Source organism: Glycine soja, chromosome 12 (assembly GCF_004193775.1).
Source record: "Glycine soja cultivar W05 chromosome 12, ASM419377v2, whole genome shotgun sequence".
NCBI classification, from domain to species: Eukaryota; Viridiplantae; Streptophyta; class Magnoliopsida; order Fabales; family Fabaceae; genus Glycine; species Glycine soja.
In genome coordinates, this window is record NC_041013.1 from 4,481,411 (window position 1) to 4,731,371 (window position 249,961).

Sequence of the window (249,961 nt, forward strand, 5' to 3'; positions counted from 1 at the left end):
CTTAATCTGCTTCTTGATTCGGTGCTAAAGCATCTTTTTCTCCCTTCCACCTTTGGTATAGATATAGGTTTTTCAAAATTTTCCACTCTAAAGAAAATACGCATCCCTTGCAGAACCTACAAGCTGATCCTGCCAACAATTTCGTGACAATCACAAGCACTTCAAATTAAAGTATATTTTAGGATTTAATAACGCCCCTTATTATTGAATTCGTTAATTTATTTATTGGAGGTATCAGGTATGGATTCACAGGCACATGACAACTACGTAGCAAGAACAGTAGTTATCAGATTTCAAAATTTTCAACCTGAAAATATTGACTGAATTTTACATTTTCAACCAGAGTGAGTCTTGCTGAACTTAACACGTGAAGGAATTTTGTGTTTTAGTCATTTTTGTAGTAATATCATAATAGAATTTGCCGCACCCGGCTCTGCGGTAACAGAATGCAGCTATTTATATGTCGCAATTGTCAAATTAACAAGAAAAAAAAAGATAGGAAATGCAGCTAGCAATTTATTTGATTGAGACAGCTATTTAAAAAAATTTAGAAGGAATTTAATATTAGAATATTTTTGTTTTTGTTTTATATATATTTTTTCACTTTCATTTCCTGTGTCTCTCAAACTCCTAATAAAGAGAATTTTTAAACACCATTCTATGATCTGACATCTCCTAAATCTTAACAAATCGTATATTTATTTTAAAGAGTTGACCTTAGAGGTGATTTTTCATTTGAAAAACAAACACCAAAAGTACATAAAGCATTTTTTCCATCTTTGGCTGGGCATACATGCATATAGGATAAAGCATTCTAGGGTATGATACTATGATGTTCACCGAGGACTTTGTTGTTATTTATTTTGTGTGGATGGGTGGGAGCTAACGAGGATATGTTCCTTTTGGAAAATGATACTCAGTATAATATACTATTACAAATAAGTCTTTTTAAGTTGATTATTGGGGTCATTCTAAGACGATTTTCACCCGTTTTAAATAAGGGTGTCTTAAAATATGATGGTTTATACAACGTCGATTTTTAACCCGTCTTAGTATATCAGTGTTTCCTTAGAATTTGCGTGACTTTCTACATCGGTTATGTGTATAACCGTCTTAGAAATGCATTACTGTAGCTATCTTTCTACATTGGTTATGCATATACTCATCTTAGAAATGCATTACTTTACCTGACTTTCTACATTGGTTATGTGTACAACCGTCTTAGAAATGCATTACTGTATTTGTCTTTTTAGATCGGTTATTGAATAACCGTCTTAGAAAAACAACATTGTATATTATTTTCTACATTGGTTTTACAAATAACCGCCTTAGTAGTTGTGTCATTCTAAGACGGTTTTTTGCGTAACCGACTTAGAATTTGATTTTTTTTTTGTGCTATCATAGCTTATACTACTGGCTTTACCTCGGTCCATCAATCCAAAAGATTTGGAGGAATAAAAAGTATGATAAATACAATACACACACGCTTGCGTAGTATACAAAATTTATGGACCTCTATTGTGGTCTCAATTTCCTAACTAGATAATGTAAGAAGTTCAAACAATATATTCAGATTCCTCTAGCATAATTGTAGAAACACATAAATACAGGGGGAGAGAGACCTGCAAGGTTTTCCTGAAGCCATTTTGAATTCTTTGGTAGGTGGCTATCCCACCACCAAGAATACAAGTGTCGGGACTCGGAATGAGACAAAGTTGGCATGACTCTTATACTCTGCTGAATCCTCAAGCCAAGGGAAAAAAGGGGGGCTTTTTTCATCCTTCGTCAAAGAATATATAACTCACCTCTGTCCCCAAAAGGCATAGTAGGGTGCAGTAGTATACACAGAGAAATCAATCACCTCCACGCACATAAGATCACTCACTTTGTTCAGCAACGCTAAACCATGGGTGCCCTATAACAAATAAAAAAAATAAAGTAAAACCCTAAACTTAAAACCCTAAACTAACAATTCTTATAATTCCCTTTTGGCCTCTCTTCATTACTTCCTTCTTTTATCAATAAATGTTAATAATAATTAGTTTTGGCAGAAGATTCGAATGTGACATACTTAGGACTTGTTCTATCGAGAACTTTCTAGAAAGCTCTTTACATAGCATCCTACGAAGAAGATCCTTGGCCGCAGGTGAGATGGAGCAGAAAACACGAGTCGGAAACCTCAAATTGGCTCGAAGCATGGCCTCGAAAATCTCCGTGGGAGAATCGCCCCAAAATGGCACAAATACGACCAACATTTGATACAAAACAACGCCGGATACCTTTCACTGAAAAAAGAAAAAAAAAACTCTATCTATCATCCAACAAATGCAATGGCTAATAACAAACACAGCAATGACATTGCCGGAGTAAAATGCATGCGGATGTGCACTTACCAGGCTGTCGACAGCCGAAGAACACAACTAGACTCACAGGAGCGATGCGCCTAAGTAGTCTTCTCCACGCAATATGTTTGAGTGCAGCAGCTCAATGTAGCTCAACGCAGTATGTTTGAGTGCAGAATGCCACAACAAGCCACCTGAGTTAATTAGGGTTACTTAAACGAAGACGGCCCTTCAGTAAACCCATCTTTGTTTAAGTTTCCCATAATTACAAAAATGTCATGGACTACCATTTTAAGACGGTTATGTACGACTGTCTTAGAATTCGCGATGTAAAAACAAAAAACATTGTTCCTAATTACAAAAATCACACCATGCCACATTCTAAATCGATTATGAATAACCATCTTAAAATATGCGTCGTAAAAAAATAATTTTTTAGTAGTGGTAAGTTTTTGAGGTAGCCAAAAATGCAGCTAAGTTAATAAAATAAAAAGTCATAATTAATTTGATAATTCTTAAGATTGATATAAAGTCATATAAATTTAAATTGTTTTATGTTAAACTTAATTTAAGTGGATTTTAATTTATATATGTTTTGATGTAATTGATTTTAAAATTAAAAAGTAAAAAAAAAAACTTTATTAACTATAAGTGAGAAATCTCTACTATTGTATTTTAAAATATAAATATCAATCTCTTTGAAATTACAAATTGGGCCCTCTCGCACTTTTACATCTGCATTAGTAAAAAAAAAAAATTATGGATTCTAATCCTATTATTTTCCCCAAGGGGCAGTTAGTCCTCTGGTTGATTTATCACCCAAAAAAAAAGAGAGAGGATAAATAATTGAACATGGGATTAAAGTAAAAAAAAAAAAAGAAGAAGAAAGATAGATTGAGAAAAAGGGTGCTGGTGGAGAGGATGAAATTCCTAGCTTTTACTGAACTCGTCCTAAAGTCTGCAATCAAATTTTTTTTTTAAATAATAAAAGATATATTGGCGAAAGAAGAATTCTAGTGACACTATGGATCTGTTTGACGCGCAAACCCAGTTACAGCACACGAAGAACAATATAGCACAAATCCAAGAGTTATTGGACAACTTTTTTGTTATATGAATTATTTAGTAAACAATAAATAACACAAACAAAAGAATATAAAAATCACCAAAATAATATTTTTATTATTAATTATCTTAATGTGATTCATAATAATAATATTATAAAATAACATGCATTATGAAATATATAAATATATTTTATAATATATAATTAATATAATTATTATATATTTAGTAAATTATAAAAATCACATATATAAACATATAATAATATATACTATATATAATATTTTATTACATATATATAGTAATATATAATATTATTATATTAGATGAATATAAAAAAATATGTTTATTATATTATACTTACTAGAAGCAGTAAACATCATGAATAAAAAAAAGGCCATAAATAAAACTGAGATCTCCAAAGAAAAAGAAAAACTGAGAACCGAAAGAATTTGATGGAGAAAGTGACTGTTATTAAAAAAAAAATAGAAAGAGTGCACTCGTGAGATAATGGGGTGGGAGAGAGAAAAGAGAATAAAAAATGGATGTTTTGATCTTTTAAGTAGTTTGTATTGGGACAAAAAATTGTCCCATGAAATCAAGTAATAAATTATCAGAGTTTTGTGGTGTTCATCAACATTTAAATTGTGGTGTCCCATGATATATTTTAAAATCAAACATTGAATAATTAGAATTGTTCAATCTCACACTTTTTTGTGAATCAACCCGACCTTACGTCCGACACTTTTTTTTCAAAATAAAAAAAAAAGTTTATTTCTCTTCTTTTTTCTTATTTTTTCCGAGGTGTAGACACCCTTATAAGTATGCCAAGTATATTTTCCCTTCTAATGATAAAGGGCACATGTTTTCCACAAGTGATTTTGGGTTTTGGTGAGCATGTTGCATTGGGATTATACTATTTATATACATGAGGAGTCCACATGGAGACATGTGAGTTGCAAGTAATGGTGAGGGAATGACTTTGGCACCACACTCTTTAGAGGCCAAGCAAAGCAATATTAGCCGTGACATACATTAAAAAAAATATATTTCTTTTTTATTAATATTTTATTAGTATGAAATATCTATCAATTACATAAAATTAACCCTTCTCAAAAAATCTAATAAAACTTTACTTAAAAATATCAAATTTAACACCAATTCAGATCACCTACAACTTGTTGGTACAGATACAATACACTACATTAAATTAGTTAGGTGTCCTGTTTTTAATTTTCTTCTTTCTTTCTTAATTTCTTGTTTTTCTGTTAATTTTGTGGCTAATACTAATTAATATATCTTGAGGTTGAGTGTTTCAGGGTTGATCGCACCATGTCATGACATATTATGTAGGATCGACGTTTAAATTTGGCAATGGGAAATGTGTTCTTTGACCAGTGATCAGTGCATGGCATCACTATATAAAGCAAAGACCCCCAACCTTACGACTTTGTCAAACTCATAAAATTTATTAGTGTAACATACTGTAAGTGTGCCTATAATAAATATTTTTTTATTAGTTATACTCTGATTTGTACCTCCATTATTGTAGTATTTCTTTTTCTTTTTAGATTTTCAATAAAAAAATAAAGGAGAGAGATAGAGAAGAGGAAAAATAATGGAAGAAAAAAAAAAGACAAATGTAACAAATGATATGATGAAAAATAAAGAGAGATATAAAAGAAGAAAAAAGAGAGAAAGTTAGATGAAAAAAAAGTCGATATATGTTTAATTTTTTTTTTCTTTTCTTACACCTTTATTCTCTTCGAGTTTGAGATGTATATATCATCTGAAAGAAAAAATACTTTTTTTTATATGACAAATATGTTGTATCTGTGTCTACTTGTCTAGGTGCCATGTTTGTTTTTTGGCAGTTTACCTCCAACTCTAGGGAACATCAATCAACAAGCACAAAGTCCTACATATAAATCGAGCCAGAGAGATTTGTTAAATAAGGTTGTTCTATTTATAATTTTTTCAATATATATTTATGAAAGAAAAAAAATCAAATTCAATTTAATTCTCATACATTAAAATCAGTTTGTGCACTTAAGTTTTATAGAAATTCTCTCGTTTATTTTCTCTTAAATTGTTGAACAAGCAGGCTCATGCAGACTTGCCCAGAGCCTCCTTCCTCCCATATCTTCTCTGCCACCAAAATGTGTTGCATTATTCTCCTTCCACTACATTATTTAGATTACAAAAAGAGAAAATATTACGCAAATTCACTATTATAAGAAGATTGCAAGATCTATTGAACTTTTCACTATTGAGGACAAGAATTATTTTTTAAAATATTTTAAAATTAATTTTTATTTTTCAATAAATATCTATGACTATCTGCGGATACCCACATATGTATAAGACGGAAATTTATCTAATAGGACGAATATTGAGTAGCTACTATCCATGTCCGTCCCACCTCGTCATCCCTACGAATAAACAGTAGGTCTAAGTTAAATTAGACTATAGATTAAAACTTTCTAAATCTTATTTAACTAAAAAAATAGATTTAGATCATTTTAAAAAATTAAACTTAAAAAATTGATTTTGTTAATAATAATAACAATAATATAATATTTTGATATTATATATTTATCAATTTTTTTAATTTTTTAATTATTTGGCCTACCTAAGTTTAGGCCCATTATTACATTAATTAAAATTAAATTTTTTATACTAAGTTCTTAAATAGGTTTTTAGGTGAACACAAACTTTCAATTATTGACCGTATGTATGGATACCACAACACATAACTTTTGTGTCTTTCGATAAAATTGACGTGAAAATTAGGATGTACATGATTAACATGTTATCAAACATTTATTGTATGTATTAATTTAAAAGTTAAACTCAAAATCACTAATTAAATTAAAAAAACTTCATACTAATTGATTCACACATTTAAAGTTATTGAAATCTTTCGATTTTGTCTTATGACAAAATTACATTAATTAGTTCTCCAGGTAACATTTTATTATTTTAATAATATTTTGAATGACAAGAGAAAAAAATGGGACACGTAAAAATGTCTCAAAAGATACAAATATCGTAAGTAGAACATTTTCATGTTATTATGCAAAAAAAAAAAAAAAATGGTAAGGGAAGAGAACCACCACAAAAGTTATCTTGTGCACAAATTTTACGTCAATCTGTGTCCTGCTCATGAAGATCCAATAGGCCGAGCGATTGGGCCTTTTCAAGTCCGCAGGCAATTTATTTGTGAATTTTGCTTTGCCCACTAGTCAATTTACTATACCTAGTATAAGATGAATAATTCTAAAATTATCCTTTCATAAAGTTAATACGGACTGTTAATCTGTAATAAACATACGAAATCCCGATCCATAAAAAATTAATTATAATAAGAGCAAAAGATATATTAGTAGATTTATGTTAATAATGTATTTTTTTACATATATACATTTTTATTAAACTTGTGATTTTTATTTATAATTTATATATGTAAAAAAATTAATTATTAGATAAAAAATATTTATCACAAAATTTATTATATAAATTTACATGTACATTAAATATATATTATAAATTTTAGTGTTATATATAATAACATTATTTATTTTATAACATAATTGACCTATTAGCTTGATTAGTTAAAATGTCTTACTAATAACCTCATAATAATATTGTTAGATAATGTCTTAATAATATTTTTTTCGAATATTTTTTATCAAATAATAATACATAATAATATTTTTTTTCTCAATTAGACAAAATTTGTATTAGAACTTAGGCCATGCTCGGTTGTTGAAGAAAGAAATGAAAATGTGAAAGTTTCAAAATTTTAGCATGATCCCACATTTTCATACATTAGTATAATTTAAATTTTTCTTCTCCATTTCAAATTCTTTTTCTTTAGGTTCTACCGAACTACATTAGAAGAACTGAAATAGTAAGTTTTTTATACTGTACGGTTATTTTAGATGGGCTCTGATTATGAGGCTGTGGAATGAATTGCTTTTTTATGACAACAGAGTGATTTTTGAATGACATTTCAACAACTTGTACAGTACACGCATGGCAACAGCTACCTTACCTAGCACATCCGAAACTACTTCCAATGCGAATACTGTGCATGATCCATTACCAATAATTGAAACTACCTTTTACTTATTACAGTATCTATTTCATGAAGCACTTAATTTTGTTAATGCAGACATAGAGTAGAGATGTTGGCCTATTTTACTGGTTAAACAGATACATGAATATCTTTTTATTTTAAATATTTTTTAATATATATATATATATATATTTATTATATCATAAATTTTATAATATTTATATTTTTTTATTATTGTTCTCTCTTACTAGGTGTTTAATAGCATTTTTTTTCCGCCGAATGGACTCGGACAAGCACCCCCAAATCACAAATCAATTAATGATCATTAGAACAAGCATACATAAGTTGTCACCTTTGACAGAGGCAAAAACAAAGTCTGGAACATAAGGAAAAAGAAGAGAATCAACCCTAAGGTTAATACCATGTCTAGCGAAAACATCAGCAGAGGTATTAGCCTCACGTATTACATGAGCAAAATAAATAGTGACAAAACTGCTATCTCTTGATTTCTTGCACCAGATGGAACAACTGGTGGTTATCATATGAGTGCTCCATAAGGTGATTAACTGCTTCCGCAGAGTCTGACTCCATTATAATGTGTTGAACCCCACAATCTTCAGCAAGTCTCATTCCATAAAATATCGACCAAAGTTTTGCTTCAAGGATGGAGCAAGAAGCCATACGACGCGAGTAGGCTTGAATAAAATTAGTCTTTTCGTCTCTGATAATTCCCCCACATACACGTTGCAATTGCTTCATGGATAAACACAACACCATCACAGTTAACTTTGAAGACCCCTGGACATGGCGGCGACCAATAGGATTTGCTAGTTGAATCATTCACCATCATAGAAGATTGCAGAACATCCAATTCCTCATTCAACCTCCTTAGATCATGCATCATGGCCTGAACGTTGTTGATTATCCCTTCCTCTGAGGTCCACTTTTGTCCGAAAACATAATCATTTATCCTCTACCAGATCCTATCCAGAGTTACACCAAAGCATTGAGACCAATTCGGCATTCTATTATCATAGTTGCCTTTTAGATTAGCTGTCATCCATGTATTCATATCACCATGGAAGAAAGTAGGAGGTTTTCTACCACTCCAAAGCGAATCCCAAACCTTTCGCACTCTATCACAATCGCGAAAGCAACGAGTGAGAGTTTCAATCTTCTTCTTACAAATAGGGCAGAGACTTTCCTGAGTCATATGACGGTGATATCGAAGAGCATTGGTAGGTAAAATATTATGCACAATCTTCTACATGTGAGTGTGTATCTTCTCTAGCGCTCTCCAACGCCAAACAAACTTGAGAAGACAACTGTTATGTGATTAGAGATAGTCTTGTAGACTTCTTTAGTCGAAAAACTCTCATATGGGGAAGAACCCCAGATCACTGAATCCTCATTTCTTGACCCAGTTGGAGGATAGAGTTGCTGGAATTTTGAAACAACATGCATGGGAACTTGACATCGAAGTCGATCCAAATCCCACTAGCCAGACGCATTAACGAAAAAACAAACAGGAATATCATCGTTATGAACTACAACATTCAACCTTTGGTCTATAAGTATCCCTTCTTGAAGGACCCAAACATCCTTCCAAAAACGAACCGATCGGCCATTGCCTATCTTTCGAGCAATATTATCATGAGTAATCTTATCCCAACCATGAACTATACCCCGCCAGAAGTTTGTTCCAGTTTTCTTTGGGTCAATTCAAGGAAGAATATCCTCCCCTCATTTATATTTGCTTCTCACAACCCGCACCTAAAGATCATTTGGTTTTGTACACATGTTCTAGGTAGACTTCATAAGGAGAGATTTGTTCATATGACTCAACATTCGCAAACCAAGACCACCACTTTTCTTAGGGGAGCATAAGGCTTTCCAACTCATCCAGTGAACTTTCCTACTGTTATTTGAATCTTCCCAAATAAAAATGCAACATCTCTTATCAATTTCGTCACAAACGGAAGCTGAGATATAATTAGACTGCATGGCATAAGTAGGTAAAGCTTGAATCACAAACTTTGTGAGGGTGACCCTCCCAGCAAGAGAGAGGTTCTTAGCCTTCCAATTGCCCAGAGGCTGGTCCACCTTCTTCGTGATAAAGCTGAAGCTCTTGGAGGAAACCCTTTGAAGATGCATAGGAATTCCCAAGTAATTGCCAAGATCAACAGTTCTTTGGTAACCCAACTGAGTAGCAATGCTATCTGGAACCTGCCAATGAACATTATTTGAAAAAAGAATTTTGGTCTTTTCAAACTCACTTTCTAACCAAAACTCTCACAAATAACATCAAGATACCTTTAATAATGTTTTCCTGATCTATGGAAGCCTCCGCAAAGAAGAGCAGGGTTGTCTGCAAAAGCAAGATAAGACAGTCTAGGACCTACTCTAGATAGTTGAATGGGCTGTGTCATTCAATTTGCTCAACAAAAAGAATAATTAAATGGAACAATCTTTCAATGCATAACAAAAATAAATAAGGAGAAATTTGGTCACCCTGTCTGATTTCCCTAGATGGCTTAAAGCTCTTCAATGCTTTTCTATTCCACATGACTTGCATCTTGGAAGAGGAAATGCAAAATCCCACCTTATCAATGAAGTTGTTGGGGAAACCAATGTCAGTTAGAGTTTCAACAATGAAATCCCACTTTAGCCTATCATAGGCCTTTTCGGGATCTATTTTGATGGTCATCGAACCCTTGCTGCCTTTTTTATTTTTCATGGAAAATAAACAACCTCCTGGGCAATGATAATGTTATCTCTAGTGCTACGATGTAGGATGAAGCTACTCTGACAAGAGCTATCAGGTCCTCCATCACTCTCCTAAGCCTCGCAGTCATAACCTTTGTAAATATCTTGTAAGATAGGTTACATAGGATAATAGGCCTAAAATGCTTCATAGAAGTAACAAAATCCGAAGAATCATCAACGAATGGAGAAGTACCAAGAAACTAACCTTTCAAGGTCTGCACCGTTCGTTACCCAGTTGTTTTTAGCATCTTGAATAACTTCATAAGTGTTTTTATGTCTCCTTATAGCAGTGACCCCATGAAAGTAATGTGTATTTTGAACACCAAAGGAAAGCCATTTAGTTCTAGACCTTAGGAACCAAAGGAGCTCCTCGTGTCTAAGAACTTCTTGGTAGTCATGCCAGATAGACCTTTGTCTTTCCTCTAGGTAGTGCATACCTTGGTGAGTAATCTTATGAGAAATAGCATCAAGATCTCTAAGAAGTTTCTTCTTATACTTAAAAATGTCCCCAAACACATTTTCATTCTAACTATATAAGGCACCTTGAAACTCACAAATCCTTTCATTCCAACCGAAATTTTGTTTCCATAATTGTTGAAGAAAATGACTAAAGTCCTTATACGTCATCCATTCCGCCACGAACTTGAAAGACCTTCGTTTCTTATTTGGAACATAAGACTTTGTCAGCTTAATAAGCAAAGCCCCTATATGGTCAGACTTAAAGTAAGGGAGATGGAGGACCAAGGCATTAGGAAACTGAAGGCGCCACTCAATATTAAAAATGGCTTTATCGAGGCGCTGAACCAAATTTCCTCTCATCCATGTAAATGTTGGTCCCTGAAATCAACATCAACTAAATCATAAACCTGCATCATATCACGAAAGTCATGCGCACCTCGCCAACAAGGGTTTTCAGAGCCACCAATTCTGTCATGAGCATAGAGGACAGTATTAAAATCTCCAATCACCATCCAAGCCTTCCTCAACAATGTTACACAGGGCTTCCCAAATTAGTTTGTGTTTTTGAAACATGGGACTTTCGTAAACCACTGTTAATAACCATTATTCTTGATTTTTCCATCCCACACATAAATGAACATATTGATCATCACTACGAAGAATTTCCACTTTCCAATTCTCAGATTTCCAGAGGCACCAAATACCCCTTGACTGAACACGGGTCTCCTTGACAAAACTTACATTGAAACTTGTTTTTGGAATAATACGAGTAGCAACTGCATTAGAAGCATGTGTTTCAACCAAGAACATACGGGATGATTCGTATTTCCTGCAGAGATTTTTAACAAGACCAGGAAATCCTCAGGAATTTGTACACCTACAATTCTAAGTTGTGATATTCATCTAAACCTGAGGGGGTTTTGTGGCTTTTAACAAGCCCATATCATCAGTTGGGAAATTCATCACGTCCAAAGAAGCTTTTAATGCCTCCTCCGATTCAAGAATCTTATTGGCATAGTCCACTGCCTCCTAATCCACATGAACTTGGATGATTGGAAATTCACACTCTCGTCGTAGCTAGGTTTAACTTCAGTTATTTTTCCTTTTGAACTCGCATTTGCCACAACCTCTGCATCTGCTCGCTCCTTATATTTTATTTAGGAGTGATCTTTTTAAAATTAGCCTTTCCACCTTTAGAAACTTCAATGGCTCTACCTCCCTATGAATTCTTGCCACCATTTGCATTACATACTTTCACTTGCTTCATTGTATCTCCCTTGTTCATATTAGCTTGCACCATATGAGCTGTTAGATTTGGTCCTAGGCCCACCACTTTTTTTCCTCCTGAAACTTTTTTGAGCAATCATCCACACCCCAAATTGGTTATCTTTATCATTAATGTCATTATTGTCATTAATAATATATGGATTTGTTGTCTCCTTAGGGCTTACGTCAGCCCTCACCTCATGCCTTTTCTCCTCCTCCTAACCACCCTAAGCATCTTTGGTCTCCCTCGATTTCCCATTTTGACTCGCCACTGGCAACAATGTTATCTCTAAGCATTGAACTTTTTTGTGACCAAAGCGCCCACATTGAAAACAAATGGAATGAAGGCCCTCAATTTGTAGCTTATGTCCTCTGACATAAATATGGAACTCTAGCGGCTTTTCCAAATCCAGTTTGACACAAATCCTTATGAACTTCCCTCTTGAATGAATCAATGTCAGTTTATCCACCTTAAGAAATTTGCTTAAATTGGATCTGATTCTCTTAAGAAAGACATCATTATAAAGTTCGATAGGCAGTCGTTGAATTCTTATCCAGACTGCGACATTTCTCATTTTCTCCGAATTGATAAAAAGAACGGCCTCCAACGTTGAACTAGGAGGTAATGATCCGCTACCATCCACGGGCCTTCAAATAAGGCAAAATTTTAGTCCTCATGGCCGCTAAAGACAATATGATAATATCCATCATGAAGATCAACGATTTGGATAGTATCGTTATGCGCTCAGTCCCTTAGAACCTTCATTTCTATTGTGTGAAAATTCACTCTTCTTCCCAGGACATCAACCACAAAGGTGTTGAGCCATGGAGACGACCACCTTAACAGTTCCACATCAGACAGTGGTATCCTATGAAGCCCGGATACGTGAAAAAAGGAAAAGTATCGATGTTGCACCCGTATCCGATACCGATACTCCACGGATACGGCCGGATACATATACTAGGAGTATCCAATTTTTATTTTTTATTTTTTATTTTTTAAAATACAAGATACCGCTGGGACACGACTTAGATACGGCTTCCTAAGACTAGACACGGCTTCAATACAACTCCAATACGGCTCGGATACGGGACTGTTGAGCAGCTTGCAGATCCTCGAACACAGCTTCTGAAACACTGCCACCGGCACCACCTCCCCTCCTTCGTCGCCACCGCCACACTCCACCATCTTGGCCATGCACACCGCCGCCCCCGCCTGCACCCCTTTGTTCTGCTCCCCCATTGCCTCGAACAGCGGCTTCACGAACAGCCCCACCATCGTCCCTACACCTCCCCCGCCACCCCCTCTGTCGTCTCCCTACAAATACCGCGCGGCGAGGGCGCCCACGATGTCGTGGCAAGCGTTGCGGACGGCGGAGTCAACCCCTTGGGTGCTTCATTGTGTGAAGTGAGTGAGTGAGAGAAAAAAAAATGGTTTTGTTGAATGAAATTAGAGAGAGAAAGGTGGAAGAAGTAAAAGTAATGTGTGAAAGGAAAATATGAACTGATTTGAAGGGGAGTGAGGGAGGTGGAAAAGAATGGTGGATCTGTGAGTAGTAGTGATGAAAAAAAAAAGGTGAAAGACAAGTTTTGTTCTAGAATAGTTAGATTTTTCATTGGAATAGCTTTAAATTCATATTAAAAAATTTTTAGATAAGTCTAGCCTTAGATCCCTTATTTTGTCTAGAAAAAAAAAATCTGAAATTATATATAACTTTTTATATATTTTATTAACGTATCCTAGACATATTGTATTTTTAATTTTAAAAATTTGACGTGTCTCCGTATCGTATCTCGTATCTAGGCTTCATAGGTGGTATCACTAGTCCATCTTTCGTTTCATTCACATCCCCCTCCTTCTCCTTAGGCACCTCTTCCACAATCTATTTATTCACGTTACTATCCAACTCCATAGAATTTTCTCCACTCCTTGCTGGATGTAGAAGTTTATTTGTAAAGGGCACATATTCCTGGCATAAAAACCTCAGAACCTTCCCTAATTTTCGTGGTACTTCTATGGAGGAGATCGTCTTCCTCAATAGTTGACCCTTCATCGCTTATTTTACAAACTCTAGCAGAGCTCACCATATTTGAACGGTGGTGGCTACTAAACCCTACACCGCCAATCACGCAACACACTTGTCTAATAACAATAGCATTTGGGGGGAAATTGGTTTCTCTACTGTCCTTTTCTCAGCTGGCTGTCCCTGTGCTGTTCATGTAGTTGTGTTAATATTTAATTTTGTGATTCAATTTTAAAACTGTGTGATTTTCAAGGGGCAGTACAAGAATAACTGCAAAAGGAACAACTGAGAAACCATTTGGGGGTGTTCATTTATCTTTTTTCAATAATATAATACTACACAATTCTTAAAAAAAAAGAATTAAAATTAAGATTGATTAGAATTACAATAATATTTTTTTAAAAAAGTATTTTAAAATTGATATAGTAAATTAAGATTCAAAATCTAAAATTTAAATTGAAATTATATCCATTTAATAATATTTGAAAGAAATAAAAAAAACACTATAAAAAATACATACTAAATGCAAGAGAAATTATGTGATTTTTTTTCCATGATATTAATATGAAATATCTATTAATTTTATTGATGATTAATTTTTATTAAGGAATCCAGTTGTTCACCTTTGGTGAAGTGTTCCCTTTTAAATATGGGGGCTTGTACCTTGTTTGCCAAGAAATTTTTGAGAAAACAACACCAAGCCAACGTGCTCTTTTGTTGACCTCAATCTCCAAGGCATCGTGTTATAAAGAGATATAAAGAGATGGCGACCTCTCAGCCAAACTTAGCTTTAAACCGCCCCTGACCCGACCCAGTTCGCACAAATCATGTTTTACCATTTTGTTCTATCCAACGTCGACGACAAAAACAAAAACACCAACCTTTTTATCGTTTCACTTGCGAACTAGATTACGTTATTTCCCATATTTATTAGCTTCAGATCTAATCGATTCACTCTTTTTTTTTTCTCTTTAAATTATTTTTACTTCAATTTAGTTATCAGTGTTTCGCACGCTCTCTGTTTCCTCGATAAGCATGATTTTTTCAAGGATTGCACGCTCCGTTTCGCGGTCGTCTCGCGCTAGAGTATGCTTTCGTTTTTCTTTTCCCTTCAATTCAATTCATTTTCTTATATAGGAGATCTTAAAGGGGCTAATTTTGATGCTGCTTTTAATTGGGGTGATAGAATTTATTACACGGTGATGGGAGATTGGGAACCCATGTCGGATTGCCACGGACGAATGCGTGTTCTGAAGGAGCCGAAGGGGTATTAGGGTTTGTTAGGGGCTACGTATCTTCTGCCAGAGCTCGCAGTAATGGCCTCGTTTCCAATTTGCCTGATTTTAAATCTGTTGCAGCAAACCCTAGGATTCGCCGATTGTTTTGCAGCAAAGCTCCAAAGAAGAAGAGTGAGTTTTATTCGGTGATGTTGTGTGTTTCGCGTGTGATTGAAGCTGCTTCGTTTTAATTTGGTTTTGGCTTGCTGTGCTGCTCTTTAGTTAAGCGTTTTGATTGGTATTTTCTCGGTTTTTGGCAGATTATGAGAACTTCTATCCCAAGGAAAAGAAGGAAGTTCCGAAAGGAAACGACAAAAAATACGAGTCCAAAGGTAAAAGAAGAATCTTTTGTGCACATCCTATTGTCGTCTGAATTAGGAAGCTATCATGGCAAATTGTTGGAACATGGTGGTGACTACTGGTGTAATGAGTAAACTGGAGGGATGTCTTTCTTGTAATTTATATGTTGTTCAAGTGCTGTGCATAACAATTGACTAACTAGTTTTGTGTGTTTTGCTTTGTATATGCTCGAGGGAGGTTTTGTTAGTCATTACTTGCTACGATTTTCTATTGTTTTGTAACTTGTTGAGTTGGTTTGCTTGTCTTCTGTTAGATTAGATTTTTTTTTTTAGTGTTGAGCTATTTTTTATTGCATTTAACTTAATGCCTGAACTTTCTTTATGATGTGAAGATGGAGAATCTGGTAGTCATCAGTTCTTCTTGCCCACATCCAAGGTTTTATTTTCTGTTGAGTTCAAACTTCTATTACAACTTTACTGTGGATGGGGCATTTCGGGTTTTGAAACTTAAGTTCCAAACCTAAAATACTCTCTCTCTCTCTCAATGGGCTGCAATTATTTACTTGTGGATCTTTATGGTTGTTTTTCAAGAATTAGTCATATGCCTGCATTCCAGTTTATCAAAAGGGGTACCACTAACAACTTTTGATGACTGGATTCTCCTTTTAACTTCAGATAACTCGAACGCAAACACAGAGGATAGTGGAAATTTTCAGGAAGCTTTCATGAAGCAAGTTCAAAATCTAGTCACCCCATTATTGTTGATGGGGCTATTTCTTACATCCTTTTCGTTTGGTCCTCGTGAACAGAAGCAGGTAAGCACAACTACTTTGTATTACTAGGGCTAGTCTTTGTTTTAATTTGCTTATGTGGGTGAAGTTGGGTTGAGAACTCAATATATGAAATTATGAATATCTGCATTCTATATGATGAAGATGAATGCTATGGTTTCTAACACTTGAGAAATGAACATTCTACTGTTTGATTCCACACTTATCATGATTCTCTTGATGAAGGGGAAAATGGAAATATAAGAGAGATTATGAGAAATAAGATTTTGAGTTCTGTATTGTGTAATATACTACTATATTTGCTGAGACCTTCGTCTAGTACTTTCTTAGGTATCGCTCTATGGTTTCGTTTCTTCTTGTTTTCCCTCTGTGTGTGTGTGTCTATGTGATTTACACTACACCCTGTCCCCCTCTTTTTTGAAGTTTTTCATATTAATTGATAAAATATAACTCATGTTTGTTAGTAAATTTATCGTTCCCTAAAGTTACTGCTTGAGTGGTTTTACAACTGAAAATTTGTGTATATCTATGTGCTGAGCTTTATGCTGCTGAAATTGACTGCTCAGATTGTAGCTCCATTAAACAAGAGTTCTTTTAAGATAGGCTTTTATACCCCATTGCTTTCCAACATCTGGTTGCAAGTCTTAAACAGCTTGGTTTTTGAAAAATACTTTATTTTTTTTCTAGATCATACTTGTTCAGAGGGTGTCTTTGCATTATAATTAGGATGTGAATGCAAACCATGCGCCTTTTGGCAACAAGATACCTGTTCATTTGTGTCTGGTTTTATGGTTTCTTTTATTTCATTGTTATCATCTTTCTGACATGAATCAGAATTTGATTCTTTGCAGATTAGCTTTCAGGAGTTTAAAAACAAGCTTTTGGAACCAGGATTAGTAGACCATATTGTTGTCTCAAATAAATCAGTTGCCAAAGTATATGTAAGGAACACTCCCCTCAACCAAACAGATAATGAACTAGCCCAAGGGACCCAACCTGCAATTGGATCTGGAGGCCAGTATAAATATTATTTCAATATTGGAAGTGTTGAGTCTTTTGAGGAGAAGCTAGAGGAAGCGCAAGAAGCTCTGGGCATTTACTCTCATGATTTTGTGCCTGTCACATATTCTTCTGAAGTGGTTTGGTACCAGGAATTGATGAGGTTTGCTCCAACACTGTTGCTTTTGGGATCTCTCTTGTATATGGGAAGGAGAATGCAAGGTGGAATTGGTGTTGGTGGCAGTGGTGGCGGCAAGGGTGCCCGTGGAATATTCAACATAGGAAAAGCACCAGTTACTAAAGTAGACAAAAATGCCAAAAACAAGGTTGGGAGATTTCTTTTTCTTCTACCAATGAGATGGCTGCTGATGTTTGTGTTTGTTTTAATAGCATGTTCCCCATTTGCCATTGTTATCTTTCCAGTTTTAGTTATTTCCTCCAGGCAGGAGTGCTGGTAAATAACTTGACAATAAGTTCATTTAAGAGACAATATTTATCTTCTTGTTTTGTTTCATTTTGTTCAGATCTATTTTAAAGATGTTGCTGGCTGTGATGAGGCAAAGCAAGAAATTATGGAGTTTGTCCACTTCCTCAAGAACCCAAAGAAATATGAAGAACTTGGTGCAAAAATTCCAAAAGGTGCTCTCTTGGTTGGTCCTCCAGGCACAGGAAAAACCCTTTTAGCAAAAGCTACAGCAGGGGAGTCTGGTGTGCCATTTCTTTCTATATCTGGTTCTGATTTCATGGAAATGTTTGTTGGTGTTGGACCATCTAGGGTGAGAAACTTGTTTCAGGAAGCAAGGCAGTGTTCACCTAGTATAGTATTTATTGATGAGATTGATGCAATTGGTCGAGCAAGGCGGGGTAGTTTTTCTGGTGCAAATGATGAACGTGAAAGTACTTTAAATCAATTGTTGGTCGAGATGGATGGTTTTGGAACCACTTCTGGAGTTGTTGTGTTGGCAGGAACAAATAGGCCTGAAATCTTAGACAAAGCTCTTCTTAGGCCTGGGCGATTTGACCGCCAGATAACAATTGACAAACCTGATATTAAAGGTCGTGACCAGATATTTCAGATCTACTTGAAGAAAATCAAACTTGATCATGAGCCTTCATATTATTCTCCAAGGCTTGCAGCCCTTACACCTGGATTTGCTGGAGCAGACATTGCTAATGTCTGCAATGAAGCTGCTCTGATTGCTGCAAGAGGTGAAGGAACACAAGTCACAATGGAACATTTTGAGGCAGCCATTGATAGGATCATTGGTGGTTTGGAAAAGAGGAACAAGGTATGTCTTTTTAAGTTTTATATTACTATTAGGTAGGCTTGTGAGATGGGAGGGGTGGAGCTGGGTGTTTTTTAGTTTATAAAATAAGAATCTGCATATCATTGGAAGTTATAGCCTTCATTTTTCTCATTTCTTTCCGTCATTATCATTAGAGCAAATCTTTTAGCATAAAATATAGTTTAGTTGTTTTAACTTTTAATACATTAATTACACATTTTTGATAAATTTCTACTTGAGAATGAAAATGTTTGCCTTTACTCACAAGTCACAAGTTACAGTGGATATATATGTAATAGGAAAACAAGGAACGTGGAGAAAAAGTTTAGGGGTTCAGTTTTTTTAAATATATTTTTTACTGTAATTATTCAATTACATATATAATCCTATACGTTTTATTTGTTTATCTAATAAACATACTAATGAAATGACATTTCTAGAACTTTAGACAGAAAAGGTGAATTAAATATGCTTAGGGATTCTCTTAATTCATAGTGAAGATCTGATTTCCTTCCCACTATATGGTGTGAAAAAGCTGTTCTTATCTCCTGAAATAAGACATTTCACAGAAAACTTATCCGGCCAAAGTTGGCTTTAATGAATGTGAGCAATATGATGTAAGCTGAATCTTCCATATATCAACCTTTCATTTTTATGTCTGAAAGGACCATCCGTAATACTCCGTATGCTTTAGTCTATTGGTATCTAATGTGCAGAAATAGTTGATCTTAGGATACTGTTGTAAGTTAAGACTTCCTGATGTTGAAGCCATATGCCGCATTCGAAAATGTTGAACTAACTGAGATTTGGAACCCTCTCTCTCCACCTTTTCCTCTACTAGTTAGAGTTTCTCTAATATCTATGTTTCTTAACCAGGTAATAAGCAAGCTGGAAAGGCGGACTGTTGCCTACCATGAAGCAGGCCATGCTGTTTCAGGTTGGTTCTTGGAGCATGTTGAGCCCTTGTTGAAAGTAACTATTGTTCCACGTGGCACTGCTGCTCTTGGGTTTGCCCAATATGTTCCCAATGAGAACCTTCTCATGACAAAGGAGCAGCTTTTTGATATGACTTGTATGACACTTGGCGGTCGGGCTGCTGAGCAGGTAGTTTTGACATTTCCTTTTTTTTTTGTTTACCTTTCTCTCTCCTGTTTTTCTTCTATATTCTTTGCTGTATGTATGGCTAGATCTTTCTGTTGAAAGAATGGAATATCTCTCAGTGCACTTGTATTTTTCAGTTGTAAATGCTATTACTGCTTTGTTATGTTTAATGGATTTTCCTTATCTGATGTTTGATACTTCCCAAAGTTCAAAGGTATGAAAATGATGTTTCCCTTCCTTGTCACTGCAGGTTCTTATAGGGAGAATCTCAACAGGAGCACAAAATGACTTGGAAAAAGTGACCAAGCTGACGTATGCCCAAGTAGCAGTTTATGGTTTTAGCGACAAAGTAGGCCTCCTCTCCTTCCCTCCAACTGAGGGCTCATATGAGTTTTCCAAACCATACAGCAGCAAAACTGCTGCAATCATCGATAGCGAAGTGCGTGATTGGGTGGACAAAGCATACAAACATACGATTCAGCTTATCGAGGAACACAAGGAGCAAGTTACTGAAATTGCAGAGTTGCTGCTTGAAAAAGAAGTACTTCACCAGGACGACTTGCTTCGAGTTTTGGGCGAGCGGCCGTTCAAGGCTACTGAACTCACCAATTATGATAGATTTAAGCAGGGTTTTATAGAGGAAGAGGAAAAGGTCGTGGAAAGCACCGTAGACACGCCTGAGGAAGGTGGTGGGTCTTCACCTCTAGAACCCCAGGTTGTTCCCACATAGACAGTTATTTAATTTGTGTTTGTTATTGTACATGGCTTTCTTGTTTTTTCAATTTGCTGACAGAGGAACGAACAAAACGCTTATGGTAACTGCTGAATAAAAATTATTCGTTTCTGATTTTTCTTATATGGATATGCCATAGACCGGCCAATCCAAATACTATTTTCAGTTGTTCGAGCCTAGTTACTGTTACATTGATTTTTAAGATTGTAAGTGTGTATTATTTTAATTTTTTGTTTACTTAATTTTATGAAAGTTCATTCCTTTTAATTTTAATGAAGTGGAATAAGTAAAAAGTAACGACGACGATGGTCTCAAATTTAATATCAAAGCTTTGTTGTTGTTGTTGTTGTAAAATTTATTAGCAAACTCTATTCGTATCAAAATGAATAATTTTAAGTTTGCTGCAACAAAACTAGTGGCACGTCATCAGTGACTGCAAAAACGAGTACATTTAGTGGTTATACTTATACCAAGCCTCATGCTTTAAAAATTGCATTACAACAAATTAAATAAGTAGAAACGTTAATATTATGTTTAAAAAATAATAATGATCATTATTCTTGTCTTGTTCTCTTCGTTACAGTTAAGTAATCTTCAACGGTATGACTCAAGTGATAATCCTATTATTGGTTTTTTTTAGGAATTGTTGATTGCTTTTATTAAAATTATACTTTGTATTTTGGTCTAATTCTTTAAGACTAGCTACAATTAAGTAAGTAATCGTCAACAATATGATCAAAGAAGCAATCCGTATGATTGATTGTTTTTAATAAAATTATACTTTATTTATTTATTTTAGAGTTCCCAGAGTTTGCATCACGTGGATCTTTAAAATTTAAAACATATATACATGTGCTTCCTCTTTCTTTATTTTAAGTTCACACACATCACGTGGATTATTAAAACTTGGAAATGAAAATAAAATATGCATTGCTACTTTTAGTTTTTTTATTTAAACCTGAAAGTAAAATTGACAAAATAAAATAAGAACAATTTGGATGTACTGCCGCTCTCTCAGTATAAAAAATTATATACAGTCAGCTAATTAGAAATTATTAGCTGATAAAAAATAGAATATGATTTTTAAAATAATTATTAAGAATATCAATAAATTTATTATCCATCATGCATGAAATTTTTTAGTCGAATAATGACTTAAAAATTCTTTACATTATTTTCGCAATAAAAATTGAGTCAACTCGTGAATTTAAAAGAAAATTTCTGCCTTCCAAAATCTCATTGGTCGTTTGATGAACATCTCTCTCAAGAAAACCTCCCAATAGTTAAGTATTAGTTAAATAACTGCGACTAATATATTTTTAGGTTGAATCTTTCGTGATTTCCTCAGCATGTCCTTGATTTCTTGTAAGATAGAGACATATATTATTAGTGTAAGTTTTTTTATATTATTAATTACTAATTATAAATTATTTTTGTGGACGAAATTTTCAATAAACACATATAAGAGAAAAAAAATAAGAATGTAAAATAAATTAAGTTTATCTTATAAATTAAAATTAGCTTATGTAGAAGTTAAATCAACTTTTCAAAAGAAAAAGTTAAAGTAAACTTTTAGAGAAGTTAAAACAAAATTTTATAAGCCAATTTTAACTCATGGAAGAAGCTTAAATTTATTTCATATTTTTTTCTTTCTTTTATAAATATTTATTAAAGGTTGATTCAAACATTTTTTTTTTGCTGTAGTATAATTATTAGCAAACCTTGAAACCTCTTGAAAAGCAAACACATCCTAGATTTTCCTTTAAGGCATTACAAATAATAAAATTTGGATCGAAATCAAAAACATGATATTAAGTGTACATTTACATCCCATATTTAACTAAAAGGTCTGCAACCTAATTAAACTCTCTCTGCACATGAACCCAATAAACTTTACTTTCATATCTATGAATATCATGGACAGCTTTAACCATGTTAGAATACAGGTGCGTTTAAAAACATTCTTTAATAAGCAAGTTAATAACGCATTGGGAGTTTGAACTCTGAATACATCTTGATGTTCCTAAATCCCCTTGGTATTAATTTATAAATTACATAATTCTAATTCATAAATAAAGATAAAAGCGGGTGGTTTGAGTTTTTTTTGTGGGTTTGAGATAGTTATGGAAAAAATTTGGTTAGTTTCAAGGAAATGTGAAATTTACATACCAAAAAGTTATTGGTATTGAATTTGGGGTCTCTTTAAATAAATTCTGGTGTTAAAAAAAATGTGATTAAAAAACAATATCGTAATAGAAGTGATAAATTAGATTTTTCGATAAAAATGAGTTATCAACTCATTAATGTCTTAGTAATTAAAATAATGTAAAATATACCTTAAAAGCGAGAGACTAAAATATTCTAACTGAGAGAGTGGAAAATTGAAAAGAGTGTTGCTCATTCTTCTAATTATGAGATTATAACTTCATAAAGTAAATTAATGCATTAATCTAATACTACTATTATGTAATCTTTTATCTTTTATATAATATAGGCAAAAAAATTTCCGTTTAAATAAGACGCATTTTAGATATATTTTATTCTCTAATTATTTTTTATTTAATAAATTAAATTAATTATTAAGTTATTTAATATATAGTAGGCTTTTAATGCACATTTTATAAAATATTTTATTTTCCAATTTTATAATTATTAGGAATTGGGGAAAAGATATTAGGTTTTAATGTTTGATGATTGCATATTTGAATTTCTATGTTTATTTATTGGTTATTATGAATTTATTTATTATATTTATAAATGATTTTTTAAAATAAAATATCAGATGCAATAAGTGAATAAAAATATTTTATTTTCATTTTTTGTAATTTTTAAATTAATTAAAGTTAGAATAAAATAATATTTTTACAATTACAGGTATTTAAAATTGTTCATTCAATTTTTTTTACTGCATGCATTCATTTATTATATTTATGGATTTTGATTTTTTAAACAAAAATATCCTTAAATGTATTCAGGAATTTTGAAAATAATTAAAGTTTAGTCTGAACAATATTTATTATTATTAAGTGTAAAAATAAAATAAAAACATCCCCAAGTTTGGGACACTTTAATTATTTTTGTTATTTATTGTATTTTTCATTTATTTAATAAACTTTATTAATTACTAGGACATTTTTTTGGCTTACCATCACTATGTTTTTGTTTCAATGTCAAATGCAAAGTATTCACAATTCACCCGTGTTTTACCAATGATTAATTTGTGTTATAAAATTTGTAAAAAAATATTTTGTAAACCATTAACATGTTGACCATCATTGAGTCATTTAATATATAGCAGTTTTTAATAAATATTTTGTAAAAAAATATTTTTATTTTTATTCATTATTTAGTATTTGAAATAATAAGTATTATCTGTTTTAATATCGGTTTCTTTGAATTCATTCATTTATTTACTATATCTGTGATTTTTATAAAGATAACATATTAAAAAAATAAATTAAATATTTATTTTAATTATTTTTGTTTTTAATGTTGAGAAACAATTAAAGTCAAAATAAAATGATATTTTACAAATAGAAATGTTTGAATATGTGCATTCATTTATTATATTTATGATTTTTAAAAATTTTAAACAATAATATTAAGCGCAGAGAATAAAATAAAAATAATACTTTATTATTTAAAATAAGATAAAATATTCTTTAAAGATTTTTTAATCTAAATGTTATTGTTTAATGAGTCATTGAAAAGTTTTTGTTATTGTAATCAACATATTTTATTTTCAACATTATTTAATGTGGTTATTACATTGGAGGCCTTTTCGTAATTTACAAATTATTGTTTGATTAGTAGGGATGAGAATAGGTCAGGTCAGGTTTTAAAAGGTCGGAGCCTGTCTACAATTAATTTTTGAGGTCTGAACTTGGCCTATAGCCTATCAAAGGTTTTTATTTTGACTCGGCCTGACCTTTTTAAAAGCCTAATCTGGCCTGGTAGCCTATTTAAAAGTCTTATTCACATTAAATCTTTAATATTTCTAATTGTTTTTACAAAAAAAAAAATAACACACCTTCCATAATAGGCTAAACACAGAATAAAGTAAAAAAAAGGAAACCTGATAAAAAAGGATATGAAAATAATATTAATTGTACCCAAAAAATAATATAAGTATATATATATATATATATATAGGCCGCCCTATCAGACTTATAAGGCTTTTTAATAAGTCTAAGCCTGGTCTATTTAATTTAATAGACTTTTAAAGAAGCCTGAGCCTAGCCTTTTAATTAAATAGGTCAGGTTAGGCCAGACTTTATATAGGTCAGGTCGTAGGCCCCTGTAGGCCGGCCTAACTTATTTCCACCCTATTGATTAATCATTTGGAAAAGTCTTTATTACTATAATTATAATGTATTTTACTTTTAATATTAAATTGTTTAAATAATTGTCTCATGTTGCTAGTAATGAATTTCAATTATTGAAAAGTCTTCCTAATACATGTATTTATTTTTTTTGAAATTTTTTTTATGACCTGACTGTTTTATATTAAAAATATGTTAGTGGTGTAATATTTTTACATTTCTTTTAAGTATATTGTTTAATATATTATTTCTTGACTTATTTATGGTTTATTTATATTAATCATCTATGTGTTTTTTAATCTTTTATTAAAACTTATTGAACATTCTTTTACAATTTATTTTTTATACTAGACTGAAGATATTCTTTAAAAAAAAATCGTTGTACTATTTATGTCTATTAAATGTAATTTCTAATCTAACCGACTATTATAATTTACATTCAAGTGAAGAGAGTGTGATGCAATCCATCAAAAGAATCTTAAATATTCATGTAAAATGTTCTTACTATAACATTGTTTGGTTTAATGTTTAAAAATTACTTTTACGAATTCTAATACATAATTGCAAATTCCGGCATAAATAAAGAAAAAAAATAAATGTTTAAATTAAATTTAGGAGAGTTCAAAAATACTTTTATTCTAAAAACAACAAAAAATTTATTCTCAATTCATTAGGATTTAGAACGTATAACATTGTATTAAAATTCACAAAAATACGACAAAATTAACAGACAAAAAATTTACTTTGAAAGAAAAAAATACTTTTAGTTTTCCTAACTTTAATCAAAACATACATTTTTTCCTAGATAAAGAATAGTTTTTTAAAAATTTTAGTGGCATTCGATGTATTTATTTCTATTTATTATTTTCTTCATTGTTAAGTATTGACTAAAAAAATTGTAAGAAAACTTGTCAAAAATATAATATAACATTAAGTGAAGAAGTGTATAAATAAAAAAAGAAGTGAAGAACGTGTCAAAAGGTGATAAGATGAGATCATACAAGTAAGAAAGGATGGCTTGAGAAAAGTAATCATTATTGGATGCTTATTTTACTTTTAGCTTAATGTGACTTTTTGGTTAAGTATGCTTTTATAATTGTTTTAGGTAGATTAGTTTTTAAAGTTTTTTTTATTTATTATATTTTTTGAATATATGGTTTTAGTCTTTTTTTTTTAAATTTTTGTTAGAAATATTAGTGTTTTTAGAAGTATGGCTTTATAATTTTAGTCTTTTTTGAATATATGGTTTTGGAAATATTAGTGTTCCTACTATGTTAACTTAGTGTTTCTAGATCTTCAACGCACTTAAAAACGTCGTCGTTGACGTGTCGAGATTCTACAATTAGCACCTGCAACAAACACGATTCTGTATTCATTCCCCTCAACGCTGTTTCCTTTTCTATTTAGACTCTCGCCACTTCCCTCTTTTCCTCATTCTCTTTCTTTCATTCGTCTTCTTCTTCTTCCTGAGCTGTTCGTTCGTTGCATCTTCCTTTCTCGCTTTCGCTCTAAGCTAACAGTAATTTCTCATTCTCTCTTCCATTTATGATTTTGCTTCGCGTTTACTTTAACATTACCAAACACTGCCAGATCCCCACTTTTGTTTTCTCCATAAAAATTAAAACTTTTTCGTTTTCAACCATTGCCCTTTGTTTCTGAAACTTTTTTATTTGCAACGGTTTAGTTTTCTCCCCCTTCTCTACCATGTTAATTTTGATTTGACTGTTCAGTTATTATCACTTTTTAATCTGCATTCCCTGGTATCTGCATTTTTATTTTTTTCGGACATTGACTTGACTTGAATGTTAAATTTTGATTTTTTCTTCCTTTGGGGTAGCAGAACACATCTTTCAGACAACAATTTTGGTTCTTTGGCTGTTTCATTTCATGTTTCTGTGTTGGGGTTTTTTTGTTTTCTCTCACTGTGTTTTGACTTTTGTAACTTTAATTAGGTCTAAGAAATTCAGGTCAAAATGGAAGACGGGCATAAGTTCCAGGAAGTTTCAAAGCCAAAATATGATTGCCTTTTATTTGGTGAGCTTTCACGATCCATGCTGAATTTGTTCTCTCTTACTTTGCTTTATTGTCTTGTCCTGCCTATGTTATATATGTGTATAACTTTTTTTTTTTTAATTTCAGATCTTGATGACACCCTTTATCCTTATAGTTCTGGAGTTTCAGTGCAAATAGCAAAAAATATTGATGGTAATGAATTTACCAGAGTTCCATTATTTGAATGTTAAAAATTTGATACAGTATACGACAATTATCTCTATCTCTCGCTTTCTATGTTTTATCTTTTTCATAACAAAATGTAGTTCCACATATTCACAAAACATATCCTTTACCCAATACTGGCCTTCTATATGCGAGGGTTCAAACGTGGGTAAAATTATCTAGTATCGAAGCTGAATTTATTTTTAAAAAAATTGGGTTTATTTTAATATTGCAGAGTATATGATTCAAAAGCTTGGGGTGGAGGCTGCCAAAGTTGCTGAATTGAACTATTCATTATATAAGACTTATGGGACAACGATGGCTGGTCTAAGGGTATGGTTTAATTAACCTTTAAATGAATTGTAATTCATTTCAAACATTTTTTTTAGGCAAAACCGATGTTTAACAAGAACCATCATTTTGTCTCTTGTCCTCTCACCAGGCAATTGGCTATGACTTTGACTATGATGACTTTAACAGGTAAATTGTCTGTACACATTTTTTTTTTCTCTTTCCATTTTTCTATTTTGGCCATTCATATCAATCCATGTTAAATGAGGCATTTTGTTTTGAGCAGTTTTGTTCATGGGAGATTGCCATATGATGTGCTGCTGAAACCAGACCCTGTTCTCAGGGGCATTTTGCAAAGCCTGCCTGTTAGGAAACTTGTAAGTTTCTTGTTATTATCTTTTAATGGTGAAATTAGTACTTTAGAGAAGCCACTCTTCACTCCTTGATGTATGTATGATGATATGTCTATTCTTGGCTTCCCTCTTCAGATTTTTACTAATGCAGACTCGAAACATGCAATTCGAGCGCTTAAAACCCTTGGACTGGAGGACTGCTTTGAAAGTATTATAAGCTTTGACACTCTGAATCCCTCCAACAACACCAATCCTTCTCATAATAAAGATGGCAGTGAATCCCGATCAACCACTGCAGAAATTTTTGACTTTTGTGAGCACATACGCCGGGCGGAATCTGATATGGTGCTTCCAAGGACCCCAGTTGTCTGCAAACCCTTTGATGATGCATTTGGAAATGCTTTCAAGTTAGCAGATATTGACCCTCAAAGAGCAGTAAGAATATGGACCTTTCCCTCATTTTGGTGTAGCTGTTCAAATTTGAGGACACACTTGTACAAAATAACTAATTACTTATATGATTCATACAAAATTACTAATTACTAAGGCTGGTTTCACAACTGTTTTAAAAGGTATTCAATTTAGTTGTTCTTAAAACTGAAAAATATAAATAGGTATGGGTTGTTTCTGTTTTTACTTTTGATTTTTAAATCATGAAAAGAAGAAATCACGAACTTATTCTCAAAATAAATTTAACAACCAAGTATTTGTTTTATTTTCTCATCTCTAAATTTGATTTCAAATTAATATACTTACCAAACATTTCTTTTCCTTTTATTTTCTTTTGAAAAACAGTTCTTCAATATAGAATAATTTTTTAAATTAAAAAACAGAACACATTCCAACTGACCCAAATATTTTATATTCACACGATGCTTTAGTCATTAATAACCAAATTATGCAAAGAAAGGGCATTAGAGAAACCTCTGTTAATGTTCTTATTTTTTGCATTTTCAGTATGTGCCTCTTCGGCCTAAAGTGATAATTTCCCTTTCTATCCTTCAGATATTAACTAATGACATTATTTATTCACTTGTTTTTTTATTGCTTTTGCCCTTTTCAGTTGTTTTTTGATGACAGCATCCGCAATTTATTGACAGCCAAACGCTTGGGCCTCCACACAGTTGCGGTAAGTAATGAAATATTAGTTATTGGAACATATTTTAAGTTACATTTTTTTTCAAACCAATTAAGTTAGACCCCTTAACATTTTAAGTTGCATTTGGATACACGCACACACACTTAGAATTTGAGCTTTCTAATTTCTATATAGTTAGTTGAATGGAACGAACTTAAAGTATTCATATTCATTTGTTAATTAAAGTCACGTGTTCTTATTCTTGCATTAGGACAGAAATATTTGTAAAGTTTGACATTGTGAGGTCTTTTTTTTTTCTCCCTTTGAAATACATACATTAGAATTAAAATAAAATGATTTCATACAAATGCGACGTGCATGCAGATTGGTACATCTGTTCGTACCACTGGAGTGGATCATGCATTAGAGAGTATTCATAATATCAAGGAGGCATTTCCTGAGCTTTGGGATGCTGAAGTGAAGCATGAATTTGTGCAATACAATGTTGGAATTGAAACATCGGTAAAAGCTTAGTTTTAGAAGTTTACCCCAGGGAATTGGTGCTGCCTTGTACTGTTATTTAAATTTATTCTATTTACTGTTTGTTATAAATAGCCCTAGTTGGACATGCGTTTATCATATGTTTCTGTTACTGTCTCAAGCTTGGTGGATAAGTTCAATTTCATCATGTTGGATCTGTTCCTGTTATTTTTATCCACAAAATGTGACTCATGCGACATGATATATAAAGTATATGAATCTTTATTCAATTTTTGGTCTTTCTTTCATTGTAACGATGTATGATAGCATGGAAGCATGGTGAGGTAGCGCCCCTGCGTTTCTTTGATTTTAAGTTAGTTAAGGGGATAAGATAGTAACAGTATTAAAAAGTTTTATATATTTATTCACTTTAACAGAGTTGAGATTTTTGTTTAATTCATATAAGCAGTATAAAATATATTCGTAGTTTTTCACTTTATATATTTATTCACTTAATTTTCCTTGAAAGCACTATAGGATTTTGGCTTTTGACTAAGGCTTTGTAATGAAAATAGCAATTTAAATTTCATAGGCAATTTGTTATTTAATTTTATTAACATGCCTTTCTTTTATATTTTATTTCTATAAGTATCCTTTTCTGAAAAAGTACTTTTTAGGAGTGTAAAATTTTTAACATTATGAAAAGTATTTTCTGGAAGCCAATTTTTGAATAAAAAAAGTGAGCATTTAAAGTTCTTCTATACATTTATTAAGCGTTGATTTACTCACTATCTGACAAAAAAAATAAAATTATGAGATTATGGAAGCAATGATACATGGTTGGTAATGAGATTTTTAGTACAATGGACAAAGCAAAAAAATTTAATAACTCATAATTATTAAAATATTGTTCATCTTAAATTTTTTTGATGTAGAACACTCATTTTCATAATCAATATTATTTAAAACAGGGATAGCATTGCTAGTTAATATTATTCTTAGAGTTGCTAAAAATAAAATATTAGACAACACAAAAATATTTGTATGACGTTTTGTCTAGCGTAAAAGTAAAAAAAACTAGCGTACCCCATTGCCCAGAGGCTCTTCGCTATGCGAAGGTATGGGGGAGGGATATTGTACGCAGCCTTACCCTTGCATATGCAAAGAGGCTGTTTCCGGATTCGAACCCATGACCAACAGGTCACCAATACAAAATTAAAAAATGATAGATGAAACAAATATCCAAAAACTTGTAATTTATTAAAATCTTTTTTGTCCAATATCTAATAAAAGTAAACGTAGAATACTATACTATTGGTGTTCCTTTTTTACTCGTTATTATTTTTTTAAAATTTATTTAAATATTCTCATCATCATCTTCCTTATGTTTTTTTTTTCTTTTGGTCAACTCCGGCAAGACCACGTTGGGCCGTTGCCATCACTGTGACTCTGTGGCGGCCTCATGCCACCCGACCCTACCCTCGTGACATCAGGGTCACACCTCCTCCTTGGATGTGTCTCTGATTTGTTGCGCTGTCAAGGTGTTGTTAATACACCTAGGGTTTTACACTAAAATTTACTTATTTTGTCTAGTACATAAGTACATCAAATAAGATACAATACAAAATTATTTATTTAGACTGTGCATTGACCACCAAATAATGTACATTACAAAAAATTATCTTGTGACTCGACTACTTATCATGTTCAATCCATCTTTTTAGCAAATCAAACACACCCTAAAAGTTGTTATTAATGATAACATGAATAATTAATAATCCATACAAAATCATTTAAAGCAAAACAAAGTTATTAAATCTATCTGTGATATAATAGAACACAAATGTAATTGTTGTTTTCGTGGACATGGACAATTACAAAATGACAATGTTGCTTTTGTTGCTAAAACAGGTACACCTCTATTCAAATATTAAATACATATTAGCAATCATTTTGTCACTCTGATACTTGACATTGAAGTACAGATTCTCAGAAGTGTAGTAGAGTAAAATGGAGACACACAACAAACGAATCTGTTGTCATAAGAATATAAATCTATGTGGTCCCCAAATTGCCCAAGGCTTCATGCAAAGAACATTCAGAAACAGAATTTGAAGGTATGACTATTTCTTCCGGATAATGACCCTTGTATGCTACTAATAATTCCTCTGCATTTTCTCTAAACTGTGATATATACTTGTCCAAGAACACCTCCTCAGACAAGCATAGCAAATAAGGGGACTTTCTTGCATAGATTTTTTCTACCAAAAGCTGGAAGACTCTATATCGAGGAAGAACATAACCCTCCATGCTATACATTAAAGTACTTGGCTGATGAACAAAACTGACTTGGGCAGCATAACTGTGTGCAATAATCATTCCATTGCAGCCTTCAACTTCTTCTCTGGTGTTCTAAGTAAAGTTGGGGAACTTCTGAACACTTGCAAACACTCATTGAGGGAAAACCCAAAACAAATAATTAGCTCCAGCGCTCTCCTAAATGTTTTATAACTCAAGCTACTTATTGAATGGATTACATGGACAAGCATCCTTCAATTTCAATTTTCATTGAAACCCATATCTACAGCGCGCGAAACATAGTTTCCTATTGTAGACTGCTGTGTGATGAAAATACATGGCTGTAGTTTGAGTAGCATTACAACATTTATTATTTTGATGATATTAAATATATATATATATATATATATATATATATATATATATATATATATATATATTAATCATCTTAGTCCAAAAATAATACAACTGTGCTTGAGTTGTCTGCATCTTTCAAATTAGTAACCGTTAATATACCCTTCATACTTGCTCAATCCTTCATACTTGCTCAATCTACCATAAGCGACGTATTTTTTGAATATGTTTTTCATAATGATTTTTTTTAAAATTAAATCTTAACATGAAATCCAATAGTAAAACAAAATAAATTGCGGACATACAGGCATAGGCATGACATGCTTGTATTCTCACTAGTAATAATTAATAATGTTGTCAAAATAATAATAATAATAATAATAATTTATATATTAAATAATAATAATATTTTTTCGAATATTTTTTTATCAAATAGTAATACAAATAATAATACTATTGTTAGGTAATGTCATAATATTTTTTTTCTCAATTAGACAAAAATTGTATTAGAACTTAGGCCATGTTCGGTTGTTGAAAATGAAAATTGTTGAAGAAAGAAATGAAAATGTGGAGAAAGTTTCAAAATTTTAGCATGATCCCACATTTTCATACATTATAATTTCAATTTTTCTTCTCCATTTTAAATTCTTTTCTTTAGGTTCTACCGAACTACAATAGAAGGACTGAAACAGTAAATTTCTTGTAATGTAGTTTATTTTAGATGGGCTCTGATTCTGAGGCCGTGGAATGAATTGTCTTTTGATGACAACAGAATGATTTTTGAATGACATTTCAACAACTTGTATAGTATACGCATGGCAACAGCTACCTTACCTAACACATTCGAAACTACTTCCAATGCAAATACTGTGCATGATCCATTACCAATAATTGAAACTACCTTTTACTTATTACAGTATCTATTTCATGAAGCACTTAATTTTGTTAATGCTGACGTAGAGGAGAGATGTTGGCCTATTTTACTGGTTAAAGAGATACATGAATATCTTTTTTATTTTAAATATTTTTTAATATATATATATATATATATATATATTTATTATATCGTAAATTTTATAATATTTATATTTTTTTATTATTGTTCTCTCTTACTAGGTGTTCAATAGCATTTTTTCCGCCGAATGGACTCGGACAAGCACCCCCAAATCACAAATCAATTAATGATAATTAGAACAAGCATACATAAGTTGTCACCTTTGACAGAGGCAAACAAAGTCTGGAACATAAGGAAAAAGAAGAGAATCAACCCTAAGGTTAATACCATGTCTAGCGAAAACATCAGCATAGGTAATAGCCTCACGTATTACATAAGCAAAATAAATATTAACAAAACTGCTATCTCTTGATTTCTTGCACCAGATGGAACAACGGGTGGTTATCATATGAGTGCTCCATAAGGTGATTAACTGCTTCCACAGAGTCTGATTCCATTATAATGTGTTGAACCCCACAATCTTCAGCAAGTCTCATTCCATAAAATATCGACCAAAGTTTTGCTTCAAGGATGGAGCAAGAAGCCATCCATGTTGCAATTGCTTCATGGATAAACACAACACCATCACAGTTAACTTTGGAGACCCCTGGACATGGCGGCGACCAAAAGGATTTGCTAGAACATTCACCATCATAGAAGATTGCAGAACATCCAATTCCTCATTCAACCTCCTTAGATCATGCATTCATGCATCATGGTCTGAACGTTGTTGATTATCCCTTCCTCTGAGGTCCACTTTTGTCCGAAAACATAATCATTTATCCTCTACCAGATCCTATCCAGAGTTACACCAAAGCATTGAGACCAATTCGACATTCTATTATCATAGTTGCCTTTTGGATTAGCTGTCATCCATGTATTCATATCACCATGGAAGAAAGTAGGAGGTTTTCTACCACTCCAAAGCGAATCCCAAACCTTTCGCACTCTATCACAATCACGAAAGCAACGAGTGAGAGTTTCAATCTTCTTACACTAGGGCAGAGACTTTCCTGAGTCATATGACGGTGATGTCGAAGTGCATTGGTAGGTAAAATATCATGCACAATCTTCTACATGTGAGTGTGTATCTTCTCTAGCGCTCTCCAACGCCGAACAGATTTGAGAAGACAACTCTTATGTGATTAGAGATAGTCTTGTAGACTTCTTTAGTCGAAAAACTCTCATATTGGGAAGAACCCCAGATCACTGAATCCTCATTTCTTGACCCAGTTGGAGGATAGTGTTGTTGGATTTTTGAAACAACATGCATGGGAACTTGACATCGAAGTCGATTCAAATCCCACTAGCCAGACGCATTAACGAAAAAACAAACAGGAATATCATCGTTATGAACTACAAAATTCAACCTTTGGTCTATAAGTTTCCCTTCTTGAAGGACCCAAACATCCTTCCAAAAACGAACCGATCGGCCATTGCCTATCTTTCGAGCAATATTATCATGAGTAATCTTCTCCCAACAATGAACTATACCCCGCCAGAAGTTTGTTCCAGTTTTCTTTGGGTCAATTTAAGGAAGAATATCCTTCCCTCATTTATATTTGCTTCTCACAATCCGCACCTAAAGATCATTTGGTTTTGTACACATGTTCTAGGTAGACTTCATAAGGAGAGATTTGTTCATATGACTCAACAATCGCAAACCAAGACCACCACTTTTCTTAGGGGAGCATATGGCTTTCCAACTCATCCAGTGAACTTTCCTACTGTCATTTGAATCTTCCCAAATAAAAATGCAACATCTCTTATCAATTTCGTCACAAACGGAAGCTGAGATATAATAGGACTGCATGGCATAAGTAGGTAAAGCTTGAATCACAAACTTTGTGAGGGTGACCCTCCCAGCAAGAGAGAGGTTCTTAGCCTTCCAATTGCCCAGACGCTGGTCCACCTTCTTCGTGATAAAGCTGAAGCTCTTGGAGGAAATCCTTTGATGATGCATAGGAATTCCCAAGTAATTGCCAAGATCAGCAGTTCTTTGGTAACCCAACTGAGTAGCAATGCTATCTCGAACCTGCCAATGAACATTATTTGAAAAAAGAATTCTGGTGTTTTCACAACTCACTTTCTAACCAAAACTCTCACAAAAAACATCAAGATACCTTTAATAATGTTTTCCTGATCTATGGAAGCCTCCGCAAAGAAGAGCAGGTTGTCAGCAAAAGCAAGATAAGACAGTCTAGGACCTACTCTAGATAGTTGAGTGTCATTCACTATGCTCAACAAAAAGAATAATTAAATGGAACAATCTTTCAATGCATAACAAAAATAAATAAGGAGAAATTTGGTCACCCTGTCTGATTTCCCTAGATGGCTTAAAGCTCTCCAATGCTTTTCTATTCCACATGACTTGCATCTTGGAAGAGGAAATGCAAAATCTCACCATATCAATGAAGTTGTTGGGGAAACCAATGTCAGTTAGAGTTTCAACAATGAAATCCCACTTTAGCCTATCATAGGCCTTTTCGGGATCTATTTTGATGGTCATCGAACCCTTGCTTCCTTTTTTTATTTTTCATGGAAAATAAACAACCTCTTGGCCAATGATAATGTTATCTCTAGTGCTACGATGTAGGATGAAGCCACTCTGACAAGAGCTAATCAGGTCCTCCATCACTCTCCTAAGCCTCGCAGTTATAACCTTTGTAAATATCTTTTAAGATACATTACATAGGATAATAGGCCTAAAATGCTTCATAGAAGTAAGAAAATCCGAAGAATCATCAACGAATAGAGAAGTACCTAGAAACTAACCTTTCAAGGTCTGCACCGTTCGTTACCCAGTTGTTTTAGCATCTTGAATAACTTCATAAGTGTTTTTATGTCTCCTTATAGCAGTGACCCCATGAAAGTAATGTGTATTTTGAACACCAAAGGAAAGCCATTTAGTTCAAGACCTTAGGAACCAAAGGAGTTCCTCTAGGACTGGAACCTTGCACTTTTTTCCCGTATCCTGTGGGACTTTCATTGTAAGAAAGATTCTCTATGGGTTCGGTGGGTTCACCATTACAATTTCAGAGAGAGCGATGTGTGGAATTACAATATTTCTTCATCAGATTCAGTTTTGATAAAGAAAATCATTAAAATAAGGGACTTTATTATCTCTAAAGAGTTAAGTACGGAAAAAGACAAAAAAAGGATTCAATCTTGGAGCACTAATGAACAATTGCTTGTTGGCAAAGTCTATGAATACATTAGAGGTGTCAAGCCTACTGTTAGTTGGTGTTCTGTTATATGGAACCCAGCAATCCCCCAAAAGATGTCTTTCATTTTGTGGCTTGCTAAAAGGAATCGGCTGCTTACTCTTGACAAAGTTGCTTTTTTGAACAAGGGTTCCCTCTGCCCTTTATGCTCAAAATGAGCCTGAGTCAAATGCTCATTTGTTCTTTTCTTGTAGGAAATTTATTTCTCCAAGTTTGGGCTCACATTCGTGATTTGGCTCGTTTCCGCAGGCGTTTCACTTCTTTACAGCGCATTACTGACTCTTTAATTAGGGGCAGATCCACATCAGGTGTTCAAGGAAAATTACGTGTCTGGCTATAGCAATTACAGTCTACTACATTTGACTGTCTAGGAACAAGCCGATTTTTGAAGATTATCAATTTTCTGTAATAGATGTTATTAGAGAGATTAAGTTTCTTATGTATAGGCAAGCGCACCTGTTGCATTTGTTTTAGCATCTTGGTATAAGTTTTCTTGTATTAGAGAGACTTTTGATTTTCTTTAACTGCGGAGTATGTCCCGTTTATTATTGTATCATTTTGGGTTTAATATAATTTACATTTTTTCCCAAAAAAGATCTCTAAGAAGTTTCTTCTTATACTTAAAAATGTCCCCAAACACATTTTCATTCTAACCATATAAGGCACCTCAAAACTCACGAATCCTTTCATTCCAACCAAAATTTTGTTTCCATAATTGTTGAAGAAAATGACTAAAGTCCTTATACGTCATCCATTCCGCCATGAACTTGAAAGACCTTCTTTTCTTATTTGGAACATAAGACTTTGTCAGCTTAACAAGCAAAGCACTATATATTAAAAATGACTTTATCGAGGCGCTGAAGCAAATTTCCTGTCATCCATGTAAATGTTGGTCCCTGAAATCAACATCAACTAAATCATAAACCTGCATCATATCACGAAAGTCATGCGCACCTGGCCAAGAAGGGTTTTCAGAGCCACCAATTCTGTCATGAGCATTGAGGACAATATTAAAATCTCCAATCACCATCCAAGCCTTCCTCAACAATGTTACACAGGGCTTCCCAAAGTAGTTTGTGTTTTTGAAACATGGGACTTTCGTAAACCACTGTTAATAACCATTATTGTTGATTTTTCCATCCCTCACGTAAATGAACATATTGATCATCACTACGAAGAACTTCCACTTTCCGATTCTCAGATTTTCAGAGGCACCAAATACCCCTTGACAAAACTTACATTGAAACTTGTTTTTGGAATAATACGAGTAACAACTGCATTAGAAGCATCCGTTTCAACCAAGAACATACGGGATGATTCGTATTGCCAGCAGAGATTTTTAAGAAGACCAGGAAATCCTCAGGAATTTGTACCCCTACAATTCCAAGCTGTGATATTCGTCTAAACCTGAGGGGGTTTTGTGGCTTGTAACAAGACGATATCATCAGTTGGGAAATTCATCGCGTCCAGAGAAGCTTTTAATGCCTCCTCCGATTCAAGAATCTTATTGGCATGTGTGAAAATTCACTCTTCTTCCCAGGACATTAACCACTAATTAAGGTGTTGAGCCATGGAGACGACCACCTTAACAGTTCCACATCAGACAGCGGTATCACTGGTCCATGTATCGTTTCATTCACATCCCCCTCCTTTTCCTTAGGCACTTCTTCCACAATCTATTTATTCACGTTACTATCCAACTCCATAGAAGTTTATTTGTAAAGGGCACATATTCCTGGCATAAAAACCTCAGAACCTTCCCTAGTTTTCGTGGTACTTCCGTGGAGGAGATCGTCTTCCTCAATAGTTGACCCTTTATCGCTTATTTCACAAACTCTAGCAGAGCTCATCATATTTGAACGGTGGTGGCTACTAAACCCTACACCGCCAATTAGGCAACACACTTGTCTAATAGCATTTGCGGTGTTCATTTATCTTTTTTCAATAATATAATATTACACAATTAATAAAAAAAATTAGAATTAAAATTAAGATTGATTAGAATTACAATAATATTTTTTAAAAAAGTATTTTAAAATTGATATAGTAAATTAAGATTCAAAATCTAAAATTTAAATTGAAATTATATCCATTTAATAATATTTGAAAGAAATAAAAAATACTATAAAAAAATAGATACTAAATGCAAGAGAAATTATGTGATTTTTTTAGCATGTCATTGATAAGAAATCTTCATTAATTTTATTAATGATTAATGTCTGTTAAGGAATCTAGTTATTCATCTTTGGTGAAATTTTCCCTTTTAATCATGTTTTTTCATTCATAAAGATCAAATTTAAAATCTTACTCAAAGAGATCAAGTTTAATACTATGGACTAATAACTTGTTGGTAGATATCATGTAATTTAATGAAAAAAATAACAATAACTCTTAAACACTCTTGTTTAATAATTATGGCCTGTGTCAATAAAAGTATCTATAAATACTTATAAAAAAATAAAATAATTTTCTCATAAATTTTAAATAGGTTATAGAGATATTTTATTTTATTTTTTATACGTATTTACGAAAAAAATTACTTAAACATATCAAATAAGTCTATTTTAATTAGTTGAATAAGGATGGATTATTTATTATAAATATCTAACATTTGTCGCCTATCCTACTGCTAGATAAAATTTACCTATACAAAACTTGAAAAAATAATATTATAATTTATACTATAAAAATAATTATTATCAGAAAATGCATAAAAGAACACAATTGTGATCATTTTTATGGACGGTAGATAGTAGATTTCAGTTTATTTGGCACAAAGCAATTGTTTGTTTTTCTTCTTCCTCGTGGATAACATTTTTGGAGGAAAAATCTGTGGGCTTGTACCTTGTTTGGCATGAAATTTTTTGAGAAAACAACATGATAGGGAAGAAACAGAGCAGAGAGCAGGGGTGCAAGCAAGGTGCAGCCCAAAAGGAGAGTTACCTCAGAGATTATGCTTAGGGGCAGGAAGGGGAATTTAGCAGTGAGATGCTGTTGAGAGAGCAGGGGACCAGCCTAACTAATTTGATTCTGTAATATTCCTTTTGCACAAAAAGATAGGAATTCTGTTATTAGAGGAATAGCATAAATAAGCATGTAAATAAGCCAGATTCAGGAATGCAATAGTTCTTTCTTCTTCTATGGAGGCCCTGGTCCTCGAAACCAGATTTTGTTCTATCCAACGTCGACGACAAAAACAAAAACACCAACATTTTTATTGTTTCACTTGCAAACTAGATTGCGTTCTTTAAATTATTCTTACTTCAATTTAGTTATCAGGGGTGCAAGCCCACACCTGAGGAATGGCCTAACTAATTTGATTCTGTAATATTCCTTTTGCACAAAAAGATAGGAATTCTGTTAGTAGAGGAATAGCATAAATAAGCATGTAAATAAGCCAGAATCAGGAATGGAATAGTTCTTTCTTCTTCTCCTTCTTCTATGGAGGCCCTGGCCCTCAAACCAGATTTTGTTCTATCCAACGTCAACGACAAAAACAAAAACACCAACATTTTTATCGTTTCACTTGCGAACTAGATTATCTTCTTTTTTCTTTCTTTCTTTAAATTATTTTTACTTCAATTTAGTTATCAGTTTTCGTACGCTCTCTGTTTCCTCGAAAAGCATGATTTTTTCAAGGATTGCACGCTCCGTTTCGAGTTCGTCTCGCGCTAGAGTATGCTTTCATTTTTCTTTTCCCTTCAATTCAATTCATTTTCTTACATAGGAGGTCTTAAAGGGGCTAATTTTGATGCTACTTTTAATTGGGGTGATAGAATTTATTACACGGTGATGGGAGATTGGGAACCCATGTCCGATCGCCACGGACGAATGCGTGTTCTGAAGGAGCCCAAGGGGTATCAGGGTTTGTTAGGGGCTACGTGTCTTCTGCCAGAGCTCGCAGTAATGGCTTCGTTTCCAATTTGCCTGATTTTAAATCTGTTGCAGCAAACCCTAGGATTCGCCGATTGTTTTGCAGCAAAGCTCCAAAGAAGGAGAGTGAGTTTTATTAGTCATTACTTGCTACGATTTTCTATTGTTTTGTAACTTGTTGAGTTGGTTTGCTTGTCTTCTGTTAGATTAGATTTTTTTTTTAGTGTTGAGCTATTTTTTATTGCATTTAACTTAATACCAGAACTTCCTTTATGATGGGAAGATGGAGAATCTGGTAGTAATCAGTTCTTCTTGTCCACATCCAAGGTTTTATTTTCTGTTGAGTTCAAACTTCAATTACAACTTTACTGTGGATGGGGCATTTTGGGTTTTGAAACTTAAGTTCCAACCCCAAAATACTCTCTCTCTCTCAGTGGGCTGCAATTCTTTACTTGTGGATCTGTATGGTTGTTTTCAAGAATTAATCATATGCCTCCATTCCAGTTTATCAAAAGGGGTACCACTAACAACTTTTGATGACTGGATTCTCCTTTTAACACAGAGGATAGTGGAAATTTTCAGGAAGCTTTCATGAAGCAAGTCAAATATCTAGTCACCCCATTATTGTTGATGGGGCTATTTCTTACATCCTTTAAGTTTGGTCCTCCTAAACAGAAGCAGGTAAGCACAACTACTTTGTATTGCCAGGGCTAGTCTTTGTTTTAATTTGCTTATGTGGGTGAAGTTGGGTTGAGAACTCAATATATGAAATTATGAATATCTGCATTCTATATGATGAAGATGAATGCTATGGTTTCAAACACTTGAGAAATGAACATTCTACTACTATATTTGCTGAGACCTTCGTCTAGTACTTTCTTAGGTATCGCTCTATGGTTTCGTTTCTTCTCGTTTTCCCTCTGTGTGTGTGTCTATGTGATTTACACTACACCCTATCCCCCTCTTTTTTGAAGATTTTCATATTAATTGATAAAATATAACTCATGTTTGTTAGTAAATTTATCGTTCCCCAAAGTTACTGCTTGAGTGGTTTTACAACTGAAAATTTGTGTATACCCCATTATCTTTTAAGATAGGCTTTTATACCCCATTGCTTTCTAACATCTGGTTGCAAGTCTTAAACAGCTTGGTTTTTGAAAAATACTTTATTTTTTTCTAGATCATATTTGTTCAGAGGGTGTCTTTGCACTATAATTAGGATGTGAATGCAAACCATGCACCTTTTGGCAACAAGATACCTGTTCATTTGTGTCTGGTTTTATGGTTTCTTTTATTTCATTGTTATCATCTTTCTGACATGAATCAGAATTTGATTCTTTGCAGATTAGCTTTCGGGAGTTTAAAAAAAAGCTTTTGGAACCAGGATTAGTAGACCATATTGTTGTCTCAAATAAATCAGTTGCCAAAGTATATGTAAGGAACACTCCCCTCAACCAAACAGATAATGAAGTAGCCCAAGGGACCCAACCTGCAATTGGATCTGGAGGCCAGTATAAATATTATTTCAGTATTGGAAGTGTTGAGTCTTTTGAGGAGAAGCTAGAGGAAGCGCAAGAAGCTCTGGGAATTTACTCTCATGATTTTGTGCCTGTCACATATTCTGTTGAACTGGGGTACTTGGAACGGATTATGTTGTTGCTTTTGGGAATTCTCTTGTGTGCGGTAGGGTTTATAAAAGGTGTAATTGATGCTGCTCACGGCAAGGGTGCCCCTGGAATATTCAACACAGGAAAAGCACCAGTTACTAAAGTAGACAAAAATGCCGAAAACAAGGTTGGGAGATTTCTTTTTCTTCTATCAATGAGATGGCTGCTGATGTTTGTGTTTGTTTTAATAACATGTTCCCCATTTGCCATTATTATCTTTCCAGTTTTAGTTATTTCCTCCAGGCAGGAGTGCTGGTAAATAACTTGACAATAAGTTCATTTAAGAGACAATATTTATCTTCTTTTTTTGTTTCATTTTGTTCAGATCTATTTTAAAGATGTTGCTGGCTGTGATGAGGCAAAGCAAGAAATTATGGACTTTGTCCACTTCCTCAAGAACCCAAAGAAATATGAAGAGCTTGGTGCGAAAATTCCAAAAGGTGCTCTCTTGGTCGGTCCTCCAGGCACAGGAAAAACCCTTTTAGCAAAAGCTACAGCAGGGGAGTCTGGTGTGCCATTTCTTTCTGTATCTGGTTCTGATTTCGTGGAAATGGTTGTTGGTGTTGGACCATCTAGGATGAGAAACTTGTTTCAGGAAGCAAGGCAGTGTTCACCTAGTATAGTATTTATTGATGAGATTGATGCAATTGGTCGAGCAAGGCAGGGTGGTTTTTCTGCTGCAAATGATGAACGTGAAAGTACTTTAAATCAATTGTTGGTCGAGATGGATGGTTTTGGAACCACTTCTGGAGTTGTTGTGTTGGCAGGAACAAATAGGCCTGAAATCTTAGACAAAGCTCTTCTTAGGCCTGGGCGATTTGACCGCCAGATAACAATTGACAAACCTGATATTAAAGGCCGTGACCAGATATTTATGATCTACTTGAAGAAAATCAAACTTGATCATGATCCTTCATATTATTCTCAAAGGCTTGCAGCCCTTACACCTGGATTTGCTGGAGCAGACATTGCTAATGTCTGCAATGAAGCTGCTCTGATTGCTGCAAGAGGTGAAGGAACACAAGTCACCATGGAACATTTTGAGGCGGCCATTGATAGGATCATTGGTGGTTTGGAAAAGAGGAACAAGGTATGCCTTTTTAAGTTTTATATTACTATTAGTTACGCTTGTGAGATGGGAGGGGTGGAGCTGGGTGTTTTTTAGTTTATAAAATAAGAATCTGCATATCATTGGAAGTTATAGCCTTCATTTTTCTCATTTCTTACCGTCATTATCGTTAGAGCAAATCTTTTAGCATAAAATATAGTTTAGTTGTTTTAACTTTTAATACATTAGTTACACATTATTGATAAATTTCTACTTCAGAATGAAAATGTTTGCCTTTACTCACAAGTCAAAAGTTACAGTGGATATATATGTAATAGGAAAACAAGGAACGTGGAGAACAAGTTTAGGGGTTCAGTTTTTTTAAATATATTTTTTAATGTAATTATTGAATTACATATATAATCCTATACATTTTGTTTGTTTATCTAATAAACATACTAATGAAATGACATTTCTAGAACTTTAGACAGAAAAGGTGAATTAAATATGCTTAGGGATTCTCTTAATTCATAGTGAAGATCTGATTTCCTTCCCACTATATGGTGTGAAAAAGCTGTTCTTATCTCCTGAAATAAGACATTTCACAGAAAACTTATCCAGCCAAAGTTGGCTTTAATGAATGTGAGCAATATGATTGATGTAAGCTGAATCTTCCATATATCAACCTTTCATTTTTATGTCTGAAAGGACCATCCGTAATACTCCGTATGCTTTAGTCCATTCGTATCTAATGTGCAGAAGTAGTTGATCTTAGGATGCTGTTGTAAGTTAAGACTTCCTGATGTTGAAGCCATATGCCACATTCGAAAATGTTGAACTAACTGAGATTTGGAACCCTCTCTCTCCACCTTTTCCTCTACTAGTTAGAGTTTCTCTAATACCTATGTTTCTTAACCAGGTAATAAGCAAGCTGCAAAGGCGGACTGTTGCCTACCATGAAGCAGGCCATGCTGTTTCAGGTTGGTTCTTGGAACATGTTGAGCCCTTGTTGAAAGTAACTATTGTTCCACGTGGCACCGCTGCTCTTGGGTTTGCCCAATATGTTCCCAATGAGAACCTTATCATGACAAAGGAGCAGCTTTTTGATATCACTTGTATGGCACTTGGTGGTCGGGCTGCTGAGCAGGTAGTTTTGACATTTCCTTTTTTTTTTTTTTTGCTTACCTTTCTCTCTCCTGTTTTTCTTCTATATTCTTTGCTGTATGGCTAGATCTTTCTGTTGAAAGAATGCAATATCTCTCAGTGCACTTGTATTTTTCAGTTGTAAATGTTATTACTGCTTTGTTATGTTTAATGGATTTTCCTTATCTGATGTTTGAATGTTTGATACTTCCCAAAGTTCAAAGGCATGAAAATGATGTTTCCCTTCCTTGTCACTGCAGGTTCTTATAGGGAGAATCTCAACAGGAGCACAAAATGACTTGGAAAAAGTGACCAAGATGACGTATGCCCAAGTAGCAGTTTATGGTTTTAGCGACAAAGTAGGCCTCCTCTCCTTCCCTCCAACTGAGGGCTCATATGAGTTTTCCAAACCATACAGCAGCAAAACTGCTGCAATCATCGATAAGGAAGTGCGTGAATGGGTGAACAAAGCATACAAACATACGATTCAGCTTATCGAGGAACACAAGGAGCAAGTTACTGAAATTGCAGAGTTGCTGCTTGAAAAAGAAGTACTTCACCAGGACGACTTGCTTCGAGTTTTGGGCGAGCGGCCGTTCAAGGCTACTGAACCCACCAATTATGATAGATTTAAGCAGGGTTTTATAGAGGAAGAGGAAAAGGGCGCGGAAAGCACCATAGATACGCCCGAGGAAGGTGGCGGGTCTTCACCTTTAGAACCCCAGGTTGTTCCCACATAGACAGTTAGTTATTTAATTTGTGTTTGTTATTGGACGTAGCTTTCTTGTTTTTTCAATTTGCTGACAGAGGAATGAACAAAACGCTTATGGTAACTGCTGAATAAAAATTATTCGTTTCTGATTTTTCTTATATGGATATGCCATAGACCGGCCAATCCAAATACTATTTTCAGTTGTTCGAGCCTAGTTACTGTTACATTGATTTTTAAGATTGTAAGTGTGTATTATTTTAATTTTTTGTTTACTTAATTTTATGAAAGTTCATTCATTTTAATTTTAATGAAGTGGAATAAGTAAAAAGAAATGACGACCATGGTTTCAAATTTAATATCAAAGCTTTTTTGTTGTTGTTGTTGTAAAATTTATTATGAAACTCTATCCGTATCAAAATAAATAATTTTAAGTTTGCTGCAACAAGACTAGTGGCACGTCATCAGTGACTGCAAAAACGAGTACATTTAGTGGTTATACCAAACCTCACGCTTTAAAAATTCCATCACAACAAATTAAATAAGTAGAAACGTTAATATTATGTTTAAAAAATAAAAAAAGGTCATTATTCTTGTATTGTTCTCTTCGTTACAGTTAAGTAATCTTCAACTGTATGACGCAAGTGATAATCCTATTATTGGTTTTTTTTTTTTAGGAATTGTTGATTGCTTTTATTAAAATTATACTTTGTATTTTGGTCTAATTCTTTAAGACTAGCTACAATTAAGTAATCGTCAACAATATGATTAAAAAAGCACGTACTCCGTATGATTGTTTTTAGTCTAATAATGACTTAAAAATTTCTTACATTATTTTCGTAATAAAAATTGAGTCAACTCATGAATTTAAAAGAAAATTTCTGCCTTCCAAAATCTCATCGGTCGTTTGATGAACATCTCTCCCAAGAAAACCTCCCAATAGTTAAGTATTAGTTAAATAACTGCGACTAATATATTTTTAGGTTGGACCTTTTGTGATCACCATATCCTTGATTTCTTGTAAGATAGAGACATATATTATTAGTGTAAGTTTTTTATATTATTAATTACTAATTATAAATTATTTTTATGGATGAAAATTTCAATAAACACATAAGAGAAAGAAAAACTAAGAATGTAAAATAAATTAAGTCTATCTTATAAATTAAAATTAGCTTATGTACAAGTTAAATCAACTTTTCAAAAGAAAAAGTTAAAGTAAACTTTTAGAGAAGTTAAAACAAATTTTTATAAGTCAATTTTAACTCATGGAAGAAGCTTAAATTTATTTCATATTTTTTTCTTTCTTTTATAAAAATTTATTAAAGGGTTTATTCAAACATTTTTTTTCTTTCTTTGAATATGTGCATTCATTTATTATATTTATGATTTTTAAACAATTTAAATAATAATATTAAGCGCAGAGAATAAAATAAAAATAGTACTTTATTATTTAAAATAAGATAAAATATTCTTTAAAGATTTTTTAATCTAAATGTTATTGTTTAATGACTCATTGAAAAATTTTCGTTATTGTAATCAACATATTTTATTTTCAACATTATTTAATGTGTTTATTACATTGGAGGCCTTTTCGTAATTTACAAATTATTGTTTGATTAGTCATTTAGAAAAGTCTTTATTATTATAATTAATGTATTTTACTTTTAATATTAAATTGTTTAAAATAGCATTTTATTATTATATCGTAAATTTTATAATATTTATATTTTATTATTATTGTTCTCTCTTACTAGGTGTTCAATAGCATTTTTTTCCGCCGAATGGACTCGGACAAGCACCCCCAAATCACAAATCAATTAATGATAATTAGAACAAGCATACATAAGTTGTCACCTTTGACAGAGGCAAACAAAGTCTGGAACATAAGGAAAAAGAAGAGAATCAACCCTAAGGTTAATACCATGTCTAGCGAAAACATCAGCATAGGTAATAGCCTCACGTATTACATAAGCAAAATAAATATTAACAAAACTGCTATCTCTTGATTTCTTGCACCAGATGGAACAACGGGTGGTTATCATATGAGTGCTCCATAAGGTGATTAACTGCTTCCACAGAGTCTGATTCCATTATAATCTGTTGAACCCCACAATCTTCAGCAAGTCTCATTCCATAAAATATCGACCAAAGTTTTGCTTCAAGGATGGAGCAAGAAGCCATCCATGTTGCAATTGCTTCATGGATAAACACAACACCATCACAGTTAACTTTGGAGACCCCTGGACATGGCGGCGACCAATAGGATTTGCTAGAACATTCACCATCATAGAAGATTGCAGAAAATCCAATTCCTCATTCAACCTCCTTAGATCATGCATTCATGCATCATGGTCTGAACGTTGTTGATTATCCCTTCCTCTGAGGTCCACTTTTGTCCGAAAACATAATCATTTATCCTCTACCAGATCCTATCCAGAGTTACACCAAAGCATTGAGACCAATTCGAAATTCTATTATCATAGTTGCCTTTTGGATTAGCTGTCATCCATGTATTCATATCACCATGGAAGAAAATAGGAGGTTTTCTACCACTCCAAAGCGAATCCCAAACCTTTCGCACTCTATAACAATCACGAAAGCAACGAGTGAGAGTTTCAATCTTCTTACACTAGGGCAGAGACTTTCCTGAGTCATATGACGGTGATGTCGAAGTGCATTGGTAGGTAAAATATCATGCACAATCTTCTACATGTGAGTGTGTATCTTCTCTAGCGCTCTCCAACGCCGAACAGATTTGAGAAGACAACTCTTATGTGATTAGAGATAGTCTTGTAGACTTCTTTAGTCGAAAAACTCTCATATTGGGAAGAACCCCAGATCACTGAATCCTCATTTCTTGACCCAGTTGGAGGATAGTGTTGTTGGATTTTTGAAACAACATGCATGGGAACTTGACATCGAAGTCGATTCAAATCCCACTAGCCAGACGCATTAACGAAAAAACAAACAGGAATATCATCGTTATGAACTACAAAATTCAACCTTTGGTCTATAAGTTTCCCTTCTTGAAGGACCCAAACATCCTTCCAAAAACGAACCGATCGGCCATTGCCTATCTTTCGAGCAATATTATCATGAGTAATCTTCTCCCAACAATGAACTATACCCCGCCAGAAGTTTGTTCCAGTTTTCTTTGGGTCAATTTAAGGAAGAATATCCTTCCCTCATTTATATTTGCTTCTCACAATCCGCACCTAAAGATCATTTGGTTTTGTACACATGTTCTAGGTAGACTTCATAAGGAGAGATTTGTTCATATGACTCAACAATCGCAAACCAAGACCACCACTTTTCTTAGGGGAGCATATGGCTTTCCAACTCATCCAGTGAACTTTCCTACTGTCATTTGAATCTTCCCAAATAAAAATGCAACATCTCTTATCAATTTCGTCACAAACGGAAGCTGAGATACAATAGGACTGCATGGCATAAGTAGGTAAAGCTTGAATCACAAACTTTGTGAGGGTGACCCTCCCAGAAAGAGAGAGGTTCTTAGCCTTCCAATTGCCCAGACGCTGGTCCACCTTCTTCGTGATAAAGCTGAAGCTCTTGGAGGAAATCCTTTGATGATGCATAGGAATTCCCAAGTAATTGCCAAGATCAGCAGTTCTTTGGTAACCCAACTGAGTAGCAATGCTATCTCGAACCTGCCAATGAACATTATTTGAAAAAAGAATTCTGGTGTTTTCACAACTCACTTTCTAACCAAAACTCTCACAAAAAACATCAAGATACCTTTAATAATGTTTTCCTGATCTATGGAAGCCTCCGCAAAAGAAGAGCAGGTTGTCAGCAAAAGCAAGATAAGACAGTCTAGGACCTACTCTAGATAGTTGAGTGTCATTCACTATGCTCAACAAAAAGAATAATTAAATGGAACAATCTTTCAATGCATAACAAAAATAAATAAGGAGAAATTTGGTCACTCTGTCTGATTTCCCTAGATGGCTTAAAGCTCTCCAATGCTTTTCTATTCCACATGACTTGCATCTTGGAAGAGGAAATGCAAAATCTCACCATATCAATGAAGTTGTTGGGGAAACCAATGTCAGTTAGAGTTTCAACAATGAAATCCCACTTTCGCCTATCATAGGCCTTTTCGGGATCTATTTTGATGGTCATCGAACCCTTGCTTCCTTTTTTTATTTTTCATGGAAAATAAACAACCTCTTGGCCAATGATAATGTTATCTCTAGTGCTACGATGTAGGATGAAGCCACTCGGACAAGAGCTAATCAGGTCCTCCATCACTCTCCTAAGCCTCGCAGTTATAACCTTTGTAAATATCTTTTAAGATACATTACATAGGATAATAGGCCTAAAATGCTTCATAGAAGTAAGAAAATCCGAAGAATCATCAACGAATAGAGAAGTACCTAGAAACTAACCTTTCAAGGTCTGCACCGTTCGTTACCCAGTTGTTTTTAGCATCTTGAATAACTTCATAAGTGTTTTTATGTCTCCTTATAGCAGTGACCCCATGAAAGTAATGTGTATTTTGAACACCAAAGGAAAGCCATTTAGTTCAAGACCTTAGGAACCAAAGGAGTTCCTCTAGGACTGGAACCTTGCACTTCTTTCTCATATCCTGTGGGGACTTTCATTGTAAGAAAGATTCTCTATGGGTTCGGTGGATTCACCATTACTATTTCAGAGGGAGCGATGTGTGGAATTACTATACTTCTTCACCAGATTTAGTTTTGATAAAGAAAATCATTCAAATAAGGGACTTTATTATCTCTAAAGAGTTAAGTACGGAAGATGACAAAAAGAGGATTCAATCTTGGAGCACCAATGAACAATTGCTTGTTGACAAAGTCTATGAATACATTAGAGGTGTCAAGCCTACTGTTAGTTGGTGTTCTGTTATATGGAACCCAGCAATCTCCCCTAAGATGTCTTTCATTTTGTGGCTTGATAAAAGGAATCGGATGCTTACTCTTGACAAAGTTGCTTTTTTGAACAAGGTTCCCTCTACCCTTTATATTCAAATGAGGCTGAGTCAAATGCTCATTTGTTCTTTTCTTGCAGGAAATCTCTCCAAGTTTGGGCTCACATTCGTGATTTGACTCCTTTCCGCAGGCGTTTCACTTCTTTACAACGCATTACTGACTTTTTAATTAGGGGCAGATCCACATCAGGTGTTCAAAGAAAATTACGTTGTCGGGCTATAGCAATTACAGTCTACTACATTTGGCTGTCTAGGAACAAGCTGATTTTTTGAAGATTATCAATTTTCTGTAATAGAGGTTATTAGCAAAATTAAGTTTCTTATGTATAGACAAGCGCACCTGTTGCATTTGTTTTAGCATCTTGATATAGGTCTTCTTGTATTAGAGAGACTTTTGATTTTCTTTAATTGCGGGGTATGCCCTGTTTATTATTGTATCATTTTGGGTTTAATATAATTTATATTTTTTCCCAAAAAAGATCTCTAAAAAGTTTCTTCTTATACTTAAAAATGTCCCCAAACACATTTTCATTCTAACCATATAAGGCACCTCAAAACTCACGAATCCTTTCATTCCAACCAAAATTTTGTTTCCATAATTGTTGAAGAAAATGACTAAAGTCCTTATACGTCATCCATTCCGCCACGAACTTGAAAGACCTTCTTTTCTTATTTGGAACATAAGACTTTGTCAGCTTAACAAGCAAAGCCCTATATGGTTAGACTTAAAGTAAGGGAGATGGAGGAGCAAGGCATTAGGAAACTGAAGGTGCCACTCAATATTAAAAATGGCTTTATCGAGGCACTGAAGCAAATTTCCTGTCATCCATGTAAATGTTGGTCCCTGAAATCAACATCAACTAGATCATAAACCTGCATCATATCACCAAAGTCATGCGCACCTCGCCAAGAAGGGTTTTCAGAGCCACCAATTCTGTCATGAGCATTGAGGACAATATTAAAATCTCCAATCACCATCCAAGCCTTCCTCAACAATGTTACACAGGGCTTCCCAAAGTAGTTTGTGTTTTTGAAACATGGGACTTTCGTAAACCACTGTTAATAACCATTATTGTTGATTTTTCCATCCCTCACGTAAATGAACATATTGATCATCACTACGAAGAACTTCCACTTTCCGATTCTCAGATTTTCAGAGGCACCAAATACCCCTTGACAAAACTTACATTGAAACTTGTTTTTGGAATAATACGAGTAGCAACTGCATTAGAAGCATCCGTTTCAACCAAGAACATACGGGATGATTCGTATTGCCTGCAGAGATTTTTAAGAAGACCAGGAAATCCTCAGGAATTTGTACCCCTACAATTCCAAGCTGTGATATTCGTCTAAACCTGAGGGGGTTTTGTGGCTTGTAACAAGCCGATATCATCAGTTGGGAAATTCATCACGTCCAGAGAAGCTTTTAATGCCTCCTCCGATTCAAGAATCTTATTGGCATGTGTGAAAATTCACTCTTCTTCCCAGGACATTAACCACTAATTAAGGTGTTGAGCCATGGAGACGACCACCTTAACAGTTCCACATCAGACAGCGGTATCACTGGTCCATGTATCGTTTCATTCACATCCCCCTCCTTTTCCTTAGGCACTTCTTCCACAATCTATTTATTCACGTTACTATCCAACTCCATAGAAGTTTATTTGTAAAGGGCACATATTCCTGGCATAAAAACCTCAGAACCTTCCCTAGTTTTCGTGGTACTTCCGTGGAGGAGATCGTCTTCCTCAATAGTTGACCCTTTATCGCTTATTTCACAAACTCTAGCAGAGCTCATCATATTTGAACGGTGGTGGCTACTAAACCCTACACCGCCAATTAGGCAACACACTTGTCTAATAGCATTTGCGGTGTTCATTTATCTTTTTTCAATGATATAATATTACACAATTAATAAAAAAAATTAGAATTAAAATTAAGATTGATTAGAATTACAATAATATTTTTTAAAAAAGTATTTTAAAATTGATATAGTAAATTAAGATTCAAAATCTAAAATTTAAATTAAAATTATATCCATTTAATAATATTTGAAATAAATAAAAAATAGATACTAAATGCAAGAGAAATTATGTGATTTTTTTAGCATTTCATTGATAAGAAATCTTCATTAATTTTATTAATGATTAATGTTTGTTAAGGAATCTAGTTATTCATCTTTGGTGAAATCTTCCCTTTTAATCATGTTTTTTCATTCATAAGGATCAAATTTAAAATCTTACTCAAAGAGACCAAGTTTAATACTATGAACTAATAACTTGTTGATAGATATCATGTAATTTAATGAGAAAAATAACAATAACTCTTAAACACTCTTGTTTAATAATTATGGCCTGTGTCAATAAAAGTCTCTATAAATACTTATAAAAAAATAAAATAATTTTCTCATAAATTTTAAATAGGTTATAGAGATATTTTATTTTATTTTTTATACGTATTTACGAAAAAAATTACTTAAACATATCAAATAAGTCTATTTTAATTAGTTGAATAAGGATGGATTGTTTATTATAAATATCTAACATTTGTCGCCTATCCTACTGCTAGATAAAATTAACCTATACAAAACCTGAAAAAATAATATTATAATTTATACTATAAAAATAATTATTATCAGAAAATGCATAAAAGAACACAATTGTGATCATTTTTATGGACGGTAGATAGTAGATTTCAGTTTATTTGGCACAAAGCAATTGTTTTTTTTTTCTTCTTCTTCTTCCTCGTGGATAACATTTTTGGAGGAAAAATCTGTGGGCTTGTACCTTGTTTGGCATGAAATTTTCTGAGAAAACAACATGATAGGGAAGAAACAGAGCAGAGTGCAGGGGTGCAAGCAAGGTGCAGCCCAGAAGGAGAGTTACCTCAGAGATTATGCTTAGGGGCAGGAAGGGGAATTTAGCAGTGAGATGCTGTTGAGAAAGCAGGGACCAGCCTAACTAATTTGATTCTGTAATATTCCTTTTGCACAAAAAGATAGGAATTCTGTTATTAGAGGAATAGCATAAATAAGCATGTAAATAAGCCAGATTCAGGAATGCAATAGTTCTTTCTTCTTCTATGGAGGCCCTGGTCCTCGAAACCAGATTTTGTTCTATCCAACGTCGACGACAAAAACAAAAACACCAACATTTTTATTGTTTCACTTGCAAACTAGATTGCGTTCTTTAAATTATTCTTACTTCAATTTAGTTATCAGGGGTGCAAGCCCACACCTGAGGAATGGCCTAACTAATTTGATTCTGTAATATTCCTTTTGCACAAAAAGATAGGAATTCTGTTAGTAGAGGAATAGCATAAATAAGCATGTAAATAAGCCAGAATCAGGAATGGAATAGTTCTTTATTCTTCTTCTTCTATGGAGGCCCTGGCCCTCAAACCAGATTTTGTTCTATCCAACGTCGACGACAAAAACAAAAACACCAACATTTTTATCGTTTCACTTGCAAACTAGATTACGTTCTTTAAATTATTCGAATGGAATAGTTCTTTATTCTTCTTCCCACATAGACACATCCTAGATTTTCCTTTAAGGCATTACAAATAATAAAATTTGGATCAAGATCAAAAACATGATATTAAGTGTACATTTACATCCCATATTTAACTAAAAGGTCTGTAACCTAATTAAACTCTCTCGGCACATGAACCCAATAAACTTTATTTTCATATCTATGAATATCTTGGATCGCTTTAACCATGTTAGAACACAGGTGCGTTTAAGAACATTCTTTAATAAGCAACATACACCTTGATGTTCCTAAATTCCCTTGGTATTAATTCATAAATTAAATAATTCTAATTCATAAATAAAGATAAAAGCAAATGTTTAAGTTTTTTTGGTGGGTTTGAGATAGTTATGGGGAAAATTTTGTTATGTGAAAAATGTGATTGGAAGATAAGACCGTAATAGAGATGACAAACTAGATTTTTCGATATAGATTTTGTTAATTATTTTTGTTTTTAATGTTAAGAAATAATTAAAGTCAAAATAAAATGATATTTTACAAATAGAAATGTTTGAATATGTGCATTCATTTATTGTATTTATGATTTTTAAACAATTTAAATAATAATATTAAGCGCAGAGAATAAAATAAAAACAGTACTTTATTATTTAAAATAAGATAAAATATTTTTTAAATATTTTTTTAATCTAAATGTTATTGCTTAATGAGTCATTGAAACGTTTTCGTTATTGTAATCAACATATTTTATTTTCAACATTATTTAATGTGTTTATTACATTGGAGGCCTTTTCGTAATTTACAAATTATTGTTTGATTAGTCATTTGAAAAAGTCTTTATTACTATAATTAATGTATTTTACTTTTAATATTAAATTGTTTAGAATAAATTGTCTCATGTTGCTAGTACTGAATGAGCACCAACATGGTTTGTGGCCGGATGTCCAAGAACACCTCCTCACCCAAGCATAGCAAATAAATGTAACTGGGGACTGGGACTTTCTTGCATAGATTTTTTTCTACCAAAAGCTGGAAGACTCAATATCTAGGAAGAACACAACCCTCATAAGCATTTACGCAGCATAACTGTGTGCAAAGAAGAATTCATTGCAGCCTTCAACTTCTTCTCTGTTATAAGCAAAGTTGGTGGGGAACTTCTGAACATTTGCAAACACTCATTGAGGGAAAACCCGAAACAAATAATTAGCTCCAGCTTTCTCCTAAATGTTTTATAACTCAAACTACTTATTGAATGGATTTCATGGACAAGCATTCTTTTTCATTGAAACCCATATCTACAGCGCGCGAAACATAGTTTCCTATCATAGACTGCTGTCTGATGAAAATACATGGCTGTAGTTTGAGTAGCATTGCAAGATGAGACCCAACAATGCCACAACTTTCCAAAGAGACAACAGGGGACCAAAAGAGAGCAGGGGTGCATGCAAGGTGCAGATAGAGGAAAAGCCCAAAAGGAGAGTTACCTCAGAGATTATGCTTAGGGGCATGAAGGGGAATTTAGCAGTGAGATGTTGTTGAGAGAGCAGGGACCAGCCTAACTAAGTTGACTCTGTAATATTCCTTTTGCACAAAAAGATAGGAATTTTGTTATCAGAGGAATAGCATAAATAAGCATGTAAATAAGCCAGAATCAGGAATGGAATAGTTCTTTCTTCTTCTTCTTCTATGGAGGCCCTGGTCCTCGAAACCAGATTTTGTTCTATCCAACGTCGACGACAAAAACAAAAACACCAACATTTTTATCGTTTCACTTGCGAACTAGATTACGTTCTTTTTCTTTCTTTCTTTAAATTATTTTTACTTCAATTTAGTTATCAGTTTTCGTACGCTCTCTGTTTCCTCGAAAAGCATGATTTTTTCAAGGATTGCACGCTCCGTTTCGAGTTCGTCTCGCGCTAGAGTATGCTTTCATTTTTCTTTTCCCTTCAATTCAATTCATTTTCTTACATAGGAGGTCTTAAAGGGGCTAATTTTGATGCTGCTTTTAATTGGGGTGATAGAATTTATTACACGGTGATGGGAGATTGGGAACCCATGTCGGATCACCACGGACGAATGCGTGTTCTGAAGGAGCCGAAGGGGTATTAGGGTTTGTTAGGGGCTACGTGTCTTCTGCCAGAGCTCTCAGTAATGGCTTCGTTTCCAATTTGCCTGATTTTAAATCTGTTGCAGCAAACCCTACGATTCGCCGATTGTTTTGCAGCAAAGCTCCAAAGAAGGAGAGTGAGTTTTATTAGTCATTACTTGCTACGATTTTCTATTGTTTTGTAACTTGTTGAGTTGGTTTGCTTGTCTTCTGTTAGATTAGATTTTTTTTTAGTGTTGAGCTATTTTTTATTGCATTTAACTTAATGCCAGAACTTCCTTTATGATGGGAAGATGGAGAATCTGGTAGTAATCAGTTCTTCTTGTCCACATCCAAGGTTTTATTTTCTGTTGAGTTCAAACTTCAATTACAACTTTACTGTGGATGGGGCATTTTGGGTTTTGAAACTTAAGTTCCAATCCCAAAATACTCTCTCTCTCTCTCAGTGGGCTGTAATTATTTACTTGTGGATCTGTATGGTGGTTTTTCAAGAATTAATCATATGCCTGCATTCCAGTTTATCAAAAGGGGTACCACTAACAACTTTTGATGACTGGATTCTCCTTTTAACTTCAGATAACTCGAATGCAAACACAGAGGATAGTGGAAATTTTCAGGAAGCTTTCATAAAGCAAGTTAAATATCTAGTCACCCCATTATTGTTGATGGGGCTATTTCTTACATCCTTTTCGTTTGGTCCTCCTGAACAGAACCAGGTAAGGACAACTACTTTGTATTGCCAGGGCTAGTCTTTGTTTTAATTTGCTTATGTGGGTGAAGTTGGGTTGAGAACTCAATATATGAAATTATGAATATCTGCATTCTATATGATGAAGATGAATGCTATGGTTTCAAACACTTGAGAAATGAACATTGTACTGTCTGATTCCACACTTATCATGATTCTCTTGATGAAGGGGAAAATGGAAATATAAGAGAGATTATGAGAAATAAGATTTTGAGTTCTGTATTGTGTAATATACAACTATATTTGCTGAGACCTTCGTCTAGTACTTTCTTAGGTATCGCTCTATGGTTTCGTTTCTTCTTGTTTTCCCTCTGTGTGTGTGTCTATGTGATTTACACTACACCCTATCCCCCTCTTTTTTGAAGATTTTCATATTAATTGTTAAAATATAACTCATGTTTGTTAGTAAATTTATCGTTCCCCAATGTTACTGCTTGAGTGGTTTTACAACTGAAAATTTGTGTATATCTATGTGCTGAGCTTTATGCTGCTGCAATTGACTGCTCAGATTGTAGCTCCATTAAACAAGAGTTCTTTTAAGATAGGCTTTTATACCCCATTGCTTTCTAACATCTGGTTGCAAGTCTTAAACAGCTTGGTTTTTGAAAAATACTTTATTTTTTTCTAGATCATACTTGTTCAGAGGGTGTCTTTGCACTATAATTAGGATGTGAATGCAAACCATGCGCCTTTTGGCAACAAGATACCTGTTCATTTGTGTCTGGTTTTATGGTTTCTTTTATTTCATTGTTATCATCTTTCTGACATGAATCAGAATTTGATTCTTTGCAGATTAGCTTTCAGGAGTTTAAAAACAAGCTTTTGGAACCAGGATTAGTAGACCATATTGTTGTCTCAAATAAATCAGTTGCCAAAGTATATGTAAGGAACACTCCCCTCAACCAAACAGATAATGAAGTAGCCCAAGGGACCCAACCTGCAATTGGATCTGGAGGCCAGTATAAATATTATTTCAATATTGGAAGTGTTGAGTCTTTTGAGGAGAAGCTAGAGGAAGCGCAAGAAGCTCTGGGCATTTACTCTCATGATTTTGTGCCTGTCACATATTCTTTTGAACTGGGGTACCGGGAATGGATTGCGTTGGCTTCAATACTGTTGTTTTTGGGATTTGTCACATATATAAGCTTTTAAATTTAGACACATGATATCTTTTTTCACTAATCTATTGTAAAGTAAATAGTTTTATTTGGTATCATATTTCTTTTTAGATGGTTTTACCCTCAACTTTTATAGATGATTACAACATTTTATTTTAATCTCTACTAATAATCATATCTTTTAAAATAAATTACACTAGTAATAGTAATCTATACCATTTACACGAACTATTTTTTATCTACACTTTTAAGATTATTTTATTTTGATGATATTAAATATGATATATATATATATATATATATATATATATATATATATATATATATATATATATATATATATATATTAATCATCCTTAGTCCACAAATAATACAACTGTGCTCAGTTTTAATTTTGTAACTTCCTTTCTAAACTCCTCACCCGTTATTTGATTTTATATTTTTCTCCTCACAACTTATTCTACTTTTTCAGCCGTTTCTTTATCTTTATCTTGAGTTTTCTGCATCTTTTAATTAGTAACAGTTAATATATCTTCACACTTGCTCAGTTTGGATGGAAGGACAGAAGAAAGTGTTAGTTACGGCGAGAACCTGTTGTTTGGTTTTTAGTTTTTGTTTTTCCAAATTAATAATTGGTTGAAGAGAAAAACTTAACAACTCTTGCATTTTATATTTTTTAATATTATTTTATATAAATTTTTTAATGGACTAATATGTCTAATTTTAATAGATGACTTATTAGAAATTTAAATTCGTTTTTAATTATGAAAATTGAAGATCTAGGTTATTTTATTTTATATAATTTTTACCATCTCCTTCTTTTATTTATTTCTTTCCCTTCATCCATATTCTTTATATATTAATTAGTCAAAATTATATTTTTGGTTCCTCGGATTGTTTCTAAATTTGATTTTTATTTCCCTTTAAATTTATTCACCCCCAACCAATCACATAAATGTAGTCCTCAAATTCATATTTATTGCAAAATAAGGTCAATCCTAAACTGAGATTAGATATAATGGAAGGACTAAAATTATAAATAAATTTAAAGAAAAATTAAAATTGAAATTAGAGAAATAAAAAAAAGTAATTGTCACTGTTAATCACCACCAACCCACCTATCAGTCTCCCATATATATATATATATATATATATATAACATGACATTATCTACCGGATACAGCTTACATGATAGAAATTTTTTAAAAACCAAAATTAAGGATATGTTTGTTTTTAATTATCATCAGCACACATGCCACCATCCCATCTACATAACATGTCATTATCAACTTGATACAACTATTCAACTTTGTTTTCTTAGCAAATATCTGATTTTTATTTATTAATAATTCTATTGAGAAAGATAAAGTTTAATGTGCAATTTTGCTAACAAAGTTGGAGCAGTATTGGTAAAAAAAAAATTAAAAACCAAAATTAAAGATATGTTTGTTTTTAATTTATAAAAAATATTTTTCAATATAAAACTTACATATTATTTTTTACAACTTCTTTGTCTCATTTATTTTTAAATAAATTTAAAGCGTATTAGTAGCTCGATGTGCACGTATTATAATAATGAGGGTGAAACCTTGAAGCCTTTGTACTATAAGCCACGTATTTTTTGAATATAAGTTTTTCATAATGATTTTTTAAAAAATTAAATCTGAACATAAAGAAACCCAATAGTAAAACAAAATAAATCGTGGACATACAGGCGTAGGCATGACCATGCCTATGTTTTCACTAGTAATAATTAATAATGTTGTCAAAATAATAATAATAATAATTTATATATTAAATTAAAAAAAAAATCTGTGTTAAAATTGAGAGGAAAGGAAAAACTAAACTAGGACCCATTACTTCAAATCTTCAATGTGTTAAAATTAGACAAAAATATATTTACTTTATGTTTATCTTTTACTTATTATTAATTTAGTTCTTTCAAATATTTTTAAACAAAGCTATTTTTATTAATTAAAATAATTTAGTATGTATTTCATGATAAAAATATTAAGTTTAATTGTCATGTATTATTCATGTAAACTTTTAGTTATGTTAGAAATTGCTCTCACTCTTACTATAAGATGGTTATTATAAAAATAAAAAATATATTATATATGACAATTTAAAATCCATAGTAAAAAAATATTTTTAAACATATAAATTATATTTTTGAATTTATAATAAATAATTCATATTGTGAATCTTTTTTTTTAATATTAATAATTTAAAAAAAATGTTGAAATTCAATGTAGAAAGTAAGATGAAAAAGATAGAGAAAAAAGATAAGAAAGTAAGAAAACCAAGTAAACAATTACAGATAAAGATAAAGCATAATAAGTTGAGATGATGGAAAAATAAATTGTTAGGCTAATAGTTTAATGAAACTAAATTTGGAATTAAAAATAAATAAATATTTAAAAGTAGTGAAAAATAAAATAAAAATTAAATGCTTAATACAGGAAATCAGGATAAGACATGTAACTCAATGAGAGTGATAATAATTTTTAAAATTAGTTCCATGTAAGAAAATCTGCTAAAAACATTATAGTCGTTAGTGAAAATATTCTTTTAAAAATGAAAGTTATGCATATATATTGTCTGAGTTTTTTTTTTTTACAGCTACATATTGTATGAGTTAAAATACAAATATCATGATATAATTCTTTGAGCAATTAAATACAAATTACAAAAAACACAACTAAAAAATTGAACACACTAAAAAATGGAATATTTTTATTGGATTAATTTTTTAATTTAATTTAAAAAAATAATTCAATCTAGTCTAAACTGAATTTTTATATACATATAATTTTACCTATGAAATTAGAATATCACCCATGAGTAAGCTAGTGAATTAACCCGAGTTCAGTGTATTAGTCACCCCTAGTGTTGGTCCTTCTTGTCAATTGCCACCCCTATTGTTTATGTGTGATTGTTATTGCAAATTTATTGAATTACTACTTTCTTCTTTCTAATTTTCTTTCCTCCTTCATGGCTCCAAATCACTTGTGTCCACCGATTTGACCTTGACTCTACTTTCTCTCATTAGTTATTTCTTTCTTTCTAGTTGCCGATTTTGACATGCTTTGTGGCTGTTAATTAAGCTTCGTGTTTTTTCTCTCTTTTTTAGTGTTTTGGTGTGCAGCTTACGGGAAGCCACATAAAGTATGAAGTATCCTCCCTCTCATTTACTATTTACTTTTAAATAGGTTGGTGCATGTAACTTTCTGGAATCCGCGTAAGAATATTTTATTAATTTTCATTTTATCATATTCTTTAACCTACTTGTAAATTGTAAACCAAAAAAATAATATCCATTTCAAAATTATTGTCTTTTAAGGTTACAAGATACAGATTAAGATATATATTTAGACAAAAATAGCCTCAATTTCTCAACTATTATTGTCATAAACTATCTCATTGTCTGCCAATAAAAAAAATTATATTATTTAACAACTTATTTTTATAACATGTGTCTCTTTTTAATGCAAATATTAATTGATCTTCTAAAATTTGGAAACCTAGTTGATTACTCTGACTCCAATGCCATTAATTTCTTTCCAAAGGTTGCGGTGATTCCCATTCATTCTATAATTTGGTGACCTCTATTCAATATTCACCAGTAATCCAATATCTCACGTTGTGAAATCGTGTTTATAGAAAAATAAATCAAGTTGCTGATAAATGTTAAGTTTGGTGACATTGTTCATAACTTTCATGCGAACGCCTTAAGGCATGCAGAATCTGCTTGTATTTTTTTCTTTTTTCTTTTTAGATTTTTAGTTACTTTTTTTTTCCTTTGATAATATATTTTGTGGTTTATGTTAATATATTTACTTAAAAAAATATAATTATACGTTTGAATAAAAAACCACGGAAGAAATTTTTTTCCTTTTTATATTCTTCATGAATATCTGCACAAATTACACGAAAAATAATGTGAAACGCTCTCCTTTTTTTCAAACAAATATCAGTTGAAAAATTAAAAGAATATAAAATGAGATTTGATAGAGTAACAAGGTTCGTCATTCGTGTGTTTCTTACGAAAATCCTTTCGTAACTATTAGCATTTTCCTTACATGATATACTACCAAATAAACAGATAAATCTATATTCTTTCCTAAAAGTCAAGCTAATCAACTGAGTTCGTTCATAATTTCGTATTCATTTCTTAATTAAGTATTAGAAGCAATACTATATAATGTTATATATTACATTAGTTTTATCTTTTGAAATCAATGCACATCATTACTGTTTCTCTTTTTTTTTTGAAATTATTTTTTATTTCAACCATTATAAACTCAAATATTTTAGTTTTAATATATAATTAGGAATAATTGTTCTAAAACTTAAAATTATACGTAATCTAAATTAATATACTTCAGTTAAAATAATTCAATCGTAAAATTAATATAATGGTATAAGATTTTGTTATATTTAAAATACGAAAAAATGATTTATTTAAAATGAAAATTGTATTTTAATTTTTTTCCGTATACCTATTATATGTGAAATTAGTCTAAGTGGGTTGAGAAATACTCGATCATATCGGACCCATAAAAAATTCAAATAATATTTAAACTTTAGAAAGAAATACAAAACTATTAAATCAATTTCCTCGCATATTAATATAAAAAAGTATTTATATAATTTATTTTCATAACCTATTTTCATCTTTAATTACTATGAACGATAAAATTCTTAATATGAAATAAATGTTAAAAATCTTAAAATCACCTATATGACTGACTTAACTTGACAGTTAGCAGATTACATTAACCCCTTTTTATTTTCAAAATAAGTCAGTTACTTGGCGTGACCGGTGACCCAATCTATTTTTTCAATTTCTCGCCCTTAATAATTACAATAAAAAAAGTATATAGTAATGTTTTAAAAGAAAAGAAAACAAAATCAAAAGACAACTAGTCAAACTTAGGACGCACAAAAAAAAAAAAAAAACATATGCATTATGCAAAACGCGGTTCTAACTGAACAAGTCAACAATAATATTCAAAAAAGAAATTCTAAGGTGTATTAGATTAGGATTTTTAAAAACTTAAAAGATATATTTTTTTATAAAAAAATATTGTGATATATAATTAAGATTTTAAAGATTTTTTAAGATAGACAACAAAATCTTTTGATATTAAAACATATAAAAATTTAATTATTTTTTAAAAAGAATTTTGATGGTTTTTCATAAAATGAGAATGAGACCATACTGTTTCAACAAAGGTTTAGCATAGAAAAACATAAAATTGGAATTAATATAACTATTAAAAAGATTTAAAAAATTATATTAATTTTATTTTTTTATCCAAATCTCATTATTTTTTATATTTTTAGTAAGCCTTTTACTAATTTTTCATCTTTACGGTTCTCTTTCACTGTAAACCTATTATTGCATATACTCTATTTAAATATGTTATTAAATTTATTATGAAATAATTATAACAATTAAAAAATCAAAAAACTAATATATAATTTTAAATTTATTGTTCAAAATGTAAAGGTGAAGATGAGAAGTTTGAAAAAAAATAATTATAAAAAGATATAAAATTAGAATTAATATAATTATTAAAAAATTAGATTTTTTTTATTTAAACCTTATTATTTTTTATTAATTTTTATAATTCCGAATCTGTTTTAAACATTCATATAATTTTTTCGAATCTTATAAAAATCTTTTAAATTCATTAAAACTCAAACTATCATAAAAAATTTATAAAAAAATCTAATAAATCATAATATTTTTATCTAATCTTTAAAATTTACTATATCTTTTGAATGTTAAAATATTTTTTAAAAATCATAATCCAGTATATCATAAAGAAACGGAGAAAAAGGATAAATGGAAAGCACTAGCTATATATACGTCAATGCCAATCTTGTTTTTTCTCACACCCTTCTCTTTTCTCTCTCACTTCCCTCCGATAAATTCTTGAGAGAATAGAATAGAAAAGTTTTGAACTTTTGACAGAGAGCAATAGAATAGCTGCATCATGGGGAAACTGGTGGAGATTCTTGACCAAGGGTTCAGGATTGCTGCAAGGTTTTACTCTAACTGCCCCCAAACAAGCCGCAAGTACTACCACCCTTCGTCCCTCTCCGACAACCACGATCATCACTACCACTGTGGTGCCACCACCAGCGGCGGCGGCGGAGTCAAAGAGGCTGTGGCGGCGTGGAGCGTTGACATAAAATCTCGGTATAGATGTGTAGATTTTAGGTGTATGACAAAAAATAACTGAGAAATTTGTTGACGAGATTAGATCTTTAAAAGTCATATAAATCCGTATTGGTCAGGCAAAAAAATTTCCATGAACTCATCAATCTTTTTTTTTTTTTTTAGTTTTCCGTATGTCTCCTCCTTCTTTGGAGGCACGCAGGGTTGAACACTAAATGCAAGTATCTCTCTAACAAGAATTTGAATCTTAGTTCACTCTATTATAGAATATTAATCCTTTTTGTTAGACTCAACCTAGTGAGTAAACTCATCAATATTTGAACCCCACTAAAAGGTTTCTTATTAAAATTGAAACATTTTCAAATATAGGGCCAGGTTGTAAAGGTCAACGTTTGATTATAATTAAAAAAACATTGTTGCAATGGTTAAAATCGGCTGAAAATTCAGACTACTACCCTGTTGATAATGATAGGACTATGGCCGTCTGCAAAAATATTCATAACTATTGTTTGATCTGAAAAGAACTGCGGCTCTTACAACTCCATGTCTCCATCCAACGTAATTAAAGTAGTACAATGTTCTCCCCAGGGAAACAAAAAAAAAAGAGAGAAGATATAAATGATGCGGAGAAGACTACATTGAACAAACTTTAAAATGATTGAAATAAAAATGGAGGAAACATCAACAGTAAAATTTGTGGACCCAGTTTAATTGTAATTAATTCTCTGCTTACAAAGTATCCATTGCTTCAAAGTCAAATTTGATCTTCTTCCATACTTCACAAGCAGCAGCTAATTTAGGACTCCATTTGCTAGTCTCACTGATAATTTCATTACCTTCACAAGCAAGATGTCCTTCATTTCGAGCCTGCACATATGCTTCAAGAGCTACTCGATTAGCTACAGCACCTGGGGCATTTCCCCAAAGGTGTCCTAAAGTTCCTCTGCCAAATTGGAGTACAGAATCATCTCTAAAGATCTTGGTCTGAGCAGGCATATGCCAAACGTGAATACCTCCGAAAACAACACACAAAACACCTGGTAGAGAAATCCAATCCTGAGTGAAATAAATATCACAACTTCGATCTTTTTCAACAAAATCATCACGTAGTAAATCAAGAAAACCTAAAGTGATTTCTCTTTTCCCTTCAAGTTTACTTACTACGGTACCAGAGTGATAGCAAATTTTTTATAAATCATGGATTTATCTTGTATCTAATATGTATATACAAATTTGTTTGCAAGTTTACTAGGTTGAAAATGTTGAATTTTTTAAGTTCAAGGATTACGATCCAATGTCACATTAAAAGCCATCACTAATACCCTGCTGTAGCCTGAGTAGGATTAAAGTTTTAAATTGAGGTTGCCGTTTCATCATATTTCTTGATATTTCAGAATTTTATGGACAAATACAATCAATGCAATTACAACTACAGACACCTCAAAAACTTTGAAGTTGTGACTGGTCATGGACTGATTTTTAAAACCTTGGGTAGGAGCATATATGAAAAAGAAACACATTACTTTGATTCAAATATGCAAGAGGATGATTCACAAACCAGAAATGATCCCTAGCAAACGAAACATAACAACACATGTATGAGTAATTCTAAAAAATATTTACGGTTAGGTTTCGTGGAAATCGACAATTACAAAATGACAATAACACTTTTTGTTGCTAAGACAGGTACACTTCTATTCAAATATTAAATACATATTAGCCACCATTTTGTCTTTCTACAATGGATTGGTCTCATAAGTGTAGAGCAAAATGGAGAAATAGAAGAAAACTAGGGAAAAGAGTTTGTTGCCATAAAATATATATCTCATTGCAATTGGAATGGTGAGGAGAGAACTGAACTAGGTGAAGACGATAAGTATCAACATGGTCCCCAAATTGCCCGCTTCCGGTAAAGGATATAGAAACAGAATGATATGACTATGACTATGCTTCCAGCTAATGACCCCTTGTATGCTACTAATAATTCCTCTGTGTTTACTCTGAACTGTGATATATACTCGTCCAAGAACACCTCCTCGACAAGCATAACAAATAAATATAAATGTGGACCTTCTTGGGCAGCATAAATGTATGCAAGAAGAATTCCATTCCTACCATCAACTTCTTCTCTGATGTTCTAAACAAAGTTGGGGATCTTCTGACATTTGCAGGCTTTCCTCATTGGAAAAAACAAAACAATTAATTAACTTCAGCTTTCTCGTAAATGTTTTATAGCTCAAACTACTAATTGAATGGATTGCATCGACAAGCATTCTTGAATTTTCATGGAAACCTATGTTTATGGTGCGGCAAAACATAATTTCTTATATGTTAACCAATTGAAAAATGAACCAAATTGTAAAAGTAATAAATACACAGGAACCAACACTGCTCTTGATATAATATTAATGATTTTTTTATCAATGTTATTTCAACTATTACTTTAACCAACTAAGTTACTCCAACAATGATGTCTTATGTGAAAGTGTTGGCATTTAGGTAATCGACAATGGAAGTGCTTTCCTTTGAGTGTTGGCATTGGGTTGACAAAGAGAGAAAGAGGAACTCAGAGTAAAAGAGAAGTGATCGAAAAAAGAAGATAAAAAAGCAGGGTGTGACTTGAGAGGGATTGCATTAACATTGTGAACTAGAATGTTCAGTTTTACATCAACAAGGGGTTCTTAGGTTGTCTATTTCGGTTTTGCAACCACCATAGTTATTTCCTAAATTAGCATTAACGCTTCCCAAATTTGTGATCATAAACAGGGTCACCAGACATGTGAGGGTGAGAGGTTAAGACAGCATGTACGTCGACTGACTGAGCCCTACGCGCCTCCGCTGGGTACCTATTCATAGAGCGCCTGCCTAATAAAATTCATAGGCAATTTGTTATTTAATTTTATTAATACACCTTTCTTTTATATTTTATTTCTATAAATATCCTCTCTTTTTTTAAGTAATTTTTAGGAGTGTAATTTTTTTAACATTTTGAAAAGTATTTTGGGAAAGCCAATTTTTTAGACTTAAATATAATTTTGATTTTTCTATTTTACTCAATTCATAATTTTAATTCTTTTATTCTAAAATAAAAACATATGATTTCTTATTTTAGAAAATTCATAATTTTATTTTGATCTTCAATTCTACTTTCATTTTATTTCTTTTATTTTGATCCAATTACTTAAACATAATATATTCATTTAAGATAAAAAAAAAAAAAGGAATTTGGTCTCTCCTTCAAATAAAAAACAGTATCTTCAAAAAAAAATTAAATTAATTAAATATAAGAAATAAAATATAGATAAAATTGATGATTGAATCAAAAATTATAAATTTTATAAAATAAGAAAAATTAAATATTTGTATTTTAAAACAGGAAATTATAATTGCAAATTAAAAAAGTAAGAGCAACAAAGTTGTATTTTAGCCTATTTGTTAGGGTATTATTATATATTCTTTAAAAAATTCAAAAACCAGAATAATTACGATAACTTTGTACGCATGTTGGATTTCTTGCTCAAAATGATGTTTCTATTTAATGTCTTCCTGAAGTATGACTTCACTTATTAAAACTAGGGTATATGGTCAAATATTGTCATCGTGGGATTTATGGGGGTTAAGTATTTTAATTGATTTCAGATTCATTTACTCAAGAGTTTATGCAAAAGTTTATCCAAAAAGAAATTTATTAAAGAATTAACTCGTTTTTGTCAATAAATTTTAAGAATTTAAGAATTAACTCAAAAGTATGATAATTATAAATAACCAGTTGAAACAAAGGCAAAGTAAATCAAACAATACTGTAATATTGTACTTCAAAGATCAATTAATTCTTTTTGAAAATGCAAAACGATATTTGATGATGAAGTGGAAAAGAGCACAAGATGTACCCTTCCACCAAAAGGTCTGCATAGCTGCACTAATTGTTTTTTTATATAAAAAAACAAAACAAACATCAATTATTTAAGGAATACTTCTTTCCCGCGAAAGCTTTAAACTTTGGTTCTTCCTCCTTAGAAGACTCTTGAGTTGTGCTTTTCAGGGAACCCTAAAAAATTTGGTAAATTATGTCAACGAACCATGGGATGAAGGAAATTGTCTGTTGCTCCACAAAGATTACTACAAATAAGACTCACCTTTGGGGGTGTCTGAATCTTGGATGCATTTGCATTTGCATTTGACCGAAACACAAGCTTTCCAGAAGCTCTACGTGAAGCAGTACTTGATATTTTAGAATTGCAATTCTTGGTTTCATTTTCAATCTCTAGCTGCTTTAGCATTGAAGAAGTTTCTTCAACTGATGGTGTACAAGGTTCGCCATCCAAACGTCTTCCAAAACCAGTGAATGGAATGATCCGGGCAGTCTTAGTTGCTGAATCATCATGAACTGAAACACTATAGTCAGAATCTTCTAATGAATTCTACATACACCTGAAAAAAACAGTAAATACTAAAAAGCATATTCCAATTTCCAACAGACAATAACCTTCAGTGCATCCCTTGTCAGATGAAGCAGATGGCAACAGTTTCTCAGGTTCTTTATAATCAAGAGGTTGAGCAAAATCAACTTCACAGTCTGTTTCAATTATACTGACTGCATGAGAGGGTTTAGTTTCCACTATGTCAATGTAATATTTCTTGTTGTTGTAAGGAATCATTATAGTGTCACCGGTTGTTAAACAAGAGTAGCTCCTCAGTGAAATCTCTAAGCTGCACAAATGACCAAGGGAAAGAAAGAAATTAGGAAAATATTAATTAACAAATAATTATGAGATTTTGTCAAAGAAGCAACTACATGTGGCACATTTACATACATGGATTTTGGATCGGAGATGTCCAAAAAGTCCTTGGTGTGAGGCTGCAGCTTCGCATAAGTTGCTCTTGGAACGTGGGTGTTTTTCAGAATCACAGTGTTTCGCTCTTGTAGTTTCATATTTTTCATCATCTGTCAATAACTAACAAAACATTAGAAATTGTAAATAAAATTGGCTAATCCGTTAAGCAAAAGAAAGAAATATGAACAAAGAAGGAAAGCAAATCACATACCCATTCTGGCATATATATGATCCCCTCATCAGCAGTAAATTCTAGGACTCCACAGTGAGTAACTCTTTCAGCAGAAGGATTTCTCAGTTCAAATAACATAGGATACACTATGTCCAAATGTGCTGAAAGATTTTCACACGAATAACCAAATACTTCAGTAGGACAGAAGAATGAATCGTATTGTCGAACCAATTTCACAGACAGACATAGACTTACCAAGCCGAAGCAGGGCTGAAGGGGGCATTATAACTGAAGGCAAAAAAAGAGTTTGCATTAGCAGTTTTATAGGCATGAAAAGCTATCAAAGTTTCGAAGATATTAACATATCAAAGAATAAAATGTAAGTTGTAGGCATACATACTTTTACCACCATTTTCCAGATTTGGCTGCAAAATATCAAAAGTCAGTATTAGTATCAGTTTTGAGGTTTGGAATCACGTGTAAACAACAAATGAAAAAAAAAAGGTGTGACATCCTAGTTTAGTTTATATGAGAAATGCTAAAATATCATAACTATGATCTTTCAACCAATATAATGACAAATCTGTGAAGTGACAAACACACAAAAGGATAGGTTTGTCCCACATTTTAAATTATGATAGAAAACCTTTGGTTTGAGAAAGAATTAGGTATGCATAAGGTGACATGTGATCATACTTTTTCGAGGAAGCATGCAGGGTAGCAACGATAAACATCTTGAAAGATCGCACGCCGTGCACGGTAATCCGGTACCTCTTCATCCCAGCCAGTCGGTGGCAAAGCCTTTAAAACGGAAAAAGGAAAAGAGTTAACACTTAATACAATCCCAATCATTATCATAAGCAATAGTACCCAATTACATCAAAACATGGAGGAATTACGTGTTGAAGACACTATCAAGCTGTAAACTATTGAGTCACACATTGATTATGTTATGTCTATACTCATTGCAAATGCTTTTAGTTTCTATATAAAAAAAAAAAAATTGTTCACTTATTGCTCATTTATGCAAATGCTTTGTGTGATCCATTTATATAAATATAAATGGGGAATTAAAAGTAGTTATTTTTAACATAACATGAATCACACATGACATTTTCAAAAAATGAGAGACCGAGAAAGACCATATTTCACTCTCTTTTAGACCGTTCACTGTTAGGTTCAATCCAAGGTTTTATTTTGGCTATTACAAGAGGTTAAAGAACAAAAGTAATTATAATCCTTCATTGACATCAGTTCAATAATGTGAGAATTTGAAAAAGGTTAGAAATACATTCTTTTGCAGTCACTTTTTTTTGTTTGGTTAAAATTTATTAAAAATAATAAAATTTTATATCTCACATCATATTTAATAATTATTTCTATTGTGTAGTTTTAATAGATTTTAACAAGTGTTTTTGAAGAAGTGTGCTAAAAATATATATTTTTAACACTCATCATGGGACTTTCTTTCTTTTCAGTGTACCAAAATAGTATTTGATCATTTTTTTTTACAAACTATAACTATTCAATGCAGGATAAATAATCTGAATCTGAACAGAAAAAAGAAGAAGAAAAAAAAGCATACGTACCATGTTTAATGAGTCTGAGAGATCTTCCCCGGACTGCATGGTAATTATCGTCTGTATAATAAATATATAAGCAAAACATAGTGTTTTAAAGCAAAAATGCTAACATTTATCCTGCAAACAGCTTCTTCTTTTTTGAGAAAAAAAAAAGTTATGAAAATATTAAAATCGCATAATTATAATTTCCAGATGATCTCAAAAGTATAATTAAGAGAAAAAGATCATCGATCGCAACTAGTAACGACGATAAAATCATGCAGTAACAGGAAAAAAGAATGCAAGAAAAGGTTTTAGCGGATGATCATAAGTTTTGAGGGACATGACGTCAACCTTTGAATGGATTATCAACGACAGAGAATAGGAGAACACCAAGTGTTGCAATGTCGGAGTCCAAAGCTACGGTGAAAACTGTGAGACTGGGAACGATTGTGATGAATAAGGTTCCAAGCTTTTATAGGTTACCTAAGATATAGGTTGTAGACCTAATTTCAAACCCAAGTCTCCAGAATTTAATTTTGAATACTCTCCTGATATTATTATTTTTGTTCCTGAATGAACACTCTCCATAGTCGCGTGAAGCATATATTATTTTATCTATATCAATATACAAACGAAATACCACTTTATTTAATTATTTTTTATCTTTACAAATTTTAAATTATTTTATCTTTATCCTTAATAATATTAAAGCAGTAACGGTAATTAATCATCTCTAATTATATAAATTAAAACTGACTTACTAACCATCAAAATTAGATAATCACCCACTTATCATTTTCCATTTTTATGTGGATAATTTTATTTTTGAATTATTTGTTAAATTTTAAATTTTTCTTTCAACTTACATTAATTTCTCACTACTTTTATATTATTATTTTTTTATTCTATCATTTTTTATTAAAAATTTGGAGTGGCACGAAAAAAATTGTCATAATTATCTACTGACTTTTGGACTCTGACTTATCTATATTATATATAATTTGTTTATATCTATACAGAATTGTCTAGAGGAGGGATTAAATTACTTAAAAATAATTTTTTATAATTATTTTCATCTCTATTAATATTTTATTGAAATTTAATGAATAAAATTAGTTACTTATTAAAATTATATTATATTTTTAAGAAAATAAAGGATAAAAATGAAAAGTAACTCTCTTAAACTTATTCTATAAAATATTTGATAAAGAGAAATTTTTAGTTTTCCAATAATTTTAAGTTGGAAATATTAGTGTCTGGTGTTTAGTTTGATACCTAAGAAATAACATTTCGAGAAACGATTGTTTTTTTTTTTTTGAAATATTTTTTACCAAAATTTCCACAAAAATATTTAATGGAAAATAAGAATGTAATTTTCTCGAGTTAAAAACAATAAATTTAATTATGATAAAAAATATCACGTTACTTTAGATTTTTTATTATAAATAATAGATAATTTTGTATATATCATATAACAGATTTGAGCAAATCTCGTAAAAATTATTCGGTTCGTATATCACGTGTGATCTTCGTAACAACCCTTTCCATTTTTTTAATTATTATCAAAATATTTTATTAACAAATTGTTAACTGACTTATATGATTTGATTGAATCATACTATTTTTTTTAAAAGGAGAGTTAATCATACTATTATGTACGTAAACATCTCACTTAAATTTTAAAGCTTACACAAATAAAGTAAAAAAAGTCCACACTAAATTTTTCTATTTCTGCTCAAAATAAAGATAATTGGATAATTAAATTATTTTGATGAATAAAGGCATTTTTCTACCAACTCCATAATCACAACAAATTTATGTAAAACAGTGAATTTATCTTCAAACATCTGTGATAAATTTAGATAAAACAACCAATTTATCTTCTACAATCTATAATTTGTCACATATTTTATTATATATTTCCATTTATTCTTTCCATCCATTTTAGTGTGCATTTGAATTTGAATTTGAACAGATATAACAAATTATGTGTCAGATTACAATAATATAAGAATTTTAATATAAAATAATTGGACCTGGAAGAGTAATATGAAAAGATAAATGTTAAAATTAAAATTTAAATATAAAATAATATCTTTATCTTTATATTATCAGTAAAGAATTCTTGGAAGAAAAACTGAGCGTAATGATTATTATTATTATTATTATTATTATTATTATTATTATTATTATTATTATTATTATTATTATTATTATTATTATTATTATTATTTCCATTTTTATATTTAAATTTGAATTTAAACATTAAAAGAAAATACATAACAAATTATGTGACAGATCACAATAATATAAGAATTTTAAAAGACATAACACATTAACACATTATGTGATAGTTTACGATAATATAAGAATTTTAATAACAAATAATTGAAATAGTAATAGATCAAAATAAATTTGAAAATTTAAATTCAAAGATAAAATAATCTTTTATCTTTATATTGATAAAAAAAATCTTGGAATGAAAATTGAGCACAATTTTTTTCTATTTGATTTAATTCTTTTCAAAAATATAACAAATTGTGTGTTATGCTACTATAATATAAGAATTTTTAAAATAAATAATGAAAAAGTAGTAGGAATTGTAATAATAGGTCTGTTAAAATTCCTATTTTAATATAAAATCAAATGAAAAAAAATAAACAAAAAGATGTTGTTAAACAACTTAAGTCATGTTTTGATATTGTTAAGTATTTTGTATTAGATGAATTATTTATTTGTAAACATTAATCTAATTTTATTTTATGTTCATAACTCTTAAATAATATAAAAAACGTAAACTGAAATAACAACTTCAAAGTTTAAAACATAACAAGGCTCTTACTGTTTACGCCTCCCGTATTTCTAAATATATCCCTTTTTCATTTTTATTTCCTAAACTACCCTACTAAATAAACTTCACTCATCCTTTTTATCCATGTCACAAATGACTGTGTTCCATAAAACATACGCCCCTCTACCTCTACATTTGAAGAAGCCTGCACAATTCTCATATTTCTATAGCAGATGCAAATTATATTGGAGTACAAGTGTGAGATGAAATCTCACATCGAGTACAAATGAAAAAGTTAAATACTATATAAGTGAAGAGAATACCTATAAACCTAAGTCTTAAGATTTTGGATTAAAGTGTAGTGTCAAGTTCCCTTATATGATTGTTCATGACTAATTGGTGTAAATCTCCCCGGACCGGCTCAGATAAGTAAGATGACGGCGATGACTCCTTAGCCTTGTGGATCCCTTGTATTGAAAGTCCTGAGCCTTAAAGTTTTAAATGTGGTGTCAAATTCTCTTATATAATTGTTCATATCTCATTAGTGTAAACCTCCTCGGTGTTTACTCCCTTTGATTCCCCAACAAATTCAATGGTCACACCTGAAACCACCACACATCCTTGCGTGCAAGGTTCATTCCCCAAATGGAGGAAGGCGATGAATATACAGAGTTGGTTGAGGGAGTGATGGTGGGTGAATTGGTGGAAAAAATAGGATGCCAATGAGCCATGATTTGGGTTTGGAGGTAGTTGGAAAATAAATGGGAAAGGGAGGGGGTGTATATAGAAAATAGGGAAGGTGTAAATAACATGTGTCCATAATAATAGGCTATAATTTTTTTTGACGAACCGTACTAGTATAATTTAAAACATTAATATTAATAATACAATAAAAATAATACTAACAATTAATATTAATAATACAAAAAAATAATGCTAACAACTAATACTAAATATTTTACTAAATTTGATAATATAATATTCCATCATTTCAATATTAAATATAAAACAAAACAAAATTCTAACTTTTTTATTTAAATATTATAAAAACTTAAATTTTCATGAAATTATTATAACAAAAAAGTAATTTTTATTAAATTATTTTTTCTTACATAGTACCTTTTTTTTTTACAACGGAGCCGTCTCATCACACGAACTATTCTTTGCATTTTGTTAAATTATTATAAAACATTTTAATTTTCATTAAATTATTATATAGTGTTTTTTAATAAAAAAAAATAGAAAACTCAGTGTTTCATTGGATTGAGTTATAAAATAAACCAAATTCAATCTACTTTATAAGTTGTATATTCTAATTTATAATACATAAGCAGACAAGTACTTTTCGAAAAAAAAAGCAGGTAATTAATTAAAAGATGTTTAGTGTTCTATTAACCTGCACCGGCTAATAACTTCCTTTCTGCTGTTATTTCTTTAGGCTTTTGCTGTTTGTTGTCGTCTATATGCAAAAAAAAATTATAATTTTATTCCTTTTATTTTTTTAGAATAAGTTTGGTATTTCCATACTATTGATTTTATTGTAATATATTGGTGCTATATAATACTTATGTGATAATGCAATAAATCAATAAAATACTTGTTTTTATTTAAAAAAATTTATAAACACTATTTTATTAACGAAGAGTTATTAATTTATTTTGAATTATAAAATTTATAAATTAAATTAAAATATTTAATATTAAATTTTACTTGTATTTATTTTTATTATAAAATTTTATTAAATTATCTAATGTATAGATTATTTTTTTAAAAAATATTTTACATAATTTATGTAAATTACGTAAATTTAAAATAATATATAAATAATCTAAAAAATTAAACTTAAATTTATTATTTTATAATTAAAATAAAAAAAATTATTATTCATGTATAAAAATAAATTTACATATTTTTTTTATAAATTACATAAAATAATTTATATGAATAATTTAAATATGAATTTATGCAATTTTCTTAATTCATATAATTGGTTTTAAAATGTTATTTATTAAATAATTTTTTATAGTTGAAATAAAAATATTAAGATGTAAGTTTCCTTAAAAAATAAACATTAAAGTTTTATTAATTTATATAATTAGAATAAAAATAATTTACATATTAAAATAAATTTATGTAATTTGTATACTTTACATATTAATTGATAGAATTATATAGATTTATACAATTAGAGAAAACATAATATAATATGTATATTAAAATTAAATTACAAAATAATTGATGCAAATAATTTATATATTAATTTATAAAATTTAATAATAATTGGTAAAATAAAATAAAAATATATAAATTATTTAAAATAAATTTAAAAAAATTATATTAAATATTTTTTTAAGTTATAAATTTTTAAAATTCAAAAAAATTAATAATTTTGAACTAATAATACATATAAAATAATGTTTATAAAGTTAACTAAACAAATCAAATATTTTAGAGGTTTATTACCTTATTTTAAAATAAGAGTTTATGAGTTAAGTTCTTATCAGATCCATGTTAACAATCTAAATAAGCATCATTATGTCACATCAAAATTAATGTTTCATTTTAGATGGTTAATTGATAAAAGAACTTAAATTACTTATTATGAAAAATAGAAAAAATTAAATATCTTGACTTATAAAACATGGGAATGTGAATTTGAAAGATCAAAATTACAATTAAAAAAAAAATAGATGATAGCATATATGGAGAGTTGAATTCCCTCCGAATTCTAAGCAATGATATCAGAAAGTGATGTGCGAATGCTATGATTTTCAGCATACTAATTAAGGGAAAATATTACATTTATTTTTAATATAATTTTATTGTGATTCTTTTATAAAAATTCAACTAATCCATTTTAATATTAATATTACAAAATGTTTGCATTAACCTTAAAATTTTAAAAATTAATATATCGACGATCAAATTTCTCTTAAACAAATTGGAGGAATCGCTCCAAATTCTAGTAAAGCCGTTTTGAAATGGGACAAACTGTTAGGGAATGATTCACCACTTGTAACATAAACGAGAAAATAAAGTTTAGAGTACAGCAGTGAGCATTAAGCAAATGAAGATTTATAATAACTACCAACTTCTTTCTATGTTGCTCCTAGGCATCACTAGAAAACTAGTACATTAATGTGGATATTAGATATCCTTCTAAAATCAGTGATTTCAGAGGAGTTTAAGTCTTCTACTCTTGTTCATAAAAGTGCACATATAAGAGGGTATTTTCACTATTCAAATAGAAACAAAATATGATCATGATTCACTTCTATTCAAGGATAAATATACCTTTAGTGCACCTTACACCTAAAACAATTTTCCTTGCCAATGAGTGGGTTAGGAGTTGGTCATTCCTCAAGCAGGAACCCAAGAGGAAACAGCAAAAAGAATTCGCCCTTTCCATCCTTGCAAAACCCACTTGCCATCCTCATCAACCACAAAATCTTTATGATGTTCCTTCTTCACCATTTCCTTCACTCTATTCACATGCTCTGGGGCCAATGGAAGTTGCTTGAACCCTGCTCTCTGGTTCCTAACTTGCCACTGCTTGTAGGTTTCTGGCCTTTCAACCCTCTCTGCCCCCTCACATGCTATCACATTGATTGCATCCCTTCCGAACACCCCTTTCTCAATCATAAGCCTAGATGGATCTTCACGAGGCACGTTAACTTCAAACATGTCAAACAATGATGAGAAGTGGAAGAGTGCTTCCCTGAACCTTGTCACGAAAAATGGTGCATTGTAAGTGCCATTGACGACCCCGTGCATGAAGATGTTTGGATTGATCCTCCTGATCAACCTCAGCAAAGCATCTCTTGGACAGTTTGCAGTCACGGTTTCATCGGAAAGGTTCTTCAATCTGTACAAACAGTTAACCACAGTTACTTCACTCCTATCAATTTTGAGGTCCTCAAGTCTTATAGTCTCCCATTTCTGTGCAAGGCAATTGTACTCAAATGGGACTCCAAACCTCTTGCAGTACTTCTCCAGCCACCGCCCCGTCTCCTCAACCCTTTCCGCCGGCCTAAATCCCGGCTGGGGAAGATCAATTCCTGTCATAAGAAGCTTTGGAGGCCCGCCTGGCCTCTCTGAAAGCCGTTGGATTAGGCAAGGCCACTGGAAACCATAGCTAATCCCAAAGTCAATAATGTGAAGACTGCTTTCATTTTGCGCTAGCTTCAGAATAGTGCGGTTTGCCAAGAAATTAGACATCCTTAGAAATGGTGATGCCGAGATATACACTCGGTATGCTTTCAACATATCTGCGGCAGATGCTGACTGAAAGGAAATGAACTTTGGTGTCCCAGCAGCTAACCGTTTCTCGAGGCCATCGGCGAAGTAATGAGCCAAACGCTGAAGTCCATCGCCAAAAGGTGAAGAGTGCTGCCTAATCTGCTTCAGTGTTTCATTTGCAGTCCTTTGGTCAAAGCTAGCCACAGCCTGTGCACATTGAATTAGCAAAGTCCATAAATCCACCGTCGTCACGCTTGCCCTTGTCCCTTTATTGGAACCTCTCTTTGATCGTGTTTTCTTCCCATTAGATCCTCCTGAGTCAGCAATCTGCGATGGTGATGGTTCACGGCCAGCATAAAAAATGGATGGACTCTTACCATCCTTACAAAGCAGCACCTCATCAAACATGCTAGATGGCTCCGAATCATCGGAGTAGACAGAAGAAAGCTTGTTGCTTCTCTCTTCTTCATGTGACATATCATTCATGAGATAACTCCTCTTCTCCCTCAATCCTGTGGCTGTTACAGAACCCTGCATCACACCATCCTCAATCACACGCGGCTTGTTCTGTGGGTGAATCAAATTCCAGGCTCCATTTGAAAAATGGACCCCAGCTTGTGTCTCTCTAAACGGATCAGGAGCTACATATGCGTGTTCCGGAGAATAAATTAGAGATCTTTGTATGAAAGAGGAATCAAAGTCACTAGCACCGTTAAACCAATCAGACTCGCATGAATTATCAGTCGTATAACTGCTAAAACTCTCAGAACTAGTAGTTCCACCAAAATTATCATCTTGGTCAGGGTTATCATCAAATTGACGAGGTGATGAAGGGTAACTTCGAACCAATGCATCATAGAATGATTTTTCAGCAGCTTGGAGTCTCAAACAATCCTGCAGCATGCAGGGTTTTCGCTCCAAATCATCCTCTTCATCCATGAGAATATCACTTATGTATCTGAGAATTGGATTGGAGTGTTTAGTACTCTCTACATGTTCTCTATTCGAGCTTGCCCCAGAAGAAGGACCAGAATCAGTGGCAGATTCTGAAGGGGAAACTGAATCATCCACCTCAAACCCACTTGCCGGATTCTGATTCGAAAACACCGAGACAGGACCGTTTTCAAATATGAATCCGTTTACAGAACCAGGGAAATTTTCCAAAAGGGAATCCGTGGAGAGCATGTTGGTACAACAAAGAATAGAATTCGAACCAAAAAAAAAACTTTACTTTCTACAGAGATCTGGTTTCTGAGGTGCTTAGCTACTAAATAAAGCTACAGCAGAAACAAGAATCTTTGACTAGGCTGAACGTTTTAACACTCCAAACACAGTTACAGAGAACAGGAAAAGATCAAGTAATTGAAGTAAATGATATGTAGAACAAAGTGATAAAAAAAAATATAAAGAACAAGGAGGGAAGTTCAGGAATCTAAACAAGACAAGAGTGACCCTAGTCCAAGTACTAGTCTTTTCGGATAATACACATTCGAGAATAGATTGTAACGAACAAGAACGAATGAATGAATGAGTTTTGTGGCAGAGTTACCTGAGAGAATTTGAGAAAAATCCAACTAAAGAGTGAGGAGTAACCGCAGAGGCTTGGTGAATGGAGATTATCCCTTTGCTATGTTATACTATGATATATAATACAATATTTTAATTTATAAAAACAAGCTTTTTTCTTTTTCTCATACTGAAGTTTCTAGGAAGGTAGATGATGTTAAGGTGAGACTCTCTCGAACCACGTCACAGCCGCCATCTTTCACCACCTTGTGTAATTATCGTGGGAATAAATCCTGAACTTAATTTTCTCTATCATTAACAATGTAAACATTTATTAATTATACCCAAAGTCTATCATAATTATGCTTATAAATTACATCATACGAAAAAAAAAATTTCGTATTTGAACTTAATAAATTAAAATGAATTGTTTGAATTTAATTATAGAAATTATATTATCGTTCCATTATAAAATATTTTGTATAATGAAATTGTCAAGTTCTGTAATTGTTTTGAAAATTATATATAAAATAATTTTAATTAATTGATAATGTTAAATATTTATCGGGTAATTTATGAAAAATAATCTATTTTTACTGCTGAAAAATACTCTTATTAATTCCCACTTTTAAATAATTTTTATTTATCAATTCTTTAACCATAATTATTTTAAAAATAGTAATTAATAAAATTATTAATCAAAAAGTAAATTTAGTCTTTATAAGCATTAATTATTTTCTTCCTCTATTAAATTTGTATCTTTCATCAATTTGTTTTTAACATTATCAAATCAATTGTAATGCCAATTAAGTTCATGAAATTGTATCTCAATGTCAAATTAATCTCTAAAAATAAATAAATAAATTCTTGAACTTATTTAGGATTTTTTTTCTTTTCATTTTAGCCTTTAAACATATTTTATTATTATAACTTAAGTCCTTGGATTAGGGACCAAAATGAAAAAGGAGTTAATTTTAGGAACTTAAATGAAATATTAAAAAAATATATCTTAGTTTTTTTTTTAATTTCAGGGATTAATATAGCCACAAGATACAATTTTAAGAACTAAATTAACCATTTACTGTATAAATATCACAGGAGTTATAGGTGGAAATTGATTTAGAAAAACAAAAACTATGTATTTTTGGTACACTTGTTTTCTTTTTCTTTGGTACGCGCAAATCATGTTTGGATAAAAGTGGATAAGCACGTCATAAGAATAAAAAGGAATGTCTCTTTGTTCACACTTTACAAATTATTTGGGAAACATTTCAGTCTAGATGACTGTCATATAGCTTATGTTTGATTATTATGGATGTGTGAGTTATTATAATTTTTGAAAAAAATTAAAAGTACATTAAATTATTTAATTTAAATCAACATTTTAAACTAAAGTAATGAATTTCGTTGGCTTATTTGAATATATTTTTCTATATACACTTACAAGAAAAAAAAAATTAAGAAGATAAAATTCAATCAGTTTTTATATAATAATGTACCTTAACTTTTGAAAAGAAAAATAAAAAAAAACTTTTCATATGTCTGATGTAAACATATATTTACTTTATGTTTAGTTAGTATGTTTCAATGTAAAATTTTCCATCTTTTCCAAGGTGAATTCGGAGTGAAAAATTGAAGGAGGTGCTTCACAAGGATCTCACATGATATCCCAATATGCCAGCAAAGGCAGGTATGAATGAGCATTCTTGTTCTAAGTCTGCGACAAGGGGTGCATATATACCTACATGAACTACGACACTTAAGTTAGAATCCAACTGAGTAACCACACTATATAGAAATATGTACTTTCTTGAAGAGGAGGATATTCATAGAGCTCTACTAAGGGCCATAGTCCTTTGCACATGCATGATGACGTTGTCTCTTTGTTTCGTGGTGTGGGTCTAAGTTACGACGATTGCCTTGCCAGTTGTCATGTGTGAGTTTATAAAGTCAACTATTACTAGAAGAAAAATTGAATTGTATTTTTAGAATTTTTTTAACTTTTTTTCGAAAATAAAGTTGTCATTTGAAAAACTTTGAAAGAGCAGATAACATAATTTTTTAAGAATAGATACATCTAATTAGATGATGATCAACAGATTTTCGTAAAAATAAGTTTTTCAAAATAAAATCAAATTCAAATTTTATGTCAGTTAAGTACGTGCAATAAAGATTAGATGCAAAATTTTTATGTCCGTTCATCTCTTTCATTGAGATTATTATCAAGTTTCACTAATTTATAAAAGTTACAAGTATTATTCATTATCATTTTAAGTTCTTACAAATCTAGCTTTTCTCTAAGATTGAACAACCTAATATGCTTTATCATATAAAGTCATTGTTGCCTCTATTCAAATCAAAAGTTTGTTGTTTGGTTGACTTATTGACTAAATCTTAATTGTCTTACATTCGAATATGAAATCTATGTACTCAGTCTTTCCTCTTAAGATGTTCAAGGTGTTTTGAAAGCTTTTTGAACTTTTACAAGAATGTACAAAAAGCTTTTTACAGAAAAAAATTTGAATGCTAGTGTGTAAGTTCGTAACCCAATTCTTCAAAGCTTCTAATATATATAAGTTTTATTTTTCAAGTGTTGATTGTCTCTAAATGAATAGAATTTTTCACTTGAGCTCACGTTTGGAGATTATGATTGTTGAAATATTTAATGTTTACATTAAATACACGTCTCCCTTGTTGGAAATCACTCTTGTTAGTTTCTTCCATGGACATTTGAAAAACCACTTCCCTTTTGTTAGAGCATGTTTGTTACAAGTGTATCTTTTGATAATGTTTGACAACTCCAAAGTATTTAGTCTTCATTTATTCTTCATGAGATTTAATAGATTATTGAAAAATATCTTATAAGACAATTCCTACAAAATGAATATCAAACATAATATTAAATGAAATCTTAAATATATTTTTTAATGTTATATCAGATGAATGAAATATTATTGCAATTCAAATATTAATGCAGCTTTATATAAAATTTTCATCTAATGTAGCCATATTCATTCTCATGAAAAGAGTATTAAAATTTATAAGGGCTTCATCGTAAAAATTATAGATGAGGACAAATTTGTGTTTGACCGTTTTATTTCAATACTAATAATCTCACTATAAAGAAAAAAAAAGGAAAAAAGAGAGGCTGAGGAGGACCACGTGCAATAAACAGTATCAATAGTGTGATGGTAAAAGTTATGCACGTAAATGACTACATAATGTATTGTAATCGGCACATTGTCACTTAAATGGCAGGAAAACATGTTACTACAAAAAAAAAATGGAAGAATGTAGACCGTGGAGAGTCTGGTTTATTTAAATTAAATCTGTTATTTTTCATCAATCTTATTTAACATAACCTAGGAGTATACCTCAAGATAGCATGAAATTATTGTAAATTTATTTTTCTATTTATCTTTCATTCCTAAGATAAAAACAATCTTACTTAACATAAAAATGAAATGAAGAAAAATCCATCAAAATCAGTCACTGTAACTCGTACACGGCCATCGGCAGGAAATGGTCCCAAATCCAAGAAGTAGTCAACGAAGGCTCAGTAGTCAAAAGCGTACACATGTTGAAAGGATATCCTTGACCACCAAGTTATTGACTAAAGTATATATTAAAATTAAATTAAATACCTTCATCCAACGTGAATGCCTTCCATTGTGATAAGTGACAAGATATTCCTGTCCCTTGATTCGATATCATGCCCAAATAATTGACTTGGCATCAACATCTCATCTCAAATCTCAACTAATGTGAATATATTATTTATGGCATCAAACATATCATAAAAGGAAAGGACAATATGATCCAAGGGAACTTTTTCCTTTTTCTAAAATAATTTTTCTATAAAATTAGTTACAATTTATTGAATGGTTTCGCATTAGAAAATTCTCCCACTCAAAACTTCATCAACTTTCTTTTAAGTTTTAATAAAGTGTGTTTGGTATTAGATTTATCCAGATACACTCCCCCGGCCCAGTCCATTTTTTTTTCTTTTCTTTTGTTTATTCCCCAAATTATGATTCTTTTTGTGACTGAACCTGTCATGTTTTCAAAAATAGGATTCAACGGTCAATTAAATAAAAAAAGGTGAAGTAAACAAGAAATGAATCAGATAACAGATCTGCGCTGTTGTTGATTTGCTACTTGGTGAACACTAAATCAATTGGAGCAGTTCTATGCAAAGATCAGAAGCCCGATTTCTATAAAAACAAAATGGAGAACAGGGAATTAAAAAATTAAAATATATATTGATTTTGCATGGGGCTTGATCTTCATGAAAGTCTCGCTCCCACCTAACGTAGCACATCAACCTGTAGTAATAAATATTGTTAATTTTAATTTCATTTTAAAAAGCAGAAAAAGAAATCCACATACTAGTACTAGTAGAAATTACTGCTGGACTAAGAATAGTATCTTCAGACTCCAGTATGGCACCATTCACCATTTTATGTTAACGAGAGTTTAGTTTAGCAAATGTAGCTAGATTACAGCTGCTCCGGATTAAGTTTGAAAATAATAAGTCTGTAAATTTCTTTACAAGTCTGCCACAATCTATTTGAAAAAAGTTAATCTAAAAAATTTTGATCTTAGGAGGTTCTTTGAACTCTACATCACGTACTTGTCACTTTGGAGATCCGACAGGAAAATCTGAATCATTTAAGAAATATAGTTTTTTTTATAGGATAAGGAAAAATAGTTAAAACAAGATACGTACATTGATAGTTTCAAAAAATAAAGAATCACGACAACCTTGCGGCTAGAGAAACTAAGGAGCTCATGTGAAGTTCCACCCAGCATATATAAATCTCCCTCTCTTTCTCAATCAATTCGTCTTTTGCAGAATGTGGTATTTTGGTTAAATTAAATATCAAACTTTATTACAACATAGATTAAAAAACTTCACCAATAAATGGTTAGTTTAAATAAGATTTTGGACTTGAATATTGTATTATAAATGAAAAAAATATGATTAGAAAATAAATATTTATTATAAGTAATTAGTTAATTTCTTAACAAAAATTAATCACCACCGAATTAATAGATATTTCTTTACAATAACATTTTAAGAAATTTTTTTTAATAAGATGCACGTTACTGTGAACCAATCACTTTAATAATTTATTGCACTAGCAGATACACCGTTTCAATAATTCTTTCATCTATGATGTGTAAACAGAGTTAATTAATTTTAAAATAAGGTGTAATGTATTTTTATTTGTTAGGAAAAGAGAGTGTATTTTATTTAATAAAAAAAAAGAAGGGTGTTGAAACTGGAAATATTGTAGTAAAAGGAAAGTGTTATAGTGCACCTTGATTTCAATCCATGCTCGTAGACAAAGACAAAGCATAAAATCAAGCTCATTTAGATAAAGAATATATGAAATGTGCATAATAAAAATATGTTAAAGAGTAAGATCAGTTTTTACAAACTTAAATTTAATTCAAATTTAAGTTTGTAAACGTTAATCTAAAAATCTTCTTTCATTTCAGCGCGTAGCCGTCAGCACAGGAGACAGCGGTTGCTGCTGTTGTTGGGACTCGCTAAGGTTGGACTTTATGCACGAAATGTGGTCCTTGATAAACAAATTTATGTCTTATCTTGGTTGTTTGTCATTATAATTACATGATATTATATGGCAAATCGGAACTGACTTTAGAATTTGAAGAGTAAAATATATGCTGGTCTCGTCAATCCGCGTCTTTAATTATTTTGTTTACACCTTTACTCCACTCCGATTATTATTGTTTTTTCTCACCGGTCCATTAACTAATCTACAATACTAGTATAATATTTTAATAGGATAAATAATTATTTTTATCGTTAAATATGTAATTTGTAGATAAATACATTCTTAAAAGATAAAAATATAAAATTTAATTCTTGAAAGTATAAAAAGTAAGATAAATATATCTGGTTGTTAACTTTTATATGTCACCGTTAATAAAATAGTCTACGTGATACAGAAAGACGAATTTGTCACTCAAATGATTGTCAATGTGGTCATGCTGACTAGATTGAACAAAAATGTCAATAAAATATCATTTTTGACATAAATGTTAGTAATTTTTTGTTGGACGAAAATGTCAATATATTTTTATTGAAAGAAAATGCCAATAATTTTTTGGACCTAAATGTCAGTATACTCCATTAGACAAAAAATGTTCATAAGTTACCATTACTAAACAAAAATGTTAGTAATTTTTTATTGGACTAATTTGTTAGACCCAAAATTTTGTTTCATTTAAGAGTAAAATATAATTTTATGATAAATTTTCGTTACAAACATAACATTACAATAATCACTTAAAAAATATATTGACAAACATAATTTAAAACAAACATAATAATAACAGTAATATTGATTATCAACCATAATTTTTATCTTTTAAAAATATATTTATCAACAAATCATACATTTAAAAACAAAATTAATTATTTATTCTATTTTAACCTCATCCAAAGGTTTGTATAAGAAATTCCCCTATAATTAGAGGAGGAGAACCATATATTAGATAGATACATGCCCCCACGAGGCCAAAGGTGTGCCCCCACGAGGCCAAAGGTGTCTGTCAACACCATGACGGGGCTGAAAAAATGATGGTGATTCATATTTCATGGGGTTGGAGGAAAGAAAGAGACCTTTTGGTTGAAGAGAGAGAAGTCAATCCATACACAGCACCCAACACAACACAACAAAGAAACTATCCATGAAAAGCATTGTCTTCGTGCTTTACCTTTTGCTAGGGTAGCTTCCCATTAGATTCGGATACCGGTCTACTAGGAAAGTAATTTGATTAATTGTACTATTAAGCAAGTGTTAACAAGTTTATTTATAATTACTTAAAAATTACTATCAATATTTTTTTTATCATAATTTTCTATGCATCCTAACATGATTTTTAATGTTTTTTTATTAGTGAGCAAAACTCATTATTATTATTATTTTTATTATTATTATTATTATTATTATTATTATTATGTAAATTGAATTGGATTATTCTTTTACTTTGAATAATTTTTTTATTTTTTGCAAATATTTTAAATTTTGATTCCAAAAGATAAGTGAATTATTTTGGCTACCAACAACTTATTAGTTAATGATTTCTATTTAAGTTAGTTTATAATGATTTTATATATATATATATATATATATGATTATTTAATATAATTGTATAATCAATAAAATTGTCAAAATGCATGAGTCCAATGGATCGGTCTAATGATTTGATGGACCGATTAAGCTAAGCACTTGGGTGTTGTTGGGTGCACCCAACAATATTGATGGTGCAGCCAACATTTTTTGTTAATGCCCAAAATGTTCCTTGTCTCGTTATTCCTTTTTAAGTTGTTTTTTCTGGTTGAGTGATGATCCGTAGGCATATTTTTTTACATACGAATCAATTTGATCAAGTTGGTTATACGGATGAAGTTCATCCGTATTGGTTTTTTGGTTTTTTTTTTTAAACTCCTTAAATTTTTATTTTTTAAAATTATTAATATGTTAAATAATATTAAATTTTGTAATAGTAAATATTTTTTATTTATAAAAAAATATACAGATTAAATAATTCATTTGATTTATATCAAAATTAATTGTCACAAAATTTATTATTTAAATTTACATGCGTATTAAATATACATTAGAAATTTTAGTGTTATGTATAGCAACATTATTTATTTTATAATGTAATTGGTTCATTAGTTTAGTTGGTTAGAGTGTTGTGCTAGTAACCTGAAAGTCACAGGTCCGATTCTTGCTTGGGCCATTAATTTTAAATTAATTCGTCACAAATATTTTTAAAAAAATTAATTTTTTTTTTGAATTGGGCTTATGTGTCATATGGATGAAGTTCTTACTCATACGGATGAAAGGGCAAAATTGGAAAAATGTGAAATTAATGGGTGTACCAACAATTTCACTGGGTGCGCATAGCAGTTCCCTAAGCTCTTTAATTTGTGGCCCAAAAGAAACTAGGCCAAATTGACTTGATGAGCTGAACATGTTAGTCCATGTTGGTAAAGTACAAGTCTCATTACTAGTTGGCTTGATACATTTAAAAAAAAAAATCATGTAAATACATATAAATTAATGTTAAAAAAATGAATCAATTTGACCCAACTTCATAAAATTGACAAATGTGTTACTTATAAAAAACTAAACCAATATGACTTGATTTGTTTTTTTAATGCTTTGGCCCATTGGGCCGGACTAGGCCAAGCAATCCATTTGAGAATAATATTGTATCAATTAATTCACAACTAGTTAAAATTAAAATTTTTAACTCAATATTATGTATCTTAGTTATTGTCTAAACATATTTTTAAGGTTAAATTAGTTTATTGATTATCTAATTTATTTTTTACGTTTGATTTGGTCTTTTATTTTTTTCGGGTTCAATTTAGTCATTTAATTTTTAAAATTGATTTGATTTAGTTATCTATTTTTTTGGATTCAATTTGATTTTCTAATTTTTTAAATATGTTCAATTTGGTCGGTTGTCTAAATTAATTTGAGTGGTCCTTCGATCTAAATTTGCTTTTATCATCTAAATGTGTATTTTGTAATGGTTTAAAATCGTCACTAAGTAATTTTAAGCAATTACAAAGTAGGATTTGTTAACGTTGGTTCAATTTAAACGATAAGATCAAATTGAATAAATTTTAAAAAATAGAAGATTAAATTGAATTCCAAAATAATTAAAAGACCAAATCCAATCTAAAAAATACATTTAGAGAACCAATAAACTAATTTAACCTATTTTTAATTCCTTTAAATATGTCAAAATTTGATTAAAGTCTCTAAAAATATTTTTATTTTATTTTGGTTCTTATTCTCTTAAAAGTGAATTAAGTTGTCCCTCGTTGTTAAGTGACTTCGGTTAAATATTGAGCCAAAAATTATTAAACTCTGAAAGAACGTTGTTAATTTGTAATATATATTTTAGCTGATAAAATTAACAACTAGGCAACATGTTACCTAAAATAATTTCTAATTTGATCTATAGTCGTATTTTATTTCATTTAATTGTATTTTTAGTCTTTGTAAATTAATAATTGAGTGATTTTAATTCTTAGTGCTGAATATATTTTCAAATTATTGAAATTTGGTCTACCCAATGCTTCGTTCAATTTTTAACATCTAAGATGAGGTGAATGACATTTGTAATGTGAAAATATCATAAAAAATTGTATAGATTTGGTTCAATTGTTAATATTTTATCTAATTATTAACTAACCAAGTGACTTGATGCAGGTGACCTTTTTTGATGTAGTTAACAATCTCTTATGGCATGATAGTCTATCTTTGGGGCATGCCGCATGCCATGTAAATTTAGTTTATTGTCACGTCACAAAATACAATTCACATAAACTCAAAGTGTTAATAATTGTATCAAAACACGAAAAAACTGAAGACAAGGAATGAGTTATCGACAGATGAAGTCATGGGGACTATGACTCACGCACAAGAAATTAATGTTTGATGAAAACGACAGACTTCCATCGTGAAGATGATCACTCAGAGGAAGAAGAAAATGCTCTCAACGAAGGAGAAAAACTCTCTTTGATCCATATTCTAGAATTCAGGTCTCGAAGGAGGAAGATGAATCATGTATGTTGTAACGCATGGAAAGGCACTCTCATATATAGTTTCGCTCTTGTGCAAAATCAAATTTCAGAAGTATGGAAATGTCTTCCTATTAATGAAAGAAGATCATGTTTTGATACTCTCGTCAATAATGAAAATTATGATAACGAACACATTGTTGAAAATGATCATATCAAAGCAGTTAGTGATCACAATCAATCACTAGGACTCACTACGGTCAAAGTAAGGGACCCCAAAGTTGGAAAAAAATTCACCAATAAATACAATGCAGGTGGATACGCATTCAACCATGGAAAAAGATCCTCTGCAGTTTTTTCAGAATTGCATCAAATATCAGCCCTTAATTAACTTTAATATTTAATAAATTCAAAATATATGTAAAATATAAGATTGTGCAAACAAACACCATGCAATTTATAAGATCCAAAATAGTCACATCTTGTAAAGCATTGTTACAATTTCAAACTTAGTTTTTGGTGGTGCAATTGAGGCAGCGAGAGAACGTATTCAAATTGTATAATTTATGAGAAAGAATTTATAACATTTAATTAGACCCTATAATTTCTAGCTTTAAGAGCCCTTCTACTCTAAACGCCCTACTTATCATTACAGAATTTGCATGACACTCAGTAGTCTAATTTCTACCAGCAAAGTAGGCTGCCAGAGCAAGGATATCAGAAACTGAAACCATTTAAAGAGAAAATAAGCTTCACCATTGAACCATACATGCTCAAATATCTCGAGACTCAAGAAACCCAGCAAGTGTTAGTAGGACCATAACCAAAACGCCAAAGCATTAATAGGGAAAATAAGAAGTGGATAAGTAAAAAAGCCAATGAGTGATTCTTAGAATCATACCTTTAGTCTACTATGAGCTCTGAAGCGAGTTCATTAGCATCTTGATATGCTGGCACCCAACAAGTGGAAGCATACAAAATGCGGCCCTTCCAACCTTGAAGCATCCAGTTCTTATCTTCATCTAAGACAAAATCTCTGTGGTACGATTTCCTTAACTCATTCCTAAATTTGGCCAATAATTCCTCATTCAGTGGTAGCTGCTTGAAACCAGCCTTCATATTCCTAGCCTGCCACTGTTTGTATGTCTCGGGCCTCTCAACCCTCTCAGAACCTTCGCATGCTATAACATTCATAGCCTCCCGGCCTATAACCTCTCTCTCAATCAACATCCTCCATTCGTTTTCACGAGGTATGACAGTGTCACACAGATCATAAATAGTAGAGAAATGGAAGAGTGCCTCCCTAAACCGCGTGGTAAAGAAAGGGGCATTATATGTTCCATTAACAATGCACTGAGTAAAAATATGTGGATTTATCTTCCTGATCAAGTGTAGGACAGCATTTCTAGGACTGTCCACTTCAATAGTCTCATCCATTAAATTCTCAAACTTCATCAGAGAGTTCACAGCAACTAGCTCGTTGGTCTCAATATTAAGGGCTTCAACCTGAATGGTTTCCCAGTTCCTTGATGCTATGGCATTGTACTCAAAGGGAATGCTGTAACGCTTAGAATAGTTAGCAAGACGGCAACCTGTCTCCTCAATTTTTTCTGTGGGGCGAAAACCAGGTTGGGGAAAATCTATCCCTGTGATCCTCAGCTTGGGAGGTCCACCCTCTCTATTTGATAAAAACTTAATAAGCATTGGCCATTGAAAACCATATTGGATACCAAAATCAATAATATGGACGGTTTCTGCCTTGACAGCTGCTTTCATAATCATTTTATTTGCAAAGAAATATGTAAACTTCTTGAAAGGGCTGACTGATAGAAAATCTTGGTGTGCCTTCAGAAACTCAGCAGCAGTGCTCCTCTTAGACTTCAGAAAAGAAAACATTCCCTCCCCAACCAAGCGTGCTTCGAGGCCATTGGCGAAGTAATGAGCCAACCTCTGTAATGCATCCCCAGAGGGAGAAGAGTGCTGCCTAATCTGCTCTAGCAATTCATTGGCAGCTCTTTTGTCATTGGCATACACAGATTGTGAACACATCATCAGAAGATTCCTCAAATCTACTGTTTCCTTGTTTGTCGCTTGATTCTTAGGACGACCCTTCACTCCACCTGGCTCTACAGCTTTCACTGTTTCACTCTGCAAACTACAGTGTTCATTACAAACATTTTCCACACTAAGCAGCACAACTCGATCAAAAGCATCTGACAAGTCACTCTCATCAACAAGGCTAAGTGCTGATTGCTTGTTACTTCTCCTTTCTTCTTCTTCTCTGGTGTCTGTATCTTCGCGCTCGTGATTCTTCCTACCCTTCGACCCATAGGAATTCTCTCCCAATGTATTGATTGGTTGCTCTCCCTTTGAATCTAGACCAGCTACAAGCTTAGGGCCAGGAGGAAGAAACCTGGTAGCTTCCTCCAAGCCTCTCCTAAACTGGGAAAGGGAATCGGCATCGTTGAAAATATTGTGTGCCAAGAGTTTGGCAGTGGAAGAATCCAAATTTGAGAGGCCATGATTAACAGTAACTGAAGGTGGTTGAGAAAGGGAGTTGGGGTTAAACTGAAAAGCCAAAACAGAAACAGAATCTGGAGAAGGATTCAACTCACGAGAATTTTCATCTAAAAAGTTGTGGTTGCTGTTGTTGCTGCTGTTGCTGGTGGTGGGAGTGGTTTCAGCTTGGGGACTGAGAACAAGGGGATGTTGATTGGGGGAAAGAGGTATGTTGCCAGTGAGAGCGTTGTAGAAGGATTTCTCTGTAACTTGCAAGTTGATTGAATCATAGAATGGCATCTGTTCAACGTTGTCTTCCATGAGGATTTGGTTTATGAACTTTGCAGTTTCTGAGAAGTCATTGTCTTCCAGTGAAGGGTCCCTTAACGACGGGTCCGTCGCTGCAAAACCAAGAGAATCAGAGACATACAATATGCTCTCCTCTTCTTCACCAAACTGGTGAGCTCTTCTGGGAAAGTTGGCCTCCATCGTAACAGTCAACAACACTCAAAGAGCTTTTTATTCTGAGAAGAAACACAAAGCATTGATGGAAGGGTGAGAAATGAAATGATTTGATTTTATATGATATGATATGGTTCTGGAATGGGCAGGGATGGAACCCGCCATAATTTTTTGGTGGTTTCAAAGAAGAAGACCAAGCGGATGGTGAGGTTGCGTTACTGTTAGCACACTTGCAGCAGCCATTTTGGAATATACTGTTTATTTAGTATAATGAAATTTCTAATACATTCTTTTTAATGTACTTAGAGAAAATAGGTAAGATTCGTGTATTTGGCACACAAAAAGGTAAGATTGGGTGTTTAATTAAGCACATCCTTCCCGAGGGAGTGCCTAATAATCACCAAATTTCAGATTGAGGTTTTTGATTTTTTTTAATCGTGGATATGTTTTATTTATTGTTATATTATTTTAGGTTTAATTTAATTTATATTTTTTTAAAAAAAAAATTTATTATGCAAAAGTTAGTAAAAGAACTTCTTGTGGAGGCAGTCTTAGTCGTCCCATCATCATTTTCTCAGCAGCATACCACATCAGTGAATCACTGCAGCTGTGCTAGAATAAATATTATTTTTAGGAAATTAATATTTGGACATGCAAAATGTCAAATGACATCCAACATTGTTTATAGTTATACAAATATTGTTCTTCCGCAAAAGTCAAATTCATTTACTTTAAGTAATTAGACTATAAATTTAAAATGATCGAATATTATGATTGTAAACAATCATATAATTCAAATTATTCATAAAGATAATTATCATAAATTACTTTAATATAACATTTATTTTCATAAATAACGAAGTATAAATATGGAAAATATTTTTGGAAATATTTTAATTTAAAATGAAATTAATCATAGTGTAATTAAATGTGGAATCAAAATAATTTAAATTATTGATTGTCATTAGTCTATAATTTAATTTACCAAACAAAAGATTAAAAAAATTCCTTTTTTAGACATAAAATCCTTAAGCCTTAATCTCTAAGAGATATATCACGTTTCTTAAATCACCAAAAACCATGTTCCTTACGGGATAGATCACGTTACTTATTTGCTAAATGATCATGTTATGTAAAGGATTTTTTCTAGAATTTTAGTTTTATGGTGTTTTATAATTGTGATTTTGTTTTACAAAATATCTTTAAATAAGATTTTTATTTAATTATTATCATTTTTAATTAATATTTTTTTTTCATATTTTTACATTAATTAAAGTGCAAGTAACAAATACGGGTATATAGATTTAGTACCCATAAGAAAAGGGCACACAATTAAGAGAGAGAAAAAAAAAAAGAACACGTGACCTTTTTGAAAATGAAGGTAAAGGGACAGGTACAATAATATCCCTTTTCTTATCATACTCATTGTCATTCTTATAAGCATATATGTCAGACATGATATGCGTCATTTGAATTTAAGTTTTAATTTAAAATATAATTAATATTGTTATTTCATGAAAATATTTTGTTTTATTTTTTTATTGTAACTAGGAAGTCTTATTTTATATTAATTAAAATATTATTTATAATAATTATTTAAATTACTATCTTACTTAACACATAACTAATTTTATGTCTTTCATTTAATTTTAAAAAGATAGTCTATCAAATATATAATCAGCTATATATCTATCATGTATACCAATAGTTAATAATTAAAAAAAATTATACTTTAATTATACATAGTTTCTAAAATAAATTTAAGAAAATATTATCTAATGCAAGATTTTGTCTTTTAAACTCAAATTGTAATGATGTTGTTAAGCTAATGTTCCAAATCACATATAATTGCTCTTCAATATATCTATTATGAATGTATTTTAATATATTAATAATTTAAATTTTTTTAATCATAATTTAGCCATTTCCAAACAATATACTAGCATCATAGACCATACAATCTCTAACAACCACATGTGAATGTCTAATATTCTAAAAATAAAGCAATGATTATTTAGATAAAGATGTTTAAATATATATTTTAATAAAAGAAAATATAGATTAAATTATTTTAATATATTAGATTGTTATTTTTATTTTGAAAAGATGTTAGTATAATAATATATTAGATTGGTTAAAAATAATTATAATTAAAGATAATGAAAATAATAGATAAAGAAAGATTGGTTAGACAAATTTCAAATTATGTATAATGTATAATTATTAAATAAGAATAGACAATAGATAATTATTTCTTTTAGAATCACACATAAATCGTTTTTCTTGGTATTAGTGGGTTTCGTAAGAACAAGAACTAAGAAAAATAAAAAAAAGTGAAAAAATTCTTTCGACACAATTGATAGAGGAGAAAAAAAATAAAGAAAACTATGAATTCATTACTAACATGTGAGTAAAATAATTTTTTCTGAACCTCTATGATGTGAATTCATGATATATATATCATTTTAATAATTTTTTCTGAACCTAAGTTGTGACTATATACAAACTTCTTTTAGTTGTTTTATTCATTATAATTATCATGTTATTTTCAAATAGAGAATTTATTAAGTTTAAGGAGACTTGAAGACATAGGTTTTTTAATTACATTTATTTTAGTTTAGTTCATATTTCATAATAATACGCTAATGCACATACTTTGGTTGTATTTTTAGCATTCATTTAATTTAAATGTCCATATTTTAAGGATAATATTTTCATTTTACAAAAACTCATTTATTTGACTTATTTTATTTTACATGAGATATTTTCAAATAATTATAATTTTAAATTTTCATATTTTTTTTGGTATTACAAGATATTATTGTAACAAATGACGTTACAGGGTGCACGTGAAAAGGTGTAGGGGCAATTGCCCCCACAATTTTTTTTCTTTTATTTGTATATGTTTAATAAAAAAAATTACCCCACCAAATTTCTCCTCCTAACCATTTTTATTATTTATTTGGTTCATGGAAATTATTTGTTATAGGATTAACGATGATTCGTTCAAGAGCTTGTTCAAAGAACTAAATTTCTTCTACCCCCACTCTCCAAAAAAATTCTATCTTTTAGCATCTCTAGCTTAGAGATAAGAAAAGGTTGCAATTTTTTTTTATCGAATGAAGTTGGAAGAATTTATGATATGATTAGCTTCATTTTATTACTTATTTCTGTTTGTTGAAAGCTTAAGTCATGAGAATGACTGCATTTTTTTTTTAGAGAAACTAAGTTTGATATTTATTGGTATTACACATTCTTGTCTACATATATTTAAATTTGTTCGGCCTCCACTTTTTATCTATGATATATCAATTGATTATGCATTCTGGGGTCACTCTCTTGACCATTTTCTCTCTCTTTATGCCCTTATTTGACCTTGTGAAGCACGGAATGTTCTGCTAGTTTTAATTATAAATTAATATGAGATAAAACTTAATATAGAATTTTTATTTTATGTTTTTATCCCTAAATTTTTTTAAATTTCAGTTTTAGTCTCTAAAAAAAATTATCGTATTTTTTTTTCTGTCAACCGTTTCAGTTTTATTTCCGGTTGTAAGTTAAGTTTTCATAGTCATAGTCAGGTAAGAAAAAAAAAATATTCACGAAAGTATTGTTAACGAGGCTTCATAATTTTCAATAAATTTTCTTAGGCTAAAAGCATTGAATGAAATTGCCAGCTCCATTTAAGCAATATGTCATGCATATTTCACAATACGAGCAGCATCCAATATATTAATTCAAGCATGCTAACAAATCAGAGGGAAAAGCTTTCAGGTCCAGGCAAAGTGGTTATGTGAATAGGCCCCAGATCAATTTGGCTATGGTTACTTGAATAAGAAAGCATCTTAGCTAGCAGCCAAACAACATGCAATTTATAAGATCCAAAGAAGCTATACCATGTTACGCATTGTTAGAAGTTCAAACTTTTTTCTGGTGGTGCAATTTCGTCAGGGAAAGAAGGCTAGGAGAAGCTGGCATTTGTCAGCATTCGTATATGACTATTCTAGTTTATATATATGTAGCAGCAACAAATAATAAATATGAAGTTCTTTGACCAGTGGAACAAATTACCAGTAAATTTTAGAGATGCTGAGAGGAAATCATGATTTTCACATAAGTTGCTATATATAGAAATACAAAACTGCAAGCAAGAATATCACCGGAAAAAACAAACGGAACATAGTCATCATCTGTTTCAAATTAATCACATCTTCTCAACTAATTTGTCTCAAAAGACAAGTATCCTGTAAAAGAAATTAACAAACTTAAATAGAAGGACGTGAAATGCCTGATACATGTTGGTTAAAGAGAAAATAACTCAATAATAGGATTGCAAGTACTTGGGCAAACATGCTATAATGGCCCTCCTACTCTGATGACTAATATGCCCTTCTTATCAATATCACTAACGAAATTGTATTACCTTCACAAGTCTTAATCTACCAGAAAAGTGATGCTATAATTTTACCAAGGAACTTGGTGCAAAGCTTGGTACAATCTTCATCACAAAAGCTGAAGGTAGAGTAAGTAGGTAGCCAGACCAAGAATATCAGAACCTGAAACATAGTAACCAGCAAAATAAGCTTCACCATTGCAACATGCTGAAATATCTCAAGACTTAAGTAATCAGAAAGTTTTAGTAGGACTATATAACTCAAAGCTTACCAGGGAAAAAAAGAAGTGGATAGAGTTAAAGCCAATGACTGATTCTTGGAATCATACCTTTAGCATAGTATGAATTCTGAACCGAGTCACAGTAGCATCTCATTATGCCGGCACCCAACAAGAGGAAGCAAACAAAATGCGGCCCTTCCAACCTTGAAGCATCCAGTTGTTATTTTCATCTAAGACAAAATCTCTGTGGTATTCCTTTAACTTACTCCTAAATTTGGCCATTAATTCCTCATTCAGTGGTAGCTGCTTGAAACCAGCCTTCATATTCCTAACCTGCCACCGTTTGTAGGTCTCAGGCCTCTCAATCCTGTCAGAACCTTCACATGCTATAACATTCATAATCTCCCTGCCATAAAGCTCTCTCTCAACCATCAACCTCCTTTCGTTTTCACGAGATATGACAGTGTCATTCTTATCAGAAATGGCAGAATAATGAAAGAGAGCCTCCCTAAACCGCGTGGTAAAGAAAGGGGCATTATATGATCCGTTAGTGATGGAGTGAGTAAAAATATCCGGATTTATCTTCCTGATCAAATGCAGGACTGCATTTCTAGGACTGTTCACTTCAATAGTACACTCATCCAGTAAATTCTCAAACCTCTGGTGACAGTAGACAGCAACTAGCTCATTGCTTGCAATTTTGAGGGCTTCAAGCTGAATGGTTTCCCAGTTCCTTGATGATATGGCATTATACTCAAAGGGAACATTGTAACGCTTACAATAGTTAGCCAGGTGGCGACCCGTTTCCTCAATTTTTTCTGTGGGACGAAAGCCAGGTTGGGGAAACTCTATCCCTGTGATCCTAAGCTTGGGAGGTCCACCCTCCCTATTTGACAAAAGCCTAATGAGCATTGGCCACTGGAAACCGTGTAGGATGCCAAAATCAATAATATGGACGGTTTCTGCACTTGCAGCTGCTTTCATAATCATTGTATTTTCAAATAAATATGCAAACTTCTTGAAAGGGCTGGAGGAACTGAAAACCTGGTATGCCTTGAGTAACTCAGAAAAAGTGATGTTCTTAGAGCTCAGAAAAGTATACATTCCTTGGGTACTTGTACCATCCCCAACCAAGCGTGCCTCGAGGCCATTGGCAAAGTAATGAGCCAACCTCTGTGATGCATCCCCAATGGGAGAAGAGTGTTGCCTAATCTGCTTTAGCAATTCATTGGCAGCCCTGATGTCACTGGCATACACAGCTTGTGAACACATCAACAGAAGATTCCTCAAGTCCACTGTTTTCTTCTTCTTCCTCACTTTTTTGTCTGAACCACCCTTCCCTCCATTTGGTCCCTCAACCTTCTCTGCTTCACTCTGCAAACAAGTGTGTTCATTCCACAAGTTTTCCTCGTGAAGCAACACCTGATCAAAAGCATCTGACAGGTCAGTCTCATCAACAAGGGAAAGTGCTGATTGCTTGTTACTTCTCCCTCCTTCTTCTTCTTCTTCTTCTCTGGTGTCTCTCACTTCACACCCGTGATTCTTCCTACTATTCAACCTATACGAAGTGTCTCCGGACGAATTGATTGCTTGCTCTCTATATAAATCCAGACCAGTTACAAGTTTAGGCTCCGGAGGAAGAAACTTGGTAGCTTCCTCCAAGCCTCTCCTAAACTTGGAAACAGAATCAACCTCAATGGAAATATTCTGCGCTAAGAGTTTGGCAATAGAAGAATCCAAAACTGAGACCCGGTCACTAACTGTAACTGATGGCAGTGGTTGAGAAAGAGGATTGGGGTTAAAGTGAATAGCAGAAACAGAAACAGAGAGTGGGGAAGGGATGTTTAACTCACGAGAATTTTCATTTAAAAAATTGCTGCCACTGTTGTTGCTGGTTATGGTGTTGGTTTCAGCTTCGGAGCAAAGAACAAAAGGGGGTTGGTTGCCAGTGAGAGCATCGTAGAAGGATTTCTCCGTAACTCGCAAGGTGAGTGAGTCATAGAATGGCCTCTGGTCAACGTTTTCTTCCATGAGGATTTGGCTTATGAACTTGACAGTTTCTGAGAAATCGTTGTCTTCCGGTGAAGAAGGATCCATGGTTGGAAAACCAAGCGAGTCTGAGAGATACGGTATGCCCTGGTCTTCACCAAACAGGTGATAAGCACCTGGAAAGTTTGACTCCATGGTAACACTGAAACAGCTTTTTATTCTGTTCAGAAAGATAAAGCATGAAGGCTGAGAGGAGACATTAGTCAAATTACATTGCTGGTTTGAAAAAAGACAGCCGCCTCCATATTAAATGAATAAATAAAAAATTATTTTTATTTTCTAAAAACACATATTTATTTTATTTATCTTAAAATCATTATTTTAATTAATAAAAATATTTCTTCTTATTTTTTTAATTAAAAAATCTCATTATTTTCTTAAAATTCTATTTATTTCTAAATAAAATTCTTTCTAACTTATTTTACGATATAGCTGCATAATGTTGTGTAATTTATGCTGGAAGTGGAAAAAATATGTTTTTATCTTATAGTTTAGAGAATAGAATTAACATGATAAAAATATTAGAAAGACAAAAGACTAGTTCAACATGCACCAAACATTATAATAATTAAAAATAAACAATAAAGATTGCAAATGAGGCTTCTTATTTTTTTTAGAAATTAAAACTGATAAAAAGTTATATTAGAAGGACTGGTCTAAGAGACTTTATATTAAAATATTAGAATTTTATTTAAACCCAAAAAATAATTGTGGTTGTTTAATAGTCTGTGCAGTAGTCATTAAACAACCACAATTATTTTTTGGTTGCCAAGCTTAGACTTCCTCGTTCCGTCACAACGCGATAGTAGGAAATAATAAATAAGCCATCTCTTTTAGACTTTTCAGCATTGTTTGTTTCTCCGTCGAAAGACTACAGGAGAGTTTAATATTTTTTAAAGACAAAAAGTTGACAAATAATTAAGGAAAAAACTACTCATAGATCATTTATTTTCTCTTTTTTTCACCTCAATCATTGGGTTTTAAAAATCAGATCAGATCAGTTGATTAGATCCGTCCAACCAAAATCCAATAAATCAACCGGTTCAATTTAATTCTTGGATAAAAAATATCATCAACATGACGCCAAAATGTAATTCCATTATTGAGTTTCATAATCAACCTATTTCAACTCCTTTTCATTCTTATGACAATATCTGGCTTAATTTATTTTAAATTTTCTCTCTTTTTTTTAATAAAAAAGTTGTCAAATATTATTCTGAATTGAAAAAACATTTTAAAATAAAGATACAATTAAAAAATGGATAAGTTAATTTTAGAAGTTTTTTCCTTCTTTTATCAAAATCTTAAAATCTAATACCCCATCAAGTGTTGGCTTGTTGACCTGTTTTTAGGTTGTACAACTCATACTGTGATTTTATAGCTCGAGACTAATCCAAAACCAATTTTTCTGTTGGGCACCAGACTTGTAAAGAGAAAGAAACAATATTTGATAATGTAGTAATATGTTTATAATTTTACTTGCTAGTGTTATTGAATTTGGTTTTGCAGTTTGTTTACTACATCAAAACCACACACTTTTATCCAACAAATTCACTAGTTTGTTGTGATGTGTTATTTCTTTAGTTGGCCATATTTTCTATGCAAAAAAATTAAGTGTATGTTTGGATTAAAGTTTGCATACATAAATTGAAATAAAAAAGTATGGTGCAAACTTAAGTTTGATAAAAATAAGTTACCTAAAACATGAGTTATGTTTGGATATTTTTTTTGTTCAAAAGTATGTTCATACAATGAATTTTGTTTAGATAATACCAATCAAAAATACTTTTACTTTAAAAGAAACAAATATATTCTTAGATAAATCTAAATTTACTTCAAACGTAAATTATAGAATTAATTTTTGAAGAATCCAAACATAATGTTAAACTAAGTTTGAGACTTTAAAAGTATGTTTGAGATATCCAAATAGGTATCCAAACATACCCTAAGGATATGTTGGTGAAATTGAACAATCCAAATCCAAATTACACTTTATTGGATTGAATTGAATTTTTTTAGAAAATCATACAAACCAAACCATATTAAAAGCTCTTTTGCATTTTGGCTCAAAACTAATACACAAACACCCTTACTTGAATGGTAAACATTATATTGCTTGTATTGTTTTGTTATTGACAACAAATACGGTTAAATGCTATTGACATTAAACACACTTATATATTTATCATTTAAAAATCACATAACCAAAAACAAAAATAATACCATAAACCAAATAGAAAAAGATCATAAATTTATTTAAGGTGATTCAGGTTTTGATTCCTATATCCATGAACTTCTCACAACAAGTTTTTAAAATAAGTTGGATAAACTTATAAATCTTCCTTTGACATGAACCTCTTCTCTCATCTAGAGTGACCTCTTCTTTAGGGTAATTTTTCTCATCTTACAAACCTCTATATATAAACCTACCATCATAATCTTAAAAGAAAAAATAAATCTCTTATTTATAAAATATATCTTTAATTCTAAACAACATCTTAAAAATAAAACAATATTATTTTTTAAATCTAAAAAATATCCTAGAGATTTAAAATTACAAATTTGAATTGTTTTCCAACAACATTAAGTAATCAATTATATTGATTTAAAAAAAAACATAATGGACACGAAATAGGGTTAAATGCTATTGACAATACTTAAAATCAGTTTTAAGTCGATACCAGTCAAATAAGTAGCATATTTATAACTTAAAGTTTTGTATTGTCAAAGTTATTTCCAAATGAAAATTTATCTGCAGTCTGCAGATGAGCTGGATATCCCACAAAATACATTAGTCTAGGCAAACCAGATACCACAGCATGGCGATAGTGATTAATTGCCTCCGACAAAATTAGTGTTCGTTTGTTTAAAAAATTAAACAAAAATAATTTTAATAAATATAGTAGTAAAACGTGTCTTAATTAAACTCAAATACGGAATTTGCATTGAAACACAGGAAATGATTTTAGAAGAAAAAACAAACATGCACATGTGTAGTGTAACTTTGTTTATTTCATCAATAGTAAACCAGAGTAGCTTTTGATCTATCAAGTTCTCGAGGAATTGAAAGATTATGTCTGGCAAAAATATTCACGAGACTTCATAATAACAATAATTTTTCATAGACTACAAGAATTGAAAGAAAATGGCAGCTCCATTTAAGCAATTCATGTCATGCATATTTCACAATACGAGCAACATCCAACAGATTAGTCGGCAAACATGCAAACAATCACGGGGAAAAGCTTTCAGGTCCAGGCAAACTTGGCAATGGTACTTAAATAAGAAAGCATCTTAGCTAGCTACATCAAAAGCCATTGGCCCATTGTTAATTGAAAAATAAATAAAAATTGTGCAACCAAACATGCAGTTTATAAGATCCAGAGAAGATATCATTTTAAGCATTCTAAGAAATTCAAACTTAGTTTTTTAGTGGTGGAATTAAGTCAGAGAGAGAAGGCTAGGAGAATCTGGCATTTGTCAGCATGCGTATCTGACTATTATAGTTTATATATATGTAGCAGCAACAGATAATAAATATGAAGTTCTCTGATCAGTGGAAAAAACTACCAGCAAATTCTAGAAATGCTGAGAGGAAATCATGAGTTTCACAGAAGTTGCTGCAACAGAACAAAATTGCAAGCAAGAATATTACCGAAAAAAAAACAAACTGAACATGGTCATCTGTTTCAAATTACTCATATCTAGTCAACTAATTTGGCTCAGGAGAGTAGAGACAACTTATCCTGCAAAAACAATTTATAAAATTATATAGAAGGATGTGAAAAGCCTAATACATGTTGGTTAGAAAGAAAATAACTAAATATTATGATTACAAGTACTCGGGCAAACATGCTATAATAGCCCTCCTATTCTAATAGGCCCTACTTATCAACATCATTACAGAAATTGCATTGCATTCTCAAGTCTCAATTCTACCCGAAAAGTCGTGCCATAATTTTACGGAGTAACTTGATGCAAAGCTTGGTACAATCTTCACCGCAGCAGCTGAAGGTTAAGCAAGTAGGTACCAGAACATCAAACAATATAACCAGCAAAACAAGCTTCACCATTGCAACATGCTGAAATATCTCAAGACTCAAGTGATCAGCAAGTGCTAGTGGGACTATACCTCGAAGCTTTAAAAGGGAAATAAAAAGTGGATAGAGTAAAGGCCAATGACTGATTCTTAGAATAATACCTTTAGTCTGCTATGAGTTCTGAACGAGTCCAGTAGCTTCTCATTATGCTGGCACCCAACAAGTGGAAGCAAACAAAATGCGGCCCTTCCAACCTTGAAGCAACCAGTTGTTATCTTCATCTAAGACAAAATCTCTGTGCTAAAATTCCTTCAACTTAGTCCTGAATTTGGCCATTAATTAATTCCTCATTCAGTGGGAGCTGCTTGAAACCAGCCCTCGTATTCCTAACCTGCCACAGTTTGTATGTCTCAGGCCTCTCAATCCTCTAAGAACCTTCACATTCTATAACATTCATAATCTCCCTGCCCAAAAGTTCTCTCTCAATCATCAACCTCCATTCGTTTTCACGAGGTAGGACTGTGCCAATCAAATCATAAGTAGCAGAATAATGAAAGAGAGCCTCCCTAAACCGTGTGGCAAAGAATGGGGCATTATATGATCCATTAATGATGGACTGAGTAAAAATATCCTGATTTATATTCCTGATCAAATTCAGGACTACATTTCTAGGGCTTTTTTCAATGGTATACTCGTCCAGTAAATGTTCAAACCTCCAGTGACAGTTCACAGCAACTATGTCGTAGCTCTCAATTTTAAGGGCTTCAATCTTAATGGTTTCCCAGTTCCGTGATGCTATATGGCATTGTACTCAAAGGGAACATTGTAACGCTTACAATAGTTAGCCAGGTGGCGACCCGTTTCCTCAATTCTTTCTGTGGGGCGAAAGCCATGTTGGGAAACTCTATCCCTGTAATCCTAAGTTTGGGAGGTCCACCCTCCCTATCAGACAAAAACTTAACAAGATTTGGCCACTGGAAACCATATAGGATGCCAAAATCAATAACATGAACGGTTTCTGCCTTGGCAGCTGCTTTCATAATCATTATGAACTTTGCAGTTTCTGAGAAGTCGTTGTTGTCTTCCAGTGAAGAAGGATCGATGATTGGAAAACCACCAAACGAGTCTGAGAGATAAACATGTCTTTAACACCGGGAAAGTTTGATTCCATGGTAACACTGAAATATGTTGAGAAAGACAAAGCATGAAGGGTGAGAAATGAAATGATATGGTTATGGAAGGGAAGGAAGAGTAATTGTATTGAAAAAAGAGAGAAGATACTAAATAATATACTATGTACTACTACATTTAAGGTGCATAATGTCGTAAAGATGCTGGATCCTGGAAGTGGAACAAAGAGATATTTAAGGTTAACAGCATCTAATTTAGTTTCCTTAAATCCAAAACTACACTTAGAATAAAAGATATGTTCCGAAATCAAGTGCATTGTATTGTTAGGATTATACTATTAAGCAATTTTTTCGATTTACTGCTTGCATAAAATAATTTTATAAATAACTTTTTTTCTACGCGGTATAAATTAATTATTAGTCTCTATAGCATACATATTTAATTTTTATTTTAGTCTGTAAATTAGAAAAGTTATCAGTTTTAATTATTGAGAATTAGATTTCTTTTTATTTTTGGTTCTGATTATTTTATTTTAGTCTCTATAATATTTACTCAATATTGAATTAGTTCTTGTAATATATTGACTATAGTAGAAAGTAAAATTAATATTGTCAAAATATTAGAAAGATTAATTTAATATTGACACAATATTAAAATAATTAAAATTAAACAATAAAGATTAAAAATAAGGATTCTTATTTTTTAGAAATAAAAATTGATAATTTTCTTATAAAGATTAATGAAAAAAACTTTATATTCCAAAGATTAAATTATTATTTGAGTAATAACACATGAATATCACATTATTTAAATACTCTATTAACATTTTTTATTTTATTTTTAATTACATCATAAATTCTATTATATTTATATTTTTTTTCCTCTCCCACTAAGTGTTAAATAATATTATAAGTGTCCATCTCCATCAAACATTTTTCATATTATTTAAAGAAAAAAACGATAGTGATTGTTTACTTTACTGACAACCTGAACAGCCAATGGATGGCGTTACTTGGTTGTCAAGTAGACAATTGTGAAGGAGCCTTCTCTTTTTACTTTTTAGACTTTTCTACAGTTTATTTAATATTTTTTAAAGACAAAGGTTGACAGGTTTTTGATGATTGAAAATAAAACGTTATCATTTAATAGATAAACAAATTGGGAAAAATAAAGAAAACAACTATTTTTTACAACGGCACGTGTAAGAGTTGATTAAATCTTACTATCTCAGGATTCGGCGGCTTATGAGTTGCCTATCAGAAGAACTCAAGAAGGAAGAGTTCAACATTGAAATATGTCATTCAAATAGCATCACCAGCTATCAGTTATATTATACATACACTTATGACTTGGCCAATTTAAGAAACTGAACTATGTTATGTCATTACATTAGCAGGGATCGGCTTCAAGAATTTTGGAAGTCCATGTCTCCCCTACAAGTATTGAAACGCTTCTCCTAATTAACTACCCTGTGAAGAGCATTGTCAAAGCCTATGCAGGCACCCAACAGGAGGAAGCATAAACTACTCGGCCCTTCCAACCTTGCAGCATGTAATTGCCATCTTCAAGAAGCATGAAATCACTGTGGTACACACCTTTCAACTTGCATCTTAATTTGTTAATGAGATGTTTATCCAAGGGCAATTGCTTAAATCCAGCCCTCATGTTCCTAACCTGCCATTGCTTGTATGTCTCAGGCCTCTCAACCCTCTCACTACCCTCACAAGCTACAATATTCATTACCTGCCGCCCAAAGAACTCTCTCTCAAACATCAACCTCATTGGATCTTCCCGAGCAACATTGGTATCAAGCACATCAAACAAAGTAGAATAATGAAAAAGGGCCTCCCGGAACCGTGTCACAAAGAATGGAGCATTATAGCTCCCATTGACAGTAGCATGTAAAAAGATTGCAGGATTTGCTTTCCTTATTAACTTTAAAACAGCATCTCGGGGACTATTCACCACAACTGTCTCATCAAGTAGATTTTGAAATCGAAACATAGCATTCGCAACAAGAAGTTCATTTTCCTTTATCTTCAAGTCCTCAATTTTGATGGTTTCCCATTTCTGTGCAATGGCATTGAACTCAAATGGAACATTAAAGCGATCACAATACCTTGCAAGTCGAAGCCCTGTCTCTTGGACTCTCTCTGCTGGCCTGAAACCAGGTTGTGGGAGCTCTATCCCTGTAATACGCAGCTTGGGAGGCCCACCAGGTTGTTTTGATAAACGATAAATAAAAGCTGGCCACTGGAAGCCATAACGGATGCCAAAATCTATAATATGAAGAGTTTCAACTTCCTTGGCTAGCTGCAAAATTGTATGGTTTGCAAAAATCATCGAAAGCTTCTTGAATGGACAGGCAGAAATATACATTTGGTAAGCTTTCACCATGTCCGCTGCAGAGGTTCTTTTGTGAGATAAAGCAGTATAAATCTGAGTGCCGGTGCCAGCCAAGCGTGCTTCAAGGGCATTTGCAAAGCAATGGGCCAGCCTCTGAGTTCCATCACCTAGTGGAGAAGCATGTTGCTTTATCTGCTTCAATAACTCATTAGCAGATACATGATCATCTGAAGAAACAGCTTGTGCGCATAGAATCAACAATGTCCTCAGATCCACAACTCCCTTCTTGTTGCCTTGTTTCTTAACACGGCTCTTCCCACCACCAGACTTGTTTGTTTCTTCTAATTTACCCAAGGATGGTCCACTGGGAAGGTCTGTGTAACCAATACACGAAGGAGCTGGTTCATTTCTGCACCCCGTGCCTAGCAGGACCTTATCAAGCAATTCTGATATCTCACTGTCATCAATGTACACAGCTGACTGCTTGTTGCTTCTCCCATCTTGTAAATCTGTTTCTTCATCTTCCCGCTCGTGATTCTTCCTTCCTCTTGACTCAGCAGAAATTTCATCTATATCCCTCTCCGCCTTAATTTCCTCCTGCTGAAGAGGAACCATTCTAAAAGATGGGTTCTCCAAGTCAATAACCAAAGGATTCCCTTTAGGCAGGAACTTATTGGCTTCCTCCACACCCCTCTCAAATTGCAGTACAGACTCACTCTTGCTAAACAAGTTTGTTGAACCTGGACCCAAAAATCCAGCCGCGGAACTAGCCAAGAATTCACTATTGGTTACGGCAAATTTGCTCGTGGTGTTCATTGAAGATTGGATTGAACTGGCCTGGAAAACAAAGTCAGTAGGAAAAGTGGTTTGCAGTATGGAAGGCTTGTAGTCAGCAAGATCGACGTTATTCCATTGCGACCCAAACGAGTTACCGGTGCTAGTCGTTGTACCACTGAAGCTACTTTCATCAGGGCTGTCCACGTTGTGATAGTTTTGGATGGAAGAAGAAGAAGAAGAAGAAGGGTATGTCTCACCAATGACCTCATAGAATGATTTCTCAGCAGCTTGGAGAGCCAAGGAATCATGGAACATACACGGCTTTGCCTCCAAGTCCTCTTCCATAAGCATTTGGTTTATGTAGCGTAGGACAGTGGCAGAAAAATCAATCTCATCCACTGGAGAGTCTTCATCATTGGACAAGGAAAAAGGATTTTGAGCAGCATTTGGATCAGGCGGAATAAGAAATGGGTTATCCATGAGTCGAAAATCAAAGGGTTTCATCATCCCATTAACAGGGTCAAAGAAGTGATCCTCTGCATCGACCGTGTTGGGCACTTGGCTGGGTTTAACGCCATTGATGAAATTGGACTTGATATGAGGATCCATCAAGGTGACAAAATTCAATTCACCCCTTCTATCAATCGATACTGTTGATTGAAAAAGAGAGATAAAGAAATTAGTTTGTTGCCCTTAACCCCCATGAAATCAGAACCATATCATTAGCATCATTTTGTAATTAGACATGAAAAGTGGAAGAGACAGAAGCAGTAAGACATATAGAAAGCTAAAAACAAACAAACATATATTAAAGAAGCTTGAGGGAACATTAGTAACCCTAGGAATGAGTGATTTGGAGGTAATTTATGTTAAAAAGGTGAGTTTCCATAACTGACGGACATAATAAGGAAGAAAGTCAGTTCAGTCAAAGAAGAAAGAGAGAAAGATGACTCGTTAATTAATTAATAATAATGATGTAAAAAAAGAAAAGAAAAGAGGGAGAAGCAACCTGTGACTGTGAGTGAGAATTGAGAATTTCTTTGCTTTGCTTTGCTTGCGCTGGTTTAGTTGGTGGGCGAAGACAAGAGTCATTGGGTCAGAGTCATAACTGAGACAGATTATAGAATGTTGAGACCCCAACAAAAAAAAGAAACCCTTTTTGCGTGTCGCGTCTTCAACCAAAACCAGTTCCAACTTGAGCGTGTGTGTGTCAAATGATGAGATTGGCCTCCGCTCTGCACCTTTGAAGGCAAAGGCAAATGCAAACGTTGGCTGTTCAGCAATAGAAAGTTCTTCCTTCTTATTGACGTGTACCATTGCCTTAAGTGATGCTTAACACCTTTACTCCTTGTCTTGAGTGATTCTTGTTTTAAAATAGAAAAATAATATAGGCATAAAACTATTTTTTTTTTCGGAAACAATTTAGAGAAACATATTATAAAAATAAAAATAAATGTTTATTTAAATTAATTTATTTAAAAACAGATAAACACATCTATTTATTTTAAATATCTTATCATCATCTTTCTTTCTATCACATCATAAATATTATAATATATATATATATATATATATATATATATATTCTCTTTTTTCTTTCCTATTATAATATAATGAGTGATTATGAAACATATTTTTTTAAGGATAAATAATCATTTTTGTTTCTCTAAAGAAAAATTCATCCTCAAAAGATAAAAATTTAAATTTTAATCATTGAAAGTGAAAAAAGTACGACAAATTTATTCATTTAAAGATAAAAATAATTATTTATTCAAAATGTAATTTAATTTTTATTTTTTTATTATAATAAACACTTAAAAAATAGGAAAACAAGTATAAATTAAAACAAACATAATATTGATTAATAAAGTCTATTGATGTAAAAATTTTAATGTGACTATCTTACCTAATATATGAAACTCAAATAAAAATATACAGCGATCAAGTTAATCCTTACTAAAATATGAGACCTGACTTGATTGACACATAAGCCAAAAAAAATATTTTTTAGCTTAAATTCAAATATAACCAAATTCGACTAATTTTACTCTTATGTGATCATATCATTCGTAAAATATCTTTCATTTAATTACAATTATATTTTCAATAATCTTTTTAATTCTTTAATCAATACCCCAAGAATACCATAACGGCTCAGGATAAAACACAATTCATGAATCATAATGGAATTTGCAGATAAACTTCTGTTGCTTTCCAACTTAATAGGTGAATTGTAAATGTGGATTTCAACTATCAAGCAATAAAAACATAACAATTTTATACAGAACAATTTCAATTATTTACAAGCAAAAGAATTGTGTTAGCGAGCACTTTATTACATCAAATCATTTACAAGCAGCCTCTAGGCTTGGCTTCTTTTTCCTTGTCGTCACTTTTTTACATGGTTGATAAACAGAGAGACTTCATAAATATTTATTGAAAGCAGAAAAAGAAAATGACACTAATAACAAGTCAGAAACCAAAGCACCCTCCTCATCCACATGGCTACTTGCTGCTGACAACCCCTGACCCTGGCCCTTATTATTAAAAGGAGAAGACAGTTTCAGTTTCTGGATGGTGCTTGTGCTGCGGCTTAGTCTGCTGATGGGACCAATAAGCGTGGGCCACTAGAACCCTGTCCAAAAGTTCTTGGGGAACAGGTTCACCCCTCCTTTGTTGAGGGGATATTCTTGCCGTGTGCACCAGTGTTTTCCATTTATCCTGCACAACCCCAAAATTTAAATCACATCACATGTAAAACATTTGTCTGCCATGTGAGTTAGGTAAGGACTAAGAAGACCAAAATTATGATCATCAAAGTGGTCTTCCTCCTCTTTTTAGATTCTATCACTATCTTGCAGACTTGCAGTAGATTTCACAGAAAAGCAGAAACAGCAGGATAACTAAGTTTTGGTTTGAATAGGGTTTTGGACAGTATAGTTTGTACTCATTTGGGTTATGATTTCTATGATTCACTTTGTTGAATATCAGTAGCTATATTTTCATTTTTGTGGGTCTTGCTCCCTAATAAATGGAAACTATAGAGGACTAGTAACTTCATCGAAAATAAAGATCAATATGGGGATTGATTAGGGACCAAAATCTGAATGGGTAAAAAATTATAGGGACCAAAATATTATTTAAAACCTTAAGCTTTTATCCATAAAATTATATTTTCATTTTCGTAAAAAATTATGCATGCTAACCGGAAAGATCCAAAGAGCACACTAGGCAAGCAAGTTCTATCTGGTTACCATATTTGAAGAGTCATTTAAGCATAACATATAAAGTAAAACATAATGCAGTTGCCTTGCACAAGGGTCATAAACGTTTTTACCTTCAAATCCACATATGTCCGATGCTTTGCATTATCAAAAGCACAAACCTTAACATCTCGCCACCTGATTGTATTTTTTAAAGAAAATAGAAACACAATACAAAAGGGAATGTTAGAGGAAATTTCTCCCAGCACTGAAGTGCAGCACTTATTGAAAATACATGAGATAGACAATTATATACACCCACAATACTAGCAACAAGACGGAGTACACACACAACCCACTAAATATAATTGTCAAGTCAAACCAAGTCTAATGTAAATCTTACCTTCCAGTTCCTAGTTTTTCGACTGCTTGAACCAGTGCTTCTACTTCATCTACAGAAAAAGGCCTGCGTATTCGGCGTTGGACAATCTCAGATCGCTTTGACTTCTGGTGTACAGGTACCATAGCTAGTTCCTCATCCATTTCAGGAACAGTAACCAGTTCTTTGGAATCTTTCATACCTTTCTCAACAGATGCATTAACAGGAGAAGGTGCTGAATCATGGTCGTTTTCAAAATGGCTACCTAAACTGGTTACTTGATGCTCAGGTAACATGTCAGAATTGCCTTGAATCCTCTGATGAATTACAGCTGGACTGGAAGGATACCTGAATAATGATTTTTAGATACAAAAGCTAAAGAATATTTTATTCGATATAAATATGAAATAATTTATACAAAAATATGCCAATGATGCTAGAAACAGGAATGATTAAGTGTGTTCAAGTACAAACAGGCACACTAAATGACAACCCCAGTTCCTACCATATAGCTTCATTACCTTATTACAGGCTGAGTTATGTCAGCTTTAGGACCGGGAGAATGTGCAGCACATACAATCGGTAGGCTTTGTGAAGAATTAGGCTCCAGGGTGAAACCCAAAGCATCCAGCTCGTTTTGATGAGAAATTCCGGTTTGAAGTAGAGTTTTACTGTCATCCTTAACTTTTTTTCCCTGGAGAAAAACACCAATGTGCAATTCACCTCCAAGCACAGCAGTCACTGCATCCATCACTGTCCTCTGCAGACCAAAATGTTGTAAAAAATACAGCTCAACTGAACTTGTGATGGAAGATACATGCAAATGCAATGGATTATTAAAATGTAAATGCAGCTTATAAATTACACAAATGGCATTCCTTGTGAAAATCTAAAAATGGTAGGATGGTATGTGGATGGAAAAATATAAAACTATTATACCTTCAAGGACCCAATTGTTGCAGTTTCTGGAACCTCTATAAAAAGCTCTGGCACTCTAAATGACTTGATCCTAAGATTCACTGGTTAAAAGAAAGACATTTGCATGTGAGAACCCCTTTGAAGATATTGATCAAATCAGAGAATACATAAAGAATTGCTCCCTCAATCTTCTCATACCATGAGAACCTCTACTTCGTAACGTCTGATGTTGACATGCTTCCAAAGATGGCATTCCAGGGTCTGCATGAAAGATTTGGAATTTATTTAAGAAAAAGATCCCAGAGATCCATAAGTACGGAGGTTAAACAAAAATTAAACTGAAACAAAGGAACCTGTATAAGAAGGAAGCCATATGGAAGGATACCTTTGTGCATCCCAGGTGGTGAACCACAACCGTCCTGATTCATACAATTCTCAGGTGAATAATAAATACCACCACTCCTGATCAATTCATTAGAATTTGAAACAGAGCGATAATTAAAAAGCTTCCTCTTTTTGAAAGGAATATTCATCTGAGAACTTTGGTGTTTATTGCAGTTCCTCTTGCTGCAGTAAGTTCGCTTCCAATCTCCATCTAAAATTACCATGTTTCCAATTGAAAAATATCAGTGAGCAAGCTAAGCATGAGGGTAAAAGAAATAAGACTAAGAGAGAGCCAGTAATCTCATATCATAAGAATGGACTCACCATTGTTAGAATGTGTATGATCCTTTGTTTTTTCAGCAACTTTCTGAAAGTTAGAAGCCAGTCTTTTACTTATTCTATTATCACCTATACCAGTCTTTAGCCTAAAGGACTTGGTTTTAGTATTAATAGGGTGAGTACACCCATAAGAGTTTTCATCATCATCTCTACTAACTACTGGTACATTGTCACGACTTTTGGACAACAAGCTACAGGGAATCCTATCATTATACCCAGACAATTTGGCATTGCCACCTAAACTGATCAACGCAGGAGGATTATCATCCAAAGGGTCCTCAAAACTACACATGTCAATCCCACTACCAATTGGCACCTTCTCAAACTTATGCAACTCATCCTTTCCTTTACTTGTATCACCGTGTAACTTGAAATTACTATGCTTTGGATAATCAGAAGAATCTAAATTAACTGTGCTAGTAACGTTTTCCACTTTGAAATGGCTATTTCCATCCACCAATTTCTCTGCAATGAACCCTTCTAAGCAAGTAGAACTTGTTACTATAGAAGCAGTCCCTGCATCACCATCAATTGCAAGATGTGGGAATTCTTTCAAACCACAATTTTTGTTGTTTGTTTGTGAAGAAAGACGAGAGAAACCACTTTTGTCACAACTTCCTTCATCAGAAATCACAGATTTGGATGGTTTATTTGCATCTTGGCACTCTTTGACAAATCCAGACTGATCCTTTTCTGATGATGTATCACTAGACATGGTTGGATTCTCTCTCTCTTGCAATAGTTTACCAGCTACGGTGGCCAATAATTCAAATGCACACTTTTGTTTGTCTTCTGCTCTTTGAAATTTAGCCCTCCTCTAGGAAACATTTTAACAAAATAATTATACAAATTGTTTTCATGAAATCTCTAAGCAAATTGATAGTAATAAGCAGCCCCACATGAGAAGCAGAACATATTGATATTTACCCTAGTTGATCGGGAAGCTCACAGCATGGCTGGAGTCTGATAGCCATTAAACCCGTACTCTAACCTCTTCTGCAAGACCATATCTTAGGAACCATGCCAAAATAGATGGATCAAGCACAAAAAACCAGTAATCCAAGACCCATGATCAGATAAATGAGCACTCTTGTTGCTTGACCTCACCAGCCACAATTTGAAAGCCTGACAGTAAACAACCATCAGTAATAGCTCAGATGCATTACAGCGTACCATTAACAAAAATATTAAGTATTTTACAATTTACATTACTGAATTTCGTTTAAAATGACAAAGTAGACATCTTAGAGAAAGACTAAAAATTGCACAATCCCACCCTTCCCTTACAACAATTGGGTTCACCAAGTGTACAAACAACGTTATAAAAAAAAAAAACTTAAAGACCGTAGTCATTAAAAAAAAATAAAGGGCATGTTTCCATCCCTATGATTTTAATCATTTTTGCAGATATCAATATTTATAAAGAAAGCGACTGCATTTTTGCAGTATCAGAACCAGATTCGGTTGAACACCATTTACTTGCAACGCAATCTTTGAGAGTTAAAATTAACCATATCCTTAAGCCCCTTAATTCAGAGGAAGCCAGTTGAGTAACTTCCATCGGATCCAGACATGTTGATGACAAAGGCGACGAGAAAATCACGTTCAAAACACAGGATTACACAAGGAAAACAGATTCAGATTCAGATAGGAAACTTTACGAAACAACAATTCAGCACATATTAAGACACAGTACGCAAAAAAAGAAAAAGAAAACCTCATAAGCGAGATTTCAGACACGTTCATAAGAAAAGTAAACAAAATTCAAAGGTAAATCATAGAAGGGGTCTATAAGTGTTAAACAACAGACGGAAGAAGACCGATCTCAGAAAATAACCAAAAGCAAAATTACCCGACAAAATCCAAATTCAAATCCTAATTCTGAAGTCGCAAAATAACCGTACGACACAATCTCCAATATTTTTTATCCGGTAGCAATCAAAATCACAGTCAGAGAAAAAATAAAAACAAAAACTTTGCATGTGTTGTTGAGATTAAAAAAAACTCACCTCCTTCTGTTCACAGGTCGCAGTTTTAACCGGGCGAAGTTAGATCGGCGAATTGTCGGAGAATCCGAAGTGAACTAACATCAGAAAAAAAAAACACTAGTTTTCCATGACAGAAACAATTTCTCTCATTTTCCTCTACAATTCGGTTTGCATTTTTCTCTTGGGAAAATGAATTGAAGAGAAAAGGAAAACAAATTAAGCCTTGAATCTCCAAAACCCTCTGAGAAACTACCCATAACCCATCCTTTGCTTAAACCCCAACGCATTATATGACCACCCCTCGCCCACCGGACCTGCCGGTTATTACACTTAAGTTCACCGGATATAGCAGGTTAAAAGTGAAAAACGTGGGTAAGTACTTAGTTGGTAACTGCAAAATTCGCGCTTATTTATTTTCATTTTATTTTCCGTTCCATAGCCAGTGTTTTGAATTTGATTTCTATAATAATAATATGGGGGTATTTTAGGTGGCATCATGACGTCGTGCCAAAGCCTCTAGCCTCTCAGTGGGTGGGTGGGGAAGCGTGAATGCGTGATGCTTAGTAATGTATTATCACAAGGTTTTATGAGTTAAGGATAATGTTTGTATGCACCAAAAAAAATAAAGATAATATTTGTATTATATTCATTATTACTCATAATTCATAATGTATTTCTAGAACCAGTAAATTTTTACAGTTTCTTTTTTTCTACATCTGTCAGTTTTTTTTAGAGGCTGCTACATCTGTCAGTAATATTAATTGAAGAGTAAACATTTTCAAGTGACAAAAAGTAAATGGAGTATATAATTCCTACTAAATAGAGCGAATGAATTTAGTATTGAGAAACATAATAGAACCCTAATTATAAATGAAGGAGAGACTTAGTGTGTATTTGAATGGGTGTTGTGAAAAAATTGATTTTAAAATAGAATTGATTTTTAAAGTAATGAAATTTATGTTCAAATGTATCAAATCGAGTTAAAAATAAAATTTATTATAAAATTTTAGATCGTAAAAGTTATTCTTAAAGTTATTTCAATCTAAAATTAATTTAAGATTTAAAATTAATTCTAAATTATTTTCAAATGTAAAACTAAACATGTAAAAATTATTTAAAATTAATTATAAAATTCAGAATCAGTTTTTCATGGTATTACTAATTTAATAATCATCATATGATTTCTTAACCTACATAAAAAAAAATTAATTTAATAGATAGGAATCTATGTGATGATTGTAGATGAAAGACAGTGATAACATGCAATGCAAATTATGCAATCCAATTCAAAGGAAAGCCCATAGCATATACATGTGGTGAGGTGATGCTAAAGATCGTAGAGGTGCCCTTGTTACTTTAATTTCTAATCGCCACTCATTATCACGTGTCACTGTCAATTTGGCGTTTACAAAACTTAAAGACCAATAAGAGGAATTGTAAAAGATAACGGCGTTTGTGGAATCTCCGTCAATACGTCATTACAGTGTAATCCTCCATTTATATATCTAAACTATAGTCACAAAAATTGAATATAGCTGCCACATGTGGACATGTGTCAGTCACAAGAGAAGACTTGGGTTCATCGTTACACGTGGCGTTGTGACAGTGGTTCAACCACGTTCTTTGGTAATGTATCTCTTTGAGTTTAACCATAGTTTAAAAATTCATAATATATTAGTACATTACTACTCACTTTCGTTTTAAGTGTCAAATTTTTCAAAAATAAAAATGTTGTACGTACTATTGTAAACATTTTTTTTAAAAAAATATTTGTGAAACTACTAAATTTAATTACACAGAATCTAAATAAAAAAATATTACGAAAATATAACAAATGGTTTTTAATGAAAAAAGTATACGTACATATGAAGTATTTATTCAACTTAATAAAAATATGTAGTATTTGCTTGTATAAACTACATTTATATATATACACTTTTTACTTGTATATACTCCTTGCATATCATTTTACACATTTATTCAATGAAATAGTATCAGAACTATTTTTTATAAGACATTTTAAAATAAGTAAGGCTATGTATAACTTATTTTAAGTTATGAATTATGATCTTTACTAACTAAAATTTAAATCTAGAAACAAATTTTACTTACTTATATTTAAAGACAGACCCACAGGAGTTTTTTTATGTATAAAAGATGGGATGGTCTAGTCATTAAAAGGATGTGATATATATATATATAGTCAGCTAAGTTTTTTTCGCGTACAAGTGAGAGATAGTTTGATCAGCTACATAACAAGAGTCGGTTCATGATCACAAACCACAAACAGATATAAAGCCAGACCAAAGGGCTGTGGCACAAAAAAAAAAACAGGGAAAAAATATTATACTTTATTGAAAATATTTTTCTACCAATTCTAAATACATAAAATTATTACAAACATTATCTTGACTTAAAAATTGTGTGTTACAAAAAAAAAAATAACAGGGAAAAGAAACTGAAAAGAATTTGTCCTTTACCAATTCAATTTGGTTGGAAAAGGGCTGTGGCACGTGATTAGGAGGAAATACAAGCTGGCCCACGAAAGAGATAGCGTGTTAGGCCACTTCGTATTAATTTGAAGGCAAAGGAATCCATATTCCTTCCCCAAGAAAGCTGGAATAACTTTGCATTTCTTTTGTCTTATTTAAATGTGATGTTCACGGTTAGATAAAAAAATATTCAAAAATTAAAAATAAAATAAAGAATATACCATGGTGGAATCATTAGATACGAAGTGAATTTTGGATCCAAATAATTCATCCCCAAGAGAAAACAAGCCACAGGTATACTGGAAGTTCGATATAAAGTTTGTTAATTTAATAAGTCACAAAAACTAAATACACCAACCTAGGTCAATCAAAAGTGTAACTGTGACCTATGAACTGACATTAAGCTGGAGTAAAATCAGGTGGGTTAAATAAAAGAAAAAGAAAAATAGAAAAAAAAATCTACATAATAATATGATGCGAAGGAGTTTGGAAATGGAAGCTAAGCATCAATTGTGGAGTTGGAGGGAGATGAAGGTCACGTAACTTGAATATAATTTCCTTGACGTAGAAGTCACATTCAGATCTCAGTCACATACATCCAATGTAAAAGGGAGAAAGAAGAAAAGTTGAGGATGGAGTGATTAGGAATAGTAGTATACAACTAATACAAGTGCCTTGAGGTTCAGGGGAGTGCACCCTTTGGGGGTCATGTTATGTACTAGTACAACCTACCATTCAAATCAGACAAGGTAATGGTAATAGGAAAGGAAAAAAGGTGGGGACCAATTGAACAAACACATTGTTACAAATTCATGTGATTAACTAATTTATGATCTTAAAAGATGCTCTTAGTGTAGGGTTGAAAAATATTGCATTTAATTAGTCAAACCAATCAAGGGTTATGATCCATCGTAGTATTTTAAATTGATGTTAGTTGCACTCAATGACTGATAAAGGTAATTAAGAAGTGGGAGGTGGATTCTTTACCTTATATAACCAGAAAAGAAAATGCTGACATTAAAGAGTTACAATACTTGTACAACATGTTTTATAATTCATTATTTAATCTCTTTCTCACATTCGTCTTATCACATATTTGTCTTTATTGTTTTCCTATTTCTCTCTAGTTTGTAAAAAAACACAAAATTAATTTAAAATTATAATTTCTCAAACCTAAAAACAGGAAAGGGCACTTGCACTCTTGATCTGAATCTAACCTGAAAACAGGATACTGCTTTATTTATTTATAGCTATCAGATTGGATTCTTTTAAATGCGCAGAGTGGGTTATGCATTGTTTGCTGCAATTTAAAGAATAAATATTATTTTTGGTCCATGTTTTAGTGTTATTTTATTTTTGTATATTAAGTTTTAAGAGTTTTATTTTAATTTTTTATGTTTTCAAAAGTTTCATTTAAATTTTATCTTTTTGAAACTTTTCATTTTGATCCTTTATATTTTAAAAATTTTGATTTTCATCATTTATGTTTTAAAAAAATTCATTATCTTTTACTTTTTTAAAAATTTCATTTTATATATTTCTTTTGATTTTCATTAACAAATATTAGTATCTCACTAATATTCAAATATATGTATCATTCATCCCCTAAACAACACTATTGTATTATTTCATAGTCACACAGCGACTCATCACTAACATAGATATAACATGTTGAATTTCAACAACAATGAAAAACTTTAAATTTAGCATGGATCAAAAATAAAACTTTTAAAAAGATAAAAAAATAAAATAAAAATTTTAAAAATTAATGTATCAAAATAAAATAACACTAAAACATAATAAATCGAAAGCAACATTTAGACAAATTTAAATTAACACGGAAAGAAAAGTGAAAACTAAGGACGGAGGGGAGGTGGTATTGGTTTATAATTTATATTTGAGATGTGACTGCATGTATATTTAATTTTCTACTACAATAAAGCCTAGACTAAACCTTTAAATTACTAACGTAAAAAAAAAGTTATTTCCCATTTGTTCCTGCAAACGTGTAATTTTTTAAAGGATAACTAAACACACTCTCAACAAAACAATCTGTTGTTGATTAAACAATCTTTCTCTCAAACCAATTAAAAGTGGCTAAAAGTAGATTACTCATTGGACTAAGAGTCCCGCAAGACACTCAGGTGATATACGTATTGGTCTCAGACTCTTGCTTTTAACTGAGGGTTGGGTACAAGGCTTCTCACTGGCTTCACATGTATGAAACCTGTTCTTTTTATTGGGATATGACTTACAGGCTTGTCACCAAACCAGACCTTTCTTGTTCTATACTCGTATGCCTATTTTAACTTTTAGAATTGCGCATCTTACCCTTTCTTTGGAGGGTTGGACGAGAGGAATATAGTTTATAGAGCGGCAATACATAATCACTCATGTATGTCAAATACTTCATCAGCACATATTATTTTTCTTTATATCTCTGTTCACCTATCATATCTATTTGTGTCTCTTTCTCTCCCTAGGTGGTATCATTCAGCTGTCCATGAATTCTTGTTTATACAGTAGCTCAACTGTTTTGCACCAGGCAAATTATTGAGAGAACCCTTCAATATTTTGCATGTTTAACACTGCCCAAAAAAATTTCGCAAGACAGCAACGGATATATACAAGTTCAACGTAACTCTTACGTTCACCATCCATTCAAAACAAAAGAACATTCTGTGTGATGGAATCAAAATACTAACGTAGTCAGAAAAGAAAGAGAACTGCAGATATTACAACGTACACAAGCCAACAAAACCACAAAAAGAAAAAAAAAAGATTTATTCTATGTATCAATAAAAAAAAGTTACATGAACTAACTGTAGCATCCAAAAACCAAAAGAAAATTGAAACTAGTTCATTCCGTGGCCAAATTACCATACTGCCATGGATTGAATTCAATTGATTTAGCATCAACATCATCAATGCTTCCTGAGTTATCTGCAGCAGCTCGATGTTCACTGTATTTACCATTATATTGATAGATTTCCAAATCACCCCAAGGAGTTGATGTCACTTCTTCAGTTAAATCAAACCATCTTGGTGTGAAGCTATGCCCTTTCTCCTCTCGGCTTCTCTTTTCAGCACGCTGCCTTTCCTCCAAACTGAAAGAAAACAAACCAAAGATAAATACCCTGGGAAACAACCTCACAGCATCTCTCTGATTATTGGTGAAACTCAAGCCCATTTCTATTTGAGAGGGGTTCACAGTGGCAGAGAAGCCTAACAAATTCTCAAGAGTATACAACGTGGTTCTAATTTCTAGTCACTGCCACTCCCTTGAGCATGAGAGTGAGAGATATCAATACAGAAGGCAACAGAATGGTTGTTCAACACCAAACCCCCACCTACCCAAAAGGAATTTCCATCCACCCCAGCAAAATTATTTAAATGGATATCATGAATAATTACAGAAGATGATATAGATCATGTTGAACTGTACGTTACTCAATTTGACATTCGTGTTAGTGCTTCTAAAATGCTCTGCTAAATTTTTGGGCACAAGGGGATAGGAGGAACAAAAGAAAGGGTGAGTAACCTGCTCTTTTCTGTCCCAGATTTTGACAGATCGCCCATCTCGAGTGCATATCTATCTGGGCGTAGTCGAGAATCTGATGCCAACAACTTTCTAGGGGCAGTGTCAAAGCTGTTTATTTTATGAGCAAAATGTGTATACTGAAATTTGTCATTCTGGGGAACATCAGCAACATGCCAAACCTGCATAATAAATCAGAGGAAATGACAATGATAAGGAACTTTAAGGTATTAGTGACCTCACCAATATATCAGCAAAGTATAAGAGAAAAATTACTTTATTATCCCAAGCAACATGGCAGATTATTAATTGCAATGGTTATCACTTCTAATCAAAGAATTCACAAACAACACTAAAAAATTGGATTGTAAGGGATTATGCATCTTGTCAACAGATATGTGTAAGAAACCGACAAAAGATACTTGAATATATCAGTGTCTTCTTGCATCACATCATGAAGTTTGTTCAAACTATTAGCATTTTAAAGATAAATTCAAAATCACCAGCAAAAACTCAGGATTTTTAAAAAGGAAAAGGGAACAACCATAGATTAATTAGAAAACATTATTTGCTATACTAGAAATTAGAAAAAAATTAAACTAAAAGAAATTTTTGAAAAACTTGCGAGTCCAATGACATGCTTGGTAGGAAGAGGGAAGAAAACAGAAAACTTTTCTTCTTTTGAGGGGCTGGGGGGGGATGTAGAGTTGCTGGGTCCCTCAACTCGAACCCACCAAGCATGAAAGATGGGCAATGATGTTATCTTCAAACAGTACAACAACAAAGCCTTATCCCACTAGGTCAGTTCGACTACATGGATCATCACATAATGTCACTCGGCTGCGTTAAAAACTAAAGTTTCAAAGATGTGATTTGTCATCAAACAATAAGACCAAGAAAATAGCAAGATGCCTATGAAGCAAAGTTACCATCAATTTTAATCGCAAATAATTCTCAAGTTCATTCTGAAGATTTTTTATTAAAAAATCACCTCTTTCAATTCTGTGTTTGGAAGAGGCTCTCCTTCTGAATCACAGGGTTGATAACTCATTGACTCATTCCACTTCCCTGTCATTAATATTTTAGGCTCCTCTGAAGAATTATAAATATATCCATCCACTTCATATCGACCAGCACTACAACAGATCAGGAAATAAATAGATCCAAATTAAAGGTTATAGATATATTGACAATAGTTAGATATCTAAAAAACAGGATGGAGAAAGGGGAGAAAGATGAAGTAAAATATAGAAATCCTAAAAGAAGGCGGAAACAAAATTCAGGTCCACTCAATTATTTTCAATAACTCACTTTTAACTGGCACAAATTGGAAAGCAAATAGTGGTTAATCAAATCAAAGTCAGGTGAAACATAGAACATTTTTATTCACATATTACCCAGAAAATCATTTCAATTTCATTATACATTGAAGTCAAACCTGTAATAGACTAACAGAATTGCTCAAATGTTGAAATCTAAATCCAATATAGAAATAGAATTATAGAACTGATACAAACTAGTCAAAAAGGTAATAATTTCCTTTTTAGAAAAGTAGAAACAGAAATGATACAGACCCAAACCATCCACATGGTTGAAAATATAGTACAGCTTTGTCTCCAGTTGTCAAATTTGTCATTATCATTTCCCCAGGTGAATCAATCCAAGTTCGGCCAAATATGAGGTTGTTAACCTTTGTAGGAGGTGGCACCAAATCTAAGACAACACCATCTCTCTTAAGGGTCACACGTGTTCTGCAAACATACAAGTCCTTTTTTAAATAGCAAATAAAAACAAAACAGGATAACTCAGATCAGAACAACTAGGATTAAAATTTAAGCAAGAATTATTTTGTTGCATAACCATATAATGCACCACCATAAGATTGAATCTAATACCACAGTTTATCAAGATTCTTCATGGAACCTACATTGGCAAACTATAGGGACTAAGAAAGCATTATAAATAGCTTGGAATATCTTAGAATGTTGGGTTAGTTAGGCCCAAACCCACATGCTAAGAGAACAAATATGCCACACATTCATCAAATGTCACCAAAAATGTCTCTACCCTGCTTGAAAATACTTTTAATCTCTTAAGATAATAGAGATGACATGAAAACTCTTTCAGAAAGAGTACCATAGGTGAATGCAGCAATCAGAGTTGGAACTTGGAAGAATACAAACATCGGTAACAAGAAGAATAAAATGATATAACAGAGGAAATCTACTAAACAAATGTAATATATTTGTCACCTTCCAACAGGGTAAACATCAACAGAGTTTCCCAAAAACTTAGTTTTCAACTTTGAAGTCACATCATATGTAAAATGCTCATTCTCGGCATGCGCAGCACTCATTGGGGGATGATGACTCACCTGAAATTTAAAATATTTTATTTATATATACACAGAGAGAAAAGTAACAAAACCCATATACTTTGTTGTGAGCTAAGTCCCAAGTCACCTAACAAAATAAGAAAGAAGGAGAAGAAATTAATATTTCTTCCAAATTCTAGTATGCAAAAGAAAGAACACAATATTTCAAAGACATGCAGAGAAGGAGAGAAAGTAGTGTAGAAAATCCTGCACCAGAGAGTTTCCATGAGAATCACATACTGAAAAGATACCTGTTCAGCAAGAAATGTAATTCCACCATGGTTAACCATTTCATAAGTCTCTCCAAGGATAGGATTAAAAGGCTTCCAGGTTCGTTGGTATGCAAAGTACACCGATATAGCCCATGATGCTGTGATGATTACATAAAGTACAACAGTGAATAAATACACATGCCTATAGTTTATTCAATGCAACAGGAAGATTGAAGAACAAGAACTCCAACAACAAGCCTCAGATGAAGATATTTGAGATCAGCAAAAAATCCTTCATCAAAACTAGTCAGAATGCTTCTGGTTTGCCATTCATTCCTATCTAAAACTATATCCCCAGGACGACTTTTCAATGTGATTGGGAAATAAGAGTTAAAAGAGAAAATAAAAAAGGAAAAAATTACTCACTTGCATAAACTAACCGCATGTATGGATCCTCTGATTCATCTGCTTGATCTAACAAGTAGGAGTACTCCATCAACTATTTCAAGCAATTTCAATTTTCAAATTCAATCAATTGACACTACAGACTAAGGTATCATCAACAATGGCAAAACTAAGAGTAAGCCGACCTCAGCAATTTTCTGAATCATAGTCATTGGTTCAAATATAATAACAGGTAATGTCACCATTGATGTTACATCCGAGCCAATATACTTCTGCATCATCTTCCAGTAACCATCTCTTTCCTTTATATACAAGAGCCAAAGGGAGAAAAAAGAGATAATAATATTCAGAATCAGAATATGAGCATGTATGAATGAGGCATATGCCAAGGAAGAGAAAAAGGAAATCAAATAAAATAAAACCAAAAATATGCCAGCATCCTTATTATTAACAGTCAATAAAACTGAAAAGCAACACAAACAATTTAACTTGAGGGGGTGATAAGTTCCAAGAGCATTTTAAATGTGCAAACAGGGAGTTAGAAATAAAGCAATACTAGAAAATGCCTGAAATTAAAAAAATTTACAAAAATTAAACAAAATTAAATAAACAACACCTCCTGTTTCCATCTTCCTCTCTGAGCTTCCTCCTCTGCATCTTCTTTACCTCCCTCTGGATTTATGACTTCTACACTAAGCCTAGAAACAAAACAGAAACATATAATTAGCTTAAATTCCTCTCCAAATCATTGCAAATCTTAGTAAGGAAACTGACAAGCATTTCGGAAGCTGCTAGAATTGACGAATGTAATAGGTGTAAGCATTGCAATTACATGATAAAAAGGGGAACATTTTCACACTAGGAATGCAATCATGAAATGACAGTTGAAAGTTGAAACAATTGGGCACATAGAATTGATTATTTGAGGCGAATTAAGAAAGGGATTGTGAAAATGAAGTACCCGTTGACTGATCGGTTCACAGCGCTGGTGAACATGGAAGACATGGCGGCGAAAAACCCCTTACTTTCATTCTTCTTCGAGGGGCTACCCATCTCTGCGACTGCGTGTAAAGCTTAAACCCTAATTCAGAAGACAATCAGATTCACAACCGAAGGAAATTGCAAACCTCCAACCTCGTCCAAATCAAATTCAAACTCAAACGATTGAAGAGAGAAGAGCGTTTGTTGTGTAAAATGGAAAACAAATACTACTAGATTTGGATTAATATGGTATCTTTAGATTTAAATTATAAAATAAGATTAGTTTAATCACGCATTATTACTTGTGTTCTAATGATATTATTTTGTGTAACGATAATTTATAATTAAAATTACAATTTATAAATGTTTTTTTTTTACTGAAGATTAGTCAGAATCAATGTGTATTTTTCTTTTTACTAAATTTTAAACAGTAAAAAAATATTTATAGAAAATTATAAGATAAACTTAGATATCCTATAACATTGCCTTTAAGTATTTTTAGCAATTATTTCTATGATTAGAAGTAGAGCTTGATTTCAATGACTTGAGTTTAATGATTATGTAATTATATTATAAAATAATTTTACATATTCATTTAATAATAATTTATTTATGATAAATTTATTGATTTTTTATAATATTTATCTTAAAAATCATTCAAAGATTAATTGTAATTGAATGAAACATAAAATTATTTTTTTATCAATGAAAAAGGAATTTGTCTAATATCCCAAGTGAATATAAATAATTATCTTAAATTTTTAATTTTATCATTAATGCTATAATTATCACGTTTAATGTCCCATCTTTAATTTTATTTATGTATAAAATTAAAAAATTTATAATTATAAATTAAAATTTTACTAAAATACATAAATATATGTAAACAAATTATAAAATATTAAAATTTTAATAATTATTTATTTTAAATTTAGAAAAATTAATTTACTTTTTTAATCGATTGAAATATATATAAAAAAGTAACTTTAGGTACTCTCATTTTACATATAGATAAATTTAAGCTTTATATATTTCAGTAAATTAAAAATAATAATTTTTTTCTAAAATTAAAATAAATGAAAACTATTTAGCTAAAAAATTTTATGATAACTTTTTACCTAAAGTGAATAAAGAATATAGTTTTTAAACATATATTTTTTTAATAATAAAAAAAAGAAACCAGCTTATAGAATTTCCATATTTTATATTCTCCTGCCATGTTTGATTATTGATTAAACAAAAAAAACTGCTGAATTGGATATATTTAAATTTAAACCTAAATCAAAAACTAAATTTATTAAGATTTATGATGAATGATAAAACAAAGTACAAGCTTGCAAGGAAGCAGCAAGTGACCTCATCTGTGGTTGTTGAGATTGAGAAAAATACAGAGAGACACTGTAGATCAGATGCCAGATCGAACCACCAAGACCTGCAATTTTTAATTTTAATTCAGATTCCCTTTTCACTTTTAATCCAAAACCCTAATTTCCTTTTTCTACCCTCCAGTGTCGCCGTTTCTCAACAATTCTTACCCTAATCATCAGCCATCCACCAATAACGATTCAAAAACCCAAACTTTGTGTGAAGTAGTTCACTCCCCATCACTCGTTGTTTTTTTTAATATTTATTTGTTGCTTCGTTTCCCACTATGAAAGAAGGTAAATCCGTTAAACTCAACCATCAACAACCGCACCAGAACGGTCACCTCACGCCTTCAAAATTCGCCAAATTGTTTGATCCCGAAGCTTCCTGGGACAAGGTTTGTTCTTTCAGTTTCATCTTTTGTAGATCCATCCTTATTACCATTATGGCCCCTGAGATGTTTGCTGAAATTTCAGTTAATACGAAATCATTAATTTTGGACATTCTGAATTTGCATTATTTGCCTAACTGAAACTTGGGTAAGCAAAAGGGTAGAAGTAAAATAAAATAATTGTGTTACTGATATAATATGTTCCCAATTTCTTTTATAGTGCATGATTAAGATTAAGAATCAACTTACATAGTGCAATCATGATTGATATTTGGTTATTAGACGTTCTTATTTTGTCATGTTTTGTTGTTCTATGCAGTAGTTACTTAATTGATCTAATCATATGCTAACACCCCTTGTTTCTCCTTGTCTGTGTGTTACCTCCAAGCAGGATCAATTGGGAGACGTATTGCATTGGATTAGACAAGTGCTTGGCCTTGCGTGTGGATTCCTTTGGGGTTCCATACCTTTGGTTGGAGGCATATGGTTTATCCTGTAAGTGTTTTTTTTTCTTTCTGGAATAGTATGTTTATCTAAAGTTGTATGTGTCATTAAATTTCTATCTGTATATTGACTGCGTTCATTGATCTTGTGATATTGCAATTTCACAAATGATGATAATGGTCTTGTTCGTTGATTTTGACTGTCTACCAAATGGTGCAACAGTGCAATGCATAGATCTAGAAACATCTTGTCTGAATGTCCTGTGCTGGAATTGAGATATTTTTGGTAGTCTTTGGTCACGTGGCCTAGTATTAACTTTTGATCACGACATTTATGAGACAAGGAAGTACTTAGTGGAGGAGTAAGTGTTTGTTCTTCTATCAATGATTAATTTTGATTATGGGAAAGGAAAGAATGGAAAATGACCATGCAGATCTATGAGAGGGGTTTATGGGTGGAAAAGAAATGTAGAGGGATTAAACTTTAAAAGTGATTGATATTTGGCATAAATTAAGCAAAAGTGGTGGATGTTATACATATGAGGATGCTGTTCTGGTTACAAAACTAAGGAGATTACCTGTATGCATTAATTTTGTTGTGCCTAAGCAACATTAACTCTTGAAATAGAGAAGATGGCCTCGCCAATAGCAATCTTTTGAAGTTGTCCTTGTTTCTTGATTTTCATTTTTACCATTTCAACGTGGTACTATTTATGAAGGTTTGTTTGTATTGACCTTTAGAAAAACATCTAGTAATCAGGCTACAGTAATCAAGTGACCTTTTGTTGCAGAAATCAGTTTTACTTTGTACAATCATGTTTATATTTACCGTGAAGCCAATCAGGTCTCTGATGCGTTGGCCAAACATGGTTTGAGCATTTAGAACAGTAGAATTTTTTATTTCACTCATTCTGTTATTGCTTTTCAAGTCTTAGCTGATGTAGCTTCAACCTCTTTTCCTAGAGGTTTTTAATATACTGTCCTCTCTTTGGGTTTCATTCCCTTTTACACCAAAAAACAATCATGATTTTTATAAACAGAAGAATTGATGAATTATTAAAACACTACTAGGTATAAATTTTCTAGGACTTGAATTGTCAATGTCATGTTGCTTCTGTAACATCATAGAAAATTATCTTTTTTGTCCAAATTGAAATCCTCAGTTCATAGTTTATTTTTTTTCTCTCTCTCAGGCTGGATTTAAATCTATCATTCTACTTTTGTGCCATTAAGAATGAATCGTGATACCACCGTTTAATAAATTTGATGTTTATTTGGTAAATGTTTTCCTGTTTTGCAGCTTTTTAGCGTTATCCACTGGGATCATATATAGTTACTATGCAGTAATGTTAAAGGTTGATGAGGAAGAGTTTGGCGGTCATGGAGCCCTCCTTCAAGAGGGGCTATTTGCTTCTATAACTCTTTTCCTGGTAATATGACATGTTGGTCATTGCTTTGTCTACTGTAGAAAATGAGGCTTTTACTGTTCTACAATCTGACTTCACTTTTAATATCTGTGCAGCTTTCCTGGATTCTAGTTTACAGTTTAGCACACTTCTGATTGGCTGGGCATTGAAGCTTAAACACAGTTGAAAGATTTACTTGATTACATTTGCCCTGATCGCAATCATCTGCTTTACTTCTATGTAAAATGTTCTGATTTTGCAATGCATGCATGAACACTACCTTCTGCATTCCATGGTAATGGCTCTTTTAGTCAAATATTTCTAATGACACCTCGTTCTACAGCAAATTGTGTGGATTGCAGAACTGACGACAATTGAAATTCTGTTTGTTGAACCATGAAATAAAGTTGCTTGCAGGCAAATTCCGAAGCACCATTTAGCCTTGATGTTTATGTCATGAACATAGAATTCCCGAATGGGTTCCCGCATTTTGTTGGAGTCTTAGTGTAGCTGTTAGGGGATATATATTTTTATTGCGGGGGGTTTTGGTTGCAGTTGCTATCAACTAATTGTTTAAGGATCCAGTGTTGTGTATTTATGCTTGATTATGGTAAAAGAAACCCGAAGATTTTCACAATCTGGATTATGGTTGTTTACTAGATAATAAACTTATTTTAATAACGTTGTCCTTTCTCTTTGATACGAAACTAAGTAAAAGAATATTCTAGTTTGCAGATTTAGATACGGGTATTTGTCGCGAAAAATGAAACATGCACGTCATATAAAAATTCCAACATTTCTATAAAAGAACAAGCAAAATATCGAAACGATTTAAGTTTTTAGTGTACAAGAGCAAGCATTTGCTATATCTATTGGGGTTTAAATATCCTCTTTTTAGCATAAAGTTATCACGAGCTATTGAGCTGGCTCTACTAATAAATTTAGTATCACCATCATTAACAAAAAAAGATGTTCATCCAATCGAAAACTATGATTAAATAAAATTAGCATCAACGAAAATTTACAGTTCAACTTTCGTAATGGTATTTTACTAAGGTTACTTTTGTGTTCCTTAAGATAACTTGGGAGTTGGATGACCCTTGTTCTCTATTGCCCCTCAAATGACATGTTGCAATAAAAAAAAATTCCAAGTTTTTTTATTTAGAAAGAAAAATGAAATTTGCAATACGTAGGAAATAAAGGTATAAGCTAAATCCAAAACAAAAAAACAATATATAGACCGAAATTCGAATTAGCAGAATTTTTAGAGATTGAAATAATCTAAACAATAAATAAATGGGGCATCATATTTAGTGGAAGGAAATTGGAGTTCAGCGTTCCAAACATGGTAATGGCACCGGCATTCATGGCAGTAGTACACCATGCACACAACAATAACAAAAAAAAGCAAAGTGGGAATATAACTCTGTTTCTGACATTTCATATTTGATCACAAGTGTTTCTACAAGATACAAAAAACATTATAAAAAAAATACAGAGCTCATCTTGTATACATGATAATTGGGATTCTGCTTTACATGAGAATTCAATACTCAATCTTGCATAACACTGACACACAATCAAACAAAAGAAATCAGTTGTCCATTAATTAACATGTCAACTTCTTCCTTATGATAAGTATTTTAAATCGGTTTCAGGCAAAACTGTTCCAGACTAAAAATAAGAATAAGGAAGGAATTTGATGATACTCTGATCCTTACTATATACACACACAAACAAATCGGAAGAAAATTCACAGCTGTTATTTACGTCGGGATCTGCCTCTTAATGAAACAAGATAAATACGCCCATAAACCCACTGTCTACCAAATCTTGAGACTGATTGCTGAAAAACAATAAAACCATGTGTCATGCAAATTGCAGCAGCATCTTTTGGTTTTGGGTGCAGAGGATGAAAAATGGAAGAGAAACAAATATTCTCTGCCATGCAGTCATCAACATGCATTGCAAATTATAGCATAGCTGTCTCAATTGTCTCTAATTAAATTAGAAATAACTAACAGTTTAGTTTTTTGAACAGCCTTTTGGGAAAAGTTAAAAATAATAATACTAAATAAAGTCTATACATTGATACCTCAACTTTTGTGCGAAATTCTAATATGCATTCACACACATGACAATCTGCTCTGTGAGGTGACTCAATATTCCTGTCCATTCTCACAAATGCAAATACCTAAAAGAATATGAATCCAACTCAGTGCGCATAGAAAAATTAAACCATATGTATGTGTTGTGCCTCAAAAGCTGGACAGATATAAATATAAGTTGAGGAACAGGATGGAAAAGAAACAAAGTTCTTATATGACATTTATCACAATGACTGACCTCTTCTCCACAATTTGGACATGCACCTTTTAGTGCCACCAAGTCATTCCTCCAAAGGCCTTGAAGCACCTTAGCTGCGAAAATGGACAGTTAATAAAATACAGATATGGAAGTAGTGACAATGACATCAATGATTGAATATTTTTCTGAGGTTGCAGAAAGAAAATTTTCCTATAAGGAGTTCCCAATTGGACTAAAATAAGGGGGCATTTGAGATATGGTTTGGAGTACAAATTTGAAGATTAAGGCATAAGATGATGAAAGGGGAAAAGCAGCAAAAAGGTCTTTACCTGAAGCTGAAGCAACAGGGTAGCCGATCACAAAACCCAGCCCAACGAAAATAAGGCTGTTCACCACGGCCAGAAACCCTAGTCCAGGTGTTTGGCTACCAAGTGATAAGCCTGAATCGAATGCATTTTGATAAGCCATGCCAACAGTGTATGATACGGGACCAACACAGGCTAAACTGCCAAATGCAAGGAACATGGCCCATGTGCTTGCTAATGCAAAAACCATAGACAGATCTTCCTGCCCTACGACCACATCACTCAATATTCTAGAGAAAAAAAAACAAAAAAAATGGAGCACAAGGCAGGGAGCCCTGAACATTCTACAAGATAAACATGTAGTAACTACAGACATTCAACATAATAGAAATACATCATCATATGGCGCACAAACCTAAATTTTTGAGCCACATAATGATATGTTTGAATGAGAGGAAGAAAACACAAATGGCAATGCATTTTCTTTTATTTGGTTGAAAACAAAAGAAAAAGAAATGTTGACTTTTAAAAACCATTTTTTATTATTCCATTCTCACTTTTTTTGATTTAAAAAACTGTTTTCTAAAATAATTCTACACTACCCAGAAATTAGTTTCTCATCCAAAATCAATTAAGTTTTGAAAATTACATCCAAGATAAGCGTTTTGAAAACCAAAAAACAGAAACAGCTGGAAGATGTTTTATCATTCACTTCTTATGTTTTCTTCTAGTACTATTGTTCAAGTGCTCAGAAGATAGACTTCTAGAAAACACAACAGAAATGTACTCAGGGAACAAACACCTTCAAATGTATCAAGCGACAAACAAATTTTAGAAAACAGGAATCTATTTTTTAAAACAATAAATAAACAAGGTCTTAATTTTTGTTTCCTTCTATTTTCTATTCAATTCAATTTTCAATCTTATCTGTTCCCTTTAATTTCTTTCTACTGTACCAAACAGAGGGAAAGAACCCAGAAGTGGAAATACATAGTCTAGCAATGCATTCTAAAAACAATTGAGGATATCAAAGGAAGTGAGCAAGCAAGATAAAGGTAAATTGACATGAAGGTGGGATCACAACACAGGCAAGTGAGACAAGAACAAGTTAATATAGAATTACAGAGAAAATGAAATTACCTCAGCATCAGCAAATGTGGATTGCCTCCTAATACTGCACCGAGGATACTTTACAACTGACTTTGAACCAAACCATCTTAGCCTTAACTGTTTCCATAATTTTATTTTATTTTAATTAAAGGAACAACATTAGTAGTCCAAATTAGAAGCTAATAAGAACTATATAGTAGTATACTATCACATGTTAAATTACATAGTGAAGAAAGGTACCTCACCTCTACTCTATCAAACATGTCATCAACTATCAGAGGTTGACCACTATAATAAGCATCCCGTGCCTATTGCAAAATAGCATGTTAACTAAGATGGAACTAAAGGGCTTGAATATTTCTATAACAGTATTTATCATAGTTTGTGTAATTCAATATAAGAAAACGAAATTTGCGGAGAGTAAAATGGTTTAGTTTAGTTTACTTGGCAATAAAGGGCTTCGAGGTTCTCTTTGTTGGCGGTTTCGAGGGGGCCAACGTAGATGCAGTAGGGTCCCGCGGGGCGTTGGTCAGAGGTGGCGGAGACGCGGTGGCTCTTGGCGGAGATTCTGACGTGGCGGGTGGTTCTGGGCAATTCTAGGACCGTCGATTGGATCACGTGAGAGAGGCTCGTGCCGGCCATCAGCCCACGACGCCACAATTCATTCGCAAGCCAAACACATTCTCGCCACATAAATCTATCTATATTTATTTCCCAATTGGACAATACTGCCCTTTCCACTTGCTGCCTAAATATCTCTTTTCTTTGGCTCTTCACCAAAAATGGAATCCATTATTGCTTCATTGTCTTTTGCTTTAATTTAAAGGGTTTGCTTGGACTTTGGAGTGGGTGATTTTCTCCCAAGAATTAAATCTTAGCTCTAATAAACCATGTTATTTTGATATTATTATTTAAATTATTTAACTACTCTAATAGCTAAATAATATTTTTTATAAGTATGAAAAATGAGAGCATAGATGTAAAATTTTAATATAAAAATAGTTATGCTGACATTAAGTTAAGTTCATCCTAAAAGAGTAAGTTATGGAAAATTGATAAAATTACTAAAATACACTCAATTTTGGTATGGGTGGCAGCATTCAATTGATCAGTATCCATCCCAATACTTCAGATTTGGGCTTTACCAAGACACCCATCAGACTCTATCCTACCTCACTAATATGGCAATTGCTAAATGCACCTCTTGTGCGCGCGCGCATATATATATATATTCAACATTCTATTTTTCCAGAAACTAAACTCTAGAAAGTGTTAAAATCTAACGGGCTTTTTGGGGGTAATTTTTTTCCGTTTTGCATATGAGGATCCTTTTTAAATTATTCAACACATATTATGATTCTTGAATTAAAAGTCGTAACATTTGTTATAACTTATAATTTTTTTAACTAAAATCATAAATAATTTTATGATTTTAATTTATTTTTTTTATTTATGACTTCAAAGTCGTATATGTTTTTTTTTAACTTGCGACTTTAAAGTTGTAAGTTTTATTTTTTTTATTTTTTTTATTTTTATCACTTTGAAGTTGTAACAAGTTGTTGTTTTTTTGGTTTAAAGTTTTTAATTTTATATTTTTTATTTACTTGTATTTTCTTTTTTTATTTTGTTTTCAATTTTTAAAAAAATTGTAAATAATTTTATTTAATATTTTTAATTTTACTTGTTATTAGTTTTATTTAATATCTCATATATATTTTTTATATGATTTTATTTAATATGTTATATATTTTTAAATATTTTTCTAGTTTAAAAATTTTATGTAATTTTTTAATAATGTGAAATCTAAAATATTTAGTATATTTAAAATTTAGATAATTTTTTATAGTTTAATATTTTGTTTATTTAACATAATCATAATAACTGTGCATGTAAACGGCTAATACTTTGTATATTTAATAACATTATTAAAAATTATATAAATTTTAAATATATATTAAATAAAACAACATTTAAAAAATATATAATATATTAAATAAAATCATATAAAAAATATACACAAGTAAAATTATATTTTAAATAAAAAAATATTTAAAAATATAATATGTTTTAAATAAAAACACATTAAAAAATTTGAAAACAAAATAAAAAAGAAAATTCAAGTAAATAAAAAATTATAAAATTAAAAACTTTAAACGTAAAAAAAAACATGTTACAAATCCAAAGTCGTAGAAATAAAAAAAAATGCAACTTACGATTTTGAAATCGTAAATAAATAAAAAATTGAACTGAAGTTCTAAAATAAAAAAATATTATTTAGGGCTTCAAGTTAAAAAAAATTATAAATCGTAACACCTGAAAAATAATTTAAAAAGGGTCCATATGAAAAAAAAATGGAAAAAAAATTACTCCAACCGATAAAAAACCCAAAATTTAACACTTCCTAAAAGTTAAGGGTTGCATAGATATGTTAAGGGAGACAGGAAGTAGGAGTTCCTAAACGTCATCGTCTGGGAATCTGCCCTCTACAATCAACTAAAGGAGAAGGAGTGTTTTAGGTTGCAAGAAATGATTAAGGTAAAGCGTAAGAACTCAATCACTACTTTGATCATGCACGTGTCAACAACCAAGAGGAACATTGCGAAAGTGGTAATTTTGAGGGTGGAAAAACAAACTTGCATACATAAAAGCATATAGCAAATAAGAAAGGTGCATTTAGCAATTGCCCATTAACATTTGTGGCTACAACAGATCCCGGGCCACAATTTAAAATTGAAAGACAACTATTGTCGTACCTTTTTTTCTTCTTCACAACACATTCAAACAGAAATCGAATATTTATTTATACAAGCAATAAGTATTCAAATGGAAATACTTGCATTGCTTAGCATTTGATTGCGTGCCAGTTCCATAATTAAGATTTTGACCTGCACGTTTTTGCAGGTTAAAATCGTAAGATCCAACAATACTAACAAAATTTTATCCAAGATCGATTACATAGATCTTACGACTCTATAACTGGTCTAGGTTAAAGACGAAACAAAATCCTAGGATCTCAAAAATCAAAATAACAGAAAAAATATATTTGAATTGCAGACTATCCTTACATTGCTACTTTCACATACTTCATCATATTGCTTGTAAGCTTTTACCAGAATGTTGGAGTTTAAAACTAAAAGAAGATAGTCAAGTAGAATAAACTACTATGAAGATTGATTTCTGTAATTCTATATATATATAGATAAGATATTTGTTTTATCTTTTATTTTAAGCATATTAGTTTTATTTTATATTTATAAGATAAATATGGATAACATAAAATAAGATATTAATTTTATTTTATATTTAAGATAACATAAGATGCACTCAAATAATAGATAATTAAGTTTTTTTTGAAATTAGTATAAATAGAGACTAGAGGAATCAAGGAATATTAAAGAGAGAGAGAGAGAGAAATAAAAAAAAACAAAGTGAGATCAAAATAATGAAAACAAAGAACGCATAAGAAGGAAATGTGTTGTCACTATAAGATATGTTGTGAAAATGTTTAGAGGCTTAGGGAGGTCTTCAATCAAGACATGAATAAAACACTTATTTTTTTTAAAATCATCCATGGTATATTTTTTGAAATATTTTCTTTGAGATTTTAGATAAAAAAAAATTGGGATTAGTAACATTCTAAACTTTATGATTGTATTATATCTAATAATTTATGTATATTGATTTACATATATTTTACTAGTGTGATAATCGTTATTTATAAGATTGATTGAGTTGAACAATGATTGTTTAGTGAGTGTTAATAATTGATCGAATTGTGATGGATTATTAGTATGATTTAGTTAATCTTGAAGTGTATGACATCATGTTTTCGATGTATGTGAATGTTTGATACCATGAGATTAAACTTGTGTTTCACATTCCAAGAGATTGAAATAACTTCTTGGAGGGGAATTATATCTCTACATGAGATTGAGCTGATACTCCACATAATTAAGATTAAGATAACTCCTTCAAGGAAAAAGTATATCTCTACTTAAGATTGAACTGAAACTCCATATGATTGAGATTGAGGTAACTTCTTCAAAGGAATATATCTCTACATAATATTGAATGTCTTGAAATTGGTTGGTTTAGCATTGATTGATTGTGATATTATTAATGATTAATTATTGTTATGTGAAAGGCTTGTTGTATGATGGTATAATATCTAATTATGAGTAAATTATTATTTTAAGATATTTATATTATTACAAGTTTATTTTGAATAATGCAGTTATCATGGTTGATTTTTCCGGTCATCATCTTACCAGCTGAAAAGAGTATTGTTTGTGAATTATTTTATAATTGAGTGTCTTATTCATTGAAATTATATATCTCATTAGTCAGTGTTATTTTCAATGCATGAAGACGAAATCATTGAGTCTAACGAGACTTGAAGAATTACTATCTCATTTATTTAGTTGATTTTAGAGTGGTTAGAATTTATTAGATTAAGGGTCATTTATGGTTGAATGAATTTTATTATTCCTTATTTAGGATAGTTAATAGTCATTTGAGTATTGAATTTTATGATTCAATTTATACATAAATAGATTAGATTAGATATTTTAACATGTTGAAGTGTTGCTTTAATTTGGACTTTTTTACTTTTAAAATTAAATTTTTAACGAATTTTATATATAATTTATTATTGTAATGAAGTACATTACAATTTCAACCCAAAGAGGAAGGACACGCTATTTGAGAAGTGTTCTTTTCGCAATATATATAGTATTTGTATATATATAATGACATGAGTACCTACACTAGCAATATTTTGGTAATAGTAAAAACGCACAAGTTTGCTTTTCTGCTTTGGTTCATCAACATGCATGTAATTACTGCTGCTAATGAGAGCTCTGATATATATCAAGGGCATAATATATAGGAGCTATTTTTGAGAAAGCAGCTCTCGCTTTGGTCAAGAGCATGCAGTGTCTATGAAACTGGCATTGTAAGACTTTTATTAACAAAACAATAAGAGTTTTGCTCTGCATATAAGAATCTCTCAAGGGGATCCACTTTTGGCAGCTATTGCAGCTCTATCTCTCATACTTTGTCTCTCCCACTGCTTTAAATAATGGTAAATGGTAGGACATTGGATAAAAAACTTAAAAGTGAAAATGTTTTTATTGGAAGAGGAAAAATTATATTGGTCATGATTATTTTTGCACTTTCTTACGATTTCCACGCTAAATGTTTTCCCTTTTTAGTATTAGTGCATAATCCCCGATCTAAGTTTTAATCATACTTTGATATGACCTTTCAAGTTTTAAAATCATGTCAATGTTGGGTCTATCATAAAATCAGTACTTCTGCATCCCTTGGAACTGATGATTATTCAACCACAGCTTAACAAATAAAATATAACATCAAGTTGCCATTGCTTCGTGATTTACACATTTATCAGCATCTCATATAGTAAGAAGTTAATTATAGTGTGGCCATGTTGACGTGATTTTTATAGTGGATGTGGTGGGAGAAAGCTGTTCCAAACACATTAAGAAGCCAAGCATAAAGAACTTCAATAGCAAAATTTCTTTATTGAACCGATTAAATATTTTAAAACAGCACAAGTAATATGATTTCTATCGACAACTTGAAAGTTTACAACAATACAACTTAACAAATAACTGATTTGATGGGTCAGCTGCAAATGGTTAAACTGTAGATCTAGGATGCACATGGTAGGAACGATGGGAAAGAAGCAAGAAGGTCTGGACGTACTTGGGGCCACATACACGTTCTGAGCATTGGGAGTGTGCACCATGTTTTCACTTGTTTTCATTTTCGAAAGTTACAAGTTTAATTCTGAAAATGACTTTTTGTGTTTTGAGTTCTGGGCCTGGCTATATAGTTTAGAAAACATTTTTGAAGAAAGTATTTTCTAAAATTAATTAAACCAAACAAAACAAACGGGCCCTTAAACCTCCCTATTGCCAATATGAAACATGTCAACTTGCAGCGTCCATCCTACTTCCAAATGTGTATATGAATAACAGTACCTTCATTTCTTGCCTTTACCTAATCACTGTCTATTGTAGAAATTTCAAAAATAAAAATAAAAATACAGGATGCCTTAAATGCTCGAATGAAAAGAAAGTTGTACTAGAGGAAATGAAGTCCATGCAAAATTCAGATTCGAATGTAGTTGACTTTCCTAAAGGAAAAAGATTCTAGAATGCCAACTTATATTGGTCAATATAAAAACAACATTTCACGAATGCATTCTTGAATATTCTCTGCCTGACTTTGATTATAGGTATTGTATTATTACAAAATATGCTAACTGAAAAAAATCCTTGTATGGATCAATCAGTCACCTGGAGAATGGTATGATAAATGTACTCAATCTATGAAGAAGAAACAAGGATATTCAAGAGGGTTGACTGATCACGTTTTATTTCACTATTCCACGATATTCTTAACAAAGTAGGAAACTAAAATATTCATGAATTAATAATAATAGAGAAAAGCACCTGTATTATACCAAAAAATAAATCAATAAAATAGCACTTACACCAGAACATGTCATGTGGTTCTTAAAAGTGATAAACCTTTTTGAGTGTTAACCCTCTAGATCATTAGTAATAAAACAGTGCAATCATAAATAAGATAAGGGAATCAAACAAGCAAATTGATGGTGATTTTGATTGAGTGATACAGCATGTTTAGGTATATTCTCTGTCAGTAACAAAATCAAAACCAAAATCTAGGCCATTCTCGCCACCTCCTGGAAAAATACAAACATCTCAGGAGGAGCATGATTCCTGATGAGTGAATGTGATGACACTTTCACGACTAGCAAGGCTTACCATGTGACAATACTACCAAAAGGACATCACAATACCATTCCCGAAAATTTGATTCCTAGCACTATTATTAATTTGTGCATTGGTAGTGATGGTTGCTACAATGGTTATTGTGTCTCTTTCGTTGGTATATGAAAAATTGAGATAAAATACGAGTGATACATGAAATAAAAAGATACAGAGAAAAAAATGAATTGTGAACAAGTGATGTAAAAACTATGTGAGAAGACACCTAGCTATATATCTATCATTCTATTGTAAGGAAAAAGGGAAGAGATGAAGTTGTATTTTGTGAAAGAAGAAAATTAACTCTCAAAGATGGGAATTGCTGTGAAAATGACTAGTGTTGCTTGAGTTCTGCATTCTGACATCTCTGGAGTCGATATATCCCCTTAATGTTATTTCATGGGGGACTCATTGTTAAGATGTCTCCACATGCATGGCTTAAGAATATAGTTAAAAAACTTCTTATAAAACTGGGACAATTGTTTCTCCTAAGTTAACTTCTGGAATTGAATTACGTTTTAATATGATAGTACTAAATTCCTGTACCTTTTCCCAAACCTACTAGTTTCTTCTGGCCAGGGTCAAAGTTCGCTAACCAAACAATTTTCAGATTCCTTGCCTGCTGATTCTAAACATGAAAATGATAAGTTTAACTGTTTTAATTTTTCTAGTGTTTGTGTCACAGTTCATTCAATTGAAAACTTTACAGACCATGATTGTTAGGCACTCCATTTTATTGCCTTCTTATAGCACCAATTGGTAATTGCTAATTAGTTGCATGTAAGAAAATTGAAAAATGTTAAGTGCTGCCAGTATGGGATGGTCATCAAATTAGAGAAGCTTCAGATGATTTGTTTAGTCGAAATAAATTGAAAGCAAAGATCTTATAGTTTAAAATTAACACTACCAATGTGTGGAAGTCGGGGAATTTTAAATTATTAATCTTATAGTTATTTAGACAGATTAAAAGAGTTGGGATTAATGCATTGAATCATTAGTACTTAGTAGCATCCTTGTATATAGAAGACCTAGGGTAGGCGTGCGATCGCGATATTATAGAAAATCTGAGAGGATGTGAAAGACATTGTTGTTTGTTTAAGAGTCTGAGAATTACCATGGATGCATGGCTGATATAAGGTTATTATCACAGATCACTTGAGAATAGATGTTATAATAATATTAAATTTTTATATAACTTTGTATTAGATCCTATTTCTAAATAGAAAGTTTTTTTATTATTAAAAATCACAATGAGAATCCGTTGAAAATCATGGTGAAAATGCATTAATAATATTTCTAACAAAACTTTTCTATTATTGAGGTGTATGTATTTCCACTTTAAGAATTAAGATCTTTACTTTATTGTCCCTCATATTTAAGTAATTTTTAAGATATTTTAAACTAAAAAATTCTGAAGTACGGTATAGACACATTGAGAATGATAATAAACATTTTTCTACTTTAAATTCTTTAGCTACTGTTATAAAGATACTAGTTAACGATATGCTTTATATATTGTAACAGCATCTTACTTATTTGATGTTTATTTCAAAAGATATATATATATATATATATATATATATATATATATATATATATATATATATATAAAGTCTTGCATGAAAAGACCCGTTTCTCATCATTTCTCACGTGTAAAAATTAAGGTAAAACTAATTGTAATTAAATTATAAAAATGTGTAACAGTAATGTGTTTTAAAAATGCGCGTAATTATGTTTCACCAGATAGGATTACTAATTTTGTTGCCACGACCAGGTTGCACAGTTGCTGCAGGTAGACAACCCTATAATTATGTTTGACCATCTTGCTTAAACAAAAACAATATTTATCAGTGGTTCAACAACACTCCTGTCGTTCAATATTAATCCCCATAATGACGGAGAATTGGAGATCATCTTTAGTTTGGTATCCTTTTCAAATATAATTATATGATGTATTACCTAATTTTTCTATGAATATTTGGGAGAAGACATTGGTCCTGGGAAGGAACAGAAGCATCAATTTTTCCCTTACAGACCAAGATTCTGTGGTCCCACTTCGATGTTTTACCACTGATTTAGTTGTAACAGTAGTTCATTTATTTATATAATAAATTATTGTTATAATTTGATAGATAACTTTATCTTTTAAATATATGAATATAAGTTTAATTTTGATCGGTACTTATGAAAAAATATTGTTAGGAGAGATTAACTCTTAAATAGATCTTAATATTTTAAGAGATTAATTTTTAATTTTCGGTTGAGAAATATCCTGTAAAAAAAAACTGTTATCATCACTTGAATTATTAGCCTTTGAGATGTTTAGTGATAGCAGTTGTAGATAGATACTTCAATTTTTTCTTCTATTTTTATGTATGATATTGGGTGGTACTTCATATTCTTGAGAATAGGAATACTACAAAGAAGGAAATTGCTCCCTAATCTCATGGTTCCCTCAAAAGATAAATAAAGAATTGGAAAACAGTAAAAGACAGTGTGGCGGTGTTGCCATGCCATCGGATTAGAAGAAGAAAGCTTTTGAGATGTATGAAATTACGGCAAACATATATATTAATGATATTAAATGTTATTCCTTCCCCCCTAAAATAGTTAATAGTTATCGTCTTAGATATTTTACACAAATAAAATAATAATAAATAAATAAAACAGAGTAGTAGTTTTGTAAGATTAATTTTACATCATCATTAATTCATTTATAAATATTATTATTGATCATTAATATTATAAGTGAAATAAATAATTGATGTTATATTAAAAAATTAAAATGATAATTATTTTAAGATAATTTTTTTTCTCACAGGATAAGTATAATAATGGATGAAGAAAGTATATTCTTTTAAAAGTATTGCTTTTAAATTTTTATGTTATTCTCCTGTTTATAAAAAGAAATAAACTCTAACAAATCCAAAGTTTAGCTAGAAGTTAAGTAAATTATATTTAATATTTATTTCTGCCGATGGTTAAATTTAAATACTATCCAAATAATTTAAGTTCAATTTCAACATATTAATTATATATGTCTAATCACTTTTAACACAATAATCTATTCACGTTTCTACGTTTTCTTTATATATGGAAGGGCGTATAATTTCAACCTGATCATAATGTTTTGTCCATATGGCTGATGACGATATCGTTGCCACAACATTATTAATTGCACATTTTATTTTGTAATTTTTTATTATACATATAACTTATATTAACAAAAAGAGAGACAGAGAGTGTGGAGAATGTAGTAGTACTTTTTTCTCTCATTTATTTTCCCATTAAAATAAAAAGTGTAGTGTAGGACATGAGTATAGAAAATTAGAAGGGAAATAACTTTTTTGTTAGACAAAACATGGTTTGAGCCCCCCTATGGTCTGTCCTGGGTCTCCCCCAGTCCCTTTCCATTAATTTCCAAGAAATAACTTTGTTCTTGAATAACAGTCTCTCAGGTAGTCTATCGTATCCCAAGTAAAGAACAAGCCAATAATGTGGCGTTCCATTGTATTTTCCCTTATCAATAACTTTTGAGTTTTTAACTAATCTTATCTTTCTAAATCGCTGAACCGTTGGTTCGGAAAGTTCACTCATCAACTAAAATCTCAAAACTTAGTTGAGTGAGACATTGATACCAACCCATTCCGTCATCATTCTTGGGTCTTAACCAGCCAGCCTCTCAAATTTGGACGAATTAAGACGCCTTGATGGCCTTGCTTTATTTTATAGTAGATCATCACATGGAAGGAATATCATAGATAAGGATGGGAATGAATGAATTCACAAAAACTCAATATTTTGTGGGGGCACATTGTACACAATGGACCACATTGCATAGGATTTTCCATCCCACATGCCAGTGGCTAATGGTGTATGTGTGTGTGCACCTATCTTTCATCTCACCAGCCTCCACATGCAACATTTAAACTGTTGCCAAAGTCAGTTATCTCTCCCTCTCCTTCTCTGATAAAAGAGCATGTGAAATGGTGCCATCCCGGGCCGCTTTCGATCTCAACATTGGATGGGAGAGATCAGAGATTCATACAATTACTTGTCTAAATTCGTTATGGACAAATTTTAAATACTGTTTTTTAGGTGCAATTTGTACTTCTTTTAATTAGAGTTGGAATCTACGTGTTAAAAGTTTACATCAAAAGGATTATATAGATCATTGATATAAAACTTTAATTTTGATAGGAAAATAAAACAAACACCTCTAAAAAAATTGTATCTTTGGGTGGTTGGGGGCTAGCTAGCTGTGACTTGTATAACTATATTCAAAGCATACAATTCAGTCAATATGTGAAGTTTATATTAAATTTTTTTATGAGAAGAGAAAACTTAATTAAGAGCCCACCAACTGAGAAAATTTACATTCTCTGGCATCAATCGCAACAAGCATAACTAACAAAGGAGGGATAGCTCAATCAAAGTGTAAAAAACATCATAATCATGACCCAAATTTGCCAGAAAATATGCACAGCCATTAACAATATGTGAAGTTAATATATTTTTACTTTATATTATTTTTGGTAAAACATCACGTCTATTGTGTTTTAGTATTTTTTTTACTTTGGTATATTAAGTTTTAGAATTTTTTTTTATTCTTTATATTTTCAAAAATTTATTTTCATCATTTATGTTTTTGAAAGATTCATTTCAATCTTTTTTTCTTATTTTTGTTAACAAATTTTAATTTAGTGTTATGTTAATTTTTAAATAATTAATTTAAAATAATGAGGCTAAAAATCAAAATAAGATCCAAAATTACTCACGCAACCTTAGATCTAAAGCTTCTCATCACCATCAGAACTCAACATTTCTAATCTATGTTGGTGTTGGGTCGTACTCTGACTATGGAGTGGGTAGTGTGATGGTGTTATTTGGTGGATGGATGTTGTCTATTCGAGTTGTTTGTTGACTATAGTTGTAGTGTTGAGGAGATTATAGATCTGAATACACGATAATTGTATTGTTTATATTATGGTGGTTATGCAATTTGTAGGAAAAGAGAAAAACAGGTGATTGAATGCATTTTAAAAAGATGGTAACCATTTTTAGCCTTCATTATTTTAAATTAATTATTTCAAAATTTAAAGTTAATGACACATTAACATTTGCTAACAAAAATTAGAAGAAATGATTAAAATGAAATTTTTGAAAATATAAAGGATCAAAATGAAACTTTTAAAACTTAATGTATCAAAATAAAACTTTTAAAAACATAAAAGATTAATTTGAAACTTTAAAAAATGTAAAGAATCAAAATAAAACTTTTAAAACTTAATGTACTAAAATGAAATAACTCTAAACCATAATGAACCAAAAGTAACATTTATCATATTATTTTCCTTTATAATTGAGCCAATATGTGAAATTAAAATGGAATGTAATATTTTATATATACAGCCACAATAGATAAACAAGGACAAGGTGGTCTTCTTAGCAATTTTTATAAATTCAAAACTCTAGTGTTCAATCTTATTTGTAGAATCTATTAATTTGGTAGGAATTGGTGTACGGATCACTCCGCAAAACTCACATTTTAGATAGATCAGATAAATTCGGTCTACGAAATAAATGGACTTATTTTAAGGATTATATCCGATTAGCAAAAGCTCTCAGATAAACGGATTGGCATGATTTGCGAATCCAAATAGTAATTAAAATATCTTTTTATAAAAAAATATTCTTAAAAAGAGAAAATGTATAAAATTAGAAGAAAAAAAATGACTTCACTTTTTAAGCTAAAATCTATCATATTAAAATATATCAACATTTTAAATATAACAAATTAACAATAACAACCTAAATTAAATATCAAAATCTTAACATAACAAATTGATAACATTTGCATGATGAACTTAGGCGGATTAAACAAGTGGTCAACAAGTCAGTGGATTAAACAAGTAGTCAACGAGTCCGCAAATAAAATCTACTAAATCTGTAGACTTAACAAGTCAAACTCAAAAATTTGATAACTATGTAAATTTTAAAAAAGATGTTTGTTGCCTGCAAAGTAAGTCCGTGAGCTTAAGGGACCAATCTGAATTTGTATAGATACCCCTAGTATTTGGCGTATTAACTTATTAAAGTTTTAGTAAAAAAAATTTTGGAATTTGTTAATGCACACTAAGTGTTTTTAGTTTGAACATGTTACCATGTCATGGCTAATTATGTTTAGATGAAAGAAAATAAGTGAAAAATAAAAATTAAAGATTTTTAGTTGAAGAGATTAATGTAAATAGGTGAAAAATAATACAATCAATCCCAACATTTTTTTACCTTATTTCTTTTTTCTAAACATCCTGACTTTTTTGCATTCTTCCTAAATCATTTCCATCCCCCATAATCAAAGAGTTAATGTGATATGTAAGTGAGAAAATTAAACGTTAATCATACAATTATGTTTTGATAGTCAAGATTTGAAACTATGCATTCACTTAAAAAATTGTGTTTTAATTTTAATTATTCATGTTAAAATCAATGATCAATATTTATTCTTTTCATAATAATTTGATATTTTTTAAAACTTTATTTAATATTATGATTAACATTCTTGAAAATTAAATGTTAATCATACAATTATATCTGTACAGTGAAGATTTCATATCACATGAAACTTTAAAAAAATTTGTTTTATACTCTCATTATATATTGCATAGCTATCAAAATCTCTTTTTCCTCTAGTACATTTTTTCTATAAGCCTCTTTTTAACTATTTTTTTTTTTCAAATTTTATTTTGGGTTGATGTCAGTATCGATCTTGAAAATTACATGGAAGAACATGGTAAAAAATGATCGCACGTAGAGTTATTTTAAGAATTTCTATTAATAAATAGTCTGAAATTTAACTATGAAATTCTTTATTTAGATCTTATTTTGATTTCCCCATTTTATATATATATATATATATCTCACGTAACATATCACATGCGTTACAATGGAAAAAAGTCAAGTATTGAAGGAAATGTGCAAGGTCTTTTTTACTTTTTATTTTAGTAGTTGAAAATATGATTGAATTAATTAACTAAGTGGGATGACATGTGAACCCAATATGTTCAAAAAATGATATTGACTTGATTTGTTATAGTTGAATTTTTCTATAGTCAAGAGAAAAAAGATTATCTTTCGTTGAAGGAAAAAAAATGAAAGAAAAAAAATTAAATTTGAATTGAGAAGAAAACATATAAGAAGAGAGAAAATTTAAATTTTATTTCTATAAATCAACTTTTCTCTTTCTTTTCTTTCTTCTTTTTCTTCAATCAAATAAAAAGAAATATATTGATATTCATGTTTTACTTTTTCTTTATTTTCTTTTCTTCCATCCAACATATCATCAAAGTCCAAAGAAAAAAAATGCACTAGTGGAGGATAAGTTTTAAATTTATTTGATAAAGAAAACTCAAACTTGATTCCTGTTTTATCATGTATTATTACGATTCTTAATTATTTAATTATCTGTAGAACTTGTATTAAAAATCCTATATTGTTTGACTGTTTAGAATGTATTATCGGCCTTTATAACAAGGTTGCGTATGTGGGGACAAATGATAAAAAGAAAGTGTTTTTTTAGTCAAAATTCCCCAAAAATAAAAACCCTACACCCCTCCACATGAATAAGTTACAGGTTACGTGGAGCAAGATTATTGGCCCAAGCGTATGGAATTTGTTTGGTGTCTTCTCTAGACGCGACCTGTGTGGGAAGCACATGGCATTGGGGTGCCTTGGAGGGGAGAAAAAAGCTATGACTATGCCACAACCCCACCACCCCGCCATGCCCAGCACGCAATCTTTCCTTTTTTTCACCTTCAGTTGCCTCTCATAATCATATTTCCACATGACCACTCAACCTGATTATATTATGGTTGGTTGCATTAATAACACAATTTGAATTTTGACCTGTGCATGATCATGATGGCCCCCAATTTTCGGTTACAAACTAACAATTGTGTCCCGATTGAAATAAAGAACAATGCAAATTCAAGTGTGACATGCTGCACCCTCTTACTCAACGGTACTAATAATAAAGGACTTGTATTTTAAGCTAATAACTAGGTTTAATATTTGTGTCTTATTTCATTATGGAACAAGATTAATTAGTATGTATAAAGTATACGCATGTCAGGCTCAGGCACCTCTTAATAATTACTTTTTGACTAAAATCTGATCTCCCAGATCAATTTTCATTTAGTGCTACTGTCAAAATGGCTCTTCCCATGCTAATAAACATCAACATATTTATCACACCAGTCATTTTAATTTACTTCCTGCAGGTCTATAACTTACATTGTATCGATCAGTGTTATTATATATGTTGATTGGCCGTGGCATGCATATATAATTGAATATATATTTGTTCATGTAGCGGATCAGGTTTCACATAAACGAGATTTAATCCAAAAGCATTCAAATGAGAAAGTATAATATGTTGTTTTTTTCAATCTAATTTGACTTTCGAGTTAATAGATCTTAAATTGATCATCCAATAAACACAAATAAGTTTGAAGTAGTGAGAATGATCAATGTTAATGGAAAGGTACAATATTAATTAAAGCTAAGGATTGTCTTCGGTCTCCATGACATGGATCGATGCTTGACTATTTGTGTTCCAGTACACATCATGCACGTTGGGAATGCAATTTCTACCAACCCCATGACAAAGTGGAGCTTTTTCGGTTTAACTTGAGCTTTACTTCGAATTTACTCTTTTGGCCGAGAATCCAAAATTTTCCCTCCTTTTCCATGTGACCTGTTTGGCATATTTTGACAAAAAATGAGAAGGTTCCCACGACTCCTCAAACGATGAATCATAACACTACAAAGAAGACAAACAGGAAACCGGTCACAGATCTTCAATCATCTTTTGGCATTTGGAGCATCCGATGCAGCTAATTTGCTTTTCCAATTTCTTTTTCTTTTTTCAAAAGTTACAGCTAGACTGACGTTTTACTTGTGTAATAATTTACTTATCCATTTTTCGTTTTTATGCATCTCTCAAATACTCCTACCAATTCATTAACAAATTCACCTAAGTTAATGAAAAAGAAAATTAAGCAGCAGAAGCAAAAAGTATATATTATTAGAGTCTTACTGATCATTGTCCTAAGGACATAAATTAAAAAATTAAAATGATAAAATATTTTTTGCCAATTGGATGTCTACGGCTCGAGAGAGAGAGAGGGGAAAGAAAAAGGGTTATAGAATGTGGATGTCTACGGTGACCCACGTTACAGTTAAAGCCAATTGGGACCGGTGTTTAAGGAGCGATGATTACGGGGACTATAGAGAAAAAAAAAGGACTCGCCCCACACGTTGGATTCTCAATCCCCTTTGTGTCGTTTTGCTCATAGGGTCAGCTGGGTAGCACTTCCCTTCGGTTTCTGTCCTGTTCCTTCATCATTCATTCACTTCAGGGCATGATTTTAAATTGGAATTGGAATTGCAATCGTGTTGCCATAAGTTATAAAACCTATACATTATGCACAATTGTGATTTTAAATATATATATCACATAATGTAGTTGTTGTCACGTAACCTAATCCTGATGTGAAGAAAATTTCAGGGGCACTTTTGTCCATCGTCCTTGAAATTCTTAATTCCACTAGAAAAAATATTCATTTACTTGTCCTTTTCATGTTATCTGTTCTGCTTCTATATTTCTCTGTTTTCTTTTCCGTTTCCATTTAACAATCACGTACTATACGTATCGGATTTGGATAGAGGGTCATGCACCTTCACCATAATAATTATTCCATGGACTTTGAAACAAGAAAAAAAATAACAAAAAGATAATCCTTCTCTTACTAAAGAAATAAGTATAAGAATAAAAAAGATTGATTTATTTAGTAATAATAAATAAATTCATATTTTAAAAAGAATATAAATTTAATTTTTACCACTGATGTAAAAATTTTATGAATGTGTAATTTGTAAATAATTATGTAAGTGTTACATGTGAAGTTATCAAATCTGATTTGGAGAGAATTTTTTTATTTTTTAGTAAAAAAATAAGTACAAGAAAGAAAAAAGGGTTTTCATATCACTCGCTTGTGAAGAGCGTGAGTGGTAATCTCCAAGAAATCCAGTGAAGGTGAGGTGGTGTGGGTAGTGGAGCCCACACGTAAACGGAAGGTGATCAATACGTGTTCAAGATTAGAGTAGCCAGTAACAATGCAAATATATTTGGTGGTTTTTGTATGAAAAGAAAAATATTATGTTATTATAAATTATGCAAAGTAGCATTTAATAATAATGATAGAAAAGTTAAAAAGAAATTTCCAAAAAATGCCCCTCCAGTGCAAGCTGTCACTAGCGCCTCCCCTGCTACATAAGTACTCCACCCTCTCCTACTGACCAATCACCTCTAATCCCCGAATCTCCCAGAGAAACAAAGAAAAGAAGAAAATGGCTGTGGCCAACAATGTGCTTTGCATTTTCTTCATTATCTCCTTAACATGTATGGTTCAAGCTCGAATCCCAGGGGTTTACTCTGCTGGTGCATGGCAAAGTGCCCACGCCACCTTCTACGGAGGCTCCGATGCTTCCGGCACCATGGGTTTGAACTAACTCACCAACACCTTCGTCATTGTCACTAGACCAAACTTATATCTCATTTGGTGTCACCTAGAATGTAGCATGTACTTAGTACTCACAATGTGCCTATTTTTAAGGAGATTTTATTTTGCAGGGGGAGCGTGTGGGTATGGAAACCTGTACAGCCAGGGTTATGGTGTGAACACGGCGGCATTGAGCACGGCGCTCTTCAACAGCGGGCTTAGCTGCGGTGCGTGTTTTGAGATAAAGTGCGCAAACGACAGGCAGTGGTGCCACTCCGGCAGTCCTTCCATCTTCATCACCGCCACCAACTTTTGCCCTCCCAACTTCGCTCTTCCTAACGACAATGGCGGCTGGTGCAACCCTCCTCGCCCTCACTTCGACCTCGCCATGCCCATGTTCCTTAAAATCGCCGAATACCGCGCCGGAATCGTCCCCGTTGCCTATCGCCGGTTAGCAACATGCTCTTTTTAACACATCCATTTTAATACACATTTTGTTGTTAGTCAACTTAGAAGGGAATAAACTGATAAAAGTAGACTGAATTATATAATGATAGCAGTAAAACAGTTTCACAAATGTTAGTTCGTGTCTTAAGAATATTTTTTAAAGGAACTTTAATAAATATATATATATATATATATATATATATATATATATATATATATATATATATTTGAAGACGAAAAGTTGTATTATTTATAACTTTTTTATTGGTTAACAAGGCCTATTTCTTATTTATTGATAATGTAAAGCTATCATATACTTGGAGCATGATCTTTAATGATTATAGTGGTTTTTTTATATACTTTTTTACTTTCTTATTTTTGTTACTTTTTTTTTTTCTCTCATACGTGATTTTTGGATTCTTTTGTTCTTTTTGGGTTGGAAGTACGATTATTGACTTATTGATAAAGTGTACTAGGCACGAAAATTGGTAGGGGTCTCGTCTGGTCACAGAGTGAAACTGAAAGGAAAAGAAAGGAAGCTACTGACTTGAACCTAACAATTCCCTAGGTAGTTACTAGTTAGTTCATTTCCCATATGGTTTGTTACTTTAGCCAATGTGACGGTGATTTGTTTATGTAACATTATGCTTTCTACAGTTTTCGGCATGGGCTGTGTCTGATTTAATTCAGTGGAGGAGGGTGGGGCAGGGTCAATTTTTGTCACTAAATTCGGGGTTTCTTTCACTCAACCTTTCACCAATTTAGGATCTTCCTTAATTTCATCCTTCACCAGCTAGTGTTATTGCGGTCCTTTTTTATCATTAATTTTTACTTTCTAGTCACTTTCGGTGGTGTTATTGCATTCTCATATCTAATGTGTTACGTACGTAAACGCACCAAATAAATTTATAATCTTAATTACGTCCATTCTTATTTGATAGTAATTGATATCTACTTAACCTTGTTTTAGAACTGTAGGTTAATTAAGCGAGTATAAAGTACTACTATATAAACTAGTATAAAGTATCTTTATTAACTGTGTTAGTTGGATATTGTGGTGGGGTAGTTTACTTTTTGAAGGAGTGGGGAAAGGTTAAAAAAAAATAATTGACGACTAGGTTTGGTTGGTATTTACGCAGGGTGCCATGCAGAAAGCACGGAGGGATAAGGTTCACGATAAACGGATTCCGTTACTTCAACCTGGTGCTGATTAGCAACGTAGCGGGTGCGGGTGATATCGTGCGCACGTACGTGAAGGGCACCCGAACCGGGTGGATGCCAATGAGCCGTAACTGGGGTCAGAACTGGCAGTCAAACGCGGTTTTGGTGGGCCAGGCCCTGTCCTTCCGTGTCACCGGCAGCGACCGCCGCACCTCAACCTCGTGGAACATCGCTCCACCCAATTGGCAATTCGGTCAAACTTTCACCGGAAAGAATTTCCGTGTCTGAAAAAACCCTAATCATAATCACCACCCATGTCATCAACATCAATGACATGCTTATGTATATTTTTTTATTGTAATCCTTTTTTTTTCAAGGTTCCCGCCTTTTAATTACTTATTCCTAGATGGTCGTTTGACTGGATAGTGAGTGACAACTTCTTAATTGTGACTTTAGATGTTGTTGGGTTTTAGTGTTTTTTTTTTCTTTTCTGATTGGGTGGGTTTTATAATTATAGTTGGGGTGCGTGAAGTTGTATTTTAATTTGTACCGTAGACCAAAGGGGCGTAATAGGAATGGAAAAGGCGAAAGGGAGAGCGAAAGGATGAGAGAAAGTGTTGTAGGTAACGCTGAAGTGGCTTAAGCAAAATGGTAGCCCGCAGCTAATTTGCGCTTTTTATTATAGAATCATGGTGTTATATATATTATTAATGGTATAAATTTGTTCTATGAATTTAACTGCATTATTGTTCTCTTTAAGTTGATGATTGAAATCAAGTCAGTCAGATTGCATTATAGATTTCCAACCAATGCAATTTACAAAGAACCCTATAATTGAAAATGAGTGTTTTGTTTGTTTCATTCACATGCATTTCTCATTTTCTCTTCTCTTTCGTTTTTTCCTTTTCTAGGGGATGTGTGGATCAGGTGGCCTTGATTTGGTTTAGATCAAAGCCTTTGGTTGAGATCAAATAGGAAGAAAAGATGAAGAAATTTTCAAATTTTTGTGAGTTTTACACCTTTCTCTTCTCTCCCATCAAACAATCCGGTGACATCTTTAAAAGAAACTTAATAATTAGCAGAGTCAAAGCAAAAGAAAGAATATAATAGGAGTAAATATCATTAGATTCCGCTAATACATTCTTCCCGATTGGTCCACCTCACCTATTTTTTAAAACTTTAACTTGTTTAACTGTACTCCAGATTTAATAAATTTATATTTTTTTTAAGACCCAAATTTTTATTTTCAACCCTAACGCGTTGCCCCTTTTTCATATATGGAAAACTCCCACACAGGCACAGTCAAGCAACAAGCTTGCAGCGTAGGGTCCAAATTCATTTACCCATTATTTTACCCTTCTTGCCCTTACATTTCTTGCACCAACAACTTCGTCACTTTCATATTTGGAAGGGGTGCTACATGGAAGTTGAGGGCAGGAGAGGAAAAAAGATGGATATAATTAGGTAGCGAGTGGACTGAAGGGATTGGTGTGGATTTTGTGATCTCCTTCTCTGTAATGTATCTCTTCTTTGGCCAAACTTATTATCGTTTGGATTATTTCTTGTTGGTATTTCGGATTTAATGAAATCCTGCCTATACTATTTAATTTGTTACACATTATCTGCATATTACTTGTATTGAATTGCATAACCACATCAGTTGGAGACACCTTTATTTGGTTTTCCAAAATTTCTTGTAAAGATTTGAGGGTACAAAACGAGAAAAGAACCAGTTAAAAAAATAGAGATATCAACCTAAATCAATTAAAAAAGGAAGCTATGATGAAGAGGAAAATATATATACAACTTTGATTTCGGTGAACCAATGGTTTGTGTTGTGCAGTGAGGATGACAGCTTGCATCTTAAAATTGATTAAAAAAATATAAAGTTACTAAACTTGGAGAATCGGTAGACAAATAGTGGTTTTAAAAAATGAGGTGGTCTAGACCAATTAGAAAAAGTAAGTAAACTCTCAAAGAGTTTAACCTCAGCATTCCTCTTAAGGAAATTATTCATGTTTTTTTTTTAAATTTTTAATACTTACACAAATCTCATAAATATCATCTAAACATTTAATAATAACAAATTATGTGTTAACAATTTAATTAAAAAATACAAAAATATATTTTTTGTTCTCATAAATATGAAAATGCTCATAATCCATTACAACAAAAAAATTATCTATTTTGCATTATCATCAAATTTAAATATGTTACTTTTTTGCTCAGAGTTAGGTTCGAGTATTATGAACTTAAGTGTACGCTATCTTAGAATCTATATCAATTATATATATAAGTGATATATAAAAGTTGAAAAATTTGATACTTTCTACAACATTCATGTATGTTTTGGGCATATAGTCGATGTAGAACTTTTAAAAATTTGACACTTTTTTACCATAACATGCATGTAAGTTCATAAGTACCCAAACCTAATTTCAGACCAAAAAATAAAAGATTTAAATTTTGCGAGGAGGAACAGTAAACAAAAAAAAATTGCAATTATGAATTTAAAACATTTCCATATTTATGAGAATGAAAAACAATTTAACCGTTTTTTAATCAAAATTATCAATGCACATAACTTATTATTATCAAATGCTTAAACGATATTTAGAGAGTTTGTTTAGGTTTTAAAAATAAAAAAGAGATATTATTAATTTTCTTAAATCTTAAGAGAGATATATGTAATTTTCTTAAACTTTAAAAGAAATATGTGTAGATTTTTCGAAAGAAGAAGAGACATATGTAATTTTTTTAAACATGAAGAGAGACATATGTAATTTACTTTAAATAATATATTTAATATTTTATTTATTAACCAATAAAAAAATAGCATTTGTCATAAAATGCTAATTGACTAAGATAACCATCACAACAACTTTTTAACAAATAATAAATGAAAGGTTTGAATTGATTAATTGAAGCAGGTAGGATTAAATTCTAGTTGCAACTTTACTGGACTAAAAGGGAAGTGGAGCAAATTGGTCTTTATGACCTCTCAACAAAAAAAAAAAAGCTTCTTAAAATGAATCTAGAGCAAAAAAATTAATGTCAAGGTCCACATCGTGGATAAGAATTTGAATGAAAGAACGCATGTCATCTGCCGATTTGGAATGATTATGCCCATGATGTTAAATTTTCTAACTTGACAAACAATTTTCATAATTCATTTCAGTTATACATAATCATAAAAACATATACATATATATTTCCAAACAAGGTTCCCTGCCTTTTATATTCAAATGAGTTTGACTTAAATGCTCATTTGTTATTTTCTTACACGAAATCTCTTCAAGTTTGGGTTCACATTCGTGATTTGGCTCATCTCCGTAGGCGTTTCATTTCTTTACAACGCATTACTGATTCTTTAATTAGGAGCAGATCCACATCAGCTGTTCAAGGAAAATTAAGTTGTCTGGCTATAACAATTACAGTCTACTGCATTTGGCTGTCTAGGAACAAACTATTTTTGAAGATTATCAATTTTCTGTAATAGAGGTTATTAGCAAGATTAAATTTCTTATGTATAGACAAGCGCACCTGTTGCATTTGTTTTAGCATCTTGATATAGGTCTTCTTGTATTAGGAAGACTTTTAATTTTCTTTAACTGCAGGGTATGCCCCTTTATTATTATATCATTTTGGGTTTAATATAATTTACATTTTTTCCCAATATATTTCCACTTCTTCCATTCGGTTTTGTGAAACAATTGCTTTTAGCTTAAGCGAAACCAATAGCCGCGTAGGCGCGTGGAGACGAAACAAGTAAGTTGTGTGTTGCCATCTTGTCTTTAAATACCTACCTGTGACTTAACTACTTACTCTCAAAAGCTCATAACAAAGCTGGAAAATCATCACGCACAAACACAAAAGGTCATGCTAATTTTTATACTTGTTCTAAAGGTAAAACAGATTTTGTTGTATTCGTTACAATCAAATTAAGATATTAGAGAGTTTTCAACAATTCACATTACTCAACCATCTGAATATAATGATTTTTAAACGAATAATGTCCAAAGAAAAATTAAATAAATAGATTATATTTTAATTTTAAAAATGTTTTAAAATATTAATTATAATAATCTAGAAGTGAGTTTTCATTTCAAAAAATTTAAAATAAATTTTAATAAAATCACAATGACTTCAATAAATTGTTTTAAAAATACTCTATTTTAAAATTCACTTTATTCTTTTGGACGAATTTTTTGAAAATACACTTTAGACCTATAGATAAATATTGACCAGCCTTATTAATAGCTTTAAAATATTTATTTTAAGATATTGTAAAAAGATTATAAAATAAAAATATATATTTTCTTATTTTTAAATATTTTTAAATATAAATAAATATTACCTTTTTTGTAATTATTGAAAATATACGAACAAAAAATAATTAAAAACATTTTCATACCAGAGAACCTGCAATTGTGTTATCATTACTAAAAAACGTGCCAAAGAAACAACTGGAACAGGTAAAACAAATTATGAAGGCCCTTGTGATCGTAGGTTTATTATTATTGCACTCATACTAAATTGGCTATCACCATTCACCATCATGTTCAAGCACTGCGTTACAAGACAATCTTACGCGCTTTAATCTATTTCCTTTTACGGTAAAAAGAAAAAAAAAATTATATATATATATATATATATATATATATATATATATATTTGGTCTCTCTACTTGTTCCAACTTTATCGTTTTGATCTTATACTTAAAATATATATATATATATATATATATATATATATATATATATATATATATTTGGTCTCTCTACTTGTTTTAACTTTATCGTTTGATCTTATACTTAAAATATATATATATATATATATATTTAGTCTCTCTACTTGTTCCAACTTTATCGTTTTGATCTTATACTTAAAAAATATTAGGTTTTAACTCCTGAACGAATAATTCTTTTATATTTTAATATCTACCTTCAGTTGTCATGTAACTCCGTTAGCATTCTTTTGACGTAAAGCTGTTAAATATGATTTAATATGGTGGACCAGACTCTTAAATATAAGCTGTAAAAAGAACTGGGCTAACAGGTCAAGTGGGTCCATGAATCGGATATTTGAATATTGTACCTCCTATTTTTGAATCCTGCACTTCCCAATTTTGAAGTATCCCCAAACTGGCCTGCATTTGTTTCTTGCACTTCCACAAGGTCCTCCCATTTGCGTCGAGTGTCATCTCTAGCATTCGTTTCTTTTGTCGTCAAGTGACATCTAAATCACCACTCCATCAAAAAACCCCATTGAAATACAAGGGAAGTCATATTAACCTTTCTTTGTATTTCGGAATTATACAACTATTCCAGAATAGATATTTCAAAATAAGATTTTTTTTTCTATTATAAAATAGTAATTCCAAAAAAGATTTTTTCTATTCTGAAATAAATTATTCAATAATACGGATATACTTCCAAAATAGTATTTCTCCTATTCCAAAAAAGACTGCTTGAAAAGCTTAGCGACAGTTCACATGGCTGAGAGAGATGGTGTTGGGTTCCAGAATATTAATGTCCAAGGTGCCTCTCAGAATGTATAATGTGAGAGGCTTAAGTCTCAGGATCAGAAATACCATCTTAGAATGTATAATGTGAGAGACCTAACTCAACCTCAAAAGTTAACTTAAGGGGTGAGGGTTGTCCCTCACTTATATATTATAATGTGGAATTACTTTTAGTCAATGTGAGACTTGAATTATTTTCAACAGTGCCAAACATGACGGCCTCTACCTCCAAATGCGCTTCGCTCATGCAAAGATTGGGTGGGCAAGAAGTGATTCCTCTTGAAAGGTAGGTCTTGTCACCCAAACCCACCCTTGTGGAAATCTGCCCAAATGCAAGGTCCACCAGGTACACCGCCGAGGAACACTTCCACCGGTACAATGTTGTGGTCACGATGAGAGAGAACAAGAGAGGAAGAAGATAGAAGAAAGAGGACAGGACATTTTTGTCCATTCAGCTTTCTCTTAGAGGTGCAGTATTTAAAATGGGAAGTGGATGATACAAATGCCCATGGCAAGAATTATTACTTTTTAAAATGAATATAAATTTAAGACAAAAAAATGGGTTGATACTTGATGTGTCCTGTCTCATTTGGGCCTACAAGTTAGGCTAGACCAACAAAAATGTAGCCTATACGAAATTCACCTCGACCCAACTCGTTTTGCACATCTTGGCATCAATATGTATGGTGAGTTGGCAAAGCATTTGTGTAATCTCGATGGAAAGACAGAGCCAAAATATTGGAGATGAATTGTGGATGAAGAAATACCTTTTTATTAGCAACTTAGTTACCCATTTGAAAACGTATCATTCCCTGCTTTTCTTGCGAGTGATTAAACAAGAGTTTCAAGGCTATTGCTTCCTGCACTTCCCTGTTGCTTTTGGAATGACCAATTCGAAAGGTCCAAAAAAATATTTCAATTTCTCCTCCAATTATCATGTATTTTCGGTTTGGGCTCTAGGTGTGAGTGTGATTCTCGTTGATAGTTTTGATTTCTCTTACAATGAAACCATGATTTATATTTAAACTACTCATACCAAGACACATAAAATTTATCAAATCTCAAAACCAATTATCCATCATCACAGCCTATTAAGATGGTCGAGTCAACAGACTAGAAATATATTCTCATGTTTCTCCAATTCGTTAAAAATTCACGGCAAGAACAAAATTTAATATGATAAACAGGCCTAATGTGTAATTACAAAAACGTAATTAATTAGCATACCTCATTATTTGCTTTGGTGCACCCCAAGTGCATGGATGGGACAACTGTAATATACTTGGGGTGCACAGAAAGCAAATAGTTAGGCACTCCCCATTGGGCCTTGCGGAATAAAAAAATTGGTGTATAAATAGCGAAAAACAAGAATGTTGGTAACAGTGGGCCTCACGAAAAAAATTGGTCTTAACCAAAAAAACTAACAAAATAAATTGTCTAAATTATACTTTAGGAGAGTAAAAGGCTGTAGAAGCACATTATTGACAACCCCAAATATTTTCGTCGAGTATAGTTTAATTATTTTCGGAGCACAACTAAAAAACTTTAAAGTAAGAATTTATACAAATACGAAATATTTCAGACAATAAACACAATTTATCATATGTAAGAAGAGATTTTACTTAAGAGAAAACAACCGAGAGACACCTTGCATGCGTAGTTATCATATATCATCACCATGTTATGTGTCGAGAGATCATTAATAAGTAGAAATCAAGTGGAAGCAGTAGTACACTTGAAGTTTTAAGTTATTTACATCATTATATTGGCGTCACTGGTAATGACAAGGCTTAGTAGCGTTAAATTTGTATATAATGATTAATGAGGTTATCGTGTCCTCACATGACTTTGATTCTTTAGGTAAATGAATGCTATATTGAAATTTCGAGGAGAATTCATTGCATAAGGTAATCTAACTTGATATAATGAATGAGGGGAATGCTACTAATAACTTACATGGCACGAGTGATAAATAGTATCTTACAAGTATTAATATCGGATAAGTTTCACTCTTTGCTGTTTGTTTTCTTCTTTCACATGAAAAATAACGCTTTTGTTTGTTTTTTTTTTATGAGAAAGGCTAAAGCTCCAAGAAAAAAGATAATGCTTTGTTGAATCTTCGAAAATTTGTGACTATATGCGTATGTGTATTAAAATCTTAAGGATTTTTATTAAGGGGGTGTGCTTTTATCCGCACGTTGTTGTGCCAATTGTGCTACATAAAAATGTACCTAAATAAAACCCCAAAAATAATTAATCAGGAGAACCCCTTACTAGACTTTTATTTTATCCCTCCTATAGTTTCGCATGGCGACTTATATTTTTATATTACTTTAAGACCATGGGACTCTTGCAGTTTTCTTTTTTTTCTAAAAAGTTAAGTTGGCTCTTCTGTCTTGTGACCACTTAATTTTAAGTAACCTATTTCAAAAGTCAATACATTTATTATACATTATATTTCTATTGGAAATAAGCTCAGGAAAAGTCTTGTGTTGTTAGCATACGTTTGATTTTCTTTAACTTTTGAAAAGAAATTTCGTGGCTGATTTTTTTTTTTACCTTTGGTTGTAAAATATTCAAAATAATAATAGCTTATAAGTAAAAGAACTCCAACTGACATTTCGTATTTGAAGAAAGAATGGTGTCATTTGAGGGAAGACGGCGTCAACAACGGCAAAATGTGTGCAAAATTTCGCTACACCGATTTCAGCTCTTCCATCACATGGACCCCACCGCCGTCTGGTGACGATGATAATAAGATAAATAATTAAATTCATTCTTCTTAAAAGTATGATAAATGAATTCATAAAAAATATAAAATAAAAATTTAATTTCTGTAAAAAAATATAATAAATTAATCCTTTCATCTTGTGAAATTATTTTATTTGTAATGTTTAAAAAATAATTTAATAATAAATTATACTTTTCAAAAATTAATTCAATATCAAATTGTTTATAAGATTAATTTATCATATTTTTATCCATGAATGTCGATATACTAAATTTAATATTTTTATGTTTGAGGAATCGATTTCTGAATGTCACGTACGAACAAATCTATTTATTCAGTATAATTATTGTTGAATATGAAGGTCCCGCAGTTACTACTCAGTCACAATCCACGGTGATGACAAATAAAATACTAAGCTCTACCAAAATTAAGAATAAAAAAAGATAAGAGAAAAAAATTACATTATAAAATAATTTTAAGCTTTCATTTAATCATATATTACTATATATAATAAATTTATTATTATTTTAAATAACGATCTTAAAAATTATATGAAACAATAAATTTATGATTAAATAAAAATGTAAAATTATTTTACATATATGACTATAAAATTCAAAAAGTTGTTATATGTTTTTTTAGATGTAAAAAATATTAAATTTATTATCTTTTTTGTTCTTAAATTTTTAAAACTTTTATTTTTAGTCATTAAACTTCTTCATTCTTAGTAAAAAAAATTAAGAAATTAAAGAATGTTAACACGTAAAAAAAAGTTTAAAAACAAAAAAAAACAAATCCTAAAAGTTTACATGCTAAAAAGATAATAAAATTTGAAATATTCAATTTAGTTTTAGATCTTTAATATGATTTTCTACATCTTACGTGTGATTTAAAAAAATTAATAATTATAACTTTCATATCTTAAACATAATTCCTTATTTATTAACAAGTTTTTTTAGAAAATATTTTGTTTTTTTTTTACTGGAGAGAGAAAATATTTATGAACAAGTTTCAAACGTGCTATTAGTATTATTCATGCATAAGTTATACAATATTTCCTCCAAAAAAAAGTTATACAATATGAATTTTCTCTCACTTCATTTATTATATTTCTTTTTTCTTTTTTTTTCCTACCTTTCTTAACTGTATAAATTGTTGACTAACTTACTTATTGTACTAATAATATATTTCTACTTTTTTTAATCATTTTTAACAAAATACTAGTAATAAGTAAATAAATAGATAAAATTAATTTTTTTCTAAAAAAAAATTCCCCCTATTCTCTTTCTCCTTTCGTGTAATTATGGTTTATTTTTCTTACGTGTATACTTTTGATTTCACATTTTAATTATAAAGTTGTCACTTTATTTTTAATCTATTTCTTGATTTTAATGATATGTATAAAGTTGTCACTTTGATTTCTTGATTTTTTTTTAAATAGCATAGTTAAAGAAAAGTACCTAATTTTTTTTTATTGAAAAATGGCTCTTAAAAACGCAGCATTTAGTATCGAAAAAAAAAACGCATTTGAGATAGTTGTTTTAATTTATATGTAGAGAATGTTTTCTAATATAAACACTCTTAATTTTATGAGATTAGAAGTCTTTAGTCTTAATTTAATAATCCTTTGAAAAAAAGTCTTAATTTTATAAAATCTTGTTTAATCTTTAATTTTATAAAACGTTATTCACTCATTAATTAAAAATATGTTTAAAAGATTCAAATAAATAATGTTTTGCAAGATTAAGTCCTGAATTATTTTTTTGTATAAATTTAAATATTTAAACAACTAAAAATTACAGTCTTAAAATTTAAAATGGAATATATTTATGAAATAAAGTTAAAGATTTCGATTCTTAGTCTATAAGGAAACAAAGAAAAACAAGCGAATGGCACGACGTTCTCTTATAATATACTCTCCTTCTGTTGTCATTTCGTTTTCTTTTTCATTCTACCACAACAAAGCCAATAGCCTCCTTCTTGTACTTTATAAATAAATTAGTATTATCTGATATAATTTTCATTATACATTATAAAAAAGATGTCAATAGCATAATTGAGATCCTATAAAATTTTATTCCATTACAAGTAAAGGGTCAATAATATTTTCTCAATGATAAAAAAAAGGGTAAATAATAACGCATCATTTGCTTACCAAAAACGTATCATTTTCGAGAAATCCATATTTTATTACTCGAATCAAATTTATACATTTATATTATATTAAAATATATTCATATCTCTTTTTTTTTTTTTGTATTTCAATTTGATAAACAGTTCCACTTTACTCTTTTAAAGTATTTATATTACACTGCATTGATTATTTTGTCAGTTTTTTCATACAAATAATATTAATATTTACAGTTTTTTTTATGTCATCAAATTGACCAATTTAATTTAGTCTAATAGATCTAATAAATTAAGTATAAAATTTAATGATGGTAGAGGTGAAGAATAAAACCAAACCGAAATAAAAAGGGGAGAAAAAGCGTAGTATTTTTATCCATCTTCTTCTTCATACTAATTTCCTTTCTTTGTCTGTGTCTGAAACAATGAAACATTGAGTTGCAAGTTACTGTGTGGAATGTTCTTCTGATAATAATAATGAAGTGTTTCTATTTCTCAAACGGAGGAGAAGACGAGGATTCCGTGGCGGGAGCGGCGCCGCCGAGTTCGCGCGGCGGCGGCTCCACCTCGCGGGTGTCGTGGGCGCGTTCGCTGAGCCTCATGGACACGCGCAGCACCAGCCGCTCCCACTTCGACTCCGAATCAACGGAGTTCTCCGACACGGTGGACTTCCACCACTTCCTGGCGCAGCGCCGCGCCAACCACCTCCGCCTCTTCTCTTTCTCCGACCTAAAATCCGCCACGCGCGCCTTCAGCCGCGCCCTCCTCGTCGGCGAGGGAGGGTTCGGCTCCGTCTACCGCGGCCTCCTCGACCAAAACGACGTCGCGATCAAGCAGCTGAACCGCAACGGCCACCAAGGGCACAAGGAGTGGATCAACGAGTTGAACCTGTTAGGTGTCGTGAAGCACCCTAATTTGGTGAAATTGGTTGGGTACTGTGCCGAAGACGATGAGAGAGGGATTCAGAGGCTTTTGGTTTACGAGTTTATGCCGAATAAGAGCTTGGAGGATCATCTCCTTGCAAGAGTACCGTCGACGATAATCCCTTGGGGGACCAGGTTGAGGATTGCGCGGGATGCGGCGAGGGGTTTGGCGTATCTTCACGAGGAAATGGATTTTCAGGTACAGTGTTTGTTTGTGATGGAGATTGTGACTTTCTTTACCTTGTCGTATTAATTAGGTTATTTAGGTTTTGTCTCTGTGATCATTTATGTGATTTTGAAAAGAAAGCATGTGGGTCTTTAGTTGTGGTTAAAACATTTGCATGCTTGATTTTGGATTGGTTTTACAGAATTGATTTTGGTTAAATGTGAATTGGGTGGATGGATATCTTTATGGAAGAGAGTTTTTGTCATAAATAGAAGGATGTGGATGGTTTGTACTATGGATATCTTTTACAGCATTTCACATATGCTAAAATCCACTGAGAACTTTTGGGGAAACACATTATTAATGATTGCCATTCTTACTGGTGCAGCTAATATTTCGGGATTTTAAGACATCCAACATCTTGCTGGATGAGAATTTCAATGCAAAGCTTTCTGATTTTGGGCTGGCTAGGCAAGGACCCTCAGAAGGGTCTGGCTATGTTTCAACAGCAGTAAGAATTTGTCTATACTCTTGAGAAAACTCATTATATTTACAATATTGCATGACAACATCAGAATAGTGTGCCTTCTGGCAGCTTATTTTGAGTAAATTAACTATATTTCACCATATTCAATGTGAATGATTCTAATTTATAAAAAGTTACAATGATAATCTGAAGTCTGAATCTTTGTTTTGTTCCTGATATTTTGCTGTTACGCAAAATAAATGACTTATTTCTTCACTAAGGTTGTCGGCACCATAGGTTATGTTGCGCCGGAGTATGTTCTGACTGGTAAGCTAACTGCTAAGAGTGATGTGTGGAGCTTTGGTGTAGTTCTTTATGAGCTTATCACTGGGAGGAGAGTTGTAGAGAGAAACCTACCAAGAAATGAGCAAAAGCTTTTGGATTGGGTAAGACCTTATGTTTCTGATCCTAGAAAGTTCCATCATATATTAGACCCCCGGCTTAAGGGACAATACTGCATCAAATCAGCTCATAAACTTGCAATCCTAGCAAACAAGTGCCTCATGAAGCAGCCGAAATCCCGTCCAAAAATGAGCGAGGTGGTTGAGTCTCTTGGAAGCATTATTAATGACACAGTTCCTCATGATGAACACATCCCCCAAGCTGCTGTAGCAGCAACTGGAGAAGAAAAAGAAGAAAAGTTATCTGTAGAGGACACTCAACCTGAACCTGCAGCTAAACAAGGGAACAATTACCTGAAGAAGGTTTTTGAATTGAAAGACGTGGTCAGCTTAAGAAACAAGTCCGTTGGAAGGTTGGATTGGAAAAGTTGGGCACCTGGGCTAGTAAGAACTTGGTGATAAGTGACCTGTATATCTTGGAAAGAAAAATCTTCTTCCCCTACAGTCACCTGCTAATAGCAATGTTTGTTGATCACATAGTTTTCACTCTGTGAAATCGACATTGTCAGGCACACAGGTAACATGCTGGTATATATCCAATTTTGTATCAGTTAATAATTGTATGTACAGGTTAATTTTGAGGAAAGCTATAATTTATTAAATGATTTGGCCTTCTCAAAACTAACATCGAATTTAGTCTTCAAAATGAGTATTTAGGCAATAAAAGGAATTAAATGTTTCATTTCAGCTATACTCGCTTGAGTCTTTCAACTTGCAGGTTACTGTTTAGTCTAAAATGAATATTCAGATTAAATGAATATTTAATATCAAGTTTTCTATCAAAAGGTAAATGTTCTATTCGTAAAACAAGATGCCATTACTGCGATAGCACTCAGCTTAGAGCACACCGGTTTGACTTTTGGTATGTTTCATTTGGTTTCATGGGCTTTTGTAGAAATGTTTGCTGTTCACTTATATAGTATCAAAATGAATATTTGAATACTTCTTTCCTATCTTTTTATCTCTCGTTAAAGGTTATAGTATACAAATTAAGAAGAAAAAAAATATTAATTTCCACATTTATATTATTTGTAATATTTTTAGTATGTTCTTTATCTCTTTTATTTATTATTTTGACATTTTATATACCGTTGTTCCTTCTATTTTTTCAACGGTGACAGATAATAAATTTTCTTCAAAAGTGACAGGTATAAAGTAAGGAAAGTATCAATAAGTTCGTTCATTTGATCGTTTTCAAAATTTAAAAAAAAATAGATGTTTGCATGCAATATGTTTGAATGTAATAAATTTACATTTAATGAAAACTTCAAAATAGTTTACACGCAAGATGTTAAGAATGTAATAAATTTACATTTAATTGATGGAAAAACTAATTTATTTTAGGGATACTTATCAAGACTCGAAAAATTCCTTTTTTCTTTGGAAAAATTAATCTATCAGGGTCTGGATAACCACTATCTGTTTGGATAAAATTATGTACTTACTCTTTTCATTTATCACACATTATTCTTTATGGTTGTACCAAGAACATCATAAAGTTGGTTATAGACAGAGTTGATCAATGCCCCCAGAGCGTGCCCAAAACTCATTCAATTGATCGTGAATCATGCATCAAGTCGCTTTTTAATGTCTCACGATAAACGGCCCCAGTGACTTTGATTTGAAGGAAGAGAGTTATCCACAATTCTCTCGTGTTGTGAAAGTTTCAATCAAGCACAACTTTGCATCTACTAGTCCTTAGCAACCCCGAAAAAAAGCAAAAAATCTTGACAATTATGTAAGGTTCCCACTGAAGGTCAAGAGGATCTAGTTTTGCTACAATTTCTATGTGAAAGCTGCACATTGCAAGTGTAACAAAATAAAGTAGGAAACTTTACACCAATATATCAAAAACAACAAAATTGAGCTAACCAGAGCCACATAAGAAAGTACCTGCAGTTCCAGCCATTTTGACTATATATATAACAAACAGAACCTGAAATATATACATGCAATGTACTAAGATATGTAAAACCTATTAGATAACATGTGTGCATGATATGAACATGTTTGAGTTCATGTGGAAACATGCAGCTTTCAAGGATGTGTATTTGCAATGTCACGTGAGAGCGGGGAAGCAGAAGCAGTGGCAATTCTACCATGGGTAAAATGATCAGCACTTTTTCTACGATTTTGTTTCACATGGGGGACCTGGAGCTGCTCCAAATCCGTGGCAACCTCGTCCATGGTTGGTCTCAACTTTGATTCTATTGCAAGGCATCGCAGAGAGAGGGTAGCTACCTTACATGCCTCATCTAATTCATATTGGCCTTCAAGACGATTATCCAACACACGCAAAAGTTTGCGTTTGTTGGATAAGTATGGTTTGGCCCATTCCACCAAATTGTGTTGTCCTGATGGTCTATTCTTGTCCACAGCCCTCCTGCCAGATAACATTTCCAGCAGGACTACTCCAAAACTGAAGACATCACTCTTAGCACTCAGATTACCTTCACCAACATAGATTTTAGTCATTAACCAAAATGATAATTTTAGTCATTTCCAGCTAGGATCTCAAGTAAATTAACTAAATCCTTTCTCATTAGGCTGACCCTAGTAAGTAACCAGAATGATATTATCAGATTTATATAATCAAACCCAAGTCAAAGCTAGTGAGTGAAAGATTTTATCAGATACGCCAACCCCGTTGGCGAGTTGGCTAGAATGATATTGAGTTGAATCTTGAATAAATTTATGCACTCAAAATAAAAATGAAATATGAAGTTAAGGGGTCCCTAATGTGCACCATAGTTGCCAAAGTCAATGGCTTACTTAGCCTTTTCATAATGAAAAAGGTCAAATTGTTTTTTTTTAATGCCAAGAACCGAATTAAGTAGTAGTACGAATGCCGATTTTAGATAATAAATAAACATTTGTTTAAACGCACAATTAATACCTGTGGCTAGATATTCAGGAGCTGCATATCCATAGGTTCCCATTACCCTGGTGGAGGCATGACTTTTCTCACGTGTTGGTCCGTCCTTTGCCAGCCCCAAATCAGCAAGCTTTGCATTATAATTCTAAATCAAATCAACAAGGGAATCTTCAGATATGGTATCTTTATAATTTCCTCTATTCATGAAACATTGTCATGTGTGTGTAGGGCACATACTGAATCCAGCAAGACATTTGAGGTCTTGAAATCTCGGTATATCACTTTTGTTTCAGCACTGTGAAGAAATGCAAGCCCTTTGGCAGCGCCTAGAGCAACTTTCAAACGTAGACCCCAAGAAAGAGGTTGAAAGTATGACCCTCCTGTTACAGCAATTAATCATGTAAATGTTATGCACACACTTCTCAAGTTCAACAATGTGAAAAGATGGGAGATGAAAAACTCACTCATGAACAAGTGATTCTCCAAGCTACCACGAGGCATAAATTCATAGACCAGAAGTCGGTCTTTATCTTCAAAGCAATACCCAATTAATTTCACTAGATGAGGATGAGAAAGCTGGCCTAGATAGTTCACTTCAGCCTAAAATAGAAAAGAAATTAAAACAATGTAAGGCAAACCCATATAAGGGTAGCACTTAAACTCTTCTCTGTTTTCCAAATATTCATAACATTATTAATTATGAATTTAACAGGCATGTACTACGATTATAAAAGCTTTTATATTGTCAATCAATCAAAAAACATCTTTAACAAAAAGTTTAAAAGATAATTTATGATTGAACCACAGTATAAAATATTCTTAAAGGACCCGTACATATTATTTGATCTTTATACTTTACAAATCATGACACGTTTAAAATGTTGTCATGTAAAACAGATTGAGTTTAGCTTAGAAGAGAAATTAATATGGATGAGATTAGGCACCTCGAGACTTGCTTCATGAGTCATACCGTGCCTTGCCTATATGGTAAAAATATTCTCAAACACAGTTAAAAATTAAACATGTAACAGAGGCAGTGTTTGATTCTTAATTAGCAGGAGCAAATCAAAGGGGTTAAAGAAGAATATTAAACTCACCAACCGATCCTTGTGACCTTGGAAGCTATCCAAACTAAGTCTTTTCACAGCAACAACAACGCCCGTGCCAGGTTTTGCAGCAGCCAGTGAGTGGTTATCAATCCAGCCCTTGAAAACTGATCCAAAATCACCTTCTCCTCCTAACACACTGTCTTTACGGAAATTTCTTGTGGCAGCTGTTAGTTCTGTCAAACTAAAGTTCTTCAGATTGGATGACTGCAAGATCTCACCCTCAATCTGAGGAGTCAGAGGCACTAAGATCTCTGAGACCTTACTAATTGGTGTGCTGAGATCTTCTGTAATTTTATTGCTAATTGGTGTGCTGAGATCTTCTGTAATTTTATTGCTAATTGGTGTGCTGAGATCTTCTGTAATTTTATTGCTAATTGGTGTGCTGAGATCTTCTGTAATTTTATTGCTAATTGGATTGCTGAGATCTTTTGTAATTTTACTGCTTGGACTGCTGAGATCTTTTGCATCGACACTCACATGCTTTGAATTCAGCCCTGAGATGAAATATATCAATACAATTAATGTTAAACTTTCATAAACTATATGTCCTATTACACTTTTGTAACATTAATTCACTTAGCTAGCAAACTGGATATACTTAGACAATGTTATGGTTATGAATCATATGAGTACATTATGAAGAAAACAGTCAAATTCCCTAAGTTAAGACTAGATGAAAGCACTGAAGGAGAGGTTGTCAATATATTGAAACGAGAAATTTGGCATAAAAGAACAACTGAAAGAGGCTAGTTGCAAACCAAACCCATTAAACAAGAGCCAGCAAGGAAGCCAAACTTGGTAAAAACAACTTTGTCCTATCAAAATTCTCTCCATGTGGTCTTTTAAAACCAAAAAAGGGTATGAGAAGAAGCTGAAGTAGAGTGACTTAAAAGTGGAGAACACCAAAATCAATCAACACAAAAGCACATGGAATCAAAACTCAATTCAGGATGGAGGCAAAGGTAAACAAAAGTTTGGAATATGTACCAGCTTCAATTTGGGTGCTCAAACAAATTCCCATGATGGAAACAATACTAATTCCTTGAGCCTTGTTGCCTATAGATCACAAAATAAAAAGAAAAAAAAAAAAGAGACCATTCATATGAGGAGGACCAGCAGAAACCATGATGATGAATTGGAAAGAAGGCTAAAAAAGATGTCATACAAAAAACATGAAGGATGAAGAAAAGAAAAGGCCAAGAAGAACCTGTTTGTAGTAAATTAAGTCAGAGGATACAGGAAGAAGGAGAAAGGATATGCCGTAGAGGAGAGACACAAAGCGTGCTGAGATGTACTAAGGCAAGGCATTAATTAATATTAGTGGTTGTAGTGTGATGTGTGGTCCCCAGAGAGATAGAGAAACTATTCAGAAGTTAAACAACAAGTTGACCGAAGATCCAGATAATAGCTTGGAAGGATAAGTAAAGACATGGAGATAGAGAGGAAGAAGGAAGGTGCGTATGGCTAGTCATTTGGCATTGCATTGCATGCCATCTTTTTGGTCCAGCCTTTATGAACTCATAATTAAAGCTAATTAAAAAATCTTTTAAAATCAAGTTAAAGTTGTTTAGATATTTTTTAAAAGTTAATTTTAAGTAAAAAAGCTGTTTAAATACCTTAAAGTCTATTTTTAATTTTTAAGTTAAAAGCTGTTTAAGATAGATAGTTTTAAGTTATGGAGGGCCCTCAATCATTTTTGAGAGGCATTGAAAATTCTTTCTTCTGCTCCATCACTCATGTCACACCATTGCATGAATCAACACACAACGCGCGCCAGCCATGTTCCAGTATTATCCAGCAAAATAAAGTAAGAAAAAAAAAAACAAATTTCGTACTTATTTAGTAATTTCTACTGACTTTATTAAACAATATTTACTTTATAAAGTAATGAAAATAAAAATATTAGAATTTGAATGATGATATGCTAAATCCACATAATGTGGATTACTTATTATATTTCTACACAAAATTTAAATAAGTAGGTGCTAATTTGTAAATTGAAGTAATATAAAAATGTATAACTTGTGTTAATAAAGTCATAATTAAGTTTATGATTTATCCCTAAACAAAAATTAATTAAAAGTATCCACATTTGATGATTTTGAAAGAAAAAAAACTGCCCCAGATGATAAAAAAAGCCTACATAAGATTCGTATTATCTATAGCCCTAGTAGCAAGTAAGCTTCCTAGTTTTTTTGTCTGCATGTTGGGCAGAATTGGATCCCTTGGTCCTTAATGTTGACGACACTTCACGCAATGCCCTTTGTCTTCTTCTTCTATATCCTCATTTTAATATTTTACAATTTATAAATACCCTCGTCGTATTTGTTAAATTGTTATATTCTCACAGATAAAGATTGTTAAATTGTTATTTAAACTAAGATTCTTCTAAATTTCTAACCGAGCAACTTGCGTTGCGTTCATCACCAAATTGACAAATAAATTGTGGATACTAATTTTGGGGCGGTTTGGATAACTCATTAAATGTTATTTCTAGCCTGCTTTAGAATTCTGATAGATAATAGTCGATTATTAGTCATTTCATAAGATATAATAAAGAATTTAAAACTTAATCAGTATTATTAACACTCTTGCTAATTTCAACTGCTATGAAGTGGTACCCATTAATTACAGTAAATATAGGAATAATTAATATAATATTCGCAACTGGTTGAAGTGTTAGATATTTGGCTTCATTTAATTTTTCGTGTTGGGTACGTGTCTATGTAGTGTTTCTCCTTCTCTAAATAATAATTCAACTTTTTAACATGTGAAATTTTATAGAGAGAATATGTCCATTAGCATGTCTAAAACAATTATAAAATATTTTTTTACTTCTTGTATTTTAGTAAAATTTGTTTTTAATTCTTATACTTTCAAATCGTCAATTTTGATCATCAGATTTTAAAAAATATGTGAATTTAGTTCATTCTTTATAATATAAATGATTTTTTTCCGGATTAAATTCAAATGCTTTTAAATTTTAAGGACTAAAATAGTGGATTTGAAAGTATTACCAACTCACGGTCTATCTGGCTGTGTGTCAAAAAGATAGATGCAAATTCAGTTGAAGCAAATTGTATAATTAGTTTTTGCATGAATTTTTTAATTGAACGCCGAAATTTGACAAAATGTAAGTTGCGAAAGCGCAACTGGACACATAATATGTTTAAACGTATGTTAATAAAATTAATTTTATACCAAATTGATTTTATAGAATTGATTTTGGTTAAACTCAATTTATCAGTAACATGTTTTTTTATAACAAAATTAGAAAAGTGGTTTTTCAAATTTTGATACTTTGAACCAAAATTGATTTTGAATATGTAAACACCAAAATAAAGTTTAATGTTTTTGCATACCTTTTCTATTATAATTAGCTATTTTGATATACATCAACAAAATAAAAACTAATTTAGAGAATTTAATTTAATCATTTTAACATTTTTAATTTATTTATTTATTAATTTAACAATGGATTTTATTTTAAAAAATAAGCAAATTACAAATGTCTTTTACCATGATGCGCCAATTGCATTCTCATTTCATTACATAGCATAGCAAGCCAATAATATAATGCAGTGATTATGACTAAGGCTAAAGTTACGAATGAAACTATTCTTATTGTGTCATTTAACTATTTTTGAATCAGACTAGACATTTTCTTCAATATTTTTTAAATCCGCAAAGGTAATATATATATATATATATATATATATATATATATATATATATATATATATATATATGAGTGATCAAATTTTACTAATATAATTTTAATAATTATTACATTATTCTATAACTTTTACTAGATAATATTTTTTTAAATTTTATTATTGAATTAAAAAATTTTCTCATAAATCATATATACAATTAATCCAAATTCATTTGTTACATCATTTATAAAGATTAAAATCAACTTAATATAAACATTTTTAAATATATCAAAATATAAATTATTTAATTATCTTTTTATTTAACTTTATTTGACAAAAATAATCTTAATAATAACATAAATGTAATTCAACGGTGAGAACAATACAAATAGCATATTATATATATATATATATCCCATGTTAATGATAATCGGTACCAAGATACCAAATTACATGATGGGCAGTATATAGCATTTGTGAGGCAGCACATGTTATACCATATTTACTAGAACTGAGTAAATAGAGCATAACCCCGCTGCAACCAAACAACAAAAGTAAAGGATCCAATATACGATCCAGTACCCTCTCTACAATTTTGTTAACGTATTGCTCCCCTACAGCAATATAACGGCCCCATCAAGATAAGTTCAGCGGGCATTAGCATCCTACAAAGGCCCAAAGAAAATCAGATTTGGCCATCAAAGGAAGATTTGAACCAATTTGCTGAAGAATGAAGCTATGACCAGACCAGACATTTTCTTCAATATACCACGATGCATTAGCCATAAGTTCAAAATTGATTCTCCGTGTACATGAAGCAAAATCAGCTCCATATTGCTCCAATCCGACTTGATTTTCCTCAATTGAAAGTGATTTTGTATGGCAACCAAATATCTTAAATTTGAGTCAAATCAAAATTGACTAGAATAAACATGATCATATGACTCCACCACTAATTAAAGTGAGTTGGATGACTAAGGAATAAGAAAAGAGAAAAAAAAAACTATGGATTCAATCTTGTCTACTAACAAAACTAATATTTTAATAAATTAATATTTGTTGATTAAAAAATACACTAAATGCATATTTGATATTACTACAATGCACCATTTAACTGATTTGATCCATTACAAAAAAAAAAAATTAAATCCAATACAACTTAACTACCAAAACAATCTAATTTGACTTTATTTTGGTCCCTTTAATAAATTTGATCCATGAAATTTTTTTTTATCCATAAGAATTAAAATTGTAAGAGCACATTGGTCGGATAATACGAAGCTAAAATTATTAATGCGTTTCGTTTTTGAAATAACAAGTAACCCCTTTCTAGGTGATGAAAATGGAACATTTTGCCTAAAACACACATTAATCTAATTTACTTCCTCAAACTATAAAATGACTTGAAATATCTAAACCCCCTCTTAATATCCAAAACTAATTAGGGCCACATCACATTTTTAGGCCCAAATAAATATCATGAAGGCAGTTGCTTGGGGCATCCAGCATTTTTACTGGGGCACCCAGCAACGTGGAAGAAAAGGCGAAAATGTCTGTCACCCTTTAATATAAAAGCGGCACAGTGACTCATCCGTACGAGTCACTGTTCATTTTCGATTCTTCTTCCTCCAAAAGAAAGCTTGTTCTTCCAAGAATCTTCTTCCTCTTCTCGCTTCATTTTTGAGAATCTGCGGCCTCTTTTCGCTTCATTTCCGCACTGCCTCCTCTTCTCTTGCAACCTCTTCACTGTCGGTTGCGGCGTCTTCTTCTTCGTCAGTGTTGCAACTTCTTCCTCGTTGTTGCGGCCGCTTCTTCTTCCATCTTCAAGGTTAGTGAATCTTCTTCCTCCTGTGGTGCTTGTTCTTCCTTGCCGTTAGATATTGTGTATTGTGTATTGTTTTGTGTTTTGGTTTGCATTGGTGTTGCTTGTTTTGTGTTTTGTGTATTGTTGTGTGTATTGTTCTTCTTGCCTACCATGCTTCCTCCCTGCCATGCTTGTCTGCTCCATGGTTTTTTTTGTGAAAAAGCCATACGGATTGACAATCCGTATGAACCATACAGATTGGCAATCCATATGATTCATATGGATCACCAATTCGTATGAGTTTTTTTTTAAATGATTTTAATTATAAAAAAAAGAAAAATGACAAATATTTATACTGATTTTAGTTTGTTTATTATTGATTTTATGAATGATTTATTTATTATTCAGTTTATCTAAGAAATGTTAGCAGGATTAGATTACAATTTATATTATATTAGATTTTTAAAACAAACATTAGATTTGAGAAAGAAAATTTGGATTAGAAACAAGAAAATGTTAGTAGAACAAAAATACTAAAATATTATTTTGTCAAATATATTTTAGAATGTCGCGCTCTCATCCGTCGTCATCACGTTGGACTAGCCTCAACGAGGAACTGGAGCAGCTTCTTACGAATGTGCCCAGTAAGAATTAACATATAGTTACTTGAATGTTAATTTTGTTAATTGCTTGAATGTTAATTATGTCAGAATTAACAATTGAAGAGCACGAAGAATTGAGGAAAATGGCAAACATGATGCAGAATGTCGCAGGTCTACCAGAGACTTTTTTTCAAGGACTAGGTCATGTTCATTTTGATTTAATTAACATATGATTTTTCTGTTATTTCGTGTAACTAACCATCCTTATTTTGTGATATAAATTGTAGATTTTCAATGAAGTTAGTAAGGTATATGGTGTCAGGTGGAAGGATGTACTTGACGGCGTATGACATTTGATTGACAAAGACGAAAATTATCATAACGTTGTCTACAATAATGATTTGGACCAACTAACCATTGTAGCAGGGTGGACATCACTACGAGATTTTTACTAGCTGACCAGATATCATCTAGTATCCTTAACTCATTATGGTAAGAGTGCATTTTTTCTTACCATATTCAAGACCAGTTGTCTGCCCAGTTCATTCCCAAGATAACACTCTTTATACCATCAAGTGCCAGGTTCTGTCAACTTCAAGGCTTATCTTACTGAGCAGAAAGTTACCTGTAACAGTTGGTAAGCAACTTATTAATTTAGTTGTCAACATTTCTTTATTTTTCAAGTTTTAAATTTCATTACATAAATTGCTAACATAACACTATTCTTAATATTAGGACGTTCCAAGCAGCATGTATTATTTTCTTAAAAACAAAGATTGAACTCATTTGCACTTGGAGAACGTTGCAGAATGTCGGCTTATGTTCAATCATTGGAGGAAGACACTTAAAATTTGAGCTAGATGAAAACATTTATGCAAAACTTTGTCTTTGAAAGCTAACATGGAAATCATTTTTGAATTCATTGATCCCACCCTTAACCGTGTGCTTTATTGGCCATGTTTATAAACATTTTAGGATTTCCAAGAGAACATTTTAATTATTATGAATAATATATTTATATAATAATTGTCTTATAATAATTGTTTTATCATGTGTTGATTCTAAATTTTTTGCAACTTATATATAATAGTTTTTTGTAATGTTTAATATTATCCCATTATTTTTGAAAAAATTTGATCATGTTTTTGAAATAAATTATTTTTAATTAATGACTAAATTAAATTTTATCATTGCTAAATTTAACCAATTAGTCAATTAAAATTAATAACTAAATTTAAGCAATAACTGAATTAAAATTAATCATTAAAATATTATGTGAATTCATTTGTTTTATCATTGCAAAAATTGTTATTTTTATTAAAAAAAATTGTAAACTGTATAAAAAGAAGGCCGGTATAAAGAAAAAGATTAACGTACGTACGGATTGACAATCCGTCTCATTTTTCGAAAATCACCATATACTTCTTAAAAATTCACGTACACCACCGGAGACCAAATAAACTTTCAAATTGCCCTTAAAGAAAGCAACTTACACTAAATTATGGAAAATTTGTGAAAAAAAAATGACATTGCAAAAATAAAAAAAAATATAGTTGTTATTTGTAATCGAAAATACCATAAGGATATTTTTGACATGCTGAGTGCCCTAAGCAACTCCCTATCAAGAAACAACATAAGACTTGAGTGCCCGGCTCAAGACTTGACAAAAAAAAGCATAATGTTGATCAAGTTTAACCATAAAAAACGTTTAACAGGAAAAAAAAAATGTTTGCAGCAACAACCTCCAATTTGCTAACTGGCTAGTTAAAGAAAGGTTAAATAATTGGATTCCTACTTTTTAGTTCCTATCATTTAAAAATAATTTTTTTTAGTCTTTATAATTTATATTTTAATTTTACTCTCTACAATTTAAAAATAATTTTTTTAGTCCTTATAATTTATATTTTAATTTTCTTTTAGTCCCTATAATTTAAAAATAATCTTTATAATTTATATTTTAATTATCTTTTAATTTTTATTTAAAAAATATATAAAAATAATTAACTACAAATTAGTTATAAATTATAAATTATTTTTTTATTATAAATTATCTTATAATAAACTAATTACAAATTACTTGTTAATATTTTTATAATTAATTATAATTAATAATATTATTCATATTTAAATGATAAAAACTAAAAAAAATTAAAATATATAATATAAGGACTAAAAAAATCACTTTTAAACTATAAAGATTAAAAAAAATTAAAATACAAATTATAAAAACTAAAAAAATCACTTTTAAATTACAGAAATTAAAAAAGAATCAAAAGATAAAATATAAATACTAAAAAAATCACTTTAAAACTATAAGAATTAAAAAGTACAAATAATAAAAATATAAGGATCAAACAAGTAATTCATCCTTAAAGAAATAAAAGTTGTTAAAATGCTCGGTAGCAGATTTGTATTCGGTTCATTAAAAACTGACGCGGGGAAAATGTATATCGTTCGGTCTCCATGCAAATGGCTCAAATCAAAGCCATGCATGATTTGCAAACCAATTACATATCAAACTGATATATAGGCACATTTTACCAGGCGTAACAACAATATAAATGAATGCACCTAATCCAAATCAGTTTGTGGCCAAAGCTTTCTGCTTCGATTTGGTTGCTTTTACACAACAGAACTGGAATGGAGTTATGGAAGGTGAGGGGTAGTTCGTAATGGACCTTGGGTAGCAAATAAACTCAATCAAATCAGGATTCAGAAACACTGTGATTGCATAATGATGACATTATTTAGCACAAATTATTGTGTACCAATAGCAAATTAGAATTCTCTACAGTCTCATTTTTCAGGATAAAAAATGCAAGTAAACGAACTGCATTCAAAATAATAACAATAATAAATTAACAGTTTTCCATTGGAAGAAGTTAAACAGAAATTAATCTTGTGTAGCAGCTCCTTGGTTGAGCTCGGCAAACCTCATGCCAACCCGCATAGAATGCTTGAGAAATTTCTCTGCACATCTTCGTACACAGGTTTCCTCTTGCTTTTGCAGGGATTTATGCTTAAATGTGTCAACACAATCATTAAAGCATCTCTCAACCAGTGAATTATACATTCTCAGACTGCAATGAAACATAAATCTTAATCAGGATCCCATCTTATACCAAGCAAAAGCTCAACTAAACAAGCAATTGCTATGTCAAGGTTGACAATGTTACCCCTCATCAAGCAACAAACAATCATCCCTACTACGTTGTGGTCCAAAACATTTACATTTCAGTATTTCAGAAAAAATAAACAGAAAAAATCTAAAAATTCACAATCTGTTTTTCTCTTGTTGAAGGGAAGTTTAAGTTGAGTCCCGATGACTCATTAGGGCCAAGGCAAGTCTGTGGACTTAATGAGAGCTTACAGAAAGGAATTTACAAATGACTCACCAACAAGATCCTCACATTCGCGGCAGGACTCAAACTCCCATCCTTGTGGGAGTATAAGCCTGATTCTTACAACCTGGATCAACCTTTTGTTGATTTTAAAATATAATCCAGAGCCGCAATTTCAGCTGCAACATCAATGTTTTTGGGCTCAATGTAGCTTCATTTATGCAAAATTTACTGCAATGTCAAATATCACAGCAGAACAACGCCCTCGGTTTAAAACCTAGCAGCATACAGGTATTTTATATGTTCAATCATTCTCGTTTCTCAAAAAAAAAATAAAAGCAAAATGGAGACCAACAAAGGGGTTAATTTGATTGAATGGAACTTATTTCTAACCATCTTATCATCGGTAAGCTTCTCTTATAACAAAATGTCGTTCCCAAAACGTCCAGAAGCAACATTCAGATGTTGCGCTGGTTTTAAGGAGAACTTCACAATATGGGCTTCATAGAAAGAGAACACAGATATTTCAAACAACAGTGCTGCCCATAACTTACAAAGTAGTATGAAGCCCCGAAATCTAAAAGGGAGTCAACAGTCAACGATTCAACACACACACGCTCACACGATAACAAAATTGCAGATTTTGAAAGCGCAAAACGGATAAATGTAGCGACATGGAGGCTTAAGGAGGGAAAAGATTAGAACCTGTCACGGATTTGGAGCTGATCGATCATGACAGTCATTCTTTGCTTATCAGCCTCAGGGAGCGAATCCAAATCCGCTAGCATGCTCTTGTCCATGTTTGATCCACCGATTGGTCACCGTCGACGAGGGTTTTGCCAGAGAGTATGAAATGAAGGAAGAAACTGCGATCTGCGGTAGAAACCAAACCCTAACTCGGAAGTGGAACAAGATGGTATATATAGGTCACACCACCAGTTGCCACTTAACCTATTTATTCAGGGTTTCAGATTTAAACTAAACGCGTCGTTGCACGTGTGTCTATGTTTGTATTTTTGCCCTTCTGTATCCTTTTCAAATAAAAAAAAATATAATAAAAAGAGAAAAAAAAAATGTTGTGATTATACAATCAACTAACCATATTTTATTATATATGATAAATTTATTAATTTTTAAAATAATTTTCTTAAATAATTCAAATAATAATTTATAATTATAATCATATGATAATATAAAATTATTTTACATCAGTATAATAATAATCATAATAATAATTTGATTGTTTTTCAACTAAAATAATTTGATTTTAAACCTTTTATTATTTAATTTTATTTTCATATTAAACTGAGACCTTGACGCTGATTTCAGTTAATTATCCTCTAATGTGATTTAAATTTATAATTCTCACATTTTTTAAATATAAAATATTTTTTTATTAATATCTTAGCTTTTTTGATATTCGAAAGTAAATAAACATGGACAAACATAAAACAATGTCCATCAAACTGGGTTATTATTGGTTCTAATAAAATTATTCTCGGTACCTATTAAAGTAATTATCAAACTATCATTTCTTACATCCCTTATCTTCATTCTTCTCTTCCTCTTTTCTTCTCTAAGTTCATTTTTTTTCCTTTTTTTTTTGCTCTTAACTCTCAACACTCATGTTGTCAAGTTTATTTTTTCGTCTTCATGGTCAAACTAAATTATAATTTCGTTGTAAATTTTTGCACAGTAATATCATGATTTTATTATTTTTTATGTTATTATTGCACAATAGAATCACAGTATCATGGTACAACAACACCAAGAAAAATAACAGAATTGTGATTCTGTTATGTATTGTGTACAATAGAATCACACTTTCATTTATTATTTTTTTGGAAAAAAAAATATACAACGAAAATATAATTTTATTATACATTTCTTTTTTTCAAGAACAAAATCAAAAGGAAAGTGTGATTTTGTTTCACATTATACAACATAATCACACTTCCCTACTACTACCCTGGTGTTTTAACCTCCCTTGGTTCCATTGTGTATTTTTTTTACTCCCTTGATTCCGTTGTGCCAACACGCTTTTATGTAGTAAAATCATGATACCCTAATACTTTAGAGGAAAAGTAATCTTGGAATTTTGAGTGTAGGGGCCAATAACACCTCCATGACCCACGTATTCAAGTCGAAACTCTAAGGAGACAGTTTTATTTATAAGCCCAAAAGGTTACAACTGGACAACAAACCCGTCTTGGTCCAAATTTTGATTTGGGTCCAAAAAATACATTTACTTTTATTAATCGATTAAACATGCTAAATAAAATAAGTAAATAAATGCATCGTTCATTGCTATTCATATTTAAAAAATAAGCCAGAACAGTTACTTTATTCTATTCTTATTCTTATTGACCATGTTCATCTGAAACGATGAATGCAGCTAATGGCTAGTGATCTACTTAATTCTCACGACAAATATTTTTACATAAAAAATACCAACTGTTATAATAGACTTAGCTTGTAAATAGGGTCATAGACTAATAGGCAACGACCCGTGAACAGTGAAGACTTGTGTTATGTTGACAATTAAAATAACTTGCCCCTGTGAAATATAAATCTTTATAATTTTAACTAATAATATTTAAAGAAGATAAAATACTTTTGTTTTTTTTTTCTTTTGTAAATGGTTTTTCTCCCATGTGAGACATTGAGACTCATTGGAGTTTTCTTCGTTTTCTCTCTTTAATTTTCACAAACAAAAATATGATTAAAATAAATACCATTTCATTTATTTGGAGTAGTAGTAGGTTGGTAAAGATAGATAAATTGGCATAAGAAATTCTAAAAATATAAGCAAATACTTTTATTTAGGAAAAAAATCATCACAAATAATTTCATGATTGTCATATTCTACTAGTTCAAAGCGTTGATTAAAGCATTGTAACCTTTTTTTCTTTTGAAAGGTAAATCAAAATTTTATTGAAATGAAAATCAGATTTAACACAAAAAAAAATGTCAAAACTGACTAAAACTAAAACAATGAGAAAGTACACTCAATCTCCCGTGTCGTATAGACCCCCACCTCATTTCTTTGATATACTTCAATATGTTTGGAATAAAATTTCTCAAACAATAATCTCAAGAACATGCAATCACATAGATTGATGGTCTAAGGAGTTTAATTTAATTTATTAAACAACATGGATGAGTTATTATGATTCTCCTAGTTTTATCTTTAATTTTTACGAATAAAAAAATCATAAATTGATGCATTAAAAACAAAGTTTTTTCCATTAATAAACAATCATCATCTACTTACTAGTTGCCAACTTTTATTGCTTTTTTTTCCGGCAAATATATATATATATATATATATATATATATATATATATATATAAACAAATGAAGATTACTCTAGAGGCAAGAAACTTAAACATAACAATAAAACACTTCAAAAATACAGCATTTAAAAGGTATAAACAACCAAAACAAATGATTTAAAATTGATAAATGTACACGTGTTGGCCTCTCAGACAGGTAGCAAAACAAATTATGGTGTAACTCCAAAATTGAAAGGGTAAAACAATCATTAAGATGGTAACTGAAGAATTATGGTCTAGACTCTCATTGTTAACTGAAAAATTATGGTCTATACATAGTGCATTTTGTGCCTGTAATATATTTTATCCATTGAAACTTTCTTTGGAAAAATATTAGTACATGGTCAATTCTAACAGTTCTTTAATGCTTTAGGACAGAAGGATCAACAGTGGAGTGTCAAGGTGCAGGCAACACTAAAAGCATGACTCTTGAATAGGCAACACCAATATTTTTTTTGTAGTTCTATCATTCATGTTCATGCATATCAGGCAGCAGCAATAGAAATGGAAAAGGAATGCTCCAACCCATTTGAAGGTTTTGAACTAACTGTGACCTTATTGGGGGAAGCCAATTATGATAGAAAGGAAAATATTCAGTGATACTTTGTCCTCAATTCATAACAATTGTTTAATTATTATAAAAAAAATATAGTTTTACAAAACCATTGTTGAGGTCAATTTTATACTGAAGCATTGTAGAGATTTAGTCGAATTGTAGATGAAAAATAGTTAATTATTTAATTGAATTTTGTTTTCTCCAATTATGAGTAGCTGCAAAATAAGAAGAAAATAAACCGTTTGCATAGTCACATTGGTCAGGTAGTAAAGCATGTGGTGGAAGACTCCCTTTGTCAGGAAAATAAACAATTTTGTATTTACAGATTTGCATCTCAAACCAACAATTTCTGTCAAAGAAAAACACCTTTACGACTTGCTATATAATCTCAAACCAACAATTTTTCATTCCACTTAATTTGTCTTATTATACACATAACCACGAAAATCTCAGTGATCAAATTAAGGGATTCATTTAATATCATGACTATTTTCTTCCTGTCACTATAAAATTAAGTAAAAGTTTTCGCTTAATTCACAAGACTTTTTTTTTTCAGAATAACTACTCGATTTTATTGAACAAATTGATTAAATATAATCTATTTGATTATATTATCTTTTTAATTTAGCAATATTTGTTACTTTATTTATTAGAAATAATAAGAGATATAAAACTAAGGAGTAAGGACTAATAAATATTTTCCAATATAATAATTAATTTAAAACAATAAAAAAAGTTCAGTAATGATTATATGTTCTATTATATTACTACTATATTATACCGATAATGTTGGTGAAAAAAGTGAAAAAAATCCCTGTGATCGAGGAATTGAGATGCACAAAGGGGTTATTTGCTATGAGGACTGAGATGGGGCACTAATTACTAAAATTACCCAATTAATTTATGTAGGGTAAATCACACTAATTAAAATTGAAATTTGGTGAAATTATACAATTTTTTAATATATTTTTTCTTTATAATTTACCATTTTTTGTTTTTGTCACTGTAAGTTTTTTTTTTCATTTTAGTTCTTATAAAATATGCTTTTTTATTTTTTATCTTTAAAATGTTTTAGATAACATTTTTTTACTATTTAAAACATTTTTTTACTGTTCAAATCAGTATTTAAAGAGCTTTAAAGACGAAAAATAAAAAATACATTTTAGAAGCATTAAAATGGAAAAAAATTATAGGAATAAAAAAAAACACTAAATTATAAGAATAAAAAATATATTTAAGTCAATTTTTTCTCTTTTTAAAATTTACAGTAATCTCTCTTTAGAGGAGGTTGGTATAACATTTTTTCAAATAATTAAGGGGATTTCAGTGTATATTATATTCTTTGTATAAAATTAGAAAAAATAATAATTAATATTAACATTGAAAAGTTAACATAATTGTTATTTTGGATTTTTTTTTTAAAATATGACACTTAGGGACAAAAGAGTAATATCTAAAATTAATTTTTAAATAAATGATTATTCATTTCTTATTTCTTAGACTTAAACAGCAATTTGGTTCGTTTATTTATTTTGAATATTCAATTAGGTCTCCTTGTTTTTTAAAATTTCGATAAAGTCTTTTATTTTTTAAAATGTGTTCAATATAGTTTTTTATTTTTAAAAAAAATGTCTGTGGTACTTTTAGTCCATTTGAGGCTTTTGATATTAAGTTGTATATTTTGGCTGAAAGTAACACATTGAGGTATTTTTAAAAAATAAAAAATCATATTAATTTATTTTCTTGAAATCTAATGATTATAATAAATAATTAGTCTTAATTATTAGATCACAAGAAAATGAATGGTGAGAATGAGAATTAATTCTAAAACAATTACTAGTGGATCTTCCCTCTTTAAGAAAATAAAGGATCTAATTGGAGTTTTAAAAATAGAGAAACTTAATTGAACATTATAAATAAAGTAAGTGACTAAATTAATAATTAAACCTATTTATCATCTTCTTATTTAAATAAATTATACTAATATCCCTTAAGTTTGAAATTGCACTTAAACTTTTTCCTTTTTAAACATTTACATCAAACTGTTTTATAAGGTATACGGTACAAGCTATCTTTAACAAAAACTAATTAAAAAGTTAGTTGTAATTGAAAGTTGAAAATTAATTTATTAAATGATAAGTATTCAACAAAATTAATTATTGAATTAGTTGAAAAGTATAAAATAACAAAAAAATTACAATTTATTTAAAAGGCTAATTAGAAATTTTGATCAACATACCGAGAATAATAATAAAAGAAAATATAAAGAACTAAAAGTTAGGATTTCAAGATTCATGATTCAAGTAACGTTTTAAAAAATACTAGAAACTACTAAAAAGAAATTTGTCTATCAAACATTCAAATAATTTTTTTAATTAATAATAAAATTAAAAACTAATTGAAATATCTTATCAAATATATCCATAATATTTTTTTAAAATAAGCCATAAGTTAGTTGGAATATCTTCTAAAAATATTTATTTGATGCAAAAATGACTCATAAAAAACTTGATGCAAAAATGGGAATCTACCACACCACTATCAACGAATACTTAAGGTGGACATTGCTTCGGTTTGCTACTGAATGATGTACGAGTAGATTTTTTATTTGATTTTAAGCGGTAGGATTAGGTGGCATTAGCATGTTATGTTATATGATCTCAAATTTTTTCATTATATTATATTCAATTCAAATTTTTGATTTAATTTTTCACATGATATTTAAAATATTAAAATTGCAGATAAATTATTATTATTTTCTTATTTTTACACATTGAATCTACATGTAAATTCATTAGTATAAAAATATACATAAAACATAACACAAGAAATAAATTGTGCCCTCTCATTAATTGAAGTTTTCACTTTTCCAATCAAGTCTTTTTACCTTTTTTTATCTCCCCTTTTGTCTCTCCTTTACAAAAAAAAATACATATATATGGCAAATAAAAAATAATATATATATATATATATATATATAATGCTCATATTAGCAAACATATATTATTAATTATTAAAATATTTATAATATTTATCAGTAAAATTTGAATCTTCCCGTGTCTTCAAAGGTACCGGTGGTACCCAAGCCAATACAAGCTATGAAAACCAACTTTTATTGTTATTTCTGGTTCAACAAAACCTTTTTATATAATGTCTTCATAATCATTGGTTACAATCAAGCATTTTTACATATCAAATATATGGCTTTACCGTTCAACTTAATATGACTTTTCGTGATTGTATATTTAACAATACTTTAAAAAAATTATACTAATTTCCTCTGAATTTTTTTGAAATTACTCATAAATCTCCTATTATTTTTTTAATGTTTACAACATCATTTTTTTACTTGTGTATTATTTTTCAAAAAATTATGGAGGTTAATGTAATGTATAAGGATGTAAATATTTTTTTTTTACTTCTTAAACAAATATAATGTTTAATGTTTTTCAAACAATTAAATATGGTTAATATAGGTGTAAAAAAAGGAGTATAACGAGAAATCTATCGAAACCTCAAGAAATGTTAGTATAATTTCTCAAGAAATGTTATATAAAGTTGTGAGGTCATGTATAATCCAATAATAATCGTACAATTTTAAACCTATATCTAAAAATCATTTTTTATCACTCAACGAGAAAAACACCAATTGTCTTGGCAACAGTTGGTGTGTTCCCAAAAAAGTTTTTCTTTACGATTGATCTGATCCCTTTAAATTGAGATTTTACTATTTCAGAGGTAGACATAAAGGATGGGAGAAGCATGGGAAACAATGAAATCACAAATCCAAACAGCAAAGCATGTTATTGTCAAAGTTGTTGATGACAGAGAATGAAAATGTGAGACAAAACGCGTAAGTGATTTGCAATGAAAAGCGGCGGAGCTGGTGTTCTTTCATGCTTAAGGCTTATGACAATGACCATGGTGGCTATTGCCTATCAATTCCCCTAATATAGTCAAATCTCATGGATTGTGTATGCTCAATGGCTCACATTCTAATAATAACAAATATTTCTCTTTCTGACTTCTTCTTCATTATCTATTTTTTTACCCTTCATGGGTTGTGTTTTATCTACTCTACTCCTTGCATTGCATTTTGTTATTGTTTGGCACATCACACAGTCTTCTTGTCATTGAATATTAGACTCCAACATTCTCTTTGCCGATTCAACAACTTATAGTCGACAATGAAATGGGATTTTCAATATCAGGTATGTGTGCTCACAAAATAAACTTTCTGAATCGGCTTAGAAAAAGTCCAAATTACTAATAGTAAATAAAAATAAATTTATTGAATAATGCGTATATTAGTTCAATAGCAAAATTTAATTAGAGAAGAGAATTTAATTTGGATTCATGAACATTATTTGTAACATTTTTGTCATATGTATGAAAATGTGATAACTTAAAAGGAGATATTGTGATTTATAAAGGAGGAAATGATTATGCACTGAACGTTTAATTTTTTTTTACATAGTTATCTAATTATAATTTATAATATATGATAAATTTACTAATTTTTAAGATAATTATTTTAAAATAATTCAAATAATAATTTATGATTGAATAATAATATAAAACTGTTTTATATTATTATCACATGACACTAAACCTCTTTATAAAAATGGGAATCAACTAACTTAAAAATAAAGTTTATGACTGCAAATACATTTTAATGGGATGTGAACCACTAAACTATTTTTTTGAGACAGTGAGCCACCAAACTATTATTAGTTGCTAGAGTATAAGACTTTTTTTATTTTACAAATAAAAAATATTATACTATGATTGACAAAATTTTCTTTACAAGTGTTTAGCATAATTATCTACTTAAATTCAAACTCAAGAGAACTCATGTAAAGAAAACAACTGAAGACAACTCATAAAACTAGAACAACCTCGATTGCTCCTTTTTAACAAACTTAAACCATTTTATTTAATTAATTTACTCTAAATTAGCTACCATTGCATGTAGATTTTAACCCTTTGTGGGGACAACTTTGGGAGTACTGAAAAGACAAGCAAAAGCGAAATAGAGTAAATATAAAATGAATTAAAATAAAAGATATAAAATGATTTTTGTTTAGAAAAGTTGTTTAACTTAGCGACAGAAAGGGGAAATTTCAGCTATTAACTTGAGACACTGATATTCAGATTTAGACTTTCAACTCTGGTATTTGATTTCTTGCCCTTTAAAGTTGGAAAATATTCTTGAGAACCATAAAAATGGAACAACTATATAAAACTTGTTTCTTTTGATTTTAGAGTGTATTTTTGAAACGCGTAGATGTATATAAAGTAAAATACAGAAAAAATATAATATTACATATAATGTCAAAGAAAATTTATATTTATATTATAAAACTGTCAATGATATTTTATAGGTAATTTATGTTCATGATATTGATACTTTTTGGAGATTTTGGCTTCTAAACAGAAATTCTTCTGTCGACCAATCTATGAATGGATTGAGAGGATACAATCGTGTGGGAGCCTTGATAATAAAGATAATTTGACTAATGAAAAGTGGATAAGCTGCTAAAAAGTTTTATTTTTATCGAATTAAGTTCAACGTATTAATCAATTGCATTTTAGTTTTTAAGAAAAAATAAGAATATCTCTTGTGAGTTCTGAGCAGATGGTCATTCACTATTTACTTTACTTGAGTTTTACCAAGGGCAAATCAAATTTTAGTGCTGCAAGGAAAGAAAACCTTGACTTGCATTTGTATTTGCTTGCAATGAAAAAGGTATGTAATGTAAAAAATAATTAAGCATCAATCCACATCGACATAATGGTTGAAGTGGAGAGCATTAGGATGCAAACCAAATTGATTTGGGTAGAGAACCAAAAAGGTCCACGATGTAATAAGAGACATCGCACTAAGTTTAATTATTATTATTATTTTTCCTAAAAAAAGAAGCTGAATGACAGCAATGGTTGAAGTGTGAAATTCTCTCAAGTGGAACCATTTTTAACTGTATATAATAATACTAAATGCAAGTCAAGTTTAAGATCCAAAGCTAGATTATTATAATTATTAACATTCCTTTCACCAAGCAGCTGACTCCATGCTTAGCCCATGGTGTTTCTTCTAGAGAAGTTTAAAAAAATCCAATTGCTATTGTGCTCCCAATTAAACATAGTTTTTTTTTTAAAGTACCCAATTAAACATAGTTTGAATGCGCAACTTGTTGAGTTTTTTTTTAACATATAATATCTGGCATTTACATTAAATAGTCACGGAAAGTTATGTGTAAGGATTGTGATATCATTATCAAAATGAAGTATGAAATTATGAACTACCACTTCACCAATTAGCGAAAGATGTAAAAATTTAGACTCGTTTCAGTTAAGCCCATAAGGGTACATAACTATATTTATTTATAGTATACCTAAGAATATAATTTTTAAAAAATAAAACATTTTTTTAAAAATTACTATACAATCTATTAAAATACTAGACATTATATTAACTTATATATATGTATATATTTTAATTTCTCAATCAATATACAGAAACACACTGTTAATTCACCTTATCTATATTATCAAAAAATAATATGTGCACCTTTTTTTTCCCCTTATGTCGATGGTGTTTGTGCAACTGTTAATAAAATTAAAAGACAAAAGTGCGAAAGGGTAGGTGGGTCATGCAGATGGATTGTGGAGAAGGTGGCATAGAAAGGTCTTGCCACTTGCAGATAGTGAATGATGATGGCATTGAATTCTCTCTGTGTGTTACGAAACAGTAGCAAATTAGCAATGTTACATAAATTCCAATTTATGTATAAATTTCAATCATTTTTTAAATATTATATAACAACGTGTTGTTTTTTATATAAATATATAAAATGTTAATATAATTGTTTCTGAAATCCCTTACTCCATATATTGTTACTTTTAATAAATCAACCGTTGATTTCTCCACTGTTTATTTAATAACAATCGATGTTTTTTGTTTAATAATGCAAAACTTGTTATTCTCTAAGAATAGTTTGTTGCTTGTAACATGCGTGGGATAATTTGGCACCATACATTTTTTAAATATTTGGGATTGGTGTTAGGAAGCAATCACATGACTAAAACTATTTATCTATTTGTCTCGTAATAAGACACACAATTATTTTTTTTAAGGAAAAATTTAGGTAAATTGAATCTAAAAAGCTTATGAGGATCATAATAAACATTAAAGTTCAAACATTTATAGATTATTCATTAACAAAATATTCATAACATAAATCAAATTCAGTTGTTTTCAAATATGAGTTTATTATTATTTTTTAACTAAACCAGTCTTTATTGGTTAAGACTGATTTTGACCGGTTGATAAGTGTCCGAATTTTTAAGTTCCATGTGTTCCACCCACACGCGAAATGGTATATTTTGGGAAGATTACCAACAGCCAAATCAGACTTCCTTGTAAGTTGCGGATTTATTCAAGGAACAGAGTAATCTATACTAATTCTAGCACAAACAGTAAATTTCCTACAGTTAATATTACAATGTGAAAAATCTCATCATGACACGCGGTTTTGGTCCTTTTCGATATTATATCAAAACAAAACTATCCTTCTAATAATCGATTTCAGACCCTTTATCTTTTCTCTCATATCTCATTATGAAAAACGAGTACAAGTCTAACTCTTACGAATTACTAATATTCAGAAAGCGTGAAAAACGATGTTAAATAAAAGAAGGAAAATATTAGGAGGAAATTTTAAGGTTCTTGTTAAAGAATTATAACTGATAAAATGTTGTAAAAATATTGTTAATGAGATCCTTAACAAGAAAAGAAGTTTTGGGGTCAAATATTTGATTGGGACGTGAGAAAGAAACGAGTGCAATATGTCATGTTCCAAAACCCGCTTCATCAAGGAATTGATCTGTAACTTAGAAGGATAAATTATGTGACTTTGTGTTTAATTTATAAAGTAAGAAAATTCATGTTCTCGCAGATTGCAAAAGTCATTTGTTGTTTAATTTTCTTCTCACATAACTTAATTAGATTACTTTATTTAGTTCTTGATGGGAGGCACCTAGCTGGAAAAACAAATAATACAGACCTTTATTTATGTACGCACAGCTAAATATTTTGCAAGCTTTATATTTTTTTAAGTTATTAAATATAATTTAATTTTAATACACTTTCAATCTAAAGAGGTTTGTGTTACGAATTCATAATAACACTTTAAGCATCATTTTTAAAATTAAAAAAGACTTTTAGTGACATGAAAATTTATTATGTTGTTGATGCATTTTTTTTACATTCTTTCAAGTAAGTAGCACCCGTATATAAGAAAAAAATTGACACATATCTTAGATTTAAATATAAGTAAATATAATTAATTTCTTTCATATGTAATGAATATCTTTCGTTTAATTATAATTTTATTTTTAATGATTTTTTTATTCATAATAATAAGCTCCAACGAAGTATATTTTAAGAATAATTTTATTTAATATTAGTAAAATTAAATGGTGTAAATGACTCCCTCAGTTTTCTTTTATTAGCCAAAAATAATAATAATTTCATACTTATTAAGAAAATTAGTTAATTTCATTTAGATTGTATCATTTTTAATTAAAAACATTTTTTTAAACTATTAATTATTGGAATTTGATATTAAATATAAACTTCCTATTATTAAATGAGGAGTATTTTGAACATAATTTTATTAAATGAAACAAAAATAATTAAAATTTACTTGCAAAAGAGAACAAATAAATTAATTTTTTTACTTATAAAAAACAAAGGAAGTAATATTTTTAATTAGGGGGAAATTAATTATTGTACTCAACAATAAAAAAATCCTAACGTAAAACCATCATTAATATAGTAAAAAAAATAAAGTGTGCCTTCCAACCCAAGCATCATCAAACACATTCGAAATGTGAACATTCAATTCAATATGTAATTACAAAAAAAAAAGTCAATGGAGTAATGGGCTACATTTAAATCCACATTAGTCAAATTACCTAAATATTCAAGCTGTGCAGTGATGGCAGCATTACTAATATCGAACCACCCCACCAACACATTCAATTAAAGATTAGCAACCTTTCCTTCTCTCTCTACTTTTCCCTTTTTTCATTTCAATTAAAACAAAAAAATATTTTTTTCATTTTTTGTTTTTCCAAATAAATAGTATTACTCCCACCTCAAGTTGACAAATTATCAACTCAAATCAATGAAAACAAGCCACGTGTCTAGTCAACCTTTATATCTTGGACACACTACGCTTGATCCAACGGCGGCCGTGGCACGCTTTCCAAGATCTTTAAAAAACTAATTTTTCCCCTGTTGACTTTTTGATTCTTAATTAACCAGAAATTTATGACCCTCATTTAAATTTCACCCTCCTTTTTTTCTCCCACAACACAACAAACAACACAGGACAACGCTCTCGCCATCAGAATCAGTCACGCGAACCTCATCCACTTGCCTCAGCGCGTGCAATCCACGCTCCCACACAAAACGTACCCGAACATTGAACAAGATATCAAAACCGGACATAAGCCTTTGAGTTTTACTTTATCTTCAATGTAGTCAACGCCCCACTCTTAAAATAAAAATCAAATCCCCCCCTTTTTTGTTTATAAAAATCACCAAGCAAAAAAAGCGAGTGCGTTTTCTTATTTTTTTTTTTTAAAACAACTTTATTCTAAAGTCAACGCCCTCTCTCTAACTCACTTCTTCTCATCTCAACTTCGACTTGTCTTTCTTCACATATCTGCTCTTCTCTCTCTCTCTCTTGCTCTCTCTAGTTCTTCATTTTCTCCACCAAGCCATAATGAATAATAATAAAGTGTTATAGCAATACCTATTGAAATTGAAAGTAGCAACAAGCAAGAGAAAACAAACCTCAAAGCTTGTCATATATATTTTTTTTTGTTTGGTGGTGGTTTTTGTGTTCCGATGGGAAACGGCATAGGGAAGCTAACGGTGTGCTTCACCGGAAACGGTGGAGGGGGTCGTCGGAAGCAGGATATATCCTTTTTAATAACGGAGCCGTTAGACGAGGGCTTGGGTCACTCTTTCTGTTACGTTCGACCCGACCCGACCCGGATTTCGTCGTCGAAGGTGCACTCGGAGGAAACGACGACGTTCAGAACAATCTCGGGCGCGTCGGTGAGTGCGAACACGTCAACGCCGTTATCGACGGCGTTTGTGGATTTGTACTCGTACAGTTGCATCGACAGAGCCGCGGCGTTTGAGAGTTCAACTTCCTTCGCGGCGTTGCCTCTTCAGCCGATTCCGAGGAACCTCGTGAACTCGGGCCCGTTCTCGGGGAACCTGAACGGTGGTGGGTTTCCGGGCTCGGGCCCGCTGGAAAGAGGGTTCATGTCGGGCCCAATCGAGCGCGGGTTCATGTCGGGGCCCATCGACCGCGGACTTTTTTCGGGCCCGATGGAGAGGGAGGGGAACGGAATCGGAAACGGATCGGATCAATTTCAGAGAAGCTTCTCTCACGGAGGGTTGGGATTAGGGTTAGGTATGAGAGTGAGAACGAGGAAGGGTAGGTGGATTCGCGTTTTGCAGAGGGCAATTTCGAAGACTCTGTCTCGGGGGCAGAGTTCGATTGTAGCTCCGATCAAGGGCGTGGTGATGAAGGAGCCGGAGTGGATGGTGATGGCGGCGGCGGAGAAGCATAATGAGAATCTGAGCGTGAATCTGAGCAGTGAGGGGAGTTTGGAGGATGATGATTCGATGGAGAGTCAGAATCTTCAATGGGCGCAGGGGAAAGCAGGGGAAGATCGCGTTCATGTTGTGGTGTCTGAGGAACACGGTTGGGTTTTCGTGGGGATCTATGATGGTTTCAGTGGACCTGATGCACCTGATTACCTTCTCTCCAATCTCTACACCGCGGTGCATAAGGAGCTTAAAGGGTTGTTGTGGGATGATCGGTCTGCACCCGAAAATTCGATGCCGAAAGAGGACATGTTGCGAGATGTTACAACTGATGTTGCAGATTTTACGGTTGCTGATGAAGATGATGCTTGTTCTCACTGTGTTGAGCAAGATAATAATGATAATAATAGTAAGAGTGGTAATAAGAGAGGTAGGAATTCGAGGAACAAGTTCCAGGGTGCTGCAAAGAAATGGGAGGAGAATCAACGGAGGTGGAAGTGTGAGTGGGATAGGGAAAGATTAGAGCTTGATCGGAGATTGAAGGAGCAATTAAATTTAAGTCGATCTGGGTCAGGTGGAGCAGCGAGTTCTATTAATCATTCGGATGTTTTGGAAGCTCTATCTCGGGCTTTGAGGAAGACTGAGGAGTCTTATCTTGATGTCGCGGATAAGATGTTGATGGAGAATCCTGAATTGGCTTTGATGGGTTCTTGTGTTCTTGTGATGTTGATGAAGGGGGAGGATGTTTATGTGATGAATGTGGGGGATAGTCGCGCCGTGCTGGCTCAGAAGGTTGAGCCTGATTACTGGCTTGGGAAGATCAGGCAGGACTTGGAGAGGATCAATGAGGAGACAATGAATGACCTTGAATCTTGGGATGTTGATACCTCCAACTTGGTTCCGAGTTTGAGCGCGATTCAGCTTACCAAGGATCATAGTACTAGTGTTGAGGAAGTAAGTCATTTGTCTCCGTTTGATTGCTGTTTTAGCTGGTTTGTGTTTCGCTGCATGTCTTGATTGAGAAATGTCTGGTTTCTATTTCAGGAAATCCAGAAAATTAAAAAAGATCACCCGGATGATCCTTTTGCTGTTGTAAATGACCGTGTTAAGGGTTCTCTCAAGGTTACCCGAGCATTTGGTGCCGGATTTCTCAAACAGGTTGGTATCTAGATATATCCAAATCTATTCATTTTACTTTACCGTGGTTATATATCTTTGATATGAATGGCAAGGGATTCAACAAAATATGGGATAGTTGAACGGTTTACATTGCCTATAACAGGATATATTCCTTCCACATTACTTTTTGTTGTCACAGAAGGTTCCTTAAATCCAATTACTAGCCTAATCCTTGGAATATAAGGATATAGAAAAAATTGTTACTGCTAGTATTAGTTGTGATACTCAAGTTAGGTTTCATTCTCATAGGGTGCAATAATGAATCTCGCATTAGTAAGTAGTAACTTATTTCCTCTTAACAGAAATTGGAATATTGAGTTATGAATTATCAGTGCATCTTTAGAAATCTGGCATATTAAATCTGAGCAGCATTTACTAAGCTTTAAATGGACACTGTTCTGCATTTTCTTATTGCTGGTGGGTATCATATGCAGCCAAAGTGGAACAACGCACTTTTGGAGATGTTTAGAATAGACTACGTAGGAAACTCTCCTTACATAAGCTGCCTACCATATCTAAAACATCACAGATTAGGTCCAAAGGACAAATTTTTGATACTATGCTCCGATGGGCTCTACCAGTACTTGTCAAATGAAGAGGCAGTGGCTGAAGTTGAGCTTTTCATCACATTGCAACCTGAGGGAGACCCGGCTCAACATTTGGTTGAAGAAGTGTTGTTTCGTGCTGCAAAGAAAGCTGGTACTGATGAAATTACAACCAACAATTTCATTCAAAGATCTCACAATCGCATAATGGGTCCTTGGTTTTACTGATATTTTTGCCTTGTTAATCTTCAGGTTTGGACTTTCACGAGTTGCTCGAAATTCCACAGGGTGATCGGCGACGTTACCATGATGATGTTTCCATCATTGTTATTTCTTTGGAGGGAAGGATATGGAGATCATGTGTATAAATAAGTATACAGAAAACCATATATATTATCATATATATATATAAAAAAAAAAGAAGGAAAAGGATATGAGATATATATATAGTGCCGAAGATGGGTGAGGCATCCTTTTTGCTGTTTTCCCCCCTCCATACTCACCTTTGGTAAAACACCAACTAAGAAGCCCTGGGTTAGTTGTGCAATTAAGTGGGTGGTGAGGATTGTAAAGTTGTAAAACCTGGATTTTGTTGATTATAACTCGCATAAAATTGTAATTTTTGTAATAAAAGTCATTCCTTAAAAATCTTTTGGTCGTGCAGAAAGCACTAGCACCCTCCATCACTTTGTGCAACTCTGGTTGGCAAAATGGCAGGGTTAGTCATCTGTGCATGATGCATCTTTTTTCCATTCAAAATAACAATTAAAAAAATACAACATATTTCAAAATGCCTACAATATGGCTCAAGGTTCATGCAGGTTATGTTTGCCTTTTCAAATTGATGCGGATCAAGCCCTATTTGCAATATGGCATTCTTTATTTTATTTTATTTAATTGCGTTGGGCTATATTCCTTCAGCGAAATGGTCTTTTTTCTCCCCCTCTTACGTGTGTCCAATTTGAACCATTTGATGCTTTTTGTTCTCTTATTGCCAATTTCTAATAAGAAGCAAACATGTGGTGGAATTTCGTATCAGGCACGCTGTTTATCGCAATCAACTTTGAATTTTAGTTTTTGACCTTAATAATTCTTTATTTTTCCAGCTTTTTTGGGTTGAGTCGTTGACGACACTTACGACGATTTTCATACGAAAGGGTTCAATGAAAAATGAATTGAAAGGAAGCAATCTCGGCCAATCTAAGCATCAGTCCATTTTATGCAATTAACACCATACGTAACTGTATTCAAAAACTATCTTTGACCAAAGGAATCGTTTCGCCCCTGCAATTAAATTTCTAAGGGCATAATTAAAAAGTTTGAATACCAAGTTTCTAAGGGCACTTATTAAAAAATTTCCAGTTAAATTTTTTATTATAATGTATTTATTATATTTTATATTAAGTACATAAAAATAAAAAAGTTAAAAACCTCTATAATTTTCTCAGCAAAAAGAGTGAAGTCTCTCTCGACTGCCGGTTTATGAACAATTTATGTCATCACCACAGCTGTTTAATTGTAAAAGAGATAAAGTCTTTGTAGGTTTATGAACAATTTATGTCATTAACGCAGCTTTTTAATTGTAATTTAGAGAGGCTAATTTTTTAAAGCATTGATTAATCCCTCCCTCTTTTTAAAATATGCATATTTAGTTTTTTAAAAATTACATAAACTCTTTTGCACTAAATTTGAATAAAAAGCCTCACGACCTATTCAACATTAAATTTCACATTTTTATAATATTATTATTTAAATTTAGTTAAAATTCAAATTTAAATTTTTAATTTTCGAGATGTTATAAATGTAATGTATCTTGATTTGAATATTTTATTTCTATTGTTTTCTTAATTGAATTTTTCATATAATAAAATAAAATCTTATTATTAATAACTAATAAATCTCTTATAATATTTCATCTGAACTCAAATATAAGAAACAAAAATATTTTATATGATAAACTTAAATATAAGTAAATCTAACTAATTTTACTTTATTTAAAGATATCATTTCTAAATATCATTTGTTTAATTGTAATTTCTTTTTCGATTATTTTTTATTCATGATATCAAATTTTAATATATAATATTTTAGAAATAAAATTATCTTTTACTTGAGATTAGTAAAATTAAACACTATCAATTGATTTTCTTGATTAGTATGAAATGTTTATTTTTCTTCATATATGAGTCTATAGGAACTACTATTTTAGTGGACCAAATTTTATAATTAAATAGTACCTTCTAACTTAAATATAAGAAAAATAATTAATTTTATTTTGATTAAAAAGTTAGTTAATGTTATTTAATTATACTAATCGCATTTAAAAATAAAATCTGATCTTAAAGTATCTTTAACTGGAATTTGACATCAAGAATGAAAATGAGTCATTGAAACTAGAATCATAATTAATTAAAGGATATTCAGAAGATGATATCATTAAATAAAATTAAAGTAGCTAAATTTTGTTTATATTTGAGTCTAAAAATATTTTTTTTGGCTTAATTAGTATTTTGGTCATCTTATTTATTTTAAAAGTTCAATTTGATTCTCTTATTATTAAAAATTTCAATTAGATCCATTATTTTTATATAAAAAAAGACTCAATTAGGTCTTTTTATTTTTAGAAGTTTCAAATTATGTCTTTTTATTTTTTTAAAATGGTTTATTTTAGATGTTGAGTCTCAATAATTTTAAAGATAATTTTTAAAAATAAAATAATAAATAGTCAAAAAATTTAATGCTATTAGTTAACTAAATCAACTAATTTTCTTAATAACAAAATTAATTAAAAGTATTATACATTAGTACTTACTTTAGGGACAAAAGTAGTACTCTAAATTTAAATATAAGCAAAAGAAAAAAAAATATTATATGCATTAACCTTAAATATAACTAAGAAATGGGATGAATGGATTTATCTCATTTTTCTTCCATCAATCTAAACAAGTTAGAGGAAAAGTCTATTTTCTTTTCTTTTTCTTTTATTGAATTTAAAAAAATAAAAATTTATTAATGTTCTCTTGTTTTTATTTTGACATAAACCTTCGACACCATAAACTTAAAAATTTTACATTTGAGTTTTTCTCGAATTTCAAATTATTGAAATTCGTAATCCTTGTAAAGACACGTAGCTGCTCTTTATACTGGTACCAAATTAAACCAAGTTTCTAACTGCTAGCTACCATTTAACTTGGAATTAAATGCACAGCAACAGGCGTAGACGAGCATCGCATCAGATGCATCAAATGAATATCTGTCACTTTATAAGTATCATTAAATTCGAAGTCAGTGATTCATATTCAGTCATGCTCTCCTCTTAGTGCTCTTTTGATTAATAACCTTTCACAACTAATTCCTGCACAGATGGAGGAAGCGATCCATCTGCATTAAATGTTGTGGTTGCTCATTCTCTCTTGCTAAGCATAGAAGAAAGTCATGATATTAATTCAATAAAGCTCTTTTCCCATTTGCTTTTAATTTTATCCAATAAAGTGCCATATGTAACCAAAAAGAGAAAATACAACAATTAAATTAGGCTAGTATAAAGTTCCATGTGATATAGGTTTTGCCAGGCGGAGTCCAGCCCAGAACATTCACACCCGTTATTTGATATTTGAATTCATCAACCTTAGGTTTTTCAATATTAGATGTCTATTTTAATTTATTTTAAAATATTTATCACTTAAAAAATTAAAAATTAAAAATCACTAATCATATTTTTCTTATAATATTTGGATTTATTGATATTTCACCTAAGTACTTAGATGAACTCACAATTAAATTATAATTCTTTTAACAATTTTTTTTTTTTTGAAAAAAAGTCATTTTGACAGTAATTTATGCAATTATTTTTTTTCCAAAAAAAGTACATTACGTTAAATAATAAATAATATAAGACGGATGGAATACAATAACCAATTGTATAGTACTATAATGCAATCACGTAAGGCTCCACCAATTGGCGCTTAGTGCAAAGTGCAGAATATCTCCGGACATTTGGTTAACTATGTTTTTGGTGGATTCACAAGAAATTTCTCTATTTTGTTCCAAAACTAAAGATAATTTGCTAATGCTAGTCAATTCAACAACCTAAAAATTTCGTAGAAGACGGTCTTTGGGCTATAAAGTCAAGAGGAACGTGTCATATGATGCTGCTGCCACTAAGCAAATCATTGTTCAATCAATTTCGGCAAACTTTCCAATGGCCTGATGGATGCTCATAAAATATAATTTGATTGACTGTGACTTCCACACTTCAACGGCTATGTCCAAAATACTCAATTCTCATCATCAAGTATGGTTCTTTGGTTGGACATAACTTATGGTTCAATCCCTTTAACTTAAAGTACGTTATTATTTTTATTTTCATTGACAAATATTAGTTTTAATTTGTTAAAAATATCAATTAGAAAAAATTTAAGCTCACAATAGAGCAAGGGAATAACAAAGATGACCAAATGACATAAATGGAAAGCATATATTATAATTTTTTCATGAAATAGAACGTGGACATGGTAATATGGTATTGGTGGTCTATAATGTCATGATTTTGACATACCAGTTTGGCTAACCTTCACCCACGTACTTACTGTCTCATGCCTAACCCTTCTGGAAGGAGGGAAAAACTTTGAACTCTGACTTATTCACAATAATCAAATTCAAAATTTAAACACAACCACCCATCCCAAGTGATGACCCCCAAGATGTTGACTTATTCACATACGCGTTTGCAATTTCAAATACTGGTGAGAAAAAAAATCAAAAACTAAACTAATTGCAGCTTGAGAAAGCCTCATGTGCAAATTAAAATTCTCTTTGCCAAAGTCCAAGCATCAAAGTCACTCACACCTTGTTTTCATAAATCACCGTACGGATTAAATTGTATACTAGTATTTTTTTCCCCTCACATAGACTATTAATGTTGACACAGTGTCACGTCATTTGATAATTAATGTGTTGATTTTTGTTACTATATTAAAGGATTAGTTGTAATTTGTGACCTCAGCTTCTTTTACTTATCACAATCCAAACCAAAACCACTCACTCTTCTCATTTTTTCTCTGTTGCATACCAAATGGAATAAGTTTAGATTATGTCCGATTGTTCATAGCGTTGAACAAAACAAACAGCAGCAAAATGAGCACACCCTTGTTCCATGAATTCAAAAGGCAAGCTTCTTTCTTCTTCAAGGAGAAAATCAAGACTGCTAGATTAGCACTAACAGATGTCACCCCTGCAGAACTGTAAGTCTAACTCTTTTATGACATCATCATGAGATTTTGATTTTGTCATTTTGTTGATCAGTGATCACCCTTCCATATGTTTCATAACCAAAACTAGTTCTAGGATTTCTAACATATTTTATATTTTATTTTTCCTGTGTGTGGATGTATTTTACTATTTGCAGGATGACAGAAGAGGCAACAAGTGGAAATCCATGGGCCCCAGATGCCAGAACTCTCAGATCAATTTCAAGGGATGCTTTTGAGCTAGATGATTATTGGAGGATTGTGGAGATTCTGCATAAAAGGTGCTTCCAGGTCCCTTTTGTTTTCCTTACCATGTTCCCCACTTTTGTTTCAATCAATCAATCATCTATAGAATATAGATCAACCAATCATGGATGAATGACTGGTACAATTCTTAAACAGGTTTCTTAAATTTGAAAAGAAGAATTGGAGGGTCTCTTACAATTCCCTGATCGTGCTTGAGCACCTGTTGACTCATGGACCAGAGAGTGTTGCTGAGGAATTTAAGAGTGACAAAGATGTCATTAGCCAGATGAAAGGTTTTCAGTATATTGATGACACTGGGTATGTTCTTATTTTTGTAACTCTTGCCTAAAAATAAAAATATATGCTTATTAATTTTCTTCCTCTTGACACTGGTCCTACAAGACAATGAGTGCATTTTGAGTGTTTGTAGGTTTAATTGGGGCCTAACTGTGAGAAAGAAATCTGAGAGGATAACGAAACTGCTGGAAGAAGGGACTCTTCTCAAGGAAGAGAGAAAAAATGCTAGAAGGTTATCTAGAGGGATTGAAGGTTTTGGAAGTTTTTCTCATTTGTCAACTCAGGGACAAGGCGTTCTACGTGAGAGATCGTTGCCATCCACGCTTAGGAGATATGATTCAGACTTGAACAACCGTGAAGATCTGGAAAACCAGTCCTCTTGTTTAAACAATGGTGTGGATGTGGACACAGTAGCTGTTAAATTTCCAAGCCATCAAGGTGGAACCTTCAAGTCATTGGGTAGTGTGGAAGCCAAGGGATATCAGGATGATGATCTTGGCAACAACAATCAAATGCTTCAGAAATCTGAAACAAGTTCTAAAGAAAACATGGAGCCTAGCAAGGAGGAGTTCCATCTATGGAACTTGAATGGGGAGTCCAAACCAATTTTGGATTGGGGTGAAGAGGACTCCAAGCTTGGAATCATCAGAACAGAAGATGATCACCCCTTTAGTTCAACAGAAATGCATGTCACTGCCTCCTTGCTTTCTGCTTGCTAGAGACGGAATACTAGTATACTACCAGGGTTTTGAAGCAATTTGAAGATTTAAATGAACCCAAAAAGTTCAAGTTGTTTGCAAATATTGCATTTTCAATTCAGAAGAGCAACATGTATTCATATTTCATGGATATGCGCAACCATTATTTTACTGCTAGAATTTCTCCTCTATCACGGTTTGTTACTCAACAAAGAAGAGAGATTTTGTCATTTTGGATTGTATTTCTCTATATTTAATCTGCGTAGAAATTCAACCTTCCGTAGCCATTTAATGGAAATCCCATAACCTGTTTTTAAGGCGCTCCAAGAACTGTCTTGAAATGGGGTTTAGACAATCATTTGATTACTTTGGGAAAATGGCTTCTTGTTTATTATGAGCTAAAGGTTTGTTTGAGCAAAGTTCTAGACAATAGATTAAAGCAATTTTATAGGATTTTACGATTTCAGCAAATCATTTACTACAAGGTTCAAAGTATTTGAACTCATCTCCGCATAAAATTCTATAAGCTCTGCAGTTGTAATTTTTAATGTACAATAGGTCAGTCTGAACGTATCAGACTGATTCAGGATAGCAAAAACTATAGGAACCAACTAACCCTCTATCATTAAACACTATGATGATTGATTTGAGCTAGAAATCAACAAAGAAAGGCAATGCAATTATGCAAAAATATATATGTAGATATTTACAACATTCATCAATGAATTGATGAAACTTCAAGATTTGCAAAGCCAGCCTTGGATAGCAAGTCGAAGTGCATGATAGGGAGTGAGATGCAGGTGAGTCAATTTTAAATTAGTCATAGGTGAAGTTTCGTGCAACTTGAGGATCATGCATTATTTCCTGAAAAATGAACCGAATAAACATGAGCAACATAAATATAATAACTCTGAAGATCTTGTAAAAAGAAAATTGGCTTCTCTTCAACTCATGCCCCATGCCCAAGTTTTCATAGCCCTCTCGCTGCTTAAATTCAAGAAATTAAGAATGCTAAGAGACAATCACTGTAGAATTAAGCAAGCCTACTAGCCCAGGTTGACACCATGGTCTTAGATTGCAGTTATTTATTGGCACTAAGTTGGTTGATCAGCTATATTATGTATTTCAATTGAGTCATTGCATTAATATCACTGCTAAACTTAGTTATATAAATAATAACAAAAGGGAACAGTTACCTGAAAGATTGGACACAAGAAAAAAGATGACACAGGTTGCTCTTCTAAAACATGAAACTGCTCCAATTCTCTAACTAGAGAAGGTGTTAACTCTGGTCTGACTCTACTGTTCAGTTGGCAGCATTGCAATCCCAGTTCAGCCAATCGTGTGCCACGGTAGAATTCCATTCTCCAGCTGAAGAATCCAAAATTGAATACAATTTTCCAAACGAAACTGCTCTGCGTACTTCGCCAGCTAATCCAACTCCAGTCCTACCAGCGAGGATGTAAGAAGAGAGAGCTGTAGCAATCTCGGCAATCCAGCATGCTCGTGCTCGGATGTTCCAAGTCAAAGGCAGAAGACTGTTTTTTCGGAGAAGATAGTCTTGGACACTTCCACTGGGCAAGTACTCATATACAAATGACAGGGCTTCAGGGCAAACACCAAGCAAAGTAACCAGAAGAGGGTGTTGGAGACTACCAAGAACTTTGTGTTGGACTACAAGAGAAAAAAATGAAAATGTTAAAATAGACATGTCATCATGCAATAAAAAGACAAAATACAAAAATGATTTTGTACGAGCAGATATTAATGAGACATCAATTAAGAAAATTATAGAAAATCAGTGAATGTCATTTGAACACGTGAAAAGGTTATTGGAAGCATCGGTGAGGAGAGCATATAGCACGGTTATTAGTCCTATAAAAAGAGGGAAAGAGAGACCAATACAGAAATTAGAGAAAAATTACCGAGGGAAGACTTTTGTTGTTGTTGTTGCATGACCCAATTATTAGAAAAGCTTGATCTTCTCCATAAAGGCATTTAACATTGTAATAAGATAAAATTATTGAGAAAAAAGTATAAACTAGAAAATTTGTTAACAATAAATTTGGGTACTTTAATTTATAGTAATTTGGGAAAATCAGTTCGCGCTGTTGCTTCCCGGTCTGTTCTAAGATTTTGACAAGAAAACATTTAATTTTCAGAAAAATTATTTACAGAATCCAACTATTTTGCAGATGGCTTCTCTCTTGAATCTTCATGGAATACTTTATCGATGTTGCTTAGATATGTAAGAAAGTATACTTGATCCCTCATGGCAAGCAAGAATTTGTCTGGCTTCAGTAGTGAATAAGAACAAGGTGAATAAGCTTCTGGGCTATATATCAAAAGTCCAAATACATTAGGTTATGCATACCTTACTAATGGCTTCAATGGCTTTGACTTCCAACCTTTTGCTCTGAGATTAAATTGTTTTAATTTTTCTTATTCAAAACATGAAAACCAATATATTAAATTTTGTCTAAAATAAAAAAAAAAACTTAATTTTTTCTTCTTCATGTTCTAAATTTACACCTTATAATCCTTCAAATTTATTAAATTTGTACTAATTTTCTGAGTTTTAAACTTTTAAAATTATTTTATATTCTAAATTCATAATAAAACCTCCAAATATTTATATAGAAAATAAAAAATGGTGAATTGAAAATAATAATTTAAGAATTTTGAATGAAAAAACTTAATAGAGATGAAATTTCCATAATTGTTAAATTCAAATTACTTGATTATCTTCGATCCAAAAACATTTGGGAGACAAATATAGCTAAAAAGCTCAAACACTAGTTTAAAGCTGAAAAATCAATTGGTAACTAAAAGTAACTAATAAATATGAAATGATAGAAATAAGAACAGCTACATAATATTTTTATATAAGTTTAAATTTATTTTAAGAATAAAAATATATTTTCTGTAACCATAATTTTAGTTTTTAGTTAATTTTGAACTCTCATAATTTATTATGTAAAGATAAATTATTTTTGTTACATTTGTTTAGTTTTAATTATTATATTATTTTCCTATTATAAATTATATTATTAGTTTTTTATTATAATTTCAAATATTTTTTTTAAAAAAATTAAAATAAAATAATGCACTTAAGTGGACCAAAAAAAAGGAGGAGGCAGAGAAAAAAAAGAATAATAAACTCATCTTATGTAAAAAGGGTAAAAATACTAAAATATGCTTGTTTACTAAATACTGTTAATATAATCAAATATGTTTTTCATTTAGTTAAAAAACTAAAAATACTTGTCATTTGTCAATCATACACACACTCCCATATATATATATATATTCAATGAAAAATAGGGCAAAATTGTAGTTAAATAAAAAAAATTTAGAAGTAATTTTCTTTGTCATCAAATTATATAACTTCTCTTACATTGATTATTTGCTTTCATTTTTATTTCTTTTAAATTCTATTAATTAATTATTCTTTAAATAAATTTCTTTTACACAATCTAAAAATCATTTTTTAAAAACTAAAAAAGAAAACCATTAAGTAAACTGCTTATACGAATGAGGAATTATAACAACACTCTTTTAAAGTTTTAATTTTACTATATATACTATCGACTGCAGTTTATTGAAAATTAAAAGAATTTATAGGTCATGAACTCGTACTTCTCATTTCAAAAGTTTTACTCATAAATTTTAACTGATAATAAATATTATACTTTAAAAAATATGTTACTGACCCTTCTCTTATATAAATACACCTTTAACAGACATTGTTCAGCGACCTAAGTTTGGCCCGAGCCACATTTACATTTCTTAGCCCATATAATTAAGGCAAGGAACAAATTGTGATATTAAGGGACCCGATTTCATATTATCTAGAATCTAGATGAAGATATGGGAACGAACTTTTAAGTTGAAAGGCGTTGATTTATAGTCATAACTAAAGAAGATCTGTTGAACAATTGCCAATAATAGAACAAAAACAAATGAAAGAATTTACTGTCATCAATTCAGTCAACTGATTTAACAACACATTTTTATCATATAAAACGAGGACACCGTATTTTCTTTCACCAAGCCACCTTGCAACATTCAGAAGCATTTCCTGTGTACAATTGAAGGACCAGCCTCATCATACTCAGCCTTTGCAATCCACATCTGCATTTCAAACATGATGTCCTATTATGCTACTGGCATTATATTTAACTTACTGGGATATTTGATCAGGGAACCGAAACTAGAACTAAAAGGAAGAAAAGCACATGCATAATCTCTCGGTCATACAATTATCATCAGGTTTTAATCCTTCTAAAGTGTACAGTGAGAAAGAAAGGATGTATCTACAGTTGATTTGATCAATTTAAAGAAACTAAATTCATGCATTAGAATCATAGCAAAGTGTTTACCTGTTGGAAAGTGCTGAGAGAAGCCAAGATAGAGCCACCAATCCAGACACTGTACTTTCTCTCAGGTGGAGCAACCACCTTAATCTTCATGCTGCTTGGGGCCAAAGCTGAGATTTCCTTGCTCATTCTGTCAGCGATACCTGGGAACATGGTAGATCCACCACTGAGAACAATGTTTCCATACAAGTCCTTCCTAATGTCGACATCACACTTCATGATTGAATTGTAAGTGGTCTCATGAATGCCAGAAGCTTCCATTCCGATCATGGATGGTTGGAAGAGAACTTCAGGACATCTGAAACGCTCAGCACCAATGGTGATGACCTGTCCATCCGGCAACTCATAGCTCTTCTCAACAGCAGAGCTAGTTTTTGATGTTTCAAGCTCTTGCTCGTAATCAAGGGCAATATAAGCCAGCTTTTCCTTTACATCCCTTACAATTTCACGCTCAGCTGTGGTAGTGAAGGAATAACCACGTTCTGTAAGGATTTTCATCAAGGCATCAGTGAGATCACGTCCTGCTAAGTCAAGACGGAGGATGGCATGAGGGAGAGCATAGCCCTCGTAAATGGGGACAGTATGGCTGACACCATCTCCAGAGTCTAGAACGATACCTGCACAAATTAATTCAACAAGCATGAAGGAAACAAGACAAGTTAGACAACCTCAGAGAAATCAGCTCTACTACTTCTAGTTAGATTAGGAAGATATAGAGTTTTCAACCACAACTTAAGTATGATATTGTCACATGGGAAAAACAAGAAGAGACTCCACAGAGCATTGCATGTTTAAAATTAACCAGCTTAACAATTTAAGAGTGTAGCTTAGATGGAACAGAATAATTTTCTTGAAAGAAGTAATGACTAACCAGTTGTACGGCCACTGGCATACAAGGATAGAACAGCCTGGATGGCAACATACATTGCAGGGGTATTGAAGGTCTCAAACATAATTTGGGTCATTTTCTCACGATTAGCCTTTGGGTTGAGAGGTGCTTCGGTTAGCAGAACTGGGTGCTCCTCAGGAGCGACACGGAGTTCATTGTAGAAGGTGTGATGCCAGATCTTCTCCATGTCATCCCAGTTACTCACAATACCATGCTCAATGGGATATTTGAGAGTTAATATACCTCTCTTGGACTGAGCTTCATCCCCAACATATGCATCTTTTTGGCCCATGCCAACCATCACTCCCGTGTGACGGGGACGACCAACAATGCTGGGAAACACAGCCCTCGGAGCATCATCCCCAGCAAATCCAGCCTAAACATTGCAATACAGTAGACTCAGTAAATCAATAGAAATTGAAAAGTACTGGTCAATCACTGCAGGAAACAAAAATATTGAAAATAAAACCATCCAGATATCTTACTTTCACCATTCCTGTCCCATTATCGCAGACGAGTGGTTGAATATCCTCACCATCTGCCATTTTTTATTTTCAACTGCTGAAAAAATAAAAAATAAATAAAAAATCGCTCAGTTCATTGAGAACAAAGCCATTTCAGTATTTCACATGCAGAGTCTAAACAAATGCAACATCTACTAGAGTGATGCTGACTACAACAAAACGTTTGCAGAATTTAGGATATAACCTAAAGGTCTAAATCACGGGTATCATTCTCTTCCTTGATATCTGCACTTCGCTGGGTCATGTGAAAATAATTTATATTTATCTCTCTAGAACCTATTCACACCTTACATAGAACAGGAATTCGATCTACTTAAGTTGATAATTGAACTTCATGAGGTGCAGTTCTAAATCTGACTGATAAGTTTCAAAAATAACTTTCATACTTCAATTTGATAGAAAAACAAATCCTTTGAAAGATTAGGATTTGTGTAGTTGAAAATGAAAGTACAGAAGATCTCAATATGATGGAACACTAAAAATTTGGAAAAATCTATTAAAAGACAACTAAACACTAAATTTTCACGTCATGCAAAATTTCAATCCGAAAAGCTATAAACACAAATCTAAATCATTGTTGTTCATATCAGACCAGACCACAAGTGTAACAATGAATTTAACACTAACGGTTATGAATAAGCATTGTATTTTAAATCTCTTTATACTCATTCAAAACTAAAACCATTTGTTTATTACTATACTTTTGATAAAATTTAATTTCTTTTCATATTCAATTTAATTAGAATTCGATGATACTGTATAAGTTTATGATAAATACGTTAAACTTGATACATAACCTATTAACACAGAAGATATTTACATTAGCTGCGGATCATAATTAAATTCTTTATAAAATAGTATAATATATTCCATTATATTCGATAAAAAGTATAGTTATAGTACTTCTTATATCGTTATATCACATTCAAGATTTTAAAAAACGAAGTGCATTCTTGACATCGCAACCGCGAATGCAGCTGGAACTTGTTCACAATTTTCTGCAATATCAAGAATCGCAGGTTAAAACCCTTGTCGGCACTGATTCGGTTGGATTGAACAGGAAGCTTCAGCAGCTCATTTTTTTATCTGATTATAACAAGATTTTACCTAAACACGATCAGACACGAAAGGGACAATCGTTCTTGACATTTTCAGATTTCAATATTTTCAAACAGGTAATGTATGTTACGCGGCATAACATTAAACAATGCAAACAAAAACCACTGGTTCCATAATCATATTACCGATTGCATAAATTCAACGAAAAACTCGTGTCATGAAGAACATACAAATCAGAAAAATCAACAATAACTATCATCAGAAACAGTGAAGCAGACAACAAACAGCATAATGCGAGATAAACGGCAAGGCGCAATCGAAACGAGGAACGAAAAGAAGAGGAGAGAGAGAGTGACCTGAAGAAGGAGAAGAAAGAGAGGGTTCTCCGATCTCAGCTACCCGCTCTTTGGGTTCAAAAGTGAACGGAAGTAACGCGCTCTGTGGACTTGCGTTTTTTTAAATTCGGCTTTTCACCCTCCACCACATACCCCTAATAACGCATCAACACCGTCCATTCTCTTTTCAGAGACTCGATTCCCTCGCGACACGTGTCCCCTTCGATCTTGTGGCTATTCATTACAGCCTGTTTGTTTTTATTGCTTGAAACGTGCGGTGAAACTTCAAATGTGGCCCACTCCCACGGCGTTTCTTACCTTGCCCCAAATATGGTGCTCCCATTATTTCCACGTCTTAATTCTATTCATCACACACTTTATTATGGGCCTAAATTTTCGTTTTTGAATTTGGCCCCAATGGATTAAATGTAGTCGAAAAAATAGAAAATCGAATTTGTGCTCAGCACTCAGCAGTGTTGTCTGCATAACCAAAACCTTTAACATCACACAATTGTCTTTTTTTATTTTTTGTCTTGAGTAAACAAGATGAAGCAAAAGAAAGATAAAAGGACAGACAGAATATTGGAAATATAATTATTCTAGATTAATTACACTTTATCTCGTTTAATTTAATTTATAGTTTTGCGTATTTAATTTTAGTGTCTAATTTATTGCTATATTCTTTAAATTGATAAAGAATTGTGCAAGTGACATCAGCAAAATCGTATTTGGATAACTTAATTTTGTTTTCAAGAAGAAAAAGTTGATGGACTGACATTTTTTAAACTGCGAAATGATAAATAAAAAAAATACTCGTGGTCACACTTTGTCCATTAAAAACGGGAGAGAAAAAAATGATATTGCGGTTTTTCATTTTGTTAATTTAAGTTTTTTCTTTTTAAAAAAATGTGCATATCCAGTGCTTCGTTTTATATTTTTGCTAACCTTTTGGACAAAGAATGAATAAAGTATATATCATATATTTAATTATTTTTATAATTACATAATAATATAATCACTTCAAAAGTCATATCAGTGATATTTAAAAAAAAATTACACTAACATTGCTTAAAAACAATTGTGATTTATATAACTTCATCAAGTTAATTGTTTTAATTTACATAAACAAAAAATTACTTTAGCGTGAAAAGATGTAAGTCATTCGAGTCAGTGATAGAAGAATGTCTTCATTGACGTTTTATATTTGTTTTAGGTATCTCTCATATGAAAGTTAGAAATTTGTTATTTGAGGTACACAAATTTATTTAAGGATTCATACACGTAATATGAGAAAGTCATAATTATTTGCTAACCATGTCAGACCATGACGTTACATTTCATGCTTTATAATACAATTGTAAATTCATAAAAAAAAACTAGTTATATTTTTGGCTATTAAAAAAAAAGTTATAATTTTGGTTGTAATTAACATAAGTCCAATTTTGTTATAAGTAAGAATCAAAAAACAATACCAACAAATTTACATCACTCACACATCATATTCAATCAATTAAACTAAACCACTAGGTTATCATAAGTTCACTTATATATATAACTCATTTATTGAAAAGTAAATAACAAAATGTATATTATATAACATGAGATTTTACTAATATATATTTTTATAAGGGTACTTTTCCAAAATAAAAAAAATATTTAATGAAAATAAACTTTATTTTTAAAGTATTAATAAGTTTACTACCTACAATTAATAACACTGTATATAGCATGCACCTAAAAAAGTTAGCATAAAAAGGTTCAAAAATTAATCGACAATGCAAAATGCCTCAAGCCCAAACTGATTTGGGCCAAACTCCTTGTGTTTAGTCTTAGGCTCTTAGCAACGTAGCCAACCTTGTCCAGTCTTAACCATTTTAAGTTAATTTATTTACAGAATAATAGTCAGATAGAATTGGAAGTGAACACAGTCTTTTTCTCTCGTTTTTTTAAAAAAAAATCAAGAACGGAGTCAAAGAAAGAACCAACCACAAATGACAAAACAGGAAAGTACGAAACCTCGAAAGTTGACAGTCTTATATCGTGCTGCAATACGGATTTTAATGTTTATATCATGAGAAATACATAAATGATACAAAAAAAAAAGAGATTAGTTATGAGAAACACGAATTCACGTTGCAAATATTTAATGGATACCAACATTTTAAATTTTAACCCCACCATAAATGGCTATTCTATGGTACTAAACTAACTGATAGAAAAGGAATTATTTTTCGTACTAAGAATTTGATACAAAACAGATTTTTTGTTACAATATCAATTATAAAAAATGCAAAAATTAAATTTAAATTTCTCAGTAATATATTTTTATGTAAATTCAATCATATTTAATTTTAATATCAACAAAACACAATTTATTGTATTCAATATTCTATTACATTTGACATGCGTATATTATTTGATCTTAGATGCAATCTACTAGTCCAACGCTAGTCCAGTAAGTATATTGAATATAATACCAAGATAATATTCGTGATATCAGTAGCGAGGGGAAGTAAAGAGAAGAGTTGAAGATTTGAAATATTTGTAAGGAGATATGGTTCATGATTGATAGGGATGGGGACATGATTTGAGATGGAAAGCAAATAGCATTTTTGAAAACAGATGAGAATGGATATATCAAGTTTGAGATATGAAAATTATTAGTATGTTTTGAAATATGTTGACAATAGAGAAATTAGGTTTAGGAGTAGAAGTTATAATTATTAACTTTTAAAAAATTTATCTAGAACATGAAAATCACACTCAAACATGAAATCAAACACATGCGATACGTATTTGAATGTACATCTGCATTAAACAGGAGTGTTACGGTTTTGGTTATACACATGAAAAAATTGGTTGGCATGCATATTTGGATTGACATATGTGATCGATATTTGATTAAATTTTCACGTCAAAATACATCAAAAACAACTAAAACCTATCCTTTTCATCCCTCTAATTGATAATCAAACTTACTTTCTTTCGGTCGGATGAGAAAATGACGATTCCTACGTTGGAATCTGACATCTGAGGTGGCAACCTTACTGAAATATTGAAAAGCTATACAGTACATGACAACAACTGAGCAAAACATGGCTCAACAGGTACCCTTTTACCTGCATGCCTTCACTTTTGGATTTTTCATCTAAAGTCATCACTCACACCTATGCCGTTATTTTTTTTTTCCCTCTGTGACTCTAGTGGTGGGTCTATTTTTCTCTCATAATTGCAAAGCTTGTGGGTATGGTCTACGTTTAATTAATCTCTATATCATTGTTTCTTATGAATACAATTCATTATTTATTTGATCTCGTGTGTCCGCTACGAGGTTGGAGCTTTCCCCAACCCTTTTCTCTTTTTCTTCCATCAATTTGATTGATGTTATAGGTTGAAGGAAGGACATGGCATCTAGGCTTAGAGCCACTGAATGTAAGGATTGGGAATGGCTAGAAAATGCAACAGTACTGTGTCAACGTCACTCATCAACATGTTACTTTCTGGTTCCCCAACAACATGTTCCAGTGATTCTTCATCAAATTTAGACACACAGGTCGGTGAAAAGAAACGCAACTTTTTTTATTTATTTTATTGTTATCTTTTGAGGTTCTGATATATACCTGCGCGCGCAGAACACTAGTACCAATGATCCTGTTTTCTGTCTACGTACGTAGCAACTACTGAGAGAGGTCATGTGATAAACTGACATGACTAGAATAGAATATGCTTTCATTTTTCGTCTTTTTTAACTTGTCTATTACTGCTTATGCGTGCTTCTGTTAATCATGTCGTTAATTAGGACTTACAATGTCCTTTGAATTTCAGATTAATGATTTTCTGAATGAATGTTTAGTGAATAGTTTTTCAAGGATGTAACTACGATCACAAAGCCTCGATCTAATGCATGTTAATTAGGCAGTACATTAATAATTACGTACTTTTCAGGAGAGAAGAATTATATTTAATTTAGTAGTTTCTTACATTTCAAAATGATTTAGATGCTTTCTCAAAGTTTATGCCATTTTCAAGAGTAAAAGAAGAAAACAAAAGAAAAGGATATTAAAATCTTGAAGCAGATCATTAAAATAAATTAAGAACATCCAAGTTTACTAGGTTAATATAGTACGTTTACCAATAAGGCTAATATTGGTAAGTTTTAATAGGAATACTATTTTATGTGAAATTTTCTCACAACTTCTATCATTTGAAAAAAAAAAGTATCTTTCTTTCTCTTAATAAATTTAAACAGATGTTCTTTTCCGTAAAAGATATTTGCAGCCTTCAAAATTAAAATTAAAAATTTGTAATATTTTTAAAAATTAATTAGATAGAAAATTTTAACATAACAATATGTTAGGGAAAAATCCACTCCATCGATTCCCAAACTTTAATTGACAAAATTCTAGTATGTTATCATATACGAATATGCCATGGATTAATTACTTGGGTGCTAATATCCTGCCATTACAATAATATTATCACATTTGGGAGCCTTGTAGGTATTTCCAATATTTTAGAGCTACCTAGAAGATCGATAGGAAGAGCAAAAACACAAGTCTTGAAGAGAAAGAGGGGCAAGAAGTCAAAGTCCAGGTCATGGTTATTCTGTCTGTGCTCAAATAGTAATAGTGGCAGTAACCCTGATGCTGAGAACAATCCTCCATCCCTTGGTCAATTTCTTGCACTAGAAAGAAGAGCTTCTAATGAAAATAGAAAGAACCAAATCATATCCCTCTTAATTATGTGCCCTGATAATGAGCTTGCATTGACTCAAACCATTGAAGAAGCACGCTCATATATATTATTTGTGAATGGCACTATTGATCCATCTCAGTCCATCAGTTCAAGGCAGAATCCACAGAGAGAACACATGCAGGGCATCAGGGTACGACAATACATAGTTTGACTCACTTGCTGATATATGTCTCTAATTGTGTGCACAAGTTTCTCGTGGTTAACTAAAGATTTGCACATATATCTTATATGTTTGTGTGGACAAGCTTGTAAGGGCATGTTTGGTTTTGAGTTGGGAGATTTGAGCTTTTAATGTTTTCTTTTCAATATTCTCAGATCCTACAGAATCTCAGCTTCCCTGACTCTTGGCTAGTAATTCTTAACCCGGTTTTCTTACCTTTTATCATTAAGGAACATGAGTAATATAAACAAAAAATATGCGTGTAAACATTCAATCCGATGCCCACATGTTGTTCTCAACATCAAGTAAATTTTCTTCTGAGATGAATAAATTTAATTTGGGCATCACTAAACTCTAATTTTCTGGTGCACGTCTTAATCAATACTCGATCATCTTCTACTGGTTTCAACCCTATCTTTGATGACAAGGAAACTTTTTCTAGTCAATTGTTCTTTCGCTAAATTGGCAAACGTCACGTACTTAATGTATTGTCTCAAACATACAGCCAGAAATAAAATTGTTATTTATCTATAAGATTATCAGTCTCAAGTTTCAAGTCTGTTGAAAAAACGTAATCGAGTGTCAGAATCCCCTCCTCCCCCGAAGAAAAACTCAATACGATATGATTTTCTTCGGACTTCAAAATTAAGTTAGTGGTAGAAGTGTTCATGGGATATGTTAACATATGTCTATACCGACACATAATAGGATCAATTTTGTGAACATGAATCCAACCTAATCAATTTTTTTAAGGTACTCTTTAAGCACAACTGAAATCTTTTTTTTTCTTTTTATCAAATGAAGATGCAGTTAAGGAAATCTCTTCTCAAAGCTAACGTCTTCAAGATTTAAATCTCAAATATTCCCAGTAAGGTTTGTGTGAGTAATCATTTATTATCAAGATGATAAATGGTAAAATAGTTTTTTTTTTAAATAAATAAATTATATTTTCAAGCAAACTTTCTTAATATTAAATACATGAATTGTGTAAAAAAGAATATTAGAAATTGCGTCACTAAAGTTTCTTAATACACTTTTATTATTGCCAACAAAGAGTCAAAGACTTCAAACCAAAATACTTCGATCCTTAAGCAACAGTACCATATTTACAACACAATTTATGCTCTTTTTCTAGCATTTGAACAGAAAAAAGATGCGATTCAAACAAAACTCCTAGAGTGGTAATTAAATTTCTAATGTGCTTTAAATTGCCAAGTAGATAAAAATTTTGTTGAACATTTCTCCGTAAAATCTTATAAGCTTACATAAGAAAGACCTCGTTACTGGTATCATGCTTAAAGCTTGAGACCCATGGACCGAAAATAGAATTGCATGAAGTAAAAGCAGGTATATTTGTCCGCAATAAGTCGCCTCATCATAACAAATTTCCAAAACAGTGAAAATTTCAATATCCAGAGAATGATGCTTTTTCTGATGGCTCAACGTACTTTTTGAAATTTTGGATATTGATTGATCGAATTGATTGCTGCATACGATCACACACATCGCACCTCCCCTTTGAGAATTATTGATTTCGTACCTGTCACGTTTGCACCAAGCCCTTTGGTTTGGATCCAAATGGGAAGATTACGAGATTTCTTAATTATTTAAATTTCTTTTATAAGTAGTGCTACCAAAATAACAATGGCCCATGTGATTGTGAACATGACCCATTCTTGTAGATATTCGTGCATGTATCTTCAAAGCAGAAACCAATGCTAATGTCTAGATTAGAGTATATTATCTTAATACTAAATGTTATGAATGCATTATTATTGTTTAAAAACACATAGTATATTTAGAACAAATCAGTAACAGAAGTTAAAAATAGCTTTGACTATACAAATGTCTGACATATCAATGTAAATTTCAACTTCCCAGTAAATTGTGCTTACATTATTCTGAAATAAGATTTTCTTAAACATGTTAAGTCACTCAATAAATTTAGCTTATATTCATATGTGAGTTCTTTTCAACAAGAAATCGATGCGATATGTTTAAGAAGTTAATGGGTAAAACAAATTAGACTCGTCTCAATTTATTACTTATTATATTCGCATTTAAAAAAATATTTCAGTGAAAAGACCAAATAACCCTTCGGGGTGTGATTCCCTAAAAAAAAAAACTCTATCTCTGATCTCTTCTCTCTTCCAAAAACCTTCCAACACCCACCGTTTTCTCTTTCTCTATGCGCCGCACCACCAAACACCACAAACCAGCGCCACCAACCTTATCTACCGCCACACCACCAGCCCGCCATCCAATCGGCGTCGCCACCATGAACCACCACTAAACCACCCACGGCCAAAGCCAATCCAAAACAGCACCACCATCACCAACCAAACCACCACCACACCACCGTCATGCCACCCAAAATCGTCGCCGCAAGATCTTTCAAATATGTAAAGTCGATCTAAAATTAATTTAAACCTAAAATTAGTTCTCTAATGTGAAGTGAAACAAAAAAGGATTTTTCAAGCTAGTTTATGACTTTATGTATAAAAAAGAGGTTTTTATAGTATGTAATTTAATTTTCTCCATGAGAAAAATGGCATCTTCATTATGGTCAAGGCCATGTATGACGCGACTTTTCATCCTACTTTTCTGCTAACTGCTAGTAAGTGTCTCTTTCAGTCCGAAATTATTAGAACAGCACAGGAGTTGATGCTAATCAGAATTCACAGTTATTGCACCAATGATGCTAATTCTGCCCCTCAACTTGTTATCTAGAGCCCAGTCAGGTACAAGTGATCCTGACACATGAATTTGTCCAGATTGTGTTATATTAATTGTAAGGTTCCTCTTGTGCAGTGAGTGAGTGCATAAATAAATTATTCAGCCTACGCGGACATAATCACATGGCAACCAATTAGCAACAACCACGGCCATTTTCCCTTTCGTATTTTTTTATTGCTCATTTTGGTATATAAAAAAACAAATCAGAAGCAAATACACAATACATTTTCATATGATCTTGGACTCCTATTTTTGAGAAAAAGAATTTCTCATTTCAATGACTACGCCCAAAACCATCGATGCAGGCGATGCTTTTCTTTCCCAAGTAATAATAACAATGTTACAATTTACAACATGACATGCCCCTCTTCAATTCTTTCCCCAACCACACTTGGTAGTTGGTACCTACTACCCTGAACTCCAATCTTACTCACTTTGCTTAGTTTCCAATAATAAAATGAACCTTTTTTCCCTTTACTCGTTATACTTTCATTTGCCTTGTTGATCAAGCAATTTGTTACCCTATCTTTTCCAAATGATAAGCGCAAGCACCACACCAATAACAGCATCATATCACTGTTGTTTATCATCTTCCCACTCATTTTCAGCAGCAATTTTTCCAGAGCTGCGACCACCCATTTTTCCAAATGAGTTCACATTTGATAATCCCTTGATGCTGCTGCTACCGTCCTCGTTCAAGTTTCGCAATTTCCTTGACTTGCTAGGCTTGGAACAAGTGATATCAACACCATCTTGATTAATGTCATCAGGGCTTTCGTTTTTTACAACTACTAATCTTGCTATGCTGCTTCGGCAGAATGGACAAACTGGTGGGATAACACGAGAAGTAGAAGGGTTGGGCTTGTTGTGACAACACAGGGCTAGTGTGCATTGTGCACACATCTGGTGACCACAGTCTTGGACTTCAATTGTACACACTTGCTCAAAGCAGATGCAGCATAATTCCGTCTCACTAACCTGAATTATCTAAATTAAATTAGAATTTTGCTACATTTTACATAACAACAATCCTTATTTAAAGTGCAGTAAAAATGAAAAATAAAATAAATATAATTTACAAGGATTAAAAACAAAAAAATAATTTTGCAAAGACGAAAAACAGAAAAACGTTAAATGACAAGGAACAGAGATATTTAAGCCAAATCCAAATAATTAGACTTTCAGTATATATATTTCCTTAATTCAATCGAATAGCACTTGTAAAAAGAGTATAGCAAACTCAATAAGTTAGTATAAATTTAAAGGGGGTCTAATTACCTCGGAGATATTGTCATCTACCCCATCAGAATGTGATGGAGATGGAAGAGAGTAATCACTCCCTTTCAATATGTTCTTCTCTCTTTCCCTGTTTGCATCCATCAGGGCCCGCTCTAATAACTCTTTGGCGTTTGGATTAAGCTCACTGATTATCTTCAAAGATGATGGCCATACAAGAGACTCAGCAGATGAAAGATTCAGCAATGTTGCACATGCGCCATGTCTGTGTTTCAGAGCAACTACATATGGTATTCGCCTGTATAAACACAACATAGAGTATGAAGGAAAATTCAGAAATTAATATGAGAATCTAAAACATTGCTAATCAAATTATAAGTAAGAACTCGTGTTGTTAGATGAAGTTAGTAGTATTTCCTAAACTGAAAAGGTTGCACTTTCACAAGGAAATGGAAAACAAGAAGAATCCAATTAAAAATACACAGGTTTTTTCCACTACCAACCAATCCAAGATTTCGATATCATTAGGAATCATTAACTTTTATGCTAATTACTTTTTAGAATGATTATATTTTGACAACAAAATATTTTAAACACTCAATCAATCTCTCTTCTCTTCCTCTCTCTTTATAGACAATTCAAGGTTGTCTAAGAAACATTTTTCTACTTTTTAGGTGTTAAGTTCTTGGTTTAAACTTGAGAGTTATTATCAAAATTAAACTCAATCAATAAATAGGAATACAAGAGGATGCTCCACCAAAACAAGTGTCAAATTAAGAGTAAGATGATTAATCTTTGTTTGTATTGTAATTAAAAGGTAGTATACTGTACCCAGAGGCATCACGTTGAAGGCGATCTGCACCCCATGCCAATAGTTCCCGGATGCAATCCAAAGATCCCCCTTTGGCTGCCAGATGAAGAGGAGTGCTCCCAGGACATCTGCATATAGCAGAAATTCCTTATTATTCCACAAAACAAATGAATAATACATCAAATTCATCCTTTCAAGACTGTCTCAACCACAACTTTGACAAATAGAAGATATAAGGTTGGTTAGATAATTAAGAACAAAGGAAAGGAGAGAAAGGTTATGAGTTTCATTTCGTCTACTAATAAAATTAACAATTAATATTTGTCAATAAAAAAAAAAAAACTTCGACAAATAGAATATGTACCCATATCTTCCGGTTGAAGCAGAAACAAGAGCTCCACTGTACAATAGAATATGTACACATTCAGGCCGTCTTTGACGAGCTGCCAAATGCAATGGTGTTGCACGTCTACCATCTCTAATATTCACAAACCGAGCAAAACCCCTGCGCAATCAATTCAATTTATTTTCTTCTTTAACCATGTATCGATTGGTGAACAAAATTTATGCAAAAGCAGAAAAAAAAAAAAAAAGGACCAACCAAGAAGCAGCCACTGGACTAGATTGAGCTGCAGAAAGAATTGCCTTAAGGCAAGAAGAATGGCCATAGTAAGCTGCATAGTGCAAACAGGTTCTTCCGTAACAAGCATCAAACATTAATACCTGTAAAAAAAATTAAATTAATTTTAAGAAAAGTTATTCTATTGAAAGAATAAGAGCTCGGGAAGTTATTGGAATAAACATCATTTGAAAATTTTCAAACTCAAAACTCCACATACATTAGCACCAGCTTCAAGGAGCTTTTCCACACAGGCGATCTTTCCGTGCATTGCAGCCAACATAAGCGGTGTCTGAACCGATCAAAAGCAATCAGCATTAGTAAAAGCAAAATTCTTAATTGGAACCAAATTTATTTTTTTTAAAATCCCACATTCAGTTCAAACCAAGTTACCTGCTTTTGGCGATTCAACACATCTGGATTCACAGATCCATCCAAAAGCCAAGACAAAACCTGCAGCAATTGCCACAAAGAGAGGTATTTTAGGGCAGCAATGAAACTAAATACCCAAATGGGAAAAGGGGGAAAGGGGGACCTGGATCTGGCCATTAGCAGCGGCAATATGAAGAGGAGAGTGGTGATCATAGACAGTGGTGTGGTTCAAAAGAGAAGGGTGTGTTTGTAGCAAAGCTGCGACAGTGTCTAGGTCCCCATGCTGCACAGCACGGAATAGGCCATGCTCATGGCTCCCTCTGCAACTCAGCCCCTGACCCATCACTCTCCTCTCTTTCTTTTCAATTCAAAGCTCGCACATTTATTATTGTGGCTGTGGCATCAGACACCCAAAACTCTGAAAACTAATATCCACCTTTTGTTCTTTCAAATCCAACGCCTGACGTTCAAACCTGAAACTAATGCACTCTTGGAAACTCGTTAATGAGTCATGTCACGTTAGTGAGTAGTAGTATTTGAATGGGGTTTTAATTGACTAGTAAACTTGTCAAAAAGGACACCTTGAAGTTCGGGTTTCCAATTCGGCTATGCGCACTCCCCAATTTGACTGCAACTCCTTTGGTCGTGTTCTAATGGAAAAATTCCACAAAGATCTACTCTTAGTTCGTTCATCATTACTCATTAATATGTCTGCGGTAAAACATTTCACAGCTATGAGTGCCACATCCATACAAAGATTCTAATCTTTTCATACTGCTGCGTGCTACAACCAGACAGAAAAATACATCCATTTCTTACCGAGTTTAGAGACAGATACAAATATTTATTACAAAAATTTTAGAAAATTTTTTAAAAAATTATAAACAATATAATTTTACCTATTTTAATAAAAAAAAATTATTTTAATTCTTTAATCAATGTCATAAAAATGTTAGTTAATATTTATCTAAAAGAATATACTGAATATTACAGGCGGTGAATGAGGAGGAAGGAAAAAAAATAAAACAAGTTAAATTTTAATATACTATTTATGTAAAAGCATTGGGGCATGGATTAACTAACAAAAGAATATTCTAGCAGTTTAACTGATAATTTCAATTTCAGACCTTAATTTTTTTTTATCCATAAATGTTTGTTATTAATTTTTTAGTTTTTGTTCTCTTTCTTTTTTTCTTTAACAATCAAGTTAACCTTCTAAGTCTTAATTTCAAACATTAAATATATAATTAAATTAAATACATAAAAAGTTTTAACTTTTGTTGCTTAGTATAATGATTTTTCTTTTTTCCTGATTTTAAACCAGATTTTTAAAAAAATAGACCGTAGAGACTCAGAATATTTCTCTACTTCGGATTATGTAGTGGGATAGAAAATCATATCGCTGGCTTTTCTACTTCGGTCGGATTCGCACCATATACCACGTTGCGTTCACGTCAACTTAATATTATTTTTGTCCTAAATGTTATCCTGATTTACTTATTACATATATAACAATTTTTAAATAAATCTAAAGCGTTAAGATTATATCTATTCGATTAAATTGTTTAGAGTAATTATAATAATTCTTTATAACATCGACATTGCTTGAAGAAACAAATGCCCTTGAGACGAATTATCATCAAGAGTGGAACTTTGATTAGTCCTAAATCCACTATCCCGTCAAGGAAGACAAGCTGTTTATACTTTATGAATCAATTTTGAATAGATGAGATGAGTAAAGCAAAATTTACTTTAAAAAATCCACCTTTAAAAATAAATAAAAATAGTTTTCTATAACGTTCTTAGTTTACTGGTGGTAAAAACAAGCTAGCAAAATCAAACTTCAAAACAATAAGGGAGCGGTGTTAGCGGTGCTTTTACTCCAACAAGAAGCATCAGCTTCTAACGAAATCACCTTTTCACGTTATTTTTATGCTTTATCTTTATCTACATTTATACAATAAATTTGAATTTTTATCTAAAGTGAGAGCTAAGTATATTTAATTTTAATTAATGATTTAACTGTTAAATTAAAAGTTCTTATTAAATCAAGTATATTTATTTTATTTTATTTTTTGTAAATTTTAAAAATATATGATATTTCATTAAATAAATTTAATATCTCATGTTTTTCATTTTTCTTTTCTCTTTCCCACACTCATCTCATATCTCATGAAGAAGTGGAAAAATATCATTATACAGAGTTATTATTGGCAGCCCATAGGCTATGACCAAGAATGTTCTTCTTCTTTTTTGTATAGAAACAAGGATGTTCTAAATACATTAAACTTCATGTGATTAATGTCTTACCTGATCCTTCTTTTACTCGTCACCGAATGAGGGTTCTGAAAGCCATGCGATTAGCAAATGTTTTATGTTTTATTATGGCATCCATAATCAGCCCACAATAGAAACATGAGCAGTACCGAATCTGCCAAAAACCAACGTCTCATTCCTCTCTCTCTTAAAAAAAAGGCTTATATAATAATACTAGAAAATTGTGTCTCTTAGTCTTTAAATATACTACTAATCATGACTTATTTCTTAATTGAAAATACTTTATATGATAAATTATTCTCTCTTCAATAATCTCTGCATCTAAGAAAAGTTAAACTCCACCTACTAGTCCTAATACTTAATGCATATACTGGAAAAGAATTCAATTAATTAAGTAATGTGCTTAAATTGTTGTAAGCTTTTTTATATTTGTGTTTGATTCTTACATAAAAAATTAGTAATATATATATATATATATAAACATGATGATCGAGTCCCAAAATTGAATCTGAAATATTTAAAATATCCACAAACTGAACTATATAATTACATACTCACTTTGATGACTTTAGACTAGTTAGTTGACCTAAGTAATCATTCAACTACCTAAATAATGTGAGTTAAGTCTTTATTTTGATAATTATTCAACGGTTAAGTATCTTTTTTTAGTTTATATTTTCCCTTCTTTTTTTTTTAAAAAAAAAAAGAGAGTTGGGTAGAGTAGTACGGCTTTGCAAAAAAATTTAAAGATAAAAGTTTATCTTCTTTTTTAGACGAACAAAAGATCAAAACCAATTGTTTATAGAAGTTGATTAAAAAAAATTATCAAAAAAATAAAAAAAAAAAGTTACTTCAAATATTATTTAAGAAAACAATCATTGTTGGCGTTAATGACATAAAAATTTGGAAAGCACAAGTATGTTCAACTATTTTTGTCCACTTCAATTTTAAAATAAACTTAAATGTTTTATAAGTTTATCAGTAAACAAAAAAAAAACTTAAAATAATATACGTAACATCAAGCGACTCCATGATTTAATATAAGGTAAGTTGAATGATTTTTTTTTCTTTAGAAAAAAATGCATCTAAAAGTGAATAGTTTTGTTTGAACCTTGTGTTGCATATTTGATAATAGATTCTTTTAGACATTAATTAACCAATTGTGTTTTTTCATCAGATTAAAATTTATAAAGTAAACTTAATTAAGCATATGCTTAATTAAAAGAAAAGAAAACTTAAATAGGTTGGGCCAACCAAATTGACAGCCCAATGGGTATATAGAACCTTTACTTCTATATATAAAGAATAATTAAGGCCTATTTGTAGTGTTTACGAGCTACTAAAAAAAGTTGTAATCGAATAAAATTGTCTGTGGTTTAAGCTTGTAGAACAATTTTCTTGATAGGCCTCTATTGATATTTTTTAAACTAATTATAAAATTAATTTTAGATTCGGCAGAAATCGAACTCAGATCTTCTTATATAATGTTCTTTTCTTGAAAAGAAAAAAGTGTTACTTACAACTTACAAGAAACGAAAAAAAATGAAAAACTCGGAACCTGACCTATGCGATGTTCAAAGTCCTTATGGCCACCCTGGTGGGACCCACAGTGGAGATCATGATCCTAATGGATGGCCCTGATTTATTTTGCATCTTCTAGTTGTCCCCACTCGTTACGATCGTACCATTTTCGAAACCGCATCATTATTGCTTCCGGTGTGGCGGACTTACATGTGAATATGAGGATGTGCAGTTACACTTTCTCATTTTCTTTAAATCTAATTTAGTCAGTTGAGTAAAGTGTGTGGATGTTCTAAATTTTTTAATATTGTTATCAATTCTTACAAATAAAAAAAATATCATATGTATATAATTTTACAACCAACATTTATTTGTATTTTGAAAATATATTATTGTACATTAAAGTAAAGTTTGTTAATGGAATATCTAATATTTTAATTTTATATAAATTTTTGCTTACTTGATTTACATAGTTCTCAAAAGTCAAAACAACTGTTGAATTAATGAAATTCAACATCTATAAAAAATAATTCGGTAGAGTAATTGTTAAGTTGCTCTTAGAGTAAATTAATCATTCTTTAAATAGAAAGAGGGAGAAAACAATGCCATATTTTGTTAAAAATGAAAAATAAATCTAAATCATATAATTTATTGAGTGTTTCAAATTAAAATAATCTTAATTATTTATATATAATCATATGACAAAAATTAGCTCATCTTTCATATCTCGTCCTCTCATTAGATATGTTACATACACACAAATAAAAGACACTTTTAGTAAGAATTGTCCTTATATAAGAATGAAAAGAAAATTGTTAATCATGAGATAAAATATATTTAGCTCTCATTGTTTATTTATATATAAATATTTTTTTTAAAAAAAATCTATGACCTCGTATCTACATCTATGAATAAACTAGACTTGAGAAGAAGTATTCATACGGCGTTTTTTTTGTTGATTAATAGAGTGTTTATATAAATATATAAATAATTTTTTCTATATGGTATTAATTATAGTATTTATCATATGCATAATATATAAATAACTTTAATTATATTATTGAATACTATATTTATTATATTTAATAAATATAGTATATATTTATGAAAACCTTGACTTTTCACATGAATCTATGTATATTAAATTTTTTGTATAAAACAAGTAACTTTTTTTTGTATTACACTAATAACCTTTTTATAAAAATATATATTAAAGAAGTTATTTTCAAAGCTTGATATGGTAAGTTGTTTGATCATGTCTTCTCTCTAAAATATAATTTTTTTTTTCTTATTTTGCTTAATTAGAGTGAGACGGTGAGACCCCTTAAAAAAGTGTATTTGGCATTATTCTTTGGTATTGTACATTTGTACTTGAGTACTTGTGAATTTGATCCCTTCCTCAAGCGGAGCCAAGTTAAGTGGTGTCTGCTAAGTTTGGCCGTCTACATCTTTTTGTAATTTTTTTTATACAAAACAACAAGAATATCTATTTTTTTTTCTGTTTTCAATATCTATCTATTGCTAATAAAAAGTTGATTCTTTTCGAGATGTAAAAATTATTTGAATGAGGCAGTAAAAAAAAATGAATTTAGTATTACTTCAGTATTGATAACTTTTTATCCAATAGATTGCAAAACACTCATTATCATTTACCCAAAGACAAAAAAAAGAATTGTTTAAGAAATTAAACTTTAGCAACATATTTAAAAACTCAATATTGATAACTTTTTTGTGATCCTACCCACCACATCCTCCATTGTTTAACTAGGTCCACTATATGTATATATGGCCACCGTTCATCTAACGACTTTGACTTTTATTCCTAACTCAAGGATATTATACGAACATCATGTCTTTTTTATTTTTTCTCGTTTCGTAGTGGGTCCCACACAGTTTGGCCGCCCTAACAAATTTGCTTGGTCGTGTTCTGTTCAAACATTAGGAGCGCATATGCTACATTAATTATAAGCAACTTATTTGGTCATGGCAGAATTTGAAATTGTTATCTAAAACAGTTTTCATATAGGCAACTGACAGCAACGCAGACATTTTATTTTCTCAAAAAAAATTATTATTGAATAAGATCCTATACAAGTCTTCTTAATGTAACAAAAAAAAAAGTACAAGTCTTCTTAAATGATTAAATGATTTATGCCTATTTATTTATTAGTAAAGTTAATTTCATTAATGACAAAAATATTTTAAAATACGAGTTATCAACATATTTTTTTAAATTAAATTATTTTTTCCTCTTTAGTTTACGTTAGAAAATACCCAAGTCTCACATCGTTTAAAAAATAAAATCAATTAGTTTTAAGATAAAATCTGACATGGTATCAGAGTTAGATTCTGTTCCTGGGACCTCGCCTTCGCTTCCGGTACGACCACTCACCATCTTTTGTTCACGCATCAAGTCCAAAAAATGTTGTGTGTGAGTAGGTATGTTGAGAAATATCCAAATTGTATATCGACTACCTCACTCCTTAAAGTGCAACTTATATATCTGTTATACAACTTCACTTAAGATCAAATCTAATAATTTATAATTTTTTATTTTTACAATATAATTTATTAGGTTACTATAACTATTGTTGATAACTAAGGATTTGTTTTGAATTTAATATGGAACTCAATGAATTTTAGATGTCAAAAGATAATAATAAAAAACTTACTTTAGCGTGTCTTTTTTCTTCTTGGACTTCTCCGTGATTTGACTGAGCAATACTCGTACAAATTCCTAAACTATGCAATATACTTATTGTGTTTAATATTAATCGTATTGAAGATAAACTCTTTCAAATCTCTCTTAAAAAAGAGCGTGGTATTATAGGGGGGGTGGGGTGGGGTGGGGGGTAAAAAAGAGTGATAAAAAACGGTGAATGAGAAGCTTAAAAATAATAGAAAGAAAGCAATATGTATGATGGAAAAAATGAACTCATGAAAAAACTATATAAAAATTGTTTAAAAGTTACAGATTTTGTAACAAAGATACTAAATTTCTATAAAGGAGTATCATATTATTTATAGAATGATTACATGTGTTAACAAATAACATCTAATTAAGCTGAGTGGTTGATGACATTGACATTGACTAGTTTCACAGCCTCATCCTTGTCGTAAACACCCTGTTGCTAGTGCAACGTGATCGTGAAGCGGCAAGCGCCGAACTTGATATTTAGGAGAGCCATCGATGTAGAATCAGGTCAAATGAAATGTGTTTAATGTTGTCTGGCTTAAAATAAATTTTAAAAGAAAATTTATCACTTTAAATAAGAATTATATGTTGAATATTTTTTAATCAGTCTTTTTACAAACATGAGACTTTTTTTTCCCTCTGTAACAATTAATCATAACTATTTTTTTTATATTGATGGACCTAAAACTTGAATTTTACTTATTTTATCTTCTAATGTATGATAAAACTAACTTACACATTTTAGTTTTATAAATTTTTTTTTTCATTTAATTTTATCAAAAAAATTAAACTGGATATATTAATCTTAGTCTAGAGAAAAACTTATCAATATATTTGATTTTCTTTTTATAATTTTTATGAAGAAATTTATATAAATGGATGTGAATTACTTTTGTTTGATTTCAAAAGTATTTTGTTTATTAATTAGGTGATAGTGTTTCATTCCCTGTTTTGTTGTATTTATATATAAAACTTTAAAAATAGTTAACAAAATATCGTAATGGTTTAGAGTTTATTAACTAGCTTCAAGCTAGAGCTTATGCAATATATTACATAAAGTTCCTAACTACCTATTAAAATATTTCAGTAATAAACAAGTTGTTAAGTTAATATGCATAGGAGTAATTAATTCAAAATTTGTCTTATTTGTTATTCGTTTCGCATCCCAATACTTAGACACTGGTATCCAAGACTAGCGGGATAATTCCCCACAGATTATATAGAAACTTAATTATTTACTAGTTTACTACACAAGACAAATATATTCAAACTAAAAGTGAGAAAGAAAAAAGAATTAGCGTGATGATTTCAATTTTCAAGTTAAAACTCTTTTTATACCATGATAATTATATTAATACGGAATATTAATTCATCTTTGTTAATTATTAATCTTTGTTAAAAACTTTGATTAGTCATTTTTAAGTGAAATTTCACTTTTAATCATATTATTTTATGGAACACTACTTAAAGGGATTTGCCTGGATCAAACACCAACAACTCGTTAACATTTCAAGCTGAAACTTTTAGTATATAACTATGATAAATATTTAATTTTTTTACTACCTATAATAATCTTATTCAACTTGAGTTGAATTATTTTTCATAAAATATATCTATAGTCTTAAAAAACAATTATAGCCAACCTACACACATTACAATATTTATCTTCCAGTTTATTTTCAAATCATAATATTTTCGATAATCTCACGTACATACATTAGGATACTTCTACATACTAAGTTAACAGTTAGTTTTCTTTTTTAGCAAAAAAATATATTGTTAATTAATTTAATTTTTTATATTATTATTATTATAAAAATAATAAAATTATGATATATTACAATTTATGATTAAATAACAAGCATAAAATTCTTTATATTACAATTTGAAATCCCACACGTTAAGGAGTGTTTAGTTTCACTGTTTTTTTTATTGGAAATAGAAAATGATAATAAAAATATATTTGGTTGAATTTTTAAAAATTTTAATTAAAATATTTTTTCAAATAAACTAAAAATTAAAAATAATAAAATCTGTATTTTCAGTTGAAATAAAAAATCTCAGTTTAGATAAAATAAAAATACAATAACAAAAAATATAATTTTAAATAAATATAAAAATATTTTTTTTTTAAAAAAATATTTTTCAATATTTTTATTTTTTAAAAATAAAAAATAAAAAATCAAATCAAACATATTTTTGCCTGTTACTATTGTGTCGCCATCATCAAAGACTACTTCTCGTAGTTGTAGTATTCTACTGTCACTATTATACATACTTACTGTAATTCGTTAAACTGAATTAACAAATCCTCACGTTCAGACAGCGCCGCCCTGGCTCAAGCCAAGCCAAGCCAAGCCGAGCCACTCCCATCCCAAACTCGGTTACTTAGCTGTCTAAGCTTGAGCCGCCGCCGCCGCCACAAAATGATAATTGGACCAACCAAGAGCGTCATTACGCGTTTCTCTCTATCTATCTAGCGTGTCTGAGAATTCCGTGTCGTTGACGAGCGAGGGTGCGACTATGACCTGCGACTTCGATCTCCGGCAATCCGCGGCGAGGTTCGTCCAGTAAAACGGCGCCGTATAGCGGGATCTGCGACGCTGGGCGGAGTGGCCATGGAGGGCGAGAACGCGAGCAACAAGGTGATCGAGTTGGTGAACGAGATAGCCAGCATCTCCGATTACAGGCCTCCGGTGAAGAAGCAGTACTGCAACTTGGCGCGGAGGCTGAAGCTTCTGATCCCGATGTTCGAGGAGATTAGGGACATGAACAAAGACGCGCTTCCCGATAACACTTCCAACGCCGTCCTCGCCTTCAAGGAAGCTCTCGAATCCGCTATGGAACTCCTCAGATTCGGAAGCGAGGGCAGCAAGCTTTACTTGGTTTGTTTCTTACTTGTCTTCCTATCTTATCTGTGCTTTCTATTGAACACGCAACTGAAAGTAGTTTTAGCGGTAACGATTTTCAAGCTACATACACTGAATTGATTTTAAGTTTGTATGTTTTTTTTTTTATTATTTTGGTTTTTTCCCTTTCTAATTGATGCCTCTTTTATGTGATGATTGTTGATCGCATTGAGGATAGGATTTATGGTATTTGGAAACTGTAAGGAAAAGAAAGCTTGGAGCTGGTACAGTGTTTTATGTTTTTGATTGTATTTGCTGAAACTATAAGCCAACAGGCTACAGCCAAAGCTTTAAATTGTGGTTGCTTTTTGTCGTGTTTCTTGATATTGCGGTTGCGGATCGTATTTTAAAACCTTGCCTACAACTGTTCAAGACCTTGGACGATTTGTAGGTCTTGTTTCCTGATTGGTTTGTTGATGTGTGCCCCGCTGCACCTGGATGTGGATGTCAACGAATGAATCCTCTCTTTTTCATCTCTGATTGTTAAACAAGCTTTTGATAGGAACTTGAATAAAGATTTTTTCATGCTTTTTCTTCCTTTTCTTGAGATACTTTCCCACCTTCACAAGGGATATATATATATATATATATAGGCTTGCACACGCGCACATATATGAGAGGAAGGAAGATTTCTGAATGCAGTGTATTTCATACAGTTAAAAACTTTGGGGATTCCCTTTTCTAGCCAGCGGTACTTGTTGGTCAAGTGTGCCAGACATTCTACCGTTGATGTTTGATTCCTATGTTTGATGAGAAGCTAATATATAATATGGATTGTGAATACTATGATTAAAACCTCTTTATTGAATTACCATGGGATTTCAAAGTTAGATTTGTTTTACTTTGGTATGTTTTTAGCATTTTGGTAATTCTGCTACATGGCCCAAAAGGTTTGGACCATCGTTATTTGGATAACCTACATCTGTTGTGGGGAGCTTTGCAGAAAAAAGTTAAAAGGTAAAATGTAGAGGTAGGCAAACGGTATTTTTTATATTCTTTACAAATGTCTTACATTGATTATCATATCCGTGCCATCAAATTTATTATATATTGTGGGACTTTGAAATGGTCAAACTAATCCGGTTATATGCAACAATACGAAATTTAATGCAATTTGCAGTATTAGTACTACTTAAAAATCTATGTATAATAATTTTAGTTAATATTTGTTGGTATTGTATTAATTTTATGTCTTCATGAGAATCTTAGTTTACTTACAGTTTCATAGGGAGGCATTCTTGTATGCTTGTTGTGACCTGTGGTTGCTCGCAGCTCTATTTCTAAGGTGATTGGGACCTGTTAGAAATAAGGGTTGGATGATATGTTTGGAGAAAACATTATGGAAACATGCGTCCATAAAATGATTTCTGCTGCCTTAGATGTTGATTCTGTTGTTTTTATTTCTGTTTTCAGGTCCTTGAGCGGGACGAAATTATGAATAAATTCTACAAGGTGACAGCTCAGTTGGAACAGTCGTTGGGTGGTATTTCCTATGATAAACTTGATATATCAGATGAAGTTAAAGAGCAGGTATAAATATTTCAATTATATATGAACTATTGTATGTATGCAACTCAGTGATTTTAGTCAGCCAAATCTGATCTGTTGAACGTTCCTTCCTCTAGTTATCTATTGAGATTAGAATGGATACTGCACCACTGTAGCACTTCTTTATCTCTAATTCTTTTGCTATTTACAGAATCTTGTTTAATTCTCCCAATAATTTCAGGTTGAGTTGGTTCTTGCCCAGTTCAGAAGAGCTAAAGGGAGGGTTGATGAACCAGATGTCAGGTTGTATGAGGATATGTTGTCTGTTTACAACAACAGCAGTGATGCAGCTACAGATCCATCTGTTCTAAGTCAATTAGCTGAAAAGTTGAAATTGATGGGAATAGCTGATCTTACTCAAGAATCACTTGCTTTGCATGAGATGGTGGCATCAAGTGGTGGGGATCCAGGGGCACGCATTGAGAAAATGTCAATGTTATTGAAGAAGATAAAGGATTTCGTGCAAATAGAAAATCTAGTCAAGGATGATAATTTAGGAGGAAAAGGCATTTTCTCAAAAGTCTATGGACTTGGGACAAATGAAAAGAGTCATCAAGCTCCTGTTATCCCTGATGATTTTCGATGTCCGATTTCCCTGGAATTAATGAAGGACCCTGTCATTGTTTCAACGGGACAGGTATGTACATTATATGATGCTCCCTGACAGCTAAATTGCAAATAATGTGCAGTTGGCAATTATCCTTCTTGACTTGGCAAATTGAAATATAAGATGATTCCTTTATGTGTGCTTGAAAGTAAAAATGCCACTAATGGCACCGTGTTCTAGCACAATTTTGTTAAGATATCTAATACTTTTTCTGGATAAGGATTGTCTAATTTTACTCATTAACGTGAGTGGGTCATGTTATGTTAAAGAAAGACGTGAAATCAAAATTAATGGTCCCTACTTTATTTTAAAATCCTCTTTAAAAAAAATATTTTAAAATTCTTAGGCTATTGAGCATCACATTACTTGGACGGATTGCATTATGTACAATTGTTTTGTATATTTATGGATCGCTGTGAAACATAAATCTTGGTTGAACTTGGAAACTTGGTAGAGAAACTGAAGGCTTTTCTAGATTACACCCTTCTAATTGACCTATTGACCTATGCAATACATTTGCTAATGCTGATTTCTGTTCACACTATTGACATTTTACTGCTGCTTCTGACTTGTTTTGTTAATAATGTCACATTGCCCACTCAAATACATCTTGTTCTCATCTGCAGACTTATGAGCGTACTTGTATTGAGAAGTGGTTGCAAGCAGGGCATGGAACCTGCCCCAAAACACAGCAGACTCTCACTAGTACTGTTCTCACGCCTAACTATGTATTGCGAAGCCTCATAGCACAATGGTGTGAAGCCAATGGCATAGAGCCACCAAAACGACCTAGTGGTTCACAACCTAGTAAATCAGCATCAGCCTACTCACCCGCTGAGCAAAGTAAGATTGGAAGTCTTCTCCAAAAGCTCATATCTGTCAGTCCTGAAGACCAGAGATCAGCTGCAGGTGAGATCCGCCTTCTTGCAAAGCGCAATGCTGATAACCGCGTTGCCATTGCTGAAGCTGGTGCAATACCTCTCCTTGTCAGTCTCTTGTCTGTGCCTGACTCCCGCACTCAAGAACATGCTGTGACAGCGCTCCTGAATCTTTCCATATACGAAAATAACAAAGGAAGTATTGTTTCTTCAGGAGCAGTTCCAGGTATAGTTCATGTGCTGAAGAAGGGAAGCATGGAAGCTCGGGAAAATGCAGCTGCAACACTTTTCAGCCTTTCAGTTATAGATGAAAACAAGGTTACAATTGGGTCTTTAGGAGCCATACCACCACTGGTGACACTGCTAAGTGAGGGTAGCCAAAGGGGTAAGAAAGATGCTGCAACAGCACTCTTCAATTTGTGCATTTACCAGGGCAACAAGGGAAAGGCAGTGAGGGCTGGCGTTATTCCCACACTGATGCGACTACTGACCGAACCTAGCGGGGGAATGGTGGATGAAGCATTAGCTATTTTGGCAATATTGGCCAGCCATCCTGAAGGGAAGGTTACTATTAGAGCTTCAGAGGCAGTGCCAGTGTTAGTAGAGTTTATTGGGAATGGCTCCCCAAGGAACAAAGAGAATGCTGCTGCTGTTTTAGTTCACCTCTGTTCTGGAGATCAACAATATCTAGCACAGGCCCAAGAGCTGGGGGTGATGGGTCCACTGTTGGAATTGGCTCAAAATGGAACAGACAGAGGCAAAAGAAAGGCTGGACAATTGCTAGAGCGTATGAGCAGGCTAGTTGAGCAACAGCAGGAAGTTCCAACACAAACTGAAACTCAAGCTCAGAACGAGGATACCGAACCACCTTTGATTACTAACCCCGATGATTCCTAAGATGTCTTGTTATACCTTGTTTTCATTTTGCCTTTTTGTTCTTTTAAAAGTGTTGAAAGAAGCATCTGTTTGGAGGAAAGGGTGGAAGATCACCTTCCTACTCCATAAGTTATTTGTTTGTTTGTGTGATATTCAGAGATGCAATGCAAAAACTTGTGAAAGTGGGCAAGAAGAAATCGAATCAAATGGGCAAGCCTGACGTGGAAAAATGTATAATTGTAACATGTACTATATTCTAATCATCCTCAGATTTTAATGAAGAGATGTTTTGTTTATTCGTACCGCATCAGATGATGTTAGAGATGTTATAACAGTATAAAGTCAATCATTTGTCTTTTTTAACCTAGAAATTTATCCTTTCGAAAATGTTAGTTCGCGACGTCATATTAGAGTTATTATGATCAAGTGATTTGAAGTTGAATTCTTGTCATTCCAACTCTTCTATTTAATGATTAGTTGAAATAAAAAGACAAGGTATGGTGTGCAACGCATAAAACAGTTCAATATGGTGTGCAACACATAAAACATTTAATGACCAATGCAACATGGGGGAAGATACAGGCCTGGATCAGATAATTATCTTTCCTTTTGCTTGTTGGTATTTGTGGAACGGACGTAATGATTGCTGTTTAACAGGGAAGAAAAAACTACGTACTGGACATCATGTTTTTATTTTGGTCAAAACTAGGTGTCTGATTCAAGGATAACACGAGTAAGGACTAAACTGAGTCAATTTTGTTTGGGTAAAAGCAGCCACTCAAGTAGTTTGAATTTTTGGCGTCATTGGTATTTAGTGGAATGGACGTAATAATGGCACAAGTTCCTTTTTCACAGTCAGTAGCAGCAGCAGTCGAACTTCTTAGTTAATCACACCAAATATTTTCAAGTTAATCAATTAACTTTTAAACTTTACTTTCATAACTTATAAGATATCTGCTTTGTTTTAAAAAAATATAAATGTTATAGGTAGCTTCTGCATCAACATTGGTATATCCACGGCATTTGTAGCTGATTTATGGGGTGCTATTTTGGCCATTGAAACAGCTTGGCAGAAAGGTTGGTTTCAATTTAGGCTTGAAACGGATTCAACATTAGTTGTCGTATCCTTCTCCAAGCCTTCTCTTGTTCCCTGAAAGCTTAGAGATCGCTGGTTGAACAGTCTTTTTTTGACATCTCAAATGCATTTTCGTGTTTCTCACATATGCAAGAAAGGTAACGTTTGCGCTGATAAGTTAGCTAACTATGGTCTTAGAGTTAATTCCTTTAGTCGGTGGGATTCAATCCCATCCTTTTGAATAGCTGATTATATGTACAATAGGTTAGATAGACCTAACTACATGTTTTGTTGATCTTGTATCTGTCAATGGATCTAGGTACGGTCCTCCCATTCTCTTTTGCTTTTCATTTTGATCCTTAATGTATTTTGGGCTTGATGAGGGTGTTTAAGAGGTGGATACCAACCTAGTTGGGATGCATTCTCTTATTCATGATTGCAGCTTGCCTTTTCAATATATATATATATATATATATATATATATATATATATATATGTTTTAGTCTTTTCTTTTTATTTTAAAATTATTAACATTTTACAAATTTTATGTCTCATTAATACTGGATTCAAAAATTAATGAGACATAGAGTTAATGCAAATAATATTGGATGGTAACCATTTTCTTTTAAGAAAATAAAAGTTAAATGTATGACCTTTCACAAATAAGAAATTGACTCATAATGTCATAAGAGTAATTAATAAATACAAAGCCCTTTTAATTTTCTAATAATTTATTTCTTACAAGGCCTAGCTAGTCAAGCCATCTTTTCCATAAAAGTCCCAAACATTCGAGTTTGTAGAAGCATTAAGTGGTATTTAAACGTTCGTAATCAAATTTGAGCGTTTTCACGGTATGATATGCATTCCAATCTAGCTAGTTTTGCAATTCACGCACTTAGATTTACTTGGATTATTACAAGTTCCTCAATATATTTTTCGCTCCCATACGATTTCTAGCTCTAATCTAAAAGATGCCACGCTTCATTTTGGCAATTTGCAGCTAAAAATCTAGTTCTTAAATCCACCAAATTGATATATTCCTACTTTGCCAATTCGGTGTCGTTTTCCTGTGATTTGGTGCACCTTTCGGTTTTCGAGGGATTCGTCTTCAAGATCAAAATTTGATGCTCTCCGATTCTGTTTCTCCGAAAGTGATGGTGCCTTCCTGTTTGGTGCATTTTCAATGTTATTTTCGTAATTCCATGCTCAAAAGTATTTTCATTAACATTTCTATAAATATGAAAAAACATTTATGCGGAGAGGTAAATCCTTAAAATGAATTTCAGTTTTGAAAAATTATTTCTTAGTTCTATGTTGAAGGATCAGGGTTTAAAAAAAGTAATTTTGGTTAACAGTATTCACAAACAAATTTTACCCCTACAAAAGCACATTTTGATTTAACATTAGTGTTTCTAGCATATATTCTACCCAAAAGCTATTACAAATAATTTATTCTGACATATTTTACTTCCATTGCTCCCTCTGATACCGACATTTCAATAATGCATGCATCAAGATATTTAAGTATGATATACCTACGTACATATGGTATTTAGGTATAAGTATGAAAGATTGATCGTGACATAGTATATACTTTCGTTTCAGTTTTGAATTCACTATTATAAGGGAACTGATTATATATATATATATATATATATATATATATATATATATATATATATATATATATATATATATATATATATATATAAGCTATTGATGGTTGGAGAGGTCCCCACGCATATGTAAAAAGAAAAGGAAAGGGAAAGAAAACAGAGAAATAGAAGAAGGGGAAAAGGAATATAAGAAGATGCAAATGATAGAAGGTAATGAAGATGGTGAAAGTAAAGTAAGACAAAGGAAGCATATGTTAGGGGCCCTTTTAATTTGAGGCTTGCCACCCATATAGATAAACGTATGTTTTTTTTTTTTCTTACAAAGGATCAATTATATATGCTTGTAAGCACTGTTCAAAGACAATAAAAGTCCAGAGTTGCAGTTCACACCATTCCATGAAGCATGCATGAATTTCTGAGCCCTTCGTTCGTACCGTAGCAGAGAAACTCTGCAGATTTAACCCACACTGCTCCTTGCTACCTTCTTTTCCTTTAACTCTCGCAATATGTTTGATGTTTCTTCTTTGAGACCAACACACACCGACATTTTTGGAATCTGGGTGACCATTTACTACCTAGGTCCAAAGACACGGAGAGAGCTTTTGTCTGTGTTAGTCTTTTGTTGCTTTTTTTTTTTTCGTTTTTGAAAGGTAGCAATATTGGTCCTTACAAAAGTTATCATCACCTCAATGATCGATGCCCACTTTTTTTAATTAGATAATTCATTCATCAATTCCTGGTGGGATTATAATAATAAAGTTTGTAATTATTAGCGGGGAAGATCTTTGTGGACTGTGTTTGTTCAATTTGCGAATGGCAACATCGATCACTCCAAAGAGGCATATAGGGATAATGAGAAATGACCCCAACACTTAGAAAAAGTTCACACTTATTTTGACCGTAGAATCTCTACTTTTTCTTTTCCCTTTCGCATTCAAGTGCGTAATTGAACATGGCCCAAAGGGAATTTCATAATTAACAATCAATGTTTGTATCTTGCATCATTCTGCTGAAGAAGTTCTAGAACAGTCACTTAGCTCAGTTTGGTCGAATATAGAATTGCATGATTTTGAGTGAGGCTTTGGCGTCTTCTTACCAATGGTTACATTTGGCTTCCACTTTCAACCTCATCAAATCAACAAACACACATGTGCAACGTCCCATCTTATGAATCTAATAGATAATTATAACATCTTATGTTTGACCCTTGACTCATGTCTAATGTCTAATGTTTATTAAAATTTCTCCCTCTTCGCCATTTCCCCTCCACTTCACGCACGTTCTTGTTTCTTACATGTAACCAAATTATTTGTTTGATTTCATTTCTTATATGTACTTTTCATGTCTTGTAGTTTAAAATTGTTAATTAATTCGAAGACATAAATAGATTATTTAATTTCTATCCTTGTTATAGAAATTGTATATGTGAAAAAAGATTTAAATATTTTCACGTTAGTGATTAACATAACAATGTCATGGTAAAGAAAGACACCAAAATTAGATTAATGTAACTTAAATAATGCATGAAAAGTTCTATTGTAATTATTTTGTATCTATGGCATGTATCATCACGTTAATTATTAACATAAAAAAAATCTTGATGGAAAAAAATTACTCAATTCTATTATGCTAAAAGTACGATATGAAGAGCTTTGTCGGAAACAAAATTTACCACGATTGAGGAAAAGTAAAGAGTAGCTCCAGTACATTAAATAACTGTCGCACTCAAGTTTCCAAGAATTTCACACTCTAGATAGAAAGAGTGAGGCTGAGTAGAAGTACTTAACCCCAGCACTGGCAAAGGCTGGCTAAAGTACTTACAGTGACTAAAGAGAAAAGAAAAGTAAAAAAAAGAAAAACTGAGTAAGGAAGAAAGAGTTACTTACAATAAATCATCTCTATATGGTGTCACACGCTAGCTAAGGGTCTTTTCCTTGAATTATCCAACTTGTGTATCCTATTGCTATATCATGTCATGTCCACTCCAAGATGCATGCATGACAAACATTCGCATCACTAACAGCTAGCTAGTAGCATGCAGCATGGGATATATATGCATGCTATGCTTTGCAGTAAGAATGTTTCACAAATTGAGAAAATAAAAAAACTAGTATAAATTAAGTCTGCAAGATGTAAGAAAATAAAGTGCTAGCTCGAACATGAAACTTAAACAAACTTATCCCGAGATATACTAACTCGGCTAAAGCTAACGTGGAGTGGCACATTCTTTAGTACTGTAAGCAACATAGCTTTTCTTCTTTTCTGATATCTGTGCTTGATCGTGTTAGCCGAATCTTATAACCGTATGTAGGCAAAAACTAGTGTGTGTGTGATAGCGTTGAATTGATTCTAGAACGCTTATAAAAAACAAATAAGTGTTGAGCTAACTAGCGCATGTGTCTTAAGTAAATCAATCATTCAAGAGAAAGTTTTGTAGCGAAATGAGATCACAACGTGTCAGATAGCAGAAACACAAAACATTACATGCACACGCAGTTATACAATTAAAGCAAGCCCATGTATATAGTACACAAAATACTCAACTGGATGAAAAAAAAAACTAAAAAAAAACAAAACATAAACACAAATCAATAACCGGAATTGAAATGACAAGAAGAGAATATATCAATTCTATCATGTCCGCGTTAATTTCTGTCAAGTGATGATGGTGGAACTTGGAATGAAGTCAAGTCGAGGAGTTCAGTGGAACACATATCCAAATCGTTTGAGAATTTCTCTGATCCATCAAGGACATAACAATTCGGGTGATGCGGTTATTGACCACATACACATGTTATATATATGGTCAAAGTTACAAGAGATGAGTAGCGGAAGAAGAAGCAAGACCTGACATATCAGTCCATGAATAGTATTGGTTATTTTCTGAAACATTGAGTGTTGATCTTGACAAATTCAAAGCTCCACTTTCTTCCATTTTAACCGATGGCATCTGAGAAACCCTAGAATTCGTTGCTATGTCTCCACCAAAACCAGAAGGTGTTTCAATCCCTTCATTTTGAAAAGGGTACGAACCAGCAGAAGTTGATTCAAAACCATTCAAGAAAGGAACCTGTTGTATGCGCCACTGATCCATTCCTCCACCAGCAGCTGAAGAATTACCAATCTGAAACCCCATGTTCTCGTTCTGTCCGTGAATCTCACGCAACCCGAGACCCATGTTTCCAACAGCATAACGGTTAAGGTTCTGAAGAGAAGCCATGAAGGGAAGGTTCGGTGGCTGTGGCAACTGACCAACTAGTTCATGAGTGGTTCCACCAGAGGGTGTTGCACTCGTGGAACCAGAAAGTGTTTGTTTCTCCGATGATGCAGGAGACTTAGAGCGACTCCTTTTGTTCTTCTTGTTCCTACGGCACCCTCCACCCACAGGAACGTTTCTTAGAGCACCCCCACTTGTCCAATAGCGCCTACAAGTCTTACAGAAATGGCGTGGTTGAGAGAGGCTATAGTTGTTGAAGTAGCAAAATTTAGTGTTGGTGGAATCGCAACGTGGACACTTGAGAGCTGCTTCTGGTGGTGGTATCTTAGCTAGCCTAGCTCGATCTGCCATGGAACCTGGCCTGATTGAACCAACAGAACCTCCCACATGAGGTTGATGTGGTGGCAAAGGTGGAAGAAGCTGGGAGTTATCACCACCATTATTACTTGCTTGAGGATGGTTTGGTTGCTGCAAAAACAGATCAAGAACAAAAGGAAAAGAAAGGAAAGAAGAAAAAATTAATTATATGATGGCAATTGGAAACAAAATCTGGTATATTCAAGGAGATATTACAAGGAATAGGAATAATATTAGCTTTTGCAATTATAATTTTTTTTTTTTGTTTTGAACTTTCTTTTTAGGGTTCAGAAGCTGTGGCTGAAAATTGAGGAAAAACTTACCTGCTGCCAATTGGGAGGATCTACAAAGACTGGAATAGAGGAGAAAACCATGGTGTTCCAATGCTTTTATGTTTTTTCTTTTTATAAAGTTTGATGGCTCTTTAGGGAGATGGTGGGAGAATCACACCAAGGGAATACCAGAGAGGAGAAAGAAAGGGAAAAAGAGCATTAAAGGAGGAGGAGGGTGGAGGGAAAGAAAGCAGGAAGAGGCTTTAATTTCTTTTCTTTGCGCTTATTCCCTCATTCCTCATCTCTTTTTGTTTTATTTATTTTTTAGGGTTTTGAGTGGACGAAGTTTCTTAACCTATAAGCTTCTTTTTTTTTAATGGCTTGGTCTGTAAATTTGTTCAGCAAAAGGGGATAGTGGCTCCCATGCATGGAAGAGAAAGTTATGATTACTGTGTATATATGCGTGTGTGTGGCAACATTGCTAATCGCTGTCTATTCATGGATGATGGTGGAATCAGCTTACATAATCAAATTAAAAGATTTTTAACCTTAACAATCGAGCTGACATATTGACATGTTCCCAAGTACACTATTAAATTAATACTCAAACAACCAAAATGAAATGAAATAAAATTATGAACATCACACGTTGGAGTAAATCTTATAATTCAGACACTTAAAAAGCCTAACTGATTAAATAGCCCTACGCTTGCAGTTCATGAACAAGTGTATTTTTTAAAATTAAAAAAAATATAAAAAGTACTCCAATTCATATAAAAGGTTCAGAAAAACGAAACATTCAGAACTGAGTAATAAAGTTAAACTAAACGAACCGTGCACCGTAAAGGCGACCAACACCAATCCGAAAAAGTGCATCTATCCCCTACAATTATCAATGACTGGGGAGTACTAGATGAGAAAAAAATGGAAAGAAGGTAAAATAATTCGTTCACTCATTTAAGAGGCTGACAGGCAAAATGAAAATACATTTATTACATAGTTTCAAATGCATGTCACGAAATGGAGGTCTATATATCAATCATTGAATAATGTTGGACTGTGTATTTAAACTTTGAAGTTTAATTTCCTGAACTCCTATCGAATTATTTGCTAATGAAAGTATTGAAATAAGAGCAAATATAAAGCTAGCAATTAATAAAGTAAAGTAAAATAAGATTTTTGAAGTTAAATCTTTTCTTTAAATACTAAAGTGAAAAGTTTCAGTGATTTTCATGTGCATGTACTTATGGTATTTTATTAAATGTTAATTTTTTTATAAGAAAAGAATCATTTTTAAAATAATAGTCAAATAAAAATGCATTGCGTGTGGATATGTATCAATTTTCACTCCTATCATTTTGCGTCTGCTGATGAAACACACCCATTGAGTCACCCACTAATATGTCAGATTTTTTTCGAAATACGATTTTGCAAAGGATGCGGCAAGTGGAGTAATTATAGAAAAGACGAGACAAGTAAATCAGAAAGAAAGCAGGAAAGGGGAAAGAAAGTTTGCAAAATTGTCATATATAATGTGTTGCATTATAAATATATAATTGGCGCTAGTCTTTATTAATTGCTAGCTTTACTTTTTTATAAACTCAGCACCAGTAAATTGAAGGCTTAAAGTTGTGGCCAGATCCTTTTTGGGCACAGCACCAACACTTAAATAAGACTTGAATACATGAAATGCTATGTTTATCCAACTATATCATGAATATCTTTATAAGTTGCTAGACAAGATCTTCTAGTTGCCTGGCTCTTAGCTTTAATGGTTCAATAATTAATACTTCAAAATAGAGGGCTATTGATTAATTAACGTGTGTTCTTTTGTCTATTTATGCATAGCTTTATCTTTGATAACCTCCTTTTTTTCCGGTGCAGAGACCCCCAAATTTGGTAGAGTGAAAAACAACATATTCTTTTTGTAAGTGGGCCGGAGTCGCACTCGGAAATGGGGAATGAAATGCAACCATGATGAGATCAATGTCGTTTCTTCATCGATAAGAAATTTTTTGATCTGCTATCAAGCTTCGTCATGCATTCATGCCCTTTTTGGATAACTTAGCATGCACTGTTAGAGGACTATTGTTCTGCTTTTCCAAAATTTATTCAAGAAGAGGGGATCTATCCATGACGAGATTTTTGCCCATTTTCTTGTAGACTTTTCCATGGATTACTATGTAAATTTTAAAGAAAAACTTATTTCCCAGTGCATTTCCATCCTCAAGAAAAACTTTCATAGATAAGTTTTCCTTACGAGTTTCAGAATTTTTAAAAATTCTTGTAATATTTTTTCATATATAGTAATACTGATTAAATTTCCACAGATATTATTGTTCCTTGAAAACTATAATTTTTTTAACGAAAAACTGCAGTTAAATCCCTAAATTATTTGCAGCCAAATTTGAAAAAAAAAACATTTCCAAGTAAATTTACAAGAACCTTTTTGTGTAGATATGCTACCAAATAATTTCATAAGACATTTCTGCAATTCCTTTTGTTGTTATTGTTGTTAGTTGGTTAGTTTTAAATTCACAAGAAGTAGGAAAAAATTATAGTTTAAGTCAAAATTCCCACTAATTTTTGTGAAAACATCAGCAATAATAGCTACAATTTTTCTTTCTTGCAGATTTCATATATACACATATAGTGTGCAATGGATTTATAAAACATGTAAAGAGTATTAAAAGTCATAATATGTTTTTCGTATATTACATGTATTTTAAATGTTATGCCAAATGTAGTCATCCTTAATATGATCATTATCATTACTATCTTTATTAAGTGATGATGGTGATGATCATATTACTTATGAGATCTTCATGTTTTTGTTAGATTTACTTTTAATTTGGTGTGTGTTATTTATGTCTCTGATTGTGTTGGTTGAGTGTGCTATTGAAGAATGAGTCAGTAAAAAAAAAAAAAAAAGAGAGAGAGACAGAGGACTGATATCACATGAGAATAATGTGAAAGTCTCTTATAACATAGACTTCAAGTTAACACAATTTTTGTTTTCAAGCTTGTTGGGGTGAGATGTCATCTTGCTAGAACAAAAATATATACCAACAAACACTTCATTTTCCTTTTCAAAGCACTATCTAAATAATTTAGGATCATAAATAAAATAAAAAATTATTAAGGACAAAAAGTTAACAAAATTTTATTAGTTGAAATGGATACGAAACTCTAAATTTTTGTATTTTTTTTTGTAGACTTAAATTCATAAAATAATATCTATGCAAAACTTAAAGTATAAGTCTGGTGAAATTTCTTCAAAAAGAATCACTTGAAATGCACAAAATTTTGGTTGGAGGATGACGCCATTCAAGAGAAAAGAGTCTCCAAATTTAAAGAATACTAATAAACAACTTAATTTTGTTTCATTTCATAAAACCTTTTGAAGCTTAAAACAACACGCATAGACAAATTAAATTCATTCAAACTTTCAACTTATTAAATATATGAGACTTTATTTTGCTTTTGTTGACTTATCTTTTGAAACGACAATGCTGTTGTGTTGTAACCAAGTTGAGAATTGAATTGAATGTGTAAGGTTAATTATAGTCAACTGAAAACAGTGAGTCTGCTAGCTACCATGTGTTACACCAAAGAGAAACTGGGGTGAAACTTCCAATTGTTATAAAAAATTCATGTATATCTGAGAGAATCCACAGACTATATAAAAACAAAAACGTTGACTCTTGCTTATGATTCTCCTGAGCCCTTCACACCCGATTTCCCTTTTACATAAAAGATGGAATTTCTCTCTCTTTATTGCATGGAAATTTTATTCCATTAATGGTCAAAGTAAATAAAATTAAACAAGGGAGGGATGGAGTGATTAACGTTTGAGTTTGTACCTTTTATGTTCATGTTTCTGTTTTGGTATATATTTAGTTACAGTTTCCTGAATTTTCCTGTTTCTTTAGTATATATAGGATCTATGAACACATGCATGATAATAAATTCACCAAAATTTATCATATGGAAAAGTGCTTGAATAGTGTGACGTATCAAAGCGAGTTACGACAATCATTATTCGAAAGTATAAAGATTTATCTTACATTCTACTTTTTGAGTTTCATTCCAGTTTTGTTTCGGACCCTCTTTCTATACTTGCAATTTAAAAATAAATAAAAAATAAAAGTTTACAAGACAACGAAAACAAAAGAATATGCAAGGGAAATCAGGATTTGTCTGTTTTCTTTTATGCATACAGATATAGATTTTATTTTTATTTCTCATGTATATCCTTTTATAAAAACTATTCGAGATATAATAATCAAACATTAAATGTAGACATTTATTCTAATAAGAATTTGAACCAAAATTTGGTCATTTTGTAAGTGATCAATTCCTTTGAAAATAATTTTATTTGAGATATGACTAAACATTAAATATAAACACTTGTTCCTAGCTATAAAGAAAAATCAAATTATAGTTTGTCACATTCTAAGCGTCGCTTTAAAAATAATCCTATTTGATATATGATGAAAGAATAAATATAAATACATCTTTTAATAAAAATTTAAACCATAATAATTTATTACATTGTGAGTGACTAATTCTTTTCATTAAATCCAATTCCTTGGTTGTATGTACATATAGTTATATATAAAGAAAAAAAAGTGACAAAAATGAGCATTGTGTCCTGGTGTGGAGCAAATAGTAATGTAGTACAGTGGCAATGAGCAAACAAACCCACAAAGATAAATAATTTGTGGGATTCGGATTCTCAACAGTTAATTATCATCGTCTAATGAAAATCAGACGAATTATATTTTAATTCATAAACCAGACTTAAAATATAAGTATAAAATATGAACTATTAGATGTTCATTTAACGATTCAGATTATGTGAATATAATCCAAGAATTCCATAGTATGTGGTTGTGCATGGGAGTGGAGGGGTGGGGTCAAAGATTGGCGCGTTATGTACCATAAATGCACTATTGCAAGGGAATCAACGTCAATCATTTTTATCATCAGATGCTTACGGTCGCCAGGGGAATCCTTATTGCCACCTCGCCCATTGGAGGGGTCCCATTATAACACCACTTTCCTTACATTTTCTCTACTACGGAATATATACTCTACGTGCTCAAATTGAATGGATGTGGACACTACACTACACAATGGAAATTGGAAAACGCCAAACCAACCCATTAGCTACTCATTTGACAAATGTCCACGTCATTTTGGGTAGATTAAGATGGATATTAAGAAGAGATATATAAAAAAATAAAGAAAAATCATATATATGATGTTGTGATGAAAATAAAAATGTATTCAAAATTAAATGGAAGAAAAAAATAGTGTTCATTAAGTATTTTTTAGTCACTTCTTTCCATGCATCTTCCACGATTCTTCCTCTTCTCTTCTCTTTTGTTTGTTTTCCATGCCCAGCAACCATATTACAGGATTGTTCAATCATTTTCTACTTTCAAAATGCATTTCCTTTAACTCCTCTGATGTTGATTATTAGGTAAAGGATGTTATGGTTCCATTCGAAATAAGGAAAGGGGGGAAGTACGTGATGAAGATGAATAAAATAAATTTTAAAAAAATAAAGATCTGTAGCTTGAACTTCTAATATTCATGTTTCGGAAAATAAATTTTTTAAAAGAAAGAAAATAACAATTATCCGTTCTTTTCCTTTTTTTTAGTAAGTCAAGAATATATTTAGGGAAAGTTCATGGTAATCATAGAGTTTGCTTGGTTTGGAATTGTAGAATAGTCATTCAATTCACTTGGTTTTTCTTATATGAAATTTAGCTTAAATCCTGAGTCTCTTTTAAACCAATATGTCATAAAGTGTTTTAAAGGGACAGCGACATAAAGCAAGTTTAATTAGCATAGGATGCTCTGAGAATAATCAAATTATTAAATCTCAACGTCTGAGTCAATTTAGCTGACCATGATGAACTCTTTTTAATTTCATGATGCATTTTACACCATCTGTTATAAGCTCCGGGCCAATCTTATCCCAGAGATTATGGACACAAACTACTTAGCTCATGCTATGGTTAAAAGGTATTTGAAATATATGTTGAGTACTTTATATATACAAATAAGTAATAGATAATTTTATATTTTATATTTAATTAATATAATATAAATATTTTTAATCTTATTAACTTAAGCTTTACATGGCATGAGTCTATCCCATTTTTTTACATCTAAGGCTTAAATTTGGCCTATTTATTTGATATAGACAATTTTAAAGGCTTAGACCTAAACTTTTTAAAAATTTAACTTGGCATAAACATGTACTTAAAAGCTTGCCTAACAATATGGACTCTTAGGATCAAAATGGAAGAAGAAAAAAAAAAGCAAACTAAAACCTCTTAAATATATTTAAAAACTATTTCTTAATAGGTTAAAAAACTTAAACTTATATGTAATTCAATGGATTTAATTTAAGCATAGACAAATTCAAGAGTGTATTAAAGGGGATAGTTTTTTTTACATAATTATTTAAATAGTTTACTTCTAATAAATAATAAGTTTTAAAAGAATTAATTATTAATTTTATCTCGCTAGATAATAGTCACCCGTTATTCATCTGGTTGGATAGAATCTTTTTGTGTACCCATCCATTATGCTTCATGTATAGAAATTATGTGTAAATTTTTTTATACATTTGAGTATTCATCATATGAATACTTTCTTACTGAATTACCAATCTATAAACATTATTTAAAAAATAAAATAATCAATAAAACCATGTTGTCAATCCCGATAGACAAATCCTACCAATATGAATTTATAAATTAAAGAGTCACACAAATAATTAATTATACTGTTTTGTTATTATTTTGTCAATTTTTAAAAGAATAATATTCCCACAACTTTACATCCATGTCGGTTAAAAAAATATGAATTTGAAATGAATTTAACTCACTTATTTATCTTGTCGGTTTTTTGACCGTAGATAAAAACCTAACACCTATTGAGAACTCTTGAATATGCTAAATCAAGGAATGAGATCAAAATCGACAACGAGCACATGGAAACTGGTAATCAAAATCAACCAAGAAATGGGAATGAAAATTCCAATAGATATCACGTCAAATAATTATATTCTATTCTATACCAACGCAATAAGAGGTTAGGATAGGCTTGGCGTCCTATATGCCAAGGCAAGTTTGCATAAGAGCTTCCAAAAATTCTTCAGTGCCACACAATTTGAGAGGGATTCTGGAGCATCCTTGAATGTAAATATATAACATCTTGTTGTTAGGATGGATGAATATTTTTAAAAATATTTTGGAGAACTAAATAATGCATGCTGTCATTTTATTATTTGACAAAAGCAGTGATTAGATAAAGTTAAAATTTGAAAGTTAACTAGAAATGAATAAGTTAACATATTAAATTGAAAGTAATTAATAAAATTAACTGTTAAATTAGATAATAAATATAAAATGAGAGATATATAAAGACATAATTATTTACTTGATTAATTAGAAACTTAAATTTGACAATGATATATTGATCAATCAATTTTAAAACAATTAAAATTATGTATTTGATTGTAAGAGATATTTATTATATCCAATATTAATATTTTAAATGAATTTATATTATTGGAAGTTGTTAAACTTTAATGTAAATATTGATTAACTGGTATTTTAACTTCTGGAAAGTGAAGAATATTTTTTTTTGTTTTTTATATAATTCAAATGATAATAAATAAATAGTTTTAATTAATATTAAATATTATTATAATTAAAATTTATAATAATAAATGTTTTTTAACATATATTTTATAATTGTAGAGATTAATAAAATACAATATTGACAATGGAATAATGTTAGATGTGAATTGAATTATTGTTATTCAGGTTGGCTTTTAAATCCCAAAACATGGTTGGGAATACAATAGGTAAAGAAGATGGAGTAAGGTTGGAGAGAAGTAAATTTGGGTGTAAGATGTGATTTGCAGCATGTATATTTCTAAAAGTTCAAGAGAAGGAGTCTTGGAGGTGTCTATTAAGCAGACTTGAGGACGTTTATAGTAGCATTGTGTGAATGAAATGGTGTTGCCTGGCATAGTTCATGGTTGGTGCATCTGTGTTTTGTAAGACTATGTCCTACATAAAATCTGTGTGTTTAGATAGATAATTGGTGTTGGGGTCTTTACGGTGGGGCCACATGGATGCAAAGTAGTGTTTGGTTTGGGAGATGGAATAATCTTAGAAACACTGATATACAAGTTGCGGTTGAGGTTAACAGAGAAAATTTTCAGGGTCTAGGACCATTAATAATTTCTCTTAATCATAAACTTCATTGTGAGACGAGTAAGGCTGCATTGCCTTGTATAGCAAGTTGTCCTTATGTTCTATAAATTTCTCAATCGTATTTTTAAATATAATATATATATTATTTTGATTTTTCATGTCATTTATCATCTTACAAATGAAGATAATAATTTTATTTCATTAAATGGAACGAACTGATACAAATGAATTTATATATATTATTTTAATTATTATTTATATCATAAAAAAATATAATTTGATTATTTTGCTAAATCTTTTTTAATAAATGAATATATATTATTTTAATTTTTCTGGCATTTATTTACATTTTTTCCTTTGGTGAAAATTTTATTTCCCTTTAATAAAAATTAAAATTTAATGAAACAAAATTTTATTTCTTCAAAATTAAAAATATTTTTTTAATTTCTATAAAATGAGTGAGTTTTGATTTTGGTCAATTAGGGATCAAATGTTGATATAGTAACACAAACATTAGTGGTATCCATCTAGAGTGATTGTTTGACCTTCTGCTACATATAAACAGTTGAGAATGGATTTCAAATTTTTGAAGAATGAAAGTCAATGAAAAAATATAGGGATTAAAATTAAAACTTACTTATTTTAACCAAAAACTTATTTAAGTTTTATTTTTTTGTGAAGGATTAACTTTTGAAGAAACAAACACGAGAGAATCAAAGGATTTCAAGTTCAGAAAATAAATGAATAAATGAAAAATTAGGAAGAACAACAGAAAAAATAAAATAAAAAAATCTTAATTAAGAATTGAAAAAAATAGACTTTTTAACTAGAAAAAAATATTTTTAATTAGTTAAAAAGTGTTATTCTTTTTTAGAGACAACAAGTATCATATGCTGTTTGACTCAAATTAAACTCTCTTTAAATATGTATTTAATATAATACTACCGCTGGTCGTTATTATAAGTAATAATTATAGTGCATTTTTTCGCACTTATTGTTACTTATAATAAGAATAAAAAATGATCGCGTACATCAATAAAAAGTTTAAATTTAATATATCTAATTAAATTAAAATAATTTTTATGTAAATTAATTCACTCGTTCTATGTTTGAAAAGTGCTTAAAAACACACTCTTAAATGCAGTTAATTGATTAGAAATTTTGTCCACTCAAATTTTTCCTCTAAAATGTCCAGTACGTAGACGTAAAGCATTTAAATTGTCATTCCTTTGCAAAGGTGAACTTATTTTCACTTTTGTATGAAAACAATATCAGCTCATTAGTTATTTTAAAAAACATTAATGAAAACGATAATGTGTTGACCATGGATATCTATCTATATATATAATTGAAGATTCAATCCATCCCATGCCACAAATACAATGAAAAAGAAAGGCAGAAGCTTTTATTTTAAACTAGATTTTGTTATGGATCTAAGGGAAACACCATCATTATATTAGAGTTGTGCTTTAGGGATCCACTCTTATATAGGGCTAAACTAAGAAAGGAATATTGAAGAAAAAAAAACGAAAAGGAATTTATGTTAAGAAGTGTCAAATGTCATGAAAATTTGCAATCGAAATCTTTAAAGTTAGGGCACACGCAAAAAAGGAAATTTATTATACAGCAAACTAAGTAAAACTTTTCATTTTCCTTGATGAAAAATAAATATAAATGGTAGTTATTTTTATTTTTTAAAGAAATATATAATACTAGTTTTTTTTTTTAAAAAAAAAGCTAAATATATTATCTTAAGTAATTATAAACATTTATGAATATTTACTACCCAAGACATAAAGTCTTAAATATATAATTACATTAAATATTAAAACAAAAAAATGTTATATATAAGAATCTCATTCACCTCAAATATAATTATCTTTCACATAAGATAATTGTAGTTTCATACAAACAAAGAAACATTTATGGTCATATCATACATGATATACCTTTCATACAACAGTAAATTTTGTAAATGATAAACTTAGTTTGCATTTCTACTAATAAATTTTACTCATAGAATAACTTTGATTTATGTCATATAAATAAATATGAAAGCTATGATGTACGATACGTTTTTTATTGGTCTAGAGATTAGTTTTAATTCTGGACACGCTTAGATGGAGAAACTGTGATTATCCTAACTCTTCAATGAGACTTTTGGATCTTTACAAGTTTAGACTTATTATGAAATTAATTTTTAATTTGGATTTAATTATAATTAAAATTGTTTAATCCTCTAAAACAATATTATGCGATAATTGAATCCAGCTAAATAGGATGTGTTTGGTTTGATGTTTTACTATTCAAACTGAGGTTCATCTCACATAAAAAAAATTGTGCCTACATGTTTAACAAATCATTTTTACCATTTAATTGGATGTAACTTTCATTTAAACTGAGATTGAATCTAAAAACTATTTCTCTTGCTTTTTTGTTGAAAATAGAAAATTTTAAACATAAAAATCAAGTTACATTAGACCCATTTTTAATTAAACTTAAGTTTATAAAATTAAATTTAAATAAATTCTACTTTTTCAACCGTAATCCAAACACACATGCTAAAGTATATCTTAAGCGCGGGTGATTCTAACTTTTTAACGGTTAAAGGTTTGATTGGATGAGAGGGTTGGTGGTGTTGGAATCTAATTCCCTATCTGTTTTGACAGGTTCCTGCTTTTTTGCTCATTTTCATGCCAAAAGCTTACCACTTAATTTTGCGAAATTTTAGTTGTAAAGGCACCAAATTGCAGCCTTAATCCTGCATGTTGTCTTTCCCCTCTCTCTCTCTCTCTCTCTCTATCTGATTTGTGTGTGTGTAGAGGCCACACGCAGAAAGGAGCGAGAGAGAAATAGTGGTAGAAACTACAAAGGGAGCCATGCACGTGCATGAGAAATACATATCAGAAAAGTAGATGAGAGTGGGACCAATGAGTTAGCTCCATTGCATGACTAAACGCATCACAGTCATGAGGGGTCAAGTGGGGGCGTCAAAAAGCAAAGCAAAGACTGCAAAGGAAAGGGTACTACGTACCACTACTTCCATGTATGTGCCACACTTTGTGGCCTCATGGGCCAATCATTTAAATTATGTAATGTAATGCAGTAATAGTCGGTACCATTTGCTTATTGATTTGATTTGATATATCACTCACCACTTAACCATGCAGATATTTCATATTCCCTTCCTTCCATACAACTATAATATAATATATAATTGCACTTGCATCGATTTGATCATTAATTAGATTCCCATACCATGCCTATTTAACTTAATTTAGGAAATGGATATATAAGATTTAGTGGGAGGGGAGGAATTGCAGTTGAAATGCAAAGCAAAACAGTTTGATTAATTGTGGGTTTATTTCGGATCATGTAATTAATTAAGCTCGTGAAAATTTGTATAATTAACTTGAACTACAGCTCTCTGGATAAATTTCCTCCTTTCCTCTTAAATCACAGTCCATTAAATTTCATACCCTTTTTCTTTTCCACGTGCTTCCTTGTGGCTCTAATTAAGTTTTCAAACGGGTTTATTTTTGTTGTAACATGTTCTTTCAAAGAATAAGGATTATATTTTCACTAAAAAAAATTAAAATGTATTTACAAATGATTTGTCATTAAGCTTGTGTTCGTCTTTGTTGATATAGTCATTATATAACAGGAAATGATGAGCTAATTAATATAAACTTTATGAATCTGTATTAGACAGAGGGTAAACGTCTACATCATTTGTGGGTGTATTGATGTGGAGAGAAGAGAGACACGTGAAGAAGAAAAAAAGATGGAAAGAGAAAGTAATAGATATATAACAAGCAATTAATATAATGAAAATGAGAGAGAAATGAAGAAAATATGATTAAAATGAGATTAAAGTATAAAAAAGAGTTATGATTATATTTTTTCTTCATATTAGTATTTTGATTTGTTATACTAACATTCAGATAATGTTGGCAACATAGAAAATTAAAAAATATCATCAATAGTATAATATATTTTAGTATTAATTAATCTAAATCCATAAGACATACATTAATGAGTGTTAACTAAACAATAATTCGTGGGTAAATAGAAATTTATTTTGTAGTATTTGGAATTAAACGAAGGGCTGCAGTGCTCCATTGCAAAAGGCTAAATTGGAAATTTTAGAATTTCAGACGTGTGTTTGGAAATTTGTTTGGAATCTTGTAAACAGAACTTCCCATTTCAAAGCAGCAAACATAGGAATGAAGGAGATGAATTGGCGTTTAATTGAAGTCAATAGTTTTATCCCAATAGGTGATCTAGAATATCTAAGCTAAAAAAGTAAAGCTTTATAATCATGTATTGCGTAAAAATCATTAACCAATAAAAAATTATTCATAGTTATGAATATTAAGACTTAACAGAATTATTATAAAAGTTAATAAATTTATTATATATTACATCTTATGATTAAACGATATGTAAAATTCAAATAGTTAAACTGCTCCTAAGTTGATTGGTACTTTATCAAGAAATATATAATTTCTCCTGATATCTAAAGTGTTGTAAATTAATTATGATATTTCTTTTTCTTGTTTCTTTTATGATTTATCAACTTATTCTTGCTTTCTTTCTTGATTTTTTTCCCCGAAAATAAGTTGAAGGAATTAAACCAGTATCTCCTGTGCAGTCCAAATTGGAACCTCCACTGCACTGCTGTTGAAGTTTTATATCTAGGGAAATCTTTTTGTACCGTCTTTTTTTACCTTCACCTCTTTCCTCTTTTTTTATCTTTTGACAAATATATTTGGAATTGTGCTGTACATTCTGGAAACAAAAATTAATTTCCAGAATGTAAAAGAGAGAAAGAAAAATATGAAGAGAATGAAGTAAGGTGTTATCCCGGTCTATCCGTTTGTAATTTTTTTCCTTGGGGCTTTGCCCCTCCTCAGTATCAAAAAAAAAAAAAAGTAAGGTGCAAATCTAATTACGATGACAAACTTATAAGCTAGTAAGGACCAGATCCATATACGAACAAGTAATTGTTGTCCAACAGATTTGTGAGCCCACTTCCAACAAACGCATGGGCCTCGTGCTACACCTGTACGGTTCCATTGACCATTTTATTCACACTTTATAGACCCGGCCCGTACGAAATAGGGTACACTCTACACATTTTGCATATGTATAGAGGGACCCGAGTTACTAGTAGGTTTAATAAAATGACGAACTTGTTAATTAACCTCTTAAAATTATCAGAAACATTTTGACATTTTTTTTTGTTTAGTATAGTTTTGTTCTATAATTTTTTAGTCAAAGTAATTTCCAATATAATTATCATACAACTCACTTTTGAAAGAAAGAAAAAAATTGTATATTACATTCAATATTTAGAAAATATAAACATCTAAATAACATTGATAGTGAATAAAGAGGGGGGCGCGCGTGTGTGTGAGAGAGAGAGAGAAGAGAGGGAGTGATGGGCTTTGATAGAAATTGAAGGAATAAGATGAGCAAATGAAAGAAATAGGACGAAGAAAGAGCGAAGACGAGAATGAGAACAAGATCAAATGGAAGAAATGAAGAAATATGGCAAGCTTCTAAGGACAAAGACCAATACATGCAACTTTGAGGAAATGATTCTTTTGGAAGAGGAATTCCATTTTTATAAAGATGAGGGTTTCCACAAAATCCTTTATATGCACTTGGGAAGGGAAAAAAAAGGTTTGGAGCTGATTGGATTCTGGAAGGGAGGAATATACTATACAGTAGCAATAGGGAGACATTGTCTCTGTTTAGGAGCTTAGGTTTAGGACCACGAAGTGAAGTTATTAAACATTTGTATTAGCGTCTTCGATCCTTTTGGTTTTATTATTTTCAATAGAAAATTTTGGAGTACAAGCAAAAGTTAAGGTAAGTGCATTTTGGTCGCTTTAGTTTATTATGGGGGAAAACATTTATTTTTATCGCTTTAAGGTGGGAGATTTTTAAAAGATGATAATTATTTTTCCAAATATCATTCCAACGAAACAAGTGCTAAGTTGATGTTAACCTATTATTTTACTTTTATTCAAAAATAAATAAAAAATATTCATTAATTTTTTTTTTTACCCTACTCTCTTAAATTCAACTCTAGATGTATCCTAAATATATTAAAAATCTTTGAGCAATATTGTACGGTAAATGATAATATTATTTTACATTA

At 31.6% G+C, this 249,961-nt stretch overlaps 23 protein-coding genes, 1 long non-coding RNA gene and 1 pseudogene across 35 annotated transcripts; 11 read left to right on the top strand and 14 right to left on the bottom strand.

The window, feature by feature from the left end:
• Window positions 1–14,747: 14,747 nt before the first annotated feature.
• On the top strand, window positions 14,748–20,691 carry LOC114380081 (ATP-dependent zinc metalloprotease FTSH 10, mitochondrial-like). Its single transcript, XM_028339005.1, has 8 exons — window positions 14,748–15,089; window positions 15,190–15,412; window positions 15,541–15,612; window positions 16,255–16,394; window positions 17,222–17,695; window positions 17,894–18,658; window positions 19,532–19,759; window positions 20,007–20,691. The coding sequence occupies exons 1-8, from the start codon at window positions 15,039–15,041 to the stop codon at window positions 20,484–20,486; spliced, it is 2,433 nt and encodes an 810-aa protein (XP_028194806.1). The 5' UTR covers window positions 14,748–15,038; the 3' UTR covers window positions 20,487–20,691.
• A 5,472-nt stretch (window positions 20,692–26,163) lies between these two features.
• Window positions 26,164–29,520, top strand: LOC114380083 (uncharacterized protein C24B11.05-like). The gene is made up of 9 exons (XM_028339009.1): window positions 26,164–26,330; window positions 26,764–26,845; window positions 26,951–27,016; window positions 27,264–27,361; window positions 27,471–27,508; window positions 27,606–27,696; window positions 27,808–28,107; window positions 28,736–28,801; window positions 29,135–29,520. The coding sequence occupies exons 2-9, from the start codon at window positions 26,785–26,787 to the stop codon at window positions 29,282–29,284; spliced, it is 870 nt and encodes a 289-aa protein (XP_028194810.1). The 5' UTR covers window positions 26,164–26,330; window positions 26,764–26,784; the 3' UTR covers window positions 29,285–29,520.
• A 9,337-nt stretch (window positions 29,521–38,857) lies between these two features.
• Window positions 38,858–53,186, top strand: LOC114380082 (ATP-dependent zinc metalloprotease FTSH 10, mitochondrial-like). Of its 2 annotated transcripts, XM_028339007.1 has the most exons (8): window positions 38,858–39,776; window positions 39,877–40,099; window positions 40,536–40,654; window positions 41,318–41,767; window positions 41,966–42,730; window positions 43,608–43,835; window positions 44,092–44,567; window positions 53,043–53,186. In XM_028339007.1, the coding sequence occupies exons 1-8, from the start codon at window positions 39,726–39,728 to the stop codon at window positions 53,044–53,046; spliced, it is 2,316 nt and encodes a 771-aa protein (XP_028194808.1). In that variant the 5' UTR covers window positions 38,858–39,725; the 3' UTR covers window positions 53,047–53,186. The 2 variants fall into 2 exon arrangements, with proteins under 2 accessions (XP_028194808.1, XP_028194807.1); XM_028339006.1 differs by lacking the exon at window positions 53,043–53,186 and having other exon boundaries at window positions 38,859–39,776; window positions 44,092–44,804.
• Window positions 53,187–54,268: 1,082 nt separating this feature from the next.
• Window positions 54,269–57,096, top strand: LOC114380084 (ATP-dependent zinc metalloprotease FTSH 3, mitochondrial-like). 2 transcript variants are annotated; one of them, XM_028339011.1, is made up of 4 exons: window positions 54,269–54,924; window positions 55,025–55,247; window positions 55,687–55,826; window positions 56,651–57,096. In XM_028339011.1, exons 1-4 carry the CDS (start codon window positions 54,874–54,876, stop codon window positions 57,008–57,010), a joined length of 774 nt encoding a protein of 257 aa, XP_028194812.1. In that variant the 5' UTR covers window positions 54,269–54,873; the 3' UTR covers window positions 57,011–57,096. The 2 variants fall into 2 exon arrangements, with proteins under 2 accessions (XP_028194812.1, XP_028194811.1); XM_028339010.1 differs by lacking the exons at window positions 54,269–54,924; window positions 55,025–55,247 and having other exon boundaries at window positions 55,254–55,826; window positions 56,651–57,086.
• A 9,901-nt stretch (window positions 57,097–66,997) lies between these two features.
• Window positions 66,998–68,456, bottom strand: LOC114378286 (ubiquitin recognition factor in ER-associated degradation protein 1-like). The gene is made up of 6 exons (XM_028336857.1): window positions 68,429–68,456; window positions 68,213–68,334; window positions 67,981–68,111; window positions 67,653–67,876; window positions 67,303–67,553; window positions 66,998–67,214 (listed from the first exon to the last, which is right to left on the bottom strand). Exons 1-6 carry the CDS (start codon window positions 68,454–68,456, stop codon window positions 67,122–67,124), a joined length of 849 nt encoding a protein of 282 aa, XP_028192658.1. The 3' UTR covers window positions 66,998–67,121.
• Window positions 68,457–75,588: 7,132 nt separating this feature from the next.
• On the bottom strand, window positions 75,589–78,370 carry LOC114379842 (scarecrow-like protein 14). The gene has a single exon (XM_028338624.1). The coding sequence runs from the start codon at window positions 77,951–77,953 to the stop codon at window positions 75,890–75,892; it is 2,064 nt and encodes a 687-aa protein (XP_028194425.1). The 5' UTR covers window positions 77,954–78,370; the 3' UTR covers window positions 75,589–75,889.
• Window positions 78,371–88,297: 9,927 nt separating this feature from the next.
• Window positions 88,298–91,100, bottom strand: LOC114379134 (scarecrow-like protein 14). Of its 2 annotated transcripts, none has more exons than XM_028337724.1 (2): window positions 90,470–91,100; window positions 88,298–90,388 (listed from the first exon to the last, which is right to left on the bottom strand). In XM_028337724.1, the coding sequence occupies exons 1-2, from the start codon at window positions 90,840–90,842 to the stop codon at window positions 88,758–88,760; spliced, it is 2,004 nt and encodes a 667-aa protein (XP_028193525.1). In that variant the 5' UTR covers window positions 90,843–91,100; the 3' UTR covers window positions 88,298–88,757. The 2 variants fall into 2 exon arrangements, with proteins under 2 accessions (XP_028193525.1, XP_028193524.1); XM_028337723.1 differs by having other exon boundaries at window positions 88,299–88,578; window positions 88,756–91,099.
• Window positions 91,101–94,873: 3,773 nt separating this feature from the next.
• On the bottom strand, window positions 94,874–97,682 carry LOC114378036 (scarecrow-like protein 14). Of its 3 annotated transcripts, XR_003659246.1 has the most exons (3): window positions 97,283–97,682; window positions 95,481–97,195; window positions 94,874–95,371 (listed from the first exon to the last, which is right to left on the bottom strand). XR_003659246.1 is itself a non-coding variant. In XM_028336541.1 (2 exons), the coding sequence occupies exon 1, from the start codon at window positions 97,611–97,613 to the stop codon at window positions 95,583–95,585; it is 2,031 nt and encodes a 676-aa protein (XP_028192342.1). In that variant the 5' UTR covers window positions 97,614–97,682; the 3' UTR covers window positions 94,874–95,371; window positions 95,538–95,582. The 3 variants fall into 3 exon arrangements, 1 of the variants encoding a protein (XP_028192342.1); XR_003659245.1 differs by having other exon boundaries at window positions 95,481–97,682; XM_028336541.1 differs by having other exon boundaries at window positions 95,538–97,682.
• Window positions 97,683–101,326: 3,644 nt separating this feature from the next.
• On the bottom strand, window positions 101,327–102,736 carry LOC114377918 (annotated as a pseudogene).
• A 1,086-nt stretch (window positions 102,737–103,822) lies between these two features.
• Window positions 103,823–107,068, bottom strand: LOC114377917 (scarecrow-like protein 14). The gene is made up of 2 exons (XM_028336392.1): window positions 106,782–107,068; window positions 103,823–106,422 (listed from the first exon to the last, which is right to left on the bottom strand). The coding sequence occupies exon 2, from the start codon at window positions 106,379–106,381 to the stop codon at window positions 104,141–104,143; it is 2,241 nt and encodes a 746-aa protein (XP_028192193.1). The 5' UTR covers window positions 106,382–106,422; window positions 106,782–107,068; the 3' UTR covers window positions 103,823–104,140.
• A 942-nt stretch (window positions 107,069–108,010) lies between these two features.
• LOC114379900 (telomere repeat-binding protein 2-like) lies at window positions 108,011–113,333 on the bottom strand. Of its 2 annotated transcripts, none has more exons than XM_028338712.1 (10): window positions 113,005–113,333; window positions 111,923–112,120; window positions 110,981–111,812; window positions 110,658–110,867; window positions 110,471–110,533; window positions 110,294–110,373; window positions 109,876–110,114; window positions 109,379–109,690; window positions 109,110–109,173; window positions 108,011–108,493 (listed from the first exon to the last, which is right to left on the bottom strand). In XM_028338712.1, the coding sequence occupies exons 3-10, from the start codon at window positions 111,708–111,710 to the stop codon at window positions 108,317–108,319; spliced, it is 1,875 nt and encodes a 624-aa protein (XP_028194513.1). In that variant the 5' UTR covers window positions 111,711–111,812; window positions 111,923–112,120; window positions 113,005–113,333; the 3' UTR covers window positions 108,011–108,316. The 2 variants fall into 2 exon arrangements, with proteins under 2 accessions (XP_028194513.1, XP_028194512.1); XM_028338711.1 differs by having other exon boundaries at window positions 109,379–109,702; window positions 113,005–113,324.
• Window positions 113,334–118,098: 4,765 nt separating this feature from the next.
• Window positions 118,099–123,217, bottom strand: LOC114380382 (oxysterol-binding protein-related protein 3C-like). Its single transcript, XM_028339402.1, has 10 exons — window positions 122,966–123,217; window positions 122,621–122,702; window positions 122,190–122,306; window positions 122,026–122,098; window positions 121,639–121,757; window positions 121,266–121,387; window positions 120,588–120,764; window positions 120,005–120,149; window positions 119,017–119,195; window positions 118,099–118,582 (listed from the first exon to the last, which is right to left on the bottom strand). Exons 1-10 carry the CDS (start codon window positions 123,055–123,057, stop codon window positions 118,336–118,338), a joined length of 1,353 nt encoding a protein of 450 aa, XP_028195203.1. The 5' UTR covers window positions 123,058–123,217; the 3' UTR covers window positions 118,099–118,335.
• A 1,089-nt stretch (window positions 123,218–124,306) lies between these two features.
• On the top strand, window positions 124,307–127,227 carry LOC114379939 (uncharacterized protein RAB5IF homolog). The gene is made up of 4 exons (XM_028338781.1): window positions 124,307–124,747; window positions 125,133–125,236; window positions 126,485–126,614; window positions 126,707–127,227. Exons 1-4 carry the CDS (start codon window positions 124,637–124,639, stop codon window positions 126,743–126,745), a joined length of 384 nt encoding a protein of 127 aa, XP_028194582.1. The 5' UTR covers window positions 124,307–124,636; the 3' UTR covers window positions 126,746–127,227.
• Window positions 127,228–128,003: 776 nt separating this feature from the next.
• On the bottom strand, window positions 128,004–131,007 carry LOC114379938 (PGR5-like protein 1A, chloroplastic). The gene is made up of 7 exons (XM_028338779.1): window positions 130,757–131,007; window positions 130,558–130,620; window positions 130,343–130,429; window positions 129,227–129,464; window positions 128,937–129,010; window positions 128,686–128,784; window positions 128,004–128,436 (listed from the first exon to the last, which is right to left on the bottom strand). The coding sequence occupies exons 1-7, from the start codon at window positions 131,003–131,005 to the stop codon at window positions 128,353–128,355; spliced, it is 894 nt and encodes a 297-aa protein (XP_028194580.1). The 5' UTR covers window positions 131,006–131,007; the 3' UTR covers window positions 128,004–128,352.
• Window positions 131,008–147,484: 16,477 nt separating this feature from the next.
• LOC114380203 (expansin-A4-like) lies at window positions 147,485–150,043 on the top strand. The gene is made up of 3 exons (XM_028339176.1): window positions 147,485–147,691; window positions 147,824–148,142; window positions 149,279–150,043. The coding sequence occupies exons 1-3, from the start codon at window positions 147,541–147,543 to the stop codon at window positions 149,586–149,588; spliced, it is 780 nt and encodes a 259-aa protein (XP_028194977.1). The 5' UTR covers window positions 147,485–147,540; the 3' UTR covers window positions 149,589–150,043.
• Window positions 150,044–160,028: 9,985 nt separating this feature from the next.
• LOC114378038 (serine/threonine-protein kinase PCRK1-like) lies at window positions 160,029–162,391 on the top strand. Its single transcript, XM_028336545.1, has 3 exons — window positions 160,029–160,804; window positions 161,160–161,282; window positions 161,519–162,391. Exons 1-3 carry the CDS (start codon window positions 160,160–160,162, stop codon window positions 162,095–162,097), a joined length of 1,347 nt encoding a protein of 448 aa, XP_028192346.1. The 5' UTR covers window positions 160,029–160,159; the 3' UTR covers window positions 162,098–162,391.
• A 1,022-nt stretch (window positions 162,392–163,413) lies between these two features.
• On the bottom strand, window positions 163,414–167,047 carry LOC114378037 (probable serine/threonine-protein kinase PBL9). Of its 3 annotated transcripts, none has more exons than XM_028336542.1 (8): window positions 166,890–167,047; window positions 166,670–166,738; window positions 165,671–166,176; window positions 165,518–165,553; window positions 165,038–165,173; window positions 164,811–164,953; window positions 164,595–164,718; window positions 163,414–164,148 (listed from the first exon to the last, which is right to left on the bottom strand). In XM_028336542.1, the coding sequence occupies exons 2-8, from the start codon at window positions 166,701–166,703 to the stop codon at window positions 163,736–163,738; spliced, it is 1,392 nt and encodes a 463-aa protein (XP_028192343.1). In that variant the 5' UTR covers window positions 166,704–166,738; window positions 166,890–167,047; the 3' UTR covers window positions 163,414–163,735. The 3 variants fall into 3 exon arrangements, with proteins under 3 accessions (XP_028192343.1, XP_028192344.1, XP_028192345.1); XM_028336543.1 differs by having other exon boundaries at window positions 166,848–166,921; XM_028336544.1 differs by lacking the exon at window positions 165,518–165,553.
• Window positions 167,048–174,449: 7,402 nt separating this feature from the next.
• On the bottom strand, window positions 174,450–176,010 carry LOC114378371 (mitochondrial import inner membrane translocase subunit Tim9-like). Its single transcript, XM_028336955.1, has 2 exons — window positions 175,791–176,010; window positions 174,450–174,824 (listed from the first exon to the last, which is right to left on the bottom strand). The coding sequence occupies exons 1-2, from the start codon at window positions 175,883–175,885 to the stop codon at window positions 174,638–174,640; spliced, it is 282 nt and encodes a 93-aa protein (XP_028192756.1). The 5' UTR covers window positions 175,886–176,010; the 3' UTR covers window positions 174,450–174,637.
• Window positions 176,011–188,676: 12,666 nt separating this feature from the next.
• LOC114380052 (probable protein phosphatase 2C 4) lies at window positions 188,677–192,130 on the top strand. Its single transcript, XM_028338962.1, has 4 exons — window positions 188,677–190,563; window positions 190,654–190,767; window positions 191,223–191,487; window positions 191,586–192,130. The coding sequence occupies exons 1-4, from the start codon at window positions 188,896–188,898 to the stop codon at window positions 191,699–191,701; spliced, it is 2,163 nt and encodes a 720-aa protein (XP_028194763.1). The 5' UTR covers window positions 188,677–188,895; the 3' UTR covers window positions 191,702–192,130.
• A 4,135-nt stretch (window positions 192,131–196,265) lies between these two features.
• Window positions 196,266–198,226, top strand: LOC114379814 (epsin-3-like). Its single transcript, XM_028338550.1, has 4 exons — window positions 196,266–196,576; window positions 196,741–196,863; window positions 196,985–197,146; window positions 197,259–198,226. Exons 1-4 carry the CDS (start codon window positions 196,470–196,472, stop codon window positions 197,842–197,844), a joined length of 978 nt encoding a protein of 325 aa, XP_028194351.1. The 5' UTR covers window positions 196,266–196,469; the 3' UTR covers window positions 197,845–198,226.
• Window positions 198,227–201,705: 3,479 nt separating this feature from the next.
• Window positions 201,706–205,173, bottom strand: LOC114379813 (actin-like). Of its 2 annotated transcripts, none has more exons than XM_028338548.1 (5): window positions 205,031–205,173; window positions 203,577–203,652; window positions 203,074–203,467; window positions 202,206–202,819; window positions 201,706–201,957 (listed from the first exon to the last, which is right to left on the bottom strand). In XM_028338548.1, the coding sequence occupies exons 2-5, from the start codon at window positions 203,634–203,636 to the stop codon at window positions 201,892–201,894; spliced, it is 1,134 nt and encodes a 377-aa protein (XP_028194349.1). In that variant the 5' UTR covers window positions 203,637–203,652; window positions 205,031–205,173; the 3' UTR covers window positions 201,706–201,891. The 2 variants fall into 2 exon arrangements, with proteins under 2 accessions (XP_028194349.1, XP_028194350.1); XM_028338549.1 differs by having other exon boundaries at window positions 203,577–203,649; window positions 205,031–205,132.
• Window positions 205,174–208,399: 3,226 nt separating this feature from the next.
• On the top strand, window positions 208,400–210,078 carry LOC114378133. Its single transcript, XR_003659260.1, has 2 exons — window positions 208,400–208,562; window positions 209,509–210,078. It is a non-coding gene; the product is annotated as an uncharacterized LOC114378133 (long non-coding RNA).
• Window positions 210,079–212,793: 2,715 nt separating this feature from the next.
• LOC114380464 (putative E3 ubiquitin-protein ligase XBAT31) lies at window positions 212,794–216,438 on the bottom strand. 3 transcript variants are annotated; one of them, XM_028339537.1, is made up of 9 exons: window positions 216,280–216,438; window positions 215,862–216,171; window positions 215,720–215,779; window positions 215,547–215,618; window positions 215,309–215,430; window positions 215,072–215,212; window positions 214,728–214,835; window positions 213,939–214,194; window positions 212,794–213,638 (listed from the first exon to the last, which is right to left on the bottom strand). In XM_028339537.1, exons 2-9 carry the CDS (start codon window positions 216,039–216,041, stop codon window positions 213,234–213,236), a joined length of 1,344 nt encoding a protein of 447 aa, XP_028195338.1. In that variant the 5' UTR covers window positions 216,042–216,171; window positions 216,280–216,438; the 3' UTR covers window positions 212,794–213,233. The 3 variants fall into 3 exon arrangements, with proteins under 3 accessions (XP_028195338.1, XP_028195337.1, XP_028195336.1); XM_028339536.1 differs by having other exon boundaries at window positions 215,862–216,177; XM_028339535.1 differs by having other exon boundaries at window positions 215,862–216,438.
• An 8,186-nt stretch (window positions 216,439–224,624) lies between these two features.
• LOC114377903 (U-box domain-containing protein 13-like) lies at window positions 224,625–229,350 on the top strand. Its single transcript, XM_028336375.1, has 4 exons — window positions 224,625–225,076; window positions 226,514–226,630; window positions 226,830–227,285; window positions 227,882–229,350. The coding sequence occupies exons 1-4, from the start codon at window positions 224,810–224,812 to the stop codon at window positions 229,028–229,030; spliced, it is 1,989 nt and encodes a 662-aa protein (XP_028192176.1). The 5' UTR covers window positions 224,625–224,809; the 3' UTR covers window positions 229,031–229,350.
• A 4,792-nt stretch (window positions 229,351–234,142) lies between these two features.
• LOC114378268 (dof zinc finger protein DOF3.6-like) lies at window positions 234,143–235,829 on the bottom strand. The gene is made up of 2 exons (XM_028336833.1): window positions 235,598–235,829; window positions 234,143–235,385 (listed from the first exon to the last, which is right to left on the bottom strand). Exons 1-2 carry the CDS (start codon window positions 235,646–235,648, stop codon window positions 234,513–234,515), a joined length of 924 nt encoding a protein of 307 aa, XP_028192634.1. The 5' UTR covers window positions 235,649–235,829; the 3' UTR covers window positions 234,143–234,512.
• Between the last annotated feature and the right edge of the window lie 14,132 nt (window positions 235,830–249,961).

Coding starts and splice junctions, on each gene's coding strand:
- LOC114379842 (XM_028338624.1), bottom strand. CDS start 77,953: ATGCTCTCCACGGATTCCCTTTTGGAAAATTTCCCTGGTTCTGTAAAC.
- LOC114380382 (XM_028339402.1), bottom strand. CDS start 123,057: ATGGGTAGCCCCTCGAAGAAGAATGAAAGTAAGGGGTTTTTCGCCGCC. Junction 122,099..122,189: donor TGATTCAGAAAATTGCTGAG/GTCGGCTTACTC, acceptor TGCTTGAAATAG/TTGATGGAGTACTCCTACTT. Junction 120,150..120,587: donor CAACCATGTGGATGGTTTGG/GTCTGTATCATT, acceptor GATCTGTTGTAG/TGCTGGTCGATATGAAGTGG.
- LOC114379134 (XM_028337723.1), bottom strand. CDS start 90,842: ATGGAGGCCAACTTTCCCAGAAGAGCTCACCAGTTTGGTGAAGAAGAG.
- LOC114378268 (XM_028336833.1), bottom strand. CDS start 235,648: ATGGTTTTCTCCTCTATTCCAGTCTTTGTAGATCCTCCCAATTGGCAG. Junction 235,386..235,597: donor ATCCTCCCAATTGGCAGCAG/GTAAGTTTTTCC, acceptor CTGTTTTTGCAG/CAACCAAACCATCCTCAAGC.
- LOC114378286 (XM_028336857.1), bottom strand. CDS start 68,456: ATGCCCCCTTCAGCCCTGCTTCGGCTTG. Junction 68,335..68,428: donor TTCAGCCCTGCTTCGGCTTG/GTAAGTCTATGT, acceptor AAAATCTTTCAG/CACATTTGGACATAGTGTAT. Junction 67,877..67,980: donor ATCTCCGATCCAAAATCCAT/GTATGTAAATGT, acceptor TCATTTGTGCAG/CTTAGAGATTTCACTGAGGA.
- LOC114377903 (XM_028336375.1), top strand. CDS start 224,810: ATGGAGGGCGAGAACGCGAGCAACAAGGTGATCGAGTTGGTGAACGAG. Junction 225,077..226,513: donor AGGGCAGCAAGCTTTACTTG/GTTTGTTTCTTA, acceptor TTCTGTTTTCAG/GTCCTTGAGCGGGACGAAAT. Junction 226,631..226,829: donor CAGATGAAGTTAAAGAGCAG/GTATAAATATTT, acceptor CAATAATTTCAG/GTTGAGTTGGTTCTTGCCCA.
- LOC114380083 (XM_028339009.1), top strand. CDS start 26,785: ATGGAAGACGGGCATAAGTTCCAGGAAGTTTCAAAGCCAAAATATGAT. Junction 26,846..26,950: donor ATATGATTGCCTTTTATTTG/GTGAGCTTTCAC, acceptor TTTTAATTTCAG/ATCTTGATGACACCCTTTAT. Junction 27,697..27,807: donor GCCTGCCTGTTAGGAAACTT/GTAAGTTTCTTG, acceptor TTCCCTCTTCAG/ATTTTTACTAATGCAGACTC.
- LOC114378038 (XM_028336545.1), top strand. CDS start 160,160: ATGAAGTGTTTCTATTTCTCAAACGGAGGAGAAGACGAGGATTCCGTG. Junction 160,805..161,159: donor ACGAGGAAATGGATTTTCAG/GTACAGTGTTTG, acceptor TTACTGGTGCAG/CTAATATTTCGGGATTTTAA. Junction 161,283..161,518: donor CTGGCTATGTTTCAACAGCA/GTAAGAATTTGT, acceptor TTCTTCACTAAG/GTTGTCGGCACCATAGGTTA.
- LOC114380464 (XM_028339537.1), bottom strand. CDS start 216,041: ATGGGTCAGGGGCTGAGTTGCAGAGGGAGCCATGAGCATGGCCTATTC. Junction 215,431..215,546: donor TCCTTGAAGCTGGTGCTAAT/GTATGTGGAGTT, acceptor TTTTTTTTACAG/GTATTAATGTTTGATGCTTG. Junction 214,195..214,727: donor CTTCAACGTGATGCCTCTGG/GTACAGTATACT, acceptor GTGTTTATACAG/GCGAATACCATATGTAGTTG.
- LOC114379938 (XM_028338779.1), bottom strand. CDS start 131,005: ATGTGGCGAGAATGTGTTTGGCTTGCGAATGAATTGTGGCGTCGTGGG. Junction 128,785..128,936: donor GTCCAAATTGTGGAGAAGAG/GTCAGTCATTGT, acceptor ATATTCTTTTAG/GTATTTGCATTTGTGAGAAT. Junction 128,437..128,685: donor AATTTCGCACAAAAGTTGAG/GTATCAATGTAT, acceptor ATTGTTTTTCAG/CAATCAGTCTCAAGATTTGG.
- LOC114380052 (XM_028338962.1), top strand. CDS start 188,896: ATGGGAAACGGCATAGGGAAGCTAACGGTGTGCTTCACCGGAAACGGT. Junction 190,768..191,222: donor GTGCCGGATTTCTCAAACAG/GTTGGTATCTAG, acceptor TATCATATGCAG/CCAAAGTGGAACAACGCACT. Junction 191,488..191,585: donor TCGTGCTGCAAAGAAAGCTG/GTACTGATGAAA, acceptor GTTAATCTTCAG/GTTTGGACTTTCACGAGTTG.
- LOC114380084 (XM_028339010.1), top strand. CDS start 55,404: ATGGAGAATCTGGTAGTAATCAGTTCTTCTTGTCCACATCCAAGGTTT. Junction 55,827..56,650: donor GTCCTCCTGAACAGAACCAG/GTAAGGACAACT, acceptor GATTCTTTGCAG/ATTAGCTTTCAGGAGTTTAA.
- LOC114379939 (XM_028338781.1), top strand. CDS start 124,637: ATGAAAGAAGGTAAATCCGTTAAACTCAACCATCAACAACCGCACCAG. Junction 124,748..125,132: donor CCGAAGCTTCCTGGGACAAG/GTTTGTTCTTTC, acceptor ACCTCCAAGCAG/GATCAATTGGGAGACGTATT. Junction 125,237..126,484: donor GGAGGCATATGGTTTATCCT/GTAAGTGTTTTT, acceptor CCTGTTTTGCAG/CTTTTTAGCGTTATCCACTG.
- LOC114378371 (XM_028336955.1), bottom strand. CDS start 175,885: ATGGACAAGAGCATGCTAGCGGATTTGGATTCGCTCCCTGAGGCTGAT. Junction 174,825..175,790: donor CAGCTCCAAATCCGTGACAG/GTTCTAATCTTT, acceptor GTTTCATTGCAG/TCTGAGAATGTATAATTCAC.
- LOC114379900 (XM_028338711.1), bottom strand. CDS start 111,710: ATGTCTAGTGATACATCATCAGAAAAGGATCAGTCTGGATTTGTCAAA. Junction 110,868..110,980: donor TCATACACATTCTAACAATG/GTGAGTCCATTC, acceptor TGGTAATTTTAG/ATGGAGATTGGAAGCGAACT. Junction 110,534..110,657: donor ACCACCTGGGATGCACAAAG/GTATCCTTCCAT, acceptor TCTTTCATGCAG/ACCCTGGAATGCCATCTTTG.
- LOC114378037 (XM_028336542.1), bottom strand. CDS start 166,703: ATGGGAATTTGTTTGAGCACCCAAATTGAAGCTG. Junction 164,719..164,810: donor CAAATGTCTTGCTGGATTCA/GTATGTGCCCTA, acceptor GATTTGATTTAG/AATTATAATGCAAAGCTTGC. Junction 164,149..164,594: donor TCCTGAATATCTAGCCACAG/GTATTAATTGTG, acceptor ATGTTGGTGAAG/GTAATCTGAGTGCTAAGAGT.
- LOC114380203 (XM_028339176.1), top strand. CDS start 147,541: ATGGCTGTGGCCAACAATGTGCTTTGCATTTTCTTCATTATCTCCTTA. Junction 147,692..147,823: donor CGATGCTTCCGGCACCATGG/GTTTGAACTAAC, acceptor TTTATTTTGCAG/GGGGAGCGTGTGGGTATGGA. Junction 148,143..149,278: donor GTCCCCGTTGCCTATCGCCG/GTTAGCAACATG, acceptor GTATTTACGCAG/GGTGCCATGCAGAAAGCACG.
- LOC114380081 (XM_028339005.1), top strand. CDS start 15,039: ATGATTTTTTCAAGGATTGCACGCTCCGTTTCGCGGTCGTCTCGCGCT. Junction 15,613..16,254: donor CAAAAAATACGAGTCCAAAG/GTAAAAGAAGAA, acceptor TTTTAACTTCAG/ATAACTCGAACGCAAACACA. Junction 17,696..17,893: donor ACAAAAATGCCAAAAACAAG/GTTGGGAGATTT, acceptor CATTTTGTTCAG/ATCTATTTTAAAGATGTTGC.
- LOC114379814 (XM_028338550.1), top strand. CDS start 196,470: ATGAGCACACCCTTGTTCCATGAATTCAAAAGGCAAGCTTCTTTCTTC. Junction 196,577..196,740: donor GATGTCACCCCTGCAGAACT/GTAAGTCTAACT, acceptor TACTATTTGCAG/GATGACAGAAGAGGCAACAA. Junction 196,864..196,984: donor GTGGAGATTCTGCATAAAAG/GTGCTTCCAGGT, acceptor ATTCTTAAACAG/GTTTCTTAAATTTGAAAAGA.
- LOC114379813 (XM_028338548.1), bottom strand. CDS start 203,636: ATGGCAGATGGTGAGGATATTCAACCACTCGTCTGCGATAATGGGACA. Junction 202,820..203,073: donor TGCCAGTGGCCGTACAACTG/GTTAGTCATTAC, acceptor TAATTTGTGCAG/GTATCGTTCTAGACTCTGGA. Junction 201,958..202,205: donor CTCTCAGCACTTTCCAACAG/GTAAACACTTTG, acceptor TTTGAAATGCAG/ATGTGGATTGCAAAGGCTGA.
- LOC114377917 (XM_028336392.1), bottom strand. CDS start 106,381: ATGGATCCTCATATCAAGTCCAATTTCATCAATGGCGTTAAACCCAGC.
- LOC114378036 (XM_028336541.1), bottom strand. CDS start 97,613: ATGGAGTCAAACTTTCCAGGTGCTTATCACCTGTTTGGTGAAGACCAG.
- LOC114380082 (XM_028339007.1), top strand. CDS start 39,726: ATGATTTTTTCAAGGATTGCACGCTCCGTTTCGAGTTCGTCTCGCGCT. Junction 40,100..40,535: donor CAAAGCTCCAAAGAAGGAGA/GTGAGTTTTATT, acceptor CTTTTAACACAG/AGGATAGTGGAAATTTTCAG. Junction 43,836..44,091: donor GTGGTCGGGCTGCTGAGCAG/GTAGTTTTGACA, acceptor TTGTCACTGCAG/GTTCTTATAGGGAGAATCTC.